This window comes from Hippopotamus amphibius, chromosome 5 (genome assembly GCF_030028045.1).
Source record: "Hippopotamus amphibius kiboko isolate mHipAmp2 chromosome 5, mHipAmp2.hap2, whole genome shotgun sequence".
In the NCBI taxonomy this organism is placed as follows: Eukaryota; Metazoa; Chordata; class Mammalia; order Artiodactyla; family Hippopotamidae; genus Hippopotamus; species Hippopotamus amphibius.
This window is the reverse complement of record NC_080190.1, coordinates 167159656-167448013: the sequence shown is the minus strand read 5'-3', so window position 1 is coordinate 167448013 and position 288358 is coordinate 167159656. Positions and strand designations below refer to the sequence as shown.

General features: G+C 47.0%; 1 protein-coding gene across 2 annotated transcripts; it reads left to right on the top strand.

Moving 5' to 3' along the window:
* Positions 1–82316: 82316 nt before the first annotated feature.
* On the top strand, positions 82317–257146 carry ZFAT (zinc finger and AT-hook domain containing). 2 transcript variants are annotated; one of them, XM_057737087.1, is made up of 16 exons: positions 82317–82431; positions 107542–107718; positions 127812–128063; positions 152845–153033; positions 155218–155368; positions 160502–161889; positions 162711–162943; positions 171802–171889; positions 173858–174007; positions 175650–175823; positions 193518–193606; positions 217065–217203; positions 225113–225231; positions 231826–231952; positions 234622–234752; positions 255557–257146. In XM_057737087.1, the coding sequence occupies exons 1-16, from the start codon at positions 82413–82415 to the stop codon at positions 255794–255796; spliced, it is 3666 nt and encodes a 1221-aa protein (XP_057593070.1). In that variant the 5' UTR covers positions 82317–82412; the 3' UTR covers positions 255797–257146. The 2 variants fall into 2 exon arrangements, with proteins under 2 accessions (XP_057593070.1, XP_057593071.1); XM_057737088.1 differs by lacking the exons at positions 82317–82431; positions 107542–107718; positions 127812–128063 and adding an exon at positions 152620–152740.
* The last annotated feature ends 31212 nt before the right edge of the window (positions 257147–288358 follow it).

Sequence of the window (288358 nt, the reverse complement as noted above, 5' to 3'; positions counted from 1 at the left end):
TTTTTAAAATTAAATGGATATAAATGGGTAATTTCTAAAGATTAAAACAGCTTTGAAATCAGGACACACATAGTGAGAAGCATGACATCCACTTGAGGTTTCATGAACAGAGATATGTCTAATATATGTGTGTGGGTGTATGTTCTCTGTGCTGTTAAGGTTCACAGTTAGGGTTTCTTAGATCCTTATTTGCTGAAATCTTTTGCTTGTATACTGAGGCCAAAGTTGGCCATTTTCCTCCAGGTGTGGGTTTTGAAAATTAAGTTCACTTGCTGAAATGGGAGTTGCATGGTCGTGGTGCATTTGTGTGGTGCTGCCCTCCGGGATTATGGGACGTTTTTCAGTGTTGTAGTTTGGCTTATGGTATATATGAATCATGGAAAGCATCGAAGTCTGTATAAGTTATCGGTTTGGTTTTGGGTGCAGTTCATGGTGTTTATTTGAGTCTATAAAGCAGAGTTTGGAGCCTCTCGCATCCTGTTGGCTGCCTTTCAATTGCCTGAGTGCTGTGGGGTCACAGACCTGCTCAGCTTATCCTGATTTAAGTGGTTTTAACACTCAGAGTCAGCTCTGCGTGTCATTGGTGACTAATTTTACCCTATTTATGACCTTGGACTTTCAGTGGGCAGTATTTTAAGAATCTACAAAAGATTCTTAAAAATCTAAAAATCTGGCTGCCATTCAATTCACTGTTAGTTTTGATTGTGGTCAGAGAATTTTATTTTAAAAAATATAAATTTCTGATTGCCCTATAGTTTAATAAAAAGTGTTTAATCATTTTATCCCAAACGCTGCCCTACCCCCCACCCGCCCTCTCCAGGCTGTAAGCTCTCCTGGGCAAGCTTTTTTTCAGTAAGTACATAACACATCAGTGCTTACGCGTAGATATGGCCCCCCTGCCATGGAAAGCTACACTTTCTTTGTTCAGAGCAGTAATGGAGAGAAAATGCATAATTACACTGAAACGGTAAACTAAATTATCCATTATCACTTTCTGGGGTTTTAATGTAACCTTCTCTCTCCACCCAAAAGGAAGCGTGCATTCAGTCCATAATATCACTGCTGCATTTTTAGTGAATAGTTTTTTCAGCTTTAATCTGTAATGGTGATTAGGGTGACCAGTTAGTCCTTGTTTGCCCAGGACTGTCCTGGTTTTAAAACTGGTAGTCTCTTTCAGTCCCAGACCACTGCAGGGCTGATGGTCACCCTAACGCAGAGTTATGCTGTCAGTGGGCTTTAGGCATGTTATGAGAACTGTGGTAAAAACCTGGATCAGTGGTTAAAAGAATTTAGTGTGCCTCAGCATCACCTGGAAGGCTGGTCAAACACTGATTTCTGGGTCTCATTCCCCCTAATTCCTGATCCAGTAGGTTTGGGGTAGGAGCCTGAGAATTGCTTTTCTAACAGTTTCATAGGTAGTGCTGATGCTGCTGGTTTGGGGTCAAGCCGTGTACAGTGTGATTATACGATGATGTTTTATTCAGATTTGTGGAGAAAGGAACTGTTTCTCTGCCTTACAAGCCTAAGCACTAACTACCCCAAAGGGTGTTTGTGTGTCTGAGCTGTGATCATGCAGCACAAAAAACCAGCTGATCCTGTAGAAGTGACAGAGATGGGGAAAGGGTTAAAAAAACAGTGGAATTAAAACAAGTCATTTATACACACACACATATATATGTAGACATACATGCATGCACACACACATATACCATTCACACATGTACGTATTTTATAGTAAGTTTTTTAGGTAAACTTTCATTTGGCAGTGAATTTGAATCGCTCATAAAGTATCTGATATGGGCAGTTACTTCCAAAGAACACATATTGATTATTATAGCAGAATTGATTTAAGGGTGTAGTAGGGATGCTAGTACCCACTGCACCTGCTTCTCAAGAGTTAGTGCTATGGAAACCCTTAGGGTGTGACCGCACTCGGCAGACGTAACCTGTCATGGTGGCGATCGCCACGTGCTTCACCGCTGAGTACCAGGTTTTCAGCGCTTTCATTCCCATCATCTCATTGATTGTTTTCAGGTGTTTCAGTTCGCCAGGCTTATTTGTCCTCAGAGGTAGTCACCTCATAGGTGGTTCCCAGATAGTGGCTTGTAATCAGTGGCTGAGCTTGCTCAAATCACTTCTCCAATCTGTACCTTCTTCCTCATCTGTAGAGTAGGACTAGCACCTGCTCTACCTCTAACCTTAGAACTAGTTATAAGGCTAGCTTGAGAACCCGAATGAAAACACGTTCAAGCCTCTGTTGCAAATGACAGCTGGTAATAATGAGTCAATCATAAATAAGCCTCAGAGAACAGAAGGCATGTTGTTTTCATCTGTCTATCCTAAAGCATCTCACCAACTTTATAAATTTTTCATAGGGATGGAGTTTATTAATTTAAATATCATTTTCTTTTCCTTATTTCTTTTAATTTATTCATTTTAGTTTTTCTTTATTGGCTGCATTGGATCTTTGTTGCTGTGTGGGCTTTCTATAGTTGCAGAGAGTAAGTCTACTCTTCATTGCAGTGCGCGGACTTCTCTTGTTGCGGAGCACGGGCTCTAGGCGCGTGGGCTTCAGTAGTTGCGGCACGTGGGCTAAATAGTTGTGGCTCGCAGGCTCTAGAGTATAGGCTCAGTAGTTGTGGCACACGGGCTTAGTTTCTCCAAGGCACGTGGGATCTTCCCGGACCAGGGATCGAACCCGTGTCCCTTGCATTGGCAGACGGATTCTTAATCACTGTGCCACCAGGGAAGCCCCGACTTTTCCTTATTTTTTAAATCTTTGCTTTTTTTTTTCTTTTGCCACATCACAGCTTTCAGGATCTTAGTTCCCCGACCAGAGATCGAACCCACATACCCTGCAGTGGAAGCATGGAGTCCTAACCACTGAACCGCCAGGGAAGTCTCTGCTTTCTTTCTTTCTTTCTTTTTTTTTTTTTTAACATGCAGCATATAGAGGATGTTAAGTATATTGAATAGGTTGAAAACAAGAATATAATTTATCTTGGAGTATCTGTGAGGTTTTTTTTTTTTTTCCTTTAATGTGGGCATTTTCTGCTCCATAATCTTTTTCACTGGTCTGTGAATTCTTGCCTTTTGTCAACTTCTTCTCCCAGTCAACACCCTGTTTCCGTTAAGACTTGGCATAACTGCCCTGGTACTGGTCCGTGCAGCTTCCCTGCCTTTGATTTTTCTTAGAGGATGCAAAATCTAGGCCAATTGAGAGTTTTACTTTATTCGATTTTTTTTCAGCATGTTTATCTTAAGTTACAAAATATTTCTTGTTAACTATTTTTTTTAATATAGTCTAGTACAATTCCCTAAACCCAGTAAAACTTCCTTATAATAATACTGTTGTCTTGGTATCTGTGGGCATTTGTTCCAGGACCCACCACAGACACCATACTCCACAGATGCTCAAGTCCCATAGCTGGCCCTCCTCATCCGTGCTCCCATATCTGCAGATTCAGCCAGCTGCAGGTCTTATAGTACTCTGTGTATGTATGTATGTATGTATGTAATGAAAAAAAAATCCACATGTAAGTGGACCCATGCAGTTCAAACTTCTGTTGTTCAAGTGTTAACTGTACTTTTGAGGAATAATGTCTTTGTTATGGGTTGTTGCATTGAAGGAAATGTATTGGGTATCTAACTTGTTTTCAGCGTTGTACTTGTAGGGTCTGTAGTGTGACAGAATCTGTGGCAAAATGTGGCCTGGCATACAGTATACATGGGTACTCAAAACTATCATTGACAGATTCATTTGACAGATATTTCCAGTTTCTTCGCAGGAGCGCTGTGCCAGCCAACAGCTCAGTAACACCCATTTCTGTCTGGACAGCAGATTGTTTGTGTGAATCCAGTGTGTGTTTTGCCCATTCTTAATAAACATTTGTGAAGGGAAAAGTAAAGTCCTAACACTAGTAGTAAGAACGGTAGCTCTCAAATATGTGATGTGTTTGTGACAAATAAGGAAATCATTAAGCACACCAGAAATTGTTAATCTTTAGCCCCTGCTATACCATCATTAGATTTGACCTGCTTTTTTCTCTGTTTTTCATAATGAATAAAACAACAAAAAGCACATTTATGAAATATAGATTACATCTTATAATGTTTGCGTCAAAGATACTTTGTAATTATATAATGTATTTCATAATTGATTTTCTTATATTTCATTATTCAACTTCTGTACACTTAATGTTCAGCTGTCTTCAAGAATACATCATAAGCAAATGTATATCATTGGACAAAATTCTCTAATCACCCTGAAGAAAAGATTCTTTGTATTATGTGTGCAAGTTAAATATAGTAGCTCTGATCAAAGTTTGTCTTTTGATCATCCTTTAAAAAAATTAAACTGAGAACGGGGGAATTGTTTGAAGGAGAGAGTTGTAATCACTGGTTCATTGCAGCTTAATGTGCAGCATCCTAATTAGTCAAGTATCATGTGCCTACCTAGGCGTGAAATAACTATTTTTTTCCTAATTCAAATCTGTAAATTTTCAGTTGTAGAACAGCTTGAATAGCCTTTGTTGGAAATAGCTACTGGTTTTTTTGTTTTGTTTTGTTTTTTTAAGTATTTGTCTTCAGAAACAACGAAAGTCATCTTGTATCCATAGAGACCACGTGCACTTTCCTCATTATTTCCAGGATTGTTTCTGTAATGGGTGGAGTTATTTATGACATTTAACCTCCCAATTTTTTTTTTTTTTTTCAGAAAGCAACTTTAAATATTATCACATGGTAAATATCAGTGACTGAAATCACTTACTCTGTAGTTTCTCAAAGTAATTAATATTAGAAAATTAGTAGCCTCTCAATTATGTATATTGGTGTGTTCACTAGTTATCCTGTAGAGGGTGTGTGTGGATGTATGTTCATTTCTTGGAAATCATGAAACTTAATTGTAGACTCTAATTGGTTTTTATAATTGATTTTTTTTAAGAAACAGTAATTTCACATGCTTTAGATTAAAGCAAATCTTGGTTTTGGTGGAGTGCAGATTTTTTATATTTCACCTAGTCTTCTCCCTTTCAGGAAAGTGGTAGGGGGAACAAAATGGTTTCAGTGTGGTTTTGCTTCACAAACAAAGCCAAGGTCGTGAGTTTGTTTGCTTATTATCTACCTTGCTTTGTTCATTTCCATGGACTGTACATCCCTCACCTAAATCAGCTGGGGAAATGGGAAGACAATATTAAGACTCTTACTCGGTATAGATCCACTACCAGTAAAACCCACTGTGTTAACAGTCTAAATTAGGACACTGTCGTTAATGAAGAGACTCACTTTTAATGATAATATCAGGGCAACAGGCATAAATTGGGACTGTTTCAGGCAGATGTATGGTCAGTCTGATCATCAGTGTTGTCATTCTAACATGTTTTTTATTAATTCTGAGACTCTGGGTTTAGTGAGAGAAAACCTCATTTTTGCACTTATCAAATAGAAAATGTATCTTCGTATAGGATAACTGGGTAATATCTTTAATGTTACATATTTGCCAAGATAACTTTATAATGCATATTGTCCTTTGTAATTAATTTAGGAAAAATTGCTGTTGATAAAGTACTTATCTCTTGCTAATGAATAGCTTTAACTTTATCATTTTTGTCCCAACATGTCACAGATAGCATTCAGGACTATCAGTCAGGCCTATCAATCGTTAGATAAAGATGGTGACTAGCAGCATTTGTGTTTATTCCTTCTGTTAATTTGTTGTCCAGAAAGTCTGTTGTTGTAAACATCCCCGACTGGAAGCTGTAAGACATAGCTAAGCTTTCAGTCAGATGTTTGCTGCTACCGGCTATTCACAGACATCATTTCAGTATGAGTGTTATCTAAGAAGTAGAATTGGGGAGGCTGTAAAATGTGTGGAAAAACACCAGGAATCTTTAGGTTTCTTCATTTACTGCTCTTTGTGAGAATGCATGTTTTATGATAGAGTTTAGTGTGGGATGTGTCCTAAGAACAGGATATCCTGTAGCAGATGCCATCTGAGCTTCCCAGACTTAAGATGCTGCTGCTGGGCCTTAGAGAATTTAGTTAAAAACATTTTTTTTCCACTATAGGTTCTTATTTCTGTTTTTGCCCTGTCAGTGAACTTTCATTCTTTATTACCTTTCCAAGTAGGCTAGAGTTTAACCTCCCAGCAGTTCAGAAGGCTGATTTCCTCCTTTAGAAATTCTGTAGAGGTTCCTGAGAGTGAATTTATAAGCACCACCCCACCCAGCCGCCCAGCAGTATACAGCCTAGAAATTTCAGTTTTCTCTGTAGTGAGGAGATGTGTGTATAAACTTTGTCTCTTGCCTCTCAACCCCCCCTGCCCCCCCCAACTTCCTGTTCTCCACCCTGAATGATGTCACAGCTCCTAGTCAGAACTGTCCTCTAAAAACTTGCAGGACTTCAAACCACTGAGCCTGTTTACAACATTCACCATTGGTCATATTCGTCTTAGTATATTGAATATATTTTCCTGAGTATTTTCAGGTTATCACTTGCCTTTTCTCTCCCTCATTAGAATGTTGATGCCTTGTGAGCAGGTGCACTGTATCTATTTTTTGTGTTTCCCCACAGAGCTGAACAATAGAGGACTTTTCTCACAGGTGATGTTAAGTGCAGACTATTGCTAATGTATAATTTTATAACAGCTTTTTTTTCTGAGTTTTGAAAATTTGTTTTCTTATCTCTGTTTTTAGACACTGGGAAACATTTCTGTTTTATTGAAATCTTTCTCTTCAATAAAGCTGTGGTATTTTATCATGTATTAATATTAAACTGCTAAATATCTTACTGTGTTAGGTTCAGTGCATAATTAAACCAAAAGGTAAAGTTCTTGCTAATTTTTTACATACATACCTTCCTTGAACAGATCATAAGCTTTCTGAGGGCGAGGACATTATATCTTTATAATTATCTGTTTTCCTGCCGTTAGCATCAAGTAGAGCACCTTGTGTGTGTAGGGCTCCACTGACGATTTTGTTTTGTTGGAGCAGTGTTTACTACTCCCTTTTATCTTTTATACCGATGAGCAAATGATAGTTTGGGTCATAATGTAGCTGCCCAGATGCATTCATGCTGCAGCACTGATTCTTAAATGTTCCTTTGATGGAGTGCTAGTTTACGTGGCCGTAGTGGAGGGAGGGAAAGGTAGGTAGTCGCTTCAGACACAGGTAGCTTTGCAACGTGAAGTATCATTTTCAGGCTTGATGATTAGCATGCAGTGAGTATCCCTTCCTACTCCACTCTTAATAAAGCACGTTTATGAAGAGTTGACCCTCTGATTTAGCACATTGGAGGCCTCGGATTCCAGAGAGCAGCAAATGGATAGAGTCGTTTGCTCTAAGTGCCCAAGGAGTGTTCCCTGGAAAGGCAGAAAGAGTCCTCTGGTAATAGAGTTATTTTGTTAGACGAGGTGACATTGTTTCATATGAAAAAATTTTGTTACGTAGCTTTGAAATTCAGTCAGATGATAGAAACTGCCTAGTTTAATAATTTGCCTAGCTGAATTTGAAAGACGTTTTAAAATGATAGCCCAGATCTATGCTAAAAGAAGGGTGGGTGTCCTGCACAAAGCTGTTACACTCTGCCCAGCCCTCCACTCTTCCCTGGATGCTCAGGATTAATGTACAGTGTGTTACGTAACATTTGTTCCATGGTATTCTGCCCTAATGAGGTGAATCAGAGATCGTGTCAGCTTTAATTCTCAATGCCCTTGCTTCAGTGTACTTGAGTACAACCTTTTAGTCATTTGCAGATGACTTCTTTATGTTTTAATTTGGAAGAACCACAAACTTCCCAATGACCTGCAACTTTAGCAATTGACTGTATAGAACAAATGCTTTAAAATGTTAGAGCAGTATTATTTGCCATAAACCTGTAACAGCTTGCTTCCCCATCCTTTAACTTGATATCGAGGAAGAAGTACGTGGTCTTTATTGACAGGTCTTAGAAAGCTCAGAAATTCTTTGCTAAGGAGATTCTTTGATTTGGTTAATATTAAAAGTAAAACATTTTTAGTTCCTGAATACCATTCTGAAAATGACAGATTTTTTCCGTAGCATTTGCCATGTGATCCCTTATGGGTTACTTTTTTAAGTAAACTACAAAATTGTCTTCAAGTCCATTTCCAATTAGATGTGCTCGTGTACAAGTATTCTTGGTTAAAATCACATTGTTGGACAGGTCCTCATTGTGCTCGTTGCCTGAGTCCCTTTTCCGTGGAGCCAGAGGCGTGGAGTGACCCAGAAGTGGAGGGCGAGCTTTGGATCCCAGCATGCTCTGACTGTGGCTCCTTCCGTTCCTCTGGTTAAAATTTTATTCATTGTGCTGTGTGTGTTGAGGGAAAAAAAAATTTCAAGTTTGAGTATCAGCCTGATACTTTTCAAAATTATGCTGTTTCAGACTATCTCTGCCACAGTTTCCCCAGCTTGGTTCATTATGGGTGGACATGTGTTGGGTGTTTTGACATTGACGACCCACCCCCCCCACCGCCGCCGCCCCCTAATCTGTAGCATATGACAAGCTTTCTAACAATTTTACTTACGTTCACTGCTGTCTTTGCTCTGGCTTTCCAGCACATTTGGTGAAACAATTTAATTTTTAATCCACGGGTTTTCAAGTATTAGCATGTATCAGAATTACTTGGAGCGATTATTAACTAAAATACAGATTGCTGGGCCTTGCAAGAGTTTCTCGTTCGGTAGGTCTGGGGTGATGCTTGGGAACGTGCATATTTTTCCTGAATCCCCGAGTGCTGCCGATGCTGCTGTCCTGGGTCCAGGCTTTCAGAACCGCGGAGCTCTCTTAACGTTCTTTTCCCTGTTCGGTATTATGCCCAATTAGCAACTTGAGAAAAATACATATAAAATCCCCAAATTAAAAACATATAGTAATTCAAAACCTGTTTTGAAAAAGGTTTGTTGGAAACCTGAGAGCCATTTTTCTCCCAGAGAAAGCATCATATGAGTTGTCCAGCCCACAAAACCTATTTGAATCCATTTGCAAAGAAGAGCAGAAGGAAAAAATAGCATTGCAGTGGAATACTTGAAACACAAAAACAGTATACTTGTAGAGGAAAAAAAAAAAAGATCTGTGTGTTTAACTTGAGAACTGGTACTTCAGGAAAAGTAGCCTGAAGAGGACAAGAGGCCAGGTAGAGATAGGAGGTTCCCAAAGGTCCTGGAATGCCTCTGAAATTCCAGAGATTTTTAGAGTTTGCTGGCAGTGATTCTTTTTTTTTTTTAATTAATTTATTTATTTTATTGGCTGTGTTGGGTCTTTTTTGCTGTGTGTGGGCTTTCTTTTAGTTGCGTTGAGTGGGGGCTACTCTTCGTTGTGGTGCGCGGGCTCCTCATTGCTGTGGCTTCTCTTGTTGCAGAGCATGGGCTCTAGACAAGTGGGCTTCAGTAGTTGCAGCACATGGGCTCAATAGTTGTGGCTCACAGGCTCTAAAGCGCAGGCTCAGTAGTTGCGGTGCACGGGCTTCGTTGCTCCGCTGCATGTGGGATCTTCCTGGAGCAGGGATCGAACCTGTGTCCCCTGCATTGGCAGGCGGATATTTAACCCCAGCGCCACCTAGGAAGCCCGGCAATGGTTCTTATATTTAATTTTACTTCCAAATGTATTGATCGGGCCGCATAGGCTTTGTAGAAGTACCAGTGGTAATATTTTCTTAATCAGAGGAATGCAGAGAGACGAGGGATTCCTGAGAGGCAACTTAGCAACACTTGGGCCAGTAGAAGGTGGACCAAGATCAGAGTGTGGGAGAGATGTTCCTGAGGTGAACTTACCCAAATTATGACTGTGGGGGAGGAGATGAGGAGAGGCTGGAGGGGGCGGAAGAAAAATGAGGAGGAGGAAGAAAAATGAGGAGGAGGAAGGCTATAGCTAAGCATTGAGCTCCTCAGAGGTGTTTTGTTAACTTTGTCTTTTACTCAAAACAGGAATCTCCTTCCTGGGGAGGAATGGGTGATTGACGCATGGTCCCAGCCATCATCCGGGTTCCTCTAAATGCAAGTTCAGTTGTTTTGAAGAGAGGGATAGGAAGATAAGAGGCTGTAAAATCAGCCACATTTAGACCGGGAACATTTACAAGATGTATGCTTGTATTGCCATAAAGAATGTCACTTCTGCCTTTTCCCTTGGAGTCTAAACTTGGTCTCAAAATACCTTTTAATTTGACTTTTGCCTCATTTGTGTCAATCACTGTACCTCCTATTCTTTTTTCAACAGACTCTACGAAGTTATCTTTTTAAAATATCATAATAATTCATCATATGTACCTTAATTTAAATTTGAGTCTCAGGTAAAGGACCAATGTAAACACAGTAAAGGATTTTGTAGGTCCTGTTTTAAACCAAGTTTTCAGTTCATGTAAACATCCTACACTCAGCTGTAATACGTGGACTGGCTGGGAGGTGGATGTTTACCTCAGCTGACTTGGACTATCAGCCATTAACATTGATACAGGATTTGGCAAAAATAGTACAGAGGCTTGATTTTTTTTAATGTAGTTACTGTAAATTTTAATTACTGTCATATCTTTTCAGTTGTGTTATTATCTCTCTAACATGACATAAGACTCTGGGGTTGGGGCAAAAGAGTGTCTTATTTGGCCGGTGGCATCACATTTGTAGCCCTTGCAGTGTGCTCTGACAAGCAGGAGCTCTGACGTCAGACATTTGGAGCCATCTGGGCTCTGCCCGTCACTTTGCTTTGTGATTTGGAGGAGGGAGAGGCACTGTTTCACACCTTGGTGCTTTTCTCATCTGCAAAATAGGTATGGTATCCACTTCACAGGATTGTTGCTAGGATTGACCTCTGTGATGATTGCAAAGTGGTTCATTAGTCAGTGCCTGTCACATTAGGTCCTGATAAACGCTAACATGCTAGCTGTTGTTAGTGCCAGCTGCAATGCCTCATAATAGTATATACAGCATATTTTAGGTGTTCGGTAAATAATTGCCCTTGTGTCTAAAGTAGATCTAACTCATTTTTATTTTAGCAATAAAGATGATACCGACTTTGTCTGATTTAATGGAAATGGTTTGAATCTTTGAAATCACTGTAATTTAGTGGTAGAGTTTTGAAGCCCAGCTTCTTGAACTTATATCCTGGTGTGTTACTTTGGGGGGGGGGGGGATGGAGTTATTACTCTCTCTGTTTCCTTAGTCTGCTAAATTGGGATTATAACAGTACCTACCTAATAGGATTGTTATGAGATTAAATGGGTTAATATTATCAATGAGTTAATACCAGTAAAGTATTAGAATAATTCCTAGCACATACTAAGCTCCTGATAAATGATAACTATTATTATTATTTTTAAAATGTTTGTCATGCTTTTTTCTTTTCAGAGTATCATTGTGCCATACATTTGTAAATAATTTAAAGATAAGCTAATACCTGATAATTAGTTCTAGATATATATTGTTTGGTTTAAATGATACTTTCATATTTCATGAACTTATGGAAAATGCTGTACTTAAAATTAATTTTCTGTAGCTTTGTTTTCCAACACCACAAAATTAGCTTTACTTTTCATTTTTTGGTAACTCATCCACATTCTGTATAGGTCAAAACAAGCAAACAACAACCACAAAGTCAAAATTACTTAAGAAGTACATATTATTATAGCAGCTTGGCAAGTATCCATAAACTCGCATCTGTGCCTAAATCTAGCATTAGGATTCATGTTTGATACTTCTCTGGAAGATGTCTATGTGTTATGAAAAATTCGCAAGTAAATAAAAATGTGAAGTCAAGGCAGAGAGACTTGTTCTTCAACAGGTGAGTGCTGGCTTTCTAATTGTATTCTGTATATTCAGTAAACTAGTTTCTTTTTAATTTTCTTTTTATTAAGTGGGAGCTGTTCTGTTATATACTTGGATGTAAAACATATATTTCAGTGAGTTCCACATGTTCATTCAAAACAATATGGAAAAATATTTAGCAGATTGTGTGGTTTAGGTTCCCACATGGCCTATAGGTTAAATTCCTAATTTATAACGCTTTTTGATTTGTTGCTTTTTCTTTTGTTTAATAGTTCTGTGTTTGTATGTTTATATTACATACTTTCTGATTATATAATGGAGTCTTTGATCATTTAGGCTATCAGCTTTGCCTCACTTTATCACGTAGAAAAAGTTCCACGTGAAAGTTGGGTTGTAGGTAAGTGAAAAAATTTTTTTGCTTTATCTTGTTTTAGTTAATACAGTAAAACATTGTTATACTGAGCTGTCTCCCACCCTTTAGAAAGTACATGCCTTGATTTCTTTTAAAAACCACGCACTTATTAGAAACGTAAAAGAAGTTGTTTTCTGATGAGCATGCTTGTCAGTTTTAAATGTCACGGAATCTGGGTAAGTGTTAATGTCCCCATTTCCCCCCCTTATTTTCCAATTGTCACTTTTTGTTTAATTGATTGATAGAGAACATAATATAAAGTTGGATTTTTGATAATGTTTGAATATGTTCTGAAATTAAACTATTTTCTATCAAGTTTGAAGATTTGTTCTCTCCTCATAATTATTTGCTATGAATTATTTAACTTCTTCCTGTTTCACTATATCCTTCTCATCTCATCAATTCCCAATAGTAGGATTTTATGCTTCCAAACAAATGTCTTCTATAGACTTCAGTAATCGAAATGTCAGTTAAAATGGGGAATCTGATACATGAGAGTTTATCTTTTGGTTCTATTCATTTCAGTTTTTTTAAAAAAGCAGTTCTACCTTTTGATAAAGGTCAAAATGTTATTCCATGCAAGATATTATACAAAATTATAACAAGCAATTATGTGATCTCTTTTCATTGTTAATGGCTTGATATTGAGGTTTTTTGTTTTAAAACTAGAGATATGATAGTATCAGATTCTGGGTTTAAATGAAGGGGGGGGGTTGTTTTTTTAAGCTTTTAATTCTTCACAAAGCTACCAGTACATTATGAAACCAATAGCAGTTTCACTTCTAGGATTTTTATATGTATATGAATTAGGGTTATTTATTAATATTAGCCTTAACCTCCTTTAATTTTATGGAAAAGAACCAGTCCCGAGGGTGTTTATATAATTTAATACACATTATTCCTGTGAGGCTGAGTAAAACTGTTCCGTGAATCAAAATCTTAGCGGTAGAACCTGTTCAGCTATAACTATCTGTCTTGGGACTACCCAGATGCAATTATAACTGGCTTAAAAGTTCTGACCTTTTCCTTGCTTATTTCACAGTGATTCTTTAAAGACTATTAAGCTGTGTTCAGTATTAGTCCTACTGTCTGAAAATATTTAAAAACAGTTTGGGCTGTTTGTTTTATATAAATTTACTTATTTATTTATTTATTTTATTGGCTGTGTTGGGTCTTTTTTTGCTGCGCGCGGGCTTTCTTTCAGTTGTGGTGAGCGGGGGCTACTCTTCGTTGTGCTGCGTGGGCTTCTCATTGCAGTGGCTTCCCTTGCTGCGGAGCACGGGCTCTAGGCGTGTGGGCTTCAGTAGTTGCAACACATGAGCTCAATAGTTGTGGCTCACGGGCTTAGTTGCTCCACGGCATGTGGGATCTTCCTGGACCAGGGCTCGAACCCGTGACCCCTGTGTTGGTAGCCAGATTCCCAACCACTGCACCACGTAGGAAGCCCTTGTTTTGTTTTTTAAAAGTAGTTTGAGAAAGTTTCTTTGCTACTCATTCTTCATGCAACTTTTATAGGAGTTCAAATTCCCCAGGAAAATAAGGGTTTTTGTAGGGTTTCTTTGAAAAAGTATGAAAGGTCACTGAAGGTATACAGTTGTATTAATTTTGGCATAAATTTTCCTTATTCTGTAGGTTATCTCTGAAAATTTTTGTTTTTGGGTATCCTTTTTATATTTAACAATCATTGTTTAAAATTAGTTATGTAGTCAGCAGCAAAAGAAAGATTCCATATTAACCAGCATACTGGGTTATTTTCAAGTAAAGGTATGAGTATGAATGAGAAACAGAGCTTTGGAACTGGGTACTGGCAAATCCTTCATTTTCAGAGAGCTTTCTAAATGTGTGGTCATTCATTCTTGTGGTATTTAGAGTAAACATGAAGAGTAAAAATATTCTCTTCACGTTCACATGCCACGACCTTCCTTTTTCTTACCCTCTGAATTATTAACGGTGGTGATCCTTCCAAGCTCTTGTTACGTTTTCACAGACATATACCTTGGTGATATGGGTGGGATTTATAATACCCTGAAATCATACCATATTCATATCTTGTACTTTTTTTCATACATTGGAGAGGTTTCCATATCTATGTATCACATATATATTTTTTTTAGTTCCATATGTAAATATACCATCATGTACTTTTTTCCCTATTGGTGGATCCATAGGTTGCTCCAGTATTTCATGGTTGTAGGCAGTCCTGCAAAATACAGAATATTTTGATGCATATTTTGTGTGATTATTTCTATAAGACCATTTGTAAAGGTATAATTGCTGTGTCAAGGAACATGTCTTTAAAATACTTGTAGATACTGCAAAATTATTCTCCAAGGAGTCTGTGCCAGTTTATACTTTTCGCTAGCAGTGTAAGAGTGCCTGTTTCCTCACATCCTTGCTGCAGGGCATTACCATTCATGTTCATTGTTGCTGCTCTGAGGCTTGCAAAGAAGTATCTCTTTATTTTCATTCCTTTGTCTAAGAGTGAGGTTAATATCTTTTCACATTTTTATTGGTTTCCTTTTTCATTTTTATTTTTTTGATTGTATGTTCATATCCATTGCCCATATTTCTTTTGGTTTGTTAATTTGTTCTTGTTTTCTAGGTACTTTATATATTTTGGATTTTTTTCTTTCTGAGATATTATATGTGTTGCAAATACTTCCTCCTAGCCTGTCATGTGTTTTTTAAAATTTTATTTCAAACCATTATGTAATCTTTGGTAACTTCTGGGTTTTGTTGTCTTAGGCTTTGTTCCACCCTCAATATTATAAATTATGCTGAATACATTATCTTTTAATCTTTTAAAACTATATTTCATCAGAGCTAAGAAATACCATTGATTACATGACCCAGTGTTTTATATACTGAGAAGGAGGGGGAATCTTGAGAAATGCACAGAGTATTTTCTCATCATTTCAAATTTTATTCATAGTCACCTAAAGATTTCTAAGACATTTATTCTTTTTGTTTTTTACATGATTTTTACTGCTCATTCCTTATTAAGACATTTATTCTGATCAGTTTTTTTAAATCATAAAACTCATATAAGAAGGAAAGTCTGTTCTGTCAGTTCTTCATCTTTGCATTAGTAATCCTTAGACCTTAGGTGTTTCCTTGAATTTGTCACTCATTTTAATACATCTTTCATTATTTCTGTCTGCGTATCCATAAATGCCATCGTGTGTATGGAGCACCTCTTATGGTACAGGTACTTACTACTTTCATAATGTCCTTGCAGCAGCCCGTTAAGGTAAGTGTTATTAGTGAACTTCACAGTTGAGGAAACCGGGACTCAGAAAAGTTAAGTTGCTTCTAATCACAGAGCAGTTAAAGTGATGGAGATCCCTGACCTCAGAGCATGTGCCCTGGGTACCATAAGTGGTTCATATATGCAGCCTGTGGGTCTGAGCCATTTGTGGAGATTAAAATAAATGCATGGGAGAAAGCTACCCTCAAATATACAGTCAGTCTAGAATGGAACATCTAATTTTTTTAAAGCGTGTGATTAAATATGTGGTTCTAATTCTCATATATTTCCAAACCAGGGTATGCTGTGCTACCAAATAATGTACGTCTTTGCCTTTTTCTTACTGATAAGTGTGCTGATGCTCTCTGGCTCCTGTCAGTTTTCATAATGTTATAGTTCTAGAATCAATAGGGTTTATTATTGGGTCTTCACTTTAAAATAAATGCAATGATACCAAGAATGTCACATAACTGTTCTCTCCATCTGTATGTTAACCCTAAACCAGAATAGATTATAGTTGCACACTAGCCATGAGCAAAGTCATCTACATTAGAATCCCAGTCTTTTTTCCCCCCACTCTTAATAATTGTCCACCTTGAACCTTTAAAGTATTTTTTAAAAACTGCACATATAGTAAGAATGATAGTTTTATTATGACCCTAAGGAAGTTATTTAAACTTTTTTTATTTCCACACAAGCATTTAAAGTTTTTGTTTCAAACTGAACAAACAGAATGAAGAGTTTGGACTGTTTGCTTATATATAAAAAAGGATTGAACAGATCCCATGCAGCTCAGACAGGGCAGGTAGAAGACTCCCAGGGCTGATGTTAGGAAAACTAATCCAAGTGCTTAGAAAACTTGTTGTAGCAATGCCATTACTGGGTAGAGCAGAGTACAGGACTTTTCTAAAGTTTTGTGAATATCTGGGATTTGAATTCATGCTTTGTATTTATTTTTGTATGTAATAGGTTAAGTATGTAAGAAGCAGTGTTGATAAAAGTTGGCAAACCTGTTTTACTTGTTTCTCAATGTTTTCAGATCGTTGCTTATAAAACACTGATATTTACTGTAAATATCTTGTTTTAAATTTAGGTTAACCTTATCAAACTGTGTGTCCTTGTGCTGCACTCATTTAATGACCTTTGGTAAGTTGGCATGTGGTTTGAGGTGGTTTTCAGTAATGGAGTGTTTGAAGAGTTAAAGGGAAAAGCAGGAAGAGAGTAACATTTTCAGGGAAATGTGATCATACAATGGACAGGCCCTTGAGGGAAGACAGGATTATCTCTGTCTTTATTATGTGACCCTTGGCTAACATACTGACTTCATATGCCTTGTACGTAAGTGAGAACATTACAGTTTTATAAGTCCCAGTATCTTTGTGACTTCATCCAGTGATCTGTTTTACTGTGCGTTTGCGTATGTCAGTAGCTCACAGTATTTAGCAGATTGAGTTCTAGGTTAAACCACCTGGATTCATCTGTAAAATGGGGTTGTCTCCGAAATTGTAATGGTAATTTAACTAGATAATTCAGGTAATCACTTAGCACCACTACCTGGCATATAGCTAAGCCCTCTTCAAAACTCAGTTCAGATGTCTTAATATTACCTGGATCTTGGACCTCCCAGGTAAAAGGGAGAGAGGGTTCGTCTCTTTGTGCCATAAATATGTCTTCTCATGTCTTCTAGTTTAGCACTATCACTAGTATCACTAGTGATAAATTACCACTAATTTATCTACATGTGTAGTTCTCCTCTTAGATTATCAGCCCCTTGAGGACAGAAACAAGTTTGTCTTCGTAAATTCATTGTCCGACATGACAAATTTTGTTGAAAGAATAAACTTTCATTCTTGTTTTTAAATAGGGTCCCCTCCCTCTCTCAATGGAAGATAATCTTGGAGCAAAGGTGTCCAGTAGAAATGTCCTCAAAAATCCTGGGCATGTTCTCAAAACACTTTAAGAAAAAAAAAATCTGTTTAATTGCCACTGTACTCCCAAGGATTAAGTCAGTTTTTTACTTTGCTTCTTTACAGTGTTTTCCTTATAAAAAAATTAAAGTACAGAAATGAATGTCAGGTGAAGAAAATTGGATAAAGGCATCATAATGGCAGTATAAAAGAGCTGATCTTGGAATCAAGGCCCTGGGTTCATGTTACAGCACCTGCTACTTTCTGGCCATATGACATGATCAAATTGTTTTCTCTCTCTAACTCTACAAAGTGGGCCTACTTCATGTTACGTGTTGTACCAGTAAGAAAAAGAGACTACAGGGTATGAAGGGTTAGAGTTAGTCCTCTGGTAGTGCTCTGTTTCACAAGTCTTTTCTAAAGTTCTTAGAATGATTAATAGGAGGTAGTATTCATGTAATACCAGCACTGTGTCTGCTTAATAGAAGACACTCAATTATTTAAGTGGTTAGTTTCAGTTGATACTATGCCCTTTAAATTTGAAAAAAGCCAACTTATTTTACCATATACACAGTTATTTACTGTTAAAAGTGTTTAAATTATTTGTACCCTTGGTTACATGTTGAAAAACAGAACTGAAATGTTAAGTGGTGACCAAGTAACCGTCATGCTGATGTTTCAGGGAAGAGTAAACAAAGATCAAACAGCAAACACATACCCAAGAATTAAGTTGCACAGTTAAAGGTTAATATTTTCTCAACACAAAAATGGAGGTCTCTATCAACTTCATCCTACTCTCTTACAGTTAATTTTTGACAACTTGAGACACACACTGAAAACATTAACACCAACTAGGTCTTCATTGAATACATTTTCCTTAGAAAAGGTGGAAGTGTAGAATTAATCTTAGTACTACTGATACAAATAAAATTGCCTGGTTATTAGATACTTTTCAATTTAGTGGTTATGGTATATGAACCTTTGTTGCCTATGAAAGTTTTGTCCAAATCACTTTCCAGTTTCCATGTTTCAAAGGAACCCTCAGAATCCCCCACTTGTAAGTTCTCCTTTCTCTATTCTTCCTGGTTTTCTACCTTCATACCTTTGTACTAAATGAACATTTTCTTCCAACTCTCAGTTTGTGTTTTCTTCGTTTGTTCTGCTTTTCAAAGTGCATCAGTTAGTGATTGGATTTTACAACAGTGTAATAGAAAACTGTGGAACAGTGGCTTGAGATGGTTTATTGTTTTACCCTCTCACATAGTTTGTTTCCAGGAATCTTGGTGGCATGGCAACTGAACTAACATAAATCTTGCTACCTCCACCATCCCATAGCCCCAAATTCAGAGAGATGTCAAAGCATAACCTATACAAGCAGCCGACTGCAAAAGAAAAGAAAGGAAATCCCAACTGCGAAAGCGAAGAGTAGTAAACAGAGGAACTGAAAGCCGCTCTGACCTGCAGGATTATCATCTTGGCTAAGAGCCTCACCAGTGAACTCTTGGACTTCAACAGCGAGACGTGAGCTGGCAATTCAGGGAAGGTGGGACTGAGACCTCTGCAGGAAGCTGAGACCCTAGAAGGTACTGCAGCCTCAGGAAAGGGGGCATAGAGCTGTACACAGCAGCCTGGGGGCTACAAAGCAGCTTCTGAACCTAAGACTAGGCAGAGGGAAAAGAAGATTTCCATGAGAAAGAATTCAAGTGTCCGTTATAGTCTTGCTCTCACAGTATCCAAGCTTAGCTTAAAAATTATTGTGAGCACCTCCTTAATGTGCTAGGCACAATGAGGTGCTGGTGGTAAAGCAATGAATAGAACAGATTTCTGCCTTCTTGGGGGCCTCTTCTAATGTCATTGGGAAGAAATTTACTATTGTATATATCAGACACACTTGATAATTTTTGAAATGACAGGAATAAGCTAGAATACAGCGTAAAAGAGATGGAAAAAAATGAAAGATGCACACAAGGAAAATCTTATGTACATGTATATTTCAGGAGTTTTAAGTTTTTAGGAGAAAATAGAATGGGGGGTGAGGCAGTTGTGAACTGACCTAAGCCAGTGTATTCACGTACAACCGTTGGTAGATGATGGTACCCACTGAACGCCCATCCACCCCAAGCACACACTCCTGCCCCCAGATCACCCCCTAACAGCCAGGTGATAATGAAGACAGTTTCTTACCAACTTCTGTCACCAGCACAGATATTAACTAAGCAAAACAACAACAAAAAAGAAAAAAGAAAGAAAAAAGTTCTTACTGCCTGTTCTGCAGGCTTAAGGAAGTTGTTCTCTGCCCTTTGAGATGCTCTAATCACCACCTTGCCTGAAAGGTCTCTTCAAGAAGCAGAATTCTGTTACTCTTAACAAAACCTGTGTTCATGGCTGGACAGAGGACCTTTCAGGAGATTATATTAGGGCATCTTCCCAAAATGTAAGGGCTACAGACCAAGCTGGATTCTTTGACCTGTTTTTGCAGGGTGGGTGTACAACTCCACTTTTAGCCAATCCATATAATCTTGAAAACCTTTTAACCATCAGGGGCTGATTTTTGAAGTTCATCATTCTAGTTAACAGGCCACTAATTTCACCAATAAAAATTTCTGACATTTAGTATGTAAATTAGCAAAGTATTGTATGTTGGTCAAGGGACAGACAGCAGTACCTAGGAAAGTTTCCTCTGGATTATGGGTTTTCTAATTAGTGTGTGAGCTGATCACCCTGGACTGTACTTTCTTGATCAGAATGCTGGCAGGATCTGCATGACAATTTCACATGAGTAATACGTGCCGCAGATGCTGGAGTATTTAAATGTAAATTACAGGTATCTTAACAGCTATATTGGAAGAGATAAGTGGCTAAGAGGCTTCCAGAAGTGATCAAAGACATTGTATCAGGAATGATGTTTGTCTTGTAACAGAACCCAAGTAAGAACAGTGCTTAAACTGTTAGGGTTTACTTTTCTTTAACATATAGGCTGTCCAGGTGTCTAGTATAGTAGCTGCACAAAGTCAGTGGGGCCCCAGGCCTTTTCTGTTCCTAATGACCCACTATCTTTTGTGCGTGGCTTCTGTCCCCGTGAAGGGATGGCTGCGGCAGTGCTCACATTCCAGATAAGAAAGAAGGGGCAAGGGCAAGATACGCTCCAAATATGATGGCAAAATAAAGACTTTCCAGGAAAAATAAGAATTTGTTACCAGTAAGCATACACTGGAGGAAATGTTGAAGGATATTCTTCAGGCAGAAGCGGAGTGGTCCCAGATGAAATCCAGAAATGAGGGAATAAATGAAAAGCAATGGAAATGGTAAATGTGTAAATATAAATGTAACCAAAAACTGGGGGATTTAAAATATCTGTAGAATTAAAATGCATCATAATAACAAAAGACAAGGAGAGTAAATGGAGTTAGTGCTCTCAGGTTCTAGCAATTGGTAAGTGGTGAAATTAATACTGTTATTAGACTGTAAAGTCAAGGAGGCGTGTTACAATCTCTGAGTTGAACAGTAAAAGAACAATAGAATGTGTATCTAACAATTAATAGAGGGTAAAGTATAAGAAGGCAGGATTAGAAAAGGGAACCTAAAACAGGTCAGATTTTTAAATTGCAAAATAGAAACCCAAACACTTAAAGTGATTCATTACTTGAATTGAAGTTGAAAAACTACCAGCTGAATCAGTATCCCACTGCACACTTCCTACAAGAGACACAACTATAAGATCACATAAAACAACCAAATGGAAGCAGTGTGACTAGTCTTATCAGGCAAAGGTATTTCACACAGGATGCATCTCTAGAGATAAAAAGGACATTTTATAATGGTAAAGGAAATGATCCACACAAATCACACAATCCTAAATGTGTATATTCCTAGGACAAATGTAAAATAAAAAAAGCAAAAATGACACAAGAGGGGAAATAAGTAAATCCCTAACTATAGTTAGAAACTTTTACTCAGCTTATGCAACAGCTGATTGACTATTCAGACCGAAAGAAAAAAAAAATCAGAATACAGATGATCGGAACAATACCATCACTAAACTTCAGCTAATTTATGTATGTTGAACACTTGATCAAAAAATGCATAATTCACTTTCTTCAAGTAAACATGAATCATCTACCAAAGTTGACCCTATGCTGAGTCATAATGCAGACCTCTACAAAGTGTGAAAGATCAAAAGCCTTCATTCTGTATTCCCTAACACTGGAATTAGGCTAGAAACTAGTAACAAAAATAAGGCTAAAGAAACCCCCAACTACTTGGAAATTATGTAATACATTTCAAAACAGTCTCTGGGTCAAAAATGAAACATTTTAAAATATTTTGAAGTGAATAGTAACAAAGATAGCAAAAGTTGTTTCAGCTAAAGCAGTGTATGTAGGGAAGTTTATAGCATTAAGCATGTATATTAGAAAAGTAAGGCTGAAAATTAATTACCTAAACTCATATTTTCAGAAAGCTAGAAAAAGGAGAGCAATGAAAAATAAAAGATTTAAAGTCAGTGAAATAAATAACATACAACAGAGAAAATCAAAGCCAAAAGTTTGATTCATTGAAGTCTAATAACAATAATAACCACTAGTGTTTAACATTATATTTGAGATCCTAGCCAGTGAAATGAGGCCTGAAATAATGGCATAGGTTTTGAAAGGAGCAAATAACACTTTATAGACAACTGCTTTTGTGCATAGAAAATTCAAAGGAATCTATGAACAAAATAATTTATCAACGTCAGTAGATATGCAGTCAGTATACAAAGACCAATTGTATTTCTGTGAGAAACAAATAGAAATAGAAATTGTTAAAATGATACAATTTACCCTAGCATAAAATATCAAATGTCTAAAAATAAATTTTTGAAAGAAAATCATAATATTGAGAGAAATTTGAAAAGATAAAAACAAATTATGAATTGTTACCTAACTTCACACTTATCAAAATCCCAACAGTATGTTGAAAAATCAACCAGTTGACAGAAATGCAAAGGACCGAGACTATCCAAGGTGAAAAACAAAACTGAAAATCTTTCACCAACAGATATTAAGACCTGTTATAAAGCTATAGTTATAATTATGACTGTAAAGTTGGTTGACGTAAGGATAGATAAATAGATGAATGTAACAGAAAGCCTAGGCATAAATCCACAAATATAGATCATCTGATTTATCACCAAGAGACACCATTGCAATGGATGGAAAGATGGTCTTTTCAGTGGTCCAGTGGGTAAGACTCCACACTCCCAATGCAGAGGGCCTGCGTTTGATCCCTAGTCAGGGAACTAGATCCCGCATGCGTGCCGCAACAAAGACCCGGTGCAGCCTAAATAAATAAATATTTTTTTAAAAAAGAAAGAAAAAAAAAGGTCTCTTCAATAAGTAGTGCGGAGTTAGATATCCATACAGGGGAAAATAATTATCTAGGCCCCTTGCTCACACAAGACAGAAGAATCAATTCCATATGGAATATAGTCTAAATGTGAAAGGAGAAATAAAACAAGAATATCTTAATGATTTGGGGCAGGCAACTGTTAAAGCACATAAAAGCATAAAAGTAAAAAGGTTTTAAGCTAATCTGTGGTGATAGGATCAGGTAGAGGTCATCACTACCCTGGCAAATTCTTTTTCAGTAAAAAAGACAACTTGGTATCATAAAAGAAGATATGAATAAGGACATAGCTGAGATTTTTTAATACAAAACTATTGTGAATTTATGTGGATAAATTTGAAATTATAGCGATCTTTTAAGTGTGGATCATTGTGTGTATATAAAATAACACTAAATGTAATCTGTTTTTAAAAATCTGCTCCCAAGTAACCCACCAGATCTGAATGGCTTATGATGTCTGTTCAACAATCTTTAGGACTTCCCTGGTGTCACAGTGGTTAAGAATCTGCCTGCCAGTGCAGGGGACACGGGTTCGAGCCCTGGTCTAGGAAGATTCCCACATGCTGCAGAGCAACTAAGAACATGCACCACAGCTACTGAGCCTGTGCTCTAGAGCCCACGAGCCACAACTGCTGAGTCCGTATGCTGCAACTACTGAAGCCTGTGCGCCTGGAGCCCATGCTTCACAACAAGAGAAGCCACTGCAATGAGAAGCCTGAGCACCGCAAAGAAGAGTAGCCACCGTTCACCACAACTAGAGAAAGCCATGTGCAGCAACGAAGACCCAACGCAGCCATAAATAAGTAAATACATACATACTGTAGTAGAGAATTTTTAAAAAGGAGAAATGATGGGGGAAGCTCAACTGTAATACTGAAGTCAAATGGGATATGTGAGAGGAAAAATACTGTAGTCCAGTCTCTCTTATGAACATGGCCAAACTAGCCTGAATATTAGCATTTCAAATTCACCAGTTAAAATACACTCATTGTGACAAAGTAAAATTTATTGCCAAAATGGGAGAATGGTATACATTGGAAAATCTTTTCATGTGATACGCCACGTTAGTAGATTAGAGAGAAAAGCCATATTATCACCTTAGTGAATGCAGGAGGAAACAACAAAACGCAACACTCGTTTTAAAAATCAACCAAGTGAAACATCTGCTTGGTAGATTATGAATAGACAGAAGCTTCCTTAGTATGATAAATGATTACTTACTAAAAATCCATGGTTAACATGATAAGTTAATGGTATAACTTTAGACATGTTCCTTTAAAGTCAACAATAGGACAAGGATGGCTATTGTGCATCTTGGCCAGTGCAGTAAGATTAAAAGAAGAAATAGGCATATGGATTGGAAAATAAGAATCAGTTACTATTAGTGGGCGAGAAAATTATTTGAAAGTTCAAGGGAAATTATGAAGTATTATAACTAATATGAAAGTTGAGGGTTTGGGGATATAAGACCAATACGCAAGAGTAAGTAGTGCTTCTTTCCACTCAAAACAGTCTATTTAAAAGTGTAATATTTTAAAAGAGGTTCATTCATAATGAAAACTACAAGGCACCTAGTAACACACCTAGTAAAAAACGTGAGAATTTTATAAAAGCAGACCAAAATAAATGGAGCAATATTCCATGTTTGAGGATGGGAAAAGCTAATATATTAAAGTATCAGTTCTTGCCAAAGTAATCTATAAATTCACCAAAGTTCCAAACAAATTCTCAACAAAATTTTTCATGAAATTCGATAAACCTAACAAATTAATACAGAAAGACAAAGAGCCAAGACGACTTTTTAAGAAGGAATCAAACCTGGGGAGGAGCATGTACCTTGTAGGCAAGACAACAGGACTTATATAAAGTTATACTGGGACTTCCCTGGCCGACCAGTGGTTAAGACTCCAAGTTTCTACAGCAGGTGGCGCGGGCTCCATCCCTGGTTGGGGAAACTAAAATCTTGCTGCGCGGCCGAGAAAAAAAAAAAATTTTACAGTGATACAACAGCCCTAGTGGTGCAAGGATGAGATGTATATAGATCTATGGTATAGAATAAAGGTCCAGACACAGATACATGAGAATTTGATATAACAGAATGTGGGGAAATGAAGGAGTTTTTAATACATGGCATTAGGACAATTGCATTTCCATGTGGGAAAAAAGTAAATCATGTATCTTTCTCACATCATATACAAAAAGAAACTTGGTGGATTGAGAACTATCTTAAAATACTTTAGAAAGACATACAGAAAAATATTATGACCCAGTGTAAGGAAGCAGTTGAATGTGACACAAAAGAAGTGACCATAAAAAAGATGCATCTGACTATTAAATTTAGAAACTTAGATATGACAGAAGACACTAAATATGAAAAGGCAAGCCACAGACTTGTAGTGTACTTGCAGTGTATCTACCAGGAAGTGACAAAGGAAGTGTCCAGATTATATAAAGGATAAATTAAAGGGAAAAAATAATATAAAAAGACCAAAAGAATCAACACGAAAATGTTTGAATTCTCTAAGTAGCCAAGGAGATGCAAGTACAGTTGGATACCGTCTCATACCCAATCACGTAATATGAACAATTGGCAAAGATCTTGAAAAAACATCCTTTTTTTCATTACTTTAGTAAAACTGAAATTACACATTGCTTATAACAACAGTTCCGCATTTAAGTCTTTTTACAACACTCAAGTTCTGTGTCATGCTTAGGTTTAGAAATTATTGAACACTGGAAGCTTGTTATAGACGTTTGTAGTAGGGAGATAGAAGATAGAATTGCTTTTTCCAAAATCTGGAAAATCACGTTGATGTGTTCATTGTTTAAAAAAAGAAAAGTTTTAGCTCTTGATAGGAAAAAAGTAATATTTTGTTTTAAATTCAGCTATCTTTGAAGATATTAACAATAAATACAGTTTGTGAACTACCAGTGTCCTCCTACATTGGTCATGCTTTGGCTTTCCACAGTTACGTAAGACATTGCATAACTTTGACAGTCATTCAGACGAAGGTTACAGTTTAGATTAAGAGAAAATGTGTGCATAAATTAACTTGACAAAAAAAGCTCCTTCATATGTAATAGCAGAAAAACACAACAGAGCAACATGTTGCTTGTGATAAAAAACATATACTCAAATTTAAAATCTCTTTGAGACCTTTGCTTTAATCTATTAGTATCTAACAGATTTTGTATTTAGTTCACTAGTTGTAAATTCAGTTTCCTCATTAAGAAAGGCTGAGAATTTATAGTCCTACATCTAAATACGTAATTTTTAAGTCCTAGTGATAAGCATTATAGATTGATTTTCAAGAGTCCCTTATTTCTAACTTCATGTTTTTATTTCTGAAAGAAGTTACCTATGTCATTATTCCCACAATATGTTGTATATTTATACACTAAGACATCCACAGGGAGGTTTCTTACAGCGATGTTTGAAGTAACGGGAAAAAAAAGTAACTTACATGACCCTAGTACTAGAGTCTCCAATCAAATGCAGTCTACAGCCCATAAAGCTAAGAATGGTTTTACAGGTGTGCCGTGAAGGACTTAGCAAGTCCGGCTTAAATCCCTCACATTCCAAAGATACGTCTGCCCCTTGACCAACTTCCAGGGAGATAACCTCTAAGCTCTTGGAATATCCTGCCTCCTGTGAGTGCCTGTGTTTTCCTGGGGCCTGGAGCTACATCAGATAGTTTATGCTAACAGTGGTTTCTGGTGGCGGCCTCACAGTACGCAGTACGCAGGATCAGTTTGATCTCTGGAGGGGCTGGAAACTGAATAACTAAGGTCAGCCACGTGGGTGCTCCATGCCTGTGAGACCTGACCCTCTGAGGAAAGCCCTGGGCATGAAGTCTGAGGTGAGTTTCTCTGGTTGACAAGAGTCTACAGCTGCTGTCCCACATCATTTCTAGAGAATTAAATGCTGTCCATGCACCTTCTCTAGAGAGGACACCTGGAAGCTTGTGCTTGGTCTCCTGGACGCTTCCCTATGTACCTTTTACATTTGCTGAGTTTAAACTGTATCTTTTTTGCTATAAATTGTATCTATCAGCATGACCACTTTTCTGAATTCTGTGAGTCATTGAACTAGAAGGTGATCTTGGAGACCCTGACACAACATATTTAAAGGATTCTTTTTTTTAAAAATAATATGCAGTAGGGACCATATGTGTCCTGCAAGGCTTAAGATATTTTCTAACTGGCCCTTTACAGAAAACGTTTGCCAACTCATGCAGAAATGTAGTGAATAAATAACCTATGTTATTTTCATACATTGAAATCATATCAGCTAAAATGGATGAATAGTGGTATAAATAGAGCTTAAACTGTTTTAAGTGAAAAAAGTAACAGAAGGATAAAACAGTGTGATACTATTTATGTAACTTAAGCTATTGTTATGAGTAAATGTATATATAAAACCTAAAAAAACATTAAGGAGGATGTCTCAAACTTTAGAATAGTCGTGAGCTCTGGGGAAAAAAATGGAATGGAAGGTAAGAGTTATTTGTCAGATTTTCATTCTTAAGAGGAGAGATTCAAGGGGGAAAAATGGGCCTCGTAAAACAAATGAAAGGGTTTTATTTTACTTTTTCTTTTTTTTTTTTTTTGCTTTTTCCCCCAAATCAGTTTAGCTTAGAATTGTAGAATGATTGTGTCAAAGACCTCAGCTGCTTCAAATTCCTCAAGTTCTCAGTTAAGAAACAGGTCTTGGTAGGTGAGTTGCCCAAGGTCATGCTGAATTCCTGTTTGTTTAAAGAGGCCATTCTGTAGGAAGTGTATTAGTGCTGGCAGGGTCAGTTATTTTGAACTGTGGAAACTTGAAAGTTGATTCTCATAAAGGCATAAGGGCTATGGTATACATTCCAGAGATATGTCAAGTTCTCTTTTCAATTTTGCCTATCTATAAGCATGATCTTCTCAGGGGTTAATTTCCTTTATGCTGGGGGTGAGCTGCTAAATCCACCATTGATTTACAATGGAGGCAGTATACCTAATTTGTATTTTCTTGAAAAAAATTGCTCTTTGAAGCAGTCATGGAGATCATGCCTAGTTTAGTGTTGATATCTAGAAGATTTTAAGGGTATTAAAAGTTAAGTACTATTAGGATCTTAAGTAATCATCGAATAAGAAAATGGTTTTTTAAATGCTTTGTAAACTGTAAATTAGGGTAAAGTGGTGCTTATGTGAACCACATTGAATTCAGATTTCTAGTATATAAAATTTAATGATACCCTCCCAGCATTCAGGGAGTCACTGGAGAATTAAATGAGATAATAAACATTAAAAAAAAGAAAGAAGAAACCTTTGATAAATGTTGAAATACTATGTAAATGAGTCTGGTAAGAAGTATTACCATCACCCTGGCTGTGATGACACTCATGTGGGCTAATTATAATTGCGAAGGGGAAAAAAAAATGCTTTCTTGGTTTCCTGAGACCAGGGGTGAGCTGTCAGCTATGAATAAGGAAAAGTGATTAACATTCATCTAGCTTTTTCTTTGTAGTCCATACCAGGTTATGTGAGAGAGGAAAGACGAGTACAACATAGCTCATGCCCTTTTTTTCAATTCAACATTTATTGAGCACCTACTGTCTGTTAGGTGGGGGGGGGGGGAGCCAAGAACTTAATATGTTAATTCAGCTCATATTTTCCTGATGAGGTATTATCCTTGTTTCTCACATGGCAGCTGAGGCCCAGAGAAGTTAAATAACTTAAAATCGAATGGATTCAGGGCAGGCATTTGAACCCCTTGTTTCTGGCTTCAAAACACGTTTCACAAAACAACCTACAGGAAAGCTAGGATCCAAATGTTAAACAGCCTGGTGAAGGGAAACAGTAGAGGAAGGAGTGAAAGAAGACACTAGTGTGGGCAGGGGAGCAGTTAGGGGAGGCTTCTTGAAACTGATAGGACTTCTAGGAGGCCCTGGAGGGTAACTGGAATTAGGAGGATGAAGAAGAATGAACGTGTCAGCAAGGGAAAGTGGTAACTATGGTGACCATTGACTGGGTTCCCTACCTAGTTGAGCCCGACTGTGCATCTTAGGGTGAGAACACTCACTAGGTGTGCTGCCTCTGCAGGCAGTTGGTCCCAGGATGAGGAATAGGCGTGGTTAGGTGGGGGAGTTACTGAGGTAGCAGGGAGGAATGATGGAAGAGTCTTCTCCTCTCCAGAAGTCAAGAACAAGGCCCAGCCCCAAGGTCAGGATAGCGCCTGTGCTGTAACACTCATGATTATGAAAACACACCACATCAGAGAACCAAGTAAACATGTTGTGGATGTCAGCCAACTTGTGTGTTTGCTTAAGTCTGTCATTTTTTAATTTATTTTTTCTTCCAGTTTTATTGAGATATAATTGACATACAGCACTGTGTAAGTTTAATGACTTGACTTACATATGCTGTGAAATAAGCACAATGAGTGTAGCTAACATTCATCATAGCCTATAAATACAAAAAAAAAAATGTTTTTTCCTTCTAATGAGAACTTTTAGGATCTACAGTCTTAGCAACTTTCGAATATACCATACAGCAGTGTTAGCTATACACTGTACATTGCATCCCCAGTGCTTATTTATCTCATAACAGAAAGTTTGTACCTTTTTAAATTCTTTATAAAGTAGCTATTGATGTGGGGTGGACAGGGATTTGGGGGTTTGAAACACTGGGGCAGAATTCAGTAGTCCTGGATACTATACCTTTTCCCTTAACACGAGTCACTGATTAGATGTGTTTATAATCTGCATTGATAAATTATGTGAGTGTATTGAGCCTCAGTCACACGTGTCCTACCTTTTGGGTTGTGGGTATAAAATAACCGATATAAGAATACTTTGGACTTCCCTGGTGGCTCAGTGGTTAAGAATCCACCTGCCAATGCAGGGGACACGGGTTTGAGCCCTGCTGCAGGAAGATCCCACATGCAACTGGACCCATGCGCCACAACTATTGAGCCTGCACTCTGGAGCCTGTGAGTCACAACTGTTGAGCCCGAGTGCTGCAACTACTGAAGCCCACACGCCTAGAGCCCACGCTCTGCAACAAGAGAAGCCACCACAATGAGGAGCCCGTGCACCACAATGAAGGGTAGCCACCACTTGCCGCCGCTAGAGAAAGCCTGTGTGCAACAACAGAGACCCAACACAGCCAATAAATAAATTAATTTAAAAAAAAATACTTTGAAAAATATAAAGTTTGACGTAGGTGATGAGTTTCATGTTCCAGCAGCACTGACATCATTCCTACTGCAAAGGTGATAATAGGGCATCTGTCATGATGTGTGCTCTAATATGGTTTTAAAGCCTTTCCCCCCTAACTTTAAAAGCTTATAAAATGGGTATGTATATATTTTTCATTTCGTTTGGCAATGACTTTTAAAGAGAACTAAGTCATGTTCTGGAAGCCCAACTTTCCAAATAAACGTGGTACCTGGAGCCAAGGGAAACCTCCTTTTAGACGTAAGGTACTGTGAGTGTTGGAACTGCTCAATTTTCATGTTTTTAATGACAAGATTAATAAAAGTATAGACGGTAAATTCCCTGCGCCCTGTGTCTTCTCTGCTGGTTACCAGAGTCAGGAGGGTATGTGGGCTACCAAAGGAGTAGGTTCCCGCACCTACGGTGTATCCTGCACTGTGTTTACCTGTCCAGCAGTGCTTTGTAACATTTTAACCCGAATCTCACCAGTCAGTTTTCTTTATTTGTTTTTGGGGGCTTTTTTCTTTTTTTTTTCTGACTGCGTTGGGTCTTCGTTGCTGCGTGCCGGCTTTCTCTAGTTGTGGCGTGTGGGGGCTCCGGTCTGCTGCAGTGCATGGGCTTCTCAGTGCAGTGGCTTCTCTTGTTGCCGAGCACGGGCTCTACACTCGTGGGCTTTAGTAGTTGTGGTGCGTGGGCCCAGTGGTTGTGGCTCTCGGGCTCTGGGTGTACGGGCTTCAGTAGTTGTGGCACATGGACTTAGTTGCACCTCAGCATGTGGGATTTTCCCGGCCCAGGGCTCAAACCTGTGTTCCCTGCATTGGCAGGTGGATTCTTTTTTTTTTTTTTTTTTTTTTTTTTTTTGGCGCACGGGCTTAGCTATCTTCCCGGAGCAGGGAGTGAACTCATGTCCTCTGCATTGGCAGGTGGGTTCCACCACTGCGCCAGGTAGGAAGCCCAGGCAGGTGGATTCTTATCCACTGCGCTGCCAGGGAAGTCCCTTTTTGTTTTCTGTTGTTTGTTTGTGTTTTCTCCAGCCAGTTTTGTCAGATTTCACATCTTGTAGTTTGTATTAGAACAGCCCACAGGTTTTTTATGATCTAAACTTCTGTTGAGACCCACTCCTGTGGAGAGTCACCGTCCTGTGGGGAATGAGGCAGTTATGAGACAGTCTCTGTCACTCAAACTTCTGAATACTGACTGGCGGAGAAGGATCACAGTCAACTCAGCACAGATGCTTCACTATCTAGACCAGTGGTTTTCAGGTTTTTCTTATAACAAAACATATTCTTTAAAAAGAAATCTTTCACCAAAGCCCAACATAAGGCACAAGGCTGTGCGCCCACCTGCTGGGCTGCCTCCCCAGTCATCCCTCGCTGCATGGCAGGGGCACGACTTGACAGCCGGTAATGAAAGAGCACCTTCCTTACTATCCTCACATTTGGCCACTGGCCTCAACGTACTCTCCAGTCCAGCCATTCTTAACCATGTCTCCTTCTCCAGAGAGTCCTTCTGTTTTGCAATCCTGTGCTTTTGCATATGCTTTCCTTCTACTGGGAATGCTCCCCACCCTCCTGGAATCTTTATTTTGATGGCATTTAATTGTCCTTGATATGATTTTTTGCTAGAAACCTTCCCTGATATCCTTGTCTGGGCATCTAGACCATTCATTTCATCCCTCTATCATAGAAGTTACTACACTTTAACGGTTCGTTTATTTGTCCAACTGTCTCGCATTGCAGGTGTGGTGGGTTTTTTTATTTAATTTTTGGCCACACCCTGTGGGATGTGGGATCTTAGTCCCCTGACCGGGATCGAACCTGCGCCTCCTGCTTTGGAAGGTGGAGTCTTAACCACTGGATTGCCGGGGAAGTTCCCCTGCAGGTGTTTTCTTTTTGCGGACAGGAACACATTCTTATTTGATATCCTGCCTGCTGTGTTAGCACGTGGTTGGTAAGGTAGTGAATAATGTCTGTTGGATGGATGGATGGATGATGGATGGACAGACAGGCAGGAGGATGGACAGAGAGAAGAGGGAATTTACCAACAGGCCAAGTGAATGAAGTGTCCCAACACCTTGAACGAAGCAGGGGAGTAGAAGGAACTGACAAAGAAGAGAATTCTCTTCATAGGGCTGGCTGCTTTGGAATTTGCTTGTAGATTAAGAGAGGACCTGACACCACTTCCCAGAATACAGTCATCACCAGCTTAGCCCTAGGGAACAGTGCAGCGTGAGTCATATGCCTTCTCCCCATATCTGGTGCTGTGTATTTATAGCTAATGCTGGTGGTTTGTCACTTGTTAAACAGCACAAGAAAAATGATTGCATGAAGGCCAAGCAAAAGGCTAATGGAAATGGTTTTAATAATTAATTTTTAAAAGGCTTATGAATGACAATTCAGCTGGGAAGTTATAGAAACATTTAAGCTGAAATTTCCGCTGAGGAATGCTGCTCTTTGGATTGTTCTTCCGGGGTTAAATGGGGGTAATTTGAAAGCTGGCAGGAAGAAGGCCAGTGATACATCATTTTCCTTGCCTTTCCCCCCCCCCCTTTTAAACAGCAAATCATATTCTTGAAAGGAAGAGTGTTTTACATTTGAGTGCTGGAGGACGATGAAAGTCAGTGAACCATGGAATGGCATGCATTGGAAGCTGTGTTACTTAATCTATATTATTTTATTATACAACACAGTTTTCAAAATCACTCAGATAATACTGAAACTTCCCTCTCCTTTTAGCCTAACTGGCACATTACTTCCCCCAGATAATTAACACTGAGCAAAAAAGTTCTATGGAGGTTTTCTACTTAAGTGTTCCCCTTCTGTATGTAATTCCATCAGTGCATCTCAATGAACTCTCAATAAAGGGTTAATACAATTATATTCCTAAATGCAGCAACTCCCCTCCATGAAAGAGAGAATGGAACTTGTACTTGTTGAGCATCTACAATGTGCAAAACACGGTTAGGCACTTTTTCATAAGGTGTCTCAGGAATTCTTCACAGTTACCCTAAAAGGCTATCCGCATCTTACAGATACAGAGATTCTTGGAGAGGTTAGGTAGTTTTGTCACTCACACAGCATGGGGCACAGATAAGAGTTGGGCCAGGTCCATCTGGTTTAAATCTCCATTTTTTTCCCCAATACTTTACTGTGTTCCAATGACCATGCAGACAGAAACCTTGTTATCAAATGTAAATTATTATAGGAAGCAAAAGGAGTGCCCTAAGATGTCCACGTCCTCTCTCTAGCTCTTTCCTTTCCTTTCCTGGGGGAAGGTGAGCAAACCTGCATCCCTGGCTACTCACCCCCACCCAACACTGATTTATTCACTGTCTAGAATGATGTTATAAGAAGATGATAATTTACATTTGAATAATAATTCAAGAGTTTACAAAGACTCTGCAACATCTCATTTCATCCTCATCTTGCAAAAGAGAAAATTAAAATCCAAATAAATTTGTGACGTACTCGAAGTCACATAGCTAATTGATAGCAGAGGACTTTTAACTAAATCCAAAATTCCTGAGTGCAGATACTCTTTCCACTGCATCCTCAAGTGAGAACATATGTGGTCTTTCTCTAAGAATGAAGAGGGTTTCACTCTCCAGAGCTCCATTTGTTTCTTCTCTTATTTTAAGAAAAGCGTATCCTTCCAAGACATGAAATTTATTAGCCTCATAATAAGCATCACTCACAAGCCTCTCCATATCCTGCTCTAATTATCTGGATGTGCAGACACAATTCTCCATCAAAAAATGTCAAAACATTCCACATGTGGGTGTAGTGGAACACATGTAAATGGTTAAACTATCGCTGTTCATTCCAAATGATATGAGGGTGGTCCTCAGAGTGCAGAGAGAGGAGGCTTAGATTAGAATTCCACCCACTGAAAGAGAGCATCCAGCCTACTTTTCTCCCTGTGACTTCTTACATAACTGCTGCAAAAGTCCATCAGCTAAACAAGCCCAAGTCTTTTCCAGAAGATGTCGGAACAGGATGGAGGACTGTAGTGGTTGTACTGTCTCACCTTCACATTTTACTTTCAGAAAATGAGGAGAGATGTTCTTGAAATGATTTACCCAAAGGGAACAGGTAAAATGGCAGAATGGGAGGAACAGTGGATTTGGATCCAGGAGCTGGTATTAGAGCAGTCTGCTTCTTTAAAGTTTACTTTCCATGTCTATAAAATGAGTATTATAATGCCACACAATGGTGTTGAGCATGTTAAGTCAGATTGCGGACAGAGGAACTTGTGTTTGTGCATAAGAAGACTTAGGGATAACAATTTGAAAAAGAGCTGGAAACAGCACTTATACAAATAAGATCAAGAAGTGTGACCTATCCATAGCAAAGAACGCGGGGTGCGGGGGGTGCGGTAGTGTTAATAAAGTCTGGGGGTTGGTTTCAAGATTGCCATTTTTATTGGGAAATATTTGTTAAGTGTTTAGAATATTGAAGTTTGGAGTAAATATTGGAAAATACTTGTTATCCATACTACTTTATTCAAGTCACAGCTTTTGCTATTTTATTATGATGATAAAGAAGGCAAAACAAGATGTGTCTAAAATCGCCTTTTGGACTTCTCTGGCGGTCCAGTGGTTAGGATTCCGTGCTTCCACTGCAGAGGGCACCGGTTCGATCCCTGGTCAGGAAACTAAGATCTTGAATGCCACGCAGCCAAAAATATAAATGAAGTCTCTTTTCATGTGTCTTCGCTACTCTCAACATCGAAGATGCATACTTTGATGTATTATTAGAATAGAAAACAGTTCTTTATCCTATCAAAGAATTTTAACCATTATGGGTTCTGGGAGAAAATAATAATAACAGAAGGATTTCTTCCTTCTGGTGATGGAAAACTCAATAATTTATACCAATCTTCCCACAGAAGACAACCGAAAAAACTGGACCAAAATAAATGTTTAAAAAGAACAAATAAGGTAGTGAAGACTTGCCAGCTGAGGAAAAGGTACCTAGGAAAAGGTACAAACTTAGAATGATAAACCCAGCATCCACAGCTGCTTTTTTTTTTTTTGGCTGTGCCTCACGGCATGCAGGGTCTTAGTTCCCTGACTAGGGATTGAACCTGCACCCCTGCAGTGCAAGTGCAGCTTCCTAACCACTGGACTGCCAGGGAAGTCCCCACAATCACTTTTCTCTTGAGAGAATTTGCCAAATTAGGGAGGAAGCCAAGAGTCACAGCTGCATATTCATGGCATTTGGAGGCTGTGGGTACAAAGTCAATGTTTAGGACTTACCCAGGTTGGAACCTTCCTGGAAATCCCAGTTTTGGTCTGGAACTCAAGAGGTTAATATCCTTGGAACCAGAGGGAACCAGAATTAAGCCAGTCATCAATCTATTTAACCAGGCTTCGTGTCACATGGATCATTGAGAACACAAAAAAATCTTGAAATTTGTAAGTACCCCCAGGTGTCTATGAGAAGCAAACAAAAATCCTCTTATGCTTCAAATTATTTCTACAAATAAATTTGCAATTACAATATACTGCACACAATCAGAAACACAAAACAGACCCCGCAGAAACTTCATCATTCGTATTATCAGACTCCAAAAAACAAGTGAACTATGTTCTACATAGAATTCTAGAATGCATTGGAAGAGTTTAGCAGCAGATTAGACACAGTTAAAGAGAGTTAGTGAATGAGAAAATGGATGAGAAGGAATCATACAGAATGAGGACTGGAAAGACAAACAGATGGGAGGTGGGGGAATAAACAGGAGAGAGTGAGCGTCTTAAAGAATACAGTGAGAAGACCTGCTGTCTGTTTAATTGGGGTCCCAGCAGGATAGAAGAGAATAGGGAGGAGTCAATTTTGTATGGCGCAACACCTGAGAATTTTCCAGAAATGGAGAAAAGCATTAGTCCACAGATTCAAGCAGACCATACAAATGTCAAGCAAGATAAGTAAATGGAAAGCCACAATATAATGAAATTGCAGAAAACTGAAGACAATGAGAAAAATCTTAAAAGCAGACCAAAAAAAAAAGGGGGGGGGGGAACACTTACCTTTAAAAAAGGGAAAAATAAACTCCTCAGCAATAGGAGAAGCCAAAAGACAGTGATGATGGGCTAAAAGAATGCCAAAGTTGGAATTTCCTGGTGGTCCAGTGGTTAGGACTCTGCGCTTTCACTGCCAGGGCCTGGGTTCAATCCCTGGTCGGGGAATTGAAATCCTGCAAGCTGCGAAGCACAGCCAAGATGATAATAATAATAGAATTCAACACTTAACAAAGATATCCATGAAGAAGAAATAGACATTTTCAGATGATAAAATCACAGTTTATCACCAATAAACCTGCACAAAGGAAATTCTGGAAGGGATCATCTTCAAGTTGACCGAAGTTGAGTCATGCAGTAATGACTGATGGGCAAAGAAAGTGAGACGTCTTGTGGAGTTAAACATATTTAGAGAGAACTAAAATACACTGCAATGCTAGCATACAGATTACAAAGCAGGTAAATGAAGTTCAGGTGTGCAAGAGTCCTCACATTGAGAAGAGTAAAGATATCAATTTACGCTAGACGCTGATAAGTCAGCAATGCATGTTTTGCTTTACAGGACCACTAAAAGGATAAAAATGTATTACTTTCAACTAATAGTCCAAAATGGAATGACTGAAAAAGACAAAAATCCAGAGGATGGTGGAACATAGGCAAGACAGACAGGAAACACATTTAATAAGAGTGGATTTGAATCAAAATATATCATTAAGATCAAATGTAAATGGAATAAATGCTCCAATTAAAACATAACGATTGGGGCTTCACTGGTGGCACAGTGGTTAAGAATCCACCTGCCAGTGCAGGGGACACGGATTCGATCTGTGCTCCAGGAAGATCCCACATGCCGAGGAGCAACTAAGCCTGTATACTGCCACTTCTGAGCCTGCACTTTAGAGCCCGTGAGCCACAGCTACTGAGCCCACATGCCACAACTACTGAAGCCACGCACCTAGAGCCGGTGCACCGCAACAAGAGAAGCCACGGCAATGAGAAGCCTGCGCACCACAACGAAGAGTAGCCCCCGCTCGCAGCAACTAGAGAAAGCCCGTGTGCAGCAACGAAGACCCAAGACAGCCAATAAATAAATAAATAAAAAGATAAGAATTGTGAAACTAAATTTTGAAAAGTCCAACATATGAATACCAATAGATTGAAATAATGGAATTAAGTTACACCGTGGTAGGTATTATCACATAAAACAGAATTTAAGGCAAAAAACATTACTAAGAAGGTCGCTTTATAATGATAAGTCCAAATTACCAGCAAAATATAGTCATTCTAGATTCTACTTACAATATGACTTCAAAACATATGAAGCAAAAATTGATACATCTACAAGGAGAAATATATAAATCCACAATCACAGTGAGAAATTTTAACACATCAACTCCCAGGGGCAACCCTTACCTACCAGGGGTTGAGAACCAGTAGAAAAATATTCGCCAGGTCACCCGCCAGTGGCCAATTCTGCATTAATCCTCAGGCAGTCCCCAGAAAAATAAAGCCCCAATTCCTCTCAGCAGTGATCAGCTCAATAAAACACCCTTGAATTGGATTGTCCTCCTTCCTTGTTTTTACTCTTCGGAGACCCCATTCTTCTTCCTTGGAATCATATTGCAAAATAAACTCATGCCTGCAAGTACTTCTCTCAACCTTGCCGCTTGGGGAACCCAGGTTAAGACATTGTACCACAAGCAGCTCTACAGGCAGACCTTCCAGATGGATTCTAGTATTGGGCCAAATGGTAGTGATAAGGACCCCATTAATGTAGGTAAGTGGGTGATCCTCACACCAGGCACACAGCAACACCACAGTTGCCGGGATTCTCACCAGCAGGGACCTGGAATGACAAAGATGGAAGATGAAGCATTGATTTACAGGGTCTCAACTCATTAAAAAAAGAAAAAAGTAAACATGGTCAGTGTTAATTATAAGGAATGGAGAACTGGCTGACCTTGGTTGCTGGTCTCTAGAAGTCTTGTACAAGGAAAAGAGAATGGCAGGCTTGGCTAGCCAACGATCAACCTCAAGGAATGCTGTGACACCGGGAACACTTCCACGGCGGCGTGGAGATGTCCTGCTCCCTCCCACAGCCACAGGAAGACAGCTGAAATTCAGTCTCGGGGTTTAATTGGGAGCACAGCACGGTTACGAAGGAGAACAAACACAGCCTTGACAGTCTCTGATGTCAGCCAGGGCCCAGAAAAGGAAACAGCAGACCTTGAGAAATGGGATAGGGATCTTTGAAAGGACAACCCTGAGAACCTTGAACCCCAGAAGCAGCGCCCTCCCTCTTCCTAGAGGACAGGGGTCTTTCTTGCCTGCAGACCCTGCAAAGACACCACCAGAGGCGGGAGCCTCATAAGAGGATGTTTGTCTTAAGGTCTGCCTCTACCTCCCTTATTTCCTCCAGATCAGCAGAGTCAGGTCAAGCACAACCCAAGCAGGGTAATCCACCTCCTTCTCTAGGAAGGAATACTGTATACACCTGAAGAGTTGCAAGCTTTGGTTAATATGCCCGGATGTGAGCCAGGAGACCTCATGAATCAAGATCTCATGTTGGAGTGGATCTTAACAAACTGCTGAGAAACAGGACCTTTTTGTATTTGTTTCTTCATCTGTCAAGTCTGATTAATAGTACCTGTGCAACCCACTTGGTTATATGGTTGTTAGAGTAAATGAAGAAATTAATATTTATAGTGAACTCTGCCAGGCACTGTATTAGGCACTTCACATAAATTATTTAATTAGGATAAGATTGGGTAAATGTAAACAGTCTTAAAATTTATAATCTTGTTTAGAACTCTTTTTTTTAAATAACATCATGATTTCCTTTTTCTTTTTTTTTAAATTTATTTATTATTCTCTGCGTTCGGTCTTCTTTGCTGCGCTCGGGCTTTCTCTAGTTGCGGCAAGCAGGGGCCACTCTGTTGTGGTGAGAGGGCTTCTTGTTGCTGTGGCTTCTCTTGTTGCGGAGCACGGGCTCTAGGCGCACAGGCTTCAGTAGTTGTGGCTCTCGGGCTCTAGAGCTCAGGCTCAGTAGTTGAGGCGCACAGGCTTAGTTGATCCTCAGCATGTGGGATCTTCCCGGAGCAGGGATGGAACCTGTGTCCCCTGCATTGGCAGGTGGATTCCTAACCATTGCGCCACCAGGGAAGCCCAGAACACTTTTAAATGTGTTATTTTAATAGCGTGCCCTAGGAGAAACTCAGTTCTAAGATTTGTGAAAACTTGATGGGTAATAGTTAAAAGGAAAGAAGAAGAAAGGAAGCTGATGTTTCATGATTACAAACATATCAGAATATGGCTTTAAGTTGTTATTTTGTTTGGGGGAAGGTGGACCACCTGAAGAGTGTTTTAAGGACGGTTCTATTCATTGATCTTGGGAAAAAGCAGGGCAGAAATGATTTTAATGCAGAAGCTCTGGATAAGCAGTTCAGTGTCCAATGGGGAAATGTAAATTGCTTTGTGATCCACGGTGGCGTCGTGGCTAAAGGCATGGCCTCCACAACCAGACTGCCTGGGTTTGAATCCCAGCTCTGGTGCTTAACCCGCTGGGGGATGTACTTTAGTTCTTTCATCTGCAAAATGGTATCTATTGCATAGGATTGTTGGAAGATTAAATGGCTTAACTTACAAAATGAATGGTGGCAATTACTACAGGAGAACTGGGAAGCCTGCTTGCTTTCATGGAATCGTGTATGTAGTACACAGTGTTTAGAATAGAGGAGATGCTTAAGATAAGATATATATAAATTGGATAAATGAAATGCCCAAATATTGGGGGGGAGGGAACATGAAACACGATTGGCTGTGATTTGAAAATGGCTGAGGCTTAGTAGTAGGTACGTGGAGATATGTTATACTATTTTCTGTACTTTGGTGTACCTTTGAAATTTTCCTTACAAAAATGCTTCTTTAAAAAAGTGTCAGTCTAGGAAATCCAGTTGTTTCATATCTACATGCTCTCATTTCAGTTCATCTCTGTACTTAACCATTTAGTGGTCTGGGAGGTTGAGAACTGATATAATGATCAAAAAGTAATGTTCGGGCTTCCCTGGTGGCGCAGTGGTTAAGAATCCGCCTGCCAATGCAGGGGACACGGGTTCGATCCCTGCTCCGGGAAGATCCCACATGCCGAGGAGCAACTAAGCCCATGCACCACAACTACTGAGCCTGCGCTCTAGAGCCCATGAGGCACAGCTATTGAGCCCACATATTGTAACTACTGAGGCCCAGGCACCTAAAGCCCGTGCTCTGCAACAAGAGAAGCCACGGCAATGAGGAGCCCGCGCACTGCAAAGAAGAGTAGCCCCCACTCACCACAAGTAGAGAAAGCCTGCATGTAGCAACGAAGACCCAACACAGCCAATTAATTAATTTTTTTTTAAAGTAATGTTCGTCTCATATTCACATTTTAGACAGCATTTGATGCATAAAGTAACTGAGCTGAGTCATGTTAGAAATAGTTGGCTCAACTTCCTTGCCTCTGGCTGTGGCTGACAGCTGGTTCTCCTCTCAAAGTCCCTCCTTTCATCTTTCTTGGGCCTAGGGCACCCCAAGTCTCCCTTGCAGCCAGGTGAGGCATGTAGCCAATAGCATATAAGCAGAAAGGGTGTGTGCACCTCCCCATGGCCTGAACGCAGGCATGCCTGCAGCCCTTCTTCAACCATACAAATAAGGCGACCCGCTCAGGAATGTCAGAACAGCAAGATGGGACAAACCCACAGCTCTGAATGACCTCAGAGAGCAGTTACCCTGCTAACTGGATTGGCCAGACTATTACTGGAGAGGGAAATAAATTTCCATCTTCTCAAAGCCACTGTACCTTTGTCATAACAACCTAGCCCTCACTAACCAACACACAGGATAAAGAGTTTGAGTCCCAGATAGGAGAAATTTCGTCCTGTTCAAGGTCACACAGTAAGGAAGCACAGAGTCCGAACCTGAACCAGAGTCTTCTGATACTCATTGCGTTGTATGCCTTCCCTTGCTTCATTGATGAATACGTAGTATAGTCTCTGCCAGGGTAACCTCACTCAAGCTAGATGTTTCTATAATCGTTTTTTGGTTCAGGGCCCAAGTTACCATTTCCGTGGCTGAAGAGACCCCATACTGTCCTGAGGTTCAGTTTATACTATGAAATGGGTCTTTCTATGCTATGGTCTGAACGTTTGTGGTCTCCTCCCCAAATTCTTCATGTAGAAATCCTCACCTCCAAGGTAATGCTGACAGGAAGCGGGGCTTTGGGGAGGTGATTCAGTGTGAGAGCAGAGCCCTCGTAAATGTGATTGGTGCCGTTATAAAAGAGGCCAGGGGGGGAATTCCCTGGCGGTCCAGTGGTTAGGACTCCACGCTTTCACTGCTGAGGGCCTGGGTTCAGTCCCTGGTTGAACTAAGATCCCGCAAGCTACACGGACGAAAACAAAACAAAACAAAATTAACAAAAAAGAGGCTAGGGAGCTTGCCTGTTCCTTCCACCACGTGAAGACACAGCGAGAAGTTGGCAGTCTGCCACCAGGAAGAGGGCCTTCACCAGAACCCAAGTATGCCAGCACCTTGATCTTGGACTTGCCAGCCTCCAGAACTGTGAGAGATCAATTTCTGTTGCTTATAAGCAGTCTGTGCTACCCAAAATACCCTGTCTGTGGTATTTTGTTATAGCAGCCCGAACAGACAAAGACATCCCATGGCCTCTGTATTTGCCTTTATTGTGGGCCTTTCATCAGAGTTCCATGTCTAAAACGTATGTTTGTCGTGGTAGACTGCTAGCTTCTGAAGGTCAGGGGCATGTTTTATTGATCCTTGTTTCCTCATGTCTTGTACATAATAGGGGCTTTATAAGGGTTCACTGAGGGCAGACTGAATGACTGAACGAGGGAGGAAATAGATATTTGACAATGAGAACAAAATGTGGCTGAATTTCGAGTCACTCTCCAAGGAAAATCTGGGACGTGACTTCCATGTATGTAAACACACACCACCCAGGCAGGGACAGGGTGAAGGCCTCCAGTGTGTGGACAGGGTTCCTTAACAAATACCGTAAAGTTAAACAGTAGCTAAAATAGCTTAGCTGTGTGTAGCATGATTAGTTCGTGCAGCCTCACCACACGAAGCTGGAGAGCAGCTTCTGTGTTTCTCATCGGGACTGCCAGCCACAGCACCTGTGTGTGGGGACAGAGCTCTCACCCACACAGGTAATGATGCTCACTTGGTAAAAGCACGTGTTTCTAGAAACTCTGCTTTTCTTGATTTAACTTTGTACCCAGGTGCTGGCAGCCAACAGATTTTTTTTTTTTTTTTAAACAAAAAACACGTGCCCTGGTGGTGGTAAGGTAAGAATTGTATCGTCTAAATGGTATAACTCACTTTTAATTTTCATCATAGCACAAGGTCTGAGGCAGACCTGCGTCTGAATCCAATTTCTCCTACTCAAAAGTTGTGTGATTTGGGGGCAAGTTTCATAACCTGTCTGAGCCTCATTTTCCTTGCTTGGAAAAGAGAGATGATACCAGTCTCCCGGGAAGTGATAAATGTTTAACAATTGGCAATCAGGGCAAAAAAACCAACCAAAAAACAAAAAAGCCTGGTTTTAGGGTTTGGTAATTTTCATGGTGTCATTATTCCCACGATGGCCTGTTTCAGGCTACCAATGTGATGTCGCTGAACACAGAGAGGGGGAGAGAGTGACAGTGGAGTACAATACGATAAGGTATTTCCACCACACAGTGGATGTCATCACCTCTAGGGCCTAGATGACAGTCAAACAGTGATGAGAGTAAAAAATTAGGAAGGGATGAATTTTAAGTAATTACTACCTTTGGTTTTAATATATATTTAGGCATAGTATATATAATAAAATATTTATATAATTTGATTTTTAATAATGGCTGAATATAGACACCAGCCCATCAAATTCCTGAAGATTTAACAATTGTCCCTTGTGAGCTGCACACCAGTTTCCAGCACACAACTGCCCATTTTCAGCTCTTGGATTTCACAAACAACATCGCAATGAACAGATTTCCCCATGGCATCTACCCAAGTCACAGGGTGTATGACGGGCATGGGACCCAGTACTCTGCCAGATGGTTCTCTGGAGTGGCCGGAGCAGCTTACCTTCCTTCCCATCAGCAGTGCCTGAGGGCTTCCACATCCCCCTTACAAGGTGCCTCACTGCGGGAGGAGTGAGATGAGGATGGACACTGCAACACCACGCAGCATTCAAAGCAACAGCCAAGGATCTGTCCTGGAACGTGACCCATCTTATAAGCATAGTGCTTTGTGATAAAAAGTAAAAGCAGGGGACTTCCCTGGTGGCACAGTGGTTAAGAATCTGCCTGTCGTGCAAGGGGACAGGGGTTCGAGCCCTGGTCAGGGAATATCCCACATGCCGAGGAGCAGCTAAGCCCGTGCGCCACAACTATTGAGCCTGCACTCTAGAGCCCGTGAGCCACAACTATTGAGCCCATGTGCTGCAACTACTGAAACCTGTGCACCTAGAGCCTGTGTTCTACAACCAGAGAAGCCACTGCGGTGAGAAGCCACAAAGAGTAGCCCCCCATCTGCAACTAGAGAAAGCCCACGTGCAGCAACAAAGACCCAACGCAGCCAATAAATAAATAAATAAATAAATAAACAAAAGCAGAAGGAGATCTATAACATGATACTATTCATTTAAGTGCATACAGAACAACAGGCTTTCTTTTCAAGAACAGACTGACAAAAAATGCGCATCAGATATATTTGAACAGTTGCCCGTGGGGGCCAGGGGTTCACTGTGTCAGCAGTATTTACTGGCTATTACATGGGATCATGTGTCCACAAGCATCCGACATGGTACCTGCCACTCTTCCCTCACCCTGGTCAGCAAAAGCTATGCTGATTTTATGAGCCACGTTTGAGGTTATATTCTTATTGCCTTTAACGAGCTGTGCAAGGTTGCACATTTAAATAATTTTTTTTCAGAGAAAAACACGTGGATCCTGTGTTTCCTATATCTCCACAGTTACATATTTTCTACATAGGAGCTACATACAGCAATCATCAAAGCGTAACAGCCTCATGACCCTTTTGCCCATGTGTGGCCGGAACTTGTTGTAACAATTGCTGAGCAACAAGCAGTTTCGACTCTGTCTTCTGAATGTTATCCCACTTAATCTTCCCAGAACAGATTTGAAGCTTAGAGAAGCCACATTTTGCCCAAGATGAGAGAACTAGCAAGAACAAGGGCCGCAGCTGTCCAGCAGATACAGGAGTGACTGGGTCCCCTGCCAGGGAGAACAAGAGAGGCGCATGTGGACTTGGCAGGTAAGTGTGGGACCACCGGGCTGCACCCTGCATCTCAGTTACTCTCTCCTGCGTTCTCTATTCCAAGGCAGGAAACAAACAGCACAACAGTGATTAACTTACAAGTGTGAATTATTTGATATTTAAATAAAAGTAAAGCTGGTAAGGACCTTGGAGTTTAAAAAAAAACAAAACCCAACAACACAGAACAACAACCTTGCCTTTATTCACGTGATTAGAATAACAAGGCTTAGAAAATTCAACTTTTCTAATTTGCCCAAAGTCATACAGAAAATTGTCCACATAGCCAGTAGAGGAAGCCCGATTTCCTGACTCTTAGACTAGGTGTGGTTTAATAGAATCACATAGGTGGGAAATTCTAGAAATCTACAGGGTGATTGATTAGCTAGCTATAAAGTTTAAACAAGCTGCTGGACATTCCCAAGCCACTGTTTCCTCGATCATAAAAGAGGTGACACCTCATGTGCTCACATGACTCATACAGCTATTGCAAAGATCCCTCATCCACCCATTTACGTATTCCTTCAACAAGAGGCACCTTCTCTGTGCCAGGCACTGTTCCGGGCACGAGAATGCACTAGTGAGTATGTCAAAATCCCTGCACCCGTGGAGCTTACATTCTAGTAAACGTATATTCAAGTAGCTGAATAAGTAAACATGTGAGTCAGTCAATCAATGAGTACTGTAAAAAAATAATAAGTTAGAGTAAGGAGAGTGATGGAGAAGGTGAAGGAAGTCAGATATAAGATATGAGCAGAGACCTAGGTGAAAGGAGGAAGCAAGCCACTCAAAGTCTGGAGGTAGAACATTCTAAGGAGACCAGCCAGAAAAAAGCTCCACAAGAGTAACAAACTTGGCCTGTTCCCAGCCTCTCATGCACCTGAGGGTGACTGTGCAACCTGATTCTGACCAATGAGACTTGAGAACACATTCTCTGAAGAGTATCTACAGAAAAGCTGCCTCCAAATTAAAGACAAGCCCTCCTTCCCACTCCATCTCTTTCTTTTCTTTGTGTCTTTATGGTTATGTGAGGATACAACAGCCAGAGCTGTGAAAAGCCATTTTGCAAACATGAGGCAACAAGCAACTTCACTCTGCCAAAGAGAGCCAAAGATTGGAGCCAGGAGCATGAGATGCTTAGAGCACAGAGAGGTCAGGTAACTTGCCCAACATCACACAGCAAGTATGATGTTGAGCGGGGACTTGAATCCAGGTATTTTACTCCCAAATGGCTGCTTTTATTTTTTCCACTGCATCCTTTTCCTTACCTGCAGCCCTCCTCCCAGCCCTCTTCTCTTCCCATACTCTTCCTAGGCACTCATACCCAGGACCATGCTGTCAAACCATCACTTCTAGGAGAGAATTCAAAATCCACATTTTTAGTCCCAGCTCTCTAATAAGAGCCAATTCCTCACTCTCAAATTTCTGCTAGATGGTCCCATTGGCTGTCTTACTTCAAGTTCCTTGTGCCTACAAATGAGCACATTTCCCCCTCCAGCTTCTTCCAACTACATGTCCTTCCTTTGACTTAGTTCATTTCAGGTAATGAAGGCTCAGTCCTCCCAGTCACCGCGTGGTATTGAGGACAGAACATGGATTCTCTTTCCAGTATTTGTTTCCAGGGAGGATAAGTACAGTTCAGCTCAGCCATCATCATACTGTTTAGGTTCTCTTTGGCTTTTTTATACACAAGAGCCCAATTTCTCATCCCGCACATGGGAGATAATGGATGCTTTGGCCTGAAGCGTGTAGTTCATTTAACAGTTCAAATCCTCTTCCTCTACCCTGCTTCCCCCAGTTACCACATTGTTCTGTGCTTCATTATAAAACGCATCCTTCTTTCCACTATATTGACCCCAAGTATTGCATCAATGCACTTGTGTCACTGAAAGCCAAGTGTTTATTCAGGCTGGCCACAAACAAAGGCTTCTCTGTAAGGCTGTGACTGCAGACAAGCTGACCAGATTACCTTTCACAAGATGGGTTGTTTTTCATTTGTAAGATGGCAGTATCTTTTGTAGACGTGATATGTCAGCGGCACATAATTGCAAAAACCTAACAAATAGTCTGTTGTCGTCTTTATTTGTATTTACTCCTGGTTTTATCCATCTTTTGCCAGTGTATTTACAGAGTTGTACTGTTGTGTAGTTATAACTTTTTTTTTTTCTTTTGAAAAGAATTTTATTAGTTATAACTTTTATTTTGTTTATTTGACCTACTTCAAAGATTTTTCCATTCTGTTAACCTGAACTTCACTGTTTTAATTGTCCTTTATATTCAGCCAGCATTTATTGGTTCACTCAACAAACATTTACTCAATAACTACTTAAGTATTCCTTTGTGGATTTCTCCCAGGTTTTATTATTGTAAATAATGTGATAAATGTCTTTGTGTACATACCTCTCTTGATCTTCTGAATTATTTTCTTAGGATAAATTCCCCAAAGTGGGATCATTAGGATGAACATTTTTATAGCTCTTAAAGCTAACAGCCAATCATGCTTGACTATATCATTGAATCTATTTTTTCATGATCCGAGTCATTCAGGTGATAAAATCCCTACTTTTTTTGTAAATGCGGAACCCCCACCCTCACCCCCGAACTGACTTTTGCCTGTCTTTCTCCCTCATTTCTCAACACTCCTCAACTTCCCATTTCCTTCACTTCCACCCACACAAAATGTAGGTAGATTTTTATGTGCAGGACATTCCTGCTACCGTAGGTACTGTACTGGCGCAGAATGCTGGACAAATGGCCAAACAGTCATTATAAACTTTTATTCCCTTTGCTCAGAGCTGTGGACTGAGTTGTGTCTCCCAAAATTCATAGGCTGAAACCCTAACCCCCAGTGTGATGGTATTTGGAGATGGGGCCTTTGGGAGGTGGTTACTTTTAGATGAGGTCATGAGGATGGGGTCCTCATAATGGGGTAGTGTCCTTATAAGGAAAGAACAAAGATCTCTCCCTGTCTCTCCGCCACCCCCCTCTCTTTCACGTGAGGCCACAGCAAGAACACGGCCATCAGTAGAATATGGAGGGGACTCCTAGGGTGCAGAAGAGTCTGTTTCTTGGCTCGGGGGTGATTGCATGGGTGTTCACTTTACAATACTTTATCTCTGTGTGTACACATTATGCTTTGTGTACATAATATATTTTAAACTTTAAAATGCTTTTTTAAAAAAACTACCTCAAACCCCAGATAGTTCTAGATGCAATGAAATATGATAGTATAGTAAAACGGACAAATTTAACTATTCAAACATTCATTATCAGAAATAAGCTTTGATCATTGTTATTCACCTTTCATTAATTCTGGGCTTCATCAAAGCCGAGGCCCAAGTGGCTTACAACCAGCACCAGAGACCAGAGATGCTTCAGGCTAATTTAAATCTCCTTTGGTCTACTCAGAGCTTAATATAATGATGATGCTTTCATTATGATAAAAAGGGAATTAGAAACACGAAAATCCAGGGCCCCAGAAAGAGTGAGGAAAATGTTATCTCAAAATAAGAAGTAAAACAAGTGGCCTAGATTCCATCCCTGCTGACCTGGAGGCCGTGATTTACCTGATTTGGTCCTTCACAGTTACATGTTCCATAAATATATTTCACAAGCTTGGTATATTTAGCTATCTTTTGGAGGTATGTGAGTTATAAATAATAGTCGTTGGAAACCTTGTCAGGACTTTGCTGATCTGGTGCTTTGGAGAAGTGTTGAATTTTTTAGAAAATCTATTAGGAAAAATATTCATATTAACCAATTATTTACATAAATGAAATTTCAGAAAGAATGCTTAGATGAGGTTTCCAAACAGTCTAATGATCTTTAGAAAAGTGAAGAAGGCATACTCCAGGAACAAATTATAATAGCATCAATCCCCCAAAGCAGTAGCCTATGAACATTACCAGATGGTTGGTGATCACTAGTAATGATGAAGAATCAGCATAGTTTCCCTAAGGAAAGTTTTTCTCATTAATCTTATTTCCATTTTTAAGAGAGTTACTAGGTTCATGGATAAAAAGAATGTCACAGGCATACCATGTCTCAATGTTCACAAGGCATGGGGTGGTGGTTCAATTAAGAAGTTAATGTTTAAAAAGCTGTCAGGTTGCTAAAGTTGTCATGGCAACCTCAAAGAACTCAGTGCTTCAGCCTGCCCGTTATAACACTTGATTAATACCTGGATTAAGAGGAAGAAAATGTACTTATCAATTGTACAGGTGACCCAGAACTGGAAGAAGAGTTTATACCTCGCATTGCAGACTGAGACGTAGAAGGATTTAAGCATGTTCTGAAAGAGGACTGAAACTATTGAAAAACACTAGGTTAGAAAAAGTTCAGCAACACAAGGTCAGAATTGAGACGATCTGACTTGACATCAGTGTAGCTGGAAAAGACCAAAGGTTTTATCCAAGTGCAGCCTTACATTTGAGCCAACAGTGTGATGTGGCCACTTGCAAAAGCTCATGTGATTTTAGGATGTATTAATACAAGCAGAGTGTCCACATCAAAGCGGGTGATGGTCTCACAGTGTTCTAGACTCACTAGACAGAGCAGAAATGCTCTTCAATTTGGAGTATCTCATTTTGAGAGGGAAATGATAAACCAAGAAATGACCAGAGGGCAAGTGGGATGATGGGTCATCTGGATATCAAGCCACATGAGAAGACCTGGGAATATTTCACTTTAGAGGGAACATGGGAGCTGTCTTTAAATTTTTGGATGGCTATCAGAAGGAGGAAGTTCAGGCCTTCCCTGGTGGCTCCGTGGTTAAGAATCTGAGAGCAAATGCAGGGGACACAGTTTCAATCCCTGGTCTGGGAAGATCCCAAATGCTGCGGAGCAACTAAGCCCATGCACCACAACTACTGAGCCTGAGCTCTAGAGTCTGAGAGCCACAACTACTGAGCCTGCATGCCACCAGCCTGTGCTCCGCAATAAAGAGAAGACACCACAATGAGAAGACTATGCACCGCAACGAAGAGAAGCCCCTGCTCGCCACAGCTAGAGAAAGCCCGTGCATAGCAATGAAGACCCAATACAGCCAAAAAATAAATAATAAAATACAATTATTAAAAAAAAAAAGAAGAAAAAGAAGGAAGTTCTTCTCATTGGTTGGTTGTTTGCTTTTCCAATGTGCTGTGAAGGGTAGAATTCAGAGAAAATTCTTAGAATGGTAGATTTCAAATTAAGAAAGAATTTCTACAATTTGGGCCAATGCAACATGGAAGGGGCATCCCTGTGAAGTATTGGGCACAAGGGATCCAGAAGAGCACATGCAAAGGGACCGAGGTGAGACTGAGGGATAATAAATACCTCACAAATGGTAACCAGCAAGGGCTTTGCAGCCAGACAGACCTGTCATCAATCCTATCTTTCTATACTTAATAGCTCTGTGACTTTGAGCAAGTTACTTAACCTCTCTGAGCTTTGGTTTTCTTATTTATAAAATGAGAATAATAATGGTAATATACTCATCTCGCAGGACTTTTTTAATTGAAATCTAGTTGATTTACAATGTGTTAATTTCTGCTGTACAGCAGTGATATGTATATGTATGTACATATGTATTTTTTTCTCAATAATTTTTTAAGCTCTTTATTGGAATATAATTGCTTTACACTCTTTTACCAGTTTTTGAGGTACACCAAAGCGAATCAGCTGTATTTATACATATATCCCCATATCCACTCCCTCCCGTGACTCCCTCACCCCCTCCCTGTCCTGGCCCTATAAAGCATCACCCATCATCGAGTTGATCTCCCTTTGTTATACAGCAACTTCCCACTAGCTATCTATTTTACATTTGGTAGTGTATCTATGTCTATGCTACTCTTTCACTTCGTCCCAGCTTCCCCTTCACCCACCACCCCTCAGCCCTGTGTCCTTAAGTCCATTCTCTACATCTGCATCTTTATTCTTGCCCTGTCACTGGGTTCATCAGTACCATTTTTTTAGATTCCATATATATGAGTTAGCATACGGTATTTGTTTTTTTCTTTCTGGCTTACTTTGCTCCACATGACAATCTCTAGGTCTGTCCACCTCATTACATATAGTTCATAGTTCAATTTCATTCCTTTTCATGGCTGAGTAATATTCCATTGTATATATATGCAACATCATCTTTATCCATTCATCTCTTGATGGGCATTTAGGTTGCTTCCATGTCCTGGCTGTTGTAAATAGTTCTGCAGTGAACATTATGGTACATGTTACTTTTTGGTTTATGGTTTTCTTTGGGTAGATGCCCAGTAGTGGGATTACTGGGTCATATGGTAGTTCCATTTTTAGTTTTCTAAGGAACCAAACTGTTTTCCATAGTGGCTGTACCAATTTACATTCCCACCAACAGTGCAAAAGAGTTCCCTTTTCTCCACACCCCCTCCAACATTTATTGTTTCTAGATTTTTTGATGATGGCTATTCTGATCGGTGTGAGGTGATACCTCATTGTGGCTTTGACTTGCATTTCTCTAATGATTAGTGATGTTGAGCATCTTTTCATGTGTTTGTTAGCCATCTGCATGTCTTCTTTGGAGAAATGTCTATTTAAGTCTTCCACCCATTTGTGGATTGGGTTATTTGCTTTTTTGGTATTAAGCTGTATGAGCTGCTTATGTATATTAGAGATTAATCCTTTGTCCATTGCTTCGTTGGCAAATATTTTCTCCCATTCTGAGGGTTGTCTTCTTGTCTTGTTTATGGTTTCTTTTGCTGTGCAAAAGCTTTTAAGTTTCATTAGGTCCCATTTGTTTATTCTTGATTCTGTTTCCATGATTCTAAGAGGTGGGTCAAAAAGGATCTTGCTTTGATGTATGTCATAGAGTGTTCTGCCTATGTTTTCCTCTAGGAGTTTTATAATGTCTGGCCTTACATTTAGGTCTTTAATCTATTTTGAGTTTATTTTTGTGTATGATGTTAGGAAGTGTTCTAATTTCATTCTTTTACATGTTGCTGTCCAATTTTCCCAGCACCACTTATTGAAGAGGCTGTCTTTTTTCCATTGTATATTCTTGCCTCCTTTGTCAAAGATAAGGTGCCCATACGTGTGTGGGTTTACCTCTGAGTTCTCCATTCTGTTCTATTGATCTTCCTTTCTGTTTTTGTGCCAGTACCATACTGTCTTGATCACTGTAGCCATGCACTATAGTTTGAAGTCAGGAAGCCTAATTCCACCAACTCCGTTTTTCCTTCTCAAGATTGCTTTGGCTATTCGGGGTCTTTTGCGTTTCCATGCAAATCGTAAGATTTCTTGTTCTAGTTCTGTGAAAGATGCCATTGGTAATTTGATAGGGATTGCATTGAATCTGTAAATTGCTTTGGGTAGTACAGGTATTTTCACAATATTGATTCTTCCAATCCAGGAACATGGTATGTCCCTCCATCTGTTTGTGTCGTCTTTGATTTCTTTCATTATTGTCTTATAGTTTTCTGCATACAGGTCTTTTGCCACCTTAGGCAGGTTTGTTCCTAGGTATTTTATTCTTTTGGTTGCAATGGTAAATGGGAGAGTTTCCTTAATTTCTCTTTCTGCTTTTTCATTGTTAGTGTATAGGAATGCAAGAGATTTCTGTGCATTAATTTTGTAGCCTGCTACTTTACTAAATTCATCAATTAGTGCTAGCAGTTTTCTGGTAGCATCTTTAGGGTTTTCTGTGTATAATATCATGTCATCTGCAAAGAGTGACAATTTGGTTTCTTCTTTTCCAATTTGGATTCCTTTTATTTCATTTTCTTCTCTGATTGCTGTGGCTAAAATTTCCAAAACTATGTTGAATAATAATGGTGAGAGTGGACACCTTTGTCTTGTTCCTGTTCTTAGAGGGAATGCTTTCAGTGTTTCACCATTTAGAATGATGTTGGCTTATGGTTTCTCATATATGACTTTTATTATGTTGAGGTAAATTCCTTCTATGCCCATTTTCTGGAGAGTTTTTATCATAAATGGATGTTGAATTTTGTCAAAAGCTTTTCTGTGTCTATTGAGATGATCATGTGGTTTTTATCCTTCAATTTGTTAATATGACATATCACATTGATTGATTTTTATGTTGAAGAATCCTTGCATTCCAGGGATAAACCCCACTCGATCATGATGTATGATCTTTTTAATGTGCTGTTGGATTCTGTTGGCTAGTATTTTGTTGAGGATTTTTGCGTCTGTATTCATCAGTGATATTGGCCTGTAATGTTCTTTTTTCGTGACATCTTTGCCTGGCTTTGGTATCAGGGTGATGGTGGCCTCATAGAATGAGTTTGGGAGTGTTCCTCCTCCTGCTATATTTTGGAAGAGTTTGAGAAGGATAGGTGTTAGCTCTTCTCTAAACGTTTGATAGCATTTGCCTGTGAATCCATCTGGCCCTGGGCTTTTGTTTGTTGGGAGATTTTTAATCACAGTCTCAATTTCGATACTTGTGATTGATCTGTTTATATTTTCTATTTCTTCCTGGTTCAGTCTTGGAGGATTGTACTTTCCTAAGAATTTATCCATTTCTTCCAGATTATCCAATTTGTTGGCATATGGTTGCTTGTAGTAGTCTCTCATGATCTTTTGTATTTCTGCAGTGTCAGTTGTTACTTCTCCTTTTTCGTTTCTAATTCTGTTGATTTGCATCTTCTCCCTTTTTTTCCTAATAAGTTTGGCTAATGGTTTATCAATTTTGTTTATCTTCTCAGAAAACCAGCTTTTAGTTTTATTGATGCTTGCTATTGTTTGCTTCCTTTCTTTTTCATTTATTTCTCATCTGATCTTTATGATTTCTTTCCTTCTGCTCACTTTGTGGTTTTTTTGTTCTTCTTTCTCTAATTGTTTTAGGTGTAAGTTTAGGTTGTTTATCTGATATTTTTCTTGTTTTTTAAGGTAGGACTGTATTATTATAAACTTCCCACTTAGAACTGCTTTTGCTGCGTCCCATAGGTTTTGGGTTGTTGTTTTCATTGTCATTTGTTTCTAGGTATTTTATTTTTTTATTTTTTTGGCACATGAGCTTAATTGCTCTGTGGCATATGGGATCTTCCTGGAGCTGGGATCGAACCCGTGACCTCTGCATTGGCAGGTGGATTCTTAACCACTGCGCCACCTAGGAAGCCCTGTTTCTAGGTATTTTTTGATTTCCTCTTTGATTTCTTCAGTGATTTCTTGGTTGTTTAATAGTGTATTGTTTAGTTTCCATGTGTTTGTATTTTTTGTAGTTTTTTTCCTGTAATTGTATCTAGTCTCATGGCGCTTTGGTCAGAGAAAATGCTTGATACGATTTCAACTTTCTTGAATTTACTAAGGCTTGATTTGTGACCCAAGATGTGATCTATCTTGGAAAATGTTCCATGTGCACTTGAGAAGAAAGTGCATTCTGTAGTTTTTGGGTGGAATGTCCTATAAATATCAATTAAGTCGAGATAGTTTTTGTATGGAATGTCCTATAAATATCAATTAAGTCGAGATGTTCTAATGTGTCATTTAAAGCTTGTGTGTCCCTATTTATTTTCTGTTTGGATGATCTGTCCATTGATGTAAGTGGGGTGTTCAAGTCTCCCACTATTATTGTGTTACTGTCAGTTTCCCTTTTTATGGCTTTTAGCATTTGCCTTATGTATTGAGGTGCTCCTATGCTGGGTGCATAGATATTTACAATTGTTATATCTTCTTCTTGGATTGATCCCTTGATCATTATGTAGTGTCCTTCCTTGTCTCTTGTAATAGTCTTTACTTGAAAGTCTAATTTGTCTGATATGAGTATTGCTACTCCAGCTTTCTTTTGACTTCCGTTTGCATGGAATATCTTTTTCCACCCCTTCCTTTCAGTCTATATGTGTCCCTTGGTATGAAGTGGGTTTCTTGTAGGCAGCATATAGAAGGGTCTTGTTTTTGTATCCATTCAGCCAGTCTGTGTCTTTTGTTGGAACATTTAATCCATTTACATTTAAGGTGATTATTGATGTGTGTTCTTGTTACCATTTTCTTAACTGTTTTGGGTTTGTTTTTGTAGATCTTTTCCTTCTCTTGTGTTTCCTGCTTAGAAAAGTTCCTTTAGCACTTGTTGTAAGGCTGGTTTGGTGGTGCTGAATTCTCTTCACTTTTGCTTGTCTGTAAAGCTTTTGATTTCTCCATCGAATCTGAATGAGATTCTTGCTGGGTAGAATATTCTTGGCTGTAGGTTTCTCTCTTTCAGGACTTTCAGTATATCCTGCCACTCCCTCCTGGCCTGCAGAGTTTCTGCAGAAAGATCAGCTGTTATCTGTATGGGTTTTCCCTTATATATTATTTGTTGCTTTTCTCTTGCTGCTTTTAATATTTTTTCTTTCTCTTTAATTTTCATTGGTTTGATTAATATGTGCCTTGATGTATTTCTCCTTGAGTTTATTCTGTATGGGACTCTCTGCGCTTCTTGGACTTGATGAATTATTTCCTTTCCCATGTTGGGGAATTTTTCCACTATAACCTCTTCAAATATTTTCTCAGACCCTTTCTTGTTTTCTTCTTCTTCTGGGGTGCCTATGATTCGAATGTTGGTGCGCTTAATGTTGTCACCAAGGTCTCTGAGGCTGTCTTCCATTCTTTTTATTCTTTTTTCTTTTTCCTGCTCTGTGGCAGTTATTTCTCCCATTCTATCTTCCAACTCACTTATTCGTTCTTCTGCCTCAGTTATTCTGCTGTTTATACCATCTAGAGTATTTTTAATTTCGGTTATTTTGTTGTCCATTAATGTTTGTTTGCTCTTTAGTTCTTCTGAGTCCTTATTAACTGTTTCTTGTATTTTCTGTATTTTGGTATCAAGATTTTGCATCATCTTTACTATCATTACTCTGAATTCTTTTTCAGGCAATTTTCGTATTTCCTCTTCATCTGTTTGGTCTTGTGTATTTTTACCTTGTTCCTTCATCTGTGACATATTATTTTGTCATCTCATTTTCCCCCCACTTTGGATGGGCAGGATTGTGTTCCTGTCCCACTGCATGTTTGGCCTGAGGTTTTAAGCACTGGAGTTTGTAGGCTGTTGAGTATTGCTGGGTCTTGTTGTTGAGGTGAGAACCCCTGGGAGACCTCACTCTGATGAATATTCCCTGGGAACTGGGTTTCCCTGTTAGTCCAATGTTTTGGACTCAGAGCTCCCACCTCAGGAGCTCAGGCCTGACCCTGGGCTTGTGAATCAAGATCCCACAAGCCGTGTGGAGCAGGAAAAATGAAAAAAATTTTTTTAAAAAAGTAGGAGAACAGCAGGACAATAGCAAGATATAAAATACGATAAGACTAGGAAACTAATAGATGTGTTAGAAAAAATTAAAAAAAAAAATAGATGGAGCAACAACTGGAGGGTAAAACAACTGCAGTAGCCGAAGTGAGGAGGTGGGAAGAAACAAAAAGAAAAAGAAAAGGAAAAAACAAAGCCAGAAAAGTCTTGGCTGTGGGGGCAGGGCTTAGACAAGAGGAGGGGGTTAGGCAGTGGGCAGGGCCTACATTTAGAAAAGGCCCTGGGGGTGATGGGGAATGGGGCTTAGGCCCAATGAGGCAGAAGGGCCCAGGAATGCCTCTTATCCTGGGGACAAAGGACCAGGTCCAGGTCCCCAGCAGGCTCCCTGGGCCCGAGCTGGTGGGAGAAATGCTAGTCACCTCCCCTAGTCCTCCAATCTCAGAGGGTCGCTCCCCCTTGGGTTCTCTTCTTCCTCACCCTCTCCCTCCTATTCCCCTAGGACCCTCACAGCTGGAGGGGGCACTGGAAGGCAGGAGACTGGGCTCTGACGCCCAGCAGGCTTCCAAGGGCCAACTGGGCTAGGGTAACACCTGTGGCACTTCCGCAGATCTCCCAGTCTCATAGGGTCCCCCTCTGCCTCTCTTCCTCTGCCCCGCGCCCCACTCTCCTAGGTCTCAAGCAGCTGGAGGGGGCCCTGGAGTGTGAAAGCCCAGGTCTGTGAGCCTAGCAGGCTTCCCAGAGCTAGTGGGCAGGGGAAATAACTTCCCTGCCTCCCTTGATCCTCCAATCCCAGAAGGCCCCCTCCCCTGCCCGCCTCTCCTCTTCTCTCCTGCTTTCTTTCTACACCCCTAGGACCAGTGAGACCTAGAGGGGCCCCTGGAGGACTGAAGACCAGGCCTGGGGGCACAACAGGCCTCCCCGTGCCAAGTGGGTAGGGAGATTTCCTGCAGTGTCTCCCCTGATCCTCCGGTCCTGCAAGGTACCCCCCACCACTGTCTGCCTCTCTTCCTCTTCCCCTCTCTTCCCTCCCTCCCATACCTGTACGACCCACTCAGCCGGAGAGGGCCACAGAGACCAAGGGACCAGACTCGGGAGCCCAGCAGGCCCGCCAGGCCCAAGTGGGCAGGGGAATGGTCCTCCACTCCTCTCCTGGTCCTCTGATCCTGGAACGTCCCACCACCGGTCTGCCTCTCTTCCTCTTTCCCTGCCACGCTCCAATGTCCCCGGGACCAACGTGTCTGGTAGGGGACCCTGGAGAGTTGGAGACCAGGCCTGGGAGCCCAGTAGGGTTCCCAGGCCAGTGGGCAGTGGAAATGCCTTCTGCTCCTCCCCCGATCCTCTGATCCCAGAGGGTCCCTCCCTGCTTTTGCCTCTCTTCTCCTCCCCCCACTGCTTCCCTCCTGTTCCCCTAGGACCAATGGCGCAGAGGCGCCTTGGAAGGTGGACAACCCGCCCAGAAGAAATACCCAGTGGCGCCTCCCCTATTCTTCTGACCTGGAGAGATCCCTTCCCACCCCCACTGTCTGCCTCTCTCCCTCCCCCTCAATCCCCTGCCATCCTCCTCCTCCCATGCCCCCAGGACCCGTGCGCCCGAAGGGGGCCCAGAGAGTGAAGGACCAGGCCTGGGAGCCCAAATGGCCTCCCTGACCAAAAGGGCAGGTGAAACGCCCTCCAGCCTCCCCGTCCCCCAATCTCAAAGCCCCCACCCCCACCAGTCCGCCTCTCCACCTCCTCACCCCTCCTTTCCTCCCACACCCCCAGGACCCAGGCAGCCCGGAGGGGGCCTTGGAGGGTGGAGGACGCCACTGGGGAGCCCAGCAGGCTCCCAGGCCTGGGAGCTCAGCAGGCCTCCTGGCCTCCTGGGCGGGAGAAACCCAGTTGCATTTTCCTGATCTCCCCAGCCCCCAATGGTCCCTCCAGGCAGGAACCTCCCCCCTCAGCCAGGCACCCCCCAGGGGTGCCGGTCCCTTCTGATTTCCCCTTTCCCGCCCCCCTGACTTCCCCCTGGCCCTACCCAGTTGCTCCGGGGTTCCTCAGGTCTCCTTGGGCCTCAGGTCTCCCGCTGGCCTCCAGCGCCGATCTATTTGTGGGGAGACGCGATCTCCCTGTCTTCCCATGCTGCCATCTTGACTCCGCCCCATATGTATTTTTAAAATATTCTTTTCTGTTATGTTTTATCACAGAATATTGAATATAGGTCCCTGAGCTATACAGTAGGACTTTGCTATTTATCCATTCTCTCTATAATTCACAGAACTTTTTTGATGATTAAATAAAACAATGCTCTTATTGATAACCCTTGAGGAAATTCCTTCAGTGGAATCTTAGATCCTCAAACCTGCAAGGTAGAAAGGTTTTTATCCCCAGAAAAAATCTCCTTTGCCTAGAAATCACGTTTGCCTATCGTGAATTTTTGTATAAAAATGGGAGCACGTGGCATGTTGACTATCCGAATTAGGCCAAAGAAAGTTGTGATTTCATGTTATCATCAGCCCCCACTTTTGCCATTTCTGTCCTGGAGACAGTAAAGGGTTCAAAGCCATCTTTCACACTTACCTGTCCCCTCTCCTTGCTGGAATATTTGCTCAGCTGTAGACTCAGAGCAGAATCTTTCTACATCCATCTCCATAGCCAGGCAAGCTTGGCAGATTGCACAAGCCCCTGCAGCACAGTGCAAGAGCAGTGCAGGTGACACCTGGATACGACTTGGTATTGCATGTCATGAGGAATTAAAATGCGGAGATGTGCTAGGCAGAATCCCAAGGTGTCTCAAGACTCTTGACCCCTGGTGTACATCCTTGCACAATCCCCTTCCTTTGAGTGTGGACAGGACCATAAGTAGGATGGGTTTCATTCTGATTATTAGGCAAAAGGAGGAAGAGGTTTTGTAGATACAGTGAAGGTCCCAAATCAGCTGACTTTGAGTTACTCCAAAGGAAGTTTATCCTGAGTGAGTCTGAGCAAATCAGGTGAACCCTTTAAAGGGACTGGGCCCTTCATAAGGAAGAAGTTTAAAGTACAAAAGATTCTCCTGCTGGCTTTGAAGAAGTAAGCTGCCAGGAATTCCCTGGCGGTCCAGTGATTGGGACTTCACCTTCCACTGGGGGAATGGGGGCATGAGGGTTCTAGGTGGTGAGGGTTCAATCCCTGGTTGGGGAGCTGGGGTCCTGCGTGCCTCGCGGCCAAAAAAAAACCAAAAGACAGAAGCAATATTGTAATAAATTCAATAAAGACTTCAAAAATGGTCCACATCCAAAAAAAAAAATCTTTAAAAAAAAAAGAAGCTGCTATGTGAGTCGGCCTAGAGAGGAGCAGTGTAAGCCTAGATATTACCAAGTGCAAGCTCACTCTGCTTGCCACACAACAGACCAATAAATCAGAGATGAGCTGTTGAGGCAAGGAATACGACTTTATTCAGAAAGCCGGCAGACCAAAAAGATGGCAGGCTAGTGTCTCAAAGTAACCATCTTATCAGGGTTTGGATGCCAGTTTCTTTTATAGCACAGAGAGGGGGAGGAGGTGAGGAAGTAAAGTAAAAAGGCATAAGTTTCGCAAATGTGCCCTGGAGTGGCCAGCCTCTGGGAGGGGATGTGTTCATTTCTTCTTTCTTGCAGCTATCCACAGGTGGACAGGGTCAGGACATTTCCCTGATAAAGGCACTTAGGTTTAACATTCAGGCAGAGGGGCAGGGTTCCCTGAGGCAGGCCATTGTGTACAGACAGCATCCTTTTAGTGAACAAAAGCAACAGGAAGCAAAGGTTAAAGTAAAAGAAACTGATCCAACAGGTAGTCAAATTTGGCTCTTCCGCCTTAGAGAGGGAGCCATGTGGAAAGGAACTGTGGGCCTCTAGGAGCCCCAGCCAACAGCCAGCAAGAAAACAGGGGTCTCAGCCACACACTCACAAAGAAGTGACTTCTGCCAACAACCAATGAGCTTAGTTTAAGACCCTGAACCTCAAGTGGGACCCCAGCCCAGACGACACCTTGATTTTAGCCTGGTGAGACCCTGACCAGAGAACCCAGTTAACCCAGGCCCAGACTTCTGACCCACAGAAAGTGTGAGATAATAGATGTGTACGGCTTTAAGTCTCTAAATGTGTGGAAATATGTGTGGCAATAACTATACACGCAATAGAAAGTATGTGCAGGAGCGAGAAAGCCACTTGGCACGCCCCTGTCTTTTTCTCTTCAAAGCCTGCATTTTCTATTGCATCGCAAAGAAAACCAACATCCTTCTTCCCTCAGAATGGAAAGGCAGTCTGAATTTGGCTGGCCCTGGTGGGGCTGTATGTCCCCAGGTGCCTGGCGAGTAGAAAGAAGTGGATAAGTGGGTTCTCTTATCTTCACCATCCTGTGGAGGCCACGGAGGAGGCTCTGAGGTCTAGCCCCACATACCTGCCTACTAGTCTAGATCTGGAAGCTTCTAGAGAGGTCCAGCCTGGATATGGCTGTAGGAGACATCTGCATACAGATGGTAATTGAATCCGCAGTAAATGTTTCCATCGCCAGGAAGAGTGTGAATGGTGAGAACAGAAGATACGGGAAAGAATCCTGGAAAACACCTACATTGACGAAAACAGCCAGAAGGGACTTCCCTGGTGGTACAGTGGTTAAGACTCCCCCTGCCAATGCAGGGGACACGGGTTTGAGCCCTGGTCCGGGAAGATCCCACATGCTGCGGAACAACTAAGCCTGTGAACCACAACTACTTAGCCCATGTGCTGCAACTATTGAAGCCTGCGAGCCTAGAGCCCATGCTCCACAGCAAGAGAAGCCTGTGCACCACAATGAAGTGTAACCCCGCTCACTACAACTGGAGAAAGCCCACCCGCAGCAACGAAGATCCAACTGAGCCAATAAATAAATAAATTTAAAAAAATTAAAAAAAAAAAAAAAAAGAAAGAAACAACCAGAAAAGAGCAGACTGGCAACGCCAACTGAAGTAGAGCCGTCCAGGGGCAGGAAGGAAATGGGGAGGGGGTGATGTCACTAGAGTCAGGGAACAGAGGGTAGAATAGGGAGGGCCAGTATCACTAAACACAGCGGAGAGGCTGGTACAATGCAGGTCTGAGAAGGGCTTATTTAACTTAAGGTCAACAAGGTTGTCGGAGATCTTGGCCAGAACAGTTTCAGAGGAGCATTGAGGCGGGAACCAGAGTGAGGTGATTTGAGGGGTAAATACAATACAGTGTAAGGACAGAGGATCATTCTTTCAAGAACTTTGTGCAGGATGGGAAGAGACAGGATGAGGAGGACAGAGGGGGGTTGCGTTTTGGGGGAGCGAGAATTGGTTTGAATTCTGAGGGGAAGAAGTCAATATAGACGGAGAAGGCTTCCACCAAGAAGGATTTTTTTCCCCTAAGCCCAGGTCTTTAACAATATCTGCAAGCCTTTTGAAATGATGGGGGAGGATTTGGGATTGGTAAAGGGATTATGTGGGCTTTAAATTGTTTCTAGAGCCACATTTCTTTTCTTTTTCTTTTTAAAATATATTTATTTATTTATTGGCTGAGTTGGGTCTTCGATGCTGCACATGGACTTTCTCTAGTTGCGGCGAGCGGGGACTACTCTTCATTGTGGTGCGCAGACTTCTCATTGCAGTGGCTTTTCTTGCTGTGGAGCACAGGCTCTAGGCACACAGGCTTCAGTAGTTGCGGTACATGGGCTCAGTAGTTGTGGTGCACGGGCTTCGTTGCTCCGGTGGCATGTGGGATCTTCCTGGAGCAGGCATTGAACCCATGTCCCCTGCATTGGCAGGTGGATTCTTAACCACTGCGCCACCTAGGAAGTCCTAGAGCCACATTTCTGTTCTTGAAAAGACTTGATTTGTAAGACAGTATAGTTGTTTTTAATTCCTCCAAAAAAAAAAAAACCCCAAAACAGGGGAGCAACCTGAATGAAACCAAGGTACTTACCCACTCATCCAACTACATTATCTGAAATTTGCTTCTTTGTATCCGAGAGAAGGTCTTGAACTAACATGGAAATCAAAAGAAAAAAAAATAGAAACATAATATATTTTTCCCTTACGTATTTGAGAACTTTCTCAAGCACCTACTGTGTGTGTAAGACCCTGGCTGCATTGGTTACTGTAGGAGGGGAGGGGTGGAGAGAAGTTGCAGGTAGAGTTTAATAATTTTCAAGCCTATTCTTAGAAACATCTTCAAAGCCGTGCTAACAGGTTGGCTCTGGTAGATGAGGTGCCATCACCCCTTGCCTCTGATGTTATTTGGTACTCAGTCTTCTAGACATTTTTCCACTAATTGGCTTCCCAGAGCTGCTTGCTTGGCTGTGCCAAGGGTGATTAACAGGCTCTGCTGATGTGGCTCCCAGCCCGCCCGAGAGGCAGCACGTGAGCTGCAGCCCTTGGAAAGCTGGGGGCCAGAGAGGGTCCTTCCAAAGGCCAGAGCATCCCGTGGTTCTGAATGCCTGAGGCTAAATTCCATGCAAGGGGCCCTTGTGCTTTATTTTTTCTCTGGGTTGACCTATCCTGGGAAAGACATGGGACAAAGTACCGTTGTTTCGCTTGTGGACACAAGAAACAAAAAAACATGGTTAAGAAGGGAAAGGGGCATTCTAAACTTGGGCTTCTCAAACTATCTGTAATAAAGTTTTGTTTTGTTTAATTTCTTAGTGTAGACTCACTTCCTGTCATTGGACTTGTAACACATTGTTCGTAGACGTGCCCTGGTTCAAAACCAGGCTTTGGTCAACTTCTTCTTTTCTTTTTTTTTTTTTTTTTCCTAATATTGTACTTAAAAAAATTGTATTTATTTATTAGCTATGTTGGGTCTTCATTGCTGCGCGCGGGCTTTCTCTAGTTGTGGCGAGTGGGGGCCACTCTTTGTTGCAGTGCACAGACTTCTCATTGTGGTGGCTTCTCTTGTTGCAGAGCTCAGGCTCTAGGCACTTGGGCTTCAGTAGCTGTGGCACGTGGGCTCAGTAGTTTTGGCACATGGGTTTAGTTGCTCCGAGGTGTGTGGGATCTTCCTGGACCAGGGCTCAAACCCGTGTCCCCTGCACTGGCAGGTGGATTCTTAACCACTGTGCCACCAGGGAAGTCCCAATTTCTTCTTTTAACAGTGGTGCTAATTTGAATGACTTACTCATGCCTGGGGGGTTAGGGGTGGTCAACGTGTTTACCTTCAGAGCTCCACGAGCTCAGGTCAGAGGCTTCACTCCAGAGACTGTCTCACCTCTCTTCCAGTGGGTTTCCCCAGACACAGGCCCCCTCCCCCACCCCAGACAAGGATTTGAGTGCTAGAAGATTATTGGGAAATGACCCCAGAAAGTATTGCTAAGAGCTTAGGAAAGTGAAAGGCAGGAAAGGAGTCACTAAGAGGGGGCATAATATGCAAGTCATCATGGACAACTGGCCTTGGTCCTGCTGGGGAAGTTCTGAGAAATCGGCGAACTCTCACCTCGAAGTCAGCAGGGCACAAGATTTGGTGTTGCTGCAAAGCTGCTGTGCACAGGTTGAGAGCTGCTGGGGAAGGTGGTAATCCCTCCTCACTTCCTGCCTGCAGGCTCCAGTGGGCAGAGAGAGCCTCCAGGCAAGCCGGGCAGGGTGCTCAGGCCGGAACAACTGGACGAGGGCAGAGAGTCAGCAGCCTCTACTACACGTGCAGCCTCCATCTGCAGTCCCAGTGCCCGTGCATTTTGCTCCGTGCCCTTTGCATTGTTTATAATTATCTATTTCCTTGTTTCTTTCTTAGAGTCTAGGACCTAGGCTGTGAGCTCCCGTAAGGCAGAGGCTGTTCCCTTGATCTCTGAACCTCACTGTAGAGTGGCTTCTTTAGTATTCAGAAGATAAAGAATGCGTGACTCTGACCCTCACGACACCCCAGGGTGGGACTGCTCTTATCCTCATTTTATAGATGAAGAAACCGAGGCTCTGAGCGTTCTGTGACCTGCACTAGGTTTTGTAGGTAACCAGTGGCAGACTCAGAGCTCCCAATTCCAAATCCTGGTTCTTCTTGTGTGGTTACAGCTACCTAGAATTTTCATCTCCACTCCTTACTCCCAGGCTACCCTAACATGCACACCCCTACACACCCCTTTGACTCCCAATCTGTACCTGCTTGATACCTTTTTTTGGAGGGGGAGGGGGGCAGCACCCTGCATGGCTTTCTTGACAGAAGAGAGGCCATTTTTGGCCTAAGCCATTTTGTGATCTAGGCCTGGCCACAATGCGTGCCCTGGAACAGGTCTCAGTAATTAATGATCTTAAGGGAAGGAAAGAATGCAGGAACAAAGGACTGTTGCCAGGCAAGAGAAGTAACAGTAGCAAAGATAATGTATTGGTTGTGAAGACTTCCAGTTTGTTTCAAGGATAAAGATTAGCCTGAAGCCCTCAACCACCAGATCAACTGGAATCTAAGAGATGATGATCTTGACCTTTTCTGACCCTCAAGACTTCAGTCAACTAACGCTCTGACTCTCTCGACAGCCCAAACCCCTTCATGAACACGCATGTACCCTTAGCTTAAAACGTTCCCAGTTTAGCTTGGAGAGACACTGCTTTGGCAGAGTTCCCCGGTATTGTCCTTATTTGCTGCAAGTAATAAATCCTTCCTTCTCCCACTCTTTGGCTTGGTTGTGTCTTTTGGCTTGTCACCCATCAAGAGGTGAAGCCAGTTTTCGAGTAACAAGAATTTCTTTTTTTTTTAAATTTATTTATTTGGTTGTGCCAGGTCATAGTTGCAGCATGCAGGCTCCTTAGTTGTGACATGCGAACTCTTAGTGGTAGCATGCATGTGGGATCTCGTTCCCTGATCAGGGATGGAACCAGGGCTCCCTGCATTAGGAGCGTGGAGTCTTAACCAGTGGGCCACCAGGGGAGTCCCAACAAGAATATTCCTGATAGATATTTACAAGTTGCAAACCCTGCTAGAGTCTGTGGAGTTGTCCATCCTGAGGCCATTCAGGATGCCCTGATGGACTTCACAATATTAAAGGAAGGGAAGGAGAGTGGCTTCAGCTATATCCTCCCCAAGCCCACCATGAGATGTCACCCGGAGTCACACCCACCCCGTATCTCCTGAAGGGGTTGCTGATTTCCGTGACTCTTAGCAGGCTCAGCTGTGCCTGTCCCCTTGGCTGCTTTCCTGGAAGGACTTCTGAAGCTCGCTTCTGAGTGCAGGCCCTGTGCCTGGTCCTACCACTCTCTCCATCCCTCTGCTCTCCTGCCACACCCGGCTTCTGGGAATTCCTCAACCAATGTCTCACTGTCCCCATCCTGGGGCCTTTGCACATGCTATTCCCTCTGCCTGGAATACAGTCCCCTTGCTTCTGGCTAATTACCTGCCCCTCCCCTCCTCCTCATTCATCAGCTCTGGTGTTTTCCGAGGGAAGACTTCTTGCTCTGCATTCCTGCCTCCCCCACCCGCAACACTTGAGTGAGCCCTCTTACCCACCCACCTGGAACTATGCTACTTTCCTCTTGGCAATTATTCCAGCTTAAAAGTGAACACTATTTATTGGCATTGTCTGTGGGCTGGATAACTTCCCCTTTTAGAGTCTAAATTCCCTGAGAAGAAGGGACAGTGTCAGGTTTTGCTCAGCACATCTCTAGCACAGAGCTGTGTGCTCAAATATTTGGATTGCATGAATGGATTAATGATCAAATTAAAAGCTACTCCTCACCAGCTCCTCCCAAGATAACCATTATTAATCTCATTTTATGGATAAGGAGACAGAAACTTCCAAGGTTTGGGCTTGCCCAAGGCCAGACGGCTTTTGGGGATGACAGCTCAGCATTTGGATTTAGAGCTGCCTGATTTCAACAGCTTGGGGACCTTGGGGAAGAAGGCTGGGTGCAGTCATTTAGGGAAATTTGAGCCCTACCTGTTTGTTTTCCTTGCTGATCCTCGTGAAATGATTTAGTTCTCTGCTCGTTGATAGAAAACTGAGATGCAAGCAACACTAGACTGGAGGAATGGAGATCACGAGAAGGTGATGCTCGGCCTTGGTCTGTCATGGGAGTGAAGGAAGTGGGGCACCAGGTGTTTGCCCTCACAGTTCTACAAAGAGGCCTGAACAGCAACACAATGCAGAGAAATTGCCTTGCACAAAAACATGGTGGGTTTTGTTTTTGTTTGTTGTTTGTTTTGTTTTTGTTTATTTGTTTTGTCTTTATCTTGAGGGAACTGCATTCTTTGCATGAATAATTGATGGGATACAAAGTAAGCAGGCTGGGGCTTCCCTGGTGGTCCAGTGGTTAAGACTCCACGCTTCCAATGCAGGGGGTGTGGGTTCGATCGGGGAACTAAGATCCCACATGCCACGTGGTGTGGCCAAAAATAAATAAATAATAATAAAATAAATAAATATAAAGTAAGCAGGCTGCAAACTCACTGATCTTGTAGGCAATTACTAGCTTAGGAATTGAGAGACAGGGGCTCTGGTCGCAGCAGTGTCAGACCCCTCCTGTGTCTGTCACCCATCACCCTCCGCACGTGTATCAGCTGCCCGACCCCAGACCCATTCTGACTGGAAACTGAAATGAATTAATCAGCCTCAGCCCCTCATTATCCTGCTCAGGTTCACCCCCACCTCCACCGGTGCCCCAGCTGGGCAGTCCCGACTTGCATATGCAAAACAACCTAAAGGATAAGTGCTAAAAACTGCATGTCAGAAAGGGGTTGTTTCCTTAATGACTCATTACTTTGTAGACACAATCTTTGACACCTCCTGCCCCCCAGCATTTTGTATCTGTTTAACTTTGTTTATCCCTGAGGACGGAACACACAGAGCCCTGGCTTAAGTCTGAAGAATTGTCCCTATTTGGCTTAAGAAGCCACTGCTTTGACTGGGTTACTGTGAGTGTCACTGCTTTCAGTGCCTGTTCCACTGATCTTCACAGAATAATAATTGTGAAAAGATCAGTAGAACTGTTTTTAAATTAAAAAAAAAGAGTTCTAACAGCAAGACCTTTTTTTTCAGGTGATATCTTACAGGCAGCCTCAGTATAGAGGTCGATGTGGGCAGAACTGCTCATGTTGGAGGGTTTCAGGGGACCTGGATGCCAGCCCAGGCCAACCCAGCTCTAGGGAGCAGTGGAAAAGCTATCACTCGCAAACGATCACTTGATGCTACATGCAGCAACGTGTGTAGAACAAAGAGGTCAACTCTGTTGGAACCGAGCTCTCAGATGGCAGGCAGGGGCCCCATGTCCTGCCCCGAAATGTCTGTTTTTGGTCCCCAAAACTTCTGCTGCATGAACGTGTCTGCTTTTGCACATGGATAACAGTCATGAGTGTCAGCGTGTAACTCATGAGGAAGGACCTGTCCGTGCTGGAAAGAACACACAAGCGAGGCCACCTGCAGGAAGTGGCCGGGGGGGAGATCATTTTAAATTCTCAACCTGTGTCCGTTCTTCTCTCCCTACCTACCGTGTTCCCATTTTCATAACTGGGGTTCCGTGGCCATGGTCTTCACTCTCACCCCCATGACCCTGTTAATGAACTTCAGTTCTAACATCTGGGGTCAGCAGAGCTGTGGTCCCTGCTTCCCAGTCGGCTTCTCAGCTGCCTGAGACCCCGGTTTCCGACTAAAACTGGAGGCTGGGCCTTATCTGTCTCTGCGCACCTCCTTGGAGCTGAGGCCCTACCTCCTGAGATGGTTATAAAGTACATAAATCAGGGATGGACTTACAGTTCACATTCGATATCATTCGACATTGTTGTTGTTATTTTTACTTTTTAAAAATTCTGACTCATGTTCTATTTTGCACAACCCTGGAAACAGTGAAAAACATGTTTCACCCTCTTGGGATCATGAGGGCAGCTTTCCTTTCACAGTAATGGCATGACACGTTAAAGTCGTGTGCATTTCCTCTATTACAGGCTTCGTGAGGGATTTATTGATCTTATTTTATAGAAAACGAACAAACAAAACCCCACGCCCTCAGGTTGTTCTGCTCCCAGGGAGTGTTTCATCTACAGATTAGTACAAGAGGAAACCCCTTCATAAATAAAAAGGTAATAAAATATGAAAACACACACAAATACTTACAGAAAAGCCAATTAGAACTGCTGTTTTAATGGTCACACTACATAGTCAAGCATTGTCAAAGATCACGTTTTCTTTTGAATTTTAGTAAGTAAAGTGTTTTTTGAAGTATGTGTTTATTTGATCGGACTTAGGATCAGCTACACCCACTGTCCAACTTCAGCGCTGTTCCAACGTTGCTTTTCCCTGTACTTATGCTCTTGGGAAGAAGCATCCACGGCTCTTGGGAGGTTTTGTGTGCTTGTTCCTTCCATGTAAAGGGTCTCAGCACCCTTTAAGGCTCTTTAAAAAGCTTGGGGGCCTTTTCCTGGGAAAAATGCCCATACTGACAAAATTTTGTATATAACTTCAGGATGTTCTTACCTCCCCCAAAGCCATGGACCCGGATAAAAACTCCTGCTCTAAAATCTTTCCAGCACAGACATTGGAAGACTGATGATGAAGTTGATATACGAGGAAGCACAAATTGGACAGCCGACCCTGATAAATCATAGAGGAGGAACAGGTGACAAGCACACACTGTACCCACGTGACTTCACTCCTACCAGCTCGCTCCAGCACGGAACAAACGGCAGGTGTGGCTCACCCGCCCCGTGGCCAGCCGCTGACACAGTGAGAAGGTCGGAGCAGACGGGAGTGGAGACTGTGCTGATCTGATAAGAGGATTAAGTTTCAGCTTCCCTGCCTAATGCCCTCGGACTGAGCAGCTGCCACAGCTTGGCTCTTCCTTGGATGGAAAACGTCTCTCTGTCCAGGCAGTCGCTGCGTGTCGGCCCCCAGAGCCACCAGGCTTTCCTGAACACACGAGGATGTTCTTTATACCTTTGCCCCAGCTGTGCCCTCTGTGGGCGAGGCCCCTCCCCTCCCGTCAAGTACCCACTTGCTCTTTAAGACCGGCCCAGGTTTCACCTCTGAGCTGTTGCCCTAGTTCTGGGGTGGGTTTAGCTGCTCCCTCAGCTCTCCTGGCCCCACGCCCACCCCCCTCTTCCTGTGCTTGCTGCACGGTAATTGTGGGACTCTTGCTGCATTTATTTTTTCATATGGTTATCTTCTCCATCAAGAGGACGAGCTTCCTGAGGACAAAGACCAGCTTCCTACACAGCGTCTGGCACATAACTGTTACTTTATAAACTTTGCTGGTGGGACTTCTCTGGCGGTCCGGTGGTTAGGACTCTGCACTTCCACTGCCAGGCCCGGGTTCAATGCCTGGTCGGGGAGCTAAGATCCTGCAAACCTGGCAGTGTGGCCAAAAAAAAAAAAAGTTTCTGGGATGCTACGACTGAGTGATATATATACGGTCAACCCATGAAAAGAAAGTGACCAAGATGATGCAGGACACATGTAGGAGACAGAGACCCTAGAGAGGCACCAAGTTCACGAACGCTCCTTTCCTAAAAGTAAAGACTAGTCACAAAGGTATATGAGAGCAGCCTGAAGCGGAGGGAGCAGTGTGATATGTGAGCAGCTCAAAGTGGACACAGACGATGCAGCTGGCAGGCCAGGGGCTCCCAGCCTGCAGCCTGAACCCCAAGAGCAGCTTGCGGCAGAGTCCCTGAAGTGAGCAGGAAGGTTCCGTGGGGCTCCATCTGCCTTCACCACACTCTATAACAAGAGCGAGCACTTTGTTTTGTTTTGTTTCTTTGGCTGCACGGTGGCTTGTGGGATCTTAGTTCCCTGATCAGGGATCAAACCCTGGCGCCCTGCAGTGAAAGCACCAAATCCTACCCACTGGACCTCCAGGGAATTCCCAAGAGTGAGCACTTTGAAAGTTTGTTTTCATGCAGGGGTCAAATTTTCCTCGTGCATCTCGCAGACCTAGTGTCTATCAGGCCTACATGCTTTTGTTTTCTTTTAGTGACATCTCTGGGCCTTAACCCTGAATTGAGAGGGTCTGGGAGGAGTGGTGTGGCAGAAGGTCGAAACGGGTCCAGTAATGAGGCAGTCCTGCACAGACGGGAAGGGGTGTTCTATCAGCAGGAAACAGTCACAGCAGAAATGGGTGACGCCACGATGAACTATTAGTGACGGGACACAAATGGATTTTGAGGGTCTAATAGAGGGAACTCTGGAGGGACAGCCAAGAAACATAGCACCACCTCGCCTCTGAGCAATCACCTTCAGCCTGACACCGCCCTTTGGGGGCTCTAATCCCAAGGCATTGGGCTAGTCCAGTGTTTCGTATATTTATCCACAGACCACTTTCTCAGAGTACATCTTATACAGTAAGTACAACAGGTCCAGCAGATAAAGGAGACGCAGCAGTGAGGGGGCCAGGGCCCCCCCCCCACACCCTCTCCTCCCCAAACCCGATACCCCTGGAGGCAGGAAGGTCCGAGAGGAAACCAGTTTGAAACCCATTGCACTAAATTACTGGTCTTAGCCTGGGCATCCCAAACTCCAATGACCCCAAAGTCCAAATGGACAACATAAAAGAGTGATACTGGTGGGCTTCCTAGGTGGCGCAGTGGTTGAGAATCCGCCTGCCAATGCAGGGAACACGGGTTCGACCCCTGGGCCAGGAAGATCCCACATGCCGCGGAACAGCTAAGCCCGTGCGCCACAACTATTGAGCCTGTGCTCTAGAGCCTGTGAGCCACAACTATTGAGCCCATGTGCTGCAACTACTGAAGCCCATGCGCCTAGAGCCTGTGCTCCGCAACAAGAGAAGCCACGGCAATGAGGAGCCCACGCACCACAACGAAGAGTAGCCCCCAGTCACCGCAACTAAAAGAAAGCCCGCGTACAGCAAAAAAAAAAAAAAAAAAAAAGGTGATACTGGCTTGTTTTGGCCGTGACAAAGTTGGGGTGTCCTAATGGAGCCCCAAAGGAGAAGCCGTGCTTCCTTCATGGGGTTGATTGCTGCTAGACTCTGGCAGACCTAGGAAAGCAGCCGGCTCTGTGTTCACAGACCAGATTTTCCCAGGGAAGCCAGAAATCCAGATTTTCCCATGAACTCACCTAATTAAAAAAAATTAATAGAGTATTTTTTTAGAGCAGTTTTAGGTTACAGAAAAAAAAATGCAGGGAAAGTACAGGGAGTTCCCATATCCCCACTCCAGCTTCTCTTCTTAACATCTTGCTTGAGTGTGGTACATTGGTTACAGCTGATGAACCTATATTGATACATCATTGCTAACTAGTCCATGATTTATATTCATTCTGTGGGTTTTGATAAATGTGTAATGACATCTGTCTACCAACACAGTATCACACAGAGTCAGTTTCACTGCCCCTGAAACTCCTCCTGCTCCACCTGTTCATCCTTCTTCACTCACCACCCCCACCCTCAGCAATCCCTGGCCACCACTGATTTTTTTTCTCTGTCTCTATCCTTTTACAGAAAATTCATACCCTTGGAACTGTACAGTATGCAGCCTTTTCAGGCTGGCCTCTATCACTTTTGCAATATGCGTTTACGTTTCCTCCGTGTAACTCCCAATTTTTAACTACTGAAAATAAGTTGAAATAGTCACAAAATACTGAAAGGTAGACCTTCATCCTATACCTCTCTTAGTTGGATGAGGAGGCCTCTTTCTCTCATCTTTAAAAACCAGTATCGACCAGTGAACATTTTTGGTGTTAACAATGACCAGGACCCCTACTTGCAGTAGAGTGGGTGAGGTGGGAGATGCTAAACATACTGTAACGGGTGATTGAGCTCTGGATGGACTGCTGTTATGCCACCCAGAGTGCCGAGAGCGTGCCTTTTTAGATACATAGGATTCATGGCAGATAGCATTGTTATGGACTAAATTGTGTACACCCCTCAAATAAATATGTTAAAGTTCTAAAACAAAACAAAAAAACACCCCAAAACCAGTATCGGAGGCAGGGGCTGGGGGAGAGAGAGAGAGAGTCATCTCAGAAGCAGAGGCAAAGTGAGGGAGAAATGGCTCCTGAAGGAAGCATGGCGTCCAGTTTCCAGTTTGGTTTCTGGTTTCCCGTTTTCGACTTCTGGTTTCCACTTTAAGCTTGCTCAGCTTTGGGAGCAGCCCCTCCACCTTTTGTGCGCCTGCCTCACCCAGCATCCCACCTTGTTCTCACTCCGCCCTCTTTCTCCTCCACTCCCACGCACCGCACTTGCTTCAGAGAGAGAAAGCACAGTGAAAATGCCCAAGGAGGCCCTATGTCCCTCGGGCTGTGCCTGCGGCCAGGGTTTGCCCAGAATCGGCCAGCATAACCACCCCCTAGTAAGATTCAGCAGCCCTGGCTGCCAGCAGCCAAAGGCAGTGATAACTGGATAATATTTCTTTCTTTCTTTTTAAAATTTATTTATTTATTTAATTGGCCGTGTTGGGTCTTCGTTGCTGCATGCGGGCTTTCTCTAGTTGTGGTGAGCGGGGGCTACTCTTCTTTGTGGTGTGTGGGCTCCTCATTGCCGTGGCTTCTCTTGTTGCAGAGCACGGGCCCTAGGCGTGCGGGCTTCAGTAGTTCCGGTACATGGGCTCAATAGTTGTGGCTCACGGGCTCTAGAGTGCAGGCTTCATACTTGTGCACAGTCTTAGTTGCTCCGCGGCATGTGGAATCTTCCTGGCCCAGGGATCGAACCCGTGTCCCCTGCATTGGCAGGTGAATTCTTAACCACTGTGCGTCTTAAGAAGTCTAGATAATATTTCTTAACATGAAGTTTGTGATTTATTTTTATGCTCATGCAACACTCACATAGGAAGAATTATGTTTGCATTTAAAACCTGCGGAGCTGCTCAAGAACATGGAGTTGGGATCAGACAGTCCTGGCCTCAGATGACATTTCTGCTGCCGCTAACTAGAGGCATGATCCTAGCTACGTCCACACCCTCCCTGGGCCCCAGTTTTCTCATCTGCAAAAATGAGCACAATAATGCCTTCTCTGAGGGTTATTCAGGAGATGGAATGCTACATGTGGCTTAGAAATATTCCCTGAGCATCAGTTCCTTGTCTGCTCCTTACTGAGAGCTGGAGACCTGGATTCAGCTCCAGCTTTGTTATCATCCAACTTTGTGATCAGGGATTAGTCGTAAATCAGAGACCACAAGCCAACAGCTGCCCTGCTCCTATTTATTTATTTTTAATTTATTATTTTTTGGGGGGTACACCAATTCAATCATGTTTTTATACACATATCCCCATATTCCCTCCCTCCGTCAACTCCCCCCCACCCTCCCTCGAGTCCCCCCCACCCTCCCTGCCCCAGTCCTCTAAGGCATCTTCCATCCTCGATGCCCTGCTCCTATTTATTTTTAAACTTTTTAATTGAAAACCCTTTTTTAAAAATATAGTTGCCGTACAATATTATGTAAGTTTCAGGTGTATGATAGAGTGACTCACAAATTTTAAAGGTTATCCTCCATTTATAGTTATTGTAAACTCTTGCCTATATTCCCCATGTTGTACAGTATATCCTTGCAGCTTATTTTATACCTATTATCGATAGTTTGTACCTCTTATTCTGCTACCCCTGTATAGCCCCTCCCCGCTTCCCTCTCCCCACTGGTAACCACTAGTTCTCTCTGTCTGTGGGTCTGCTTCTTTTTTATTACATTTACTAGTTTGTTGTATTTTTTAGATTCCACATGTAAGTGATATCATACAGTATTTGTCTTTCTCTGACTTATTTCACTTAGCATAATACCCGAGTCCATCTATATTGCTGCAAATGGCAAAATTTATTTTTTTTTGTGGCTGAGTAGTATTCCATTGTGTGTGTGTATATATATATATATATATACACACACACATACATATCTATCTATCTCACATCTTTTTTTTAACTTTTTATTTTATATTGGAGTATAGTTGACTAACAATGTTGTGTTAGTTTCAGGTATACATATGCATGTATCTATTCTTTTTCAATTTCTTTTCCCATCTAGGTTGTCACATAACATTGAGCAGAGTTACCTGTGCTGTACAGTAGATCCTTGTTGGTTATTCATTTTAAATATCGCAGTGTGTACCTGTCAATCCCTAACTCCCTAACTATCCCTCCCCCCCACCCTTCCCCCCGGTAACCATAAGTTCATTCCCTAAGTCTGTGAGTCTGTTTCTGTTTCGTAAATAAATTCATTTGTATCATTTTTTTAAAGATTCCACATATAAGCGATATCATACAATATTTGTCTTTCTCTGTCTGACAGCTTCACTCAGTATGACAATCTCTAGGCCCATCCATGTTGCTGCAAATGGCATTATTTTATTCTTTTTAATGGCTGAGTAATATTCCACCATATATGTACCACATCTTCTTTATCCATTCATCTGTTGATGGACACTTAGGTTGTTTCCATATCTTGGCAATTGTAAATAATAATGCTATGAACATTAGGGTGCATGTATCTTTTTCTTTTCTTCTTTTTTTACATGTATCTTTTCTAATTAGTGGGAAACCTTTTTTAATTGAAAATCTTTTTTTTAAAGATTTATTTATTATTTACTTATTTTTGGCTACATTGGGTCTTCTTAACTGCATGCAGGCTTTCTCTAGTTGTGGTGAGTGAGGGCTACTCTTGGTTGTGGTCCATGGGCTGCTTATTGCAGTGACTTGTCTTGTTGTGGAGCACGGGATCTAGATGTGTGGGCTTCAGTAGATGCAGCACATGGGCTTAGTTGCTCCGCGGCATGTGGGATCTTCCTGGACCAGGGCTTGAACCCGTGTCCCCTGCATTGACAGGCGGATTCTTAACCACTGCGCAACTAGGGAAGTCCCCAAAATCTTTTTATATTCACTCAGGAAGTACACATATCAGGGAGTTCCCTGGTGGTCTAGTGGTTGGGTTCCGGCGCTTTCACTGCCGTGGCGCAGGTTCAATCCCTGGTCAGGGAACTGAGATCCCACAAGCAGCGCTGTGTGGCAAAAAAAAAAAAAGGAAAGAAAGAAAGAAAGAACACATATCAAGAGCACATCATAACTCTGCATCTTGATGAATTTTCAGAAACTGCACACACTCACACTATGTCCGCAGGGCCCGGAGGGGAAACAGCATCCCCGGAAACTTCTCATTCCCCCTTCCAGTCGCTCACCCTGCAAAGGCACGACTACTACCGTGACCCTCAATAGTAGCTCTGCCTGGGTTTGTACCTCTTATAAATGCAATCACGCGGTACATGCTCTTGGGTCTGCCTTCTTTAGCCCAACACCATGTTTGTGAGATTTTTCCATATTGTTGAATGTGGCAATAGATTGTCCATTTTTATTACTGTACTGTAAGGCTGGCATTCTACAGCCAGCAGGCCAAATTCAACCTTCCATCTGTTTTCATAAGTAAAGGGTTTTTTGTTTTGTTTTGTTTTGTTTTTCAAAGCACCGCCATGCCGGTTCAGGTCTGTACTTGTCTCTGGCCGCACTCTGCATCGACTACAGTGACAAAGCTGAGAAGACCATATGGCCTGAAAAGCTGGAGATACTACCTGGCCCTTTACAGAAAAAGTTTTTGGACTGGTATGTAGTATCCCATTGTGTGAATATACCAAAATTTATTTATTCATTTTACTGTTAATGAGCAGTTGTGTAGTTTCCGAGTTGGGGTTATTAAGAGTAATGCGCTAAGAACATCTCATGTATGTCTTTTGGTGAAACATGCATGTCCATTTCTGTTGCGTTTATTCCTGGGAGTGAATTTGTTAGATCACAGGGCAGATCTTATCACTTATCACTTGTCACTTATCAAAAACCATCCACGAATTTTCCAAAGCGGTTGCGCCATTACCTCTCCCATGAGCAGTGTCCCCAAGTTCCAGTTGCTCCATGTCCTCACCGCACTGGTATTTTCTGCCTTTGTCATTTTAGCCATTTTCCTTGCTCCTGTTTTGAAGCTTCTCCTCTCTCTATAAGTTATTTCTCAGTTTGTGGTTGGGCATCTCCAGAGTTAGAACACTCACTGCGTCTAGGGGCAATTGCTTCATCTTTGGACACTTTGTTTTCTTAAGAAGCTCTTCTTCATCGAGTGGCTTTTTGGATGCTTAAAGATCAACATGTGTATCCCCCCGACTGCTGTCTCCTCCCAGGGAAAGAACACTAAACATTTCCAGCTTCTTCCAAGCCTTTCCAGCTTGGAAAACATGGTTTGCCCTCGCCCCAGTTCTGGTTGCCTGGTGAACAACAGGCTTCACATCTCTGGGCCTCAGTTTACCCATATGTAAAATAAGGAGGTTCTATTTAAAGATCTGCAAAGTCATTTGAATTCCAACATTCTGTGTTAAAGCTTAACTTGGGAACCCTTGCAGAGATGCCCACATACATTTCTAAACAGGGGACACCCTCTACCCAATGTTCCTGTTGATGTTTATCTGCTGACAGTAGAAAATGGAGCCATTCACTCATTCCACTTCTCTTCCTTCCGACAAATAGTTTCTGAGAGCCAAGGATGTTGCAGGTGTGGCAGAAGGAGCTCGGGACGGAAAGACTGATCTAGGTTTCTCCTGTTATACACACAGCTCCAGCAGGAAGCAGGAGAGGAAAGTGGATTGTGTGCCTGGGGGACCCTGCATCGTCCAGGGGAGGTTGTAACTGTGCCAAATGCATCTTAAGAAGGCAAGAGTCGTGGGAAATGTCAGCACTGATGAATGTCACTGAGGCTGGAGGGTGACGGGGAGGGAGGGGTTGATACTTGCCTGAGCCTGGTCACTGGAGGAGGGTAGCCTGAGGCATTGGGGGAATGCAGGTTTCACCCTCAACCCTCGAAGGATTTATTTTGTTTGCAGCAAATGACTCCCAGGCCAGACTGCTCTCTGTTTTCTCCCTGACGTGTCAGGGGTGTGTAAGGACCAAAGAACAGGTCAGCTAGTCTGGATGCCAGGCCCCTCTGATATTTGAATTTTGCAGAGACTAGCCTAATTTAACCGACCCAAACACTGTCAAAATGTGAAGGCACGACAGAGAAATTATTAGTAATTAGGTTTGCAAGATATTAAATTCCAGAGTCTAATAGGAACACTGCTTTGAATTTTTAAAAAGAACCTAGCTGTTGTGTGTTAATTCATTTAAGTCTCACAATTTAAGCCCATGCGGTAGTGGTGATCACCCTTGTTTCATGAATGGGGAAATCGAGACACTGAAAGCTTTAGAACCTGCCCAGGGCACCAGTGTGCAAGGATGAAGCCAGGATTACAATCTGAGGCTGTCTCGTTTTACAGGCATTGCTCATAATTACTATTCTTTCACAAGCACAATAACAGGGCTTCATGTTTGCAAGGAAACCTTCACGTGCAGGTCAGAATTGGAGGCCTGGCAGCTTGGCTAACTGGTGCTGGAATGGTGAGCTGATGAAATCCTGGGGTGGGGGGTGGGGGAAAGGGGGGAGGAGGAGCTACCTAATCTAACTCTCCCCCAGTTTTACTGATGGGCCCAGGTCTGGGTGCCTCAGAGTCACAGAGCTCACTAGTGTCAATTATACTGTCAATAATAGTGACATAAAAAAAAGTCACTCCATGAGGGCAAGGAGGTTCACCAGAGGAGAGCCGGATGCTGTCACCGGGAGAAGACAGGCCAGAACGACCATTCACCATGGAGTGAGTGTAACTTGCCCAAGGTCACACAGCCAACAAATGGCAGAATCAAACTTGAACTCAAATCCATCTTATATTGAAGCTCAAGGTAAAAAAGAGATCCCCTTTGTATACCAAATCTTGAATGACAGAATCTTCTCTCTTTTCTATTCAGCCAGGCATGTGGTCAGCTGGTTGTCCTGGGAATTTACCTTCTCTTACCAAAAAGCTGAGTGTATTTCCCTTCCTGTTGATTCTGAGTTCAGCCACGTAAATTGCATTGGTTAATGGGATGGTAGAAGAGACTTGAAAAAACAATGACATTTCCATGTGCCCTTTCTGGCTTCTGCCATCACCGTGAGAAGGACATACCTAGGCTAACTTGCTGTCCCAGGAGGAAGATGGAAGCCACATGAAGCAGAGCTGCCCCGGCCAAGGTGTCCCAGCCAAGCTCAGCAGAATCCCCATCCAACCTGCACATGCAGGTTCGCCCAGTGTTCATCCCTTGATCCATCCTCCTTCCCTCTCCCTTCCTTTCATAACTGTTTATTGGGTCTCCACGATAGGCCTGGCACTCTGCTAGGCTCTGGCTGGCAGCCCTCCTGATCTATCCTCCTTGTTGCTGGGATTCAAGGCCACCCCTCTCCACCCCGCTCCCTTTTTTTTTTGTTTTTGTTTTCAACACTGTCCAGTTAGTACTGCTTGTGGTTGGTTTACAGAATATTTATTATACTTATAAATCTATTAACTTTTTTTTGGTAAACTAAACACAACTGATAAAGCCTTATGAATCAAATTTCCTTAAACATTTACACACTGAGTCAAATCATCCTGTTTCACTACAACTGTGAGTCTAATACAATTGTTCCTGAACGCGTCAAACACTTTAAACAAAAGTTTTTACTGTACTCATACTTAAGCTTATTTGTAAAAAATTAGAACTACCGATTTGACCAATTTGCTAGCTATATAAAACGTATTTTTGTACTTTTCTAGGATTGTAATATCAGACCCAAAAGAGAAGGATTATCTCCTTCCCAGGAGTACGGAAATCACAGCCTCTGAGTCAATGATTGATGGATTCTTGGTGGGAACACTATTTCAAGGTGACTCAGATGGCAGCAGGCATTTGCTGGTTGGGATGCCCTCAGATCAGGTTCAACTGCTAAGTCAACAGGACTTAAACGCAAGTTCTTGCAGTCTTCACCTCCAGGTCCATTGAATTTTGGGTACATGATGTTTTGCCTCAGTTTACAATTAACTTCATTATGCCTCATTAGCAGTCACTATAATTAGCAGGGCCATAGAACAGTTTAATCTATTAGCCATTCTCCCAGGACACCTGGCTAAGCCATTAGCTTGCAACACCAATTACGAACTCTCTCTCTACCTGGTTATTTAGGAGATCACTGGTCTTGACCAGCCCTTCCTGGTTTTGGTACAGTTCCTACTCTTTCTGGAAATCTTTGACTTACGTACACTTATCTGTTTTTCTCAACTTACATAGATATAATATTTCATAAACAGATATACCGAACTTCAAGTATGAAACAGAATCCCGTATGTGCCAAGATTATCCACTTACTAAAACACTCCGTTTTTATCCTTTCTTTGAGTTATAACTAGCTTTGTCATTACACATATTAACTTTCCCTTTCTGATCATTAAGGACTCATGGCTTTTCACAGACTCAGTTTGTAGACGTAGTTATTCTTTGTTATATCCAAGTTGTCACAAGCTGACCAGAGGGACCCCCTTCGCTTTTCAGCTGATTCCTTTGTCCTTTCAGCAACAGCCCAGCCCATTTGGCAGCAGTCTGGTTTTCTGGCAAATAGCAAGATGTCTCAGGCCATCCTGACTTTCCCCTGCTCCCAGACGTGGACTCAGGTTCTTTGAAGGAGCCCTGGGTACCGCTAACGAAAAACGCTATTGAGATCAATGTGTGCGCTGGTGATGAGACAGCACACTATGGCCACCGAAAAGAAGGAAGCAGAAAAGATGTTGCTTCCTAAGGTCATAATTATGTTCTCAAATTGCTCAAATCGTTCTAATAGTACAATCTGTTTTATACAATTTTAAATGGATTTTTCTCTACAACGTGCCTATTCAGACTTCTAACACTTCACTCAGACTGTGATTATTCCAACCTTTGATTTTATCACTGCTATGTGCCTCAAGGCCCACTGTTTTGAGGTCACGCGTATGTATCCTTTATCAAAACCTGCTTTCAAGAAATCACCTCATAGGGCTTCCCTGGTGGTGCAGTGGTTAAGAATCCACCTGCCAGGGCAGGGGACAGGGGTTCAAGCCCTGGTCTGGGAAGATCCCACATGCCTCGGAGCAACTAAGAAGGTGAGCCGCAACTACTGAAGCCTGTGTGCCTAGAGCCCGTGCTCTGCAACAAGAGAAGCCACCAAAATGAGAAGTCTGCGCACCGCAATAAAGGGTAGCCCCCGCTCTCCGCAACAACAGAAAGCCCCATGTGCAGCAACAAAGACCTAGTGCAGTCAATAAATAAAATTAAAAAAAATAAAAAATAAAGCAGCTTATAAAATTATGTATATAAATTGTTTTCCTGCAAATGTATATTTGTCATATAGCTATTAGACATAATTATAAAATTATTGACACAAATATATTCAATCATGTTAATTTATTATTATATAACTAAATGCCATTTCATGGTGATACATTTCTGGCACAGATTCACTCCCATTATAGCCTTGAGAGGCTGACGGCCACCAGAGGGCCAGCTGGGAAGTTCATCTCCTCTAGGAACTGTCGTTGAAGCAGGATGCCATTAATTATAAAATTTTGAGCAATTTATATTTAATTCCACTAATGAGCCTTCATTAACTGAAGACATTTTGGGATAGTACGCAAATGGAAAGAATGAAGATGTTTGCTGACTGACAGTGTGCAAATCACTCAGCAAAGCTGGGGGCCGACACATCTCTCCACTTGCAAATCTGGTCCCATAGAAAGGGACGCTCTCTTCCTCACTTCCTTATGCCTATGGCCAGGCCAGTTTTCAGTAATGAGAGGTGCTCAGCGATTCTTCTTTGAATAGATAAGGGAGAAAATGCCATGAGAATAAGGAAGAAAATCATAGCTGTCCAAATCATTAACCCAGGGCTGTTATTTATAACCCACAATGTCTTTTTTTTTTAAAAAAAAACCTTGACTTTATGAATATTCTGAGGCAATTGGGTTTTGGGACAAATTTTAAATTGCTTCATTTCCAAAATCCACGTGGTCACAACATCCAGGAGCAATCATCTGCTAATCAATAACTAACATTTAAATGCTGTTGCCAGAAAGGCAACCCAGCACAAAACCAATACTGTCAGCAGCTCAGAATAACTCTTATTTCCTGACAGAAATCAATTCACAGCAAAATAGTGGTTATTGCAAATATTTATCCTTCTAAAAGGGAAAGCTCATCAATGCAGCTTTTTGAGTATTTCATCTGCAGGTGAAAGACTGTGATGGGCTCCACCTAGCCATCTATCTTGAGATGTAGGATGTGGTGGGTGGGTAGTGATAACCCTATGATTGATTGCCTTGGAATTGGCCCTTTTGGGCGTGTAGTGGGTAGTGGGCACACTGATGTGGGGAGAATACTGGGCATGGAGAGTCCAGTTTCACACCTGGGATTTCACTGGCTTGCTGTGTGATCTCAGAAAGCCACCTAACATCTCTGAACATCCCTTTCCTCTTCAAGAAAAGAATGATAACCGTATCTGTTCAATTTAGCCCCCCAGTTGTGAGGATGAAATGAAGGGATGGGGGAGGGGATACCTCTGAACACATATTTAATGGACTGGATAAATTTGGGGTCTTATAATGACTGTTTATTTACCAAGTACAGGATTAAGAAGCAAGACAGAAGGTTCCTGAGAAATCACAGTATCATTCTAAAGCCCAATGTTCATGCGAGTTTTACAAACCGGAAAGCAAGTGACAATGGCAACAAATGTGTTCGTTGAGTGACACTTCTGTGCAGTAGGCACTGGGAAACAAGGATAAAAAAATCTGCGCGGCTTCTGTGCTCAAGAAGCTCATGGTCTAGCTCATGGGATGGGGGCTGTGCAAAGAGATAAATGCAACGGGGCGTGGGGCTGGTTGTAAGGGAAGTGTGAGCGGGAGTGTGGGAACACACAGACATGAACTGAAGGAAAACTTCTCAAGTTTAGCAGGAACAGAGGGGAGGTTATTCCAGGAAAAGACTTACAACAGGAACACATTAGCATTTCCGGAGAACCATAGAAAGAAAAAAGTATTTCCCAAATTTCTCACTTCGAGTTCACGTTCACATTTTTCTTTTTGCCTTGTCTCTGTACCACATGCCCCCTTTTAAGTTGACTAATTTTTAAAAATGTAAGTAAGTTGGATTAAGAAGAAAACTTTATAGGATTCCTGCTATAAATGAAAAATATTATGAACACAAGCGAACCTTAAAACATAAGCAACAGGAACTCATTTATTTATTCCATAAATCACTGTCAGGCTGTTCCAGTTTCCAGGGCTAAAGGGGTGACCAAGACGAGATCGAGATAAATTAATGCCAGGCAGTAACAGATACTACGGAGAAAACGGAAAAGTGACTCCGGAGGGTTACTTGGCATGGGGTGGCCCGGGAGGGCCCACTAGGAGATGTCACTTGACCAGAGAGCTAAAGGAAGTGGTAGACCAAAAAGCAAAACGAGGTCGCTACATCTCAAGCAGACGCGGCTGCCTGCAGAAAGCAGGCTGCGAGCCGGATTCCGGGAGACGAGCCGGCGGCAGGGGGGCGCGCCCACCCCCAACAGAAACTCTCTGCAAGACAGGAGGACGGACGGAAGGCAGGCGCTCCGTCGAGGTGGTCCAGTTGCTTTACTCTGCCCTAAGACTACATCAGGTCGGTGCTCCTGGCGGAAAGCATCCCGCTTCGCAGCCTCAGAAAGGGAGGCGGGCTGTGACCGCCCCACTCACAAGTCAGTAAAGGAACGCCGAGCACCGTTACATCGTCGGGAACCGGGACACGAGCGCTGCCCTCTCCTTCCACGTCCGGTCCGGCGGGGTCCGAGGGTGCGCCCGAGGCCGGGCCGACAGGTAGATGCTGGCTGCGGGCCGCGCAACCCGCCGGCCGGGCCTCGCATCAGCCCCGTCCCCCGGAGAGGCGCAAAACGCGGAGCGACGGAACGCGCGGAGCCGGACGCAAGGCGCGGCCGCCGCCCCCGAGCATGCGCAGTAGCCCGGCTCTGGCCACCGGGGGAGGGCCGTCCGAGCCTGACGTCCGCGACGCCGGCGTCAGCGCCCCGGGAAGAGGAGGGCGAAGACTCCATCCGCCATGTTGGATGCCGCAGATTCGCCATAACCGCGCCGGCTCTTTTCTTAAAAAAATAAAAATAAAAAGCGAAGCGTCAGCGGAGCGCCCCGCCTTCTTGGTCGGCGCGGCAGGGGGCCCGGAAGAGCACGAGGCTTTTTTTTCCTCCGTCGTGGGGGCGTTGCCATGGAGACGCCGGCGGCAGGTGAGCCGGGCTGGGGGTTGGGGTGGGGATGGGGTGGGGGTGGGGCGCGGCGCGGCGCGCGGGAAGCCGTTTCGAGCTTGGAGTCGGGAAGGAGCGCGCAGGCCGCTGGGCGGCGGAGGGATCCGCGGCCCAGGGCGGAGAGCGGACGTAGCGGCGTCCTTCGACAGCACGTTCGGTCGCTGGCAGTATCCCGCCGCCTTGGGTTTTTATTAAAGAAAAAAAAAGTAACGAGGGTGCTAGCGGAAGAACAACCAAGGGAAAGCAGCGCGCGCGCGTGCGCGGGCCCGTTTCCAGGGCAACGGGCGGGGCCGGGGCGCGCGCCAGCGACCGAGCGCAGGCGTCCCCTCGGGCGGGAGGTTCGAATCCCGACGGCGCCGACTGTGGCCGCGTGGGCCTTGGCTGGGCCTCCGCCTTGCCTGGCCTCAGTTTCCTCCTCTGTGAAATGGGTAGCTCCTTTAGACCCCCCCCCCCCCACCCACACACACACGTGTTGGCCAGGGTGCTTGGAAGAGACAGGGTTCCATGGAACTGCTGAAGGAAAGTCTGTCCTGTGGAGGGAGACACAGACGCCCGGGGTTAGCGTTGTTACTGCCGGTAACCCTTTAACTCCGCGTGATAAATTGTAGTTTATTCTCACCGCCCCGCCTAGCTATGCCGGCCCTTGTGCCTCACCCTTTAAAGTTAAGCGGAAACGCCACCTCTTCCAGGCAGCCGTCCGTGGCCTCCGGGGCGAAGCAGCTTAGTGGACGCGGGAGCACGATCCGTCTTCCACTGAAGGTCTGGTCCAGGCCCCTACCGTTGAGCTTGGGGCTCCTGCTTGTGTAAGGAACATTAAGCATGCACACTGGGGCGCTGACCTCATGCTTTTTGCTGCTCCGTGCTCCCGACAGCTCTCATTTGGGTGTCATTTACTGAAGGGGAACAAGAGTTCAGAGAGGTCAACTTCATACAGTTTAGGAATGGCAGAGCCGAGGCTTTAAGCATCAACTTCCTCCGATTTGGGATGAAATCCAAACTTTCCGGTGCCTGCCCGTCTTGTACTTCCACCCCCTGGATTAGCGCCGGGCCCCTGGTGGGTGCTCAGGGTGCCTTTATTGAATGGAAGAATAAATGAACTAACTGACCGCCCCCTGCCCCTTCCAACCGGGTTCCCTTGCAGAGCCCAGTGACTTCCGAAATATAAGCTGAGTGTCACAGGACTTACCCGAAGCTGCCCCTCCAGCTTCATCTTCTGAGCCTGCCAGTTGGTACTGAAGCAGCTATGCTGAGTGTCCCCCATGCTGAGGGCTGCAGAAGACACTTGGACCTTATGTTTGCTGGGTGTTTGGTGCCCAAACCCCAGGGGCACTTTTCTTAGTTCTTTCAGTTCAAGCCAACAGCTTTGCATGACACTGCTCTCTACATGCCAGGCAGGGACGGGTAAAGAGCCCTTTGACCCTTGGTCCTGCCATCATCCCATTATTATGTCAGATTCGTGTGTGTGTGTGTGTGTGTGTGTGTGTGTGTGTGTGTGTGTGTGTGTGTGTGTGTAGTGATGGAGCAGACGCACAGCCAGAGTCAGGAGCCCTGAATGATGCTTGGCACGTGTGCTGGGCACGTGTTCTGACCATGATGCTACCGCAGGATAGGTCAACAAGTTGAGAGATGAGTTGTTGGGGCAAGAAATAGTTACTTTATTTGGAAAGCCAGCAGACTGAGAAGATGGTGAACTAGTGTCCCAGAGAACCATCTTACCTGAGTTAGAATTCAGCCTTCTTTTGTAGCAGAAGTGGAGGGGGTTTGGTTGGTGGCTGCAAATTTCTTGGTGCTTGAATCCCTTGTTCTTGCAGCTGTGTACCCCTAGGTCTGGGCACAATGTTCCTATAAGCCTTCAAGACAAATGTTATTTTCTGTTTGGCAACTTTTTATCTCTGTATGAATGGAAAAGTGTACCTTTAAAGGTCAAATCCTTGGGAATGGGGTCTCCTGTATATTTCAGGCTGCAGGCAATATTCTTAACTTGCAGCAAAGGCAAGAGAATACAGAGGTTAAAGGACAAGAAACAAGTCCGGTGGGGATCAGATTTGTTCTTCCCTGTTATACTGTCTTCTCTGTTTGGTGCCTTCCCTCTCTCAAGTCGCTGGGCTACTGCTGATACACAGCATGTACTGCCCACCCCTCCTCTTCTGGAGTTTACCTAACAGATTTTTTTTAAAAAGATGTGGGCATTTTGTGTAGTTGCCTTCAATTTTCAGCTGTAATAAGTGACCCCAAAATTATGTTTTAAAATATATTGCTGTCAACTTGTGGTCAGCTAATTTCTGAAGAGTCTCCTATTTTGCTTGGTTGTTGGGTCAATGTAGGAGAGCCAGTACAATAAATGATAAGATGGAGTCGTGCTTGGTCTCTAAGGTCCAGCTTTAGGTGGCAAGCCAGCCGTGACGGTCATTGCCTCGAACTGGCTCCCATCTCAGCCTGTTTCCCATTTACCTTGTGAAATGGGTCCTAGGTCTTTTCTCCCCTTATCTTACAATTTACATAACAACTTTTCCAAGACAGCTGTGCTTCAGTAGAATTAACTTTCTGCCTAGGGCAAGGGCAGTCAAGAATTAGATATATTAAAAAGACTCTCCTTAATTGCATTTGCTTTTATAGATAGTTTCATGCATGCTGCTTCTGAAAACCTCCCCAGCAAGAGGGGCTGATTTAATTAAGTAGAAGGGATTTAGCCTAGAGTTAAGTTTTCTCTTTGTTCTCAGCTGTTTATCCTGTTAAACTTTCACTGTCTTTGCAGTTTCTCAAGGGCAGGTGTCAACTTTAAGGGCTGGAACAATCTGGAGGGTGGAATGAACATGTGCTCTGGGGCCAGAGATCTGCTACTCACCAGATTCCTGACCTGAGGGCATCACATAACTCATGGAACCCACCCCTTCATCTGCAGGAGACAGATCCTGCCCACTACCCGGGTCATGGTGCTCTACAGATGCTTGTGGCACTGTTCTTTATGCCTTTCACCCAGACCCAATTTCTCCACCATGCAGCCTAGTGCATTGTCACCTACTTGCTTCTTGAAAACATTTGTAGTTGGAAAAGTGTGATAGACTTTTTTTAAAAAAAATTTCTCTCTCTCTCTCTCTCTGCACTGTGTGGCTTCCAGGATCTTAGTTCCCTGACCAGGGATTGAACCTGGGCCCCGGGAGTGAAAGCACTGAGTCCTAACCACTGGACCGCCAGGGGATTCCCATTGATTGATTTTTTTTTTTTGAAAGAAAGAAGAGTAATCTGGGAGTGAAGCAAATTGTCATCTTAAACACCTATTATAGTTTGAAGTTACATCCTTTTTCTTTTTAAGGAACATAAAATATATAATTATATGTTTATAAACAGATTATGCTTGGCATGTTAATAGAAAAAGGATTCTAACTTGGGTTACAGATTTTTCTTCTTTTAAATCATGTAACAGATGGAGCTGTGAATTGTTGAACTCTGGAATCTGGCACCTTTGTGCCCTAACTGGGTCTGGGCTGAAGCAGGATGGGAAGGGTGGGGACTGGGCTTCAGAGGCAGCTGCTGGCCTTGTTGGGGTATAGGGGGATGAGGGGACCAGATCGGCCATGGCACTGGAGCCAAGGAGCAGGGGGCTTTGGGAGCAGCATTCTGGAACGGGGGTCTTGGATATCCTGGTAACCTGGCGGGCCTTGTCAGCCTCAAGGCTCCTTGTAGGGCCCTAGCTGGCTTCCTTCTTTCTGTTAGACATTTTCTTTCCATCTCTGCCAGCAGGCCTGTTCTTCAGGGGCAACCACCACTTCTGTGTCCCCTAGGGTCCTTCCTTCCTTCCTCCTCCCCTCCCTCCTTCCTTCCCTCCCTCTTCTTTCTTTCCAAGCAGATTCCCTAGTTCACCGAAATGTTTGTGCCAGACTTCGTGCCGGGAAGTGAGAATGCAAAGTCAGATATGACTCGCTGTTCCCTCTTGAGGATGTCATGCAGTCCAAGCAGTGGAAAACCAATCCTTTAGGACATGGTGCCAGAGGCCGTGATAGAAGTAAGACCTGAGAGCTGAAGGCTTGGAGGGGGGTGCACCGAGCCCAGCCACTTAGTTACTTTGGTCCTTTTGCTGAAAATTACATGCGGGTCCACTTCTGAGCTCTCTGGTCTTACACCACTAATCTATTTATTTACCCTTCATCAGCACCACACTGTCTGAATTACTGTAGCTTTCTAGTGATTTTTGAAGTTATAAAGAATAAATAGGAGGACATTTTTTGGAGGGGCAAAAATGCAGGCAGGAGCAAGACCCGTCATTAGGTGCTCTCCTGGTGCATCCCAGGGTTGATGACACTCACCCCAAGGAAGGGGCTGTGGGAATGGAGGTAAGGGCAGATACAGAGAAATGGATCAAAGGAAGAACCCATGGGACTGGTGATTGATTGGATTTTAACTTAGAGACCAGCCAGCGTTCGTCGGTGTTTGCTTTCAGGGAAAGAGCAGTGATGAACCGAACAGGCACAGGGATATGAAACTTTCCAGGCTCTGTACACACAGCCCTGGTCTGTCATTTTCACTTCCCTCCTGCAGTGGTAGAGGGAAGGCCTTTTGAGTTCTGCTCCTTGTTTTTATTTCTGAGTTGGGCTAGGGGGCTGGTGCAGGGCTTGCGGGCTTACTGGAAGCACCTCAGAGACACCCTTCCTGGGGACTGAGGCCCCTCCCTTCACTTTGAAGAGGCCCCTGGAGCAGGAGGGCCATGTGGCAACCTTACCCATTGCTGGGCAGGTGTCAGAGGACCAGAGAAGTTGTGGGTTTTCCCGGATTTTGGGTTGACTGGTGGCTATCCCATCCTGAGCCACTCTTTCTTCCTCAGCCCTTAGTCTTTTTTTTTCTTTTAATTAATTAAATTTGTTTATTTTTGGCCGTGTTGGGTCTTCATTGCTGCTCATGGGCTTTCTGTAGTTGTGGTGAGCGGGGGCTACTCTTCGTTGCGGTGTGCAGGCTTCTCATTGCAGTGGCTTCGCTTGTTGGGGAGCAGGGGCTCTAGGCATGCGGGTTTCAGTGGTTGTGGCACACGGGCTCAGTAGCTGTGGCTCTCGGGCTCTAGACGCGTGCAGCTCAGTAGTTGTGGCGAATGGGTTTAGTTGCTCTGCGGCATGTGGGACCTTCCCAGACCAGGGATCGAACCCTTGTCCGCTGCATTGGCATGCAGATTGTTAACCACTGTGACACCAAGGAAGTCCCCAGCCCTTGGTCTTGTTTGTTTCTTTAGGAAGCATGAGTTGAGTGCCTTGGTTAACGTTATCCTCAGGGTGTTGTGTTTGTTTATTTTTAATATTTATTTATTTATTTACTTATGCTTCTCTGGGTGTTAGTTGTGGCATGTGGGATCTTCATTGTGGCATGCAGACTTAGTTGCGGCATGCATGCGGGATCTAGTTCCCCGACCAGGGACTGAACTCTGGACTCCCTGCACTGGGAGCACGGAATCCTAACCACTGGACCACCAGAGAAGTCCCTCCTCAGGGTTTCTTAGGTGAATATTCTGAAAATGTTCTAGTCCTCATGGCAAAGGAAATGCATCATTTCTGTTTAGAAGTAAATATGTTTATTAACTTTAAATATTGATCTCTTTAAGCTTTTAGCTGTATTTTTTAAAAAAATTATTTATTTGGTTGTGCTGGGTCTTAGTTATGGCTCACCGGCTCCTTAGTTGCAGCACGTGGGCTCCTTAGCCGCGGCATGTGGGTTCCTTAGTTGCAGCAGGCGGGCTCCTTCGTTGCCGTATGCATGCTTCTTAGTTGTGGCATGCGAACTCTTAGTTGCAGCATGCATGTGGAATCTGGTTTCCTGACCAGGGATCAAACTTGGGCCCCCTGCATTGGGAGTGTGGAATCTTATCCACTGAGCCACCAGGGAAGTCCCAAATTTTACCTGTATTTTGAATTAAATTTTGATGTTTTTGGAGTTTACAGTCTTTTCGGGGAGACAGAGCTTAAACAAATAAATAAACACACCGTTAAGTACATGATTACAAATTGGAGGAATTGCCTCAGAGTGGAGGGTTGCGGGATAGTGGGCAGGAGAAATTTATGCAGACCTAATTTATGTTGAAGGGGACCTAGGAAAAGTCTCTCTGAGAAACCGAGATTACAGCTGAAACTTGGAGAGTGTGGGTCTCGATTTTTACAAAAGTTTGATAATCAGAAAGCAGCCCTCTCCACTTTGCAGAATCTTTTTTTTATAATTTAAAAAATTTTTTAATTTTATATTGGAATATAGTTGATTTAAAATGTGTTAGTTTCAGGTGTACAGCAAAGCTATTCAGTTATACATGTACATATATCTGTTCTTTTTCAAATTCTTTTCCCATTTAGGTGATTACAGAGTATTGAGCAGGGTTCCCTGTGCTGTACAGCGGGTCCGTTGTTGGTTCTCTGTTTTAAATATAGCAGTGTGTGCATGTCAATCCCAAACTCCCAATTTATCCCTCCCCCCGACCTTTCCCCTTTAGTAACCATGAGGTTGTTTTCTATGAGTCTGTTTTGTAAATAAGTTCATTTTGTATCATTTTTTTAGATTTCGTGTACAAGTGATATCACATGATGTTTGTCTTTCTCTGTCTGCCTTGCTTCACTTGGTGTGATCACCTCCAGAATTTCCAGCAGCTCAGAACTAGCTCCCTGAGGCCAGAGCGCTGCTTTGCCCTTTCTCGCCCCCTAGAGGACATGCATGGGAAAGGACCTGTTGAAATAGATTAGGAGACACCAGAGGAGACACCCGTGTCTGCAGAGGTGGTGGCTGCCAGTGGGAACTGGCCTGGCTTCGGTGAGGGTGCTGTCCCAGCAGTGGGACCTGTCAGGCATGGCTGAAGGACAAGGGGTGCTGGACCTGCAGGGAGGAGACCGAGGGCTCACTGGGTAGCTTGGTCAGATGCAGTGCGAGGGGCTGGCCTTGCCAGGGTCACCCTGAGGCTGCACTAGCTGGAGCAAATCAGGGAGAAGGACGGGCTGCCTGACCTTCTAAAGCTCCCGGCCCTATGAACAGAGTGGTAGCTGCCCAGCCCGGTGGGGGGCAGGTAGGGCACTGGCTGGGAGGCTTGCCTTGGTCCCTTTCCAAGGCAAGAGCCTGTGAATTTGGGCCACAAATGAAACCATGGTCACTTTAAATTGTTTTCATGAACAAAAGAGAATTATTTATGTTTCTGGAGTTTGTGTCTTACTCATTTCTGAATGTGTTTAGCATGCATTTTATGTGGTATATATTAGGCATTCATTGAATGTTGAATTGTGAGACTAAGTTAAAAATTACTTTTTTCCCTAATAAAAAGCTGAGTAGTTCAGGTATGTGGAGAATACACCTAATGGTTACTCCACATATTAGTTACCAGGAAGAATGGATCAGATCTGTCTGGTTAGGCTGGAGCTGGGTGGCTGGTGGGGTTTGTAAAACTCTTCTTTTCCCTGTGACTCTTGCTTAAATTTAAAGCTCTATGCTGGAATTTGAACAGAGCTTAGACACATCTGAACATTAGAGGGCAATTCTTTCTTCTCGAATTAATTTTCAAGTCCAAAATACTTTGCAGCTGAGACCGACTGCAGCCTTTATGATAAGTGAAGCAGGTATTTAAAACTTGAAGTTGAATTTGCTTGTTTCCCGCATCTTCCTCAGTTCCTGCCCAGCTGTTATTTTATCTCCTTTGCTATGACCTCAGGAGCCCAGAGCAGACAGCCAGTGTCTAAATCCTGTGATAGTAATAAATGAAAATGTCCCCATCTTCTGCCTCTTTGTAAATAGTGTGGACAGGAACTCTGGCTGGCAAGGTCTAAGCTTCCTAATTCCTTGTCTCCATTTTCCTAACTCTGTGGGTCCCAAAGATTTTGGGGTGCTGGGGGGCCTCTCCCATCCCACTGGCTGTCAGGGAGCGGGACCCGCAAACCACATTTCTCTGATCTGCAGTGAAAAAGTTGCCAGGTGTCCTGGAAATAAGGTGAATACTGGATTTGTGTTCTAGTCCAGACTGTGATGTGCTGTAAGTGGAAAATACACACCAGATTTTGAATACTTAGTACAACAGCAACAATAAAAGAATGTGAAATTTCTCATCAATCTTTTAAAAATGAGTTACAAGTGAAATGATAATATCTTGGATATACTGGGGTAACAAAACGTATTCTTAACATTAATTTTACTTGTTTCTTTTCACTTCAATGTAGCTGCTTGAAAATTTGGAATCACACCAGTGGTCCTGTTTGTGTGGGTCAGCGCTGGCCTGGATGGAGCATGGGGCCTCTTGAGCTGTGGCAGCCAGAGTGGCTGCCCCCCCAGGGCTTCTGCAGAGCCACACGTGTGTGTCTCTCCACACGAGGCAGTGTCCCCCAGGCAGGGACCTGCCTGCCACCTGCATGAATGTGCCCATTACGTACGGGCACGGTGTGTGTGTGCTGAGCGTGTCCACCTGCCTTATGGGTTGTGTTCACAAGCCCGTTTCACCTGTTCTTCCCAGTTCTGCGCTGCACCTGTGTCGTGTGGAGCTGTCCACCAAGCCCCTTTCCCAGTATTCCCTCCACAGGGTGACCCTTGCCCCCCCACTGTCCTCATGAGGTTTCCAGCCAAGGACCTGTGGGTTCGGGAGGGGAGAGGTCCCTCCAGTCACACGGAAGTGGCCGCTGTGGGGTTTGACCCCAGCGCCTCTGTCCCGAGGCCGGTGCTGAAGCCGGTCTGAGGCCACCCCTTACCTTCTGAAGTTAAGACTCACGGTGCCTCTGCCACACAGAGGAACCAAAGTAAACGAAAACAACAAAAACCCCAAACGGGGAACTCAGGCCTGGTGGTGGCAGCGGCGGCTGTGGGCCTTGCGGTCACCCTCACATATGCTGTAAAACGGGAGAGGATTTTGCACGTCTTGTTTTTCCCGTGGGAAAAACCGCAGAGACGGAGTCGCTTTGGAGGCGTGGCGTGAGCGCTCTGGGGTCACCTTGGTGATTTGCACAAGGGGAGCTGTGCTGTCAGAAGTGTGCACAGGGGCTTCCACATCCTCAGAGCTTCCCCCGCATCTGCGGGGGTGGGGGTGGTGCAGCCACTTAGAGAACTGGGTGACGGGGGGCGTGGTTCCTGTTTACATACAGTTATTTGTGGTGCTTTCCCAGGAAAAGGGCCCTGGGGCTGCTCCTCAGCTGTGATTATGTGAAATGTGAGCAGACTGTTGCCTGGGGCTCTCACTTTGAGAGTGCTTAAAAATAACTTAAAAAAATTATGCCGTTTCAACATGGAAGAAATGTGTGTGCATAAAATTATAATGCAGCTGTGGGCCCAGCCTTAATTATAGCTGATACTGAGCATTTCTCATTTTATGTTGTTAATCCAATTCCAATAGAGGAGCACCCATGGGCTTTCTCCCTTGCATTTAATAGAAATGTTAACTTTGTGAGCTGTAGAAGTTGGCGTGCTCATCAGCATTTCTTGAGCTGCGTGGTAATAACACCCCAAATTAGGGTGTGCATTTATTGGAACTTCAGCCCACCGAACCTCAGAGCTGGGAGGGCACCTTGGAGATGGTTTGTGGGTGGGGGGTGGCAGGCAGGAGGCAGGTGCTTAATGGGCTCCTCCAGGCCGTGAGGGAGGCTGGGGCTGTCCACACACCCTGGCTTCTGTCCAGGTGGCTCTGTCTGTCACTCTGCAGGTTAGCTTCTGGGTGAGTCTTGGAGACCATGTTCCACTTTAAACCATTCGAAGACCACTTCGCGTTGGGGCCTAGAGAGGTTCAGAGACTTACACAGACTCCATCACACAGCATGTGGGGACCTGGGACTGGTTAGGGGCTGGGGGACCTAGGTCCTGCCCCAGGCGGGTGCCCTTCCTATGGCTTCATATGGGACGGTGCCTCAGAGGTGGCGGTCTCTGAGCTGGGAGTGCCCTGCAGTCCTCCTGCGGCCCCAGCAGACGGCCCAGCAGATGTGGAAACAGAAGCTCGGGAGGCTCAGTACATGTGCCAGGGCCGCACGGCTGCTGGGGCCAAGGTGGGTTCATGGCCCGGTCTGGGCTTCCCACCTCACTTTGTCATTTTAAATAGGAGAGTCACTTGTGAATCAGAATGCATTTTCCCCTCTATCTTTTCGTTTAAAATTTGCTATTTAAATTTTTAAAAATTAATATATAACACACACATAGAAAAGTGTGTATTGAAGAGACGAGCAGCTCTGTGAATGTTCAAAGACCGAGTTCACTGTGTGACCAGGCAGAACTGGGGCAGAAGCCCCCGGCCGCAGCCCCCCAAGGAAAAGCTGACCTGAGCTCAAATAGTGCAGAGGAGTTGGCCCCTGTGGTACTTCATGTGAATGAAGTACGCCCCGGCCTCATTAGCACGGAAGCGTGGCTGTAAATGGGAAAGCACCACAAGATTTGAAAATAAATGTGGGTTGCGAATGGGCCAGGCAGTAACTGATCGTGACCAGGGTGGAGAACCCGGCTTGGCACTGGGTCTGATTCACCTGTTGGGTTGGCCATACGTGCTGCCCGGACAGACTCCCCGCACCCCCCCACCCCCCACCCCCCAAGCCTGGGAAGCAGCATCAAGCGGTGACTCGTCATTGAGAACGGGCGTCAGGCCTGGGCTGTGCTTCTGCTGTGTGCGCACATGCTCTGTGACCTTGCGGTCCCCTCTGTGGGCTCCGTTTGCTAATTTACAAATGGGGATAGCAGCCCCTCTCTCATTGGATTAATGTGAAGATTAAGTGGGTGGCGGGCAAAGCCCAGCATCTGGCAGAATTAGGGCTCAGGGCATGTTAGCCCTATTTTCCTTAGGGTCTGTCTGCTGTCTCGGGAACGGCTTCATCCTGGGAATGGAGGGTGTACTGCTCGGACTGGCCAGCAGAGGGGGCCGCTGGCACGTGTATGGTGCCCACTCTTGCCTCAAGGCCCTGGGTTTACTGTGTGTTGGTAAGCACCCCCCTCCTTATTTTTTTTTTGCGAAGAAAAGCTGATGCCCTGTGTGTGGTGGTTCTGTGTTCCCTAGTTCTAAACCTGTTGCCGAGCCGTGCAGGGGCATGCTTATTAAGCATGTGTTCCTGGTGGGTTGGTGGCCCTGCATCTCACACTCATTTTCTGGCCTACTGCTCCCTGAAGTGAGTTGCTGCTGTAAATTATAATAAACACACGGAGAGTGAAGTTCCCTTATTGGTGTAGCTACTCTTAGTTGTAATTAGTTGTTTGAAATGTCTCTCTAGCCACGATGCTGGCTATAGAGTGAGGCCCAAGGCTTGTGTTCCTCACAGGGTCCCGCTGTCAATAACACCACCTCCTGGAACAATGCTGGCCCTGAGTTGGGTGGGCAGATACAGAGGTCGGCTTGGAAGGCCTTGGTCAAGTTTTGACTGTGTGTGTTGTGTGCCTGGGGCTCCTTGGCATCTCACTAACTTCTCTGAGCCCTAGCTTTCTCCTCCATAAGCGGGGACCATGATAATGATGCTGATGTGGTTGTGGTGGTGGTGGTGGTGGTGGTGGTGATGGTGGTAGTGGTGGTGGTGATTTTGGTGATGATGGTGATGGTGGTGGTGGTGATGGAGGTGATGGTGGTGGTGGTAGTGATTGTGATGATGGTGGTAGTGGTGGTGGTGATTTTGGTGATAATGGTGTTGGTGGTGGAGGTGGTAGTGGTGGTGGTGATTTTGGTGATGATGATGACGGTGTTGGTGGTGGAGGTGATGGTGGTGGTGATTTTGGTGATGATGGTGTTGGTGGTGGAGGTGGTGGTGGTGGTGGTGGTGGTGGTGGTGGTGATTTTGGTGATGATGATGACGGTGTTGGTGGTGGAGGTGATGGTGGTGGTGATTTTGGTGATGATGGTGGTGGTGGTGGAGGTGGTGGTGGTAGTGGTGGTGGTGATTTTGGTGATGATGATGACAGTGTTGGTGGTGGAGGTGATGGTGGTGGTGATTTTGGTGATGATGGTGATGGTGACGGTGGTGGTGGTGATTTTGGTGATGATGGTGATGGTGACGGTGGTGGTGGTGATGGAGGTGATGGAGGTGATGGTGGTGTTGGTGGTGGAGGTGGTGGTGGTGGTGATTTTGGTGATGATGATGACGGTGTTGGTGGTGGAGGTGATGGTGGTGGTGATTTTGGTGATGATGGTGATGGTGACGGTGGTGGTGGTGATGGAGGTGAAGGTGGTGGTGGTGGTGATGGTGATGGAGGTGATGGTGGTGGTGATGGTGGTAGTGGTACCATCTACTTGGTTACTCTACAGGACAGCGGGGAGGATCAGGTGTGGTCACTGACATGCAGGTCTTTGTGAACAAAGCAGGCAGTCTCATGTTATTCTGCAGCTGGGGTGGGCAGGGAGGCAGGGAGTGCTGCTTCGGGCCAGGCCCCCCCCCTCCCATGGCTGACACGTGGGAACTCCGCAAGAACACCCAGCTCTGGGAGCTCCTGTGCCTTTCCCTGCCTGGCCTCCCCTAATCCCAGGCCTCTCGTGCACTTGGGCCCTCTGTGCTCCTGGGCACGGGCTCACCTGGCCCACACATTTAGGCGCTGGACTCGGGCACTTCGAGCCTTGGCTGTCCTCACCTACCAGGTATCTTCTTGTAGCACATATAACTCTTGTGTCAAGAATGCCTTTTCCTCATCGATTCTGAATCTAAATCTATTGCCTTTTCTTTTTTCTTTCTTTTTTTGTCACCTGAACACTGTGCACTTTTAGTGTCACCCTAATGTATCCTTACGAGAGAACAACAGGGACAGGCATAAGATATAATGCCTCCCCCCCACCCGCCCCACCCAGTCAAATGTCTAATCAGCCTCAGAGAGAAATACCAGAACACCATCAGCTGGGAGACATGTTTCGTCTGTGACCAGAGTTTGCGTCTCTGCTGAGCATCCGCAGGTGTGGCCCCGCTCTCCTTCCTCAGCTGGTGTTTGGCTCAGCGCCCATCAGGCTGTCTGGGGCCCAGGCTGTCTGGGGATCAGTGTCTTCCTCCCCCAAGAGGGAGACCTTATTTTGTCACTTACTGTGCTGTGTCTTTATTTCTAATCTCAGGGTACATTTTTTAAATTTACTTTTTTCTTGGATTACACATGTAAGCGCCGTTGTGGAAGATCTGAAAAACCCAGAGGCTGTGAAGTGGGAAATGACTGGGTGCTTTGCTGGGTGTTGGGGAGCCAGAGGGGTGGGGAAAGGGTCGGGGGTGCTCTCTCTCTGTCTCTCTTGCCCTGTTTCTTCAGATCAGTCTCTCTGGCTTCCTCCTGCCACTTAATGGTGGTCCTAGTCATCCGGGGGGAAAACCTTTTCTCAGAAGTTGCAAATTGGCAGCTCTCAGGATAGATGTAAGCTGCAGACTTGATTTGTTTGCCTGCACAGTTTTTTTTTTTTTTTTTTCTTTTTTTCTTTTCCAGGAAAACCTCATTTAGTTGCTAGCATTTAAAAATCCAGAGATTTCAAATTCAGATTCAGCTTTTCAGCTGCCATCAGCAGGACCGGGCACTTGCCGACGGGGCAGGCTTCCTGTGTGCCTGGCCCTGTCCCCACCGCTCCCGATGGGCCTCCTGCTCTGGAGGCCGGTGCCCTCGCCTTTCCTGGGCAGGCTCCCGTGGTGGGTGTTCTGAGGACCAGGGCTCGCTGCCTCCCTACCTTGAATTTGTCCCGCCCCCTGCACGCTCGAGGCTCCTGGGGTTGAGGCTCTCCTCTGTTCTGCTTGCCTGCTCTCCTCACCTCCCGAATCCATCCAGCTTCCCTCCCCTGAGCAGCCTTTCCCAGGGGCCTCAGCCATGGGTTTCTGCGTCCTCCCCACGCTCTCCAGGGGCATATGGTTAGTGTGTTCTTTTATAGACTGCCCCTGCCCCCCCCCCCCCCCCCCCACCGCCGCATGCACGCCTACAACCTGTGTTTCTACCTGATTTTTAAGTTCCTTGTGAGTTGGCCAAGTAGGTTTGAAACCATATAGATCTGAACTTGATCCTTTTAGGCGAGTTATAGCTTCTTCATCTGTAACATGGGATAATAATATCTTCGTGGCCAACTCATTAGGGCCACTGTGTACAGCTGTGCAGGTCGCACACTGCACAAGGGTACCCCATCTAAGGGGATCATTTCACATCATAGATTTGTGTATTCATTATGACAGATCTCTGCAAATGGTAGTATCTTGTTCTGACAAAATCAGTATATTTTGACCACTTTCTGACAGGGGGAGCTAGTGTCTTAAGGAAAGGGTGCCTTGCTCCTTTTCTCACACAGGTGCCTCATGGGCTAGCAGCCACCCTGCTCGTCAGGATTACATGTGATGAGGAGCGTGAACGTGCCTGGTACCCAGGTTTGTCTCTTTCTTTCTTGAAAGCAGGGTTTGAAGTACAGTCATGGAGGTGAGCTCAGAGGCAGGGCCCCCAGGTGTGTGTGTTGGGGGTGCCGCAGGGGGGAAATGGGGCCTTACAAGGAAAGAGCAGGGGTTAGGTGTCCAGCCTCCCCCGCACTTGGCCTCTGCTGCATCTCCTTCGGAATCTGGAAGTGTCCCTGAGTTTCACTGACTCAAAGACTCTGATGTTAGCATCCCTAAAGGCAGGCACAGTCTTACAATTGGTATGATAAGAAACCAGCATGTCTTAGTTTATTTGATAGCATTTTAATCTCTTTTAGTGGTATGTAAAGTATCAGTGCCTCTTAAAATAGACGTTGCCTTAGATTTGAGGAAATACAATAATGAAAGCAATGTCTCAGGATTGTTGTGGAGATTAAATACGCCTAGTGTGAGCCTAGGTGGTGCCAGCTCCTGGTGAGGGTTTAATTGATTTAAGCTTCCTTCTCTTCTCCTTCTTCCTCTTTGAATTCCTTCATATTGGCCTGATGGTGATGGTGAATGGTGATGTTATACGGCATATCCACAGCTTGTTAGAAGTTCTGCAAAATAAACTAAATGGAAGGAAAAGTGTTTTGTCCAAGCCCAGGCCTCTTTTCCTGAAGATAAAGGAAAAAAAAGTATTTTTGATTTTAGTAAGCTGTAGCATATGAGAGTTTATTCATTACCTTGGATGTGACAGAAATCTGGCTGTATGTTGCTCAAATGTTTCCACTCCTATTGGGAAGCTGCCAGCTCTTTTGAATTTAATAACTTAAGGGCAATGAAGAACAAGAAAACAAAAATATAACTGAAAGAACTTGCCGTCCTACTCTTCTCATATGGTAGGCAATTTAATAGGGTCTTAGTTTTGGCTCATGAACTCTCTTTAAAGTTAATCAATCCAAGTAAAAGATAGTTGAAAAGCAGAGAAAGATGATTTATACTAATCAAGGAGAGGAAGGGAGTTTTTTTTTTTACACTATAACTTTTAAATAGAGAAGTTTAATGGTCTAGTACAGTATGTCTCCTACATACGAACGAGTTCTATTCTGCGAGATCCTTCGTACGTCCAGTTTGTTTGTAAGTCCAACAAAATTAGCCTAGGTACCAACTAACACAGTCAGCTATATACTGCTGCTTACGCCTGCTTCCAGACTTCCTGGGCTTGAAATAAAGACACTGTACTGCTGTACTCTATACAGGACTGTACAGCAGAGTACACAGAAGCGCAACCACTTGTAGAGCACACACGCACCACAGTGTACGCCAGACACGTGAGCTAACTTACGTGCTTGGATGTGTGAACGGACATTCACATCTTTGAAAGCTTGCAACTTGACGGTTCATATGTAGGGGACTTACTGTAAAGGAGCATTTGGTCTTCTTGTGGTTGTCGATAAATGTTTAAGGGTATTTGTAATAGTCAGTTCATCTAACATTTTCTGAGTGCCTGCTGTGTCCCTAGCAGCAGCATCGCTTAGAGGAGGATGGGTGACGTGGGGCTGGGCGGGGCTCTGGCTGCAGGTGACGAGGGCAGGTGGTATGGAAAGTGCTGGGGTGCAGAGCCCTGCCTTCTCATGGAGGTGAGCACAGGGACCTGGACTGAACCCTGGCTACCCCCTGTGAGCTGCCTCACTCCACCTCTGTGGGATGTTCAGACCTCGTAGGGTGATTGGGATTGGACTGGGTCATGGATACGCCGAGAAGTATACCTGCTTCTTCTCAAATTTAGTGCCTTTTCCAGAGAATCCAAGCTGGCAGCCATTGGTATGTTCTGTTGGCTAGAGTATTTTTCTGTTTTAACTTTGTATTTTGAGATAATAGTAGATTCACAGGAAGTTTCGAAGATGGTGCAGAGAGGTCTTATATACCCTTTACCAGGCTTACTCCAATGGTTACATTCTTAGGAGGGGAGTAAAAATGTATATATATAAAAAACATAAAATTTGCCATTTAAACCATTTTTAGGTGTATTGTTTAGTGGCATAAGGACATTCACATTGTTGTGCAACCATCGTCACTGTGCATCTCCAGAATTCTTTCATCATCCCAGTGGTTACATCTTGTGAAACTGTTGTGCAATATCAAATCTCAGAAATTAATGTTGGCACAATGGGCGTGTATGGTTCTAATCCGTGTTTACCACGTGTGTAGATTTGTGTAACCACCTCTGCAGTGAAGATGCAGGGCTGTTTGTTGACATGTTATCAGTTTGAGTGAAGTGTAGAAACCTTGTGTCCCCCCCCTTTTTTTTTTTTTTTTTGGGTTGTTCTCTGCAGCTTATAGGATCTTAGTTCCCCGACCAGGGATTGAACCTGGGCCCTTGGCAGTGAAGGCCCTGAGTCCTGACCACTGGACCCCCAGGGAACTCCCAACCTTGGGTCCCTTTACCTCCTGCCATTAGTAATTGTCATAAAAGTTTCTTCTGCAGACATTGAGAACCACATCAGACAGAGTTATACTTTTGTTTGTTAAATGGTCAAACGTAATTTAGGAAATTAACAGGAAAAGGGAAATCTGACGTATTTGCCAATATTTTTACACTTTCCTTTGTTCATTTTCCTGTTCTTGATGTCTCAGGATTCGTTGTTTTAGCATTTTCCTTCTATTTAGAGAATTTTCTTTGGCTGTTCTTTGAGGTTGGGTCTGCTGGCGACGACTTCTCTTACTTTTCCTTCGCCTGGGCACACCTTGGTTTTCCCTTCACTCCTGAAGGATGTTTTGCTGGCTGCAGAATTACAGGTGGACAGTTCTTTCCTTTCTGCATTTGAAAAATGTGCCACTTCCTCCTGGTCTCCACGTGTCTCAGGAGAAGTCTGATGTCACTTGAATAGTTTTTCCACACAGGAAATTGTTTTTCTTGCTAATTTCAGGTTTTCTCTGTTTTTAGTTTTCAGAAGCTTGATCATAATGTGTCTTGGCATAGATGTCTTGGGGTTTACCCTGTTTGGAGTTTGCTCACCTTCTTGACTGTGTAGGCTATGTCTTTTGTCAAATTTGTGAAATCTTCACACATTATTTCTTTGAATACTTCTCCACCCCACTGTCTTTTCCTCTCCTGGGACTCTACTGACACGAATGTTAGCTTTTTGTTACAGTCCCATAGGTCCCTGAGGCTCTGCTTGTTCTTTTTCAGTCTGTTTTCTCTGTTATTCAGATTGTGTATTTTTTGTTGTTCTGTTTTCAAGGTCACTGATTATTCTGGCAGGGGAGGGGATAGGCTGCAGTCTTGTCTCTGGGGTTTGGCTCTTGCACGATGGATATTATCTAAAAGGTTTCCGTCTTGTGAGGCTGCCCCTTTCCCGGATCTCTTGGCCAGTGAGAGCAGGCTCTTGCTGGAGCTGTTTTTGCCTGTGCCTGTTGGTGTTTCTGCACCTGGGTTGTAGGAGGCGAAAGAAAAGCCCCTGGCACTTACTGTCTTGTTTCTCAGGTTGCAAGGCTGTTAGCTCTGCCGCCTTCTCTCCAACTTTCACAGTCTCATGTGTATTTTACCTGTGACGTCCAGGTTTTTAGTCGTACTTAGTGGGAAGAATAGGGAAAAGTACATCTACTCCATCTTTCTGGAATTTTTGCCACAATATATATTTGTAAAGACTTTATTTTTTTTAGGGAAGTTTTAGGTTTTCATCGAAATCGAGAGGAAGGTACAGATTTCCCATATCCCCCCGCCCACACATATGCACAACCCTCCCGCGTTATCAGCATCCTCACCGGGTGGTGCGTTTGTTACAGCGGGGGAACCTGCACTGACGCATCACCGTCACCCAAAGCCCACAGCTGACATTAGGGTTCACTCTTGCTGTTGGACATTCTGTGGGTTTGGACAAATATGTGTTGACGTGTCCATCATTATGGTATCATCCAGAATATTTTTACTATCCTAAAAATCCTGTGTGCTCTGCCCGTTCATCCCCCCCATGCCATGTGGCCACCCTTTTACTGTCTTTTTACTTTTTACTGGAGATCTTTTTACTGTCTCCATAATTTTGCCTTTCCCAGGATGTCATATGGTTGGAATCATATGGTATGAAGCCTTCAGCCTTTCCAGATAGGCTTCTTCCGTTTAGTAATACACATTTAAGGCTCCTCCATGTCTTCTCATCGTTTGACAGTTCATTTTGTTTTGTTTTCTTTTTCTTTTTTTTTAACTGAAGTATAGTTGCTGTACAGTACCAGTTAACAGGTGTACAGTATAGTGGTTCACAACTCTGCAAGGTTGTACTCCGTGTGTATTGGCTGTATATATTCCCCGTGTTGTGCGGTATGTCCTTGCAGCTTATTTTATACCTAGTAGTTTGTACCGCTTACTCTGCTGGCCCTGTAATGCCCCGCTCCCCGTCCCAAGGGCACATTTCTTTTTAGCTCTGGGTCATATTCCGTTGTCTGGATGTACCACAGTCTATTTACCTGTTCACCTGCCGAAGGGAATCTTGGTTGCTTCCAAGTTTCGGCAATTATGGTAAAGCTGCTGTAAACATTTGTTTGCAGGTTTTTGTTTTCAACTCCTTTGGGGAGATACCAAGGAGCACGATTGCAGGATTATATGGTGAAGTATGTTTCGTTTTATAAGAAACTATCAAACTGTCTTCCAAACTGGCCGGGCCGTCGTGCACCCCCGCGAGCAGCGCAGGAGAGGTGTGTAACCACATCCGTGTGCGTCGGGAGGCTGTAGGCCGCGCAGGCTGCTGCATCCCTTCACGCCCGTTATCTAACCCCTGATGGCTTCTGCTCTTTCTGCCGGTGGCCGTCCCCCCTGTCCCTGGGGCTGCCTTCCCGCCACTTCCTCTTCTTACCTCCAGTCTGCCCTGTAGTGTTTTTGTCAGCTTTCCTTTGGCTGAAGCACGTTTCACGGTGTGCCTGGGAGTCCGTGTCTCTCAGTAGGTCCCCACAGCTCTCCTCCCTCATCCCGGTCTCCGATGGTCTGGCCTGGCCTCGGGTAGACGGGTGGCTTTTCACGTGGGCAAACCTCGCTCCTTTGGTGCTTTGAAGGAGGAAGTTGGGACGTTGGAACCAGGTCACCTGTGCCATCCGCCTTCGCCGGAACCCTCTGACGCCGGTTTGTTTCCAGTGAATCTGAGCTGCTGTGTCTGTGTGAGGCCAGGCTGCGTCCTTAAACCCAGACGGCACCACAGGGCGGGACATCTGTCCTGGGCTCCCCGCTCCAGCCCTTTACACTGTGAGTGCGAGTCCGTGCCAGGCCCACAGGTGTACAGCCAGTGAGAGGCTGGGATCCCTGGCCCTGCCACCCCGGCCCGCCTGTCCCCATGAGGCCTCTCAGACATTGAGGCCACTGCTGACGTTACTTCTATTAGAAAATGTATTTTGAGTTTATGCGCGGGGTCCCTGAGACCCTCAAGTCAGCAACACCAGATGCCCCCTCTCCTTCCTTCTGTGCGAGCCCGGTGCTGGGGGGTGGAGGGACGGAGGAGGGCCTGGGGGGCGGGCCGTGGAGGCACGTGCGTGGGTGTCCCCATCTCGTTCTCTCCCTGGATGCACAGCTGTGCTCAGCAGTGCCTCCTCAGGGCCGTGGTCAGGTGGTCGTCTCTGCTCCACGTGCCTCTGTGTCTGTTACACCACGGGCGTGGATTCATCCTGTGATTTCTGTAATAATCAATAATAATGACTTGAAAAGGTGGTGTGAGGGCCGGGAGAGCTGGAATGCCTGGATCCCGTTCTGCTCTGGTCACCCCACCCTCGAGCCTGCACAGGAGATGCACTTACGAAGGACAAGAGCAAAAAGGAAAGGATGTCCCTGATTGTGTGCTGGGCCGGATGTCCTGTGAGCCGGCCAGTGCACGTGACTTCAGCTCCAGGCTGGCCTGGCCTTCTTGGCCTGTTTATTGGCGGGCGTGAGCGGTGGGGAGGGGTCCCTCAGGAGCAGGCCCCTCCAGCGGACGCACGTCCTGCTGTCGCCAGAGGAGGGGTGGGAGGCCCACCACCCCACACCTGCGACCTGTCAGTGCCCAGTGGCCCTCCCCAGGGTCAGAGGGGCCCAAGCACCCTCCCAGGACCCACAAGCCGTCCAGTTCACGTCTTCCTCTGGGAGCAGTGGTCAGAGGTCCTCATTTGTCCCCGGTCCCCAGCAGGGGTGAGCCGGTGGGGTGTCAGAGGTCACAGACAGGACCTGGCTGTCCCTGGCTGGGAGGGTTTACAAGTCAGAGTTCAGAAACAAGGACTTGTTCATGCCGTTATTTTAAGATTTTCCTTTTTAGTAGTACAGAGTAGCTGGTTAAAAACTGGCAAAAATTCATGGAAACTGAGCTCAAACCCCAAACTTCTGTGATTTTCCTTGTGCTGAACACGTCATTTTCCCTGAGTCCTTTTGCTAAGGACGAGTGCACAGTAATTGGACCTAAAAATGCATCCAAATTACAGCATCTTCATCAGAATCAGCTGACAACATAATTATGACTGTATTTCCGAATATAAGATCCATTTTTTCATGTTAATCTACTATAAAAAAATGAAAAGAGCTGCTTTGTTGTTATTTTGGTAGGTTAACAATTCTTAACATTTGCAGGATGTAGCCTGATCTGACACTTTCTTTGCATGTTTTGGCATCTTGTTGATACACTGCCGTACAAATGTCTCTACAGAGCGCACGGTTTTCCTCCTGGTCAGAGGCCTGTCGGGGTGGTGTTCACAGAGGATGTTCCAGAGGGGACCCTGCTGGGGCCTCTACGCAGGCTGCTCCCAGCAGGAGACTGCACTGTGGCCAGCAAAACCGAGCCCACCCACCAGCACGGCTTGGGGGGTTTGTGGTCCTGTCGGCTGTGGTGTAGCGTGTTGCCTACCACTGCTGAGCCTGGCGGGGCCGAGTGGCACATCGGGGACCATGGGCCCGCCTCAGGTAAAGCTGGGTTCGGCCTTGAGGTCCGCCTCTCTGAACCCCAGTCCTGCGCGTGTTGGGTGGGGATGGGAGCCCTGGCTGGCCGGGAGGTGGGGGAGTGCGTAGGTTGTGTTACTGGGGGAGCAGGGGGAAGGTGTGGAGCCCACTCGGGTGCCTGCTGGAGCCCGAGGGCCCTTCCTAGGGCCGCTTTCACGATCCGTTCAGTGCCTCCTCCCGGAAGCTTCGGATGCTTTAGCCGAGGAGCCCCGCCTGCCCCTGCCCCCGCGTCTGCTGTGCAGCACACATCTCGGCTCCCACATCCCCCGAACACTGTCCCTGGCCCGGCCGGGCTGCAGCCTCACACGGGGGCCGCCCTGCCTGAGCCACTCAGCACTCATCCCTCGGGGCTGCATCCTGACTGCTCTGCTTACCTGTTACCTTGCTTCTCAGGAGGTCTAGCAACCTTCCTGAGGTGTAAAACTCATAGAGGCTCATTGTGGAAAATCCACAAGCGACTATAAAAAAAACCGTCCAGCAGGCAGGATCGTGGTGTATTTCCTCTCAGCCTGGCTGTCTGTTCTTCCGTCCGTCCACCCATAAAGCACGTCTCTCCATTGGGAACAGGGTCGTGTACATACCGAATCGTGGTATGTCCCACTCTGTAGAACTGCACATTTATTCTGAGCGTTTTCTGGATCATTCAGGATTCTCTGAACCTATGATTTTTCAGTGGCTTGTGGAATTTCTCTGGGGGACGTGCCCTGATGTGCCCACTGCAGAGCATGGAGGTGGTTTCTGGAACTTGCTGTCATAAATGACCTCCCTGTTGAGTATCTTTGCGCCTGACCCTTGTTTGCACCTTGGATGATTATGAAGGCCGGCTCTCAAGAAGTGGAACCGCTGCTCAGATGTCACGGGTGAGCGTCTTCGAGGCTGTTGGCCCCTTCGCTGGTGGCAGGGCAGCTCTTCTGAGCCTGCGCCCTGCAGATGGGGCGCTGAGCTGGGCTCCCTGGACCCGCTGGCCTCCGTGATCTCGGCACAGATGCTGGCCTCATCCCCGACTCCGTCTCCCTTGCACCCGGAGCCCCCTGTCTTGTGACAGTCATCCTCGGTCATGTGTGCTTGTCTCCGCCTGTACCTCGGGGACCCCAGGCCCAGTGCTGGACACATGGTGGGCCTTTGGGAGACGTGCTGATCGATGGCAGATGGCCAAGGCCAGGCGGTGCCCCGGGCGGCCCAGGTCTCCAGGCCATGTGGGACGCTGGGCAGTAGGTGAGTTACAGCTGATGCCAACGCTCCTCACATGTAGATGCAAAAGTAGTTCTATTTATTTGGTCTCCAGACAATACTTGGTATACCTGGGAACTAAGGGACCCCACACAATAACCCGGAAGTGCTGCTCTGTTACATGTCATGGAATTCCCTTTCTCCTGAAAGCATGACAGGAATCAAGAATACGTCCAGGTCCATTGGGAAATCGTTTCAGTAAGGACCCTAAGATGCAGTGGGGCTTGTCTGTCTCTGCGGTGGGCTGGTGACCTCCTCTGTGCAGGACCTCGTGCCTGATTCATCTCTGCGTCTCTGGTGCCTGCAGTGGGGTCTGCCCTGTGACTGCTGTTCTGTGGACGCTGAAATGACCAGGAAAGAACTGGAATGTGACTTGGGGATTATGTTCCTCTCTGTAGTGACTTTTATTTCAGACTCCGTTGGCTGCAGGGATAAGCGTTTTAGCTTTAACTTGGAGGCACTCAGCTCATGGTCTGCAGCCAAACAGAGTTCATGTCACAAGCAGGTGGCCGAGGGTCTGGGCTTTGCCTTGGGCAGATTGCTTCTCCTCCCAGCCTCAGTGTCCTCAGCAGTGGAGTGGGGGTGACAGACCCCTTTTTGCCTAAATGTAGGGTCATCGTAGGATCAGCGGGGCACACGTTGAAGACAACATGGCCTCTTACAAAGAGAAAAGGTATTGCTGTAATCTCTTCTTGTTTTGGAAGCATTTTGGATTCCTTAGGAATAAAGCATTTCTTGGAAAAAAAATATCCGTTGATGGTATTCATGAGAGATTTTCATTGACAAAGCAATGTTCTGCTTTGTTAAATTTCTATTTCGTGTATTATTTGGTGGGAAAGAATTCTCATAGGTCATTACTTCGCCTGCGTGTTCGTGGAGAAACCCTTTCTTTGAAGGCAGCCAGGGACTCGTTTCTGTGACTGCAGCGCCTTGCGGGCTCCGTCCTCACTGTGGCAACTCCGTGTAGGCCCACTGCCTGCCTTCCTCTTCTCTTTACTGGTCTTGCTGTAAAGAGAAGCAAAACGGGGTTGGGAAGAGTGGAGCCGTGGAGATCAAGAGGGATTTTTGTGTGTTTTTGTCTTAAGATGGGAGCAGTAGTGGTGTGTAGAGACCAGCAGAGAGGGAAGAGACGAGGACCTGGAGAGAGACGTGAAGTTACTGGAGCAGCGTCCTTGAGAGGGTGGGAGAGGCTGGAGTCCAGAGCACTCCGGCCGTGGCGTTGCGCTTTGTCCAGTGCCTTCCAGGGTGAGGGCCGTGGGAGCCGTCTTCCCAGGTGTAGGCGCTAGGGGTGCAGAGTCTTTAGAAAGCGTCAGAGCGTTAACAACGTTTCAGTGCTGGCCTGCTTCCTGTGATCTCCACGAGCTGCCCGTTCTAAACAGTGTTAAACATTCTGCCTGCCCCGGGGCGCACCAGCCCCGTTGATTCCCCCACCCCTTCTGTGCCGCAGCTGGGCTGGCCCACCCTCCTCCCAGCGGGAGCGGCGGGTGGATGCATGAAGACGCAGGCGGGTGGCGGGTAGTGGAGGACGCTCTGGAGCTGTCTTCTGGCTGCTTCAGCGAAATAGGAGGCAGGTCAGCAGCGCAGTGAGGATGGGGGTGACAGAGAGGAAGGGGTGTGACGGATTTGTTCTCCATCGACAGAGTTGGTGGTCCAGAGGCCTTGTAGGACTGCGAGGCCGGTTAAGAGTCCCCGTGAGGCTCGCGACGGAGACTGTTGGGGAGCCAGGAAGCTGGGGGTAGATTTTCAGTGGTTACAGCTGCCAGAGAGAGCACAGGGTAGGTGGAGGCTTGGATTGAATCCGGGTGTGGTTACTGAGCGCTCCTGTGCTCCCCCTGCAGAGGAGGCCTGCTACCTGCATGTCCTAATCAGTTCTGCGACCGAGAGATTATTACTGCTTCTCCAGGGGTCACCCTGCTTCACAGCATTTAGGGACTGGAGTTGGAAATTTAACCTTCAAACCATCGTACCAATTCTTCCTTTCAGTGTAAATGTGAAAAAAAAAAATCTAGCTTTTGTTACTGGATTCTAAATTTAATGTTCCTGTATGTGCCTGTAATTATCTTATCCGACTCAAAAATGAGTTTTTTCCCCATATGTCTTCCTGCCTAGTATAATGGGATGAACATAACGGACTATTAGTAAATATTTGTGAACAGCAATAATGCTTTAAATAGGAATTAAGTGGCTTAAGAATGCAACAGCTTCCTGTCCTTCTTGTTCTTGGTTCCTGGGCCCCCAGTGAAAGGTGCTTGGCTCTTGAGAAATGTGATTTTGATCATTTTTCCCTTGCACCTCATTTGAGTGAGTCTCACTAGGATACTTCATTGTTGTCAGTGAGGTTCATTCATTTGAAGATTGGATTAATTTTCAGGTTTCATGTTCGTTTTTAACTTTTTTCACGTCAATCCTGAATCTAGGCTCTTGAGTAGGTTAGGGTTGCAGGGAGGTCCGTATCAGACACGGTCCAGAAGGACTGAAGTTTTGAAATATTGAAGAAAGACTTTTCTGGCCGCTGGGGCCACCTGAAGTGAGAAGTGAGCTGCCTGGCCGTGTAGTGTTCACCAGCCAGAAGGACACAGCGTGTCGGAGGCTAGTGATCGCTCAGAAGAGCAACCTTCAGTATTTTTCTTTGGCAATTGGATATAATCATTGTTTTTGTGAAGATGAAGTAACATATTTTGCTTTTTTTTTCCCTTACAGAAAACCCAGCCATCTTCATGTGTAAGTGTTGTAACCTTTTCTCGCCAAGTCAGTCGGAACTCCTCTCGCATGTTTCTGAGAAGCACGCAGAAGAGGGCGTGAGTGTGGATGAGATCATCATTCCCCTGAGGCCTCTGAGCACCCCCGAGCCCACCAACCCAGGCAAAACCGGAGATGGTAAGGGGGCCGGGTGAGGGCGCCACGCCCGTGCTGTGCCTGTGGCTGGCGATGATGCTGGTTTGCTCTCAGATACTTTGATTCTGACTTTCTATGCAGTGGGCATAGGGCCTCAGACAAATCCAGATTTCTAAGCAGAAGTCACAGGGATTTCCATCTGTAGATCTGTTCAAATAAGATTGTGTCTTTGAATTCCCTGTACCCAGTCTCTGTAGGTGCTTCTCCAGTGCCTGCTTGGTAGATGGAGGGATGAGTGAATGAATGAATGAAAGGAGTTGACACCATCCGACAGGGTAAAAAGCCTGCGCTTGTTGTCAGACAAGCGTGGGTTTAACCCAGCTCCAGCACCTGCCACTGCGTTACCTGAAGCAAGTGATAGGACTTCTCTGAGCCTCACTTTTCTCATCTGATAAATGGAGACAGATCTGCCTGTCCCACGGGGGCTGTGAGGATTAAGTCAGAGACATGGGACGGCACCGAGGATGGTGCCTGGCACAGAGAAGACAGAAGGGAAGCTGCTGTGATAACATACGTCATGAATGAGTGAGTGTATGTAATCTTAGAAACAGCATGGCTGGACTGCTCACATGTGCCCGGAACAAGGATTCCTGTCGCAGAGCTTTGACTCGCAGAAGCCTTCAGGTTCACAGTCAGTGTCGGACGTGAGACACATCTTGTCCTTCGTGTCCAGACGCCTCCCACTGAGTGGCATCCGAGGCAGCCGGTGGATGGATGAGAGAAACCGTCCAGGCACTGTAATTAGGTCCCTGCAGACAAAGAAAATATATAGTATAGGAGGAACAGCTGCAAACCAGAGTCAGGAAAAGCCCCCACAAAACTATTTTCACAAAACTATTTTTATACGATGAGAGACGACGGCCAGTCTCCTGTGCAGAAGCTCAGTCTGTGGCAGTAAACGTCCTGTCGCAGGATTCATTAGTCACACTAATAATCCAATTGCCCTTTCCTGGGAATATTCAGATGGGCATTTGGAAGCAGGCTGGCTTATTGATCATCTGTCTGACGCTGTTAACGGGGAGAGACTCCAGACACAAGATGTTTTGGTTAACGAGTCCCTCTGGCTGTTGCCAGGGTGCCCAGAGAAACATGCCTGACAGAGGATTGAGTTGTTGAGAAGTTAGGAGAAGTTCTGCTGGTTAATGTTAGCGGCATAAGGTGGAAACTAAGAATCCAGCCTCTGAAGCTAGTAGGGTGAGTGAGGAGGGACAGGTAGTGTCTGTGTGGGGTCATCGCTGGTGTTGGTGGTGTGTCCAAGGTGTTGCTCATCCCCGTCCGGCCCTGGGAGCAGGCCTGTCCTCTCCCCGCTGGAGAGAGCGGGGCTGAGGTGGGAGGTTACACGTGACCACGGCACCACTGATTCTCTTTGCTTTGGGGAAGTGCATTGGGGAGGAAGCTCTACGTCAGGCACTAAGAATCCACCACATGCCCCAATTAAAAAATGGGCAGAAGACCTGAATAGGCCTTTTTCCAAAGAAGTCATACACGTGGCCAACAGGTATGTAAAAAGATGCTCAGCATCACTGATCACCAGGGGAATGCAAGTCAGTACCACCATGAGATACCACCTCGCACCTGTGAGAATGGCTGTCATGAAAATGATAAGACATAAGTGTTGGTGAGGGTGTGGAGAAAAGCAAACCCTCATGCACTGTTAGTGGGAATGTAGATTGGCGCAGGCATTGTGAAAAACAGTAGAGAGGTTCCTAAAAAACTAGAAATGGAACCAGCACGTGACCCAGCAGTCCCACTTCTGGGCATGTGTTCGGAGGAAATGAAACCAGCATCTCAAAGAGACACCCGCACCCCATGGCCACTGCAGCATTAAATCCGCCTTATCTGTGGTTTTACTTTCCAGGCTTTCTCTTACCCTCAGTCAACCATAGTCTAAACATCTTAAGTGGAAAATTCCAGAAATAAACAGTTCATAAGTTTTAAATTGCGTGCTGAGTAGCGTGGTGAACCCTCATTTATCCTGCCCGAGATCCCCTCCCATCGAGATGACATCATCTGCTCCTGACATACACCCAGGGTCACCTGTGGCAGGTGATCCTCCCTCTGACACATCGTCAGGAGGTCACAGCAGCCTAAGGCTACATCACAGTGCCTGCGTCTTTCACCTCACTTCCGCTCACCACGTAGGTATTTTGTCTTCTCGCATCAAACAAGAAGAAGGCTGAGTACAGTGCAGTAAGATATTTTGAGAGAGAGAGAGAAACTACTTTTATTATAATATATTGTTATAATTATTCTATTTTATTATTATTGTTGTTAACCTGTCACTGTGCCTATCATAGCCATGTATGTATAGGTAAAAACATAGTACTTATAGCATTCAGTGCTGTCTGTGGTTTCAGGCAGCCACTGGGGGCCTTGGAAAGTGTCCTTATCCATGATGAGGAAGGACCACTCTATTCACAATAGGCAAGATATGGAAACAACCTAAGTGTTCAGCAACAGATGAATGGATGCAGAAAATGTCACACACACACACACACACACACACACACACACACACAGGAATATTATGCAGCTATAAAAAAGAAGGAAATCCTGCCATTTGCAACATGGATGAACCTGGGGGGCATCATGCTGAATGAAATAAGCCAGACACAGAAAGACAGATGCTGTATGGTCTCACTTATATGTGGAATCTAAAATTGCAAAATTCATAGAACCAGATGGTAGAACAGTGGTTGCCAGGGGGTGGGGGAAGTGGGGAGATGTTGGTCAAAGTGTACACATTTTCATATTAGATCTAGAGATTATAGCTAATAATAATTAGCACCATGAGTGTAGCTGCTAATACTGTGTTGTATACTTGAAGTTTGCTAAGAGAGCAGATCCTGTGTGTGTTCTCACCACACACACAGTAGTTATTATGTGTGGTGGTAGATGTATGTGTTCATTAGCTTGATTGTGGTAAACATTTCACAGTGTATACGTATGTTAAGCCATCTTGTTGTACACGTTAAAAACACACTCGGGGCTTCCCCGGTGGCCCAGTGGCTGGGACTCTGCACTCCCAGTGCAGGGAGCCCAGGGTCTATCCCTGATCAGGGAACTAGAACCCGCATGCCGCAACTGAGAGTTCACGTGCCGCAACTAAAGAGCTCCCACATGCCACAACAAAGACCCAGCGAGCCAAATAAATTAAATAAATAAGTAAATAAATATTTTTTAAAAATCACGTTGTACAACCTAAATATATACAGTTTTTATTTGTCAGTGATACCTCAGTAAAGCTGGGGAGAAAAGAGAATCTGCCTAGTGCCAGGGGCTCAGAGCTCAGCCACCCTTCCCTGTGCCATCTGGTCTGGGAGTGAGTGAGGCTTGTCCGTCCTCATCCCACCAGGAGCCTCGCCTTCCCCACAACCACCTCCCTGTTGAGCGGTCAGGGGGCCTTGGCTTTCCAAAGAGTAGCTTAACGGACAGATGCAACCACAGCTTTAGTCAAGAACTTTGAATGTTTGTGTCCCCACCTCTGGGGCTGAGCATCTGTAAACTCAGAAAACTGGATAATCTCTTTGGTAAAATTCCTCTGACAGACAGATGTCATATGGATTAACAGGCAAAAAACTCTGAGAAAGGCTGTTACAAAGCTCTTCATTCTATTTTTATTCAGCTTTGCTTATTAAGGTTTTCTTCCTTCTCAAATGAAGCATGGAATAAGAGATAAAATAATTTGAAATTTTCATTTTATTTATAAATAATAAATGAATAAGTTATAGTAAAGCAGAATTTCACATGGAATTATGTGCGTCAGTGTTGTAAGGTACACACGTTCTGACTTCTACACTTTCCCTCCTCACCTGCGTTAGTGGAAGACATCTGCACGGCTCAGGAGGCTGTCCTCAACTCCTCCCTCTTCCTAGGAACTTGGGCCCTGGCCCAGGCGGGGTGGGAGGCCCTCCTCTGGGCTGCTATAACCCCGCAAACATGTGTCAGTCTGTCCTTCCCGTCTGTGCTTTCCTCTCTGTCCCTTTCCCCTGCTTACCAGGGTGAGCCGAGGAGGGGACTCGGGCTGTCCCAGGTCCTGCACGGCCCCCGACACAGGGTGCATCCCCTTCCTTGTGTGTTGATGGAAACAATCACCTCTATTGTCGTTTGTTTTCTCACCACCAGCCTTGCTGCTCCTCTGTCTTCCAGAGGATATGCTCCATTCCACCGTCACCCCTCAGTCAGGAAGCTTTGGTGGCTCCCCTTCGTCCAAACCAGAGCTTCCCGAACTTATCAGACCTGGAAACCCTTCTGACCAGCACAAGCCCTCTTACTTTCTCTGCGGTGTCTCTGGCAGCGTGAATTCACCGTTAGGGCTGTTCCTTCTCCTCCTCTGGTACTGTGGGCGCCGTGAGACCTGAGCAGGTTCTCCAGACCCCAGACCTTTCTCCTCCTTGAGGTTGCCCTTGAACCCTTCCCAAAATCTCCCCTGCACTTCTGCAGGCACATATTGGTGCTTGTCCTGTGCCAGGCTGTGCACTGTGTGAGTAAACCCGTCAAAGAAATCGCTTTACTCCTTTATACTTTTTAAAAATTACAAAAGTAATAATTTGCTGTAAAAATGTTAAAATGATAGAAAATGGGGAAGGTACATCTTCCTAACTATCCCTCCAAGATCCTAGAAATACTGAAGCTAAATCCGGCCTCTAAACCCTGACAGTTCACTGAATTAAATTTTGGAGACAGCGTTTGGGGTGAAGCAGAAAAGCATAGCTTTATTGCTTTGCCAGGCAAAGGGGGCCCCAGCAGGCTAATGCCCTCCAAACTGTGTGTCCCCACCTGGAGGGGTAGTGAGGCGTGTTAGAGTAATGGTTGCAAGAGGGCGTGCTCAGCTCGTGGACACGCTCCTGATTGGTTGGTGGGCAGGTAAGTGGGCGTCAGCGTCGTCATCCTCTGGTTCCACCCGGTCTGGGGTCTGTGTACGCGTGGGCAGCATGCAGCTAACTTCTCCCACCTGGTGGGGGTTTCCTGCAGAACAGCTCAAAGATACTGTTCTGTGCAGCCCTTGAGGGGGAACCAGGATCCGGCCCCCAGGCTGCACTAGTGTTTCTTGGATGCTCCCCCCTTGTCTCTGCATCCCCTCCCTCCCCTAATTAGCAACTGTTTGAACCTGCTCCTTGGAACTCAGGGAAGGTCATGGAATGGAGCCTATTTCCCATAATCAAGAAATGGGAGAATCATCAACAGAAAGACACTGGAACTCACCAAAAAAGACACCTCACATCCAGAGACAAAGGAGAAGCCGCAATGAGATGGTAGGAGGGGCGCAATCGCGTTAAAATCAAATCCCATAAATGCTGGGTGGGTGACTCACAAACTGGAGAACAGTTATAGTGCAGAAGTCCACCCGCTAAAGTGAGGGTTCTGAGCCCCACATCAGGCTTCCCAACCTGGGAGTCCAGCAACGGGAGGAGGAATCCCCAGAGAATCAGACTCTGAAAGCCAGTGGGATTTGATTGCAGGACCTCCACAGGACTTGTGGAAACAGAGACTCCACTCTTGGAGGGCACACACAAAAATGTGCTCACCAAGACCTAGGGGGAAGGAGCAGAGACCCCAGAGGAGACTGAACCAGACCTACCTGCTGGTGTTGGAGGGTTGCCTGCAGAGGTGGGGGGCAGCTGTGGCTCACCGAGGAGGCAGGGGCACTGGCAGCAGGGGTTTTGGGAAGTGCTTATTGGTGTGAGCCCCTCCCAGAGTCCGCCATTAGCCCCACCAAAGAGCCTGTGGACTCCAGCACTAGGTGGCCTCAGGCCAAACAACCAACAAGGTGTGAACACAGCCCCACCCATTAGCAGACAAGCAGATTAAAGTTTTACTGTGCTCCGCCCACCCAGCCCTACCCACCATCAGTCCCTCCCATCAGGAAGCACACAGGAGGCTCCTAGATAACTTCCTCCACAAGAGGGCAGACAGCAGTATCAAGCAGTATCAGCAGTATTTCGTCTTGTGGAACTGAAAACCACAGCCACAGAAAGATAGAGAAAATGAAAAAGCAGAGGACTTTGTACCAGATGAAGGGACAGGATAAAGCCCCAGAAAAACAACTAAATGAAGAGGAGAGAGGCACCCTTCCAGAAAAAGAATTCAGAATAATGATAGTGAAGATGATCCAGGATTTTGAAAAAAGACTGGATGCAATGATTGAAAAGTTTACCAAAGACCTAGAAGAATTAAAGAGCAAACAAACAGAGATATGCAACACAATAATGGAAATGAACAATACACTAGAAGGAACCAATAGCAGATTAACTGAGGCAGAAGGGCGAATAAATGACGTGGAAGACAGAATGGTGATCATCACTGATGCAGAAAGGAATAAAGAAAAGAGAATGAAAAGAACTGAAGACAGCCTAAGAGACCTCTGGGACAATGTTAAACGCACCAACATTCGCATTATAGGGGTCCCAGAAGGAGACGAGAGAGAGAAAGGACCTGAGAAAATATTGGAAGAGATTATAGTTGAAAACTTCCCTAACATGGGAAAGGAAACAGTTACCCAAGTCCAGGAAGCGCAGAGAGTCCCAGGCAGGATAAACCCAAGGAGAAACACGCCAAGACATATAGTAGTGAAGTTGACAAAAATTAAAGACAGAGAAATGTTATTAAAAGCAACAAGGGAAAAATGACAAATAACATACAAGGGAACTCCCGTACGGTTAACAACAGATTTCTCAGCAGAAACTCTGCAAGCCAGAAGGGAGTGGCAGGATATATTTCAAGTGATGAAAGGGAAGAACCTACAACAAAGAATACTCTACCCAGCAAGGATCTCATTCAGATTCGATGGAGAAATCAAAAGCTTTACTGACAAGCAACAGCTTAGAGAATTCAGCACCACCAAACCAGCCCTACACCAAATGCTAAAGGAACTTCTCTAAGTGGCAAACATAAGAGAAGAAAAGGACCTACAAAAACAACAACAAAACAATTAAGAAAATGATAATAGGAACATACATATCGATAATTACCTTGAATGTAAATGGACTAAATGCACCAACCAGAAGACACAGACTGGCTGAATGGATACAAAAACAAGACCCATATATATGCCGTCTACAAGAGACCCACTTCAGACCTAGGGACACATACAGACGGAAAGTGAGGGAATGGAAAAAGATATTCCATGCAAATGAAAATCAAAAGAAAGCTGGAGTAGCAATAGTCATATCAGATAAAATAACTTTAAAATAAAAAATGTTACAAGAGACAAGAAAGGACATTACATAAAGATCAAGGGATCCATCCAAAAAGAGGAGATAATTATAAATATATATGCACCCAATATAGGAACACCTCAGTACATAAGGCAAATGCTAACAACTATGAAAGAGGAAATGCAAGGCAGAAATAGAGACCCAGATGTAGAGAACAAACACATGGACACCAAGTGGGGAAAGCGGGGAGGGTTGGGGGGGACGAACTGGGAGATTGGGATACCAAATTGTACACTCTAAATATATGCTGTTTATTGTCTGTTAACTGTATCTCAATAAAAGTTCTTAAAAAAAAAAAATAGAAATGGAGGACTTCCCTGGTGGTTCAGTGGTGAAGACTGCATGCTTCCACTGCAGGGGACTCAGGTTCAATCCCCGCCAGGGAAGTTCCACATGGTGTGGCCAAAAAAAAAAGAAAAGGAAAAAGGATGGAAGACACAGGAAGACTTTTGTGCCCAGGAGCCGTGTGGGGTCCTGCTCAGTTTCTGTACCACTGCTAACAGTTGTGTTCCTAGACATTTCTGTATGCCTATGTAAACATATAAACTCTCTGCAGTTGCCTTGTTATTTAATAACAGAAATGAGATCATGATATATGTCCTGTACCTGTTTTTTTAATGTCAGCAATATAGGAATAGCCTGCCACTTCACTACCAGCGTCTCCTGATTCTTTCTACTGTCTGTATTTCATCAGATGGGTAATTCTTAATTTACTTAACTTTTTCTTTCCTGATGACATATATCTTCTCCCCAACTTTATGTCATTATAAATGAGGTCACAGGTAAAGTTTACGTAAAATTCACCATTTTAACCACTTTAAAGTGTAAAATTCAGTGGTTATTAGTATATTTACACTGTAATGCAACCATCATAGATACCTAGGAAACCCTGTTACCCATTAAGAAGTCACTCCCAATTTTCCCTTCTATACCCTGGCAACCAGTAACCTACTTTCTGTCTCTATGGGTTTGCCTGTTCTATAAATTTTATATGAATGGAATCATATAATACGTAGTGTTTTGTGCCTGGCTTCTTTCATTTAGCATCATGTTTGGAGGTTGTAGGCTCTGCAGTACTTCATTCCTTTTTTTGCCCACCCATTGGTCTGTTGCTGAACTTTTGGGTTGTTTCTGCTTTTTGGCTATCATGAATAACGCTTCTGTGAACATTGGTGTAGAAGTTTTTGTGTGGATATAGGTTGTGATTTCTTGAATATGTACCTCGGAGTTAAATTGTTGGGTTGTAGGGTGATTGTGTTTCACTTTTTGAGGAGGGGTCTGCAAAACTGTTTTCCGAGCAGATGAAGTGTTTTAGATTCCCATTAACAGTGTGTGAGGGATGCAGTTTCTCCACATCTTCTCCAGCACTGCTAGTTCTCATCTTTCTGACTGTGGCCATCCTAGTGGGTGTGAGCTGGTATCTCACTGTGGTTTTGATTTGTATTTCCTCCATGATTAATGATATTGAGCATTTAGGTCTTCGGGGGTATATCTTTCATATCTATATTCTGTTTCATTCATTTCCACTCTAATTTTTATTATTTCTGTCCTCTGCTTGCTTTGCATTTAGTTTGCTTCTGGCTTTTCTCGTTTCTTAGGTTGGAAGAATAGGCTTCTGATTTGAGGTCTTTCTTCTTTATTTAACATAGGCATGTACAGCTTTAAACTGGTCTCTAAGCACTGCTTTCATTGCATCTCATAAGTCTTGGTGTGTTGTGTTTTTCTGTTTTTCCATCTCAATGAATTTTCTAATTTCCCTTATGATTTCTTCTTTGACCCATTAGTTATTTAGGAGTGCCATTTAATTTCCATGTATTTCTGAATTTCCCAAATTTCTTTCTGCTATTTATTTTTCATTTTAGTCCTTATAAACTTATTGAGACTTGATTTATGGCCTGTCATTGTGGTCTAACCCGGAGGATGTTCCGTGTGCACGTGAGAAGGATTTGTATTCTGCTGTTGATGGGTGACATGTTCTGTGGATCAATATATGTGTTGGTTTACAGTGTTGCTCTTGTCTTCTATTTCCTTGATGATGCCCAGATTTCATAACTGAGGAACCTGTGGTTCAGAGACTAGAGGAGCTGAGACAACATGCTTGAGGTCATCTGATTCGCAAGGTGGAGAGTGAGATTTGGGGCCAGCACGCCTGCGTGTGTGTTGGGCTGCACCTGCAGGCCTGCCAGGCCTGTGCTTGCCCAGCTCCGAGGCCGAAGAAAGAGCCCGGAGTCAGCAACAGAGACATCACTGGTTTAATGGGTGGGGATGCTTACCTGTCTCAGGCAAGGTCCGGAAGTGACACCCCACCATGTGCGGGGCACAGTGGGCAGGACATGGGACGGTCTTCGCCCCTGCGGGGAAGGGGAGATTACCAGTTATAGGGGAACTGATGTCAGGTGGGCTCATTAGTTACCAGGGGAACCAGTAGAGGGGCACACCCCCCACTGCCCCTTTGATAAGCTGTCATTATCACGGGGCTGGGGCAAGTAGGTAGGAAGGTCAGTTATGTGAGTAGGATGTAGGTGAAGCAGCCCTGATTGGGCAGCGGGTGGACAGAGAGCAAGAGAACAGCCATCTTGAGTGGCCTGACCATACACTCCACCCCTGGATGGATACCCTGCACGGCCCTTACACTCTTGGGCCGCCCGTCTTCCTCCATGTCCCTGGGGTCAGGTATGCAGGGGGCACTGCAAGCAGATACCACAGACACAGTACAGACGGCAGCAGCCGGAGTAGCAGGGGTAGGAGTGTCTAGTCACTGTGTGCTCAGAACAGTCATTTGCCACGCGGGGGGCAAATTTTGGAGCCTAGTGCTTACCAGGTCGATGGAGAGGGAGTCGATAGCAGCACTGCCCTGTCCAGTTATGAGGAAGGTAAGGCCGCGCCTGGTTTTCACAAGCCCAGAGCCACCCCCATGGGGAGGGGAAGGCCCGGGTTTAAAGGGAACGTTCGTCATTCCTGGCCTAGCCAGGAGTCAGTGGTCTCAGTATAGGTCTGCTGCCCCGTGTTATGTTGGGGGCCATTAGGGGTAGAGCCATTCGGTCTTTCCAAACACAAAAACAGTGAATCCCCCTAGTTGGACTTGTGTGTCCAGACGGGAGCCTATTCTGCTCCACACAGCATAGCCCGGGGTGGGGGTGGGGTGGGGGGTGCTCACGGGCAGCCAGTTGTAGGGTAACGTCTGCCAGCAGGGGGGTCCTCCTGATGTATTGGGATATGGGACCGGAAGATGGTGCGTCTTTCTCCCCCGTGGTCAGCAGTCCTCACATCGTCGCATTAGCCAGGTCAGTTTTTCGTGGGAGCCCGGAGGAGGGCGACGGTGGCATGTGGCTGCAGGCCCAGCAATTAGACTCGTTTTGCACTGAGGCCGGCATTGCTGCTCAGTACTCGGATGTATTTCCCTCGCTCAGGCTGGGACGAAACGTAAGACGCCTGGCAGGCCCAACTCAGGGGAATTGTGACCATTGAGCAAATACAAGCAGTGACCGCATCTGAGATGACAGCACAGCCGCCTGTGGTTTCTGTCCTGGTCTGCAGTACAGTTCAGAAAACTCTTCAGTAACACGAGAACGTGTCTAACATCACATATACCGTGGCCACCTAGTTTTACCTTGGATGTCTGAACTGGTCCACTGACTTTCACATGCATTCCCTTCCTCAGTGGCCAAAGCAGATATACAGTGCGTGTCTGAAAGGCCACAAAACAGACTGCATTGGTCAGGGAAATTGAAGTTAAACCAGAATGACGTCCCTTTACCTCAATAAGTGCAGATTTTTCCGTCATTTCCCGTTTTGGTTGCAAATCTTCTAGTAGAAAGCACGGATGATCAAAACATTTGTCCCGAGATGCTGGGGTGCAGGCTCCTACTCCAGGTTCAGATCATGTCCCTCGGTGCTAGGCCTCCTTTACATTCACCTAGTCATTCATGTTGGGGGAAAACTAGGCAGATGTCGTGAACAGGCTCAGAGGTGTGTTAATGGGGGAGACACTTCATAGGCCACACATTTTATCACTTACACCCCGTTGTCACACAAGCATTGTACGTGTGCTTTTAACAGCAGACTTAAAGCAACCAGTGTCACACTTCATGAGTGATTATACTCTGTGACAGTTTCACTAGATAATTTTCTTTCAATCCAGAACATCAGGGCAAAAGTACGGCTAGCAGAATAACTTTCATAAACGCAGGCCTCAGTTCACAGAACTAGAATTTAACATCCACTGAAACGTAATACTGTTCTCTCTACAGTTACCCTCATCTCCACCAAATACAGCAAATCAAAACTGATTTGTTTGCAAAATAAGTCTGGTCAGTTGACCACACAGGCTCCTGCAAACTGGCCTGGGGGGCGGGGGAACTCCTCAGGAGTCTCAGGCTGAACTCCCCAACGGCCTCGCAGGGCCAGGAAAACCATGCCCGAGGCCTGCCGTCAGGCTCTGCCTCGGTCATTTCTCAGCCCCCAAAATATTGAGATCCTGCACGTGCCAGAGACAGTCTTTCCCGCTCACTCGATAAGGCTGCTCACAGCCCAGGAGTTCCCAGTGTCTGAAGGCACCAGGCAGAGAGAAAAGAAAAATGCCTCAATTCTACCCACAGGTGTAATTTACCCCATTACTGTAAGTCAGCCAACCTGAGGGGAAGGGCTTCCCTCTATCTGGACAACACAGATCAAAACCAGTAACACACCAGACAAAACCAACAAAAATTATAACCATATTCGCCAGGTCACTCAGTAACCAATCTTTTTGTTAACTTTTAATGAAGCCATTAGGTTTTCCATTAGGGTTAATTTCTTACCCAGTTCAGCAGTATAATCTGAAATTTATCAGAGACCTGTTATTGTTGAAATGTCCTTCCTGTGAATCTTTTTTTTTTTTTTTTAATTTATTATTTTATTGTCTGTGTTGGGTCTTTTTTTGCTGTGTGCGGGCTTTCTTTTTAGTTGCAGTGAGTGGGGGCTACCCATCCTTGTGGTGCGTGGGCTCCTCGTTGCCATGGCTTCTCTTGTTGCGGAGCTCGGGCTCTAGGTGCGTGGGCTTCAGTAGTTGCAGCACATGGGCTCAATAGTTGTGGCGCACGGGCTTGGTTGCTCTGCGGCATGTGGGATCTTCCTGGAGCAGGGATCGAACCCATGTCCCCTGCATTGGCAGGCAGGTTCTCAACCACTGCGCCACCTAGGAAGCCCCCTTCCTGTGAATCTTTTTGACGATGAAGCACTTTTGCAAAAGCATCAGAGTAAAACAATAACTATCTATAAAAGAGAAAAGACTTAAGAAGTCAAGCTTAAACACCTGATTACAATGTAATTGATAAAGAAACTTGGTTACAATAACTAGAATTATGACTGATTATAACTTTAACCCTTGAAAACCTTAATGTCTGGCAAAAACAGAGAAGCAAGTAATTGTGCATTTCCTGATTGGAAAACTCAATGCTTTAGTCTTCCTCTCCTAAGCAGGCAAAGGTAGATAAACTTAGACCCTGACAGCAATTAATGTTCTAATATTTTATCCTATTTGAAATGGCCCATGAATTTGCTTCTTTTAACTTAGTTTCAAGTTACCAAAATTTGGAGAGACTATTTTAGAAGACATTCCCAAAACATAATTATTTCTATAGAGTTTACCTAAAACTCTTTTTTGTCCTTTACTTTTAGATATCACAAAAGATTAAAGTTCCCGAGAGCCCAAGTAGATGATTTACTTCTCAAAGGCACAAGAGAAATACCAATTCCTTCTAGAAAGTTAGCTTAACCAATGACAAAGACTCACTTTGATACAGCAGCAGAGCCGTGAGAGGCCATTGTTCTCCAGATCTCTGGGCAGCCCCCATGCAGCAGGGACAGCCACCCTGGGATTTCCCCGTAACTTTCGGGATCACCCCTCCAACTTTCGGGTCCCGTATGCTAGTGGACAGCCTCCGCAGCTTTGCATTCCCTGTCCTGTGTCTCCCAGCATCTCGGCGCTCACGGGGGTTTCCTCGGTCTCCAGGCTGCTCCTCCAGTTGTTGGGCTGCACCCCGCAGGCCTACTTGTGCTCACCCAGCTTCAAGGCCAAAGAAAGTGCCCAGAGTTAGCAAGAGAGACATCAGTGGTTTCATGGGTGGGGGAGCTTACACGTGAAGCAAGGTCCTGGGGTGACACCCCACTGTGTGCGGGGCATGGAGGGCCGGACATGGCGGTCTTCGCTGCCCGGGGGAAGGGGATTACCAGTTATAGAGGAATTGATGTCAGGTGGGCTCACTAGTTACCAGGGGAACCGGTAGAGGGGCACGCCCCTCACTGCCCCTTTGATGAGCTGTCGTTATCTGGGGCCTGGGGCAAGTAAATAAGTCATGTGAGTAGGGTGTAGGTGAAGCAGCCCTGGTCGGGCAGGGGATGGAGAGAGAGCAAGAGAACAGCCATCTCGAGTGGCCTGACCACACAATGTTCTCTCGGCATAATCAAATTCTTACCATTGAACTTCTTTTAAAAGTTATTTTCTTTTATTAACTAATTTACTTTTCACTTAAATTCTTCTTGAATACATTGTAATTTAATTTAAAAAAGTATTTCTTAAGACTAATTAGACTGTTAATATGAGAAAATTTCTTCAAAAGTCTTTCATTAAGAATCCCGAGTCCTTTCTCTCCTCTTTTTCCAAGCCCATCAAATTTGAGAGTTTCAGAATCTTAGTTTCTCTCTAATGATTTCCATTCAGGTTTAACCTTCACAATTCATTTTAAGTTGAGAGATTCTTGAAATGGTTTAATTAAACCTTTAACTGAGTAGTAATTGATTTATTATTTTGGTCTCCCTTTATAACACGAAGGTTCCTAAATCCTCTGCTTTATTTTATAGCCTTTTAATCTCTTTTGCTCGTGTTGGAAGTGGTCTGCAGAAGAGCCTTTAATTTCCTCCCTTCTTGCTGATCAAATCTCTGGCTCTGGTCCAAGAAAAAAATTCCCTAATGGACCAAGTTCATTCTCCCTCTTGTGTGTATGTGTGAGTGTGTAAAAGAGAATGTGTGCATGTGAGTGTGTGATTGTATCTGTGAGTGTGTGTGATTGATGGGTGTGTGTGATGGGTGAGTGTGTGTGTGATGGGTGAGTGTGATGGGTGTGTGTGATGGGTGAGTGTGTGTGATGGGGTGAGTGTGTGTGATGGGTGAGTGTGTGTGTGATGGGTGAGTGTGTGTGTGATGGGTGAGTGTATGTGTGATGGGTGAGTGTATGTGATGGGGGTGTGTGTGTGATGGGTGAGTGTGTGTGTGTGATGGGTGAGTGTGTGATGAGTGTGTGTGTGTGAGATGGGTGAGTGTGTGATGAGTGTGTGTGTGTCTGCACACTTGTTCATCCCAGTGGAGGCAGGGACATTGGACTTACCTGAGGAGGAATTTACGTGGGTCTCCTGAGAGCCGGGTTTCGGTTCTTCCATCATTTCTTCTTTCAGACATTTAATAGGGTCTCTTCTCTTCTCCTTTTTATCTCTTCCTTCCCTCCCCTTCCCCTTCCCTCCTTCTTACTTTACTCCATAACTGCACCTGCTATATGCCTGGGTGCTGTGCTAGGTGCTGGGTGAGTTTGCACACGTATGTGCCTCATATGGCAACTGGGAGACAAGCGGGGGGTTGAGGGGAGCCGGGCCAGCTTCCTAACCCGCCACACAGAGGAGCTGCTGAGACTTGAACTGGGCCTGAAGCGTCAGGTTTGTAAAGGGTGCTGCATCCCTGTAGACCTAAATGCCCCTAAAAGCCCCACAGTTCCTTGTTTGTGACATCATCCACTGTCTCTCTGTTGCTGCCTGGGCTCCTGGGAACTAAATGTCGGGGAGGCTGACTGTCAAGGCCTGGCCGTGTTGGTGCTTCAGGATTTTCCTAAATTCTCGAGTTGGTGTGACTGGAGGTTGAGCTGCAAAGTGGGAGTTGGAAGGCTGGCTTTATCCTTGGTCTCAAGCAAAGTGGAATTCATATGCCTCTAATTCTGTGTTGGCTTTCTTGGTGTGCCAACATGTTCTTTAACGTGAAGAAATCGAGGAAAAAGTGCCTTAATAAACAAGAAGGGGTGTACGTCGAGAAATCACAGGATCTAACAGTGGATGGGCTAGGAAGGTAACACTGTCTTCAGAGAGGCAGTCCAGGTCAGGATCCCGGGACATACGTGCCTGTAGCCATGATAGTGAACAGCTGCCGTGTATGGATCACCTCCCAAGGCTGTGCTCAGCATCTAGTGGTCTGCTTTTCTTGATAGTGACTCTATAAAGTAGAGGCCGTTTTGCGTTTATTTTTCAAGTTAGAAACTGAGACCAGTGGGGATTTGAACTCAGGTCGGCCTAAATCCCGGCCGCTGTGCCCTGCAGTGCACATCTAGGCTCCACTGTGTGTCCAGCACCGACCGAGGGCCGCATGACTCAGCAGAAAGATCTGGGCGGGGAAAAGGGAACCTGGATACTGGCTCTGCCAGCTCAGTGGCAAGTTCTGGAAAATGTGCCAAGTCCCTTGAACATCTGGGTCCTTCATTTCTTTTCCTAGTGAGGACTTAGAGTTGCTACCTCCATCTCTGAAGGTTTTTATGAGGATAAAATGAGATAATAGCTGGGAAAGTGCCTCACAAACTTGAGTGATGTACAAATAAAGGGCTTATGTTATTAGATTTTTGATAACGTTGAGATGTTTTTTTCATAATGCTCACATCGTCTTTTATTAAATTTAAAATCTTTGGCGATTCTTTCTTTCCCTTGCTAGGCCGGTCCTTGGATCTGCACGGATAACTTTTGGCTGTGAGGAAGTTGTTCCCAGTTATGGGTTAGGGACGGGGTTGAGATGCACTGTGGCTCACCCCTTTCTTCCTACTGGAAACTCGGGACCTAGGAAATGCCTTGTTTTCTAAATGCTTCTTTTCCTATTATTAAACAACTGATCAATGTGTATTTCTTTATTAAGTATCCACTATGTCTCCAGCTCTGCCCGAGATCCTGTGGGACCTCAGGGTGTATGATAGAAGGTGCGGGGAGAGAAACACAGGAAACGGTGTGGGTGAGTTTGCACACGTGTGTGTCTCACACAGCAACTGTGAGACAAGCTGGGGGTGGCCGAGATGCCTAATTGGCCTCACGGAGGAGGTACTGAGATTTGAACTGGGCCTGAAGCGTTAGGGTATGCACTGGGGTTGGGGTTCTGATAGGCGTGCAGGAGGTGAAACAGTATAGGTAAGTAAAAAAGAGACAGGTGTTACTTCTGCGTGTTTAGGGAGGCCTATAACATTGTCCTGAGCGGTTGGGGGGATGGGGGGTGGAGAGAAGGAGGGAGGGGGAGAGGGAGGGAGGGAGAGAGGAGAGGTGGTGTGAGCATGTGTGTGTGTGTGCACATGTGAGGTGTTGAACCCTGAGATAAAGGGCCTGGAAAGCCAGGTCTGAGAGTTGTGGGGCAAAGTCCTCAAGAACGATGGAAAGTTCTAGAGCAAGGGAGTGGTGGTGAGACAAGGGGTGGAGCCTAAGAGAGACCAGAGCAGAAGCTGGACGCTGAGATGGTGTGTGGTCTAGGTGAGCAGAGAAGGGGCTTGGGCAGATGTTCGGGACAAAATCCATAGAGTTCGGTGACACCTGAGTAAAGGAGCTGAGGGAGGAGGGAGGGGAACAGAAATGTCCTCCATTCAGACGCCATTAAAGTGCGTCGATTTAGACGTGACAGGGTTTTCCTCTTCTGGCTCCAGGATTCTCCACTCTTCAGTACCATGCGGGTGGTTGACAGCAGTAACTCGTTTTCGGTGCTTAAATTATTCCAAGTTCATTTATGAATATTGTATTTCTAGCTAACTAATTGCTCTTGAGGGTCTGAATTATGGATGTAGCAAGATATAAGATTAGTTTTGTCACCATCGTGTTAGAGGTTTTCCAGAGCTTTCAGGGCTGATTTTATGTTTCTTCCTTGACAGCAGATTGCATCCTGCTTGTTGGGTTGATTCATCAAGATTTATGGGGTGCCGGCTGGGCAGGACACCGGGTCAGGTGCTGGCGGATAAAAAGGCATCAGGACGGGACTCTGCCTTCAGGAGGTCCTGCCTGTGGGGAGACACACACACGGCTCTGGGGTCTGGCTGGCTGGGCTGCGCCCCTGCTCTGTGGGGAGCGGGGTCACATCAGTGGGTGCCATGGCTGGCGCCTGCGCTGGGCGTCCCCGTGGAGAGGGCACTGGGTACCCTGCCGTGACGAGCGCCGAACCTCAGCCTGAGGTCAAGGGCACTCTTCCTTCAAGGCTTCTACGTCTGCTCAAGACTGCTGACACCAGTCGCAAATTTGGGGGTTCCCAGGGCCACCCACACTTCTGCAGCTAGGTACAAATTTGGGGGACCCAAAGGACTCCCTCAGGTTCGATCATTTTCTAGAACGACTCACAGAACTCAGGAAAGCAGTGTACTTGTGATGATGGTTCTAAACAAGGATGCAGGTCAGAACAAGCCAAAGGGGGAGATGCCTGGGCGAGGCTGGGGACCGGGAGGGTTCCAGACATGGGGCTCTGTCCGCTTCCTCTCCCCATGGTGTTCTGGACGCCGCTGCCTTCTTCCGGCTACGTGACATGACAGGACTTGAGTATTTCCCACCAGCGGCACTCACCTGAGCCTTTCATGTCCAGAGTTTTTGTGGGGCTTGGTGACACACTGCCCGTGTGGCTGGTCCCCCGTCTCCAGCTCCTCCTGGAGGTCAGACTAATCCCTCTCTTCTCCAGTTCGTCCAGAGGCCCCTGAAACTAATCATAGTGGTAGTCCTTGGCTAAAGCCCCCGGGCACATGGACCGCAGGGTCTTCCAAGGGCCTAGAGGTCACCCCCAGTGGCTGAGGGCAGAGGTCAGACCTCTCTATGGGTAAAGCCTCTCCTTCACTGCACAGCTGCGTCCTCAGGACACGTCAGAGGAGGACCTGTGTCTGCACAGCAGCCTGCGGGGCCTGCGTCGGGGCTGGGCTGGTCCATGGTCTCCCACAGACTGTTATGCAACACGTTGCTACAGCTCAGCGGACGTGACATGAGGTGGGCGTTTTATAGCCTTTCTGCGAATTCTGCTTCTCTATTAAGTGCTGCTTCAGTAAGTTGCTGCTGTAGAAAATAATAAGGGGGAGCTTTAATGACGTGGAGGTAAACGGTTTGTCCTTACTCTGCACATTCCTCTCCTCGCCTCCCCCTCCTGCCTCCCGTCCGCATCAGCTGGGCCTCTGTCCACACAGCTGTCATTCTCCTTGGTACAATCTCAGTGCGGGCAAAGGGATCCAAGGGTCTAGCCCTTTCTCACTTGTTCTGGTCTCTTGGTTTGCTTTCTTGTTGTTTAGCATCAATAGTTTTTTCTCCTCGTCCCTGAGCACCCCCACCCTTGCCTCCAGCGTGCCTGGTGAGCTAGAGGGAAGGCAGTGATTGTGCGTTGTGCTGGCGGGGCTGCCCTGGCCACAGGGGGCCCTGGTTTGGAGCTGTAGGTCAAGGTGGAGCCAGCCTCGGCACTGCAGCTCCATGGAGACTCTGCTCCTGCGGGAGCTGCCCTCTCTCAGCTCCCCCCCCCCCCCCCATTCTGGTGCCTGATCCCTCTGAGCTCTAGGGGACTCCACGTCAGAGCAGGCTGCTCCGTCCAGAACCCTCATTGTCACGCAGCTCTTTCCCTGCAGACTTTGCTTCAGAACCTTCCTGTCCTCCTCTCCCGCCCCTGTGGCTTTCCTGTCTGATTTGGGAGCACAAGTGACCCACTTAAAGAGTCCTCACAGGGGTAGCAGCGGGCAGCGTGGCTGATGCTTTCCTGGACAGAACCATAGCCTTGGGGAGAGTGGGAGGGACCTTGAACACATCTTAATTCCGCAGATGACATTCCCCCAAGATGGTGCTGGAACACAGGACCCTTCCTCTGCCCTGATGTTCAGCTGCAGAAAGGCATGGGCATGTGCCTTAGCCAGCAGGTGGCGCTCCAGAGATGGCCCGGCGGCCAGGCTGTGCCAGCCCCCTGCGTGGCCTCCTCAGGGTGCCCCTCAGGTCACGTCGCCTAAGACACACCACTCCACTGTCCCACGACGGCACGACGCCCCCGGCCCTGCTCATCCATCTTAAGTCCCACCTTCACTTGGAGACGAACGCCTTATAAATGAATGCGATTTAAGAGGAAATACAAAGTGAAAAATGATTTGAAACTTGCTCTAAAGCAGCTCTGATCATGACGTTTAAATCATTTGATCTCCAGGAAAGTTGAAAAACATTGTCGTTAGTCTTTAATTTGTGGCTTTAGATTGTAATTATTTTTTCTCTGTTTCATCAGAACAATTTGGATCTAATAATTAGGAGGCCTTGAAATAGTGTGAATGGTTGTGTAACTCACTAAGCGCGTGAACGCTTTGCAAAGAAGTCCTTAGCAAGTTTCTGAGAACTGGATCTCGGTGGAAATGGTGGTTCCATAAGGAGCCTGGTTTGTGAACCGGGGAGTGATGGTTACAATTTAAAATCCTCCCTGGGACTTCCCTGGTGGTCCAGTGGTTAGGACTCCGCGCTTCCACTGCAGGGGACACGGGTTCGATCCCTGGTCAGGGAACTAAGATCTCACATTGCCGCTCGGCCAAAACAAAAACAAAAACAGAAACAAAAAATTCCTCCCCGCCTTACAGAAGCACATGCAAAAGTTCTCATAAAGTTATGATTCTTAAATCACATTATTACAGAATGGATTCTGTAATAGCATAGAGGTGCAGAGATATTAGCCCTAAAGATTGTTTGCAGCTGTTCATTTCTGGAACTGCGTCAGACTTTCCTTTTTCAATAAAACGTGGAACCAAACACATTTGCACACTTGGAAATCAAGGGCATGCCCTGCACTGTCGCCTCCTTTGAGTACATGCTGCCCTCTTGTTTCCTTCATAGAGTTTTCAGTCATGAAGAGGAAGAGAGGCAGGCCAAAGGGGTCCACGAAGAAGCCCAGCCCCGAAGAGGAGCTGGCGGAAAACAACGTTATCCCCAGCGCGGACAGTCCGCGGGCCCCGGAGGAAGGGGGCAGCCTGGCTCCCAGCAGCCTAGAGTGTAGCAAGTGCTGCCGGAAGTTCTCCAACCCGCGCCAGCTGAGGAAGCACATCTGCATCATCGTGCTGAACCTGGGCGAGGAGGAGGGGGAGGCAGGTGAGTGCTGCCCAGGGCCGACCATGTCGCATCTGATGCAGAGCTGTGACTGCTCACATCCGTTTTTACTAGTTCACTTATTACTTGGAAATCGCACATGTTTGTACACGTGCCACCTCTCTGGAAAGTGCTCATTTTTTCAGTGATTACTGACTGTTACTGTAAGTCATCTTGGAATCGAGTGTGTCATCTGGTAGCTAATGCTCATGGAGCGCAGTTCGTGGGGGTACTTGAGTAGATGCTTGGCGGGGTTGCAGAGAGGGTGAAACAGTCTCTGTGCTCTCGCGCCTGTGTTTGGGGTAAGATGATGGGGTTTTAAAACGCGCAGGGTTAAGGGATAATAAATGATGCGTTGAGAAAGCATTCTGATGGGAAGTCAAGACTGAGCCTGGTGTCACAGTTTTGGTGGCATTTGGAGTAAAGGAGGGAGGGTGTCTTAGCTGCTGAGCGGGACTGTGTGAGCAGGAGTGCAGACGTTAGGATGCTCGAGGCCCCTGTGAGTGGCCTTGATGGCCTAGATTGTGGCAGGCATTCTTGAAGAACATAAAGAGTACCAGATGCTTCTTCCAGGTAAGTGACTGGTGAGGCTTCAGATCTGAAGCAACTTCTAAAAGAGGCCGAAGGGAGTGTGAGTGTGAGCAGGGAGTGTCTCCTAGACGACTTTCTAGGAGGAATGAAACAGCAAGATTGCACTGGAGAGTTGAGGGCTTCTGCTGTGGGTTCTGTTGTCCTCTGATTCTTGCACCATTTCTGAAGTTTTCAAACTACGTCTGAAAACTTAGGAAATTCTTACTGTGTTTTGTACCATGCTAAGCATGTTACATGGGAGGCAGTTCTGATTAAGGATGTGGGCTTTGGACTGTGGCTGCCTGGGTTTGAACCCCAGCTTTAGTACTTACTAACTTCATTCTGCTTTATTTTCCTCATCTGTAAAATGGGAATAAAAACAGCACTAGCTAATGTGGTTACTTTGAGGATTCAATGAGACAGGACTTTGTACAGCGCTTAGAACAGTACCTGCCATTTCAAAAGCACCCCATAAGACGGACATGTATGCACTGCTATATTTAAAATGGGTAACCAACAAGGACCTATTGTGTAGCACAGGGAACTCTGCTCAATGTTGTGTGGCAGCCCGGATGGGAGGGGAGTCTGGGGGAGAGTGGATACGTGTGTACGTATTGCTGAGTCGCTTTGCTGTGCATCTGAAACTATCACATTGTTAATCGGCTTTACTCCAACATGAAATAAAAAGTTAAAAGAAGACACCCCGTAAATCTTAGCTATTACTCTTCCTCACAGCCGTATGGACACAGTGCTATTACTGTCCTTCCTGTTCTGTAGATAAGAGCATTCAGACACTAAGAAATTAAGCATTTTGTCCAGGATCCTTTTAAAAGGGATCCTGACCTTTGAACGCAGACTGTCTGACTCTGAACCCCAATTTTTGAGTCCTAGAAACACCTCCCAGCAGTGAAGCAAGACCCCTGGTGTGTAAAATCCTAGCTCAGATTGGGTGAATTTTTGAGGTAATACATCCCCTAATATTTATCAAGCATCTAGGCTGGTGGCCAAGGCTCACGGCCAACACCTGTGCACGTTGTGGAAAACACACAATGTTGTTCTTTCCTTTAAAGAACTGCCCTCAAGGTGACCACGTTAGCTCTTACTAGGCTGTAGGGGCTGATGCAAATAACAGACAAGGATTCAAACGAGATAAGGCAGCGGGCTGGCAGCCATCCCAAGATAGAGCGTGAGCCCTCGCCGTGTGAGAGGCAGAGGCGGCGAGCACGGTGGTTTTAGAGGAAGCAGCATCCTGCTTCAGAGCCTAACGTCCTTTTGGCAAATACACAGAATTGTAGCACTAAGGTGGTGACGGAGGAAGGGCTAGGGGGTCACGGCCCTGCACCTGAGGCGCTAATTTCCAGTGGATTTGTTCCCACTGGACCTGGTCATGCAGTTGCTTCCCCGTCCTGTCACCCCCCCCCCCCACCCAGAGTGTGTCTCACGTACACACACGTGCACCACCCCCGCCCCGCCCCCATGCTCTTTCTCTTGCACAGATGTTTAGGGGTTGTCACGTTTTAACCAGAGGGTCCAGCTCTAGCCATCGAGGCCGCTCTGCTTGTACTAGCCCGGGCCCTTCTGAGAATCCAGGTCTGTCTGCTCTTTCAGGGCTGTCTTGTTGAGAATCTGCTTTGGTTTTGTGCCTTCACGTGACTGATTTGTCCTGTCAGCCCCCTGAGACTCCTGGGCTTTCTGCACAGTCGTGGTTAGAAGTCAGGGATCTCCCTCTTTGGCAACACTGAACATTCTGGCTTCTTCTTCCTCCGGGCCTCAGGCTAGGTCTGGTTTGGAGGCAGCCTGAGAAGTTCAGTCGCACCGTGGACGTCCCCAGGCTGTGCTGCCCTTGGGGGTTTTCTTCCCGAAACACACTTCCTCAGTGTCTCTCCTTCACAGGGAAGTGCAGACTCTCATGGCCCTCACCGAAAGGATCTTTCACGAAGCTCTGTGGCATCCTTTTTCCACGCCATATAGTATTCCGTTGTTCGTGCCAACCACGGTACATTTGGTGAGATTTAGGTTATTTCCATTTTTTTTGCTGTTACGAATATTACTCTAGTAAATATTCCCTGACATATACATATGCATTTGTGTATGTGTATATATGTGTATGTGTGGATTATTATTTGTTATTTTGTAGGATAAATTCCTGAAAGTGGAGCTACTGGGCCAGAAAGTGTATTACATATTGCCAAATTGCCCCCTAGAAAGCTCAGAGCAACTTAGATTCTGAAGGTATCCAAGAGTACCAATTGGATATTATCATTATTTGTTTTCTTTTTTAATACCTGTAATGATATAAAAAATACTAAGAAGAAAGTAAAAATAATCCAAAATTTCACTGCCTAGGTATAATGTCTGTTATACTGCACTGTATAAAAAAGTGAAGAAAGATCTTTTTTACTTCTGTGTACATTCACATAAATTTTTCAGAAATGAGGTCATACATAATGTTCTGTGATCTTTTTTCACTCACTAATGGGGCAGATGAATTTTTCATGTCAACATTTCTCTTTAACAAGCTATTTTTTTGTAGCACTTTCTATGTTGCAGATGCTGTTCTCTGTATTTTACAGCTGTTATCAACATAGTAGGCACTGTTATCAGTCCCATTTTATAGACCAGGAAACTGAGGCACAGAGAGGTTCAGGATCTTGCTAACATCACACAGCCCGTAAGGGGTGGAGCTGGACTCTGAACGCACACAGTCTGGCTGCAGGGTCTGTGCTTTTGATTGCGATGCTCTGCTTTCTGAACAAAAACAGTCAGTAAACATAGATTTTTGTCATTTTTAAAGGCCACACAGCATTTCTTTGTGTGCATGGACCATAAGTTTTCCTTCACTGGTCTCCAGTTGATTGACATTGACTATTGTTTTACAATTTTCTCCCTGATTAAAAACAAACAAAAAACTACTTGGGTGTACAATCTTGAGCATGCATTTTAATTTTATTATTATTATATTTGCACTTGTGTCTTTAGTATCTTAGGTAAATACCTAATAATGTAATTCCCAGGTTAATAGGGCATCTTTTAGGTCACATATTATATACATCCATGTATATGTAATATTCAGGAGAGAGAAATCTATAGAGACAGAAAACAGCTGGTGGTTACCAGGGGCTGGAGGAGAGGGGAGAATGGGCGGAAAGTGACTAATGGGTACAGTGTTTTACTTTGAATGATGGAAAGGTTTTACAACTAGATAAAGGTGGTGGTTGTACATTATGAATGTTCTAAATGCCACTGGGTTATTCACTTTAAAATGGTTAATTTTATGTTATGTGAATTTTATCTGAATAAATCAGTGAAAACTTTAGTTGATAAAATAACAATAAAACTAATTTGAACAAAATAAACCCCCTTTTACATTTTGACACATACGCATGTTGTCAACCTAGCCCGTGGAATGTGTTTATCAGTTATTTTTCTGACGTTGGCTGTGTCCTCACTTCCGCCTTTACCCTCTTTACCTTGGGTTGCATCAGTCTTTATCCTGTTAATCTCTTATGCGAACAACTTTATTTTAATTTGCATCTGTTTGGTCACTAGTGGACAACCTCGTTGCAGTTATTAGGGGTTTTTGTTTTGTTTGTAATCTGGGGCATTCCTCGCTCATGCCCTTCACTTATTACACTTTTGGATGGCCATATATTCTTTTTTTAAAAAATTAACTAATTAATTTATTTATTGGCTGTGTTGGGTCTTAGTTGCTGCACACAGGCTTTCTTTTGTTGCGGCAAGCAGGGGCTACTCTTCATTGTGGTGTGCGGGCTTCTCATTGCAGTGGCTTCTCTTGTTGTGGAGCATGGGCTCTAGGCACTCAGGCTTCAGTGGTTGCTGCACAAGGGCTCAATAGTTGTGGTGCACAGGCTTAGTTGCTCTGCGGCAGGTGGGATCTCCCTGGACCAGGGATTGAACCTGTGTCCCCTGCATTGGCAGGCGGATTCTTAACCATTGCGCCACCTAGGAGGTCCCTGGATGGCCATATATTCTTTTTTTTTTTTTAATGGAAGTTAACAGCCCAAATTTATTGATTGAATGGCCATTTCCTATAAACCAAATTGTAACATACATTCTTTTTTTTTTTTTAAGAACTTTTATTGAGATATAGTTAACAGACAATAAACAGCATATATTTAGAGTGTACAATTTGGTATCCCAATCTCCCAATTCATTCCCCCCCAACCCTCCCCACTTTCCCCACTTGGTGTCCATATGTTTGTTCTCTACATCTGTGTCTCTATTTCTGCCTTGCATTTCCTCTTTCATAGTTGTTAGCATTTGCCTTATGTATTGAGGTGCTCCTATATTGGGTGCATATGTATTTATAATTGTTATTTCTTCTTCTTGGATTGATCCCTCGATCTTTATGTAGTGTCCTTTCTTGTCTCTTGTAACATTTTTTATTTTAAAGTCTATTTTATCTGATATGAGTATTGCTACTCCAGCTTTCTTTTGATTTTCATTTGCATGGAATATCTTTTTCCATCCCCTCGCTTTCCGTCTGTATGTGTGCCTAGGTCTGAAGTGGGTCTCTTGTAGACAGCATATATATGGGTCTTGTTTTTGTATCCATTCAGCCAGCCTGTGTCTTTTGATTGGGGCATTTAGTCCATTTACATTCAAGGTAATTATCGATATGTATGTTCCTATTACCATTTTCTTAATTGTTTTGTTTGTGTTTTTGTAGGTCCTTTTCTTCTCCTATGTTTCCTGCTTAGAGATGTTCCTTTAGCATTTGTTTTAGGGCTGGTTTGGTGGTGCTGAATTCTCTTAGCTGTTGCTTGTCTTTAAAGCTTTTGATTTCTCCGTCGAATCTGAATGAGATCCTTGCTGGGTAGAGTACTCTTGGTTGTAGGTTCTTCCCTTTCATCACTAAATATATCCTGCCACTCCCTTCTGGCTTGCAGAGTTTCTGCTGAGAAATCTGTTGTTAACCTTATGGGAGTTCTCTTGTATGTTATTTGTCATTTTTCCCTTGTTGCTTTTAATAACTTTTCTCTGTCTTTCATTTTTGTCAATTTGACTACTATATGTCTTGGTGTGTTTCTCCAGGTTTATCTTGCCTGGGACTCTCTGCACTTCCTGGACTTGGGTAACTGTTTCCTTTCCCATGTTAGGGAAGTTTTCAACTATAATCTCTTCCAATATTTTCTCGGGTCCTTTCTCTCTCTCTTCTCCTTCCGGGACCCCTATAATGAGAATGTTGGTGCGTTTAACATTGTCCCAGAGGTCTCTTAGGCTGTCTTCAGTTCTTTTCATTCTCTTTTCTTTATTCTTTTCCACATCAGTGATTTTCACCATTCTGTCTTCCAGGTCACTTATTCGCCTTTCTGCCTCAGTTAATCTGCTATTGGTTCCTTCTAGTGTATTGTTCATTTCCGTTATTGTGTTGCATATCTCTGCTTGTTTGCTCTTTAATTCTTCTAGGTCTTTGGTAAACTTTTCAATCTTTGCATCCAGTCTTTTTTCAAAGTCCTGGATCATCTTCACCATCATTATTCTGAATTCTTTTTCTGTAAGGTTGCCTAACTCCTCTTCATTTAGTTGTTTTTCTGGGGTTTTATCCTGTCCCTTCATCTGGTACAAAGTCCTCTGCTTTTTCATTTTCTCTATCTTTCTGTGGCTGTGGTTTTCAGTTCCACAAGATGAAATACTGCTGATACTGCTTGATACTGCTGTCTGCCCTCTTGTGGAGGAAGCTATCTAGGACTCTCATGCATGCTTCCTGATGGGAGGGACTGCGGATGGCCATATATTCTGAAAATATTTTCCAGTTTTATAATTTGTCTTTTAATTTCATTTGTAACATTGCTTTTTTTTCTTTTGCAGTTACTGGAGTTTTAAATATCAGCATTGTCTCTTCTGTCAAATATTGCTTTTAAATTTCTTGCCCTATTTATCATAGCTTAGAACACTTACCTATACCCTAAAATAATAAAAAATAACCTTCAGTATATTCCTCTGTTATTTGTATGGTTTCATTTTTTATCTATATCTTTGATCCATCTGGAAATTGTATTTTGGTGAAAGTTGTAAAGTAAGACAGTTATATATATTTGATAAATAAATATGGCCAAAGGAATGATCTTCACAAGTGCAGTTTGGTAGATAAAGTATTTCAAATCATAGGGTCCACAGAGAAAATAATAAGGGTCTGGTTCCAAGTCTAAGAAACCCTTTAAGAAGTAAAGCTTCATATTTTGAAACAATTACTGGAATAACAGGAAGTTCCAAAAATAGTATAGAGATGTCTCATGTACCCTTTACCCTGCTTCCCCCAATGGTGACATCTTACGTAGCTAGAGCACAATGTCAAGTTCAGGACCTTGACAGTGAGATGCTGTGTGTGTAGTTCATCATTCATCACACGTGTAGGTTTGTGTAGCCACCAAGGCTGTTCCTCACTACAGATGTCTCTCTTGTGTTCCCGCTGTGTAGTCACCCACTGAACCACACAATATGTGACCTTCTAAGATTGGCTTAGAAATCTCCCTTTTCAAACCAATTTCATAGTTTTATCATTGAGGAAGTTGAGGTCCAGAAGTGGTGATTATGCAGTCACACAGCTCACTGGGGGTCGTGCTGGGTACCATCCCGTGTCTCCCCACTCCTACCCTGTGGCCGGCCCACCTCTACCATGTTTGTGTCTTAAACCCAGTCTCCTTTCTACTTCGTGGATGTTGATTTTGTTCATTTCAGTGTACCTCTCTCAGCTTTTTCTCTAACCTCATAGGAAATGAAAGTTCTACGCTGTGCGGTTCCCGATGTTTATTTCCTATTCTGTAATTAGTTAGGCAGTCTCTTCAGCAGCGGCAGGCAGGCACAGTCCTTTCTAATAAGATTATCAGCTTCCTCCAGTGCTATGCTGTATAGAAAGTGGCCTCGTGGTCCATTGATCTGAATGACCTAAGTGGACTGTAATTTAACAAATACCAAAAGGAAAAGTAGCAGCTCTGGGTGTTTTTCCCTTCCTGGCCACTGTTGAAGCCTCTAAAATATGCAGAAATGACCTTATGCCCAGCTGCCTTGTGGCCGACGTCCCTGTGATGATTGCTCCACGTTCCTGAGTTTGCCAAGCACAATATTACAATTTGGAAAATTCTTGCATAATTGTTTTAATACATGCTCTGTAGAGAGCAGTTTAGTGACATTTCAAACAATCGGCCTTGACTCTTTTGCTTGTTAAAACAATTAGAAGAAAACAAAATAAGCTTTTTCCCTACACTGAACCATGGCAAGTTAAAATAACATTTCTGATATGTATTCAACATTTATTTATTTTATTCTGCATTTGAATAGTAAAAGAAACCAGGAAAAGAGATTTTTGTTTCCAATGCCATTATGTGAAACAGCTGGTGTTTTTGAAAAACATTTTGCAGCCTACAGAAATCAATATGTCAAGTTTATAAAAGTGACTTCTGAACCTTTCTAAGCTTGTTATTTCTGGGGTCATTTTATGCAAGGAGAGTTGCAAAACTTTGCTCTTATTCTTGTGAAATCCTCCCTAAAGAAGACAAGGCATTTATTTTAAGATTTTACCTAAGATTCACCTATAATCTTCATGAGGATTTTCTACAGCAATATTTCAAGTGTCTTCTACTGTATTTGTGTTAACAAAACAGCTGACTTGATAAGTAGCTGCTGTGATTGAAAACTGTTTTGAGTGAGTCGGGTTTGAAAATTTGCAGGTGGAAAGGTAGAGCAGTGTCAGCCTCTGAGTAGCACACTTCTCTCTGTGGAAAGAGGTGGAGTCTGTTTCCTTTCCCTGCCTGGTGAACCCTTGTTTTCTCTCTGTGCTAATCAGGGAATGCAGAGTGCAGCTGTCTCCAAGCATACGTGGGTCTCGGTGTGCTTGGAAATGTGGAACTTTGGGACAGTCACCTTTCTGTGACGCCCCTCTTGCCCCACTTTCCTCCAGTCTCTCCAGTTCCTCCTGCCCCATCTGCTTTGTGAGCTCGGGCCCTTCTGTTTAGCCCTTAACTGTCGCGGGTTCTATCGGTGTGGGCCAGGTTACGCCCTTAGAACCAGCCTCCCTCGTCGCGGTGGCCTCCCAGAACCGAGCTTTCCTTCTCGTTCTGCTGCAGTGTCTCAAGATGTCAGAAAGATGTTTCTGCTCACCCAGGGACCCAGGCAGAGAGAGCAGCCACCGTCCTGCACGTAGCTGGTTCCTGGGCAGGAGGGGAGGAGAGCCCGAGGGTTTCACGTCAGCCCAGAAATGACCTGTTATTCTTGCCCACCCAGTTCATTGGCCAGAACGGATGTCCCCCAATGTCGAGGGCCAGGGAGGGCCACCCTGCTGTGCCCAGGGTCGGGGAGGACTGAAAATGTTTGGTGGCTGTCACTAGTGGCCACCGCATGGCTCCTACCATTTCCATAGATTTGCCCATAGCTGTGGTTTGGGGACCTGGGTCTCAGTGTGGGGTCCCACAGGCTCCTTATAAATGTTCCTCTGATCTTCCCTCCTGGTGACTGGCCACCCCATCAGGGTGTCTCATCCAGAGACCTCTCCCTCACCTGTCACATCTGGCCACTCGCCACGGTCCGTTGACTTTTTCTGCTAAAGTCAGTTGATTCCTCTCTGCGTCTCTGCTGCTGTTTTCGTGGGTCAGGCTTCATCATCGCCTATGTGGACTCTGGGGTGACAGGTCTGGTCTGCCCTCCCTCTCCCATCCATGCTCGGTGTGCATCAGTGATTTGCAAATATATCCCCAATAAATATTTACCTATAATATTACTTATTCACTAATAAGCTCCATTTTTAAAATTTAATAAGCATCTGTGGAGTTCTTCCTATGGGCCTGTTCTGAGAGTCTGAGCAGAGCCTCCTGAGAAGCTGCAGCAGAACGACAAGGAAAGCTCGTTTTGTGAGCTTGATTTTTTCTTCACAAAAACCCTATGAAATGGTTACTGTTTTTTTTTTTTTTTAATTGGGGTAAAGTTGTTTTACAGATGGTTACTGTTTTTATCCTCATTTCACAAACTAGGAAACTGAGGCAAGCATGCCGTGCAGTGTGACACGGAAGGAAGCGGTGCACCTGGGATGGGAATCTCCGGCATTTGGCTCAAATACATACACTGCCGTGAGCCTGCGTTATAGGTGCTATGAAACATACATAAGATATACATTTCACAAGGGAGAGGTAAGAAGGGTAAAGAGATATTCTACTACGTCCTTCCCAGACCTAAGTGGGCTGTCCCAGGCATCCCTGGGTATGTGCCTTCTGCTTTGGAAAGCGCGGCTCACCCTGCCATTAGAGCCGTCCTTCTGAAATGCAGACCGGTCACATCCTCTCCCTGGAGACAGCCCGCCCTGACACCCACCGCTGCTCAGAGACAGTCCAGCCTCCTCAGGAACCTGCTGGGTCATTTGTATGACCTGGCAGCCGCCTCCCCCCCCACCCCCCGATTTCTCACCCCCTCCCACGGTGCCCACCTACAGCTCTGTAATGGACGTCCAGAGGCCACAGCGCCCTGAGCTCTCTCGGTTTCTTGTGCATTGTTTATTCTGCTTGGCATGCCCTGCTTCCGTTTGCCCTCCGAAAAAATACACTCGTCTACAGCCAGGGCTCAGTAAATGTCTTGTGAGTGAAAGCATGAATCCTCATAGAGCGGACACTAGGACTGTGCAGTGTCTGATGGTGGGAAACTCAGCATGGTTTCATCACTTCCATTTACGTTTCTGTGTGGGGTGGGTCACATGATGCGGGAGAGGTCCCGGCTTCATGTTTCTGACTGTCTGTCCGGCCATCATATTGGCTTCCACTCAGCTTTTGACTCTAGTTGTTTTCCTTCCTTCCTCCTTCTACCCTGCTCTTCACATTTCAGGTTTCCGCTGTCATTTTTTTCACTGGTATTTGAGGGTTGCCTGTGAAAGTTACCTCTCCTTTGCTGGTGCTATGCAGTCATCTAAGCTAGAATCTGGAGTCATCCTTGAGTTGTCCCCCCGCTCACCCCAAGCTGCCGGCCCCATCAGCCTGCTGACCTCTTCCCCGCGATTCTGGAGCCCGTGGTCTCCTCTCTGCCGTCCTCCCGGCCCTGAGTCTGGCCTTCGCATCTCTCATGTGGACGTTGCATAGTGGACTGGTGGCTCCACTTCTAGACCTGCTCCCCATAAGCCCACCCTTCACACAGTGATGTCACATGCTAAGGTGACATGTCACATTCCTGCTGAGCATCCTCCCAGGGCCTCCTGTCCCCTGCATGGAGGGGTCTCACCTCTGCCTGCCTTCTGCCCCACTTGTCCCATGGCCTCTTTTGTGCAGGCAGCTTTTTCTTCTTGGAAAGCCTCCCTCAACCCTCTAAGGCTGCTCACTAGCTCTTTGTCATTCTTGAGGACGGCATGGTGCCCCAGTGCAGGCAGCCCTGGTAAACGTCCGCTGAAGGAAAATGCCTGCACATGACCTTTCTCTCTCCAATAGCTTCTGATACTTGGAATAAAATTCAGATAAATGAGAATGGGTTCCATCATCAGAGTTGTTTATGGAAGGAGGAGAGTGAGAGCTACAGCCTTAAGCCCATGGGAGTCCCGACAGGCCCCAGAGATGGGCCCTGGGTGAGCAAACTGTGGGTGTGGCCCAGGCTGCTGAGTTTGGCAGATGCTTATTTACATGCTTCCAGAATGCCAGAGGTGAGCTGGTCCAGAGCTTCCCGTAGGTCTGCAGAATCCCGGGCCTGGGTCAGCGGGACCGTGACGCTTGTTGGCCCCAGCTGGGCCCCACAATGGTGATGATGCCTCCTTTTACCATGTGCCCACCTGTGCCAGTGGCTGCCCGGGCGCTGAGCATCTGTTCTCATCCTCCTGCTGGGTGCCAAGGTAGGCTGCCAGCTCATCACTTAGATGAAGAAGCAGGCTCTGCTAGACAGAGGAAGCTGCCCGCGGCCAGCTGATGATTCCGTGAATCCTGGTCCCTTCGACGTCTGAGCTCCAGCTTTTGTCACGTGGATCCAGCCATCTTAGGATGTGGGTCCTCTGATTCTCCACCCGAATTAAACCTCCAGTCCCTTTGGTGACTAAGTGTCCCAGTGTGAGACATGTGATGTAAGTCAGGCATGGAGCTGGCTCCATGCACCCGTGCTCTCCGTGACAGACTTGCTGTGACTCTCAGGTAACCAGAGGGCACTTAGTGCCCTTTTTCACAGTGCGGGGCAGGGGCCAGGGGAGAAGAAGAGCGAACTAAATCCCACCCAAGCAGGACTGTATGTCAGGGCTTTGGAAGGAGGACTTTCTTGTCCGGCATCTTGGAGGCCGGCCAGAGGCTGTGCCGCAGCCCCCTTGCGTTGTGCTGTGTGCAGTTCAAGGGGCTGCCTGTATCCTGCCTGGAGGGACATGATGTCATGGATGGGGCCTGTGACAGGGGCCCTTTGCTCCAGGTGATGGCTCTTCAGACAAGTGGCAGCTGTGTATTATGCCCCTCGTTTTGAGAAGGAGTCTCTCACCGTAACAGCCCGGTTGCTGAGAAGTGCTGCAGTGAACGGCCCGTGGCCGGGGCGCGAGGCCCAGCAGCCTTTAAAGCCGGACTTCCTGCTGTGCCTGGTGCTTCCCAGCTGCCGAGGAGCTGGCTGAAGCTGGGGGCTGAGAGCCCTGCAGCGGCTGATTCTCTTCTCTTTTTTCTCCTCCTTCCTGAGCTTGTTGCTGGGCACTAGGCCAGGCTTTGGGGATCGAAGCGAGTAAGATGAGTCTCTTCTCTTGAGCAGCTGAGCCCAGGGAGGAGGACCAAGGGGTGAATAGATACAGGATGATGGAGGGGCCGGCCCAGGGCAGGGGTGGGCAGGGCAGGACGCCGCGCCTACAGGTGCATCCTGGAGGGCTCCCTGGAGAGAGGGTCCATGAACTCCATGTCTCAGGGTGATGAGGGGGGCAGGGAGGGGGACGGCTAGGCATTCCCCTCATGATGGTTCCTGCAAAAGCCTGCAGGTGAGGGGCTGGGAGCGCGTCTGAGGAATGCTGCCTCGTTCACTGCGGCGAGTGTGTAGCGAGGACAGGCTCGCGAGGAGGCTGATGGCCGCGTACTCTGCATGTGCTCATGCTCATAGCTGTCTGCCTGTGGGACGCGGTGCTTGGAGCAGGTGCTCGCCTGGCCTTCCCTCAGAGCGAGAGAGACAGGAAGGCGCGAGGAAGCCTGAGGGGAAGAGGGAAGGCAAGGGTGATGCATATTCAGCAGGTTCGATGGAAGGATCTCGGGCTAATAAGTTCCTTAAACTGCTGCATTAGCAGCGTGGCGTGAATCAGTGGCAGAGTCCCAGAATATAATCCCTTCTCAGTCTGCTGTTCTGACAACTGTTCTGGGCTTTTTATTAATGTGGCTGATAACACTTGACTCTCTGGGGTGTTCTGAGATTTAATTAGTTCTTGGGCAATTTGGAATAGGTACTTTAGAATATTAGCGCTGTTAATTATAGATGAGTGCCCATGAACTGATTTCTACAAATGTACGATTGCCTGTACAGTTAACTCTTCATCTGCTCGTTCCCAAGGCAGCTCGCCTTGCTTGGATGTTATTCCAGGGAGGGCACCCTGTGAAGTCCCTTGGGGAGTTACAGGGCGATGCAGACGCAGAGCCCACCTCTAGGAGTGTGGAGTTGGAAAGCGGAGCAATATCCCTCACAAAGGAGCTCCTCTAGGACAGGAGGGGATGGTGAGCCCAGAGCAGGGAGATTCTGAGACAAAAGGAGCTTAGCTGAGAGCTTTTGTAGCAGACGAGCTTCATTTTTCTTAGTAAAGTCAGAGAAGCTCGTCAGAGTTAGAGTGTGAGTGTGTGTGTGTGTGTGTGCGCGCGCGCACATGTGCGCACGCACGCGTGGTTAGGAGCTGAGAAAAGTGGGAATATTTTTGAAACCCTGCCGTAGATCTTTCATTAATTCATCAGAAGCATTGATTGAGCACCTACTGTTTGTCTACCAGGTGTGTAGCAGTTGCTGACTGCGTGATGTCAGATGAACAGACGTTTGTGTAGTAAAGTTGTTCAGTGTGTGGTGGGCCGGGCGAACAGATGACGCTGACACTTCGGGGAAGTGTGCTGAGCACCTGCAGAGGCTACGTGGGGGCTTACGGGAGCTCAGAGAAGGTGCTGGGAGCAGCCTGGGAGAGCAGGGCAGGTCAGCAAGGGCTTGGGCAGAGCTTTGCCGGCCACATGGGCCTGGTGTTCTGAAGCATGGGTGGGGGTGGAGGGGAGAGATGGAAGAAGGGCGGGGAGGCACATGGAATGCAGCCTGGCAGAGGGAATAGCATCTCATAAGGCCCAGACGAGCCCGCTGGCCGCACGTGGTCCAGGGAGACGGGGGAGACAGTGTAGGAGGCTGGTACAGAGTCCGGTAGAGGGTCTGCGGTATCTGGTTTCAGCAGTGGCAGTGGGGGTGGAAGAAGGGGGTATATTCTAGAACTGCTGAGGAAGTGTGATTCCCAGGCCCCGGGCAGAGGTTGGTGTGGGCAGGAAGCCGGATGAGTGGCAGGGAGGGGGCCTAGCTTTTGGCTTGGGTGTTAGGGTGGAGGGCGGCCCCTGCTGATCTTGAGAACCCAAGGGAGAAGCAGGTCTGGGGGGAGAGAGGATGAGTTCGTTCTGGTCACAATTGAGTTTGGTGGACTCTAGGTGTCCATGGGGGTGTTATCACCTGGGTGTGGGGCCAGCAGGTGGGCCCTTGGCGGGTGAGGGCACAAGTGGTCATCGGGGTTGGGGTGGAACAGAAGCAAACAGCAGGGCGACTTCCTGAGGACCCCCTGCTGAGCGTCCAGAGGGAGGGGAAAGCAGGAAGGCTGCCTTAAAGGGGGACAGGGATGGGTCAGCGATGGTCAGTGATGCAGGGAGAGTAAATGAGACTAGGCTGGGATACGAGTCTGTTGGTCTTCGGAACGTGCCTTGTGCTGACCCGAGCAGAAGCCGTGTCAGTGGAGGATGCTTGAAGTGGGAGGGGTGAAGATGAGATTTAGGGGCTGAAAAGAGAGGTCATCGAGAGATGACTGAAAGCGTTGCCCCGTGGAGCCGGCAGGAAGCAGATGGCAACTTGAGAGTTTAATAAAGGGATTATCTGTAAAGTGTGGTCAGGTGTTGGTCCTGGGGGAGGGTGGGGACAGTGGGGAGTTGTCGTCACCCTAGGTATAGAGACAGGAGAGAGCTGCAGGGAGAACTGCAGCTTTTGCAGGGAGCGGGCCTGGAGACTACCACCCCTCCCTCCCCTCGCTCCCTCCCAGTGGGAAGCCAGAGGGTAGTGGAGTCCCCGTGTGACCCGTACAGGCCAGCCTCCAGGAGCTAGGTGCAGACAGGTGAGGGCGGGCCTGGAGGGGCCCGTGGAGCACTGGGGACACTGGATCTTTGCTCATTACCCTTAAGATGGGGCACATGCTTGTCTGCTTCTTAAGCAGCGCTGCCTCCAGCTGAAATCAGGATCTCCCCCAGCGTGAGGGCCCCGGGTGCCGTCGTGGTGGTGGGGGTCTCAGCACTGAGGGGGGTGTGCACCCACCCAGGAACTCCTGCCTCCACGTCGCCGTGTCATCTTTACATGCCATGTTTTCAAAAGGAAATGAGATGTAAAGAATTCTGTCAGTGTTCTGGGGTTGAAGAGCAGCGATGCACAGATGTCAGGGAATTAAATGATATGGTTCCCAGAACGTCAGTGACTCTGCAGAATATGCCAGGTTTGGGGGTGGGGGGTGGTGAGGCAGCCCTTCCTGCATCTCTCCTGTGAGCACACACCAGGCGGGACCGCCGGGAAGCGTGATCCCAGCCCAGCCCTCAGCTGCACGTGTGCGTCTTTAGGCATGAAGGCAGCGGCCCCAAACGTGACCTGAAGGTGACCGAGTGATTCCCCGCGTGGGAGGACTCTGCGACCTTCCTTCACCGAACCTCACAGCAGCTCATTTTGCAGATTCGGACCCTAGGTTTAGAGAGTTGTGAATTGGTCCAGCTGGAAGGCAGAGGCTGCAGTGTAGCTCACACGGCCGGACTCTACGGTGGCCGCTCAGAGCAGGGACTGTGGTGAAAGCGGTGTTCGACACAGTCCCTCCTACGTCCTCATCTGCTTGTTTTAAGGCTGTTTCCAGGGCTCTTGGAGGCATTTGCAGCTGAGGATGGAGGGCTGGGAGGGCGATGTGGGGGGGAGCGAGGGGGAGGCTGGGCTGGACCCCACCCACTTTAACCAGAGAAGTCATGACCTTTTATTGATTGTTTATATTGAAATTGCTTAAAGAATTCACTCCAAATGTCCTACTGCCAAAAAAAAAAAAAAAGTTTGAAAAGCACCTCCCAATGCTGGACTCAGACTGTGGCGTGGCACGGTGTGGCATTTGGTGGGCGAGGGCACTTCAGCCAAGCGCCTTGTGTTCCAGAAAAGCATGTTCGTTAGAGCCTTGGAGGAAAAAGTGAGATGTAAAGAAAACGGATTAAAAAGGTGCAGTGTGCACATGATAGTAGAGTTACAGGTGCTAGTTAGTGCTCACAGAAGTGCTTTGCAAACTGTAATGTGCCTCTCAAAATGAGGTTGTGCTCTTATAGCGGTACAGGTTACCCCCGTCTCATGATTATTGACTAAAGGAAGAGGACCAGACAGGCGTAGACCATGGTCAGATAACTTCAGTCTCAAACCCAGTGTTGCTAATGGGATTAACGCTGACCTTCCTTCCTGTGCCCTGGCTGGCCTACTGGGGCGGGTTGATGGTATCCCATCTCTTCTGCCTTTTAAGCATCGCAGACAGATTTCAGCTCTTGATCTCACTTAAAACCTTTCTTTTGGATAGAGTCTTTTCTAGAGCTCAGTGAAGGTGCTACTGGTGTTTCGTACAATTTGAAGATAAAATACTCCCTTAAAATTCATTGCATAATGAACACATGCAAACGTAGCAGCATATTTGGAAAGCAGTTTGTCTCGAAAACACTACCTAGAAGACTTGGCGTGTGAGCCGGGTGCTCCCTCACCCCCGGCTCCCCTCACTGTCTTCACTTTCCACGCTGGGTGTATTTATTGAAAGAGGCCAATTTGCTGCCCATTCCTCACCAGGCACTCTGCGTCGCCCAGCGGGTCAGCTGGGCATTCTCTGAAACAAGAGTGAGTAAATTATCCCAGATTACCTATCGGCATCAGCCCAGGAGTCTGGGTGTCAGCTGGGGTTCTCTGATTGTGTCTGAAGAGCCACCTTCAGCTGGCCTTGTTCATTGCCAGAGGGTTTAGTCTGTCTCACTGCAGGGAAGATACACATTTACTAGTCTGAACAGAACAGAAACTCTGGTTTTCTTCACTTTTCAAGAATTGCTGCTTTGTAGCAGGAGCGTGGCTGCAGAGTGGAAGAACTGGACCGCCATTGCCAAGCAAGACGGGATTTTATTTTATTTTTATTTTATTTTTTTAAAATTTATTTATTATTTCTTTTGGGGGGGTACACCAAGCATGACGGGATTTTAAGTGCCGGGCCCTGGAAGTGGGGCTGGGGCAGCCGTCTGCTGTACCGGGGCCGCCAGCTGTGCAGTCCCTGCACTGTGTGCCTTCCCGCAGGCAGGTGGGCGCCCAGGCGGGCCTTTCATCTGCAAAGTGATTGGGAGCAAGTGGCCTCCTGCTGTTGCTGGGGACTCGGCTGAGGGAGCACCGGGCAGGTGCCAGCCAGCCTCTCCTCAGCCAGCCTTCAGCACACATGGATCAGGGCCTGGTCAGAGGGAGGTGGGGGGAAGAGAGGGGTTTCTTAGAAGCAAGACCAGGCATTGTGGTGCACGAAGAGCTTTTAAGCTGAGCACCACTCCCCACGGAGAAAGGGTGATGGTCGAGGACCTCACGACCCACCAGCCAGGCCCACCTGTCCTCTCGGCCCCCATAGGATAGTACTGGGCTTTGCCACTTGACTACCACCTGTCACCATGGGGCCCACTGTTCATTGGTTCCTCTCCGGTCCTTGGTTTAAACTTCTCCTCCTGGCCCATTGGAGGCAGGAGAGGGCAGCGGGGAGCCCGCGCTTTGCCATCGGAGGGACTCAGGCATGTCGCTGGGCCTTTGTAATAGGCTTAGGACTAAACTTCTCTAGGGCCCGAGCACGAACGGAGAAGATGGCGTGAGGGGCTTTCTAACGGGGGGGGGGGGGGGGGCTCTGTCCGCATTTGCTCATCTCTTTCAGGGCAGAGACAGACCCAGCTCCTCTCTGAGTCCCCAGAGCCCGGTGTCCGAGGGGCCTTCCCTTGTGATCTGTCTAATGAAGGGCTGACTCTCCTGTGTCGTGAAGGTGAGGCCTCACCCGTCTCTCTCCACTTCATGGAGCCCTGCAGCGTAGCGGCCTGGTGTGGGTGTCCAGATGGGCTCAGTCCTGCCAGGCTGCCTTGCGCTTACACTGTCTCGGGGAACAAGAAATACACAAGCCCTGTCACAGTCACTTTCCTCAGCAATAGGAGCTGGTCGTGTGAGAGGTGTTTTTTAGAGCACTGAACCACATCACATAAAAATTCAGATTTGTTTTATTCCTTTAAAAGGGGCAGATTTTTATAAGATGCTTTTTTTTTATTTTATGAGATTCTGATCAAAGATTGTTTTTCTTTTGCAGAATGCAATAGGGCCCTCTAAGGAGTAGTTCTCTTAAAAAAAAAAATCAGACTTGTTCCTCTTCCAAATGCCTGTGCTCTTTCACTAGGCACGGGTAAAATGAGAAATTTTAAAATTACCTTCTGATATATTATGTAATTTACTTATTTGTTTTAGCCGTATTGTCTGTCTTTCCCCACCAGCATGTAAATTCCAGAAGGCAGGGTCTCTCTCTGTTTTGTATCTTGCAGTATCACAAATGCCTAGAACTGGGCCTGCTGCTCCATAAGCATCTGTTGAGTGAACTGTACCTGGTAAAGAATAAATACATTCTGGGACTTCCCTGGCAGCGCAGTGGTTATGAATCTGCCTGCCAACATGGGGACATAGATTTGATCCCTGGTCCGGGAGAATCCCACATGCCGTGGAGCAACTAAGCCCGTGCACCACAACTACTGAGCTCATGTGCTGCAACTACTGAAGCCCATATGCCTAGAGCCCGTGCTCCACAACAAGAGAAGCCACCACAAAGAGTAGCCCCTGCTCACCGCAACTAGAGAAAGCCCACACAGCAACGAACACCCAACACAGCCAATAAATAAATTGAAAAAAAAAAAAAAAAAAAAGAACAAATACATTCTGTAGTGCTGGGATAATTTCCAAGTAAATATTTCTTTCTTTTGTGTAGAAATGATGGTTTGTTTGAAGATGGACCCTGAGAAAATTGGAAAATAGGAAAGCAAGAAAAAAAAGCTTACAAAGAGAACATTTTATTAAGTACAAGGGAATCAATGTTGAACTTGGTATTAGAGATAGAAATTCTGTTTTCAGAAGAGCAATACTTGATGTGAATACTTAACCAGATTGAGGAGAGGTTTGTAACTGGTGAACAGGCAGAGAAACTGAAGAGGCAGACCTGGAGTCAGACCCGAAGTGGACTCGGCCTTTCTGAGTCACAACCAGGAAGAGTCCTACAAGTAAAAGTGAGCGTGTCCACAGAGCCTGGTGGGTTAATTTGTCTCAGGTTCCAGCAGCATCAGGTCTGGAGTGAGAGGTGTTTCCACCTTGAACCTGGAGAGTTGGACCTGTCCTGGAATAGTTTGGATGGGGAATGTGGACGGAGAGCCAGGACTTGTCAGTGGAGGTTCTTATGAGGTCTTGGGACTTTCTCTTCTCCCGACTCCCAAGGGACCAGTGATGCTGGCAGTGGGACCCTTGCTGATTAAATCAAGTTACCTGTAGAGACTGGAAACCAGAGATGCAACTCCCTACCTCATTCTTCAGCAAATGCTACACACATCACATGCCAAAACACCAGGGTAGAAGATCAGCGTGGAGGGAGAGACTTGGGAAGTGGACAGCCTGCGTAGGAAGCAGGGAGAGACTCAGACGTGCCTCATGCTGTGCTTCTCCTCCCAGCCGCCCACACACGGTGAAGAGTGGCTGGAAGCAGGGCACTCTGTGGAAGCTCCAGACGCGAGACCATGGTGCAGGCGAGCCCAGGGAGGGATGCAGGACTCCTGGGCTGCGTGCAGGAGGCGGTTCGGTGGCAACTTGGAAAAGTACACAGATGGGTCAAGTGAGGATGCAGGGAAATCCCCAAACAAGCAGGTCAAGTGGAAGTGAGGACTTCTTTGATGTCCAAAGGGAGTGAGCACAGTTACCCACAGGTTTTATTCCGATGTCCCTCTCTTTCTCCCTCCACCCTCCCTGCTTTCTGCACACAAGTGTGGAGCACCTACTATGTGCTCAATCTGTTGCTGGGAATAAAAATAGATAGTTGTGCTGGTGTGGTGGGCTGGGTGCAGGGATGGGGCAGAGAACCGTCTTCTCTACGGGAGACTCTTGCCTTTGTGGTCCAGGGTCTCCGTGGTCTGTCCCTGCCTGCCCTTCTTCCACCTCTCCGCTCACCTTTCTTATACTCGGCGTTTTACCCAGAATTATCTGCTGCTTCCTGCACGCACACACTTCTTGTTCTGTGGGGGCTGTGTTCTTTCCACAGTGCTCCAGTCCTCAAGGAATCGAGTTAAGATCACCTCCAAGAATCATTTCCAAGGCTGCTGGTACAGTGCCTGCCACGTGGTGCCTGGATCAGTGGGAGAACTTACTGTGGAAACTCCTGGAAGCTCCCGAGCGTGGAATGTAGCCGACTGGGCTGTGGTCCCTGTCACATGAGGCCACAGAGACTTGATGGAGGGCGTGGGGGCTTGGAGGTGCGCATTCGGGTCAGTTCTGATGGGGAGAGCCTTAGCTGATGCTCCCCGCAAGCTGCCCCAGCTGCGGGTGGTTACTGGGGTGGTGATCCCAGGAAGCAGGAGTGAGGGGGGTGGGGAGGGGGAGACGAGAAGGGGGAGAGACAAGGGTTTGTTACTGGGTTCCTGCTGTGGTCAGCGGGGGCTCGACTGTGCCAGGATCTCGAAGCTTCCAGAACGTCTCCCAGAAACGGTCACCCAGGTCAGCAGCCCAGAACGGGTATGCACGGGCTCCCACCCTCGTTGACTGAGGTCTCCCCAGCTTTACCTCTGGCCTGCCGGGGCCCTGCTTGAATGCTGTAAGACACGTGTGCAAGCTTGAGGTCGGATGCTGGGTGCAGGGTGAGCCTGGTTGTCCACCGTAGCTGCTGCCAAGGTCGGGTGTGGGCCTCGGGGACACGGTGAGAGCCCCGCGGCATTTGCTGCGGGGAGGATCCGAGCCCACACAGGCCCAGAAGGCCGCCGGTGGCCGTCCAGGAGGCGGAAGGTGCATCTCCTTCCATCGCCCGCTGTCTCACTCAGCATTTTCTTGTCCTGTCTCGTGTTACCTGCTCCTCCACCTCCTTTCTCCTCCCCTCCTCCTCCTGTAGTGGCTCTCTCTCCCCGTGGGGAGGGCCTCGGAATTCAGAGATGCAGAGCTGTTCTGATCTCACCCCCCACGTGGTTCATTCTCTCCCACGGCGTCGTGATTGCTGTGTTACGCTCCTTGGAAACCCTCCTGAGAAACGCATCTCTAAAGCCACCCCTCGCTCGTTGGATGGCTCTAACGGCTGGGAATTTCTTCCTCTGGAGAAGTCTGTTGCTGACCTCTACCCATGGGTCCTAGCTTCGCCCTTTTGAGCACCACAGGGCAGGTCTTCTTTGTGTTCTAGGTTAGGTCTTCTGTCTGCTATTGGCCTGTGTCAGGCTCAATAAAATAACAAGAAGACACCCAATTTCCTGGAGGTCACAGCACAGATGAGGCCTCCAAAGAGATAATTGCAAAGCAGTGCGGGAAGTTCGACTGTTGATATGTTGATATCTTGGGTGTGTGTGTGTGTGTGTGTGTAAATCTGAACTGCTTTTGTCATCTGGACAAGCAGGGGCCTGTGGATTGGGTGTTGGATGTTATGTGAACCTGTGTGCAATTCCAGGGGCTGTAGTTCAGTATTGCTGGAGCCCAAAGGGGTGAGCAGATAAGACCATGTGGGTGTGTGCTTGGGAATCTTGGCCTTGAGGGTGTGGGGGCCGTGGGAGAGATGACTGATGGCGAATCTTGGAGGACTTTATTTAGCACTTTCTGCTCATGGAGATGGGAGGGAAGCCATTAAAGAGTTTTTCTTTCTTTTTTTTTTGTTGGCTGTGTTGGGTCTTCATTGCAGTGTGCGGGCTTCTCATTGTGGTGGCTTCTGAAAACAGAATTTCTATCTCTAATACCAAGTTCAACCTTGATTCCCTCGTACTTAATAAAACGTTCTCTTTGTAAGCTTTTTTTTCTTGTTTTCCTATTTTCAAATTTTCTGAGGGTCCATCTTCAAACAAACCATCGTTTCTACACAAAAGAAAGAAATATTTACTTGGAAATTATCCCAGCACCAGAGAATGTATTTGTTCTTTTTTTTTTAATTTATTCATTTATTTATTGGCTGTGTTGGGTGTTTGTTGCTGTGTGGGCTTTCTCTAGTTGCGGTGAGCAGGGGCTACTCTTTATGGTGGCTTCTCTTGTTGTGGAGCACAGGCTCTAGGCATGTGGGCTTCAGTAGTTGCAGGACTTGAGCTCAGTAGTTGTGGCATGTAGGCCCTAGAGAACACAGGCTTCAATAATTGCATTGTGTGGGCTCAGCAGTGGCTTGCGGGCTCTAGAGTGCAAGCTCAGTAGTTGTGGCACACAGGCTTAGTTGCTCTGCGGCATGTGGGATCTTCCCAGACCAGGGATCAAATCTATGTCCCCTGCATTGGCAGGCATATTCTTAACCACTGTGCCACCAGGGAAGTCCCCATTGAAGAGTTTTAAGCAGGGGAGTGACAGGGTCAGGTTTGGATCTTAAAAACAATTCACTCTCAGGTCAAGATGGGAAATGGTTTGGAGAGTGTGTTAGTTGAGATAATTTTAGTAGAAGCACCAATTAGAAACGAATTGGAAAGGGGGAAGGCCCGTTCTCCCATGTCACAGATGCGTGGGGATCGGTGGTTCCACGGTCGGCTCAGGGCAAGGCTGTGCCATTGCCGTCCCAGGGTCCATCCTCCGTTCCTGACCCTCAAGCCACCGACCTGGGCTTTCCCGTGATCTCTTGTAGGTTCTGGGTGGTTGCCTCAGTTCCAGGCAGTGGACATAGCGATGCCCAGCTGAAGGAGAGGTTTTCTTAGGGAAGAAAACTGTTCGCAGAAGTCCTGGGCAGCCTTTGGCCCAAACGCCGTTGGCCATGCTGGGGTCCTGGAGCTCCTGCTGCTGGGGTGGCTGGAGTGGCCTCTTTGTTGCCCTGGGGACCGGACAGGGTGGCTGATGCAAGGACACAAGTAGCAGCTGTGGGAATAGCTGGGCTGAGAGACCAGAGTCCCATCCACTCTCCTTTTCTCCACGTGGGCCAACTGCCTTGTCTTTACTGGGTTTCAGTCCTCCAGACTTTCCTCCACTCCCATCCACCATCCTCGTGCACCCAGTTCTGCAGTGTATTCTTAACATATGATGTGTAAAGCCGAGTCCAGACGTAGCCATTGCAGTGCAGAGTGAGGGGAGTGTATCTGATGGCTTCAGCTACTTCGTGGTCACGCCAGCTGACATCGTGTGTATGCCTTTGGCTTGTTCAGTTGATTCATGCTTTAAACCCAAGTTCAGTTTATGGCAAGCTCTGATTCTTGTTGCTTTTGTTTTGGTGTTTTGTTTTTTTTTAATTTAAATGTTATCTATTCCTGCTTTGTTACCCATGTATTGAATTGTAATCTGTGGTGAATTCTTTTATAAAGTGAAGCATCACTTTTAAAAGCAAAAAAATCCTATAGTATATTGTTTCTACCTCTTTGTAGCATCCAGTATATTCCGCTATAATTATTTATGCACGTATATCTCTCAAAACTGCCATCAGGCATGATGCAGACCAGAAATCATAGAACATCATGTAAGCACTGGCAGTGACTTTGGGAATAACTTGTTTTGCTCCATTCTTTAGCTTTTTAGGAGACATCATATTCTTCAAGGGGTGGATGGATGGATGTAACCATCTTGACTTTTCCCTTTGCCTTGCAGAGGACAGTCTGATTCGTGATCTCATTTACTAATGTTTCTTTTCAGTCTGCCGTTATCGTGTTTGGTGCTGACACTAACTATATGACTAAGGACCTTTTTCCATCAATTAAAAGAGGTTCATGACTGTTTCTACCAGGTCTAAGAAAGTTCAAGCACCTGGATGATTGGGACAAGCAGGGAAAGACTTGCATTCATAGAACACAGAGGATTAAGTGTTTGCTTTGCTCCACCTGCCCCCTTAGCCAAGTGTTGGGAGAGCTTTCCGGCAGCCCACGTGCCGCCCTCGGAGCGCGCCCTTCTCCATTTCCTGTCTTCCCTCGGGTGTCCGTTGGTGGGTTTCTGTGCGGTCTGGCTGTGGGCGACTGAAATCACAGGAAGCACAGGCTTCCCGAGTTGCCCCCGGCTGCCTCCCTCTGACTTCTCCCATTTCTCCGGCTTCTGCTTTATCACTTCTTGGGTCCAACATCAGCTCCCTGACAGCCCGCATTCCAGCACTTTCCAAGCCTGCACCATCCTCCTGCCCGTGTGTCTGTCCCGTGACCATCCACCCACTCCAATCTCTAACGCAGGGCTGTGCGGAGCGGGGCCTGTCTCCCTGTCAGAATGTTCTGAAGAAGTGGTTCTTGCACAGGCGATTTCTGGTTTGTGGCTGTGATTCTCGAAAAGAGACAATCCTGTTCTTTCCTTCCCCGTGTTTCCTTCTTATGTAGAATCGGGAACAGCACGCACTCCTGTGTGCTTCACTTCGATATGAAGTGTTTCTTACCCCTCGGGCTGCAGGGCTTCTGAGGGCAGGGCCCGGGTGTGTGCCCTGTCAGTTCTCATGTCCACCAAGCCTGGCACGTGGAAGGTGCCCAGTAACTGTAAGCTGAGTAAGTGAATGGCTTCTTCTTAGGCTGTAAATCTAGAGGAGACCACGTCTTCTCCGCAGTGTTGTTGGGTGATTGACTCTGAGGTCTGGTTCGCTTTGTGAAAATAAGGTGAGCAGCTGTGCCTGCCCTATCAGCTGTACCTGCAGTGCCCGCGTGGTGGCCTGGGGCAGAGGGTGGCGTTTACGGAGTCAAATGAATGACTGAAGAAGCCAAGGTGATGCCCGAGTGATAGGGTGGCCTGCATGGCGCCGTGGACCAGGCTCTGTGTCACAGGTGTGTATCCCCTTTACTGTCATCCCATAAAAGGTTGTGTGTGCTCCCTGACTCCATCACTGATGTAAGAGGACACTTTATGCACCTTGGTGTTTGCTCCTTAGGTAATGAATCTGACCTTGAACTGGAGAAGAAGTATAAGGAAGATGATCGAGAAAAGGCCCCAAAGAGGCTGCGGACGCAGAGAGCAGAGAAAGTCCAGAAGGTCTGCTCAGGAAAGGAGGTTGCACAGGTCTCCGGAGCTAAGAAGCCCATCATAAGTGTGGTTTTAACAGCACATGAAGTGATTCCAGGTGACCGTGACAAGCGGGAGGGGACAGAACGGGCACCTCTGGGCAGGGCTGTGCCTCGGGCAGCCTGAAAGCTGGGGCAGTGATCCTCCGTGGCTCTCCACTGAATCACCTATTAACCTGTCACTGCAGGGCTGTGGAGGATGACTGTGTCCAGAGGAAAGGGAGCGAGGGCTGCTCCTGCCACCGCCACCACGACCTCTGCAGCCACGACCTGTCCTTGTTGTTTTAGCAGCCAAGGACAGTGTTTTCTCTTTGTCCCCTCACTGGCCCCTCTCCTGGATGTCCTCCCCACATTTTACTGCCCCGTCCTAGTATAAGACCACTCACACCTGATGGATGTTGGCTGCTTCTCCAAAACCCTCCTCCTAACTTTTTCTTTTTTTTGCATTTTTTCAGTGGGTTCGTCATATATTTTATAATACTAGAAATTCTTATCTCCTTTTCCTTTCACATAAATTAGGCATTAGATTTATTGTAGTATCCTTTTTAAAAAAGGCCTCTTCCACGAAAGGATGCTTTAAACAAAAAGCAGTTTATGATAGTAGATTCCAAAGTATAATAATGGATTTTTTCTTATCCATTTGGGGTGATGGCTGTCAAATAAAATTTAGAAAGTCAAGTTTAGCATTTTGAGGACAGCTAGAGCCTTTTAAAACATCTGTTTTCAATGCTAATAGTAATTCATTATTTAAAATGAAAATGCTGAATGAATGCCTCTTTTTTTTTTTTTAATTTATTTTAATTTATTGGCTGTGTTGAGTCTTCATTGCTGCACACAGGCTTTCTCTAGTTGCTGCGAGCGGGGACTACTCTTCATTGTGTTGTGCAGGCTCCTCATTGTAGTGGCTTCTCTTGTTGCGGAGCACAGGCTCTAGGCACGTGGGCTTCAATAGTTGCGGCACACGGGCTCAATAGTTGCGGCTCATGGGCTCTAGAGCACAGGCTCAGTAGTTGTGGCACACGGGCTTAGTTGCTCTGTGGCATCTGCCAACGCAGGGGACACGGGTTTGATCCCTGCTCCATGAAGATCCCACGTGCTTCGGAGCAACTAAGCCCGTGTGCCACACAACTACTGAGTCTGCGATTTAGAGTCCGTGAGCCACAATTATTGAGCCCATGTGCTGCAACTACTGAAGCCCATGTGCCTAGAGCCTGTGCTCCGCAACAAGAGAAGCCACGGCAGTGAGCCACCCGCGCACCACAATGAAGAGCAGCCCCCACTCACCGCAATTAAAGAAAGCCCGCACACAGCAAAAAAGACCCAACACAGCCAATAAAATAAATAGATAAATAATAAATAAATTTATAAAAAAAAAAAAAGATTATGTGACCAGAAGTTGTTTCTGGAAAGTCCTTTGCCCCCACCCTGTCTCAGAGCAGTGTTATTCTGGGAAACGGAAATCCCAGGAGAGAGGTTCCTGGGTTTCGATGTCTCTAGAGAAAGCTTCTATAATGATTTCTTAAAAATTGATGGTAGTATTTTGAGACTTCTGTAAGTGGGGGTGAAAAGTGTAATTAATGTCCTTTGCTATTCCAGAAACAAGGGGGTAGATTGGTAGATAGAAGCCTTTTCTTTAGTGCATTTGATACATAATGTGTGTGTGCATGTACCCTCGTGCACACGTGCTGCTATAAACGGCCTTTGATCGTTTCACACCCTAGACTTGCACGAGTAAAAGTGACCTTTGAGTTTTCCACTCTAAACCATTCATTTCACAGGGTGGATGGAGAGGCCCAGAGGTGGGAGGGTGATGTCATATCTGGGACCGGATCCCAGGCAGCTTAGATTCCTGTTCACAGTAGATTCCACATTCTGTCTTGATGCTGTTTTACATTTACTTAAAAGTTTAACATGTGGATCTATGTGAAATCTTGCAGGGAGGCATATATATATATGTGTGTGTGTGTGTCTATCTATGTTTTTGTTTTTTAATAAAGAGAGCAAGTGAAAATGTACCTCAGAAGAAGGTTTTGATAGATTATTAGAAAACTTGTCCCTCCCCCCCGCCCCCACACACAAACACAGAAGTTAAATGTGTGAACTGGAGGAAAACTAGTCCCTTGCATGGGTGCTACACAGTAAAGAAACACAGTTCCCAGGCTCCACTCTCTGTGCTAGGAGGAGGGAGTCCAGGGCCCTCACGACCCCTCTTTAATGCGCGGTGCATTGTTTCTCCATCTCAGGTGCTACCAAGATTGTTCCGGTGGAGGCCGGGCCCCCGGAAACAGGAGCCGCAGACCCTGAGGCCACGGCGGCCGACCTGGCGCCCCGGAGGGGGTACCAGGAGTATGCCATCCAGCAGACACCCTACGAGCAGCCCATGAAGTCGAGCAGGTAAAGTGTCTGTTCTGTGTGAATCCAGCCACTGCCGCAGAGTGCGAGGGACCAGCATGTGAGCTTATCAGGACTCTGTTTGCAGACTCACCTGTGAAGGTTTTTGGTTTCGTGACTGAACCTGAGAAGCAGCCCCTCCAGGGGGGTCTCGTGTGCTGGCTGGGCTCAGGTAGCCTCTGTGGAATGTGCGGCAGGGCAGCAGGCCTGGCAAATTCAGCACCTCGGCTTCAGGAAGATGGAGCGTTTTGCTTAAGGCAAACGTGTTTCATCTGAATAAAAAGAGGTGTGAACAAGGCCTTACTTACTAGTAAATTAGCTGATTTTTATAGCTCCATAATTTATAATGAAAAAGAACATCTTTATCTCCCCCCCTACTTTCAAAAGTAACACAAGCATCCTGTAGAAAGTTCCAGCATCTGTGTGATGTGCAGTTACAGTAACCCACAGCGCCTCTCCTGGTCGCAGTCACTACTATAGACAGCGTGGTTCACAGGCCACCATAATGTTTTCATGATATACTAAAATATAGTGCTTTATTTTTTTTTTCCTAGCACGAAATTCCAAAGGCACTGTTATCAACTTATTTTTTTAAACTTATCACACCTTGACTTTATCCTTTTCAGTACACATTTTTAAAATGCATCTGCTGTCATGTGGCTGCACTACAGTTTGTATACAGCCAGTTTTTGCTTGATGGACAGTGCTGTACTCAAGGTTCTGGTCCATCCCTCTTTCAATACTTCTTCAAGACCTCCTGTGGGAGAAACTGCTAGCATTGAAATTGCCATCTTAAAAGATATGAGTGCTTAAAACTTTAATCGACATTGAAAACTGTCCTCCAAATACATTGGGCGAGTTGACGTCCCACAGGGAGCTAGCCTGCGTGTTCCCCACACCCACCCCATGGTCACCGGCTCAGCTGTGCTATGTACCTGCTCGTGTAGATCAGCAAACTCTCATCACCTGAGTTCTGCACCCATTTTCCCAGCTGAGAGGAAAGACAAAATGCCAGTGCCAGTGGGTTCCCTCTTTTTCTGCAAGAGGGGAAACGAGGTGTTCTTGATGTGTGTGTAAGTTCTAGCACCAGACAGACCTGGGTTGGCTGTAGGCTCTTCTACTGGACTTGGCTCAACAGATTAAACTCCTGTTAAGTGCCAGGCACTGGGGATGTGAGAGAGATTAGGACAGACACGGCCACTGCCTGGATGAAGCTTCCACTCTACTGTGACTGGACACAAGCGCTTTTGCCTCTGAGCCTCTCTTATACCAGCCACAAGACTGTGCAGTAGAATCTGACCTAGTTGGGTGGTGGGAATTAATGATCACATATGTGGAAAGTGCTCTTGTTAAATTATAACATCATGTCATCTGGGGTGCTTCATTAATTTGTAGCCTCAGTCCTCTCTTCTTGCAAATGTGAGCAACTGAATTAATTGATAAAGATGTAAAAATATGCACTCCTTTGGCAAAATTGAAATGGAATTAATTTTGAAGATCATTCTTGTCTCAACACAGGTTGATTTATAGGCCTTAGTTATCTTCATAATATTTCAAGGTCTGCTGGGAGGGTTTCAACTCAATGCTAATCTAGTTACAGGTAAATATTCTCAATATTTAATCAATAGATAGAGGCTGAAAAAAAATAGAGGCTGTACTTCTGTTGTGAAGCAGTCTATTAATATTTTATAGTCTAAATTATAAAATAGTTATAAAAGAGGCTTTTTGTATGATGGAAGTTCAGAAAACTATAAGGAAAAAGATCATTTATAATCTCACTACTCTAAGATAAGCACTGTTAATATTTTTAATGTTATTTCCTGCCAGTCTTTTTTCAACCCATTTATTTTATAAAATTGAGTTTATATTTTATATGCAATTTTGTATCCTGCTTTTAATACTTAATCACATTATTTTTACTTTCCTTTGTTACTCAGATGGTTCACAAACTGTTTTGTAGTGACATGCTGTACATCATGAGGATGTCCTGTGCGCACTACTCAGCTCTCCACACTGCAGCCACTGAGCTCTTTGTAAATGCACATTTGATTGTACCCTCTAAGGCTTTCACATTGCTGCTAGGAGAACTTGGCCTATAGGGTCTTCCATGGTCTGCCACCTCACCAGCCTGCCTGGTCCCCCTCCTGTGCTTCCTGTGGTTCTCTGGCTCCAGCGTCTGCTACAGCCATCAGGGTCCTTTTTATTTCCTTAATCTCTCCTGCAGGTGCCTCTTCCTCCTCCCGGATGCCTCCCCTTCCTCTGACTTGGTTAACTCCTGTTCATCCTTCATCTGTCTCTACTTCTGTTGTGAAGCATTCTATTAATATTTTATAGTATAAATTATAAAATAGTTATACAAGTTATAAATAGTTACAAAAATGTCCAGTCTTCAGGGCGGCCTGCCCTGTCCGCCAGACGGGTCAGTCCACCTTGACTGGGGCTCCCAGAGCATCCTGCCTGTTCGCATGGCAGCAGGGAGCTGGTGGTCCTTATCTACCCATTTATATGGTTACCAGGCTGGCCCACTCTTTCCTCTAGAAGGTGTGCTCCAAGAGAGCAGGAGCTGTGTTTGTTTCTGTCCCTATTGTGTCCCCAGTGCCTGGAATACTTTTTTGAAAGAATGAATGAATGAATGAGTGAGCAGAAAAAAAAATGTGCAAACTAGTTCTCTGTGTTGGAACCTTCAGGCAGCTTCTGCTCTTAACTAGTGTGAAAACTCATGCAATGAGCACCTTCACTCAAATTTTGTATTCTTTCTTTCGCTAGATTCCCAGCAGTGGAAAAACTGGATCAAGGGGTCTGATCTTTCAAAGCTCTGCCTGAATGCTCTCTAAAATGCAGTGGGAGAGAGTGCCTCTTTCAATGAATAGGGGGCATTTGGAGTGAAATAATGTGATAGGAATTACCCAACACTGCAGCTCTGTGCAGCAGCCCACAGGCACAGGCTTGCACTGAGAGCCCGGTGCAGGTGGCTTGGCCACTTCTTCGGATTCATCACCCTTGTGGGAGGCAGCACTGAGAGCGTGACCGGGTATCCGTGTAATAACATGAAACAATCAGCCAGAGGTGCTCCTAAGACCTTGTAGACCTTGCACTAGAGAAGGAAGTACCGTGACTTGTTTGTGTAATTAATGCTGTGAACCCAGAGTTTCTTCCTCCAGTAAAATTATCACCTTCTGGATATCTTTGTTATTTAAGAAAGATCCAAATTAGTTTCCTTAAATTAGCCTTGGGTTTAGCATGCAGGCATAGTACCGCCTTTCAAATTTGAATATTTTAATGACAGCATGAGACTTGTACCCTCTGGTGTTTATGGACTGCAATCTGTTTAAATATTTTTCATTTAAAACATAAGGTAAGCTGTGTTGGTCAAACATAGCTGTATGGCTAGTTCCATAAATATAGACTTCACAGTTACAATGGGTACAGCTTAATGGTGTCTGATTAATGGCACTAAATGATGGTTTGTGTTTCTGAGGACCTAGCTGGATAACCTGGGCAGAGACCGGAGGGAGCAGGTATGCTGAGATGAAGCCTCACCTGGCTCCTGGGCTCACCTGCCAACTCCTGTCCCTGGTGCAAGTTGCAGCACCTTGGTGACTGTCATTTATTGATTTCAGAAACAAGGTGCACCTGTTCCAACAGCCATGGGAGCCCCACACAGAGGTCTTCTCTGCCTGTACGGTCCCACCGGGGAGGGGGTTGGTGTTCACAGTGTTTCCAGGCAGTAGGAGGATTGGAAGAATGTGCGGGCTCTAGCAGTGGACAGTCTGCTTGGGTTCAAATCCCGGCTTCACCACTTACTAACTGTATGATCTTGGGTAAATACTCAGTTTTCTCATCTGTAAAACAGGCATAATGATAGGGTTGAGATTCAATACTTAGCAGAGAGTTTTGCTCATGGTAAGTACTCAGTAATCGTTAGCTGTGATTACTGTTACCATCTCATTTAGCATACACATTGCCATATTGAGAGAAAGGAGCCATGAAACAGAATAGGCTTTCATTCTCCATCATATACACAAAATCTAACACAGTGCCCGGAACACACAGGCGAGTCTTAATAAAGTGGTGTATGAGTTCAGTAAATGATAACTGAACAACCTTATTTTCCCTGTCTGAGTTCTGAACCAGCAACGATGGAGGAGGAGGAAGACGGAGCTTCACACATCAGGTCCATGACTGGTGGAGCCATGGGAGAAGGGAGCCAGGGGCAGGTCACACTGAGCTCCCACTGACTGTCCTGCAGGACTGGCTCCGGGGCCTGCTCCCTCCCTTTCCTCCCCACCGAGGTCCTTGGTCGCTGCCACCAGACTCTCCTGGCTGAGCACCTGCTACATCACTTGCTGCCCACAGGCAGATACCTTCTCACCAGAAAGGGAGGAGTCTGCACGGCTGTGGAGGCTCCGTCCTGTTCCAAAGTCCCCAGTCAGATTCACCAGTTCCCTTTTCCTGGGGAGAAGTGGGGACGTGGAGGAAGGCCAGGGGTCTTTCACTAATGAGTGGCCCTCACATGGAAACTTGCAGCAGAGAGAGTGTTACCCCAACAGTTGATTGAATAGGCAAGTCTGGGTGATCAAAACTAATGAATAAGGCCAAGCAGGTTGTATAGTGTCTAGTCTCACGGAGCAGACTGAATTCATTCCATTAAGGCGGGTCCTGTTAGAATCCCCTGGATTTCATCCAGGTTGGCTTGGGGGCACTGCTTGGCCACTGTGTGCCTAGCAATGACACACCCCTCTTCCTTCTCCTGCCTCCCTCTTCCTTGTTCTGCATCCCTCAACTCAGGCATCTCCTCTTCCCAGCTGCCTTCATCCAGGTTGGAGGGCTCCTTCTCTTCTACCTGCACGTGCTCCTGTCACCACTTCCACACTGTCCTGCAGCCGTGTGGAGACCTGTCTCCTCTCCCCCTGGGCCGTTAGTTCCCAAGGAAAAGGGACCCACTCTCCCATCTGTGTGCGTGCCTGGTCTGCACGAGGTCTTCTGGTCTGTTGGTGGGTGAATGCATGCATCCATCCATCCTCAGCCCCCTTTAGCCCACTTTTAAGCCTTCGGTGCTCGGCACCTGGAAGGAAGTAGGGGTCGTCAGGAAGGTGCAGGGTCTCCCCCGGTAACGGTGCTGCCCTCTGTTCTTAGGCTCGGGCCCACCCAGCTCAAGATCTTCACCTGTGAGTACTGCAACAAGGTCTTCAAGTTCAAGCACTCGCTGCAGGCCCACCTGCGGATCCACACCAACGAGAAGCCGTACAAGTGCTCGCAGTGCAGCTACGCCAGCGCCATCAAGGCCAACCTCAACGTGCACCTGCGCAAGCACACGGGCGAGAAGTTCGCCTGCGACTGCTGCTCCTTCACGTGCCTGAGCAAGGGCCACCTCAAGGTGCACGTGGAGCGGGTGCACAAGAAGATCAAGCAGCACTGCCGCTTCTGCAAGAAGAAGTACTCCGACGTCAAGAACCTCATCAAGCACATCCGCGACGCGCACGACCCGCAGGACAAGAAGGTCCAGGAGGCCCTGGACGCGCTCTGCCTGATGACGAGGGAAGGCAAGCGGCAGCTGCTCTACGACTGCCACATCTGCGAGCGCAAGTTCAAGAACGAGCTGGACCGCGACCGCCACATGCTGGTCCACGGCGACAAGTGGCCCTTCGCCTGCGAGCTCTGCGGCCACGGGGCCACCAAGTACCAGGCGCTGGAGCTGCACGTCCGGAAGCACCCGTTCGTGTACGTCTGCGCTCTCTGCCTCAAGAAGTTCGTCAGCTCCATCCGCCTGCGCGCCCACATCAGGGAGGCACACCGGGCTGCCCAGGAGACCGTGGTCTTCACCAGCTCCATCAACCAGAGCTTCTGCCTCCTGGAGCCCGGCGGGGACATCCAGCAGGAGGCCCTGGGTGGACAGCTGCAGCTGGCGGAGGAGGAGTTTGTGTTCCAGGGGGTGAACGCGCCCAAGGAGGCCGCCGGCCCTGGGGACGCGCGGCCCGAGGAGGGCTCCGAGGCCCCCGCGGAGGTGCCCGCCCCGCCGGTGCGCTCCGCCGCGGCCCAGGCCGGCAGCGCCACCCCGGCACCCTGCCACGAGCTCCCGGTGAAGAGCGACGGCGCCTCTGCCGAGGCTCTGGCTGCTCCGGAGAAGAACGTGGACGCCCAGCAGGGAGGCGCCGCCCCGACTCAGGACCAGGACTTCGCGCCACTGCTGACCAAGGCCAAAGGCGCCCAAGCAAACCCGGAGGCCCAGGGCACCCAGAGCCCCCCGGCCGAGGGGCAGAAAGTGGCTGCCCTCCCATCCGACGGTCCAGATCCCAGCAGGGGTCTCCGGTCAAACCCAGCCGAGGCCTCAGGCCCACCTCCAGGAGCGGGTGGGAGGGCTGCGGCCCTGTGCCAGCCTGACTCTTGCCCGCCCGCCCCCGAGCACCGGGCTGGCATCACTGCGTTCATGAAGATCCTGAACAGCTTACAGAAGAGGCGCATGAACACAGGCCTGTGCGAGAGGATCCGGAAGGTGTACGGGGACCTGGAGTGCGAATACTGTGGTAAGGAGGGTACCGCGGCACGCGGCTGGGTCCGGGATGGGGGGGGGGGGCTCTCTTCCCAGCAGCCCCTTGCGTCCCCGCCTGTCTGTGGGTCACCTTGTGTTTGAGTTGAGCTCGTGTCTCTTTGCAAAGAACACCTTCTAAGTGAGCGGGCCGTCATTGGTAGATAGTAGTGTGCACCGTGGTGCAGGTTAGCACGGGAAGCCTGTGAAGGCAGCCAGGATGGTGCGACAGCTAACCGCGCTGGCTCGGTCAGGCGAGCAGGTGGAGGTTTATCCCACGGCCTCTGCCAGAACTTTAGCCAAGAAGCCCCTTTCTTCTGGCACGTGACAAGCTTAAAGTCCAGCTTTAAGTCGTGGCCATGTCCTAGATGAGCAGGGAGAAATCACAAAAGTGGCTGCTGCTCTTTGTAGGGACAGTAGGAGTGCAACCCTCCCAGCTCGCAGTGAAAGCGAGGCCTCTGGGTCTCCTGAAGAGCTGGTAGGACAGGTCATAGGTGGCCCAGGTGTCAGCAGAGTTTAGAGCCTCTTTGATCTCACGCATGTGCATAAAGGTACTTGGCACCATGCTTGGTCCTCGATAAACAGTCGTTTCCTCCTCTCCCGGCTCTGACGTCGTGCAGAAGTAGCACCCTTAATATTTGCCATCTGCCACCTTTGAAAAGTCATTTCCAGCCAGAGATGTGGTGCAAAATGTGAAGGGTGACCCGGACAAGCATGAAAGGGAGAGAAATATAGTAGTTAAAAAATAATACTAATTAAAAAAAATCAAATTCAGGATAAAAGAAACTTCCTTGTTCTCATGTGAAAATATTTTTTTAGGCAAACTTTTTTGGTACCAAGTGCATTTTGACATGCATGTCCGCACCCACACCCGGGAACATCTGTATTATTGCTCCCAGTGTCATTATTCTTCCATCACCAAAAACTGCCTTAAACGCCATGTAATTCAGAAACACAGTAACATCTTGCTGAAGTGTCCCACTGACGGCTGTGACTACTCGACTCCAGATAAATATAAGCTGCAGGCACATCTTAAAGTTCACACTGAGCTGGTAAGTAGCACGCCTGAGCGGCAGCCCCGTCTCCCCTGGGTGCTCCCTGCTTCCTCGCAGTGATGCCTACGGAGGTGTCCCTGCTCCCTGTGAGCCCAGGGTGTGGGCATCCACCCTGGAAAACGGAGAGGTCCTTCTCACAGAACAGGCTCCTCACTTTACAAAGGCCTGCATCCCAGGGTTCCTGTCACAGGGAGAGTCTCACATACGTTGGAAAAAAGATTACATTGGACAAATTTGCTTTCTGTGCAGATTTTTCAGCATTTGGGGAACGTCTACAGAAGAAAGATCTGCAGAATAGAAATAAAGCAAGGGTTTCTTAAATGATGTTTTAAAGAACCGTCAATGACAGGGACAGTGATGCTGATCAGCTGCCACTGAAAGCTCTGGAGAAGTGAGTTCGACCTTCCTGTCGAGCACTAGGCACGGAGTTCGGGTCATAGTGAGAGCACAGTAAACATTAATGACCACTGTTGTCGTATTATTGTGTTATTGGTTGGAAACTCTGCGGAAGAATGTCTGTAAAGCACTTTAGGAAAAGGTGATGCATTAATTCAAGGTGCTGCTTAATATTCATGGTGGTAAAATGTGTTTAATTCTTTGGTGGGTGAGCATGTAACACAATGAGTGGATGTTTATTTTAGCAGATGCTACTCTGACTTGAGAGGCTGACACCCGAGAGTGATTCAAGAGTCTCCAGGTTCTAAAGGAGGCGCACCTGGCCCCAGGTGTGGTTCTGCTTTAACTGCATTCCCTTCTAGGCCATAGACTGTGCCAAATGAGGCTTCAGAAACTTGATGCGCTGCCTCTGTGTTCTGGCCTGAAGATAACTAACTCTCCTGCAGTTTGTTACCATGGGTGAAGTCAGGGTGTTTTGGGTTTGGTGGGTAGGTAGGAGCACGCGCTTTGGGGTTGGATACCTGGATTCAGGTATTGTCTCCAGTGTTGGCACAGGATGTGTGACTCTGGACAAGTCACTTGTCCTTTCTGAGACTCAGTAGCCTTCTGTGTAAAATATATATTAAAAAGTATGTCTGCTTCATACACACAAATACACACCCACGTACATATACACATATATGCACAGACATATCCACATATCCAGACATGCATTATACACACCCATATGTGCACACACATGTATATACCTGTACTGCACACGGCCCTAGACACATAATACACATGTACACACGTGTATCTCCCTGTGTGTGTACATGGGTCTCCTGCGTTATTGGGAGGTTAAAATGGAGTGCTCTAGATAAAGAACTTGGCTCAGTGCTTGTGTAGTTGACTGTAGCAGCTGTTGTGTGTCACCTGGGACCTCTTAATTCCTGTTCTCCCTCCTCTCTCTCTCTCTCTGTGTGTGTGTGTGACACATGAAGGTGTGATATTCCTATTTAGTTACAGGATTGTGGTTAAGTTGGTATTGTTTCCATGTTCTCTTGAGCAGGGAAAACTAAAGTGGCAGAAATCATTACTGAGACTTCACCAGAAACACTTATGAAATCCAGAGGATTTCCCAGCCGAGCAGGCAGCACACGCCCAGGGGAAGCCTTTCATATTTACCTTGGGGTATTGGATGACTAAGCGTTTTCCCTGAGGCAGGTGGGCTGTATTGCTGATGTAGGAGGGTAGCATTATTTATGAAAATAGGTTCCACAATTTTGAGTTTAGACTACATTTGTCCTGAGAGCCTGTCAGTTATTCCTGTGATGAAGTTGCAGGCACCAAGGAGATGTTGACATGGTGGAAGGACCTCCCATTATCTGTCATGGCTTACTTCCCTCCCTGCGACCTAGGCAGTGGCCCAGCTACCTTCTGTCTCTATGCATTTGCCCATTCTGGACATTTCATGTAAAAGGAATCATAAAATATATACACAAGTGGTGTGACTACAGCACCCCCCTTTCTCAGGGTGGCGGGGAGGCTCCAAGGAGAGAGCATGAATGAGCTTTGTGATGTGAAGGTGCCTGAGAGGCCTTAGAAGGTCGGGGGTGGGGCGGGGAGTGGTCTCGCTGGCTGGGAGCCCAGTGCTGTTCTGGCCTGGGGCCAGTCCCCCCATCAGTGTGGGCTTTGAGTTCCTTGCCTGTGACCCAGAGAGATGGGGCCGGGGTGCTGCAAGTCTGATTGGGCTCTCATATTCCATCCAACACTTAGCTCTCTGCAACACAGATTCCCATGCACTGGAAGAACTGAGGAATTTTAAAATGCAATCCATCCCCCTCTCTCCCTCCCAAAACGAGCCTGTAGTCATGTGCATTCTGGTTGTATTAGGACTCTGGGGTAGTTTGGCTGAGAGCCTGTAGTCATGTCCATTCTGCTTGTATTAGGACTCCAGGGTAGTTTGGCTGAGTGCCTGTTTCTGTGCCTCTCAACAACTGTTTCTTAGCTAAAGGTGCACCTAATGACTGGAAGGTATGTGTATGTTTAATGTAGCTTCTTCCCACCTCCTCCTCCCTCCTGTTAGTAACCAGATGGTGTGACTTAGAGCCAAGGGTGTATTGGCATCAAGGGAATGTGGGGACCTGGTCAAAGGCGTTAGTCAGTGATTTTCTGGAGCAAACCACTTGTGCAAACTTTGTGAAAGGGAGACTTAAGAAAATATGGTTTTCGTAGAATAAAAGGGGGACTTTGGGTTCTAGCATGTTAGAGTTGAGAGCTTATATCCACCTCTGTGATCTTGAGCAAACAGCTTAGCTTTCCTGAGCCTCAGTTTTCTCATCTGTAAAATGAAGATGTGGTACTGTCTCCGACCTCTCAGGATTGTGAGGGTTACACTAGAAAATAGGTATAGAACACCCAGGTTAGTGTTTTTTCAGCCCCCAGGTCATCATCCATTATAGGGTTGTGAAATTAGTTTAGTGGATTACAACTAGTTTATCTTAAAAATGAAATGAAATAGAATGAAATAGACACTCTCAGCACTGTTTACCCATAACAAGGTAACAGGTATTGTTTTCTGAGACCTTTGGTCCCGTGTTTCAGTGTGTTTATGTGCCAGTGTGTGTGCACGTGTGTTCTGGGTGACAGTGTCAAATGGGTGACCTCCTGTGTAGGTCCCATTAAATAAGTTTGTAGGTCATTGACCCTGATGATGTAATTTATAACCTCCTGAATCAGAATTACTTGAGGGTAATTGTTATGAATGAGATTCCTGACTCAGACCTCCACCACAGTTTGTGGGGGGACCCGGGAACGTTATTTAAGTAAGTTCGTCCTGATACAGATCTTTGAAATAGCAGGAAGTCAAGCTGATGGTCAGGATATGTCAGTCTGTCCCCTTTGTTTCCGGCTTGTGTTTCCTTCTCAGAAGACCTCACAGGCACCGTACGCTCAGGGCGCTGTGGCAGTTACAAGCCCCTGCTTGGGAGGAGCGGGCGCATTTTGGTCTTGTGTTCTGACTCCGCCACTTGTAAGTGGTGTGGCTTCACCAGCTGACCTCTCCGACCCCTCATCTGTAAAGTGGGGTGACGGTCCCCACCTCCAGGGTTGCTGTGGGAAGTTGGTGAGATGATGTCTGTGAGGGACCCAGCACAGGTCCAGGCATGAGGGGGTGCCGGTCGACACTACTGTTCCTTGTTGGTAGTTGCAGCAGGAGGAGGAGTAATAACGGTGGTGGTGGTGGTGGTGCTTCTATCCAGGGTGTGGTGGCCTTTCAGCAAACGTTTAAACTTACTGCCTGTCTTTGGGAAGTGTGTAGTCTGTATTTGGCTATAAAGGTAAGCGTCTTTATAAAATCTTAACATGTACTTGCTGGAAGTAAACTAAAATAATATATTGCTAATACCACACAGAGAAGTAGAGGCAGCTACTTGCAATATCTTTCTGGAAATAACTGGATCTATCTGTTTTTTTTTTTGTTTTTTTTAAGTAGAGCAAAATGTTATTGAACTAACGTGAATGGATATGAGGTTTTTCCTTCCCAAGAGTGACGAGAGTATGGTCTTTTCTTCCGTGATCACAGACTGTCTGTTTCTGTGCTGCCATGTTTGGGCATCTGTCCATAGTGCTGGGGACCTTGGGCTCCCGGAGCTTCCTAGGTATACAACAGCTGCTGTTAGCAAGCCCGAGGGCAGGAAGTGAGGGGCACAGCCTGGCAGAGCAGAGCTGCTTTCAGTGGGCAGGAAGAGCCTGGGGTTGAAATCCCAAATGGAGCACGTTTCTGGCTCTTTTCTAACTTGTTAAATTAGCCACAGTTTAAGTGTCACTTTTCCAGCCTTTGTCACACTTTCTCCATGTCCCATGATGCGTAGTGGCCACTGCGTGCTGGCAGTTCTCACCAGCTCATGAGCCCCCTGCGGGCAGGACCGGTATCTCCCACCTCTGTCCCCACTGCAGTGCTCAGCATAACACAGGGGCCCCGGAAGGTTTGAGGAGTGAATGAGTGAGTCCACAGAGGTCAGCAGATGTTGGAATCATGGCCTTTTTATGCCTCAGAAATTGTTCAGAGTGGAATCTCCCACCTTATTTTTTTTAACCTGATGTCAGATACTTTATAGGTTTACTTATATGATAGTTAATACACTTGGTGGCAGGGTTGGGGACAGATTTCGTATCTTCCACCCACTGCTAGTTTCAGGCTTGAGAATCACTCTGTGGCTTTGGGGGCCGAGGCACCTGCCACAGAGGCGTAGGCCAAGGCGGGGTTCGCCCAGAGCTGTGAGCCGGGCTCGAGGCTTCAGTCCCGGAGCTGCTCCTGCACGCCCACCCCCGACCCCATGGCTGCTGCCTCCTGCTGCGCCTCCTTTCTTTCAAAGAGTCCTGTGTGGCTTTGAAGGCTGTTCCCATCAGAGCAAACAAACTCTGAGGGCTGGGCTCTTTTACCGTCATTACCGCGTGGAGCTCTCACTCTCCTCCTCTACCGAGAACTCTTCACCACTGTGCTTTTCAAGTTTGCTGTGTCAGTTTGGGTTTTCATCTCCGGTCGGGAACTGAGGTTTTTGAAAAAGAAATAAACGAGTCCTTAGAGTGCACACTTCTCCCATCACCCTTTCCCACTGCCTGCGTCCTTCTGACAATCTTCAAAGGCATCAAGAAATGAGGGGCCCTGATAAGCTCTAAGATAAATTGCTTTCAGACTATCAGAGATTAAAAGAAAAAAAAATCAAATAGCAAGGGCTCAGGAGAGATCACTGTAAACTCCTTCAAAGCCCTTCTGAATGCCTCCATCAGCTCTGATGATGAGGACACTGGAGCAACTGGGGGTGGTGACAGGCCTCCTCCAGGATGTGTGCTGCGCCTGGGGCGTCTTTCAAAAGGCCGTGTGAGCACGAGTTCCCGTGTGCAGGCGCTGGGAGTGATGGGGTGACCTGGAAGGTCAAGGGCATAGAAGGACAGTGACGGGAGTACACTGTCAAGCCTGCATCCTGTGATGTAGCCTGTGCAGAAGTCGGTGGCATTGGCCACTGCGAAACTGAGCAGAAAATACAGAGGTTTCCCCATGTATCCCCTGTCCGCACACGTGCACAACCTCCCCAGCTCTTGACATCCCACACCTTAGTGCTACCTCTGTTGCAGTTGATGAAGCTACATTGACACATGAGTAGCACCCAGAATCCATAGTTTACATGAGGGTCCACTCTTGGTGCTGCACAGTTTTGGAATTTGGACCAATGTTTAGTGATGTGTATCCCTCATTACAGTATCATACAGAGTAGTTTCACTCCCCTAAAAGTCCGCCTAGCTCCACCTGTTCACCCCTCTCTCCCCACTCCTCCCTGGCTACCATGGGTCCCTCTACTGTCTCCACCATCCTGCCATTCTCAGAATGTATTATAGTTGGAATCATGTAATATGTAGCCTTTTCAGATTGGCTTTTTTCTCTTAGTAAGGTGCATTTAAGTTTCTTCTGCATCTTTTCGTGGCTTGATAGCTCATTTCTTCTTCGTGCGGGATAACGGTCTGTTGTTTGGATATACCACAATTTGTCCGTTCATATACCGAAGGACGTCTTGCTTGCTTCTCAGTTTTGGCAGTTATGAATAAAGCTGTGTAGGTTTTCGTGTGGACGTAAGTTTTCAGTTCATTAGGGTAAATACCAAGGAGTGCAATTGTTAGATCATATGGTAAAGAGTATTTTAGTTTTGGGAGAAACTGCCAAACTGTCTTCCGAAATGGCTGCACCATTTTGCGTCCCCACCAGCAACAAATGAGAGTTTCCATTGCTCCACGTCCTCACCAGCGCTCGGTGTTGTCAGTGTTCTAGATGTGGACCACTCTATAGGTATGTAATGGGATCTTGTTGTTTTGAGTTGTATTTCTCTGATGACATATGATGTGGAACATCTTTTCATATGCTTACTTGCCATTTGTATATCCTCTTTGGTGGAGTGTCTGTTCACGTCTTAGGCCTATTTTATCAGATGTATCTTTTGAAAATATTTTCTTTCATTCTGTCGCTTGTTTTTTCATTCTCTTGACAGTGTCTTTCACAGAGCAGAAATTTTTAATTTTAATGGAGTCCAGTTTATCAATTCTTTTTTTTTCATGGATAATGCCTTTGGTGTTATATCCAAGAAATCATTACCATACTTCAGGTCATCCAGGTTTTCTCCTATGTGTGCTAGGAGTTCCATAGTTTTGCATTTTGCATTTAGACCTGTGATCCATTATGAGTTAATATTTGTGAAAGGGTGTAAGGTTTTTATCTAGGTTTAATATTATTATTATTATTTTTTGCATGTGGCTCTCAAGTTTCAGCATCATTTGTTGAGATAACTATTTTTGATCCATTGTGTAGCATTTGCTTGTGTGTCAGAGATCAATTGACTATTTAAGAGAGTCTATTTCTGAACTCTGTTCTGTTCCATTTGATCTGTCTATTATTTCACCAATATCACATTCTCCTCATCACTGTAACTTTATAGTAAGTCTAGAAGTTGAGTAATGTCAGTCCTCCAACTTTGTTCTTCTCCTCCAGTATTTTGTATTGGCTTCTGGGTCTTTTGCCTCTCCATATAAACTTTATAATTGGTTTGTCAGTACCCACAAAATAACTTCCTGAGGTTTTGATTGAGATTGCATTGAATCTGTAGATCAAATTGGCAAGAACTGATGCCTTGAGCTATCCTTGAACATGGAATAGCTCTCCATTTATTTAGTTCTTTGATTCTTTTCATCAGTTTTGAAGTTTTCCTCGTATAGATCTTGTACATATTTTGTTAGATTTATACCTAAACATTTCATTTTTTGCATGCTAATGTAAATAGTATTGTGTTTTTAATTTCAAATTCCAGTTGTTCGTTGCTGGCATATAGGAAAACAATTGACTTTTGTATATTAACCTTATACCCTGTAACTTTCCATAATCGCCTGTTAGTTCCAGGAGTGTTTTTGTCTGTTCTTTTAGAATTTCTATACAGGTGACCATGTCATCTGCAAACAAAGACAGTTTTAATTTCTTCTTTCTCAATCTCTATATCTTCTATTTCCTTCTCTTGTCTTGTTGCATTAGCTAAGATTCAGGTGTGATGTTGAAAAGGAGCGCTGTGAGCGGACATCCTTGCCTTGTTTCTGATCTTAGTGGGAAAGGTTCTGGTTTCTCACCATTAAGTATAATGTTAGTTATAGATTGTTTGTAGATATTCTTTATCAGGTTGAGGAACTTCCCCTCTATTCCTGGTTTACTGAGATTGTTTGTCATGAATAGGTATTGAATTTTGCCAAATCATTTTTCTACCTCTATTGATATTATCATGTGATTTTTATTTCTTAGCCTGTTGTTGTGATGGATTATATTAATTGATTTTAGAATGTTGAATCAACCTTGTACCTGGGATAAATCCCACTTGGTTGTGGAGTGTAGTTCTTTTTAAACATTTTGTGTTTTATGTGCTAATACGTTGTTGAGGCTGTTTGCATCTATGTTCTTGAGAGATACTGGCTTGTAATTTTCTTTTCTTGGGCTGAGTTTGGGTATTTTCTTTCTCCCATGAAGACATGGCATTCTCCCTCTTGCAGGTCTCTGTCCAAATTTCCGCTCTTTATAAGGACACTAGTCATATTGGATTAGGGCCTGTGACCTCATCTTCATTAATTACATCTGTAATGACCGTATTTCCAAATAAAGTTGCATTCTGAGGTACTGGGGGTTAGGACTTCAACACATGAATTTGTGGGGGGCAGAATTTAATCCATAACACCCACCCTCTGAAAAACTGTCATGTGAAATGGTATGAAAGCAAGCTCTGAGAGGAAAGGCAGATGAGCAATGGCGTGATCACTCACAAAAGCTTCTCCCTAGTTGAGAACGTGGCACCGCGGGTAGGCGGGTTGATAAGTCAGCCACCGCGCAGAGTGAACTTCCTGTCTGCAGCCTGGGGGACGTGGCCTTGGACTGGTCAGAGCCTGGGTGGGCGTCCACACCCTCGGGTTCCGACGCTGGCTCTTCCTCGTAGACCTGGGGCTCATCGCCCTTCGTATTGGTTTCTTAATCTATAACAGCCTAGTAATGCCTATCCTTCAGGAGTGGTCATGAGTCTCAACAAGATAACTTACATGAGACCCCCACGCACACACGCCTTGAGCACTGGAGGGCAGAATGTGCAGCGGGTCATGGGGTAGCCCTGGTCTGCATGGTAGACCTCAGGGCTGATCCCTGCCCTCTGCTGGCCCGGCCACCTCCACAGGACCATCGTCTCTAAGGGACGTCCCTCCCTCCTGAAATGGAGGCGAGGCCATCGCCCCGCTGCCCTCGAGTTCTCCGGGCTGTGTGGGGCCAGCTGCAGGCTGCATGCCAGGCGCTGGGAAAGGTGTGCTGTGCGTCTAGCTTTGATGGTGGCGGCGGCGGTGGTGGTATTTTTCCACAGAACCTGAGTTTGAATGAGACAGTCCATTGATTGTGCTCTCTTTCTGTTAAGGACAAAAGGAGTTATTCTTGTCCTGTGTGTGAAAAGTCTTTTTCAGAAGATCGATTGATAAAGTCACATATCAAGACCAACCATCCCGGTAAGGTTATGCATCTTAGAGTGGGAGATTGATTTTAAAATGCTTATGTTTATTTTAAGACACAGCGTTACGTATCAGCTGTGTTAGATGAAAATAAAAGAGGGATGCAGATAGAGTAAATTCAAGGGAAAGAATGCTCTCTATTTAAAAGCTCAGGAGTTTATGTAATTATGTGCTTCATTTTGTCGCTTTATCTGGTCTTCAGATATGTCTGCCCCAGTCTTATGATCCCGCCTTTTATTTTTTTAAATTTTTATTGGCACATAATTGATTTACAATGTTGTGTTAGTTTCAGGTGTACAGCAAAGTGACTCAGGTATACATTTACATATAACCACTCTTTTTTTTTTTTTAATTCTTTTCTCACATAGGCCATTACAGAGTATTGGGTAGACTTCCCTGTGCTCCCCTCCCCTTTAAATATTAACCCGTAACTGCCTTTAGGCGGGTCACTTACCCAGTGCATACCCGACATAGATTCTATTCCCTTGGCCCCTTTCATAAGCTCCTGAACCAAATGATGGTTTACGAGGGGTGTAGGCTCCCTCCCAGGCCAAGGAGTCCAGCGAGTTGGAGTGACAGTCACCTTTGGTGTCCTCAGCTCCCCAGCTGCCTGGGCACCACGCTTGTCACTTTCGTTCTCATCGCCTGTGACCCAGCTCCTTGGTTCTGCCCAGTTAATTCCTGTGTATTCTCCACGTCCTCCTTCAGAGCCACGTTGGGGAGGCCTCGGTGGCCCCCTACGATGCCACCTGTCATAGTGCGCTCACCTGTGTACTCTCGGCATTGGTCCTCTCCTGCTTCCCAGGAGCCTCAAGGCAGGGCCGCCATTGTTAGCACTTTGTCCCCAGACTCCCGGTGCCACGTTGTGTGGGGCCCTGAGTGCAGACGTGTGTGGTGTGTGTGTAAATCGGGAACAGAGCAGCTAAGTCCATGTCCCCTTTCTCTTTCTCTTTACTTTGTGTCTGCTCCTCATGTTGGGGAAGTGACCCACTGATTAAAAATCACAATGGAGAAAAATAAAGAAGTAGCGGAAGTGCGCTAGTGCTCATGTTTTTCTGGGATTGGGGAGCCCTGAGGCCTTCGTCCGTGTGGGGACACATGGGTTATGTGATTCTCTGACTGCCCAGTTCTGTCCTTCCCGTGTAACCCGTATCCTGGGTAACCTGTGTCCAGTGTGGGCCAGGGATCCTCCCCTGACCCCTTTAATTTTTGCTTATTATTTTAAACTTTTTATTATGGAAAACTTCAGATGTACACAAAACACGCAGAATAGTGTAAGGAGCACCCAAACACCCAGAGCTCAGCCTCCACAATTACTTGTACTTGCTCAGACTCGTGTCATGAAGTGACCCCCCCTGCAACACACAGTTTTTTTTCTCAAATATTCTAGAGTAAATCCCGACATGATGTAATTTCCCCATAAAAAAACTTTAGACTGCCTCTGCAACTAATGAGGACTTTTTAGGAACGTGACGAACACATCTCCATTAAAATAGTTTCTTATTATCAGTGAGTATTAGTCCATTTACAGTTTCCGCAGTTGACACAGACTTTCTTACAGCTGCTTTGTCTGAATCAAGTTGTTAGTCACCTCGGTTTCTTGTGTTCTATAGGACACCCCCACCCCTGCTTCTTTCCCCATGATGTTGATTTGTTGGGGAAACTGGGTCTCTTTTCCTGAGCGGTTTCACGTTCTGCATTTGTCCGACTGTTGCCTTGTGATGCTGTTTCTCCATCCCTCATGTTTTGTGTCAGCTGAAACTTAGATCTGAGACGTGCTTAGATTCTGGTTTAACTTTTTCGGCAGAAGTCCTGTGGCACGAAGCCATGAGGCACACCTTAACTTGCCGCCTCAGAGGGGCCGGGACTGACCGGAGGGTCAGCTTCTGTCACGAGGCTCGTTTACATCTAACTTGAGCTGAAGTTCTTTGGCTGCTTCTGGTTATCACCCTGCTTTTCTTCTAGAGGTTTCCATGAGCACCATCTCCGAGGTTCTCGGGAGGAGGGTCCAGCTGAAAGGGCTCATTGGAAAGAGAGCCATGAAGTGCCCGTATTGTGATTTCTATTTCATGAAGAACGGCTCAGACCTTCAGCGTCACATCTGGGCTCATGAAGGTGAGTGGAGCCCCTCTGTGGTTTTGTGCTTCCTTCAGGAGTTCTTTAGGCGGGAGCTGCGTCTCTGCCTCCCCTCTGGTTAGAATTTCTTTCGTGTCCTGAGAAGTGTGTCCATCAGCCAGATGTAAAGCATTGCTCAGCTGCAGCTGCGGTGAGCAGAGGTGTGCAGGCTTCACGGCTCTGGTGGGAGCTGTAGTTACATCACTACGGCGCCTGTGAAAGCGAGTGTCAGGAGAGCGGGAACTGCACTGGCCTGGTCACAGGGGTAACTCTGGTGGCTGGCCCCGTGCGCTGGTGGTGGTAGGTGTGCAGGAGGTGCTGGGGTCATGGACGACGGCAGAGTCCTCTGATTCAGGCAGGCGGGGAGAGCTGGGTGGAGATGAGCAGGGGGAGGAGGGCGGTACACTGTGTCTTGGGGTGCTCACCTGGGAAGGGAGGTGTGGCCACGCTCAGGGGCGCCGGGCAGCTGGATGTCAGGGTGCTGTTAGGGACAGCGGGGCTGTGATTCCCCCCCACCCTGGGAGAGGACACGGCTCTCCCGGCAATGAGGCGCGGAGTCCTGGGCTGGGGAGAGCCTGTCTGTGAGTTAGGAACCCGCGGTGCTGTGGCAGGAAGACAGGACGGCTCCACAGGGGGAAAGATTAAGTATTTTCTACAGTATGGGATCAAACCAGCAGTTCAGTAAAGAGAACAGTAGCTGATGGAGTGGGAACCTGGACACGGCAGAAGGAGCAGAGACCAAAGTCAAGGCTAGGAGATGCTTTCTCATTGACCAGCACGCACGCGCCTCTGTCTGTTTGCCGGGCACATCCTGCAGCCTCATTAAAGCCTGGGCCTCCTCAACTCAAGGTCTCAGTGAAGGGGTGGCCATGCTACCTCACTGAAATGTGTCTGTCATACCCCCTGTTCAGGTGCAGACACAGCCCCCTGCCCCATCAGCACGTCACACTGGGTGGTAACAGCTCTTTGCTGGTCCGTTCCCTCTGGGCAGTGAAGGCTGGGCCAGGGCTTCTTACCTTCAGATCAACCCTTGGTGTTCACTACAAAGTAGGTCCTCATAGATGTTTGTGGAACAAAGGAGGAGTAGCCAAATGGTAAGATGTCCCCATAGTCGAGCCATTAACCCAACAGCAGTGACTAGTGTTGTAAAGCTCTGCTTGTTTGTGAACTGAAACGTGCTCTCACGTGATTCTGCGTGCCTGATCCCAGTGACTTCTGCCAAGGCCCTTGGTTAATTTTTTGTCAGTTTAACTCAATTCACTTGAAAGAACGTCTGCTGCTCCAAATGCTCAGAGTCTGCGCCTCAGAGATTCCAGACTGTGGGGAGAGGGGGTGTAAGCTGCTCACTGTAAAGTGCTGTGAACAGTGCAGCAGTAGGAACAGGTGGGATTCGACGGCATCGGTAGGGAGGCAAGGACTATCTCCTGCAGGCCCAGGGGGAAAGGGCATCCTAGTTGGAAGAGCACAGATAGGGGCGTGGCCTGGGGAAGTGTGCGGTGTGTTTAGGAACCAGCAAGTGCACTGCTTTGTTCAGAATGGACAAGGAGATGTGTGTGTAGATGTATATACATGTATGTTCCTTCACACACACACACATGTGTAAATGAATACATGAGTGTATCTATTTTTTCTCCTCCGATAGGTGTGAAGCCTTTCAAATGCTCTCTGTGTGAGTACGCGACTCGCAGCAAGAGCAACCTCAAGGCCCATATGAATCGTCACAGCACTGAGAAGACCCACCTGTGTGACATGTGTGGCAAGAAATTCAAGTCAAAAGGGACACTGAAAAGTCACAAGCTCCTTCACACTGCTGACGGTGAGTGAGGGACTCCACAGGGAGTTTTTTCCCCCAGAAAGTATGGTTTGACGCTGACATTCCAAGTCCAACAGAAACCGTGGCCGTGCCTGGAGCAGGAAGGAGCCGGTGTCTTTGGAATTTCCGTTTGGAAGGAGGCAGAGTGACCGCACCTGCTTCCCCACTGCCTGACGCTCAGGGCTGGAGCTGTGGCCACCGTGTGTGTGTCTGTGTGTGTGTGCGCGCACGCGCGCGTGTGCACTTGTCAGGGGTGGACGTGGAGGGGCACTTCTTTAGGGAGTAAGGCACCTTCAAGAGGCCTTGATCTGAAAGTTTCAGTCCTGTTCAGCCCTCTGTCCCCGCCTGAGTGTGATGATCTTGAGGGGTGGCTGTGACCACACCTGACTTGAGGCTTCAAGTGGCTGCTCTTATCATCCAAGCTACCTCAGGGTTTCTGTATTCAGTCCAAAATGGGACTCAGTCTGAAATACAAACAGCATTCGGGCAGGTTTGACCTTGATAAAGTACATGGAAGTGGATTTCTAGTTTCATTCATTCACTAAGAGCCGTTGACCTAGTTCTTCCTATGTGCCGGCCCTGCCTGGGGTCCAGGGTCAATAAGCAACAGTTCCTGCCTTTAAGGAGTTTCTAGTCCAGTGGGAGGAAGAGGAGCTAGCGGCCTGTGGGGAAGGTGGGTGCTGTGATGGAAGGAGCTCTGGGGAGGAGGGTGTGCGTCTCAGTGACCAGGAAAGTCACCCCAAGAGGGGCCAAATAGAGAAAAAAAGGCAAAATCGCAAAATTGTTTTAGGCAGATAGGTAGCTAAACCATAAAAGACCTATAACATTTAAAATTTTCCTTTAAAACCCAATTGTGTGAGGGTCTTGTCAATATTCCATGTAATGAAATTAATAAATTGTACCAAGAAATTACTTTTTAGCACGATATACAAAAATTGGAGTCCACTATTAAAACTTAAGTGATTTCAACAGGTATTTCAGAGCAGAGAGGATGATCCAGCTGTTAGGTTCTGCCTTTATGTTAAGACCGTTCTGGGGGATCTCGTCCTTTGTACTGTCAGGGAGCTCGAGGGGCTCGGGAGAAGCCCAGTGCTTAGCTGGGATGCGCCAGAACGAAGGATGAGGGCTTGCCTGAGGCTCAGCCAGAGCCCTGCTCTGCAGACTTATGCCATGTGCTGTAAATTTAAAAATCCATAATCAAAACAATTAAAAATACAGTGACAGTGCAGCAGTCGTTCCTGAGTAATGAAAGTGTTAAGTCCTGTGATTTTTCCTGAATTCTTACACCTCCGCCAGCAATAAGCCTCACTGATATTTCTTGACGTGGTAGCACATTATTAGCTGAAATCCCTAGTGATACAGTGCCAGGTATGAGAAGCAGCTGTCCCCAGAGCCCGGGAGGACTGGTGTGTCCACTGGGCTGTGGGGGCAGGTCTGGAGGGCTGGGAAGGGCACTGTGGCCTCATGCCCGGCTCAGAGGTCTGGGCTCGGTACCTAAAGGCTTTGAGAAGATGGGTCACACGTCTGATTGGAGATCGTGGACAGGCGGTCCTGGGTGGTGCAGGGGTGGGGTCTGTGTGAGTAGTGGTATCACAGCAGGCATCCCAGGGACACTGAGCCTGTCCCGCCTGTCACTTCACTTGCTTCCCTGAGCTCTTCAGCAGGAAGGGAAGTTCAGATGGACAAAGATGTGTGTGGAGTCAAAGCAGTAACACAACCTTCCCGAAAGTCTTTAGAAAACATTTTCTTAACAAAGCAGGACATTTGCGTTGTTTCTCCTTTTTTTTTTTTTTTTTCTGACATTTTTGGGAGGATGAGGTAATTGTAAAGTCATGTCTTATTTTCAAACACTCTCCAGTCTGGGAAGAAGAGCATCAGCCATTGGGTGTGACCCTGAGGAGGACCGTGGGCTGGGGCAGCCTTGTGGGCCAGCTTCTTCCCTATTGGGCCCCAGTCTTGTTATGCTGCAGAATAAGGACGGGAGACCCTAGCATTTCTCCAGTCTCTTTAGCCTTGATGCTCTGTGATTCTAGGAGGCAAGAGAAAGGAGTGCTATGGATGTGGAAATGTGTGGTGCAATATTGTTTTCTCTGGTCTAACTTTGGGGTGACCGCTTCTTCCCAGGGCTGCTGGGACTCCTTCGTGTGTCTCTTTTGACACTTGCTGTAGTGTCTTGCCTCCTCACAGGCCAGCCTGGTGAGTGCAGTCCAGGGTTGCAGAGCAGCTGGTCAACTCCCTTGATGACCTGTTCTGTAACTGTAGGCTATTCTTTTCCTTTTCAATTTTAAAAAAGCTTTGAAAAAACTTTAGTTACATCTCTTACCCATTTTTTGGTAGTACACACATTTTATTTTGTTGATTTCTGAAGGCTCTTTGTATCTCAGTGGTTTGTTATATTGTGTAAATATTTCCCTCCAACTTATCATTTGCTTCTACATTTTTGGTGTATCTTTTTATATATATAGATGCTAAATAACTAGTCTATTTAAATTTCTCAGTCTTTTCCTTTATGTTTTTTCCTCCATAATTTCTCTATGTTAAAAGAAACCTTCCCCATTTTAGGGGGAAATTCCTTTGTATTTTCTTTAAGTTTTATTTTGTGGGTTTATAACATTTATGAAATTTAATATTCTTGACATTTATTTTGGTGCAAGGCCTGTCGTAGGAGTCTTACTTTGTTTCTCAACAGTTGTCAGTTGACTCAGCATATTTACTGAGAAATCAGTCCTTTCCTTTTTTTTTGAAGTGCCAGAATTTCTCAAGATGTTGGGTGTATTCTGAGATTTTGGTTTGTTTCGATGTTCTTTGTTATGTTACATTGTTTTGTAAGATACTGTTTTATTAACTATAATATTATGCACATATGTATTATTCCTTTTTTTTGTAGATGTTTTAGCTTTTCTCATATAATTATTATTTCTTTGGATAAACTGGATGGCCTCATGAGTTGTTTGACAGTGTCTGAAACTTGCTTTGACTTCCTCGGGGACGTGTGCTCATACTAGGAGCCTGGCTGCCTTGATGGGGCTCCCAGCCTGTAACCTAGAGTTCGCTCTTTATTTAGAAGCTAGCGTGGCTTTAGAGCCTGCCTGAGATTGTTTGGTTTTCAGTGCAGTTGTTGCATCAGTAATAATTCAGTAGGTTGTTCCACAGAGAAGTTACGTGGAGTAGGCAGAGCTGGGGAGGCTTGAGTCTTGCCCACCACTGCCTGGTAGGGTGACCCCGGTCCAATGACTTTTCTGAGCCTCAGGCTCCTCCTCAGTGAGGTGGGGGTGATTTTACGCCTTGCCTAGTGGGTGTGAGGATGAAACGGCAGGCGATGCACCCCTCCTCACCTGGGCTTCTCCCTGCTCTCCTGGCTGCCCCGCAGTCCCCTTTCCTGGTGCCTCAGCTCTGATCTCTGTATCTCGCAAGGCTGCAGGGCACAATCCGAGGTCTCTTCCTTCTGCACCCTCACCCTGGGTGAGCCTCTCTTCCTCTTGGCTTTATACACCATTTACATGAAGGCTTCCAAACTTCCATTTCCAGCCCCGCCCTCCCCCCAGGCTTTAGCTCTACATCAGCCGCTGCCCCTTCAGCATCTGCACCTGTGTCTGGAAGACCCCTCAGACGTAGCATGTGCATTTCCTGTGGTCCATGGGCCACCAAACTCTGTAAAGACACAGTGCATGTTTTAGGTTTTGAGTGCCACAAGAGCTTCTGCTGCATGTTCTTCTTTGTTTTAGTTAGTTTGCTTTCACAAACCTTGAAACATGTAAAAGCCATCCCAGCTGTTATGAAACAGGAAGCGGGCTGGATTCGGTCCACTGGCCGTAGTTTGCTGACCTCTGCTCTGCCCCGTCTCAGTAAGCGCAGCTCCTTTTTAGGTGCTTGGAGTCACTCTGAGTGTCTTGCTCTCACCCCACAAATGGTCCTTTAGCGATTCCTGTGTGTTGTCCCCTCGACACGATTCAGAATTCTGCCACTTCTGGGCATCCTCACGGCTTGGCCACTGTCCCCTCTTGCTTCTGTTCTTGCAGTGCCCTCCTCGCTGCTCTCCCTGCTTCTGTCCTGTCCCCACAGTTAGTCCTGCTGAAGCATGAGTCAGAGTGACCGCCAGAATCCTAACTATGACCTGTCTGCCCCTCCCAGCCCCCCCTCTGTCTCTGCCCTCAGGCATATTGCTCTCCCCTGATTCTCACCTCTCCAGATGGATCGGTCTCCTCCATGCTCCTCGGACCTGCCAGATACATGCCCATCTTAGGGTACTTGCCCTCCCCCTACCTGGCGTGTTCCTTCCCCCAGCTGCCTGAATGGAAAATTCCTCATGGCCTTCAGGTCCTACTCAAGAGTCCTTCTCTCAAGAGTGCTTTCCTTGGCTGCTGTGAGTGTGTAAAATCTCAGCACCCCAGCACATCATCCAAACTCCCTGGTGTTTATGTTTTTCTTCTTGGCTTATCTTTCTCTAGTGTACTATGTAGTTTCCTTCTTTGTCATTTTGTTTTTGTTTTTTGTCTCTACCACTGGACTCTCCCACTAATAACGTCATACTTTCTCCCATGTTCCTTACCGTTTCTTCTTAGATCTATCTTTTTCTAATGTGCAGTATATGTATTTTCATGATTTGCTGTGTCTTCCACTAGACTGTAAACTCCTTAAGCAGGGATTTTTGACTTCCTCTGTTGGTTTTGTTTTGTATCCCCAGCCCCTAAAACAGTGCCTGACTTGTAGTAGGTGTTCAGTAAATTTTTGTTGATTGAATGAGTGAAGAAAAATGTAAAGTGCCTTACATAAAGTGGAGGGATGTAATAGCACTCAGAAAGTACCAATTCTTTTCCCCATCTCATCTCCTGGATAGTCCTATTAAGTGAAATGCTTGTGAATTAGATATCTTAAAATACGATAGAGGAGCTCACTGTTAAATGAACCTTCTTGGGTAACTTTTAATGAAGTAAAAAGGAATTGAGTAATTACCCTCTCCTTTACCTGCTTGCGAATCTAATTTTTCACTTGTATTCGCTTCTTTAAAGTGATCTATCCCTGTTTATTCATTCCTGTTTCCCAAAGGAGCTCATTACTGTGCCTTAGAAGAGATAGGCCAAAATGGGTGAAAGTTTCTGTTAAAAAGGTTTGCCAGTTGATATGTACAAAGAGAGATATTGATCTATAAAGGGCCGGATTAAACCCTTTGCATGTATGCCAATGGGTGCAAGAATTTAACGCAGAAATTGTGCTGGTAACACATCTCCCTGCTTTTGACTTTAAAGAAGGTCTAGACACACGATGTGTGGTCTAGAGGTTTATACATGATTCTGCCCACCCAGAGCAGATGGGGGAGGTTAAATGGTGCAGTGCCTTTATGTTATGTAATCAAACAAGAATCCTCTAATTATGAAATAAAGAAGCTCTTTGAAGTTCACTGCTAATTCCTTTGGGTCGCTTCCTTCCCCCAATCCAACCTGCCTTCATACACTGGAGATAAGAAGTTTTCTGGTGAAATTTACAAAGAGGAATTATCCAAGCTTCAGGTACTCTTGTGTGTGTAGTAATTGGACAAGTAGAGAGTTGAATATGGAAATTAGGTCCAAGTGGAGGAAACTTTTCCCCTTGTTTCTTCAGTTAATAATAAGAGATCCCATGGCTACACATTGAAATATTCTAGGAGATATAAGTATGGAGTTTTTTAATCTCCTCTTTCCTCTGAAAAACATAATCACTCTAGGATAGAGCAGCCCCACTTATCCATAGGCTTTTTACTTCTATAAACATACACTCCAGAACCTAGAAGTTAAAAGAAAATGGTACCTGCTCAGGTACCAGATGGTTGATCTTACCAAGTTCATTTACTAGGCTTCAGTGAGACTGGTCTCTCTGAAGCATCCTTATCTCGTTAATCCTTCCTCCAACTTACTCCTGGAGAAAAGGTTGAGGGTCAGGGATTGGGAGTGGAGCAACGGCATGAACACAGTAAGTTTCCGTGGCTTATCTTCTCGGGCTGTTGTCTGGGAAGCGGGCAAGAGAGGGGAGGGCTGACTTCAGGACCCAAGAGTCCCATTTTCTGTGTGCACCCTGTCTGGGGCTACCTGAAGGTCTTTTTCTGAGGTTTTTATAAACCATAATATTGGCGCATGTATGTGGAATCTAGAAAAATGGTACAGATGAACCTATTTGCAGGAAAGGAATAGAGATGCAGAGGTAAAGAATGGACATGTGGTTGGGGGGGGGTCGGAGTGGGTGGGGGGGCGGGCGGGGGCCGAAGGAGAGGGTGGGACGAATTGGGAGGTTAGGTTTGACATAAATACGCCACCATGTGTAGAATAGCTAGCTAGTGGAAACCTGCTGTATAGCACAGGGAGCTTAGCTTGGTGCTCTGTGATGACCTAGGTAGGTGGGATGGGGGTGGGGTGGGAGAGAGATCCAAGAGGGAGGGGATGTACGTACACATATAGCTGATTCACTTTGTTATACAGAAGAAACTAACACACGTTGTAAAGCAATTATACTCTAATAAAAAAAATAACTGAGCTCATACTATAAAATGAACTGTAGAGCTTACTGAACAGTTAGCTCAGACTAATATACAGATTAACTGTTGAATAAGGCTCGGTTACCTACAACCTCACCTGGGTAAGGGGATCTCAGCGGCAGATACCTAGCACAGCGCCTCTAATTTCATCCAGTTCTGCTGCTGTGCTCGTTCCTGGTCTTTTACGGAGCCGTGCCTCCTGCTTCTTTCCCCATCCAGTGCTGATCTATTCCTCCTTGTGTCAAAACTGATGTACTAACTACAGAGAATCATCCGTCCCTAAGCTGCAGTTGCTTCAAGTTCAGCTGTTAAAGTACAGAGACTTCTTAAACTGCCTTTTTATTGCTGTAGCTATTTCTGTTCTGAGTTGCCATTGTACAAATTACTGCAGATGCCAGAACTGTGAAGATGTGTGCTTTGCAGAACGCCTGCTGCAAAATGCCTGTTGTGCTTCCTGCAGGGTGCTTTTCTCACTTGAGGCGGCAGATCCCCATGTACCAGGCTATGTGGAGAGGCAGTGCGGCAGAGTGGGTAAAACCCTGGGCTCTCAGGGGCAGTCCCAAGTCAGAACTACTTCCTGCCTGAATGACCTTGAACAGGTGCTCCGCCATCCCTATTTGTAATGTGGGGGTGATGAAGTTTCCTGTGTATAGGGATGTGTTCCTTTTCTATGAGTGCTGTAACAAACTACCACAAATTTAGTGGCTTAAAACAACACAGATTTATTACGTGACAGCTCTGGAGGTCAGAAGTCTAAAATCAAGGTGTCAGCAGGGCTGCCTTTCTCCTGGAGGCCCCGGGGAGAATCTGTTTCTTTAACCTCTCTGGCGTCTACAGGCTGCCTATATCCTTTGGCTTAGGAGCCCCTACGTCACCTCAAAGCCAGCACCATAGCTCTCACCCCCCCCACCCCCACTTCTGTCATCACGTCTCTCGGAGTCCGACCCTCCTGCCTCTCTCTCATAAGGACCCTTGTGATTTCATTGGGCGCACCGGGATAATCCAGGCTCCCCTCCTATCTCAAGATCTTTAACTTGAGCATGTCTGCAAAATCCCTTTTGCCTATAAGGTAACGTTTACAGGTTCTGGGGATTAGGACCTGGGTATTTTGGGGGGTGGGGAGGGCATTATCAGCTTAGCGCAGTGGGGTTGTGGGAGGTTCACTGGGTTCACATGCAGTGCGTTGGTTCACGCTAAGCGCTGGGTACGGGTACCTGCTCCGTTAGTAGACAGGATTCTCGTGTTCTCAGCCACTCTCGACACAGTGTACAGATGGATGTTTGTAGTGATTAATCTACGTCATCTGTGGCATTTAGGAAAGATCAAATTACTCTTCTCTCAAATATTCCTTCATTAGGAGGACACAGTGCGAGAGTTAATATTTAAAGAGTATCAGTGTTGAAAAGGGTAAAGGCAGTTTTCTGAAAAATTTGCTGATGCAAAATACCACCTTTTTCAGTGAGACTGGATAAACAGTCATAAGAAGTCATTTTCACTTTTACGCCTCCAGATATTATTACCAGTAACAGTTTATATTTATGCAGATTTCTTTCTTTAAATATGTTAGCATTCCTTCAAGTTTGAGGTACACATGGAGATTGATTTGGCAGGAATTATTTGATTTAGCAGATATTTCAAATATGTTGCCTTAAAGCAGAATTTTTCCACCACTGTCTTTCTCTGTGTTCTGATGGAATCCAAATGCCAGAAAACAGAGGGTTAGTTTTATTTTCTTCCGACAATGTAAGATTTTTCTGCCATTCCATTGGCCCCTGGTTTTATATAGAACTCTATTTAAAGTGGCTAAGCAGCTGGAACCGTCCTCAGGGAAACTTGTCAAGCAGATGAGGTTGTAGTAAGGAACAAAGGAAGCCAGCAGGTGCTGTCTGTTTCCTTTTTTGTATTTTTTCCAGTTTTATTGAAATATAGTTCATATGTAATGTTGTATTAGCTTAAGATGAACAACATAATGGTTTGATATATGTATATATTGTGAAGTGACTACCCAATACATTTAGTTAACATCCATCATCTAGTAAAAATTTCTTTCTTGTGACGATTATGTATTTTTAAATCTTATTGATTTTATTTGACATACAACATTATTTTCTCTGACTTAATCTCACTCAGTATCATGTGCTCAGGATCCATCCATGTTGTTAGAAATGGAGGGTATCGTCCGCTCTCGTGGCCAAGTGATACTCTAGTGTGTGTATGTATATATATGCCGCATCTTTTTTTAAAATTAATTAATTAATTTATTGGCTGCCTTGGGGCTTTGTTGCTGCTCACAGGCTTTCTCTAGTTGTGGCGAACGGGGGCTACTCTTTTCAGTGCATGGACTTCTCATTGCCGTGACTTTTCTTGTGGAGCATGGGCTCTAGGCACACGGGCTTCAGTAGTTGCAGCACATGGGCTCAATAGTTGTGGCTTGTGGTCTCTAGAGCGCAGGTTCAGTAGTTGTGGTGCATGGGCTTAGCTGCTCCACAGCATGTGGGATCCTCCCGGACCAGCGATCGAAGCTGTGTCCCCTCCATTTGGCAGGTGGATTCTTAACCACTGCACCACCTAGGAAGTCCTGCCGTGTCTTTTTTTAAAATTAATTTATTTGTTGCTGCACACGGGCTTTCTCTAGTTGTGGTGAGTGGGGCTACTCTGTGGTGCACAGGCTTCTCATCGCGGTGGCTTCTCTGGTGGAGCATAGGCTCTAGGCACGTGGGCTTCAGTAGTTGTGGCACATGGGCTCAATAGTTGTGGCTTGTGGGCTCTAGAGCTCAGGCTCAATAGTTGGGGTGCATGGGCTTAGCTGCTCTATGGCATGTGGGATCTTCCCAGACCAGGGATTGAACCGGTGTCCCCTGCATTGGCAGGCAGATTCCTAACCACTGTGCAACCAGGGAAGACCTGTCACATCCTTTTTATCCAGTCATCCATTGATGGGCATTTAAGTTGTTTCCATATCTTGGTTATTGTGACTAATGCTGCAGTAAACACCAGAATGCGTAGATCTCATTGAACTCCTATTTTCATTTCCTTTGGGTATGTACTAGCAGTGGTATTGCTGGATCATATGGTAGATCAGTTTTTAATTTTGTGAGAAACTCCATATTGTTTTCCATTGTGGTTGGACCAGTTTACATTCCCACCAACAGTGTATGTTTTCCCTTTTCACCACGTCCTCACCGAGGTGCTATGCATTTTCTAAGTGCTGGTCACAAGGCTGGGGCTTTGTATATCCTGGAGTGGGCCCCCTGCAGCTGCCAGCAGGTCCGGATGACTGTCTTTATTTTTAGGATCAGGGCCCATCTCCTGTACTCAGGAGAATCTCCAGCTTGAGCATAGCAGCCTCAGCAGGGCAGGTGCTCGACTGCCCCCCGCCGCCTTCCCCAGCCCTGCCCTCCTGCACATTCAGCTTTCCTTCCAGAGCAGAAGGAAATTGAGCAGGAAGGGCGGTCCTAACCCTCCCAGGGTTGGGGGCACCTCTCTTAGTCTAACCCGAGGCAGAATAGCAGGGATTCTGTTCCTTTTCTCCCCCATCCTACCCCCAAATCCTGTCCCCTCTGCCTGCCAGGACAAGCTGAGTACCCTTCTGCCTGAGTTAAGACCTGAGTCAAGGGCCGGCCGAGCTCAGGATTGCCTGCCTCCAGACCCTGGGCTTTCCTTTATGTCTGGTGGTACCTGATTTAGCCAGCATCCCACTGCCAGGCCCAGCCAGTGTCCACAGGTCAGAGATCAGTTCTGTTCCATCAGCCAGTCGGCCATGAAGTACTGGCTGAGGAGCCCAAGTTAGAGAAACAGATTCCTCCCAGAGGAAACTTGAAAATGGATATTGTGCAAAGATGGTACCTCAGCTTTTGAGGGATGAACAGAAGTAGTGGAGGTGAATTTTTACCCCCCGATCTCCCATCTTTGAATGGGAGTTGCACCATCACACATTTTGAGGGAAATAGGAGCTGCTGGTGAAACACTGTGCTCCAGAACGAGCGGCAGTCTCTGCGGTGGAAAGCTCCAGCAGGCCCGGCACTCAGGAGGATGGCTGGCTGAAGGTTACAGGCGTGGAGAATGCTTCTCGTGTCTTTCTTCCTACCACCTGCAGCAGCAGCCAGCAGCGTCCATGCTGCCGTGCAGTCCTCAGACTTTATCTTTGAACTGCCTGACACATCTTTTCTTTTCTGAACTGATCGGGTGCCAGTTCCTGAGCCCCTCCTGGGGAAGGTAGCCTGACTGTTTCATTCTTGTGTTGTTGTTGTTTTCACCTTTTTAAAATTAAAGCAGCATACACATGCAAAAAATGCATAATTGCTGTGTTCCACTCAGTGGGTTATCATGAAGGGATCACACCCGTGGGACCACGTCCTAGGAGGAGACGCGAACGTTGCCAGCCCCTCAGGAGTCCTCCTCGCCCACCCCCCACGCTGTTCCCCTTCTCTCCTCCACAAGGTAGCTACTACCTGGACTTCTGACATCGGAGGGGGATCTGTCCTGTCTTTGAACTTCGTATAAGCTGATTCGTATAAAAGTGCTCTTCTGTGTCTGTCTTCTTCCTTTTCACGTTATATTTGTAAAGTTCATCTAGGTTGTTGTGATTTTGACATTAAACATCTGGGCCTCTGGATCAAATAAGAAGAATTTCGTAAGTAACTGAGATTCTAAGTTCTGTAGTTTGTAACCAGGAAGCCTTTGTTCCTGCAGTTAGCTTTTCTCACTGTGCCCATGTTTCTGCAGTAGGCTTGGAATGCTTTCCTCAAAAGACTTTCACCCGAGAGTGGTATGACTCAGCTTCCTTTTGTTCTCCTTATTGATGAGAATTGGCTCAGAAGGACTTCCGGCTGTTTAGAAAGGTTCAGTCTGACTGTTTAGAAGGCAAGAAATGACCACCCTGAGGTGATTCACAAAATTAGGCCACTGGTTTTTTTTTTTGCGAGGAAGAGTGGCAAAGAGGCCTAAATCAGTGTACGGCTAGTCAGGGCTGGGCGGTGTTTTAAAAGGCAGTGAACGCTTTGAACTTCAAGTTCGGGAACCACTGATATTACTTTATGGTTCCGCATTGAAAAGCACGTCTTCCAGACCGTGGACAATAGGGAATGGGATGCAACATTGCAGCCTTTCAGAGATGGGTGCTGACTTATCAGAAATGCTTTTCTGTTGCACAGAAAATATTAAAACCACAGTCACAAAAATCTAACCTCTTCCAACAAGTGTTCACGCAGTCCTGTCCCCTAACAGATGAATTACTCTTTTAAAGATTCTTTTTCGATCTTTATTCAAGTTCATATGGACTGATTACATAGTTGTGATTAAAGGATAAATATTCTTTTAGCTTTAAAATTATTATTATTTTTTGCTCCTGTAGAGTCTGCGAATGATACATTTAAGAGTTGTGTAAATGTTCCATGAAGGTGGTGATTCAGGAGTTACAAAACCATTCTCTTATTTGGGGCACAATGTATTTTCTTTTTTCCTCCCATTATTACAGCTTATGTTGTAGGGAACCCTTTCTTGCATGTAAACTTTCCCATCTTTAGAATTAATTCCTTAGGACACATTTCCAGGAGCAGGATGCCTGTTTTGTTTTGGTGGTTTTAATCGTGCATTGCACTGTCTGCTGACTTTTCAAAAAATTGTACCAGAAACATGACAGTGTTCTCATGGAGCTCTTTCATTTTTAGCACCACATGTTGTTAGACATGTTCAGTTTCTTAGTTTAATGGAGATCAAATCTTACCATTTTATGATACTTTTTAGTGATTTGATAATCATGAAATCCATCAGGTTAATTAGAGGATTAGATGGATTCGATAAGTGACGTACAGAAGGAACTTGTAATGTTGACGGGTTCATAGTGCTGTCTTTGCCGTCACTGGACTTCTTTTGATTTAATTAAATTGGATTTAATCCTCTCTTGAGTGCATTGTTTGCTTATGTCCTTTTTTACGTGTTTGCTTTGAGGAGTCTTGGCGTTCTACATTCTTGTGCCCACTGATTCATGCAGCAGCTGTATTTGCTGGGACTCTTTTGGTCGCCGTTGACAGAAACTCATTTGAGGTTACTGAAACAGGAAAGGGACATTTATTATATCCTTCAGAGACTTGGGATCCTTGTGTTTTGGGTTGCTTCCTCGCAGGACTGTCCTCACCTCCTCTTCCTGTGGCCGGGCCCTGGCATCCTTCGCCTGAGCCTGACCGTCGCTTCCTCACAGAGGTCTTCCCTGATGGCCCAGCCCACGGCCATACTCCCGCCACCCCCACCCCCCGTCCTGGCTTCCTCGGCCTCCACCATGTCACCCTGTCTGTTTCCTCCGTAGCCCGTTGTGATTCGTAGTGATTTCTTTGCTTCTTGTCCACACAGGCCGTGAGCTCCATGAGGGCCGGGGTCCACTGTCCACCCACTGCTGTGCTCCGGGGTCAGGCCTGGTCCCCACGTGCAGTGGCTCCTCAGGGCCTGCTTGCTGAGTGGGTGTCTTCATCACTCACCTTTGCTCCTTTCTGCCTCCTCGTTCTGATATTCTGTCTCCCTTTGCAAACTGGCTTGTGTTCTTGTTTCATCCACAGAGTGAAAAATGTAATGACCGATAGCTCCCAAGTTACACGCTTCAGATCCTGACAATTCAGAGTCCTGGCTCAGCTTGGGTCACTGGTCCATTGCTGTCCCATCGTCTGTGGCTGGGGGTGGAGGGATGGCGGGCAGGGCTGCTACAAGGCTCTCGTGGTGCCCTGTGTGACGGTGGTGACTGTGGGGAGGGAGAGGGCACGTGGCTGAGCAGACATCGTGCTGGGACGGCCCAGGACGTGCTGCTCGCCTCACAGCCAGCATGCGCTCACTGCTGGGCACAAGGATGTGGAGTGAGAAGCCTACTGTCCCTGTCCCCAAAGTACCTGCGACCCAGCGAGGGCATCAGACAGACCAACCAGAGATGACTCGGTGAGCCGCTTGGGGAATTAGGCACTTTGGATACAGCAGCAGGTAATACAAACAACAACCAGAGCAAAACCCCAAAACTCCTACTGTCATGAAGCTAAATGAGAAATAAGACAAATCAACAAAATGGGGGTATATTACAATTGAGATATGAAACTATCTCAAAGATTGAGAAAATTGAGATATGATAACAGGAATATGAAATGGTTCCGTTTCAATATGAAAATGTTACAAGATGAGGGATGTCAAAAATGAATCAGGAAAGGAGGCTGGGGGTGATACCCCTGAACGGGGTGGTCCTGAGAGGGAAACCAGCCAGCAGAGTGTGGAAGGGCACCCAGGCCCCGGAACAGCAAGCACAAGGGCCTGGAGGTGGCGTGGGGGTGCTGTGTCCCTGGGGAGGAGGGAGGGGCGAGGGTCGTGCCTGAGTGCAGGAGGTGATGGGGAGGGTCCAGCCAGCCCTTGTCAGGTGGTCGCAGCTTGCTGGGGGTGGGAGGAGGAAGGCCTTCTGTGAACTCTCTGATATTTTAAGTTACTTACAAGTTATCGTTTTCCTTTCTCTGTTTGTATTCTTTCTATTTAAGACGTATTCGCTAAGGCTGGCTTAGACCTCTCCTTGGATTGTCCCTGAGAGTGTCAGGGAGGTCAGAGCTATAGGATTTGGGGGATGCTGCCCCAGTGGCTGTGCCAGAGAAGGGTCCGCTGCTGGGTTGCCTGCACACACCCTCAGCCTCCTCTCTCAGGGGACCACTTTTCAGGTGCTTGCCACCCAGTGTCTGAGCCCATCCTGGCCTCAGGCAGGGGTTTCCTTCCCATTTTTCTCATGGGGCCTCTGAGTAGCAGAGGAGGGGCCCCGGGCCCCACAGGGGAGCCTGGAGAGCCTGTCAGAGAATGCCCTTCCCCCTGCACTGGTGTGTCTTGGGGCCGCATCCTGTGCGACCGACCAGTATGTGTGTGGGTCAGATGTGCCCTTTGCTCTTGTAAATTCTTTGCTCCCTTTGGGGAAACCATGCCGTGTCTTTATTAGCTGAGAGGATTGCTATGTAGCTGAGTCGGGGCTTTGGGTCCAGATCCAGGCTCTGCCACCACTTGCTTCACAACCTGGCAAGTTGCTCGGCTGCTTCTTCCTAGTTCCTCACCTGTAAGAGGGGTACCCTGCCTGCCTCCCCACGCTGCGGGGTGCATGTGGGGAGATCAGACACGCCAGGTCCTGGCACGGCTACTGACGGCCAGCAGCTCCATAGGTAGAGCCAGCCAGTCACGTGCTATACCATACGAGTTAAGTTTTTAAAAAAAAATCCGCCGTGTTTTTTCTTCATCATCATTCCTTTCTTTTCCTGGGCTGCTCTGTGACTCACATCCGATACAGCCACTTGCTGTGCATCTACCAGCCCTTTGCGGTCCCTCTAACCTCAGGTAAATACTGCATTTTCTAGCCAACTCTCCCTGTGATTTTCAGGAGTATCTTGATGGAAAACAATCTGATAGTCTCAAATCATTACTTCTTTATGATTAGTCATGCATCTATATTGCCTTGTTTTGATTAGGCAGCAGAAGATTACGTCAAGTGCTCTCCCAGGCCTGCTGGGCAGGGGCGTCAGCGGCAGCTGGAAACGTGACTATTGTTTGTTGCCGGTGCTCTGACGCCTCGTAAGGGACGGCTCTCAGGAGCTGCCTTCTTCCCTCGCCTCTGGCAGAGCCCTGGGAGTAAGTCCACGAAAGGCTGACTCTGGGGCTCAGGCGAGCTGATTCCATTCATTCCAGGCGCTGATCGTTCCTAGCACGTCATCTCCTGCTCTTTGATCCAGGTGTGTTGGTAAGGAGGGAAAATACTTATCAGCATGGAGAATGGGTTCGTCAGCTTTCCTCCCCACACTGTGCCGGTGGGGCACCCAGACGCCAGTCTGCCCAGGCTGCCTGGCACAGTCATGGTGTGCTTGGGCGAGTCTCACACCCGTGGAGAAGTATGGGTGTCCCAGCCTACATGGAAGATGTGTAGCAAGGCGTAGCCCTCCTGTTTGAAAAAGCTGATAATGTGTTTAAGGGAAGGTGTTAATTGCTCTCTAATTATGACTTTTCTGCCTTACTTGTGAAAAAGTTTTCCTCATACTTTGGACTTGCAGAATTAGTAGAATCTAGAGTTTGGGGGTCATTCGCCTGGAATGATAGGTGCAATTGCATTATTAACAGGTTTATATCATTTCCCTTTCGCTACTGCTTTTGAAAGCATTATTCAAGTAAGATGTACGAAGTTTCTTTTCTGTTTCTTGCCCGGCTCAGTTTAGTAAAATGCACAGAACATGTTCAGTGTGTGTCACGCACTTAGGTGCCAGTAGTGCCGAGATGAGAAAGACACAGTCCTGCTGATGGGCGGCCAATGGCAGGTCATGACAGTGCCAGGGGGCTGGGGCACGGGCAGAGTGTGTGGAGAGTGTGTGTAGGAGCTGCAAGGGGCTGGTTCTTACCAGCCCGCTTACAGCAGCGATGTTGTTCAATTCGGGTTTTGAGTTAAAGCGAAGAATGACCAAATGCCAAGAGACAGACGGTGCATCCCAGGCATGGAAAATGTTAGCAGAGCCTCAGGGTTCTTAGACTACAAAGGCAAAACAGGAAGTCAGAGAGAGGAGTCAGGATGGCAGAGTTAGTTCTGGTTCTGGGGGCTTCTGTGCCATGCTCTGGAACTTCAGCTTGGATCTGTGGTTGGAGTCATTGGTGGGCTCTACAGCTGGGGCTGTGGACGAGTTTATGTGTTAGGTCAAGGATGGGAGATGGGGTATCAGGATGGATGGATGGATGATGGATGGAAGGAGGGGGATGCTGGGTGGGTGGTAGGTGGATGAGAAGGTTACCTGAAGGCAGGTAAACCAATTCAAATGGATTTTGCTGTTGTCCAGGAAAGGAATGAGGAAGGCCTAAACCAGTGTGGAGCTTTTAGAAACAGAGAGAAATAGAAAAATACTGGGAGTTGAAATTGGTTGCTGAAAAAATGAGGTGAGTGAAGTTGGGGTCATGGAGATGTTGAGGAAGGCTGCTGGGTCTCTGACTTGGACAATCAGGTAGGTGATAAACCAGGAAGTCTGGAGGGGAAACCATTTGTTGGGTGAGACAGAGAGTCCAAACTAGGACATTTGGGACAGCTAAGCAGTAGCCCAGCAGATGGTTGGATACTCAGATTTCAGGTTCAGGAAAGGGTAGAAAGTGTAAAAGTATGAGTAGAAGATGTAGATTTTGACATCAAAGGTTTGCTTGCAAGGATGCTCGTAGAAAGAGAAGAACAGGAGTGCGGGCTGGAGCACTCTGGGACCTCAGTGTATAAAAGCTGTAGATGGGAGAGGATATGCAGAATGGTTAGTCAGAGGCACGGAGAGACAGTAGTGGCGTGGAATCAGAGGAGCAGAAGGTTTCCCAAGCATGGCCTGTTAGCAGAGCCACGTGCTGTAGAGTCCTGTCAGTAAGGACGGAAATCCGCCATTGGCTTGGTGTCACGGTTACCATGGTTACCGGGTTTTGGAGGGAGCCGGTGCTGTCGGCCAGTTTTGGGTGGGTTCAGGGGCAAATAGGACAGGAGCGTGGAGGCTGCAGAGGGGACGGCTTTCTCACCTGGCTCGTCCGGGAAGGAAGGCAGGAGAGGTCCCCAGAGGGAGCCGGTGTTTCTGTGGTACCGCGTGCCGGGGTCCTTGTTCCCGAGGAGGCTTGGAGCCATTAGAAGCTGCGTGCTGAACGTTGCTGCTGTGAGAAATAGGTCATGTTTATATTCGGCTGCGCGTTTGTATTCCTGCAGGTTGAGGTTTTGTGTTTGCTCATTGGGGGTAAGAAGCGAGCTGGCCCTGTATACCCACTCATTTCACGTGTGGGCTTGTTCATCGCGTTGCTGAATGTTTACACATTGCTGAAACATTAATCCTCTCACCAGAGTTTCACATTTCTCTGTAGTTTTCTCTCTAGCATCCCTTCCAGTTTGCCTTTTACGCTCCTACCAGAGTTGGGAGTTGCAGCACACAGATCTCTTCTCTTGCTGAAGGGCATCCTGCACGTTCTCTGGATGGCGTCTGCACTCCTAGGGAGACGCTGAGCCCCCTGCCGTCCTGCCCCCCAGCCCCCCCTGGGCTAGGCCCAGCGTGCTGCCTTGCGGCTGTGCGCTTCCTTGCCGGCTCCCCCCCAAGCTTCTGGACCCCCCGATGGCACAGGGGGCATCTGAGTGCCTTCATGCACACTCCGCTACACGCAGGGGCTGTGGGCCCGGTGGCGCTCACCTTCCTCTCCCTTCTTTTCAGGGAAGCAGTTCAAGTGCACGGTGTGTGACTACACGGCTGCCCAGAAGCCACAGCTGCTGCGGCACATGGAGCAGCACGCCTCCTTCAAGGTAAGGGGCTCGGCGCTGGAGCAGAGACGCACGTGGGAAGGGCACCACTTTTCAAAATAAAGACGGAAAGTCTCCTTTCATTGCTTGGGGGTCCCCTTCCCTTCCGGGCCTGCTCAGCCGGTGTGTGTGGCATCTGGGGCGTGGCTTGGCTGACTGCACGCCCTCTCCTTGTGCAAGTGTAGCGCTTCTCTGCTTTGGGAACCAAGTCCAGGAACAGCGTGTAAGGGGACACAGACTAGAGAAAGGCCCCCTCTCACCGTAAAAAACGGGAGTGATTTAGAGCAAAGAGTACGTGCTTTAAGGACACATGTGCGCTGTCAGATCCTGGTTTGCCTCAGGTGGACCCCTGATATGGCAGGCGTGATGATGCCTGGCTGTCAGGTGCTTGTAAGAGCTGGAGACGGCGCTCATGAGCCCGCCACGCACCGGCCTGTCTCAGGGGCTCGGGAGACCATGGCTCTCCTTACCTCTCCTTATTCTGTTAATACCTCCAGTTGATACTTCTTTCATATAGATGGTATTATCCCCTGGGCCACTGCTTTTGGTGCAGTTATTGACAACGAGAACTCTGGTCCAGTGAATTTGTTTTATAAAAAGTTCTGCTCAGCACTCGGCAGCGTGATCCTTAAAATGATGCTGCCGCCGGCGTGTGCACGTGGAGATGGGGGCTCTGAGATGGTTGTTGAGATCGTGTCCGCTGCTCGGTCCCAAAGGGTGGTGAAGCGTGGAAGGGACCCTGGGCCAACACACTCAGAGGTGCGTTTATTGAGCATCTACTGTGTGCCCACACTGTGCCAGGAATGTCACCCCCCTCAACTCTGATCTCCACACAGTAGATACCATTGCCTGATTGGACAGCTGAACAACCTGCATCTCAGACACGTTAAATGACCCCCACGATTGTTTCCTCAACGCCCATATCCACGGGCTCCAGTGGCTGTTATGACAGCGGCCAGCCTGTGCCGTCTGTCACCCCTTCTGGAGTGACGAGGACCCTCCCTGATGACAAGGTCATCCGATGCTCTGAACAGCCTCGGGATGAAGTCACAGGACGCCTCATGATCTCCTCTCTTGTCGTTAAGAAACCGGGTGGCCCGTGGGGGGTGAGGGCTCCTGTGCTTTGACTGTCCAGGAGGTGAGGGAGTGAGCAGTGGGGCTTTGCCTCCGAGTCCTAGGCCTGAGTGTCTCTCACCTGATCTTCTTCATCCCTCGTTGTTGGCTGGCGGGGGGCCGCTGGGGAGCCTGAGGCTGCCGCGCCTGTCACTTATGTAGCTGCTTTGAGGCCTGCCCTGAACACGAGCCTCTTAGGCGAGACCCACGTGTCACCCGGCGGGAGGGTGAAATGTCTCGATCAGGATGTCCCGTGTTTGCACACTTCGTACATAATTAAAATTAAGAGCGCTATGTCGCATTCCACAGCTCACAGATGTGTTTCTTTGGGGGACTCTGGATTTTCTTAGACTAGTGCAATGATAGGACTAGAGGATGCAGAATTAGAGCAGTCTCACTTTATAGACGAGAAACATTGACCTAGGGAGGTTGATTTCTGTCCTTGCTGTTCCAGAATCTGAGCTAGACGTCTCATCATCCCTTGGTTTCACTGTGGAGCAGCTTGCCTTCCTAATAACCAGACACAGCCAGACAGTTTCTCTGCCCTGCAATCCTCATTGACTAGTTCCTCAGATTTGTGGAAGCTTTGGGTTATGTGCAGAAGAAATGCATTTGGGGCTGGTTTGATCGATGGTCTCCTGTGTGGTTCACAGCTTTTTCCTGCTGTCACATGGTTACACTTTGGGGCCTTGGGAGCCCGACTAAGCTGGACTCTGGGTGGTGGCCGGTTTCCCACGGGCTCCCTGTGGATGTAGGCATCGCCCTGCTGAGCAGTGCCCCGGCTGGGGATGAGATTCAGCCTGAGGGAGACCTACTAAGTAGCCCTGGGCTTGTACCCTCCTTCAGCTCAGGGTGCTCTTCTCGTACACACGCACGTAAGTCTTGCTTCTCAGCTGACTGGTGCTGACGAGGTAACATAGAATTGATTCCTGCCCACCACCCTCATCCTAACAGTGATGGCCCTTTCCCTTTCCCCTCTGTCCACCCGTGTTAGTTTCCATTACTGCTGTGACAAATTACCCGAGCTTTGAACTTAAAACAATACAAGTTTCTTATCTTATAGTTCTGTGGTTCAGAATTCCAACACGGGTCACACTGAGCTAACGTCCACGTGACGTGTTCTTTCTGAGGCTCTAAGAGTAAATCCACTTCCTTGCTCTTCCGGCTCCTACAGGCCATCTGCACTTCTCGGCTTCTGGCCCCTTCATCTGTCTTCGCATCCAGGTGAGCATCCCTCGTCTCTCTCCTCCTCTTGCTGCTTTTCTGCCTCCCTCTTCCCACTTGTGCAGACCCTTGTGGTTACAGTGCACCCACTTAGATAACTGGGGACAGTGTCCTTATCTTAAAGTCAGAGGATCCGTAACTGCAATTCCACCTGTACTCTTGATTCCTTTTTGCCACATAAGGTTCTAGGGATTAGGACATAGTCATCTTTGGCGGGGGGGAGGGGGGGACATTTTTCTGCCCAATGCATCCCCCCACTCTTTTTTCTTCTCTTTCACATCCATCTGTGTGGTAGAAAGTTTTCATCCATATCAGAAAATATGTAGTACACATCTCCTACGTTCCCTTTTCCTACCCACGGCAAACGTTATAAAGAAATCAAGCCTCACTGTTTTACTGATCCGAGATGAGACTTCGGAATCTTGGGCAGACACTGCTGATCCACTGCAGTTGGCTTGCTAGAGGAAACCAGTTTGCCTTTCCAGATCCAGATATGTAATTTTCAATATATAATTTGTGTCAGGACACACTGTAATAAGAACAGACTCCTTTATTGCCTTTTAAAATTACATAGTGTTATTTATATATTTATTTTACGAATGAAATTAAAATGTGTTCACTAAATAAGATTTGGAAAATGCTTTTTGGTCCTTTTCCTTGGGGAATTTTTGGATATCTTTTTAGACATGATTGAGGTCACACTGTAAATGAGCCTTTTTTTTTTTTTTTTGATGGAGATTAAAATGTCAGTTTTATCAGTGATAAAGCTCTCTTGGAGAATGTGGCTTAGATGAGTGGCCAGATGTTTTGCTAAGTAACCTCACAGTCAAAGGCCGGACTAGGGCACCTACATACTTTAGGCATTATAAATATTGCCTTTTTTCTTTATCGGCATTTCATAGGCGTTTTCCCATTTAATGAAAATACATTTATTAACTACTTTCAATGGCTGCATAAGGATGAGTATCATAGTTTAATTAAACAGTCCCCTCATAATTGTATAGTTTGGTCATTCCCAGTTGTTGCTGTTATAAGTAACCCTACAGTGGACCTCATGCCAAAAGAATTTCCATGTCACCCTAAAATCCAAGGACTGTGAAACATAGGGCAAAGCCCACCAAACCACTGAGGATTCACAAACAATGAAGGTGTTATATGCGCTTCTTGCAGCTGTAAATAAAATGCATTCCCCAGGGTGGAGCTGACACAATCAGCCTTAAAGAAGTGCCAGAGAAGATGCTCGGACGAGAGGAGCCAGTGCTGAGCCGGGAATCTCTGAACAGAAACAGGCTTGTTCCCCCCGCCCAGCTGTTCAGCTCTCTGCTTCTTGCATGTAAACAAGCCGCGCACCATTCTGTAAGCAATGTGATCAGCAGGCAGACTCACTTGTGGAGTTTTCTCCATTAGGCTCGGGTGAACCCGTAACTCTGCTGATAGAAATGTTCTCAGTCATCGGGCTGGTGGATTCTGCACCAGTCTGCTTGCACATCAGTAATAAAAAGTGGCTTTATTTAATTTAGAAACATTTTGAAATAGTTTTAGACTCACAGAAAGTCTCAGAGTTCCTGTGTAACTATCACCCACCCTCCCCCAGTGATAACTTCTTTAACTGTAATGTTGGTGTGTTGTCAAAACTAGGAAATGGACTTTGGTACACTATTATTAACTGAACTATAGACCATATTTGGATTTTACTAGTCTTATCTATTTTTGAAAGTAGTTTTAGGTTCATAGCAAAATTGAGAGGAAAGTACAGAGAGTTCCTATATACCACCTGCCTCCCCCACCCCCCAGACAGCCTCCCCCATTTTCAGCATCCCCACCAGTGTGGTACATTTGTTACAATTGATGAACCTGTATTAGTATATCATAATCACCCAAAGCCCATTGTTAATACTCAGGTTCACTCTTGGTGGTGTACATCTGTAGGTTTGGACAAATGTATAATGCTGTATATCCACAATGATAGTATCATACAGAGTAGTTACACTGCCCCCAAGATCCTCTTGCCCTGCCTATTAATTCCTCTCTTCCCTCTGCCTCTGGCAACTTCTGATCTTTCTACTGTCTCCATAGTTTCTCCTTTCCCAGAATGACATATAGTAGGAATTGTACAGTATGTAGCCCTTTGGGATTGGCTTCTTTCACTTAGTAATTGCATTTAAGGTTCCTCCATGTCTTTTCATGGCTTGATAGCTCATTTCTTTTTACCACTGAATAATATTCCATTGTCTGGATGTACCACAGTTTATGCATTCATCTACCAAAGGACATCTTAGTTGCTTCCAAGGTTTGGCAATTATGCGTAAAGCTGCTATAAACATTCATTTGCAGGTTTTTGTGTGGACATACATTTTCAGCTCCTTTGGCTAAATACCAAGGATGGCAGGATCGTGTGGTGAGAGTGTTTAGTTTTGTAAGAAATCCCCAAACTCTCTTCCAAAGTGGCTGTGCCATTTGTACCACAGTAGCTGTGCCTTTTGGAAATTCATTAAGATTCTTTTTGGCACTTGAAAATCTCTGAGAGTAATGTGATCTCATGGAAAAACACAGGATTTAGGACGAGACAGACTCAGGTTTAGAACCAGAAAGACTGTGCCACTTACAGGCTGTGTTACTTGGCTTCTTTTTACAATTTTATTGTTTGTAAAATGTTGATGGCATTATCTGTCTCCTGGGATTGAAGATATTAAAGGCAGTACCATGTGCATGAGAAGTGGATCTGGTACACAGTAGATCATCAAAAAATGTTGGCTCTTTTTCCCCTTCCCTATCTCTTAAAAATGACTCCAGTTCCTAAAAGAACCAAAGCAAGGATTTTAAATCAGTCTAATCATGCTTTCAGTTTATGTTGCAAATCACTCATTCTAAATATTTTCCAGGTGTTATGTTTTCCCTATATATTTTTTTTAGATGTGGGTGTTATTTTACTTTTGCTGTTGCTTATGGCTTTGGAGTTAGACAGATAAGGGTCAGAATCCTGATGCCACCACTTACTAACTAGGTGACCATTGGGGATTTTGATCCTTCGCCTTTTTGGGCCACTGTCTCCTTATTTGGAAATTGGGAACAATGATACTGTTATTTCAAGGGCTACTTTAGGAAGAAGGGGTTGATTTGAGGGAGAATATTAGAAGGAATGTGCCCTGATAGCTTGGGGCAGACTTGGACCATCAGCTCTGTGCAGGCCAGCTCCAGGGAGGAGGTGCTGGCAGGGCCTCAGCCTCGCTCTCCTGGTAACAAGAGCTGGGAGGCTTTCTCTTTAACGGGAGAAGCTCTGGCCTCTGCCACCCTTCCCATCAGGTTAGTTCTTCTCTCTCAGTAAGCATGGAGGCTGGCCCAGCCTCTTTGACTCCACCCCATTCCCATGTGGTTCTGATGCAAGGGCCTCACAGATCATAACCTGCCAACCACTGCACTGGGTTTTGAACTCTGTGACGGAGAGGTCCTATCTGAGTTTTTATGTAAAGTGTGTTCCTGTAAATAGCACATAGCTGGCTTTTCTTGGTGCCTTTCTGTGTTTGTGTCCATGTGCCTGCACACAACCATTCTGTAATCACTGCTCTTTAATCGGAATACCTAGTCCATTTACATTTAATGTAATTTTTGACATGTCTCACTTGAAAGGTACCATCTTGGTGTTTATTTTCATGTCAGTTCTTTGATCCTCTCTTCTTCTCATCTGGCTTCTTTTAGGTAAATTGGGTATTTTTTAGTATTCCATTTTATCTCCTCTATTGACATTTTCCCCTGAGAGTAGAAATTTCTTTTTCAGGTAAACTTATAATTTTAGAACAGTTGTAGAATTACAGAAAAATTGTTATGGAATATGGAGAGTTTGTGTATTCTGCATACCCAGTTTCCCCTGTTGTTAGCATCTAACATTTATGTAGTACATTTGCTACAACTAATGAACCAATATTAATACATCCATCCTTTATTCAAATTTCCTTAGAGTTTACCTAATGTGCTTCTCCTATTCTAGGATCCCATTAGGATACCACATTACGTTTAGTCATGATGTCTTTTTAGGCTACTTTTGGATGTGACAGTTTCTCAGACTTTCCCTGTTTTTGATAACCTTGGCAGTTTTGAGGAGTACTGATGAGGTATTTTTATAGCATATCCCTCAATTAGGATGTGTTTACCTTTTAACTACACTTTTGTTTCTTGTTGTTGTTTTTCTTTTTAGTCATTGCTGTAGACGTTACACTATGCACCTGCATTTTAACACATTCTAGGTAGCTGTGAATATACTATTTCATGGACAGTGGAAGAAGCGTGAAGCATTATAATTCATGTTACTCCCCTCCTACCCTTGGGTTCTTGTCATCATGTGCATCACTTCTCTTTGTGTTTTAAACTCCTCAGTATAGTGTTATTATTTTTTTGTTTTAGTCAGATGCATATGAAAATATAATCTTAAAAATGTCTTTTATGTTTACTTACATATTTAGCCTTTCTGATGTTCTTTATTTTTCTTCCTGCAGGCCTAGCTTCCATCTGATAAATTTTCCTTTAGTTTGGAGAACTTCTCTTAGTATTTGTTATATGTTGTTTTCCTGGAGTTGAATTATCTCAGCTTTTGTCTTTGGAAATATTTTGTCTTTATTTTTGTAGAATATTTTGAGGACTATAGATTTCCGGGGGGATGTCACGCCAAAGATGCTGGTCCATTATGTTTCATCCTTCATTATTTCTACCCCTTATCATTTCCCGATATATGGAATGGGTCTTTTCTTCCTCTGTCTGGTTTAAGACTTTTCTTTCTTTCTTTGTTTTTTCATCATGTTAATATCTTTCCTAGTGTTTACCTTACTGAGATTTTGGATATATGGGTTGATGTCTTTCATGAGGTTTGGGCCAATTCTCAGCCATTATGTCTTTAAATACTACTTCTACTTCATTTGTTTCCTATTTTCTCCTCTAGGATTGTAATACCTTGTATGTTAAACTGTTTGGTATCTCACAGCGTGCAGATGATCTCTCTCTCTCTTTCTCTCTCTAATTCTTCTTTCTCTTTGTGTTTCAGTTTATATGATTTGTATTGATCTTCAAGTTTACTTCTCCTTTCTCTGTGTCAGCTCTGCTGTTTAGATACTCAAATGAAATGAATTATTCATTGCTGTTTTTTTGATTTATAGCATTTACATTTAGTTCTTTTTTATAGTTTTATTTCTCTGCTACAATTTATCATTTGTTCACACATGTTTTTCATTGGAGCCTTTAACGTGTTTATCATCATTTAAATGTTTCTGTCTAATACTTTCAATATCTAAGCAATGTGTGCATCAGTTTCTGTTGACTTTTTTTCTTGAACTGGGTCACATTGTCTTCTTTGCGTATCTTGTAATATTTACCTGGATGCTAGATATTATGTGTGAAAGAACAGTAGAGACAGTTGTCCACAGGAAAGTAAATGCCTCTTTGTATCAGGCCATTGGGGTGGAGACTGTACAGAGAATAGCAGGCCTGATTGCTGTCCTTTCAAAGGTGTAGTTGCGAGCTTGGCCCTTGGTTGATATGTCATTGTTGGGACAGTCCCATTTCTCTCTGGCTTTCTGCTCCGTGGGGAGCTCTCTCCCCTGTCTGCCCAGTCCAGCCTCAGGAGAGTCTACAGTGCACTTGGGGAAGGCTTCCTGCGCTCAATGAGGGTGGTGGCAGACTTCCTCTCCCTCGTCCTGCTCCAGCCCAGGAGTCCTTGCTGCCTTTTCTGTGCACCCACTGTGTGCCAGGGTGGAGGACGTCGGGATGAAGCCAGGCCTCTGTCTGCTAGGCTCACAGGTCTGGGGAGAGCCATCTGTGCATAAAAAGCAACAGCAAGTGCACTAAATGCTGCAAGAAAGTCATGTACTAAGCTCTGTGGGAACCCAGAAGACTTGCTAACTAATTATTCCAACTCTATCATTTTTAAAAGCTGTGTTTTAATTGAGTTAATATGGTCTTAGCTTATCATGTAAAACCTATAGCTTTTGAACCTGTAGCAACCAGAAAGTTCTGGTTGACTGATGTCCACAAATTAAAGGGAATTAGTGTAATCCCTTGTTGTATTTCTGACAATGAAATGGGTCCCAAGGACGTCATAATGTGTCCATGTGAAGCTGAATCGAGTTATATATACAGAAGATGCCAGGCAGCTGACTCATAGGATGTGTAAGGGGCTTAGAGACTAAATTGAACAGAGGTGGTGTCTGAATGAGGTCAGCCAGGATGTGGTTGTGTAACTAATTCACTCCTAGTTTCCCCTCTAAACTTAATAAACAAGGAAGTGGAAGTACATAAGTGATCTTGAAGAAGCAGAATATTTAGAACCACACACTTGTAAACAGTTCAAGTTAATCCTCGGTCTGAGATCTTCAGTATCCCCCAGAATGCTGAGTCACCTGTGGCAAGCATCGTGGCTTTATTTCTACCATAACTTCTGTTACCCAGATGGTTCCATCTTTCCATCAGAAACTTCCACCACAGTGTTGAATGTTTAAGTATCTCGTGTCAGAATAAAAAAGACAGGTGGACCCATCCCTTTTATAATCGCCGTCTGCTGTGCGTTATAGCAGGTGTTGCATGTATATTACCTTATTTTGCCCTCAGAACCGCTGTGATGTAGTATCGATATTCCCATTTCACAGGTGAATAACACAAGAGGAACACAACTAGTAAGGGAGGAGCTGGGATTCTGAGCCTTGTCTCTTTGTAGACAAAGCTACCCTCCATCCATCACCCTGCACTTTCTTACTCTCCAGCCAAGCCGAGGGACATTTTGGCCCCCTTGTCCTCCCCCCGCCCCCCACTGCTTTGATTATATAAGCCTGCAGTTAGATGTTTAGCTATCAAAACTCAAGCAGAATCTTTAAGCAAAATGCTGACTGAGTGTAAACTTGGCAGCCGCAGCATTTCCCAAGTTCAGTGGAAATTACTGGACCACGGGGCAAAGAGAGTAAGAAGTCAAGTACAGGGTTGCTGTTGGTGGTGTTTATTTTGCTTTTCAGTTGTTGATTTCCATGAAAGTGAAGAATCTGAGGTTACGCGTTTTTGTTTTTTCCTTTAAGCGTGTGTATGCGTGTGAGGAGGAAGAAGGGCCGTGGAGCGGGGTGGGTAGTCAGAGGGGGCCATTGATTAAGTTGTTTTGAATAGGAATGTCTCGGCTAAAAACCTGTTGCACCATCTTCAGCTTCCTTGTGTTTTAGATTTTGTAAGCACTTTGGGGGAAAAGAAGGAAATCGGATTGTTTTTTGTTAAATTAAAGTCCTGTCTGTCTAATAGTGTGCAGTATATTCTCTGGAAATATTGCATTTTGACAGCATAAGCGATTACAAAAAAAATCAATAATTGGCGAACGCTGAAGAGTCTTCTAAGCTCTTGCACGGAAAGCAATTAGTATGGATTGATTTACTGTTATTTATTGTGATGAGATAATTGCTTCAGCATAAGCCATTCTGGAACTTGTGGTACCCCATGGTTTCAAAACATTTATTCTTTTAAATTGTTTAATTTGTCTCTGGCCTTAATTTACAACAGAGGTGACTTCCTGCTTGATGAGTGATATGAAGACCTGGCTTTTTTCTCTCTGGATCCTTGGCCCCAGGCTTGGTTTTGTCCCTGTTGTGGCCAACCCGGGAGTGAGGTCCCAGCCTCGTGCTCTCAGGCTTGTCATCCCGAAGAGACAGGGCCAAAAAAAAAAAAAAAAATCACAAGACTCTTCTCTTCTGCACAAATAGTGCAGGGTGGCTTTGACTGAAGACTTGGGCTGCAGACTGCGGGGTGGCCACTGGGACAAGGAGAAGAGGGTGGTACTATCATTAACACTGACAGCATCGCTTTGAGAGCTTTGGCACGAACCTCTTTAAGGGCCAACCCTGAGGAATATGAGTCTGTGGACATCCGCATGCCCCCCCCCCCCCCCCAACCACACACACACACCTTGAGATGCAGGTCCTTTCCTTTCTGGTGTGTGTCTCTCTGCTTCTGCCTCTGTGTCCCTTTTTTCCTTGTCTGTCCCCTGTGACTGTGTATCCTTAGGCTCTTTGTGTGCATATCAGGTTGGGGGTTACTTTACCTGTCCCCACATGTGGTTCTATGTGTGCGTCGTTCACATCCATCTCTGAGCTCAGGCTGGAGGAGGAGGCGAGTCAGCCAGGATTCCAGATGCAGATGCCCTTTAGGAATTTCCCGTATCTGCATCACCATGTGTCTTATAATTTACAGTCTCTGTCCTTTTCCCTATGAGTATGCATGTTTTTCTTTCTTTTTATTTATTTATTTATTTAGGCTGTATTGGGTCTTCGTTGCTGCACATGGGCTTTCTCTAGTTGCAGAGAGTAGGGGCTACTCTTCGTTGCAGTGTGTGGGCTTCTCATTGTAGTGGCTTCTTTTGTTGTGGAGCACGGGCTCCGGGCACGCAACCTTCAGTAGTTGCAGCACATGGGCTCAGTAGTTGTGGCCTGAGGGCTCTAGAGCTCAGGCTCAGTAGTTGTGGCACATGGGCTTAGTTGCCCCGCAGCATGTGGGATCTTCCCAGACCAGGGCTTGAACCTGTGTCCCCAGCATTGGCAGGGAGATTCTTAACCACTGTGCCACCAAGGAAGTCCCGCATGTTTTTCTATCTGAGTGGCCCACTTCCCAGCCCAGGGGTGCAGACCCAGTCTCTTGGCAGTTGACTAGGCCAGTGTGTGTTTCTCTTGCTACAGGGTGAGGGGCCTGCACATGGCTCTGCTGAAAGGGCTCTCGGAGCAGCTGTGGGGATGCACTCTGTAAATCTGTGAAACACATCAGTCTCCCAGCCAATGTCATCATGCAGAACATTCCCAAAGGGCCACTGGTTTTGCTGGATGACCCTGTGCAGGTAATGGGACTCGGCAGTTCGCAGATCCAATGCTAAGACATTTCTTTGAGTGGAAAAGAAGTTTCTTATGGGCACCTTTACCATTGAGGAGGGAGATGAAGCCAGCAGCCAGTCAGTTGGGGTTTTTGTTTTGAATGGTCTGTTCTGCGAGTCTCTGGTACCCAGTGCTCTGTTGGCTACAGTGGGCAGCTCAGCGGAAGTGTAAGGCATGTGACTCAGGTGGACATGGTCTACCTGGGGCATGGAGGATGGCACAGGTGGAGTTTTCCAGAGTGTGTTCCTTAGAACACTAGTTCCGTGAGATGTTGCAAGTGTTGTGTGGAGGGGCACAGTGTGCAGTGATTCTCAAGCTTATCTCACCACAGAACTCCTTCTTCCCTTTTCTTCCCCCTAGTTTTCCCTCCTACCACTTAGATTTTATGAAATAACTTGGGAAATACTGGTTATCAGAGAATCAAAAAGTACAAAAAAACAGTATGTTGAACCTCACATATATCTGCCCCGCAGCGGCCTCCTGTCCCACACCCTGCAGACCAGCGGGGGCTGCCCAGCCTGGCCCCGCCCTCCCCACCTCCTGCTCCACCCCCTCTGCCCCCAGCGTGTCTGCTGCAGACACAGCACATCCCGGCTGCCTCGCTTGGCCTCACCCCTGCCCTTCCCTCTTCTTGCTGCCCTTCTCCCAGAAAGCCACGCGCGTCTCTCTCTTTATTCTGGTCTTGGTTCAGATGCTTTATTTTTTCCCGTGCTGTCTGACGACCTTGGGCAGATTGTGTAGTTCCTTGTGCGCGATGCCAGAACGTATGCTCCCTAAGGCGCTTTGTTCTGGTTTTCCTTCTAGGCTCAGCGTGGAGGCAACACTTAATAGATATCTGTTGAGTGAACAAATGAGGACATGAATAGATTCTATAGAACTTTAGTGACTCACGTTGACCACCGAAGACATCTAGGTGCAGGTGGGCTTCTGGGCTCCTTTGAAGGCTCGTAGCCACAAGGGCACGGGGCTCAATGGCTCTCCATCGCGGGCCCTGCTTGCTCTTCACTCTGTTCTCAGTTCACTGTGTGGCCTTGAGCTCTGGGCGCTTCCTTCCCTCGTAGTAGCAAGGGGCCGTGAGGTCAAAGTGAGAAGAAGCGTGTGTGACCAAGCGTGGTCCCCAGGTCCTGGGGTCCTCGAAGTTCCCCCAGCGCTGTTGACCCCAGCTGTGAGCCAGGCACTGCGGGAGTGGAGGCTCCGTGTGGCCGTCAGGAGCTGTTCTCTTAGTCAAGAGCAGGTTCCTTATCTGTAAGTGTGTTGTTTTCTCATGTCAGGCGCCGTAAGCCTTGCTTCATTATTGTGTTCTGTCCAAGATGTGTCTCCGCGGAGAGCCCTGTCAAAGGGAATGTGTGTGATCTGTTTCTGGTGTGTTCCTTGAAAATCTGTGGAAACGTGGGCATGGCGGACGTCAGGGAGGCAGTGCTGTTCACTGTGTAACCTGCGGTTTTGGAGGTAGCGGTGGGCGGCAGGCAACCCTGTGGGCCGTGCAGGTGGGGGGCTGTGCAGAGTCAGGTCCCTGTGGGGGGATAGGCAGGCCGGGGGAAGACAAGTGAGTCGTTTGTGTACCAGAACTTTACGTGCTGGAAATACGACTATGAAAACCGTACTGTCTGGTTGATCCTGTTAATTGGAAACACAAAGTCATTTGCAAACCTGAAAACATATCATAATAGGGAAAGCTGCAGAAACCACCCGTCTAGTCCATCCATGGGGGAGATTGTTGCTGAAGTGGGGCGTGTTTGCGGTGGGCCCTGCAGTCAGTGCCCCAGAGGCTGAGGGGAGCGGCGCGTGGGCTTTGGGGCCAGACAGACCTTGGCTCACACCCAGCTTTTGCTGGTAACTGTATGACCTTCAACAAGCTACTTGCCCTCCCAGGGCCTCTGCATTCTCACCTGTGAACTGGAAATTGATGTTTCTTCCCACGGTGGTCATGAGGCCTTGGTAGGGACTCAGGGCTCACGGTCATTGTCAACAGTGCATTCTGGCTCCCCTCCTTCCCCCAGTGCTCCGCATGTAAACGTGGACATCCTCAATTCCCAGATGCAAGTATGCAGGCCAAAAGGAGAACCCCTCCCCTCCCCTCGTCTTCCCTTCCCTTCCCTTTCTTTTTTCTTTTCTTCCTTTCTTTTCTTTCTTTCTTCTTCTTCTTCTTTTTTTTTAATGAGGCAGTTTTCTCTGAATTTCTGTGTCTAAACAGTCAGTGATAATAATCTGATAGCTCCTCCACGCAGGCTGCTCTGTTTACATTACCACTACTCCTGGCACTAAAATGAGGAAACACGCCCGGAGTTGCACAGCTGTGAAGCGCCAGACCCCTCACTGAGCCCAGATCTCTTTGCCCCCAGAAGCCCCTGCCACTCAGTTTGCGCGAAATGTCCTGGACCACAGAGCTCTCCACGTTGGTGGGCCAACGGTGGGGAAGCATCTGTTCTGTTTCTTTCCAGAAATAAAATCCAGATAAGACTTCAGTTAGAAGAAGCTGTCACATTTCATCCTGTTCTTTCCAGGCTCTGATAAGGTGAAATTACCGCCTAAGTCTCAGACAACTAAATCAAGTCTGTGAAGGAAGCGGAGCCCTGAATTATCTGTGCTCGAGAACCTGGGGTCCTGCCCTGCCCCACAGTCCAACTACATGCTCCTCAGGGTGACTTGCTGCTGGCTTGCATTTGAGGGAATTGATGGCCACTCAGACATTTATGAAAAAAATTCCATCTTCCTGTTGGGTTCTCTCAGCGGCAGAAGTGCGGCTGTAAATCTCATAGGTGTCCTTCAGCCCAGGCCCCAGGGAAGCGCGTGAGTAATCCGGGACCATCTCTCCACTGTGTTAACTTGATTTAAGTGTGGTGATGCCAGTGTTATGGTTCATATCTCCTCCAGGCCTGTCACCAGGCCTTTGGGGGGACACCCCGACTGCAGTCTTCTTTTTGGACATTCTGGGTTATGAAGGGTGGGTGTGTTAGAACCTTGTTCTAGTATCAGCGTGATTTTCATCCCACGGATGAAAGAAAATAAAAGTAAGAATCACTTTACATGTCGGGGTGTAAGCGCCGTTGCTGTTGTTATTAATATTAATAAAGGCTGCTGCTCATTGGGTGCTACGTCATTCAAGGCATTTGACCTAAGCTACCTGTAATCCTCAGAAACCTTGTGAAGAGAGTTTTTAATGTCACATACTTACCCATTTAATCAACCATTTCTTTTTTTACTTCTCTTGTTGTGAAATGGAATGTACATCTAGAATATTGCTTATACGCACGAGTGTGTGGTGTGATGAGGGATCATGACGTGAACACTGACGTCCCACTGCCCCAAAGTGGGCCCTTGCCAGTCCCCAGACCCCCGCACGGGGCCTTCCCGAGCCCACCCCCTGCTCTATCCCAGAGGTGACCGTTACCCTGAGAATTACTCTTTGGTTTTCTTTGTAGGTCTACCTCCACGTATGCATCCCTACACAGACTAATTTAACATTGCATTTTTTTTGGTTTGCTTTTGTTTGTTTGTTGTGTTTTGGCCACACCACGCAGCTTGCAGGAGCTTAGTTCCCAGACCAGGGATCGAACCCGGGCTCTCAGCAGTGAAAGTGCAGAGTCCTAACCACTGGACCGCCAGACAACTCCCAACATTGCATGTTTTTGAACTTTATATTTTCTATATATGGGCATATATCTATATATGGATTCATGTATGGAATTTATTCTGTGTCTGTTTGTCTTGCACTTGGCTTCCTTCCTGAACGATATGTTGATGAGACCGCGTGTCGCCCTCCTTCATCCGTCCTTTGTGGCATCGTACTCCCCAGTGGGAAGTAGCACGTGCTGTGCAACCCTCGCGGGAATGTCCATCCGTTCAGGTCATCCATTCAGCTGCAGGTGGACGGCGAGGCTGTTTCTGTTGTGTTGCTGTTCTCAGCTCTGCTGCTGTGCGCTGTCTGTGCGCGTGTCCTGATGGGGTCGTCCATGAGATTCTCTGGGGTGAGCGCACCTGGAGGGACTTGCAGGGCTGTAGGCATCTCTGCAGCTTTACAAGGCGATGCTGAACCACTTTGCACAGTGGCTGCACCAGAGGATGCCAGCAGCAGAGGTGCACGGCCTGGAGCCTGCGCCGCTCCACGTCCCGGGGTGAACATTCAGGGTGGCCGGCCTGCTGGGCCTGCGCTGGCCTCCCTACGTGGCTTTATGTCCATCTTCATGGTGGTTAATGGGCTTGAGCTCCTTTTCATATATGTTTTGGCTATTTGGATTTATTTCTCTTTCCTTTTTTTTTTTTAATTGGAATATAATTACTTTACACTCTTGTACCAGTTTTTGAGGTACACCAAGGTCAATCATCTGTATTTATACACATATCCCCGTATTCCCTCCCTCCCTCGACTCCCGCCCGCCTCCCTGTCCCAGTCCTCTAAGATATCATCCATCATCGAGTTGAACTCCCTTTGTTAGACAGCAACTTCCCACTGGCTATCTATTTTACAGTTGGTAGTATATATATGTCTATGCTACTCTCTCACTTCATCTCAGCTTCCCCTTCACCCCCCGCCCCCCCAAACCTGGAGTTCTCCAGTCCCTTCTCTGCATCTGCGTCCTTATTCTTGTCTTGTCACTGAGTTCATCAGTACCATTTTTAGATTCCGTATATATGAGTTAGCATACAATATTTGTCTTTCTCTTTCTGACTTACTTCACTCTGTATGACAGACTCTAGGTCTATCCGCCTCATTACATATAGCTCCATCTCATTCCTTTTTATAAAAAAAAAAACTGTTTAAATATTTTCCCCTTTTTTCCTGTTGAGTGGTTTTGCTTTCTTATTTGTTTTCAGAAATTCTTCATGTATCTGGGGTGTTGGGTCATTTTTTTGGTTAAATGCTGTGACTGCAGTCTCTCGTGCTGTGGCTCCGCCCCCATAATGTCTTTTAAAGGTGTTAAATTTAATGTCATTTTAAGAAACGTTTTATCTAGAGTTTTAGTTTTAGTTGTTGTTGGCAGGCCTACAGGAATCAGTAACAGAAAGAGGAAGGTGATTTGTCCTTTTTCCTTCAGCCACATGGGTGTAGTAGGGGGCCCACCTGTGCGAGGCTGCCTGCCAGGGCAAGCGCAGTGAGCCTGGCGGGAGCAGACTCTGCTCTCCAGGTGCTGTAGCCCGGGGTGCGGGGATGGGGGTTGGATCTGCAGAGAACAGTGACATTGCAGCAGGCTTCGCGCCCCGCCAGGTTCTCCTAGGTGCTGGGGGCAGATGGGAAGGAAAAGTCACGTCTTCCCAGGAGTTGGGGCAGGTTTCAGAGGTGAAGGTGCAGGGAGTGAAGCTAAGGGAGCTAAGACTTTTGCGGAATGAGTGGGAGCTTGTCTGGTGAACATTTCCTCTCTTCCAGGACAAGCCTAGCCACGTTTAGTAACTTGGGGATGAAGGAAAAGTTGGACTCATCCGGTTGGGCTGAAATCTGTGACGCATTGTTTTAAGTGGGGAGGGTGTGTGTGTTCGTGGTATAATCCCGTGATTCGTGCCTTGGGGACGCAGGGCTGGCGGCTTTGCTTCGAGTGAATGGGTCCATGCTGAGTCTAAGTGGGTCAGCCTGCTCCTTCAGAGGATGAGCTGAGCTGCACTGTCGTAGCATGTCTCACTGAGGCAGCCACATCCCCTTTTCGCCTTGGCTCGTGCAGTGTTAGAATCAATGGGTTCTTTCTCGAGGTTGCTGAGAAGAAGAGACATGGAACCTGACGCGAGGGACTCAAGTTGAAGGGGGCGCCATGTCGGAGGGCAGAGATGGACGCCTCGTACGGCAGTCTGGCGGCCCTTGGGGGACAGGGGCAGCTCACCTGGGCCCCAGAGGTTGTCCTGGAGGTTAGCCAACTAGAGGAGGGCTGGTGGGGATGTTGCGAAGGAAAAAGGATCGGCCTGACCATGTGAGTAGACGCAGAGGAGGGATGTGGAGGTGCCCCTGGGCGGTGCCTGGCCTGGAGCCTGGCCCACCCTGCGGGAGAGAGGTAGCAGGCGAGGCCGTCTGGGGCTCTGTACACGTATCAACACCAAGGTCTCCCTGCACTGCAGAGCCGCCACATTCTAATATCCTGCTTCTACCCAGCAGCATCTACATTGTCTCGTGCCAACCAGTCCACTTAATTTAGGTTGTAACAATTATATAACCTTTTCCAGCATTTTGCATCCAAATTCACCTGAATACCAATTAGACTTCTGGTTTGTCTCTTTCTTTATCTCTGTCTCTGTCCCTCCATCGACCGGGTTGTTAAACTAAGGCTATGAAATCGTGACTCCTGGCCATAGGTTTACCTCACGGGTCATCCGGAACCTTCTCCCTTGCTATTATGCTTTCCCATCCTCTGCAGAGAGTGTCAGGCCCATCGCAAAGGGAGAGGCTCACATTCTGATCTCTGCGCCTGTCGATGTAGTCGCAGGACTGTGATGCTGCATGTGGTTCCACACACTGGACCACAGGGTCCGGTCTGGTTAGAGCCCTCCTGCTTGCCGTGGACAGAAGCCAGCAGGGCGCCCGCCCTCTCCTACTACCAGAAAGCTCAGTGATTGGTGTCCAATGTCACGACCTTGGACATCACCTCCTCACCAGCTGCTCCCCTGTTTTAAACATTCCTCTGAGCCCGTGTCTTGACGCCCACGGGAGATTGCATTAGCCTGTCTCATGTAGTTCCGTGTCTTCTCATCAGGTTTGTTAGAGGCCGATCCCACATGTGAGACAGGGCTTCCTGTCCTCTGCTGCTCTCTTTCTTTCTGTTTGAAGAACCAGAACAGTAAATCCTCAAATTGTGACAAAGTGTATTTTACCTGCTTTCTTGACGTAAGTCTGAGAACTTGGAGCTCCAGCCTCCACAAGTTCAGCTGCACTTTTTCTTTCAACTTGGTGGATGGTCGTCAGCACTCCTTTTGAGGGAGATCCTTTGATGCACCTCTTGAAAAAGGCACGTCGTTTGCATCATTGAAACATGACCCAGAATCCAGCTTCTGCCCCTGCCTTCTCTCCGTGACCTGGCCTTTGTTTTTAGTGTGTTCCTGAAACCAAATCTTTTTCTTTTTTCTTTTTTCTGGCCACACAGCTCGGCTTGTGGGATCTTAGTTCCCCGACCAGGGATTGAACCTGGGCTGTTGGCAGTGAAAGTGCCAAGTCCCACTGGACCACCAGGGAACTCCCCCCTGAAACCAACTGTTTTCAGTCAGGCCACTAGCCCGCCTCCCTGATGGCCGGTCCCAGTGGACACTTGTTAGTCCTTACCGGATTTCTTAGTGCACTTGACTCTGTCACCACTCCCTCCATGAAGGACATTCGTCTCCAGACACCCCTGACTCTTCTCCCTGCTGCCGTTCTTTCTTGTCCTTCCTCACGAGCGCATCTCTTGCCGTCCCCTGGGTTCCCAGGTCCTGCTTCTCTTCTCACTTTACACACTCACTGACGATGGGTGTGCCCTGTGCCAGGGCACCGGCTGCTTGCCTGTGCTTGGGTCTGTGTCTCTAGCCCAGAACTGTCCTCTGAGTTTTAAACTCCGAACACTTTCTATCTTCAGATGCTTTCTGGACTTGCCCTGCTGGGGGTCCAGGGTCCTGAGCTCTCACTCCCTCTCTCCTTACCCGTAGAACTTCCTCCACTGCTGCCAGGACGCCTTCCTCCTGTGTCATCCACGCTGGAAACTTGGGAGTCATCCTTGAGGCTCTCTGCCTCCGTCTTCTCACACGGCATCTCTGTCTTCAGATCAGGCTGATTTTTCCTCCTCCATCTCTCTTAAACTCTTCCATTTTTTGGTTCCACTCTCTCACTTCAGGCCTCTAGATCTCTTGTTTACACTACTGTAGCAACCGGACAGTTGGTTCCCTGCCTCTAGTCTTATTCCTTTCAAATCTACTCTCCGTTAATTTCCAGAGTGAAAATTGTGCAGTTGGCCTGTCACCCTCTGCTTGATACCCACCAGAAACTGCATCTCCTAAAGCCACTTTCCTGATGCAGCACACGTCCTACTGTGACCTGGCTGCTGTGTCTGCCCTCTTCTCGCCTTCCACCCATCCCTGCCTTGTGCCCGCCCTCTGGGAGCAGCCTGCATCCCTCCCACTCACCATGGCGGTCCTCATTTGTGGAAGTTGATGGTTAGATGTGGGCTGCCTTATGTCTGGGAAATCCAAGAAAACCATACCATGCCCCTCCTCGGGAAGAAAGATGTTCAGGAAATGACAAATGGGAAATCAAATCATCTCTTCATTGCTGGCTGGGCTGAGCCCCAAATCCAGTGCAGACCAAGTGATTGGGCTGTGAGACTGTGAAACTTTGGGCAAATTCCTTAATCCTTTTACATTTCGGTTTCTTATCTGTGTGTAAAATGGGGACAACAGTTGTACCCCCCACATGAGGTTGTTGTGAGACTTCTAGGAACTAATGCATGCAAAACATAACTATCTGGTATGTGGTAGCTCTCAGTAAACATGAGCTAAAATAGTTATTATGTTAGATCACATTACTTAACAAATCCAGTGCAACACTGAGTTGTAGGCATGACAACAGGTTCCTGCCTTGTTTTTGATCTGTTTTCTTGTCTCACGTGCAGTACGGGACAATAGCCTGCATGTATTTTCCTCATAACTCTTGGCTAGATTCCGGCCTGAAAGCCCTTGATAAATAACTTCCCTTTGAGACGTCGCATCATTTGCTATCTGCAAAAATCTGACTTAGGAAACAAGTTTTGTGATTTAGTTTGCCTAGATAGCGTTTAATCTTTGCAGTTGATATCTTAAGTCCCCAAACTCATGTGTATTCAAGGAATCACAAATCTCTATCATTCGTTGCTGTGTCCCCAGAGTGAGAGAACAATGACTGACTCATAGCAGGAGGTCAGCAGATATATGCTTCATAAACGAAATCCCAAGATGTGCACTGTTGATAACGCAGTCAGACTCTATGCCTGGCAGTTGAAACAGGGGCGTCACCCACGCTCTTCTCTGCCTGTCTCCTGCCCTGCGTGACAGCCCCAGCAAAACTCCTTGCCGAAACGTGGCAATGCCCCACCAGTTCAAACTTGTTCTGCGTGAAAGGCCCAGATGTGGCTCAGCTACACCATTTAAGGAGAGAGGGTCCCAAGAAGTTAGGTGGTGATTGATTTCATGTGAACGGTGACGATGGCTTCAGGGGAGCAGAATAGACAGGAAGGTTTATTCTCCTAAACTCCCAGAGCCGTTCAGCAGTGCAAGGGGCTGGAGGCCTGACCTCCCTGCCTCTAACAGAGGTTGAGATCACAGAGTGTCGGAGGCTGCGGAAGGCTGTCTCGTCACAGAGGGAAGCTTGGTCAAAGTCAGTCTTTGAAAGTGTCCCTTTCAACTTTAAGAATTGAAGATTTTCATAGAAATCAGTAGGTTAGAAAGTGATTTCTCATTTGGGCTCCCCTGTACATTTTTTGGCCTATCTGCGCACATTTTGGCAGTTCTTTTCATTAGCAGTTCCACCAAGGAGTAGGCGTGGGGAATAAAAGGAGTCGAAGCTCTCACGAGGCAGTTTATCTGCTGTGCTGTAAGACGGATGGAGTTGGCTCTCGAGCCTGAAGTTACGTTTGTCAGACCATTCCTCGTTTTCATCACCCCTTCCTGCCTCCGTGCTCACTGACCACCCAGCACCGGCAGGGGAGTGTTTTTGGGTGTTTTTTTTGTGTGATTTCTGTGCAAATGCTTATGTTTGAAAAATAATTTCATAGAACTTGCTTATACGGAGATGAAAGCACTTAAAAATGTTTTAACTTTTATTTTAATCTTGCAGCTAATCATATATTGGCATTTTAGGTCTCGTATTTTCTGCTCAGTAGACAGGTGAGAAGCCTGGGGAATTTTTTGCCTTTGTTCCAGGTCCTTTTGTTTAATAAGCCCTCATAGGCCAAACCACGGGGTTCTCTTACATGCAGGACAGAAAGTGGCTTGTGCAGTGTAGCACAGAGCATCCTGTGACCACGGTGTGGTCTGGACAGAGGGTAGGGTCCCTGGGAAAGGGTTCAGAGTTCAGAGCAGGTTGGCTCACTGGAGAACCCCCGCCCCCGAGTCTTGCTCTCTGGGAACTGCCCTCCTGGGAGTCCCAGCATTTCCCTTACAGGCCAGGTCAGCTCTTTCTCTATGCTGGAGTGAGAGATGGGGGCGGGGGTGGCGGTTCTGGACATGTGTCTGAGGAAGCCTGGGCAGACTTGGTCGCTGGCTGGGTGGTAAGAGAGAAGGAAAAGTCTAGGATGACACCCAGGTTCCTGTTTTTGTGTGAATAGCTGATTCTGCAGAAAGATTAGGAGTCTGAAGTTGTGTGTTTGTTTCAGGGTGCTTCCAGAGCATCCCTGTAGGGATACCTGGAAGACCGTTGAAAATTCCTGTCTGTGGTTTGGGAGCCATCACAAGTGGATGTACGTGGATATATCAACATGTAAAAATGATCACTGGAACCACAGCAGAAGAGCAAAGCAGACCCAAGGGCAGAACCCTGGAGAAAGTCAGCATTTCACATCAGGCCTGGGAAGGAGATCTAGTAAAATAACCCAAGAAAGTTCAGAGCGAGGAGGAGAACCTGGTGACAATGATGTCACCACATTACGCGTCACGGTGGGAGGTGGCAGCCAGCTGAAGGAGGTGGGGAAGGCGGGGGGTGAGGTCTGTGGAGGCAGCTCGGGCTGTACCCACAGGAGCGGTTTGCCTGGGAGATCTGGGGGCCTGGGGGAGGGAGGGGGCAGTGTGGAGGCGGCGAGCAGGAACTGCGCTTCAAGAGGGTGGGATGGGCGGGGGCCTACGAGCAAGGAGTGGAGTGACTTAAACAGGGACCAAGTAGACGGTTTTTCTTTTCATTCTGTCCGCTCCCTCCATCTTCTCTCTTTCTCTCAATGGGGAGGCTTCAGCACATCTGTAGACCTGAAGAACCATCGAAAGAGGGGCTGATTAGAGTGTCAGAGAGAGGACTTTCCCAGCTTGGTGCACCCCCCTTCAGAGCTGAATGGTTCTGGTTTAGCTCTTCCTGGTGACCGTGGAGGAATATTGATGACCTGGACAGTTGAGGAGGTGAGGTGGACTTGAGGTCTCACCAGACACGGGGGTAATCACTGCCCACAGGCACCGTGAGCGTCATGTAAAATTGCTGATAAAGACAGTAAATGTTTGCTGTGGCATCTCAGATAACCGTTCATGTTCCATCGTTTAATTCTCACAACAGCCTTACCAGGTAGTGCATCATCCCCTTTGTACTCATGAGACGCTCAAAGCTTGGAGAGGTTTCACCCCTTGTCTGAGGTTCCATGGCCAGGCCGTGCTGATGGTCGGTTGCACCTGCCCCGTCTGAATCCCCTGCACCGTTCTGAGCACTGCTGCCCTGTGGGCCGCTCTGTGCTCCTCCATTCCTGCTGGAAGCTGCTTGTGTGACCAGATGGGCCCTGAATACAAAACTGGAATTTCTGTAGCCCCCGTGCTGTACAGCTGTGTAGCTCACAGCGCAGAGGGACACTTTGATATTGTCCTGACCAGGAGTAAGGGCCTGGAAAGGACAGGGATCCGGTTGTATATCCATCGCCTGGCCGATGGACGTGTCTCATGGTGCCCCCAAGAGGCCTGAGCAGGCACCCCTCCCCCCACCACTCTGCGCGTCCCCGCAGCACTGCACGATGGCAGATGAGGCTCTACCAACAGTCCATTGGTGCCCTGAGCCTGAAAGAGCCTCGTCTTGCCCAGGCAGGGAGGTTGGAATTCGATTTCATCAGGCAGATTTCCCTAATGGTGGACAGCGATGTATATATGCACATGCTTGCAGGTAAATACTGTGGAGGAGCACCATTTGGTTAAAGAAGCAAATGCATCAGGGAGTTAATGGTAAGGGGAGATGCTTGAATGGCATTCACTTAAAAAGGAAAGGTGATAGATTCCTGTGTTGCTTTTTGTTATTTTCTTCTTGAGCAAGAACTGCAAATTTCTTCTTGAGGAAGAACTGCAAATTTCTTCTTGAACAAGAGCAACAAAGACAAGAAATGAGAGCAGCCTCATTTAGCAGAGACCCCTCCTACTCTGGAGACACCTGCCCAGTCACTTGGACGGTCCCTGCAGAGGCAGGACTCAGCCCCAGGTGTGCGTCTTTTCCTGGAGCATTTTCCAGGGGGCGGCAGGTCTTCCAGGAAGCGGACCCTCACAGATGGGAGAGTCGTGGAGGGGGACCGGGGGGAGTTGGGTTTCTTTCTTCTCGTGGGTGTGCGATCGTGTGGGGGATGGCCTGGCCCTAACCCTCCTCCTTGTCCCTGCAGCCTTTCCGCTGCGCCCACTGCCATTACTCATGCAACATCTCCGGCTCCCTGAAGCGGCACTACAACCGGAAGCACCCCAACGAGGAGTACAGCAACGTGGGCACTGGGGAGCTGGCGGCCGAGGCACTCATCCAGCAAGGTAGGCGACGGCTGCCCCTGTGCTGCATGGTCCGGCCCCGCGGGGCAGCGCTGCCACCTCCCGCAGCGCAGCCCTGATCCCTGCACCGTCCCCATCATCACTGTCGTCGTCCTCCTCCTCCTCCTCACTGTTTACATCTTGGTACTTATGCCAGGATTGTATGACAGGCACCTTAGTGAACATCTTAAATGAACAAAGCTGATAACCCACGGATTTTACCACCCTTCCCATAATGTTCATTTATCAGTACAGTCGTCCCTCGGTATCTGCGGGGCATCAGTTCCAGGACCCTCACGGATACCGCCATCCAAGGATGCTCAAGCCCCTTGTGTAAAACGGCAGAGAACAGTCAGTGTCGGTGTCTGCGCCCCACGTCGGATGCGGGATGGGGAACGTGAAGGGCTGACTGTATTTATTGCCTCTGTCCTTGGTCCACGCACACATTTTGCACAAATGAGAGTTCATGGCTTCACTTTCTTTACTTAATGCTGATGAACACACATTTTATTTTCCTTTGGTACACTGTCTTCCTACTTTAATTTCCACAGGCTTTTTTGCAATACAGCATCAAGTGGGAGCACCCCGCTTTATTTAACTGTGCTCATGTTGTTGAACACTTTAGGGTTTCCAGATTTTTCTTTTTTTGCAATTATAAGTAATGCTATACTAATCACATTTATAGGTGGGATTCTTTAGATTATCCAAAAATATTTACTGAGTGCTCAGATTACTTATTCATCCTGAAAAGGAAAAACTAAAGGGCATGGATGAAAACTTCTAATATTGAAAAGTTTGGGGGGTTTTTGCTCCTTTTTTCAATAAATAATCACATTCCCACTTGAGAGGGTCTAGCTCACGTGCTGTTGCCACACAGAGAAAAGCTGTTGTATTTATATCTGCACTTCGGTAATTCAGCTGAGAAATGATTGCAGTGTGCTGTGTGTCCGTTGCTGCTCTTTCCTGAATCCTGTGACTCTTTGAAGCTGAAGACCGTTTTAGAAATCTGCTCCTGTAAACAGAGCTGTGGGATTGTAAACTCGGCTGCAGCTGGGGCTGTTCTGAGTTTTCTGATGCAGCGTGAAGTTCTGCTTGCTGTAATCGCCGTGAAAGGCATCTTAATGTAAAACAAACAAATTGACTGTATCCTTCAGCACTTTCGGTGACAGGGCTGATGTACGGAAATAGATGAGCAGCAGAAAAAGCTAGGGATAATTTTAAGCCATCCATCTGGGGTAACGGGAGCGTGTGCCTGGCCTTGGCTTGAATGGCAGTTTCATCAACCTGGATGGCAGGGAGGTGCAGTGCCATCCGGGCAGGTTACCTCCTCTCTACCTGAGGCCTGCACCTCGTGTGGAATTCATAGCAGCCATCTCACGTGAGTGTGGGGAGGATGAAACGAGAACACTCGAGTGTCTGGCACTCAATACATTTTCATTCCTTTCTTTTGTGTTTCTTTTATTTTCCAAAAATGTGCCAGTACTTCTAGAGCCGGTGCATCATTTTTGATGACCCCCCTGTCCAGGAATCACCGAGGAGAGGATGAATTGCCGTAGAGTCACAGTAAATAATTGGAGTAGTGGGCTAGCGATTCGTTTTAACATCCTTCACACTCTTGGGTTGGATTGGCAGGAAATAGACGTTTACTGTGGCTGTTGGGACAGGCATGGGATCTGATTGATGACACTGTTGTAGCTCCGTGCTTCCAAACTTTCATCCTTGCCTTGCAGAAAATGTGCTGAGGTCAAGCTGCTTCGTGCCCTAAGTTTTAACTTAACTTTCTAGGACTCTCACTTGGCCATTCCCTAACTGGGTCTGGGTTTTGTTTCTAATCTTTTCAGGGCTGTTTTTGGCCTTCTTGTGTGTGTGTGTGTGTGTGTGTGTTTATTTCTTTATTTGTCCTGTGTCCTGTTCAAGAGACACATTGCAGAAGGAAACAACTAAATGTCTCTTGGCTTGTAGGAGACATTGTGCCATTGTGTTTTGGCAGCAAAACAGTCTCTGAAATCAGAGAGCTGATTGAGTGTGAGTGTAGCACAGAGATCTCCAGAGCACACAGCCCTCACCGTCCTGATGTCTGGGAGAGGGAAGGAGAGAGGGGGAAAGTGGGACAGGATAAAATGGCTGTGTTTGGAAATGCTGAGTCATTTGGTACCACTTGAATTTTTCACTTTCTTTTGATTAATTGCATGTAATTCTCCCCATCCCACTTGGTTTTATTGTCCTCTTCTACTCACTTCTCAAAAAATATCTTTGTGGGACTTCATAATTTCTTATTTTGAGATAGAGGAATATGTGTTAAAATGATGACATAATAAAAAAACCACAAATAAAATGCAGGGACTCCTCGTTCGTCAGCTGTGTGTACAGTGACGCAGTGACCCAGGCAGAGCCATCGGTTGCTGGGAAGGGCTCTGCTGCCCCCACACTCAGGGGTTTGGGGAGGGTGTCTGTGCACAGCTGTAGGGGAGAAGGGCTGAAAGGCTGAGGTTTCTGTTCTGTGTAGCTTCTCCGTGGTGTTTTCCGTGGGGTTTGGGTCATTTTCAGGGAGCTCTGGAATGGGGGCTGCTGGGGCACCTACCCGTCGTGTTCTGTAAATGTTTAGCAGCTGGCTCTCCCGGGGTGGGGGAGCGGGGATGGGGTGGGGGTGGATACCTGATTTGTAACATTTGCCAGTTTCTGTGCCATAAATATTTCCACCTGGGCCAATTTTAAGCTTCCAGTGTGATGTCACTGAGCTGGTGCTGGCAGCTCCAGCACACCTCTGTTCTGGGGGCACAGGTGCCACTGCCAACAGCGTGCCAGCTGGGCCCCAGCAGGAGGCACCGATTCCCTGGGGCTCTGGTACTTTTCGGCAGTTAGACTTGTCCTGAATGCTATGTAAATGTTTTATTCCCTGCTCGTGTTTTATGCACTTCTGATATTTTGAAAGCAGATCAGACGGTCTCTTGTTTATTCCTCTCAGCCCATCACTTGTTCATTAATGTGGATTCGCGGCGTTTTCCCACAAAAATACACCTTTTCATGTTCTCTCACATCAGTGGGCCCGCCCCTTTCCTCCTTTTAAAACGTCCCTGATGAAGCTAGCCCAGGAGCTGGCTCACTAAATCCAGGCTGTGAGAGGCACCCGATGCTCTGCTGCTAGGCGTCACATGTCTCAGCTCGTTCCCGGAGCTCACGCTGGGGTACGGATGGGGCTCAGCGGGCTGGTCCTTTTCCCGTGACCTCAAGGCCCTCCTTCAAGCCTCTCCTGCTGTTGGCACAACGCAGGGTTGGGAGCACAGACCCTGTAGTCGGGTCTGTGATCACTGTAGCCTGAATCAGTTACTTAACTTCGCTGGTTATCAGGTTGCAAAGATTAGATGTTATTCTCGAAGATCCCAGCCACTGCCTGACGTGTAACAAGTGCCTGGTAAATGGTTCAAGTTCCCTATCGTGTTTACTCCCATAGCCCTCCTTCAGGGTGTAGCTCGAGCTCCTCGTGTGCCCCACACTGTGCGAGGCACTGGGATGCAGTGGCGTCTGTTGTCGTTCCTGCCTGGGTTGGATATGAAGGCTGGACAGCTCCTCCATCTTCTGATCCTCCAACAGACAGTACGTGTTCCTTTGAGCAGGCCCCGTGTTGCTCACAGGAGGGAAATCCGCTGCTTCTCCCGGATTGTAACCCTTATCTCAGGCCCCCCCATTCTAGGGGGTCATTGAGGAGGGGGTAGGTAATTGAGATAAGGAAAGACGTGAGGAAGAGGGCCAGGAGAAGGCTTAACCTGTGGCATCTGCTAAAATCTTTGCATTATTTTGAACAACTGTGTTAGAAGAGTGTAAATATGTGTTCACCCGTACCATAGAGGTATATTCATATCTTAGTGTTTTCACACCAGATTCAAGGAAAATAGTATAGAAGAAAATCTAGAAACTATCAGCTAACCCAAAGTCCTTTATTTAATTTTTGGAAATTTTTATTTTAAAAGTGTTTTTATCAGGGCCCAGATCCCATACATTATTGGCAGAAATCATTCCCATTTTAAAATGAGGAAACTCGGGGAGGGAAAAGGACCAGCCCCGGCCACAGAGTGAGCAGGTGGTCAAGCCAGGCCGGGGTCCTGATCCAGAGTCTGGCTTCTCACCACGGATGGGCTGACATCCCCTGAAGTGAGTCTCAAGTCTGCACTTGTTGAGGAGGAGGAGGAGCAGCGAGGGAGGAGGAGGAAGAGGGGGAGCTGGGGAGGAGAAGGAGGAAGAGGAGGAGCGGGGGAAGAGGAGGAGGAAGAGGGAGAGGCATGGTCCTGTCAGGGTACTGACTGGTTCACATTTGCTGGTCATCACGTGAGGATGTGTTGAAAGGTTACACACACGGGAATGGTTTACTTTTTCTTATGTCTTTGCCTCCATGTCTAGTTGCTACCCTGAGCCAAGGCTGACTCTGGGACCTCTCTCTCTTTCCAGCCCTCCCCTCGTTGTCCAGAGGATCTCAGATCCCAGAATTTTGAGGGGTGTGTGAGGGGACATGGGGGAGACCTTGCTTAAGCTCCGTTTAGCAAGTCCTCACTGGGGTTTGGAACTTCAGCCTGGCTCATAGTCAGATGCACTTTGTTCTCCCCCTGCAGTATTTCCCCAAGTCCAATTCCATATTTCACCTATTAATAAAATCAGATTACTGTGTATCTACTTTCCTTTGATAATTAAGCTGCTTTTGGTCCAGTTATCCTTGAGTGCCTGGATTAGTTTCTTATTGCTGCTGTGATAAATAACCATACACTTGGTGGTGGTAAAGACAACACAGATTTATCATCTCACCGTTCTGAAGGTCAGGAGTTCAAGATGGGTCTCACAGGCTAAAGTCAGGTTTGCTAACAAGTCTGTGTTCCTTCTGGAATCTCTGGGGGAGGATCCGTTTTCTCACCTTTTCCAGCTTCTCGAGGCTGCGCACATTCCTGGCCCGTGCTCCTGCCTCCACCTCCAAAGCCAGCAGTCTTTCTCAGGTCATGTCGCTGGGACTTGCTCAGCCACCCCCTTTTTAGAAGGACCCTGGTGATACACGAGGCCCATCTGGATAGGCCAGAATAATCCCCCCATCTCAGGATCCTTTGCCATGGGAGGTCACATATTCACGTGTGTCAGGGATTAGGTTGTGAATATCTTTGGGGGGCCCTTATTCTGCTGACCTTGCTGCCTTTTATGAGGATATAAGCTTTAGCATTTTCACCTGCGTAGAGGAGAAAACCATGACCTGAGAATTTAAGAAAGTGGTTCCGAGTCACGTGAGCAAGTGCCAGATCAGGTCTCCCGACTGTCCACCAGTGTCCCATGCTGCTCTGGGAGTTATATTATTGAAAATGAAATTGAATTTTCAATAATGTCAGCCACCGCAAAGGAGTGCAAATAGTTTAATGTTCGAAATTCCTCCAGAATATATTGCATTCCAAAAAGAACAAAGGATGCATGATGGAGTTTTAAAATTGCTCCTGAAATTCTATCCTTTGGCCTGGTTCGTCTCTCCTTAGGAGGAAATTGCGAGTTGGGAGTGGGGGGGTTGGGGGAGGGTTGTGGTTTTTATGGTGAGCACTTGATATCAATGCTGCAAGGGAATTCACCACGTCTCCCTGTGACCTTTACTGAGTGTTGCCTAAGCATTTAATGAATTGAAATGGAAATTAATTTTTCTTAGCTTTAATGTCAGTTAACTGGCACAGTTACTCATTCGGTCTAGATTACATATTTCCATTCGTTGTTCTTTAATTAAAGCCACTGTGGCAAAGGTGGAAGTTTTAATTAATGTGGGGGCATTCTCATATTAATTTTAATTTAAACATCATATAAGGATGTTTTTCTCCTTAAATTAGTTTGCGTTAAAGAATAGCCCAGAAGGAATCTAATTTCATTTTAAAGCCTAAATTTAACCTTAGGTAGTTTGCTTGTGTTCATTGCCTCATATGAAGTCTTTATAGAAGCAACGTCAGCTTAACCAAAAGAAAAGGTAGTGGTTTGGAGGATTTTAAAAGATGATTGTAGGAAAATATGCCATTTTAGATGATTAATGAGTGATAACAAAGAAGGTTAAAAACTAAGCTTAATTATCCTCTGGGCGAGAAAGAACAAGCCCAGTTGATTTTGCCTAAAAAAAGAATGCACTGTGTTTGAGTTTCAGAAAACAAGCATCTGTTTGAGCTGCCTTTTGTGTAGAATGTTCTGGAAGTTCAGAATTTGGTGTTTGTCGTAGTCTTTGTGCTGACTCTGTCCCCTGTCTCTGTTGGACCAGCTGTGCTCTCCTGTGCCCCCAGCGCAGGAGGCCAGAGGTCTGAGGGGCTGTGCTCTCGGCCACCTGGGTTGGCCTCCATTCCTGCTCATGACTGTTTAGGGAATCGCCCACCCCCTCAGGTGATAGACAAGAAACCCCGGTTACAGAACAGTGCTGTCTAAGAGTCACTGGCGTGGAATTGGCTCAGAAGAGCTAGCACATCCTAACTGCATCTAGGAAAAGCTTAAATTATGTGATGTGTCCCATGAGATTTGTCTGGTTCTTATATAATTTGTTAAGACAGCCCGTCCTCAGGACGGAATTCCTTGACTCTCTCCTTAGTGCCCTAGTGAACAAGAGGTAAATAGTGATGCTGGGAGAGCACAGGGGAGCACAGCAGGTCCAGCAGAGACGGGACCGAGTCAGCAGACAGACTGACAACAGCGGTGTCCTGAGCAGGGAAGGAGCTTGTGAATGCAAAAGACAGAGAAGGGCGAGGATGGGGGGGAAGGGGAGGGGACAGGGCTGGAGAAGGCGGCAGGGACCAGGCCCCTGGGGTCACAGGTCACAGCAAGCAGCTGGGATGTTATTCTGGGTGTGAGGGAAAGGCGGTGGAAGGGCTTACACCTGTGAGAGATGTGATTTTGAGCTTTTAAGACCAGTCTGTGTGCTGGGTGGAGCGCAGAACCAACAGTGGCTGCGGGGAGAGCAGTTAGGGGCCCGTTGGCCCCATCTCACTGCCCTGACCCGCTTGGTGCAGCCCTGAGGGTGCCAGCACTTCGCCCGACTCTGGCCTGCTCAAGGCCTGGTAGATTTGGAGGCCTGATGCTGGGACTGCAGTTAGCCTCCTGAGGGCTAGAGTTTACTTCTGAAAGCACAACCTGATAAATCACTTTGCTGTAACCTGAAACTAACACGACATTGTAAATCAACTATGCTTCAGATAAACACACAAACAAACAAGTGACTTTTGTCCAGCTCCTAATTTAGTTGCTGCTTCTGATATAATTTTAGAAAAATAGTCTTTGTGTGACTCTGGTTTTTTTTTTGTTTTTTGTTTTTTTATCCTAGAGTTTTATATTCTCTTAATTAAAGCATCCAGATACTACCTAGAACGTGTAAAATTTAATCAGTTAAATAAATAGTGACATTTCAGGATGTGACCAGCTTTTTAATTTGTCCTTTACTGGGATATTCACATAGGAATTTATACCACTGGCTCCACTTCTCATGTGAGGGAGACTGAGAATATGGCTCTTGGTCTTAGTGTTTTGGGACAAAGGAGACTGAGAAAAGCACCCATTGTTCTTCAGTTATTTTTTGCTTTCCAAATTTTTTATTTTCGAATAAAAACATGAAAAAGTTTTAAGCTGCTTATCCACTTGGCCAAGGGACATATGTTACTCATCTTAATTCTCTCTGGCACCTAAAATATTAAGTGTGTATTAGGTTCACTGCAAATTCTCATTCAATAAATGAAAAGAAATGCATTAAGTTTTAAAATCTTTACCATGAAAAACACATACACCATTGCTATTCTGTTTAATATTAAGGTAAGCGTGGATTGAAAGTAAGTGCTGGAGACAAAAACATACGTTCCTTAGATCTGCGGCGTTTGCCTGGAAGGCAGAGCCTGTGTGCTGTGCATGCTCTTTTTCACCTTGTCTGTGCTTTCAGGTGGCTTGAAGTGTCCCGTGTGCAGCTTCGTTTACGGCACCAAATGGGAGTTCAACAGGCACTTGAAGAACAAGCACGGCCTGAAGTTGGTGGAGAACGAAGGAGACCCCAAGTGGGAGGTACTTTTTAAAGCACGGTGTTGATCGTGACTTTCCAAAACACAGGTGACAAGCCAGCCAAGCCCGGTGCCGTTCCTCAAGGCAGTGGGTTTTCTGGTTGGGAAACTTGGAAATCTTTTCAAACCCTGTGTCATATCTGAGGGCTCCCGCTGGGTGAGATCCAGGCCAGGCCACGTGGCTTCTTACTCTGGGCTGCGCTTAGGCTGGTTTGTGAATGTCTGTGTGGGGCTCAGTGATATTTTCACTGCTGCTGTCACGAATCTGGGGTTTCCGGAATTGCATCTGGAAGAAGAATGCACGACCAGGCATATGTTGCCGGTCCTCAGCCGGAGAACAGGGAAGGGCCCCGTTTGCTGGTTCTAGGTCCTCTTCTCCCTCTGCCAGAGGCACGTGCTCCTACCTGTCACCTTTGTTTCCCCCTCAAGTGTTGGAACCAGTCTCCTGGCTGAATTCTATAAAAGCCAGTAGCTGTATTTTAAAAACCAGTAGCTGTTTCTCTTTTCAAGTACCAGGGGTCACTACCAAATTGCAGTTTACTTTAGGCAGGGTTTCTCAAACTCAGTCCTGCCGAAATTGGGATCTGGATAACTCTTCGCTGTAGGGGGCTGTGCTGTGCATTTTAGGATGTTTAGTAGCATCACTGACCTCTACCCACTAGGAGCCGCTGGCATCCCCAGTTTTGAAAACCAGACTATCGCAGACACTGCCAGTGTCCCTCCCCACGAGTCAGAATCACCCCCAGTTGAGAACCACTTCTTAAGAATTTTCTAGGGCATCAGAGTATCCAGTGGGCTTAGTCCAGTTAAGAGTAAGGGCTCTGAAACAAATCTAACAATGTGTGAAAAAAAATAATACATCACGACAATGTAAGGATTATTCCAGAACGCAAGGGAAGGGTTGTCCAGTGGGAGGGAACGTGTTAACGTGTTAGTGTAATACATCATCATAATAGAACTCGGGAGAAGAATGAGTCTCTTTGTTTTTGGCAGGGTGGGGGGGTGGGGGGGCGGTGCTGCACCACGCAGCATGTGGGGCTCTTAGTTCCCTGACCAGGGATTGAACCGGTGCCCCCTGTAGTGGGAGCACGGAGTCTTAACCCCTGGACCGCCAGGAACGTAGGGAGAAAAGTGAAATGATCATCTTCATAGATGCAGGAATTTGACAAAATTCAGCATCCACTGATTAAAAACAATAAAGTAGAATTTGATGAATACATCTTTAAGATGAAAAGCAAAATATATGCATTTTGGTCCAAAAGCTGGCATCTTAGGCTAGGGGGTTTCTCGTTAGAGTTGGGAGCAAGATGAGGGTGCCCCGAGGCTCTGGTCTTTAACATCGCATAGGAGGCCTCAGCTGGTGTGTTGGACAAGGCAGAGTAAATAGAGACGTAAGAATCAGAAGGGGAGAAATAAATATCTGTCTGTAGATACAGGATTATGTTTTTGAAAATCTAAAAGAATGAGTGAAAATCTACTACAGATAATAAGCAGCATATTAAAACATCAATATACAGTAATCAATGGCTTATATAGAGAGAGAGCCTAGAGCAAGAGGAAGAGATATTTAAATGTAAAAGAAGAGATCTTTTACAAATACCAGAAGAAAATACAAGTGAATTCATTTATAAATTGAGAGTGTGAATAGAACTTTCCTAACTATAACTCAAAATCCAGATTCAATTAGGTAAAACACTGAAAAAAATTGACCACATGAAAAAAATTTTAAAACTCTTATGTAAAAGAACTCATAAAATAGAGGGGCAAATGATAAAAAAAGATTTTCAGTCATGTCATAGAAAAAAAGGTGACTATCTTTACATCATAAAAGGCTTCTGGAAATACTGATGAAAAAGATCAGCGTCTCAATGGGCAAGAGATAAGAAAGGTTCCTAGAAAAAGAAGTGCAAATGACTTTGAACATCTGAACCGTGGTCAACCTCACATGTAATAAATGTAATTAAAACTGGACAGAGGTAGAATTTCTTTCCTATTAGACTGGCAAGAATCCACAAGTTGGAAATCATCTCTGCTGGAGAGACGAGAGGAATGTGCATTCTCATACGTTGCTGGTGGGGCTGCAGAGCGGCCTGACCTTTGTGAAGGGGGATTTAGCAATATCTGCCAAATTACACGTGCATTTCTTTTTCCATTAACTAAACAATCCCATCGTTAGAAAACTATCCCAAAGTTATACTGACAAAGATGAGAAAAGGCGTCTGCGCAAGGCTATTTTTTACAGCACTGCTATATATTATATGTAGGTAGATTGTGTGTGTGTGTGTGTGTGTGTGTGTGTGTGTGTGTGTGTGCGCACCAATAGATTGATGCAGAAATAATTCCAGATATGTGTGTATACATGGTTAGTATACATAACATGTATTTCTCAGCTCTTTATGCTTAGAGGGCCTAGAAGCAGTGACGCCCCACTGGCAGTGAGCACACTAGTATCCAGATCTTGGTTTCTAACAGGACTCTCCAAGAAAAGGAAGCAGGGTCCCTTTGAAAAGTGGTTGATCCAGGGCTGAGGCAGAAATGATGTAAGATGATGCTGGAGCATTTTGCAGTACTAGAAAGTAACAACATGCTCCGCAAAATGAGATGGAGGCATGTCAAAAGGACGCATGAGAACAACCCCAGAAGTTCCTGATGGCCAAAGCTGGGACAATTTGAGTAACAAAATAAATAGTGACAGTATTGGACCAAAACTCAAAGAATAAAATAAATATCTATGCATCCATACTTTATAAATAAATGATTGAATAAATGGTGGGGAAGGAGCAGTTCTTCCCCACAGAAGAATTCTGATTAATAAATGTTGAAAGAATGAGAAGACCACAGTAATAATTGCAGCAGGCAAGATCCATTGAGGAATGCTGGAATTAGTAGACAGAAGTTTAAGGAGAAATACAATATTTATGCAGCCTCAAAATATCTCCCCCTAAATAATTATTAATTATAGAGGGAAAAGTAGTAACATTGCAGTGGAGACACCTGGCAGCCACCACCGTAACCACGTGACCGAGGTCAGCATCCTCAGGAGTAAGGCACAGCGACTTCATCTGCCTCCTAATATGATGTGATCAGAAGGGCAGTCACCTCGTGGTGCGCTTCAGAAACCCCTCAACCTACCCCTAATCATCAGCAACCATCAGATGTCCCCAGACGGTGTGATGACGTGGGTGGTCAGACCAGCTCTCCTCAGAGTGTCTGAAGAACTGTCAGAGGTTGGAGGAGACTTAGGAGATGTGGCTGCTCAGTGCACTGTGGGATCCTGGACTGGATCTTGCAACAGAAAAAGGACAGCAGTGAAAGGGCCAGTGGGGTCTGGTCAGAGCCTGGAGTTTCGTTAATACGTCAATACGTGGTTTGATCATTGTACCGTGGTTATGTCACAGGTCAGCGTTAGAGGAAGCAGGATGGAAGGTATGTGGGAACTCTCTGTATTCTTTTTGGAACTCTTTTGTAAATCTAAAATTACTTCAAAATAAAATAGTTTATAAAAAGGGAGGAAATCACAGGTAGAAAAGGCAGGCAGATAAGATTGAGAGAACAGGAGAGAAACTAAACTTGTCTTAGCAGACCCACTGTGTAGATTTGACTCTGAAAACCATGGCAATATTTTATGTAATAATAAAAACAAAACTAAGCTTTAAAAAGCAAACCCTAAAAATTGAGAATGGGATGAAATAAAGTATCTGTTTGTATATCGAAACGATGGCAGAACTACTTAGAGAAGAACTATTTCAAGAGACTTTAAGACAGAAATTTGATTGTCCCTCCCTAGTGGGATATAACCTAAGGGCAAAAGAACTGCAAAAAAGTATTGTTTTCACATACTCCACTGTCGGTAGTGGGGTTGATATTGTTACTCTGAGGCTGTTGTTAGTATTTATAGACTGGAGGGAAGCACATCACGTGTGTTTAAATCCATGAGTTTATAACGATACTGGGGGAAAACTCCTTAGTCACCTTTGTAGGATATCAGGGAATCAACTCTACTTTGATGAATAGAACTCTATTTTGGTAAATAAAGGCTCAGAATCAAACAGTTTTTCTACTTCATCTAAATAAACTATATCTCAGAATAACTGAATGTTTGAGGAGAGACATTTCTTTTTATAGAAGTATTCGAGCTAACAAATGAAGACTTACAGTCTTGCTGTTTTGCAACCCTCCACTGATGTCATGGGTCTGGCGATGACCCTCGGTCTCCTGCCAACACGGCAAAAACAGAGACACTCAGGCATGGAGCGTCTTTTGAGGGAAGTACTCAATGTGACTGTGGAGCCTTCCTGCCAGAAAGGGAACTGATACCTGATTAAGCGTCTGCATCTGACTACCAATTTACAGGAAATACAGCAGACAAGGGAACACATTCAGTGAGTCCATGGTGATGCAGTCAGCAAAATCCAGACTGTTGGAAACTCTGAAGGCAAACGACCACTTTTCCCAACAGAACTATAAGCAGGGGAGAAAGTAGAATGGAGGGAGAGCTTATCAATACAAGTCTTAGGAGACTTTTATCAGTCAGAGCTAATACGTGGATTTCAATAACTTCCTTAAATATGATTTATAGAACAAGTTGTGAAAAAATGAGGTAATTGGGGAAATCAGAACACCACTTAGACATGTGAAGGTATTAAGGAGTTACTGTTAAGTGTTTTGAGTGTGACAGTGGTGTTGTAGTTATGGTTTGAAAGAGTTTTATCTTTTAGAGATGCCTTCTAAATATTTATAGTAAATTGATACGACATCCACATTTGCTTCAAAATCAAAGGGCAGTTGTGTGGAGTGCATGGGGACATAGGCGAAACATAGGGACATAGGCCATGAGTTGGTGATTGTGTGTGCGGGTGGTTCACCTTGTGTAGCGGTCTTGTGTATGTTTGACATTTTCTACTAGAAAATTTAAGGAGTATGTATTTTGGAGCTTGACAGACTTAACTTTGAATCCTGGCTCTTCCTATAAACATTTTGACCTTGAGCCATTATTTATTTAACCTCTGAGGCCTCCACGTTCTTATCTATACAGTGAGGCAGTGATACCCAAGAGGTCAAAAGGATTGAGCAACACCACATGTAAAATGCTGGGGTTACTGTCTGGTACCCAGCAGGCCTGCAGGAAGTGGCACCAACATCCACATGGCATCGTCATCTGTGGGAAACAGTCAGTCCTCTGGTGTTTCACGTTCATACTTGTGAGGATTTGCTCTCTAGTAACACACAGCCATTGGAATGCCAGTTCCCGATGTAGAATGCAATCTCTCCTGACCAGTTGCTGCTTTAGTTAGCGGAGTCATGCCCCCTTCTCTGAAGGCCTCGCTTCTTAAAGACCCCGACGCTTTCAGCAGAGCTGTGACTTGATGAAAATAGTTGACACAAAGCCATGTTCTAGACTCCAGAAGTGAGACAGTAGAGAGAGCAGCCAAGAAGCTGGGCGGGGGGGTGGTCCCAAGTGATGACAAGCTGCCTGTTCTAGCAGTTGGGCTGTCGCCAGGCTCCCAGGAATGCCCTGTAAAGCACCGTCCTTCCCACAGGTGGTTATTGCAAAGAGCACCCCAAAGAGGGGAAGCGAAGCCATTCCATGCCCGTCCTGTTCATCACAGGCTAAGCCATTCCTCGGATCCAATCAGGGTTGGCCGATATGTTGCTTAATGGTACTTAGAAGGAAATATGTTTCTTTCTGTTCCTTTATGCGTTCATCAGATATTTACTGGGTGTCTACTAAAGGTCAGGGTGAACGTGACCCCTTGGCTGTAAAAGAACAATCCCATTCTGTTCTGAACCTGTGTGAGTAGGTGATAAATGCTTACAGAGCATGATCACTTTGGCTCCTATGCATTGTATGTAAAACCTTCTTTATTGGTAACATTCATGCTTCCTGCCTTACAGTTCTAGAAAGAGGTAATTATCAATATCTAGTTTTTGTGAAAATTCCGTCCCACCTCTTCTCTCCTTAGGTATGAGATACCTGTGTCATTTAGCTTGTCCTACTCTCATGAGTCCTCATTTTGCACAGATGTATTTCCTCTGGTCAGCTGTATCTATCATATCATTCCTATAAAAATAAGAGCGACGAGAGTAGCTAAGATTTGCTGAGATCTTGCTCTGTGCCGGGACCCGTGCTGTAAGCTTGTCGGGTGTTATGTGGTTACCCGTCCTCTCCTCCCTTCCACCATCCCCACTGCTGTGTCTTCCCCTCGGCCTCATGGCAGGAGGCCCCAGGCCTTCCTGCACACGGGAGATTAGGGCAGTGGGAGGAGCAGAGGAGACAGGAGAGGAGCACACACGAGAATCTCCACACGTGTCTCGTTGCTAAGTATGAACAGCATACTCTGTTCCCTGTGCAAGAATGGATGGCAGGAAGCTTTCCACCGAAGTGGGTTTTAAAAAGTCCTGGCACTTGCAAAGAGACGTTTTCTCTTCGGGAAGTAGGTTTTTATTGGAGCACTGATTTCTTAGGGGCAAAGCGAATGAGCTGCTGCAAAAGCATTGCTTGTGTGCCTTTGTTTTGTCTTAATCCATCATCCTGGGACTTCTGGGTAACAGGGGATCTTCTAGGAGGTCACATCGATGATACTGTGTTTTTGTTTAGCCAGCAACAGAAACTCCGGAGGAGCCCTCCACCCAGTACCTGCACATCACGGAAGCCGAAGAGGACGTCCAGGGCACGCGGGCTGCGGTGGCCGCGCTCCAGGACCTGAGATACACCTCGGAGAGTGGTGAGCGCTCCCCGCCCCCCTCTGCCGCCTTAGAGCTGGTCTCTGATGGACACGCTGAATGGAGGCATTTGCGAATGAATGCTGTCCATTGGCTGGTCTCCTTCAGCCGCGCTCTGACTGCAGGAGTGGTCCCCTTGTCGGGCTTGGAGGCAGATCTCGCGCCGTGTTCTAGAACAGAGCCACAGCCAAGGTGGTGCCACCCATCAGTGCTGCCCGACGTCCGCATGTATTAGCACCTCTCCGAACAGGGAGAAGCAGGTCTCACTGTCCTCACGGCACAGACGCGGAAGGTCGCCTCCTTGTACGCGGTTGGCTGAGGATCGACCACTTGTTGGGTGTCAGAGCTGGTCTTGGAATCGAGGCCCCCTGACGTCTTGTTGGCACTGCCCACCTCCCAGTTCTCCTGAAAAGCCCCCAGTCAGGATGCTTCTGTCAGATATCACCATTTTCAAATGTTGGATCAATTTTAAAAGACAATCCACTGTGCAGGTCTAGTGATGATCGGGGCATTGTGCTTAGAAATCTTGTTAACACTCTTTTCAAAGTAGGAACAGAACACAAGGGTGTCATGTACCACAGCCCTCTGTGTATTTGGGGAGACAGAGGTAGAGCACGTGGGACTAGAGGAAGCATTAGGTGAAGTCAGATGGTGATAGGAGATGGGACGTTGCCACTTCACCCAGCTCTTACATCCCTAAACCCCAGGTTGTAAGAAGGGTGTTCAGAAAACTCCTTTGGGCCGGTCACTTCGGGAAAGATTCGTGGCCAGTGCTGTGCTCACAGCCCGCTGAGCTGGGGGAATCGGGAGACAGCTGTGCAGCCTGTGAGAGCGGCAGGCTCTGCAGATGGACCATCCAGGTCCCAGCCGGTAGCGCAGTTCCCAGAGCTGAAGCCAAGTCCTGATGTGTGTTTCCTTCCTGCACGTCCAGCGACTTCAGCGGTTGCTGAAGCCCTGCCAGGACAGACTGTCTGTCTTCATCTTCCATGAACACGTGCTCACCCACTCCTGTGCTCGCTCACTCGCTCCTGCAGGCTCTCGGCGTCTCCTCCTGGCTCTTAGGACACAGTGCAGACTGCAGCTCGGCAGCTGAGCCGCCTGCTCTAGGTCCTGGCCTCCCTGCACTGCGTCTCCGGCCACCTAGGAGCTGTGCCCTCTGGGGCCACACTCTGCTGTTCTCAGCACCAGCTGCGTTTCTCACCCACAGGCTACTGCGCTCTCTGGGGCCTGGTCTGGTCCCCTCCCCACACAGCGCTTTTTCTGGCAAAGGCATCTTCATCTTCAGTATTCAGATTGCATGTCGTCTCCCGGGAGCCCACCTGACTTTCCTGCAGAGCTCCCCCGTCGCGCCCCTGCTGTGGAAGCGGCCAGGGCTGTCGAGCTTTCTTACAGTCCGTCTCAGGCGCCTGTGAGCCCTGGAAGGAGAGGGGGAGGCGGCATTAGGTCATGGTCTGTATCTCACTGGGAACCATGGTCGTGGCTGACAGTTTGGGCTTGATAAATGGTCATTGTGGGAGTAAATGAGTGAGGAATTAAAATCTTATTTCAGTACCTTTTTTTTTTTTTTTTTTTTTTTTGGTAAATGTTTTGTTTAGTGTTTGGGTGTTTAGAGTGGTTGGCTGTAAGGCATAGTTGCAACCTCCTCCCCCTTACGGAGAGAAAGAGTGTGTGTGTGTGTGTGTGAGTGTCTGTAGGGGTGTGTGTGTCTATGTAGGGTTGTATGTGTAGGTGTGTGTAGGGGATGCTAGGCTGGTGCGTGGTGAACAGGTGCTGATGTCATCGCCTCAGTCGCATGCTGCATCCTACCCTCTGTGTAGAACACGGTGAATCCCCTTCTCTCATCCCTTACTGATTCACGTTGGAACGTGGCCCACAGATAGCTATCCAGGAGGATGCAGACATTGGTGGAGACGTCATTGTATTATGCTAACCTGGACATCAGGCAGTAATTTCCCTTGTAGTAAATTAATGGTCAGGGTCAGAGCGTCGTGTTCCTGAGAGTCACAGATGGCCAAGCAGATGGTGAGAGCAGGCGGGGCTCACTCAGTAGCTGCCCTGATGACATGGATTCCAGTCTTTTGAGATGATTAAAAGAGATCCCAAGCTTACATTGGTTTAGAATCCTAAAGCCCGCCGGCTTGATAACTGAGACAGCCTGGGGCATCCTGCCCGCGGCCTGTGTCATTCATCGGGCACCCGCTCACTGACCACCGACCATGTCTGTGCTCGAGGGAAACCAGCTCTGCGGTTTGACATCATAGCTGAGAGAGTTCTGTTTTGAGAGGCAGTCAGTCCTGTATCAACAAGTTTGGATTCAGGACATCTGGGCTCGAGCCCTGGTTTTGTGACGTAACTGACCCAATGGCCCAAGGCAAGTCTCTTCCATTTTTTTTGCAGTGATGTGACTAATCTGTAAAATGGGGACAGTACATCACAATGTCATCTCCTCACAGGGTGTTTGGAGTTTTGAGATGTTCTTTTGGAGAGTGTGTTGTAAGCTGAAAGTACTGTACGCGGTATTTCTGTGGTCACAGTGAGTGCTTGCTGAGAACCCGAGCATCCCTGGGGAGGGCACCACCCGAGAATGGCCTCTGTTAAGGGCCGCTTTTGCACTCATTGACCTTCACCGCCTGTGGCCTTGACTGTCTCCTGTGTGCTTCTTCCTGGTAAGGTGACCGACTTGACCCCACGGCTGTCAACATCCTCCAGCAGATCATCGAGCTGGGCACCGAGACCCATGACGCCACCGCCGTTGCCTCGGTGGTCGCCATGGCACCAGGGACGGTGACTGTCGTGAAGCAGGTAGGACCCTCTTCTGTGCCTTAAATGCTGGCTCCTCTCGCTGCTGCACACCCTCTGTCTCCCCTGCCCTCTTAGGTTTTCAGGTGGAAGTTGGGATGAAATCGGTCTAGTCTTATGCATTTTCTTATTCTTATTATGGGATTGTGTCTGCAGTAGCACCGTATGTGGGGCTGTGTGGTAGGGGAAAGGTGTAGTATGTTCCAAAACGTTCTGGAAACTTTATTCATTTCCTTTCAATGAAAGGAATGCCAGAGTGAAACAGGCATGATGTGGACACGTTTGGACACGTCTGTGGTCAAACGCAGCCTTGGTGCCTAAGGCCCGAGTCAGTGGAGCGAGGAGACTGTGGGGACAGCCAGAAGAGGCCAGTAGGGTTTCCCAGAGGACTGGCCTTTTTAAATATTAAACATCACCTGATGGAATCAGCACAGGGTGACTGAACTATACTGATAGGAAGAAGATGGCCAGTATATGAATAAATGTTGCTGTAGTTAATCATCCTATTGTTTGGTTCATTTCCTCTCCTTCTGACCTCAGTGGAGACTTTACCGTCTGTTAGGTTGCGGCGTGTGTGATAATCAGATCATCCTTTGTATCTGTCTCTGCCTTTATCTCTACTGTCTCCTGCTTCATTGTACAAAAGATTTAAGCTGGCTTACACAAATACTTTAAAAAACCCCAAGAACAACTGTAAGCACATCAGAACCAGGGCAGACCCAGGTGTAGAGTTTAGAGTCAAAGTTCAAGTTCATGAAGGAGGTTGAATTGCAGAGCGTAGAGTTTTACATGGTTATCCTTTCTTTTAGTTGTTCACTCAGTTAGTGTTTAGTCAGTGCTTGCAGTGTTCTCATTGCTGGGGTTCCAGGAGAGAACCCATGTCTGCCATCACAGTGGTTACTCTCGTGGGAAAAAGATAAAATAAATGAAACAGAAAGGATGTCAGTGATGAACAAGGGCAGTGGAGCAAAGTAAAAGGAGAAAAGGGGGAGGGGGCATGGGCCGAGGAGTGGGGGTTGGGGCTGTTGTAAAAGGGGTCGTTAGGGCAGGTCTCTGCCGTTTGCTCAGAGACCTGGGAGAGGTGGGTGTTACCAGAACGATCCAAGTTCTGCTGTGCATTTGGTGCTGAATCTGATAATAAAGAACAAGAAGGATGTAAAGCAATTATATTCCAATGAAAATAAAAAAAAAAGAACAAGAAGGAAATGTGAAACAGTTAACAGCAGAAGAGGTAAGTTTTTCTGGGCAAATAACAAATAATTTTTTAATGCGGCCCTTTCATCCCTGAGTAATGTGTCCCTGGTGACCTGCCTTTGGTGACTCGGTGGACTTCCCAATGTTGTCTCCATGCCTGTCCCCCAGGTGTGTCCAGGCCACAGTGCACAGCATGAAATTCAGGCTAAGCAATTCCTGCGGGATTAGTACATGAGGTTCAGCTCTGGATTTCTGGACCCATAGACAAGACTTAGTGCATCTAGATGAATGTTTGGACCTTGTGTTCTGGAAAGCCTCCTCCATTACTATGCTTTCTGTCAACGAGACCCTGGACAGAAGTTGGATAGCACAGTAGGAGTTTGATGTTTCAGGCTGCAGGGGCCTGGTATTCTGCATTGTTTGGGAACAGATTCATACAGCTCTAGGCCAAACAGTCTTTCAGCTCTTCTTTGTATTTATTAGATTGCAATCTTTTGATTGTCATATAAATCTCCTCTGAAACTCCTTTGTGATGTGTGGAGTTCTGCGCTAGACCTGGCACTTCAGGAAGGGTATCTGGAGGACTTTGGATGTTCTGCACATGCCAAATCCTTTAGAGAATTGCAGGGAGGCACCACCGATTGTGACTTGCATCTTCCTTCTAGGAACTGGATTGATTTGCTGCTACTTAGAGACGTGATTTATTGCACATCGCAGGCGATGCGGTGAGAGACGAGGTTGCGGGTGTAGGTTACAGCTTAGATGTGCTCCCAGGCGTTAGGGTGACAGCATGACGAAGGATAAGGCAGGTAAGCCTCCGGTGCAGCCAGTGTAAACAGGTGTAATGTGTTCGCAGTGGCAGAAAACAGGGGCACCCTTCAGTCTCTTGGTTTGGTTTATTTTATTTTATTTTTTAAGCTCTTTATTGGAACATAATTGCTTTACACTGTCGTGCCAGTTTTTGCTGTATTCTTGGTTTATTGAAAACACAAGGCTAAGAGAAGTGTCATTGTTTAACACAGTCTTGAGTAACTGCACTTGGAAATGTCCCTGAGGACGTGTGTCCTAGTCCTTATCCTGTCCACTGGTTGGCATTTGGTTCACCGAGGCTGTTGATAAATGACGGATGGGAGACTGGATGGAAGGACCGAGGGGCGGGAGATGTCAGACGCCCACTCCGATGGCAAAAGTTGCACGGTGTCAGGTTCTGCTAGGGGAAGGAATGCCCTCTGGATTCAGTTGTCTTATTTAAATTTAAATATAGCTGTTTTTATTAGAAGAATACATTGGTTTAAACCTTTTTTCTTTTAATTGAACTGTGGTTTAGGATTTTTCAGTAGAGAAAAATGAGTGTGCTTAGGCCACTCAGATGTGGACGCTGGTGCACCTGGTGGGAAGCAGTAACGTCCCCCCTTCGCCCTCCGGGGAGCCCTTGATGTTGGGGACTTCACCTTTCTCTAGCTCAAGATCTCACACATAGTAGTTGCTCAGTAAATGTTTATCACGTAGGATGGAGTACACTGTGGCCTTTGTGTTTTGATTCTCTAATTATATCCTGTGGAAAAAATAGCAAGAACACATTGTCATCAAGTAGGTACTATATATTATAGAAAAAAATGATTTTAAATTACTATTGGATAGCATATTTTGAGATCTTTTCGAAGATTCCTATTTTATACACATGCGCGCATGCCCGCGCGCGCGCACACACACACACACACACACACACACATATTCCAAAGGGCCAAAAATAAATTCCGGGTTTTATGTGAATTCATTCTGGATGCTTAAAAATTTCGAGATTTCTTTCCCATATAAAAAATTAGTTATATGCTCTGTTTATAATTTTTTTCATGATATATTAATGTAAATTGAAAAGAATCTCACACATCAAAGTTTATCTGTGGTAACTGAAAGTTTTTTATTTATCTTCAGCATTTAGGGGTTTTCAGTTTCTGGGATGAAAATACTAACAAGCCTGGTGGGTAGGCTGAGGCGGTTGGAAAGCTAAGAGCTGAGAAAAAACTGTTTCTTAGCTTGTTTTCTTCTTAATTTTTAATGAGACATGGGAAAGACTTGGCCCATAATTCAGACCATTTAAATTTTCAGTTGGAGACAGAAATGAGTCTTCAATGATTTCCCATCACTTCTCTCTTCCCCAAGTGTCAGCATTAAAAATAGATTCATAGGGATGGAGCTTTTGGAAACGTTCAGAAAGAAGAAACCTTGCCTGTGCCTCCCCAGCCTGGCCCGAGGAGTCACGTGACGGTTCTGACTGCCGCTACTTGGGGGTTTGTAAAGACCAGTTTCATTAAATAAATCTTTTTTTTTCTTTAAAATTTTTTGTGCTTTAGGGTTTTATGACGAGGAAACATATTTGATTAATAAAGCTGCCTAAGTAGGTTGAATGTAAGACCTGCCAGCAGAGGGGAAATATCATCACCAGCATCTCGGAGTCAGCATTAGTTATTTAGAGGAAAAGAAGGACCTATGAAAATAACAAACACCGTCACCATTGCCTCATGGCTTAAATCACTCTTTGCGGTCCTTGTGGGTTAAAATTTATTTTAGAGACTGAACTGAAAGTGACATCTTCCTGGGAATTCCCAGCGTCCATTTAGCAGACATCCACTGCACAGCCTCCCTGGGGGCGTCGGTTTCCTATTGCAGCTGCAGCAAATCACCCCAAACTCAGTGGCTTAAAATGGCACAAATTTCTGATCTTACAGTTCTGGAGGTCAGAAGTCTGAAATGGGCTTCACTGGGCTAAAATCAAAGCGTGGACAGCTGCCTTCCTTCTGGGAAGGATTCCTTTCTTGCTTTTTCCGGCCCTGGGGGCACCCAGCATTCCTTGACTGTGGGTTCCCTTTATCCATCTCCAAAGCCAGGGGAGGCAGACCGGGCTCTTCCCACATCCGTCTCTCTGACCTCTGCCTCTGTCGTCACATGACTCTCTCTGAGTCTGAGCCACCTCCTCCCTCCTGTAAGGACCCCGCGCCTACCTTGGCCCACTTGGATAATCCAGGTTCTTCCGTTTAGTCACAGAACCCAAGCAGTGAGTCTGCACTGAGCAGTCCTGCCAGCTCAGCGTTCAGCAGAACAGCTTGTAGCTGTCCAAGACCATGGCTCACACTGGCCATGGTGTCCGGGGTCTGGGCCCACCAGCCCGCAGCTGCACTCAGGGTATTTGTCTGTGAATATTAAGGAGACGTTGTCCTTTTAAGTCCTTTTAAGAAGGCCAGGATGACTCAGTAGGTTACCCTTAGATAATTCAAGGACTTTGTGAGTGAAAACTCGAGAGCTGTTTATGACCACCGATGGTCCCCTCTGCAGCCGGTGGCAGAGCTGGGGACACTGTAGGGTGTAACCCTCTGCAGGTGAGGGGAGGACCCTGTCTGGGAGAAGATCCCTGAGCTGTAAGTGAAGTGGTTCAGATCATGCACTCATCCGTGTTGCTCTTAAAAAACAAAACAGCCCTTCAGTCCGTGTGCCACGTGTGAACAGGTTTGGACTTTCCCCGGCGTAGAAGGGCCCGCCTGCTGTAGGTTTAGTCCAGAGGAGGCTGTTCAGGGGCTTGCACTTGGTCAAGCGGGCTTCTCTGTGGCTCAGTTACCCTTCCTACCCTGCTGAGCCCCCATGAGAAGACACACTGTGTTAGCGTTGTTCAGAGAAACAGAACCAATGGGAAGTGTGTGTGTGTGTTTGTATGTGTATATACATATGTGTGTATGTGTTTGTATGTGAATATACGTGTGTGTGTGTGTGTGTGTGTGTGTGTGTATAAAATAACGAATTGGCTCACTGATTCTGGAGGTTGATAGATGGCAAGTCCAGAGATCTGCGGTCAGCAAGTTAGTGACCCAAGAGCGGATGGTACAGGTTCTCGTTTGAGTCTGAAGGCTGGAGACGAGAGCTGATGGTGTGATGGTGTAAATTACGGTCTGAAAACCAGCAGGCTTAAGATACAGGAAGAGTTGCTGTTTCCATTAGAATCGAAGGGCAGGGGGAAAAAAACAGTGTTCAGCTCAAAAGCAGTCAGGCAGGAGGAATTCTTTCTTATCAAGGGAGAGTCAGCCCTTTTGTTCTATTCAGGCCTTCGACTGATCGGGTGAAGCCCACCCACATTAGGAAAGGCAGTGTGCTTCACTCAGTCTGTTCATTTAAATGTTAATCTCATCCAGAAACACCCTCACAGAAACACCCTGAGTAATGTTGGACCAAATATCTGGGCACCGCGTGGCCCAGTCAAATCAACCATCACACACATTCAAGTAGCACATTTCAGAGTATGAAGATGTCTTTGTCAGTGGAAGGTTACTGTTAATCCAGGTTATTGTTTACTGAAATACGCGTTCGTCATAGAGACGATTTTGAGCCACAGATTTCAGGGCGATGCGGCAGCTTCTGGGGGGCACGCACACCTTGGGACATCCTTATTTCTAACTGCAGTTGACATTTCCGTTCACGGTTCGGGAATGAGCGCCACCTTGCAGGTCCTTGAAAAGGTCACGGTTGAGGAGAGGCGACCCTCAGGGGTCCTCCACTGAGCAAAGCACCAACCCTCCACCTGCATCATCCCCAGGTCGAGAGCAGCCAGCTTGTTCCTGTCGTTCCTCCTCCGTGGAGTAAGGAGTTCAGTAGTGACCAGGATCAGCGGAACACTGGGCAGCCTGTGTCTCTGTCCCTGGTCCCACTTCTCGGCAGTGCCTCCTGGGATGGTCGCTCTCCTGTTTTCCCCTGATGTGCTTGCGTGCTTCCCAGCTGCCAGCCAGTGCGCTAGGGGCAGGGAGCACCCGGAGGGAGCACTTGAGACCATCCTAGGCCCGCAGGCACCCTGCCCACTTCCCCCACGCAGACCCTCAGCCTGGCAGGCCCAGAATTATGCTGCCATCGCCTTGTTCAACATCTCAGGCTTTCTGCCCACATGCTTTAACTGCTGGTTAAAAACAGCAACAAAAGCCAAAACCCAAAGCAGAGGTTCTAGCTTTGTCAGAAGCAGCCCTCCTCACGCGGCTGCTTCCCCACTCCCTTTGTCACCTTTGGGCAGGTCCCCTGTGGTGGCCGGCGCTGGAGGGTGCGGTCAGGACGCAGCAGACTAGAGGATAGCAACTTGCCAGCCTCCCTGGTGGGCTCAGCATGCAGTGTGCAGCCTGAGAGGCAATTTCAGTAGCAGTTCTCGCTGGAAGACATATGCCGGTTGGCAGCCAGCCCTGGAATCACTGTTTGTTATTTGCAGTTCATTATTTTTGTGAGGAAATGCAATCCACTCCTATGGCCAACCACGTACGTTAGTTCTCTATGTGCAAGGAAACTCGGGTCCAGCCTGTCCTGTTTTTCATTTAAGGCCCTGAGTGATGTGGTCCTCAGAAACTCTTTCACCCTGCCCGGCTCTGCAGGGGCATCTGGTGGGGAGAAGCCGCTCTGCAGGGGGGGCTTCTCAAGTGCAGCCTCTGGCTTGCGGGGAGCCTCGCTCCTGTGATCCCCCCAGAAGGGGAGCCCGGGAGGGGCCTTCTGCCCCTCTGGGGGTGGGTGTTGAGCATCTCATAAGATTTGTGGCAAAATAATAGGGAGAGGGATCTGGAAGGTGATTCGTGTGAGGGTACAGAGTCTATTTTCATTACTGTGTAACCACAGTCACTCCATTCCATGAATTTGATCATTTAACTACAAGCAAGAGACCTGACAGAGGAGTCACGTTTGCTCGGGATGCTCTTGTAATCCTTTGAGATCATAGGAGATATTGGCTGTCTGCATTGCCATAAAGTGGGCCTGAGTTGAGGTCTCCCCCCTTGGTCTCCCCCCTTGTCCTGCCCACAGATAGGATCAGGTGAAGCCTGCCTGTTCTGTTATCCCTTTAAGCTCTAGTAACTGGCGAGTTAATGGAATGTCCTTTTCTTGTTCCCATAGAGGCTCTGTTGTACTGTAAACAGACCTCTCCCTGACTTCACCGAAGGCATGGAAATAACAGGAGAGCCACCCATTCTTTTTCCTCTCTCCACCTCTCTCACTCAACCTCATTTGTCTTCAGCTCACTTGCCTGTGAGTGTGGGAGACTGTACTCACAGATTTGTATTCTTTTCCTCATAACGAAACCCCGGCATCTTCAGTTGTCTCCTTTATTTATTCCACTTTCCCATTGTGGTGGCTTTGCCATTGTTGTGGTTCATCTAAGGATGCTTTCCTAGAAGATTAAGGATGTATATAATGTTAAAAGAAGTGGTAGTAACTGCAGTTTCTGTCCCCTGGAAGTAACTGCTAGTGTTTTCTATCCGTCCTCATCGTGTGATGGCAATGTCACGCCCATTCCACGATCACTGACTCCGCGGGGGTGTAATTACCACCAGGATGGATTCATGCCTTTGGAAGCCACACGTCTTTCATAGGCGATCAGATCTGATGCATATTGCAGGGCTGCGGGCATAGGCTCCCACATGCTTCCTGACCCTCAGATGATCTGATTCTGGATTCTCTGTTAGTAGTAGAGAGAGGTCTGCAATCCAGATAGACATTGTTTATCTTTTAATTCCCAGTCCTTTCACCATCATATAAATACTGAAGTCTCACTGACTCCTTCCTCTGTTTTTCCTTTTCTTATCCTCACCCTTCTTATGAGAACCTGTTTTCAGCTGCATATTTTGATTAGTGAGGTTTGGCTTCTGCCTAAAGAACTTTGTGGCCATTTATTTGATCCTGGGGCTCTGCCATCTTTAATTACATCAAGCTTCTAATTACACACACAGGTAGCTCTTCAAATATTTGCCTACTTCACGCTCCTTACGGAGCGTTTGTCCTGCAGTCGCTGAGTGGTGACCTTCAGCATATGGATCGAAACAGTTCACTCAGGGTTGCTCTCCCCCGTCACTTAATGCCAGCTCTTGTCCTTTCTGAGCCTTCCTTAGTTCTCCCTGAGCCATTTGAATCTTTTCCTTTGTCTTAAGTAAAACTTCCTTCAGGGATTTCTGTTTCTGGTATGATTTCTGATGGTTGATAGTCAAAACTACTTCCTTTCATGGCTCTTTTATGACTTGCTGAGCCCTCTTATTCCATAGCAGTGAGTGAAAATTCCATTTCTTTGTGAAATTTTAAAAGTAAAAGTACGTTCTATGATATGTCTGTGGCCTTATGGGAAATGGTCTGAAAAAATAGAGAGTAAAGGCTTTTTCCCTATCCCATTGTGACACTCTTTTTCATATGCAACATCTTTAGCTCATCTGAAGATGTCTGCTATTGAAATTTGCTCCTGTTTCCCTTTTTCTATGACCTGATTTTCCCCATTATGCCCCAAGAAGCTGCAGCTTGGTTGCTGCAATTTGCAGAATCCCACTTTGAGTTTTAATCCTGCTGTGTGTGTTACTGTTTGCTCGGGTGCCTGTTTCCTAGTCCACGTCCTCGGCCAAGGCAGGTGGGTCTTATTCGCCTCCTCCCCTCCGCACAGCTGCCCTTTGCTGGCTGACGTCACTCAGTCTGCTTGAGGTTTGGGGCCAGGCAGGGCTATGGTGGCCCTGATAGGAGGAGCCAGAGCTGTGCTCAGCCTTCCCAGGGTCTGGCCCAGGGCAGTGCTGCTGCAGCCTGGTTCTGTTCTTTTCTTTTCTTTTCTTTTCTTTTCTTTTCTTTTCTTTTCTTTTCTTTTTTTTCTTTTCTTTTTTTGAAAATTTAATTTAATTTATTTATTTTGGCTGCGTTGGGTGTTTGTTGCAACGCGTGGGCTTTCACTTGTTGTGGCAAGTGGGTGCTACCCTTCGTTGCATTGTGCAGGCTTCTCGTTGCAGTGGCTTCTCGTTGAAGAGCATGGGCTCTAGGCATGCAGGCTTCAGTAGTTGTGGCACTCAGGCTCAGTAGTTGTGGCTCATGGGCTTAGTTGCTCCACGGCATGTGGGATCTTCCCGGATCAGGGCTCGAACCCATGTCCCCTGCACTGGCAGGTGGATTCTTAACCACTGCACTACCAGGGAAGCCCCTGCAGACTGGTTCCTGCTCTTCGCTCCCACCGGGGCAGTAGTCTCCGTCCTAGCCAAAGGACTTCCCCTAAGCAAGGACTCTGGACTCCACACCCCTTCCCCGCCTCCTCTCCATCCAGTTTCCCCAGCTGGTAAATGCACGCTCTCCACTCCAGCTGCTGGGAGTCTGTCTTCCCTCCTCGGCCTCTCTCACCCCCACATCTGATCCATCAGCAAGTTCTCCCCCTGCCTTGGGCACTCCCCTCACAACGTACCTTACATAGTTCCTCTGGCCCCAGGCGGCCACCTCCATCAGGCCCTGACTATGCAGACGTGGTCCCCAGGCCAGCAGCGTCAGCATCAGGGAGCTGGTTAGAGATGCGGAATGTCTGGCTGCCCCTCAGACCTGCTGAATCAGACTCTGCATCGCACATTGTCCCGTCCCCGGGCGGCTCATGTGCGTGGTGGGGCCCGGGGAGCTCTGCTCTGAGCTGTCAGCCTCCCTCCCTGGTCACAGACCTTGCTCTTCACCTGGCTCCTTGCTTTCTCTCCTGACGCTCTAAGATCCAGTTTTCAGACACAGCGATCTTTTCAACATGTACATCATAAATCAGATCCCGGCACCCCTCCCTGAAAGCCCTCTGGTGACTTGAAAGTCTCCAGTAAACTGAGGACAGGACCTCGCCCTGGCCTCCCGGCCCCGCTGCAGCTGGCCTCCCGCTGCATCTCCTCACCCTGTCCTGTGTGCACTGGCTCACTGGGCTGCTCTGTGCCCAACCCCGGGCCTCCGCGCCGGCCGCACCCCGTGCCCAGAGCGCTCCTCCCTGAGCTCAGCAGGGCTGCCTCCTGGTCCAGGGCGCGGCCTCAGTGCTGCACTCTCAGCAGCCCTCGTCGCAGCTCTCAGGTCCCATCAGGCCCGTTCTCCGGAGCCTGTGACTGGGACGAGCCATCGCTGCCCCGACTCCCTGACTGTCGTGAGGTGGCACGGTTGATCCTGAGCTGGGGGCTGGCCAGGTGGGCCTGATCCGGTCCCCTGAGCCCTTGAAGGCAGGAACTCCCTCTCCGGGGGGCAGGCGTCAGTGCGATTAGAAGCTGCAGGGCTTGTGTCTTGAGCCACTGCCTTTGTGGTGGTTTTATAGGTGGTGATAGAAAGTGAAGTCGGGCACGGATCGCGTGGTCAGAGGAGCACCCCTTTGTTACTGCTGCATGCCTGCAGCGCCCGCACTGCCTGCCTTAGTGCACGTGAGGCCCAGAGGCCCGAGGGGGCTGCCTGCTTCCCCAGGACCCCCAAGCCCCCGCCCCGGAGTAGCCAGAGAAGTGGGTGGCGGCACAGCCATCCACGGCGAGAAGACCACTGTGCCTGCGGTGACTGGGAGGTGCGGGGCCCGAGAGGAGCGGCCTCCACAGAAAAGCAGATGCTCAGAGAGGGAGCCCCACTGTGGGCCTGTCATGGACGGTTGCCTGGAGCTGAGACTCTGGGCAGGTCAGACTGTGGCCCTTCCTCCCTAGGCAGGAAACGAGGAAGGGGATGTTTACAGAGGGGCTGGCCCTGGGCAGGGGGCCGAAGCTAGGCAGTGGGGAAAATGAGGGGGAGGCTGGAGCAGGAGTCTGTTCTCAGAGATTGGACCACTGGCCGTAACTTAGCCTGTTCGCACACCTGCCTTTTCTCCCCAGCAGGCTGGAGGCTTGGTGAGAGTGGAGGTGGGTCCCATTCATCTCTGGGGCCTGTAGCACTTGGCTCAGGGCCTGGTGCGTTGTAGAGGCTTCACGGGCGTTCAGAAGCACGAGCTGGGGGGCTGGGGGCGCCCTTGATGAGACTCAGCTGAGCAGCCTTGTGATTTCCAGCTGCTGTGGGTGCCCTGCCCGGGGAGCCTCAGGCCTCTGAGATGGAGGCCCTCCCTGGATGAACGGCGCACGGGGGTCTCCCGAGAAGCCTGTTTCAGGGGTCACCCCAGGCCGGGTCGCGGTGCGTGGAGAAGGACACAGCTGGCAGCGCAGCGAGTGGCTGAAGGGGAGCCAGACTTGCCTGCATTTGACCCTGCGTCTGTCACTTCATAGTGTGTGCCCTGGGACAAAGCACTGGTCCTCTGTGCACTTCTGTTTTCTCATCTGTAAAGTGGGAAGATAATAGAACCTCTCCCATGGGGCGAATGAACGGGTTATCCGTAATTATGCAAATGAAGCAGTTGGCGGGGTGCCTGGCGCTGGTTAAGTCTAATCTCAGCTCCTGTCATGGGAGTGACGTAGCTCCTCAACCCCGGTCTGTGCTTGCTGAATTCAGCCAGAACTGTTTTTGCTTCTGGAAGCTTCTGTTCAGCAAGTAGGTACTGATGCAGCCGTCCGGGCCCTGTACTTGGCAGTAGGAGTCCCAGGGTAGGTGAAACACCACCTGCCTCATAGGAGAGTCTGTCGTGTGGTCCACGTGGGTGGTTGTATTATGTAAACTGCCATGTTTGTGGCTGGAGACAGTTTGACCCTTTACTGCGTGCAGCTGTTGTGACATTCTGGGTCACTCCCCTGGAGAAGGCCCTGGAGGCGGCTGATTTGGAAGAACTGGTGCTGAATGGCATCATGTGACCTCTTGCCCAAAGTAACAGGGAGTTGGGTGAGGGCTCTGAGCCAGAAGGGGCACCAGACTTGAGAGCAGGCAAAGGGAGAAGGGCCAGAGAGAGCTGAGGCGGGCAGGTCTCCTTGCTCGGAGAGAGAAGTACAGGCAGCGGGGAAGCAACGTGTGGATTTGATGAGCAGGAAGCAGTGTCCTCGTGGGGTTTCCGGCGGGGTCTTAGGTTGTCAGCGCACAGGGTGGGTGTCAGCGCCACACTGGCCTCAGAGTAAGGTCATGGCAGTCCCTGGTTCTGTTCTTAGACCTGCTTTGCCACCGATGAACTTACCTGGGTGAGTTTGAGGAGTGACTGAAGTGGTGTATGTTTTGTTAGATAAGTATTCTTTAAACAGAACGTGGATGGGCTCGCTGTAAGTTTAGTCTGTCTTTCTCCCTTGGTCGATGGCGGCGGCTCTGGGAGCGTCCCGGGAGGAACAGGGTGCATCGTGCCAGCTCCGTGTCCTTGTCCACGGGGTCTCGTGGAGGCCGCCCGTCCCCTGTATGAAAGCACAGGGAGAGGAGCTGCTAGAGGAAACAGACTGTTGAATTGGAGGGAGAGGAGCCTGCATCAGCTGAGGAGAGAAGCCCGTGCCTCCCCAGCACAGAGGGGGACCCGGGGTGGGGCAGAGGGAGGGGTCTGCCGCCCCACACCTCCAGCAAGCACCTGGCCGTCAGGTCGGTGGGGGTGTGCTGGTGGCGGGGGTCTTGTGAGCATCAGGAGGGCGGAGGCCTTTTGTCCTGAGTGGTGTGTAGAGGGAAATGGTCCCAAGTGCAGTGGAGGGGCGTTCAGTGAGAACGGTAGCCCTGCCTGAGCCCGAGAGAGGCCCATCTGTGGACCGGCTACCAGCAGGGGTGAGGCTTTCAGGAGAAGCGTGTGCTTGGGATGTGGGATGCAGAGCCCAGGCAACGCGTGGCACGAACTGGAAAGTCAATGTATGTGTGCTGAAAGGTCACCAGAGGACAGCGTTCTGCACAAGAAACCTGTCTAAATATCAGAAGATATTCAGAGGCGGTCGGAAGCTACTGCCTGCCTCCTTCCCTGTCGCTGTGAATATGCTGTTTGAATTCCGTTTGAAAATATCACCTGGGGCAAACGTTAGAATAATTCAAGTCAGGCATGTGTGGAGCGCCTGCTGTAAGCCACGTGTGCTGTGTGGAGCGCCTGCTGTAAGCCACGTGTGCTGTGTGGAGCGCCTGCTGTAAGCCACGTGTGCTGTGTGGACGTTGTCCGCGCCGTGGGGGGTGGGGGGTGCGGAGGTGTGCGAGTCAGGCTCCCGGAGGGCGGGGTGGGGGGTCGGGACAGTGGGGACACTGCCTCTGGAGGGCATGACACCACGAGCGATCGTGCTACACGGCTTCCCACCCACCCTGCTCCAGGCCCCGGGGCCCCCGCCATCTCTTATGCTCACAAGCGCTGAGAGAGACCACGCTGCCCTTCCCATTGTACCACCACTTACAAGAGAAGGAGGGAATCGTTTCCCCTCAGTCACGTGGTCATGGAGGGCACACTCCCCTGTGTTTAGACTCCTGAGAAGCACAAGGTGTCCTAGCCGTGCGCACCCTCTTTTTGCTGCCTGCGTGCCTGCCTCTAAACCCGGCTGCCTGCCGAGTTGGTTTGGCCCACGGGCAAGCCTTCCCATCCTCCCCCTGTGATGGGCTCGGGGCCCGTAAGAGGCACCTCTCTTCCTGTTCCAGGCCCCTTTGTCACAGCAGAGTCAGTTGGATCTGCCTGCCCCCTGCAGGCCAGGACCCCGTGGACAAGGCCATCCGGTGCAGGGGGCATCCCTGTGCTCTGGGGCCTCAGCACGGGGTGGCCGAGGGTTGGCCAGCTGGACCCTGCAGCGTCTCTGACAGCCAGGACACACACACGGGGACAGGCAAGAGGTGTTTTTAGCGAGCCGTCTGTACAGTCCAGGCTTTGGACTGTTTGTGGGGTCTATATTTTCAGAAAAGAAAAAGACTACCTGTGCTCCTTACAACCAAGAGAAAGATAGGGTGGCGGGGAGGCGTTACGATGTCTCCTCGCAGAAGACGCCTTGCCAGACGCCGGCATGCGTCACGGCCTTCCCGTGCATTCCTTCCTTTTTTAAAAGGCTTTAAATCTTCGCTGATGTATGGAGTGGTTTCTTCCGGCCTGTGAATGTCTTTTGATATTTCCACAAGTTTCTCGCCCGTAATGTTTACCCCTTTTTTTGGGTACCATATGTAAGTATATTTTTAGAGGTGGGAATTTATGATGCTTTTTTATAAACCACATTCGTTTATACCTTTTCTTTCCTCTATAAATTCAAGATAGTATTTACCATTTGCCTTTGTTTCCAACATATGCAAGGCCACACCTGACCTAGGGTTGGGACGGTAAATGTGCTTATTAACCTTGTAAAGTGGGTCTGCGGTCCCCTTTTGAGAACACCAGAGGAACCTCTTGTTTGGTTGTAATTTAAGCAGTGAGTGAAACCCTAGTTGCTGGAAAAAATAAGGCTCCTTCCCCAGAGCTTAAACACACACAGGGGAGTATTTCACTTAAAGGAACTGACTGCAGTGTTGTTTTTCATTCTTGTCTGGCTGTGGTATTTGGAGGTTTGTTTGCAGCCCTCTAATTCTTACCATGTCATGGAGGCCGAGCATCTCTGCAGTGGAAGGGACCTCAGTAGATGTTCGCATTTTTCTGAGTCCTGGAAACGCTCGTGTTCAAGACCCGGGTCATCTCCTTCAGGAAACACCCCCACCCCACCCCACCCCCCAGGGGTACCAGAAGTGCCCTGTCTGCTCCCTCCACTAGACTCCAAGGCCTTTCAGGGCAGGGAGCGTGGTGGGCCCCACAGTTCTGTTTCCAGCCTCCAGTAGAGTATCTGACACATTACATTCTCAGTAGAACAGGAGGCGGAGAGGGCACTGAGGTACATGGGCCCTCAGCGTGTGATGGTTGAGAGCCAGGGGTTGTTTGGGCGGCTTATTCAGTGAGCAGCTCACCATCCGGAGGTGTCCAGACAGAGGCCACAGTCTGTCTGTCTCGCAGAGCAGGAGCTAGTGTCACTGCACATCCCTGTTCCGGCAAGGGCAGCGCCTTTCCTGCCCAGCAGCACCCTGCAAGCACCAGCCCTTCGCATCTGCTCCCGATTTTAAGGCTTGTCTCCTGTGCCTTCGTCTGGTGTCTCAGTCACTCTGGGCCGGGTGATCCTCGCCGGCCTGCCTGCGGGGCGTCGTCATCAGGCCATGCTCCGTAGAGCCTGATTGTACGGGAGGACCCCGGCAAGCAGCATTTGATGCTGCAAGGTGCCTTCAGAATCAGACCTCATCTTTCTTAGAAAACTGGCCCCGATCCGGCATCTGCCTCCACCTCCTGCAGGGTTTGCTGTGTTCACTCTGCACTGTAACTTTGTTCCCGCTGGTGCCAGAGGACGTGCTGGCTTGGGACCTCTTCCCGCGTCCTCTCTCGTGGTGCAGGCTGAGCGTCTGCCCTCGTCTCACCGCCCGCCCATGGGCTGCTCTGGAGAGGGCCGTTTTTCTGCAACTTTTTAGAGCACCTGCTCTGTGCCCAGGGCAGCGCTGATGACCATCCTGTGTTTTTGAGGGAAAATGTTTTCTTGGCCAAAACACCTTGTGGGTTTTGGAAGGAGCAATTCTGCATTTTCCTTCTTCCTTTGTCTTTTTCCCTCTCTTATTTTTTGCCTCATTTCCCCCAATTATTAAAGGACTATATTATTGTAAAAATTTAGGTAACAGGAAAAAGAGAAAAAGGGCGCATGGTTGCACAGCACATAGACGCTCACGGAGAATATTGACTGCCCCCCGGTGTGGGCCTGGGGCCAGACTCCATCTGTGCAGGAGGGACTGGCTAGACCCTTCCTCATGCCAGGCCACATCGTAGGTGCTGAAATGCAGTGGCCAGAACAGCTCAGGTCCCTGCCTTCATGAAGCTCACAGTGATGAGCAAATAGATGAACAGGTGATGTGATTTCCAGGGGCGACAGTGCAGTGAAGGAATGGGGGCAGGAGAGGCCGAGTGTGCCCGAGGCTGCTGCTTCTGCTGGGGGCGGGGGGAGCTGGGAAGTCCTGGTGGACGCGGTGACCCTGGAGTAGGAATCCACAGGGAGTGAGAGAGGGGCTCCGAGCAGGGCAGTCATGCTGGGGGGAGGGCCCAGGGGGCCGGGAGGGCGCTGGGCATGGGGGTGGCGACTCCAGGCACGCAGGGGCTGGTGGACACGGACACCTGAGGGGGCTGTGCTCAGCGTGGGGACACACAGTACGGCACGTAGGGTTGTGTGCTGCCCTCTTTTCACTCATTCACACGTAAGCATTTTCTCACTTATCACAGGGTTTGTAGGGCGGGTGGGAGGTGCTGAGCAGCTGAGTCTTACATGTCTGGACCCTCCCTGTGGGTTTGGGAGGTGGTGCAGCAGAGCGGAGGTGCACAGCTGGGGCGCAGGCCGACCTCATTCACATCCTGACTGTCCCTTAGCCGCCAGAGGAGATGGGGTCTCAGTGGGAAGCTGCTCTTCCATGAGAATAGAGCCCAGCAGAGTGCCTGGGTCTGTTAGTGATCTGGTCTAGATTTTGAAACACTTGAGGTGGGCAGTGCTACAGAACTCAGAGCTGATTTAGTGAATCATTTGAGCAGTCCTGTGGGTGAAGGGTTTCCATTAAGCTCTCTATGCTGCTAATAATTTAGCTGGAAGATGTGTTAGATATAGCACTTGGGGAAAATGGAGTACCCATCTCAGGGGATAATGATGCTGTGAAACCAGATTATTTCCACCGTGGAGAACAATTGTAAGCCTGTGCTAATAGATTAAACTGCTAGAGTGATCGTTTTGAGCAGAGAAAATGGTCGAGAGCTATATAGCCAGCCATAAAGTGATTGGGGTGGGTAAAGAGTAATAATTTAACCCTGTTGATCTGTGGCACGTAAGCCCTTTAGTCGCTGCCATGCTGCACCAGCTGACTAGGGTGCCCGGACTAGAGGTCACCAAGACCAATGTCCAGATTTTGCTACTTTCCAGCTGTTTGACCTTAGATGAGTCAGCAGAAGCTAGAGGTTTTATTCAGAGATGCCCAAGCCGCAAGATGCTGTGTGCAGTTGATGGAGACGAGGCAGGGGAGAGTGTCCACTGGGTTCCGTGGGGAAAGGGAAGGAGGTCCATGGTTTGCAGAAACATAAAACATGACAGAGTGTGAATCATATGACAGGTGGGGTTCTTGAAGGTGGGGGAGGGGCTCACCCTGCAGAAAGCCTCTGTGCCCGCCTCTGTAACGCAACGCTCCACCCCTCCTGGTTCCTTTTTCTACAGCTGTACGTAAAGTGCGGCACCTGCAGGGCTGACAGAGCTGCTCACACAAGCTCATGAGAAGGTAAACTCGGCCCAACATCAGGCAGTGGCCGAACCCTGGTTGTCGTTAGTTTTCTCTGGACTCCCTGCCAACTGGGAGGGTCACTCTTTGCAGGACTTCTGTGAAATGCACATTTACTTAGTCTCCATTACTGTTTCTGGTGAATTAAGCCCAAAGGACCATGTTGGGAAAGTTTATTTTACTCTCATAATTAGCAGTGAGTGAATTTCACTGGTGATTCCGCTGGACAAATCCCTGGGGCTGAAAATTGGAAAAAAAAATGGAGAAAATATTATGTTCAATGGACTTAATACATAGAAAAGGTAACATGGGCAAATAATCGTAGCTGTTTAGAGGGAGAGGGAGAGACAGATGATGCTGTCTTCTCTTCCCAGGTTAGGCGAGTCTCGGTTCAGGGGCTGCCGCGGATCAGGTGAGGCAGGGCCCTTCCTGGAAACCTTCACCATCTTCCTTTGTAAAATCAAGTCTCAGTCTCTCAGCCGGTGAGGGAGGCCCTTCACAGTCTGGTTGTGAACTTCATTTCAGGCCTCACCTGCCCCTTCTTCCCAGCACTGCCTCTCCTGTGCCTCATGTACTTTTGACAGACACGCAGCCCCTGGGAACCTCCCGGTGCAGACACACTCGAGGTCTGGGGTCTCCTTTCAGCCAGGAACAAAACCTCAGTGCAGACAAGGGGCCCAGAGGAGACGCAGGATGGGGGTGCAGGAGTCCTCCAGGCTCTGAGGGTGGGCATGAGAAGGCAGAAGGAAAGCCTGGAATTGAAGGGTCGTGGAAGCAGCAAAGGGGGCGTCTCAGTGAGTAAAGCTGAGGTCGGATCAGCAGTGTCAGACGGCAAAGAAACGTCTGGGACAGTGAGGACAGAACTCTGCCCAGCGGGTTTGGTGACTGAGGGGTGGTGGCAGCCCTGGCGGGGCTGTGGACACACACCTGCCCTTTTGCTGCCTTCTCTCCACCTGCCATGCCTTTTGCCATGTCTGCAGATGCCACCAGCTTCCACAAAGTGGCCCCGGGCCCTGGCGTGACAGGGTTAGCACGTTATTTTCCCTTATTTCGAGCATGGTGGCCTCATCTTGCGTTCTGCCCTTCTTCCCGTATCTGTGTACAGTGGCCATGCTTCGCTCATCCTGGGAGCTCCTGGGCTGGCTCCTGGGTGAGTGGCCGCCCTGCTGCCATGGGAACAGGAGCTGCAGTCTCTGCTCATCAAAGGCCTGGACCGGCAGGGATCTCCTTGTTCAGGGCAGTGGTGTCAGCCCTTGTCAGTGCTCAGGCATCGAGGTGTTAGAGTGGTTCCAGAGGACAGTGAAATCTCCTCCTGGTGACGTCGTCCTCATTTTCAGCTCCATCTCTGATGGCGACTGCTGTGTGTGAATCATGGGGTCCTGCCTGGAGTGTGATTCAAAGCTTGCGTATTGGTTGACCTCGCCCTTTTCATCACCACTGTGTTATCTGTTTACCCGAAGTGGGTCGGCTTGTCTTGCACACGTGAGGTCCGGGGACCTCAGGGTAAATTGCCTGTGCCTCCTGACTTCTTCCTTCCTGTGGAATTTACTGACGGTTAAGAAAACAGCATCTGTTGAGCATTCCCTCCCCTTTTCCCACTCTTCTGTCAGGTACTCTCTTTCAAAGTGAAATAAATCAATATTTACGTCTAAGGTCTTGATTCACAGTACCTTTTCCCATTTAAATGAAATTGAAACAAACAGTAGAAGAAGGAAAAAAAAAAGGCCTCCATCTTCTGTAGAAAAACAGCTCAGGCTAAATGTATCAATGCTTTCCACTCAAGGTGTCTCTCTAGCTTCTGGGAAATTCTGTCAGTCCAAGTTAAAGCTTCCTTCTAATCAATAACTTTGTGTGAAGCCCACCCCAGAGGTGCCTCGTCCATGTTCTTCTCTGAATGAAACATGAGCCCGTCTGAGACACTCTTCCTGCTGGCAGTGAGGGGCACAGGCACAGGGCTGAGGGAGACCCCTGGAAGCCGGTGGCCAGTTCTCAGAGATGGTGTGGCGTCGTGGGGTGTTACAGAGGGATGAGCAGGAGGCCGACCTATGCCAGGTTCCAGTGGGAGGGGAGTCAGAAGTGTCGTGCGTGGGAGCTCATGGAGGCTACCTGAGCAAACCCGCTGCTCCCAGTCTCTCCTGGGGGTCCTGGGAGTCGATACCTCTTCTGCCCTCTCCTGCTGGAGCGCCATCCCCATGCTTCCTCTGGAGGCCGCCCCGGCGCTGGGTCAGAACATCACTTGGTTCCTGTGCCTGCCCCACTAGACTGTGGTTTTTTCACCATGTGCTGCCCGAACGCCCATTGCAGGCCCTGCACCCAGTAAAGCATTCTTCCTCAAATACTGGGTGCTTGCTCTGTGCCAGGCATCTGCCCTGTTTGCCTGGCTCTGGAGGAAGAGCTCTGTCCAGGCAGTGCTGCCCTTGCCCTTGGGGACCTCAGTCCACTGGGACCTGAAAAAATGACAAAGGTCTTATTGAATGAATGAGTGAGTAATTGACATGCTGAAATACCTTAAGAAAACATTGTTCAGTACACGAGTGAAGGCATTGAAAGCACAGTGATGTTATGAAGCACCCACTTTGCATACAGAACCTTCTTCAGTTCTCTTAGCCATTCTCTGAAGTGGGCATTTTAGTCTCTATTTTACAGACTAGACAACTGAGGGTCGTAGGGGAAAGTGGCCAAGGTTCACAGCTGACAGTGCGGGAGCTGCTGTTTAAGCCCGCGATGTACAGGACGAAGTTCTTTCCAACTCGCCTTTCCGACCCCCTGGGAGAGGCCAGTCTCCAACATCTGTCCCTGCATCTGAGGGCTCTCATTCCCCAGCTCAGCAAGTCCAGGCCCCTTCACTTTCTGCCTGGGCTGGTTTTCTAATCCTTCAGTCATTTTTGCAGCTCTTAGGGTCTCAACGTTTTCTAAATCTTTCCCACGTCATTTGTATTATGTCTCTTCTCAAAATCAAAGACCGTTATAAAACAGACCAGAACGCACAGTCAGGGAGCTGGGGCATTAGCAACAGCTGGAATTTGGCCTTGTCTGGAACCTGCCTGCTTGCAGCGCAGAGAAAGGCCTGCCCGTAGGAGGTAGCAGCCCCCTCCCCTGACGGAGGCTCTGACGGGCCCTCCTGCCCGGCCCCAGGGCAGAGGGTGCCCGGCGGCAGGCCCCTCCCCGCGTGGCTCCGAGGCCCTCGTGTTGCTGGACGACACCTGGGGAAAACCGGGCTCGCGAGGGCCTGTTCTCCTGCCCGCTGTGATGTTGATCTTCATACAGAGAGCTGAGCTCCCAGAGTGTGCGGACAGACAGATGACCCGACATAAACGCGTCCCTTTCTCACCACCAAATGGACCAGCTGTGAATTTCCGGGAGGCCCGCACCCAACCCTCCACGCGGTTGCAGGAAATAACTCCTAGGGTGCCTCGGCAACCCCCACCCCTCTGGGAGGCCGCTTGGCATCAAGAGAAGAGCTTGGACATGGTGTTTGAACTTGGGTTCCACCATTAACCCCAGCCGGGGCCCCTGGCCGTGCTGCTTTGCACCGGTGAGCGTCACTCCCTTCATCTGCACACCGGGGGTGAGCAAGCGCAGAGCGTTGCTGAGATGAGTTTGTGCAGGAAGGACCAGCTCCTCGAAGGTACCAGGTGCTCCGTAGGCAGTCGCTGTGATTCTCTTGTCACGGCTGGACCTGGACGTGGGGCCCACGTGACCTCTCTCTTGCCCTCCCGCAGGTCACCGACGAGGAGCCCAGCTCCAACCACACGGTCATGATCCAGGAGACCCTGCAGCAGGCCTCCGTGGAGCTGGCCGAGCAGCATCACCTGGTGGTGTCCTCCGACGACGTGGAGGGCATCGAGACGGTCACCGTCTACACGCAGGGCGGGGAGGCCTCGGAGTTCATCGTCTACGTGCAGGAGGCCATGCAGCCCGTGGAGGAGCAGGCGGTGGGGCAGCCGGCCCCCGAGCTCTAGAGGACACCCGGCGTGGGACAGAACCCCGGGCTCTGCGGGGCGCCCGGGACACGCGGGGCGGGGAGGCCCCGGAGCAGCCCTCTCCACGGTGGGCGCTCTGCCCTGCCCTCCCTGCCCCGGCGGCCACGTGGGGCTCTCCTGGCCCATCTGTGGGTGGGCGAGGGATCGGCACCAGCAGCACGGGAGGCCCGCCCCCAGCACAGGCACACACCCTTCCCCCACGTCGTCTCTTTCCCAAACACGGCCCGTACCGCGTAGCCCCTTTGCTTCACGATTCAAACAGAGACCCCCAGTTCTCATCAGCATCTTCCCTGAATCACAGCCCAACCATGGACTCCCATCTAGGTGCCGAATCTTTATCTGGGACTGCTCTGCAGCCTGGTGACCGGGAGACAGCCATCACAGAGAAAGTGACCTTATGGTTTTCGAGTCACCTATGAGAGAAAAGAGGGGAGGGGCTTATCGACACAGTTCAACCCTCAAGCATCAGGGACGCTTCTTATCATGTGAAGTACCTGTGATTTGATGACCCTCCCACTCCCATCCCAGGTGGGGGTCTCCACGTACTATCTGGGAATTCTTTTGCTTTTTAAATAAATGCACTTTTTCCTGTTCACCTCCCGTTCTCAGGAGCCGAGGTGGATAGAATAAAAGCATCCTCCGCTTGAGGACTTCTGCTCCTCCGTTAGCTCGGTGGGTTTACCTTTTCCCTTCCCAAATCAAAATCTTGGATTTGGGCCCCACCCAGGACCACCTCCCTCTGAGTCCCAGGCCCTGAAAGTGGGACGGTGATGCCCGTCGTCCCTCTAAAGCGTTAGCCTTGCTTTGGGGCCGCTGTTTGAGGTTAATGGTCTCGCCTTCCATTGTCCTGGCATTGGGTTTGCTGCAGCCGAGGTGTGGCAGCAGCCCCTCCCTGCCTTGGGAGGAGCAGTAAACCGACAGTCAGGGGCCTTCGTGACACTCTCTCTTCTGACTGATCTTTTAGTCCAGGTGCTTGTGATAAATCCCATACCTTTTGGCGCCTCTGCTGTGTGACAGCTTTGTGGGGGCACTGAGGCGAGTCCTGCTGCCACCTGTCCAGCCCTGGGGTCTCCTGACATCGTCACCCACCATCCAGCTCACTGAGGTCAAGATTTTTTTCTATCAAATGAAATTTTATTTAATTTATAGTGATTCTAATCAATTGTTTGAATAAACCATCCTTTTTAAGGTGTAAAATACCAAGCTATTGCCCCATGGTTTTAGATTTTCACATTTCTAGACTAGGCAGTGAAATCATCTACATTACATAGGATGGCTCACAAAAGTGTCCATCTGCAACAAAGCTTCTGATACTATTTGGGTGCTAAAAACAGCCAGAACTTTTGATTTGGTAACAAATGAAGAAAGAGCTTGATGATTATTTTTATCTTACAATGGTTTGCTGTTTTTTGTTCCCAGGGAAGACATTATTGACCCATTTTCAGTAAAGAGGGAACTTTGAGTTATTTCTCTAGTAAGGGTGGTGGATTTTTACCAATTTTGGTAAAGGTAAATGGTACAACAAAATGATGGACTTTTTTTCCCCTTAATGTTTAGAAGCTTGTGTGTCATGTTTGTTTGCTTCCTGACATGTAATTGACCTATAACACTACATTAGTTCCAGGTATACACCATAATGATTGCATATTTTTATACATTACAAAATGCTCATGGCACTAAGTCTAGTTACTGTGTTATCATACAAAGTTATTACGTAGTTATTGGCTGCATTCCTCATCCTGCACATTCATCCCTGTGACTCATTTACTTTGTAACTGGAAGTTTGTGCCTCTTAGTCTCCCTCCCCTAGTTCACTTATCCCTCCACCCCTCTCCCCTCTGGCAACCACCTGTTTGTTTTCTGTATCTGTGAGTCAGTGTCTGTTTTGTTATGTCTGTTCATTTGTTTTGATTTTTAGATTCCACATATAAGTGAAATCGTGTGCTATTTGTCTTCCTCTGTCTGACTTTGCACTTAGCGTAATACCCTTTATGTTCATCCACGTTGTCACAAATGGCAAGATCCATTCTTTTTTATGGCCAGGGAATGTTCTATTGTGGCTATAGATATACCGCATATTCCTTACCCATTCATCTACTGATGGGCACTTAGGTTGCTTTCATATCTTGGCTATTGTAAACAATGCTGCAATGAACATAGGAGTACATATATCTTTTGGAATTAGTGTTTTTGTTTTGGTTCTGAAAAATACCCAGATGTAGAGCTGTTGGATTGTATGGTGGTTCTATTTTTAATTTTTTGAGGAATGGCATACTGTTTTCCATAGTGGCTGCAGCAATTTACAGGCCCACCAACAGTGAACAAGGGTTTGCTTTTCTCTACATCCTCCCCAGCACTTGCTACTTGTTGTCTTTTTGACAATAGCCACTCTGACAGGTGTGAGGTGATATCTCATTGTGGTTTTCATTTGCATTTCCCTGATGACTAGTGATACTGAGCATCTTTTCCTGTGTGTGTTGTCCACCTGAATGTCTCTTTTGGAAACAATTTCTATTCAGGTCCTCAGCCCATGTTTTAATTGGGTTTTTTTTTTTTTGGATGTTGAGTTATGTGAGGTCTTTGTATATTTTGGATATTAACCCCTCATCTGGTATATTGTTTGCAGATATTTTCTCCCATTCAGTAGGCAGTCTCTTCATTTTTGTTGATTTCCTTTGCTGTGCAAAAGCTTTTTAGTTTGGTGTATTCTCATATGTTTATTTTTGCATTTGTTTCCCTTGTCTGAGAAGCCATATCAAAAAAAAAAAAAAAAATTACTATGACTGACGTCAAAGACCATACTGCTTATGTTTTCTTCTAGGGGTTTTATGGTTTCAGGTCTTAAATTTAAATCTTTAATCCACTTTGAGTTTATTTTTGTATATGGTGTGAGAAAATGTTCTAATTTTATTCTTTTACATGTAGCTGTCCGGTTTTCTCAACTGAGGTTTCTTTTATTTATTGAAGAGATTTCTTTTACCCATTGTATATTCTTGCCTCCTTTGTCATAGATTAATTGACCATCCATGTAAGTTGGGTTTATTTCTGGGTTCTTTACTCTGTTCCATTGATCTACGGGTCTTTTTTTGTGCCAGTACCTTCCTGTTTTGATTACTGTAGCTTTGTAGTGTAGTTTGAATCCACGGACTGTGATACCTCCAGCTTTGTTTTTCTTTCTCAAGATTGTTTTGGCTATTTGGGGTCCTTTGTGTTTCTGTACAAATTTTAGGATTATTTATTCTAGTTCTGTGAAAATGCCATTGGTATTTTGGTGAGGATTTTTATTGAATCTGTAGATTGCCTTGGGTCATATGATCATTTTAACAATGTTAATTCTTCCAATCCATGAACATGGTATATCTTTCTATGTTTGTGGTGTCTTCATATTCTTTCATCAGAGTCTTAGAGTTTTCCAAATACAGATCTTTTACCTCCTTGGCTAGATTATTCATAGGTATTTTATTCTTTTTAATATAATTGTAAGTGGGATTGTTTTCTTAATTTTTCTTTCTGATAGTTCATTGTTAGTGGATAGAAATGCAACAGATTTCTGTATATTAATTTTGTATGCTGCAACTTTACTGAATTCATTTATTAGTTCTAACAGATTTTTGGTGGCATTTTTAAGGTTTTCTATATATAGTATCATGTCATCTGCAAACAGCAACAGTTTTATGTCTTTCTTTCCAATTTGGATTCCTTTTATTTATTTTTCTTGTCTGGTTGCTGTTGCTAAGACTTCTAATACTATGTTGAATAAAAGTGGCAAGAGTGGGCATTTTTTTCTTGTTCCCGATCTTAGAGGAAATGCTTCCAGCCTTTCACAGTTGAGTATGATGTTAACTGTGGGAATTTCATATGTGGCCTTTATTATGCAGAGGTATGCTCCCTCTATACCAATTTTGTTGAGTCTTTATCATGAATATACACTGAATTCTGCCAAAAGCCTTTTCTGCATCTACTGAGATGATCATATGATTTTTATTTTTTAATTTGTTAATGTGGTGTATCATATTGATTGATTTTCAGATATTGAACTATCCTTGCATCCCTGGAATAAATCCCACTTGATCATGGTGTATGACCCTTTTAATGTATTGTTGAATTTGATTTGCTAATATTTAGTTGAGGATTTTTGTATGTACGTTCATCAGTGATATTGTCCTATAATTTTCTTTTTTATGTGGTGTCTTTGTCTGGTTTTGGTATCAATGATGCAGCCTTCATAGAATGAGTTCAGAAATGTTCAATTTTTCTGTTCAATTTTTTGGAATAGGTTGAGAAAGATAGGTGTTAACTCTTCTCTAAATGTTTGGTAGAATTCACCTGTGAAGCCGTCTGGTCCTGAACTTCAGTTTTTTGGGAGTTTTTATTACAGATTCAATTTCATTACTGGTAATTTGTTCATATTTTTTATTTCTTCCTGATTCAGTCTCAGGAGATTGTAAGTTTCTAGGAATTTATCCATTCCTTCTAGGTTGTACATTTTTGGGGCATATAATTGTTCACAGTAATTTCTTGTGATCCTTTGTATTTCTGCAGTGTCAGTTGTAACTTCTCACTGAGGTCAATATTTGTTTCCTCTAAGAACCCTTCAAATGAAATCTCATGCAGGTGTATAGCAGATGTACGAACAGGTGAAGTGATAGCTGCTCTGGATGCAGAGAGTGGAGTCCATAGCCCCAGGCACTTGGCCCTCATTGTCACCACCCTCTCACCCCAGCCAGGTATGATGGCACCTCTTGGGGGAAGCTTAAAAGCTGCTGCTCTAATACAAGGAGAAAGATGACTGCTTTCCCTAAGCCAGGAGGGCAAGCAGTGCGTCTGGAGCTCAGAGGAAGCATGGACGCTTCCCACTCGGGGTGAGTTAGGGAAAGCTTCACAATGGAGGTGGCCTGCGATCGGGGCTTTGTAAGCTAGATAGGGTTTGCAGTTGCAGGGAGTGGAACTGAAGGAGAGGGAGGGGATCCAAAGAAGCATAACAGTGGTGCTGACCCCTGGGGGTGGGGCAGCATGGAGGATGAGCAGTGAGGCCGAAGCATTTCCATTTGGCTGCTGGGTCCTCTAAGGGGAGAGATGGAAGGATCAACCAGAAGCCAGAACCTAGAGGAACAGGTTGGATATTGCAGATGATGGATATTGATTTTCTTTAGTAAACTTAATTCAATAAAATTAAATGGGGACACAGTGGCCATTTCAGAGACCCAGGGTGCAGAGGTCAGAGTGGTACCCAGAGAGGATAATCCCGCACACGTATCTGTATAAGCTCTGTTGAGATGGTTGAGCATCCGGGTCAGAGAGAAAGAATCTGGGCTCAGATCCAGTTCTGTCACATTTCTGAGTGACCATGGCATGTTTCTATGCCTCTCTGAGTTTTCGTTTATTCATCTCTGAAAGGGGTCTGATGATAATTGCTAACTCCTAAGATTACTGAGAAGATTAACTGAACAAAGCCCGAGAAGCCATTAGCAGAGCACCTGGCCCACACTCTGTAATTATTGTTATTTGTGCTCTTAGTCACAGGGCCCACAAATAAAATATCCCTCAAACGATGCACTCAAAATGGTCACGATCTAGTGGGAGAGATGCAGCACGAATGCACAAGAGGAAAAGTCTAACCATATGTGCTTGGTGTAAACTATGGCGTGAGGCTGGAGAAGGAGCCTGCCCTGCCCAGCTCCTCTGACACGAGTCCTTGGACCAGAACTGGTGGGACCCCGTGACACGGAGGAGCAGGGGCCCAGCTGCTCAGCAGAAGCTCTCGGCTGTCTGCACGAACGACCACAGAGCTCAGAGTCCAGGTGACTTCAGGGCTGGGTCAGTCCTGCGTGCGGGTCCCCTCGAGAGCTGGTTATCTGAGATTCCCGTCCAACATGTGCTTTCTTTGCCTCCTCAGCAACCCTGAAATCATTAAAAGATCTTGTTCTTGTAATTTATAAACCTCCCCCGCCCCCCCGCCGAAGGATGGTAACTGTGCTGGGCTGCTGTTTAGGGGACGTGCACCGGGCATCTGCTGGGTCATGTGCAGTCCTGGGCATGTTCCCCACGGACAGAAGGGACAAGTGAGGGGGGGCCTGTGCTTCGGAGCTGAGGTGGACCCCGGTCTGAATCCTGCTCATGCATTTATGATTCGTTATGATGTTGCTTAACCTTTAAATATCAGCTTCGTCAGAGCTCCCAGCACACTGTGTTGCCCATAGCAGGAACACAATAAATATTTACTTTGCTTCCTGTTGTTCATGGTGGGTTCCTGGTAAAGTCGTGGGCAAGTGACAGAGGGCAGCGTGAGCAGGAATGGGCCATTTGCTCGCCTGTGAGCAGAGTGAGGCTCCCGTGTCCGGCCGTTGTTTAGGATGGCCTTTCCCGCCTCCCAGGCTGTCGTCGGTTCACACAGGGGGCGAAGGCCTGGCTCTGAATAAGGAGCCCAGCCCAGGCAAGACAGACCTGGGCCTGACTCCACCTCTTGGCATTTGTGTAACTTTGGGAAGTTAGGTTATGTCACCTCACCATTGCACTAATGTGGATGATAAAACAATCGCTGCATGGGATTAATGATGTCCTGTGCTGGGGACTCTGCATCCATCGTTAGGACAGTACTGGGAGGTGTGGGTGTTCTCGCCCCAGCGTGCAGGTGAAGATAAACTAGCCCCAGAGGTAGTGAGATTCACCAGGATAATGTCTATGAGATGCTTGGCACAGTGTTGGACAGAGAGGGACAGCTTTGGCCCCTTAAGACAGTGCCCAGTAAGGAGGCTGTGACCTTCCAATGTGGCCGTGGCCATGCAGCCCCAAGTCTGAGAGCTACATTAGTTGCTCTGAGTTTCGTGTGTTTTGAGGAGGCGGTGACTTATTTTATAACTGTATCTGTAGGGCCAATTTAGCAAATTAATTTTTCTTGTAATAAGTATTTAAAATTCATTAGCTGTTGTCACTGATGATTTTCCCCCTGTTCTTTGGTTCCATCTTTCAAGGCTGGAGAGAAAAGAATGTTTGATTCCAAATCCATCACCCTGCCCCACCCCTTTTAAAATTTCGAAATGAACTGTCTGTCTTGCCCTTGGATGAAATCCAGGTCCACATTCATCTCCTCCCAGTGGTAATAGTTTTAAGTCGTAGCAGGAAGTCTTTGGGAATCAATTAAGTGGACTAATACTTTGCAAGAGGGAAAAAAACATGTTCTGAAGGGAGGACTTAATTTACCATGCATCACAAAATTTTCTAAGTAAATTATTTTCAAGTCAGCTTGGCTCTGCTCTTAGCCATGACAGGGACACGTTTGGGTTTGATTTAAAAAATTCTAATCTATCACTGTCACCATTCCTGCTGCAATTTAAGGCTTCGGTGGTTCGTGGTAGACAACAGTTGTTTCACTTCCTGCAGGCTAAGAAGGCAGTGACGGTTTGGTATATTAACGATCACAAAACAGACAAAAGGGAAAGGCAGGTCAGTGTAGACAGAAGGCGTGTTGGGCCAGAGTCGCCAGTGGTCTTTGCTGCCTCCCCCTGGCGCTCAGCCTTGGTCCTTCCGTTCCACACCTCTTTACAGAAGCAGACCTGGGGTTGATGGAGAGATGCAAACTGGGGAGTCACCTGTAGCCTTGAGTGATCGAGAAATGCCCCGGACAGTAGCCCTGCCCTTGGGGAGCTCGTGATGGACCAGGAGAAACTGATAAGGGAACCACTAGTGGCAGAGCTACCAGTGGTGGGTACTTAGGTCACATACATCCCGCCCAGGTACCTACATGGAAAATAGCCTTGAAAGATAGCTTTCAAGGCTGGAGGGAGGGGTGCTCGCCTGGTTTCCGTGCCTCATAGGTCACAACGTGACCATGATAATCAGTAGGGTCAGCCCAGGTTGGGGGTCTCTGTGATGTGTGGATACACTGTGAACAGCTGAGCCTTTGCTATGTCTGAGGTCAGACACCTGGGTTGCAGCCAGGGGCTCACCACTTACTAGCTGGTACATCACACATTCTCTCTGAGCCTCATTTTGTCCATCTCTTAAATGGAGATTGCAGTAGCACCTTCCTCATCTGATCATTGTGAGGCTTAGAGAAGACGATGCCGGTGTGTTTCCTGGCACAGCACAAGCATCTGACCTGGGTTAACTATTACCATCCTCAGTTATTGTTGTTGTTTCTTCTATCATAACCATGTTGAATGGGTGAATGGCAGAGTGACTGAAGGATGGATTACCACCAGAGGAGTCCCAGAGGCTAGGAGAGGCTACAGTTGACTCCCCAGTTTGCAATAATCAAAAAGGACAGAGCAGAGACTATGCACCAGGCACAGGGTGCCAGAGCTGAAGGGGCTTGAGGGAGACAGCAGCCCCACTTTACAGGTGGGTAAGTTGAGGCCCAGAGAGGGAAAGGGACTCCTCCCATTGCACAGAGCAACTGGGTCTGTGAAACACTGCTGTGCTCCATTGATGGCACATGCATTCTAAGGATGCTGAGATGCCCATCCCGATGCTGGGGAGGCTGTCCCTGCGGCTCTGCCCCCTCAGAGCAGCCTTCATCCTTTGCTGCTGTTGACCTCACCACCCAGACTTTCTATCAGAAGGGGGCAGGAGAGTCACCTGGGAATTGGTCATTGCCAGTTCACCCCACTGCAAGGACAAGACCCTCCCCCGGGTGCGGGGGGAGCCATCAGTGACACCGTGCTGTCGGCTCCATCCTCTCTCCACTGGGATTCAGACATCAGTGCCCCCAGCGTTGAGGACCCAACGGCCCTTGGAAGGAAGGAGCCCTTAGCCTTAGACGCTGCACAGCCAGCCTCTTCCTGGTCCCGCTAGACCTTGAAACTCATCCTGAAGGGCCCAGTTTTTTGGTGGCGAGCAAAGCTTTTCTTGGACTGTTTGCAAACCTAAAGCCATCTGTTCTTTGTGCCTGTTCTTCCCTGGTAAGACTCTAAATCAGGGAGGTTAATACTGACCTCTTAGGGGAGGGGGTGGATTAAATGAGAAGTGCACCTGAACGTGGCAGCAGAGGATGCGAGCCTGCCCCGGGCAGCCGCCAGCATTGTGATCTGGGCACAAGAGCCCTTCCTGGGGAGTGGTGTCAGGTGGTGCAATAGGAGCCCTCCAGCCTTTGTGCTTCCACAGAAATAACTGTCAGCCGTCCAGGGACACAATGCCTTTGTGGGGACCTTGGGAACCAGGTAGGAGGTTGTGAAGCCCCAGTGGAGCCCAGGACCAAGGAGAGCTGCCTTTAGAAGGCAGGCCCACCCTCAGAGGCCGCCTGCTGACTGTGGTGTAGTCCAGGCTACAGATCTGAAAGCAGCCTTGCCCCACTGTGGACTCCAGCCCCACCTGTCCATGGTCCTCCACCAGCCCCATCTGCCAAGGGACCTGGGAGCAGGCCCACTGACTGTGGCCCAGACTGGGGACCCAGAGCAACCCCGTGACCCAGCTGCAGCCCTGCTCAACCGCAGTCCCCGAGGCAGCGTCATCAGCCCAGGGACCAGGCAGGAAACACGTCTGCCCGTGGTGTCCAGGACCAGGCAGCAGGCCAGGCAGCAGCCAACCCAGCTCCAGCCCTACCCGATCCCAGAGGCGGCAGCACGCGTCTGGGGACCGGGCAGGAGAAGCTCTGTGCCTGCTGAAACCGGTCTGCAAAGGCTGGAAGTGGTGTCTGTGCCTTCAGTGCACGACACCAACGCAGGGCTACCGGGATCACAAGGAACCAGACACGCGTGACACCACCAAAGGAACTCGCGGTGAAGCTCCAGTCACTGACCTTAAACTAAAGGAGAGCCACAAGCCACCTGAATTCAGAATAATCTTAAAGGGGCTACGTGAGCAAGGAGAAAACACAGACAATGAAATGAAACGAGGAAGACAACACATGAACAAAATGAGAGGACGGAAAAAGAGCCATTTCTCAAATTGGGGGCTGATTGCACGGAGGCTGAGGTGGCTGCAGTCCTCGGGGTAGGTCCTTTTCATGATGGGTCCACACTCCCAACTACTCTTCACCTTAGGAAACACGATGGTTTCCACATCTCTAACCTTTAACATGTCTGCTGGAACTCTTTCCATATGGTCAAAATTGTACAGATTGGGTGCGATGTAACTGAGGGGAGTTTCTACAATGGAACGTCCTGCAGACTAAGTGCCCTGAATGTGTAAAGGACGATCACATCCAGCCTTTGTGCCAGCCCTTGCTGGGTACCAGAAGGCCGGACAGAAAGACGGGAAGGACCCGATGTGCACTCTCCCCTCTCCCTACTCAGTTCAGTTCAGTGCAGTTCAGAATAGCAGCATCTGTTCTGCCCTCATGAAGCCTGGATTCCAGAGAAGCGAAAGAGCCTGTGCAAGCCACAGACCTCCCACCAGATCCCAGGTGTCGGCAAGGAAGAGACCAGCCTTTCTCAGCACCCTTCTGGCATCCCCATGTGCCTCTGCTCTCTTCTGCACGATCAGAACATGACGTGAGCAGGTAAAGCCCTTTCCTCACGTCCCTTGGCTTTGGGCAAGTCGTTTGAGCTGTTGGTGCCTTGGTTTCCCTCCTCTACGGTGAAGGGCGACAGTGACAGCAGCATTTGCTCAATGCCGACCGTGTCAGCCCTCTGCTAGGCACTTTGCATACATCACATCCTAATCCCCACAGGTAACCTGGGCTGCCCATTTCACCGGTGGAATCGTGGGTCCCAGAAGTCCCGTGGCTCTGAGAGTAGCACATGCCTTCGCTGGAGATGAGAGCCGTGGTGACCAGCAGGATTTGAACACCGGCGTGCCCAGCTACAGAGCCCTTCATTTCCAGCTCTCCTCCACCCTCGCGTGGTCTGCGTGCATCTTGGTTGCGCCGAAGCCTGTGGCATCGCTTTGTAATCCGCAAGTACAGGGCAGTGTGGGAGTGAACCCTGGTTCAGAGCAGGTTTTTAACTAGAACAGAGATGGAGCTGTGAGATCACACACCAGCAGGGGGAGCTAGGAGCCTCCTGGACGACCAAGCCACGGCCCTGGGCTTGGTGCTGGTGGAGAGTGGGTTCCAAAGATCAGGACTGCCCTGGAGAGCAGAAGGGGGTGACTCTTCTCTGCTTCTCTGACAGCTCCAGCTCACCGGGGAGTCTGGGGCAGTGGGAAGAAACAGGCTTGGGACTCAGAGGAACCCGTGTCCGTGCCTGGGCTCTACTAGCTGGGCGCCCTGGGACACATCCCTTTCCATTTTTGAACCTCACTATCTTCATCTGAAAAATGGGGATGATGACACTTGTGTTTGTGGCTACCGTGGGGCTGGAGATCAGGTCTGGTACCTGCCTAGCACCTCACTGGCCTCGGAGCAGGTGCTCCATCATTCCCACCTGTGTGTCAGCTCAGCTCAGCCTGACGGGACGGATGGAGTGTTGAGTTGGGAGCCGGGAGCCTTGGGCCCTCTCCCCATCTCTGAGTGACCTGGGAGTTCCTTCTGCTGCCTGGGCTTCAACTCCCTACCATACGGCGCTGGGTTGGGGCTGGAGGACCTCTGAGGGCCCACCCCAGGGTAGGAAGGATCACTCGGTGCAGAGGAGCTGGCATCGGGTGGCAGGGTGGAGTGAGGCTCTGTTGTTGGCTCACGGCTCCATGGCCTCTGCAGCCGCCCGCCCGGCCCCTCAGCCTCCCCGAGCTGCGGTAAGCTCCTCTGTGAGTGGGGATGTCTCACCCGTCTGTAGAGTCGGCGCGAGGATTACCCACGCTAATGTTCTAAAAGCCATCATCTGATTTCCTCGGCACGCAGCCTGCACTCCATAGTCTTCTGCCCAGGGCTGGCAAACATTTCTTGTAAAGAGACAGATATTTTAGGCCTTGTGGGCCATCCAGTCTCTGTTCAGCTATTCATCTCTGCCATTGTCACCTGAAAGCAGCCATAGATAGTACAGAAACGAATAAGTGTGTCTGGGTTCCAGTAAAACTTTATTTACAAAAATAGGTGGCGGGCCAGATTGGGCCCCTGGACCATTGTTTTCTGACCCCTGTCCTAGGTGCCTGGGTCTACAGGCCGGGTTTTTAGGAACTGCAGAAGGCATTTGTGTTAATTTTGATTTCCAGCACCCAAGTACTTTTAAACTCACACCCGAGTTTAACTTTCATAAACATCATGCCATTTTAAAGAGGAATAAACTGGAGTCACTGGTTGAAGATTACAGCCCTTTATGGACTGGATGGAGGGGAGATGGAAGGGGATGGGTTTATCACAATCTGAGTCTGCCACTAATTCCCCGTGTGACCCCCAAGGATACCCCTTCTCCCTGGGCCTCGATTTCCTGCTCTGGTTGGGGACGGGGGCCAGGGAGCGTCTGAGTCACCCTGTTGGCTTCTTTCTGTTCTGACAGGGAAACAACTGCAGTCCAATCCGCTTTCGTGGCTCCTAATTCTTTTAATGCTGCTCCGTGGAAAACGAGACGGTCTTGTAAGGGGGAAGATCCTTTAATTAAATTGCTGGGAAATTAGAAGGGTTGAGTGATTGAGAACAGAGGGTGAGGCTGAGGCCAGGGCGCTCTCTGGGGATTAATTAAGACGCCACCCTGCTGCCTGCCGTTCAAGATCGTGGACGCTGGAGGCCTGACCCCCGGGAACATTTAGCAGAACCTTCGGTGGGGGGACTCTTGCTCTGCCCAGCGGCCGCTCCCCCTCTGGGTCCCCGTCCTCTCCTCCCACTCCCAGCTGCCCTCCCGCTACTGCCGTACCAACACCTGACGGACGGGCCCAGGATGGGACGATTTTTAGTAAGCTGGATCATCTTTCTTGAGCTTACAAAAGCAGTTCACGCTTTCTGCCTCAGCCCGGGGTTCCGGCTCAGTTTGGTCTGGCTGCTCCTCCCGGAGAGGCTGGGAAAAGTGTCCTCCCCAAACACAGGCTGTCTGCTGCTAATCCTGAGCTCCGTCAGCTGGGTCTGACCCCCAGCCCCACCCTCATCAGAGTGGGATGTGAATTTTGACCCATTCGGGGTCCCATTAAACCAGGAGTGTGTTCTTCGTGACCCTGCATCTTCCCCACTCTCCAAGGCCTTTCTCGTCCTGGAAGCCTCTCCTGCCTCTGGTCCCCTGAGGGCACCTGGACCGTGTCTGTGCCAGTACCTCATCAGGTCAGCATGGAGCCCCTTGGTGTTTTTCTCTCCTGGACGCTCAGTGATTGCCTCCTGCCGGTGAGACGCGCTGTCTGCTTCCCCTAGATGCGGATGAAATAGTCTACTTAGCGTTTTCCCCATGGAGTCTCACATAGTCAATCCAACTCCGTTTTCTTTTTAGGATGTATTCACTGAGAACTCATCCTGCCCTGAGACCTGGGCGTGCAGAGGTGAATGTGACTCCATCCAAGCCCCACCCCATCTCCCCATCTGGTAACGCAGGTCACTGGGCAATGGCAATGGCAAGTGATGGAGGTGTTTCCAAGGGCTGTGGGGACATCTAGGAGGGAGCCCCGACCTGCCTTGCCGGCCAGGCTTCCCCGGGGTACTGGGCATCCTGCAGCCAAATCCTTGAGGTTGTCCGGGCTTTAGCCAGATGGAGGGCCTGGTAGGTGCCAAGGCCAGTGAGCATGGCCTGGGGGACACGGGAGGGAGGAATCAACACGTGCCTGTGGGTGAAAGAAAGAAGTCAGACAAGGGCGGGCAGGTAGAGGAGGAAGAAGAGGAAGATGGAGGGGGAGTGGGGAGCACGTGAACATCTGCAGGGACCTGGGGCTTCGTGTCTCCCCCATGGATCAAGAAGCAGCTGGCGTGGCCCTAGTCTCTGCCCCTTCCCTGCCCTCAACCCCCAAACCCCCACCCCCACAGCCACTCCCCCTCCTCAGCCAAGACTCAAGAGGACCTGTGAGGGGAGCCGCAGAGGAGGGTCTGAGGACTAGTCCCCGTTGGTTACCAGCCACTTGTTACCATCCAGGCCAGAATGTAAACCGACTTGGTCATCAAGCAGGCTGTTCATGCCCGTTACAGAACTTCTGTGTTGTTTGTTTCCTGTTAAGACTCTCTCAGCGAAGGCAGCAGGGGAGCTGTGCATCGGTTTGTGATGACTGTATCGTAGCACAAGCTCCTGGCGGATTGCAGGTGTGGGCATTGCCAAAGAGCGAGTCGCGTGTTTGCACTCAATCTGACTTTCAGCCTGGCTGTGCCTCTGTTGTCCTGGGGGTGGGGGCGGGTGGCAGGCTCGTCTCACCCCCGCATCTTCGCTCACATCGTTTCCTCTGCCAGAACCCTCTTACTGCTCTCCTCTCTCCTGCCCCTTCTTCTGTTCCCAGTTATCCCAGTGTAGATTCCTGTGAGTTCCCAAAGAAGCACCCCTCCTCCTATGAAGGACCCATCACAAGGGATTATAGTGGCCTTTTAAAAATATTTGTTCATGTTTAATTTCACAAGCAATCTATGAAAACGCTCTCATATGTAAGCAATTTAGACTTTACAGATAAAGCTAGAATTCCTCTTCCAGAACAGTCCTTGTCTCCCCCCAAGAGGCAGCTACTAGGTGTGCTTTGCTGTGTGTTATTTATTGATTCATTTAATTAATATTTATGGAGGACCTACTATGTGCCTGGCATTCTTCTGTGTCCTGGAGACATGACGTTGTATGAAACTCGAGCTTATATTCTAGTGGAGGGAGTGAGCTTGCAGGTGAGATGAGCATTCATCAGTGGATAATAAGTGCTCTTTATAAAAATGGAGCGGGGCAGGTGAGGGAAGCTGCTGGGGAGGAAGCGTTATTTTAGACCAAGACTCCTTCCCGGAGAGACATTGCAGCAGCAGCCTGCGAGAAGTGAGAGTGGAGCGGGGCGGACGCCTGGGGAGGGTGTGCCCGGAAGCAGAAGGCAGGTGTGGGCCCTGAGGACGTGCCTGGGCCAGGGGCAGCGGGAGGCAGTGTGGCCGCGTGTACTGCGTGGGGAGGGCCTGGGAGCCTTGGGGTTGGGGAGGAGTGGGTGAGAACACAGTGGGCCTTGCAGACCGCGGAAGAGACTTTGTGTCTTGTTCTCCGTGAGCTTTGGGAGTGAGGAAGGGCACGAACGGACATGTTTTAAGAGGATTGCTGGGCAGTTGTGTACAAAATAGACCCCTTTTCAATGCATTTTATGTCAATATGTTATATATCTACATACATCATATATAAAAATGTATGTTATATATATACACATATGTATTTGTATCTTTCTCCTTTTGTAAACATAAACATTGCCATGCTGTATGTGTTGCTCAGCAAATTGCTTTTTGACACCCATATGTATGGAGAACTGGAGAACTTCCTACATCACACACTTTGATCCACCTCATTCCTAAACAGTGGCGCAGTCTTCCGTGGTCTGGCCCCTTAGAGTTTAGTTAGCGTTCCCCTGTTGGTGGATACTAGGTTATTCCCTTTTCTTTTGCTCGTATAAGCAGTAGGTCTCTCTCCAGCAGTGGGTCTTCCCTCCAGTGGAGGGACTTAGGAAAGGGCATTGAATCGACTGCTTTGCATCCGTTCTGCAGTAGAACCGTGGACCAGTGATGGTTTTCTTGTGTGAATGAATCAAGGCAGGTGCTTGCAACTCAGGCAACTCAGTTATTTTCCACCAGCAGGACCACTGAAATCCAATCCAACCCAAAATTAGATTATTGTTTGGTGTGGAGAACTTGAACAGCACAGTGGTTGGAAGGGGCCTTTGGATGGTTTCCAGACCAAGCCCACATTTCCCACACAAGGAAACAGAGGACGGGGAGGTGTGTCTTGCCCAGGGTAACCAATGAGTTAGGGCAGAACCAGATCTGGAAAGCAAGTCTCTGCATCCCCCTGGTCACGGCTCCGTCGGCAACTCCATCCTGTCAGTACATGAGGTGGGGCCCTATGTGATCCCTGGGATGTGTTCCCTTTGATCCGTTCAGATGTCTTTTTTTTTTTTTTTAATTAATTAATTAATTTATTTTTTTAATTATTTTTTTGGGGGTACACCAAGTTCAATCATCTGTTTCGTTCAGATGTCTTTTTGCTCAACCTTTGGTAGTTTTCTCACATGCATGGGTTGATCAGAATACTCAAGGGGGTTGTGTTCATTTTTTATTGCTGCCGTAACAAATTACCACCGGCTTAGCAGCTTACACAACGCAAATTTATTATCGTCCTGCTCTGAAAGTTAGAAGTTCAGCACAGGTCTCTGTGGGCTGAGATCAGGGCGTGTGCAGGCTGTGTTCCCTCTGGAGGCTGTATTCTGGCTCTGTTCTAGAATCCTCTGGATTCTGCCAGAGGTAGAGAATCCATCTTCTGCTCACTCAGATTCTGCAGAATTCACTTCCTTCTGAGATCCCTGTTTCCCTGTGGGCTGTGACCCGTTGGCCGTTTCTGTCCTCTGGAGCCTGCCCACGGTCCTTCTCATGGCCTCTTCCTCCTTCCTCAGAGCTAGTGGCGGTGGCCCTCTCACACGTCACATCTCTCTTCCTCATCTCATCTCTCTGCCCCAGCTGGGGTTGGATAATGCAGGCTGATCCCCTGTTTTAAGGTCAGCTGATTAGCAACCTTAATTCCCCTTTGCCGTTTACAGTGATATGTTCACAGGGTCCAGGCATTAGGACGTGGACATCTCTGGAGGCCGTTCTTCTGCTGACCACAGGGCCCTCTGCAGATCTCCGGGCATCCCTGTGCTCTGGCCTGTGAACTCGCTCCGTATCCTCAGCTCCCCCTTCTCAACTCAGGGAGTCTGTTGGGTCCTGCCAAGGTTGTCCCCTACCTCTGTGGCCTGGAAACACTCTGAAGGTGGTAAAGGAGCAGTTGTCCGCTCACTTTGGCTGATGTGGGAGCAGCAGAGGGGGACACAAGTGTTTGATGTGAGACAGTTCTGACCTCCCTCCCTAGTGGGAGACTGTGACAGCCTCTTGGTGCCACTCTGCTAAATGGTGATGACATTGAAGCCGAATCTGGCCTCTGTCCCCTGGCACCAAATTAAATCTTAGAGACAGAGTTTTGGGTGAAGTAGAAAAGCATAGCTTTATTGCTTTGCCAGGCAAAGGGGGCCCCAGCAGGCTAATGCCCTCCAAACTGTGTGTCCCCACCTGGAGGGGTAGTGAGGCGTGTTAGAGTAATGGTTCCAAGAGGGCGTGGTCAGCTCGTGGACACGCTCCTGATTGGTTGGTGGGGAGGTAAGTGGGCGTCAGCGTCATCCACCTTCTGGTTCCAACCGGTCTGGGGTCTACGTGCTTGCGGGCAGCATACCGTTAACTTCTCCCACCTGGTGAGGGTTTCAGTATCTGCAAAACAGCTCAAAGATATTGTTGTGTGCATCCCTTGAAGGGGAACAGGCCCCAAGGCTGCCCTGTGGTTTCTTTTGGCTGCTCCTCCCTTGTCTCTGCATCCCCTCCCTTCCCTGCTCAGCAACTGTTTGAACCTGCCCGTTGGAACTCAGGGAAGGTCATGGAGGCTGAATGAAGCCTATTTCCTGTGGGGGACACAGAAAGCCTTTTGTGCCCAGGAGCCCCACAGGGTCCTGCTTGGTATCAGTGTCTACAGTGTCTACGTAAGACTGGGTGAACACCTTGGTGAGGTGCCTGGGGTATTGGAGGCAGGTGGATGAGGGGTGGAGTGGAAAGGACGCAGCCAGGGATCAGTGAGAGGAAGCCTTTAGCATCCCGTCCTTGACCTCAGCCTCCACCCCGAGCCATTTCACCCTGTCCTGCCTCTGCCCTGTGGCCTGCTGACCAGGTGGTGAGTTCCTCAGCCCCTCACCTCCCTCAAGTCTCATCTCTGGCCTCACGAGCTCCCAGTGACCCTGACCTCTGTGCGGCTCCCCAGCTCAGACTCCAGCCCATGACATCCAGCAGCACCCAGCACAGTGGCCACACCACACACACATATACACACACCACACACACACCCTCCCCACACACACACTCCCCCCCACACACACCAAACACACATACACACCCCCCACACACACCACACACACCCATCTCCCCCCGCCCCCACCACGTGAGAAGGGAGGACCCCGCTCGTGCCGGTGGACCGCCTCCCCACGTCCGATGGCTTGTTAACTGACTCTGGCCGCAGGCCTGTTTATCATCTTTCCTCAGCGCTTAGGCACCAAATGAAGATAGATTCCAGGAAGCTTTGAAATGTTCTCGACACAGAAGCCTCAGAGTCACAGGCTTTGAAGATGAGGACAAGTTTTCATTCTCCTGCCCCCACCCTGGCTTTTGAATTATTTTAAAAGTGTTTCTCTACAAAGGCTCTGCACCCTGTGATTTTAGAAGCAGTGCAAGCCCGTGGTGAGAGCTGCACTCCCTCAGCTCTGACCGCCCACCTGCGAGCCGTCTGCGGTTCCCTGGCCCCGCCCCGCTGGGTCCTGATAGCAGCCCGAGGATGGGCAAGGGGGTGTTATGATCCCCATTTTAGAGAAGGGAAAGGGGAGGCTGAGAATTGGCCCTGAGTCAGAGGAGTTGTGGGGCCAAGGATGAATCCAGGCTTCCTGGTCCCAGAGCCCATGTTTGTAAACCGCATGCAATAATGCCTCCTATGAATGGCAGGGAGTTTGGAAAATATAGAAAAGAACAAAGAAGAATATACAAATTCTAGAGAATTAAACTGTTTACATTTTTGTGGGTTTGTTTGCAATATATGTATGTAAGCATAAGCATATATTTTGTTTTATGAAATGAATTTACAGAATCTGTATGGTTTTGTATGCAGCTCTTTTCCCATAAAGTTGCTCCTTTTCAAAGACAAAACCAAGGGGGGTGGAGAGAGGAATCAGGGAAGGCACAGCAGAGGGTGTGTCTTTGAATCGGTGAAACAGTTGCGCTGAGAGGCTCACAGCTAGTGGCGGGAGAGCCTTTCTATACCCAGGACCAGGGGAAAGGAAACCAGAGTTTTCTTAAGGGAAAAAGGAAGTGGCTTGGAGTCAGATGGCCCAGGTGTGAGCTGTGGCTCCCTGCCTGCTGCTCCCGGGGCAGAGACCCCACAGGGCTGTCCCTGGCCCACGCTAGTCTGAGATGTCAAGGCACCCCATCTGTGAACTGGGGACCCTAGCACAGGTCGGTTGTGAGGATTGGCTGAGGGTACGTAGGAAAGGGCCTGGCCTTGCGCCCGCACACGGTAGGCCCTCAGCACAGGGAAGGTTCATTTCCTCCTCTTCTACACGTAGCCCGTGGGGAAGAGTAGAAGCAGCATCTCACCCGTGTCTGGTGCCTCGGGGCCCGGTGGGAGTGAGCTGTGGGCAGCAGGTAACACCCTTCTCCAGGTGGAGAGGAGGGTGTGGATTCCACCAGGAGGAGGGCCTCTGTTCGTCACGTGTCCAGTCCATCGGCAGAGCCATCGCTCGCACCTGTAGGAGCATCCGGAGGCCGGTCCAGGCACCGTTCACAGCTACCAGCCAGGTCCCAGCACCAGAGGGCTGGATGTTCTGCTCCCCGACCGCTTCCCTTCTCTTGCCTGGGTCCTTTAGGTCATTCTCGACCCAGCTGCCAGAGGGGCCTGTGAAGACGCCATCAGGTCAGGAGGACTGTCTGCACAAGGCCGTCCACCGCTGCCCCCTCCATCAGTGGGGCGAAGTCCCCGGGTGCCTCCTCGGGCCACGACCTATCTGACCTCATCTCCCGCTGCCTCCTCCCTCTGGCCTCCTAGCCTCCTGCTGCCCCTCCTGTGACCATGCAGATCCATGTGCCTGACATTCAGCAAACCAAATGCTGAGACGCCGAGGTTTGCAGCGGAGAAAAGGTTTATACGTGAGGCGGCCAAGCAAGGAGATGGGAGAACGAAACTCAAATCCGCTTCTCCGAAGGTGCGGGGCTGGGGTATTTATGGGATAAAGAAGCAGGGTGGTCTGAGGCATGGGGAGCTTGGGGAAAGCATATTGGAGATGAGAAGAAGGTGGGGTGATCATCGTTCCGCGCAGGTGCAGCTCAGCTCCGTGCTTCATGGGACGCACGTTCAGAAAGCGGTAGTGTGAGCGTGTTCTGAGGGTGGAGTGCTTAGCCTTCTGATGTCAAAAGGTCACTGAGTGGACATGAACATAACATGTGCCCAGTTGGAGGGTTGGTGGTCCCAACCAGTCTTAGCCTTTTAACCCGCTGGAGCTTGCACTGAACATAGTTGATCCCAAGCTTCTGAAAATCAACTTGGGCAAACTTTTGAAGACTCCTGCATGAGAGATAGCATCTACCGGGGCGGTGAAGGGGCCTTGTGATTTATTTATCTCCGTCCCCCCCCCCCCCAGCCCATGCTAACATCTGTATCTGCAGTCTGCATCTCCATCTCTGTCTGTATCCGCCCCCCCAGCCCATGCTAACATCTGTATCCGCAGTCTGCATCTCCATCTCTGTCTGTATCCACACTCATATGTTGTAATTCCCACCCCCCACCCCCCACACAGAAGCTCCAGGGGCCGTGGTTTGCTCACTGCTCTACCCTCAGTGTCTGGCACAGTGCCTGGCATATTGTAAGCTGTCCATAAATAGTTATTGAATAAAAAATGAGTGCTCGGGAGGTAAATGGGGAAAGAAAAACGGTACTAAGAAATAATTGTGTGAAGGGTGGGGGTCTGCTGTGTGATGTTCACGGTCTCCCCTGGTCCCCAGGGCATCTGCAGTGACACAGCCCTGCCCCACCCCTGCCTGGCAGCCTTGGTTTGATTTTTCATGGGCTGCATTGACGTGTAAGCCCCACTTCAGAGGGCTGTAGGGTGAGACAAGAGGCTTCCCTCCGGGCCGCGGCTGCACCAGCTGGAGGGTGGGGCTGAGTCAGATCTCCCCTCCCCGCCACGGGAACTGCGTAGCCACCACCTTGAGAACATGTCAGGCCACTTTGAGGACTGGAGTGGGGCAGGGACAGGAGGTGTCCTGAAATCCTTTTCAGACGAGGAATGGGAACGGCTATCCAGGGATTTGCCAGGACAAACTGCACCAGGAGTTGGGTTGGATGCAGGAGGAGGTAAGTAATACAGCATTCATCGCCCCTTTGAAACCTGCCCAGGGGCTCGAGGAAGTATCTGGTGCATCCCTAAAAGCTAGTCCCAGTGCTGGCTGTCCAGGCTCACCCTGGATAGGCTGCTGTGGCGGGGCAGGGGCCAACGGGAACGAAGGCCTGTGACCCGGCGGACCTGGCCAGCTGGCTGCATCCTCTGAGGGGTAGGGGCGAGGCTGGGGACAATGGGAGGGAGGATAAATTGCCACATTGTGGCCCATTGGATTTTGGGTGGGTGGAAGGAAAAGCCTGACGCAGGATGTCAGCATTTGTCACGGGCGTGTCAGGCGCTGCATGACACAGCAGGCAGGCGCTTCTGGTTCCAGGCAGAGAGAGGGACGGGCGGTCCCCCAAAGGGGTCGGTGGCAGGCAGCAGGTGCTGGCGGCTGGGGGAGGGTGCTGAGGATGGCTGAGACTCTCGTCATTTAGCTGCAGCATGAATTATTAATGGTTGGCTATAAAACACACACACACACACACACACACACACGCAGAGCTGAGCATCAGTTTGCCACCGTTCAGCTCCTGGACTCTTCTGTGCTGTGATGATGAAAGTGCCATTTGATCAGGAGGCAGGACTGGCACTGAGATGCCTGCCATCGCACCTTAATATTTGCTGAAGACGGCAGGAACCCAGTCTATGTGGGTTCTCAGCCTCCCTCAGTGCTCTCATGTAAGTCGCCGGCTCTCTCCCCACCTTTTTTGATTTTCCTCTTTTTTCCAGCCATTCTCTCCACCTGAAGGAAGGGCTTTGCCCCCTCCCTGTGCGGGGTGCTGGCCCCCTGCGGCTCCCGTGTCCTTGGCTGCCTGGGGCTGACTTTTTCTAAAGCCTGGGATGCAGCACCTGGACCCACTGCTTCGGGGCCAGGAGTTGGATTTCCAGCTTTCATCTCTCTTGAAGCACTGTCAGGGAATGAGAAAACAGAGAGAGTCTTTTCCAGCACAGTCACCAGAAAAGTGTAGAGGGGGGTGCAGACTGTTTTGGAAGCAAAGTCCCAGAAAGTTCCCAAGCATTTAGGTCTGTTCCTGTGGAGGAAAGATTGGAAGCTGAAAGGTTCCCACGCAAAGGCTCAGTCTCTAAACACCCCCCTCCCCCCTTATCTTCGATGCTCTGATACCCTCCAGAGAGGTGGACCATCACAACCCCTTCATTCATCCGTCCACCAGGTGGACTGCAGGCATCGTCTCTGCACCGGGCTCTGAGCCGGGCAACGACCCCGGCCAGTCCGTCACCGTATGCTCTGTCACTTGCTGCCTTGTCTACAAGACACAGAGAGTGTCCCAAACTTCCAGGGCCTGGCACGTGGTGGAAGCTCCAAGTTACCCACCATTACTAGTTCTGGGTCCCATTTCCTCATCTGAAAGTAGGAAAAAAAAAATCTGCCCTGAAAGATGACTGAAATTTAATTGAGATGGTATATTTGAAATCACGATCTTCAAGAAAGATATCTCTACTTCCATGTTCATTGTAGCATTATTCACCATAGCCAAGATTTAGAAACATCCCAGATGTCCATTGACAGACAAATAGATAAAAAAATGTGAAATGTATATTATATAGAAGTCGCCCTCAAAAAAAGAAGGAAATACTACCATTTCCAACAACATGGTTAGACCTGGAAAACATTATGCTAAGTGAAATATACCAGTCACAGATAGTGCATATGCTATAGACTGTGTTTCTGCTAAATTCATATCTTGAAATCCTAGTCCCCTGATCCTTGAAGGTGCGGCCTTTGGGAGGTAATTAGGTCTTGAGAGCATAGCCCTTATGAGTGGGATTAGTGTCCTTATAAAAGAGACCCCAGAGAACTTCCTTCATTCTTCTACCATGTGAGAATACAGCAAGAAGACCGCCATCTTGGATCTTGGATCTTGGACCAGTTCATCTTGGACTTCCAGCCTCCAGAACTGTGAGAAATGCATTTCTATCGTTTATAAGCCACCCAGTCTCTGGTAGTTTGTTACCACAGCTCAAACAGACTGAGACAGGATGAACCGAGGACTGTGGGCAGCCTCTGGAAGCAGGAAACAGGTTCTCCCATGGAATCTTCGGAAGGAACGCAGCTCTGCTTCCACCTTGCCTTTAGCCCAGTGAGACCCATTTTGAACCCCAGACCTTCAGAACTGTAAGATAGTATCAGTAGATTAGTGCTGTTTTAAGCCATTCTGTTTGTTATAATTGGTTACAGCGGTGATAGGAAACTCATCACACATGTGAACTGCCGCCACCAGCTCCCTTGCACTCTGGTCCAGCCCGTGGGGAGCAAAAACGAGAGGTCGGGAGGAGGAAGGAGAGAGAGGTCGGGTTGTAAACTCGCCTGGCTCCTCCCCTGCAGGGTCCCCCGACCGAAGGTCCCAGCTCCTATGGGACGCACAGCTCTCTGCTCCGGTGCTGGGCATGGCCCTTCCTCTCCCTGTTGGGCTTCAGGTCCATAGAGGGGCCACGGTTACCAGCTCCATGTCTCACACTCTCCCCTGTGGTTTCTCCACACCCACCCCAATCCTCTTTGTTGACAATCCCATTATTAAATCCCCCTCGGGTACCACTCTCTGGTGGCCCTGTGAGGGGTCCTTGCCCACTCCTTAAGGAAGTCTTAACAGGCTGTGTTTTCCCGGGGCCTCCAGCTGAACCCCTTTCCTTGTCCCCTTGTCCGCAGTGCTCACCCAGTGTTCCCTCCCGTTTCTTCCTGCCCCCAGGGTTCATCTTTGGATAAATCAGAGTGTCTCCTTTGAACTGGAAACAACTCTGACTAGAGAGGGCAACCTCCACCAATACCTGAACTGAATCAGGTACCCAGGAGATAAGGGTAGGGTCTGCCTCCCTGGAGGGAGGTCCTTCAAGTGTTGTGGTGGGTCCTCTGTGGGAAGAGGGAGTGAGAGCAGCCTTCCATGGTCTGTTCCCAGTCCATCCTCCTCTCTGAACAACAGCAGTCCTGTGGAGGATGCTAAAACAGGGACAATTCACCCCAGCCAATTCATGTGGGACCAGTCAGTCTAAACCCATTTTGCCAAATAATCAGTTACCCTGATAACAAACTCGCAAGGATACAAACCAAAATACCACCTTTTTATAAGGATTTATTATGAGAAAACTGATGGGAAAAATCCTTTTCAAGAGTTATAGAAGGGTGATAAAAAAAATAATAGGATATCCAAATAGAAGGCAAAAGACCCTACATGAGGATGGATTTTAGGTGAAATGGGCATTTGGTGTGTGGAACAATGTAAACTTTTCTATGGCGCTTTCCCTGGGCTCGTAGGAACGTAAATTCGGTCCACAGAGCAGAGTGTGTCTGGGTACTGCTGCTCAGGCTTTAGTAGACTCAGCCTGAAGGCAGCACAGACGAGGGAGTCCGAGGACAGTATTGGTGGGCTGCGGGGATGGGCTGCGTGGCCTCCACGTGGATGGCCTTAGATGTGTTTACAGCACCTGTAGCCTGGGAAGCCCGGTTGCCCAGGCTCTCTCCTGCTGTAGGAATTGACCACGTTCTCCAAAAATGCAGCTTGTATCCATCTACTTTCTGTCACCTCCCCTACCTCTGAGCAGCCTCCCTTCCCTCTCACCTGGATGCCCACACAGCCCCAACCGCCCTCCCTTCTTCCATGCCTGACCTCTCCGATCCAGTCTCCAGTGGTGCTCTAGACCACCCTGCAAACCCAGCTGGAATCATCTCACTTCCCTGCTTAAGACCATTTGCTGCCTTCCTGTGGTGTTTTCAGTCAAGTGTGAACCTCATCCACTGGCCCATGGGATCCGGCCCTGGCACCTTCCTCCCATCTCAGCTCTTACCTCTTTCCCACATGCTCACCAAGCTCCAGCCACTTTAGCCTCCTTTCTGTTTCTAGAACATTCCAAGTCCTCCCATGCCTCTGTAATTCCCTCTGCCTGGAATGTCCTCCCTCCTCTTCCTCTTTGCAAGACTGCCTCATTCTCATCCTTCAGGGCTCAGCTCAGATGCTGCCCTTGGAGAGGCCTGCCCTGCCCACCCCATCTGAATAGCCACACCGCCCCCCCCCCCCCCGCCACCGGTCACATCATTCACATCAATTAGTTTATTTTCCTCACAGTGCGGGTCACACCTGATGTCATCCCAGTCATCGATCACCTGTGTCCTCTGCTGGCATGTGAGCTCTGGGAGGGCCGGGACTTGGTCTAGTCCACCTCTGCATCCATCCACCGCCCTGGCCCTGGAAACAGTAGCATGACAGAACTTCAGTTGCCGTTTGATGAGTGAATGAGTGACTGAGTGAATCCTTCAACACCAAACAAGGTAGGCAAGGCTGACAGCACACCATTTCCTGAGCTGAGGTTAGACCAGGGATGCGGCACCTTGCAGATGTCCTTGGCAGTGTCCACATGCCTGTCCAGAGCCAGACCTGGGGATATTCCTAAAGCTTCTCCCACAGAAGTCCTCAGCATGTTAGCACTCTTAGTTGAAAAACAAAGGTATTTATGTGCAAAGCCACTTATCTCTGTAGCTCCTTGAGATAAATCTTCTAATTTACAGATGAGCTGAAACCCCGCAAGAGCCAAAATCAATGTGCATTGCTGTAAATCCAAGCCGGGCCTCGGCATTGATGCACACCAGCTGACTGATGGCCTTTGCTTTTGCACTGGGCCTGGCTGGTGCATGGATGGGCAGATCCTGGTGCAGGGTTCCTGGAAGACCCCTGGGGGGCCCCGACCCTGTCTCCCCAGCTCGGGTTCTTCCACCTCCCAGATGCCACTGTGGCTCCGGGGCCATTTGGCAAAACCCCTCCCAGTTGCTCAGCGGCATTCCCTCCTTCTCAGCCAACTCAAGGGCTCCCTGCTCCTGGCAGGCTCGTTGGCTTGCCCACTTGGAATTTGTCTTTCCTTTGTGTTGCCCTGGGGGTGTGTCTGGGCAACGGCACTGTGCCAACCAACTTCAAAGGATAACAAGGCACGAGGCATGCCCTCGCCACTTCTGAAAGATGGGAGCCTGTGACTGGGGCTGCCTCTCTCTCCTTTCCTGTCCACTGGCACAGGGCCCTGTTTGTGTCTCATTGGTTCAGTGAACACCTACTGAGTGCCACCTGCTGTGCTTTGGGTCCAGGGACAGATAAGGCACAGTCCCAGTCCTGGGGGTGCTCACAGTCTAACCAGGAAGGCAAATGAGAAATTAGACATCACAGTGTTCCGGGAGTATGGGAATGCAGGGTAGGTGTCTATATCAGATGGGGAGGTCGAGGGCCCCCAAGGAAGCTGTGGTTGTGCTGAGATCTGAAGGTAAGTAGGAGTGGCCAAGCGAGCAAGTCGGGGGAAAGACCACCCCAGGTGCCACTTGGTCCCTTTGGTTGGCAGGTCTGGAGAGTCACACAGGCACCTTAAGAAGAGGGGGATGAGGGAGGATGCATGAGGCCTGGGCAGGTGAGGAGTGCAGGGGGCCTCTCTGAGCCTCTTTCTCTCCCCGGCCATGTGGCCTTGTCCTTGCAGTGTATCTGCTTCTTCTTCTGCCCCCAAGCCCTTGCCTGGCCTGATCTCCTCTCCCCAGCACCTCTTGCTTGGAGTTCAAGGCTTTTGTCTGCTTTTTGTCTTCTGCTCCCCTATGACCTCAGTATACACAGTGTTCAGTCTGGCCTCTGCAGTCAGGAGCTTTCAGCCTCATCTCCCATTGCTGGACGTTGTAAGAGATGAATAGCTTGTCCTTGGTCACAGAGAAAATCCATGGCCACAAATCCCAGCTCAGAATCCTGGGCCCCTAACTTCAACCCCAGCAGAGGAAGTAACCCAGAGCCTAAGCACAGAGGACATTCCTTTGGGTCCCGAAGCCTCTTTTCTTTCCTGTAGTCCTCCACTAAAGTATAGTTGGTTTCAGGGGACATGGGATGATTTGTTTGCCCAAATCATCAAATACCTTAAGAAGGAATCAGTGGTTAGGGAGCTGAGAGACCAGGGGGCCCTTTAGCCTTTATCTCAGGTCGGGTTCCCTGGAAGCAGAGCCTGAGGCAAGGGTTCAGATGCATATGATTTAATGAGAGTGTGACCTTCAGTCAAAACCTGTGAGGGAGTGAAGAAGGTGGGTATGTGATGGGTTAGTTTAAAGTTTCAATTTGGCTAGGCTATAGTTCTCAGTTAGTGATGTAACTCAACACTAATCTAGGTGTGAATATGTTTTGTAGATGTGGTCAGTATCGATAATCAGTTGACTTGAAGTAAAGGAGATGACCCTCAATAATGTGGTTGGGCCTCACCCAATCCGTTGATGGTCTTAAGAGCAAACACTGAGGTTTCCTTGAATAAGATGAAATTCCACCTCTGGATTACAGCATCAGCTCGTGTGTCCTACTGGTGTGTTCTCTGGAGAACCCCTGACACAGGTAGGGAGGGGGAAGGAGGAGAGCAAGGATGTGGTCCCAGAGAAGGTGGGAAATCTAGCCTGGGCTGGGTCCACAGAGGGGCTCTGGAGCATAAATTGTGCCACAGAATAGTCCCCTCTTGAGACAAGAGGGCTGGGCTTTTTTATTTCCATCATAGTCACTGGCCACCTGGGGCAGGTGTATAAACTCGCAGGCTCTTGTGGGGTAGAATTGCCCACAGTCCTTGAAGCAGCTGGGGGCTGGGTGCACCTGTGGTGAAAGGGATCCAGGTGGGCCCTAACAGCCTCTGCTCCCAGCTTCCTGATGCTCCGGAAAGTGGAGTCATCACTGTCATTCCACAGATGAGAGGGTGCCCTAACCACCGCCCCCACCCCTCCCAAGGTCAGATCCGCTGCTGGGATACATCCATCCACATCAGCACCTGGCTGGGTAAACAGTGTCTCTTTGCTCACAGCAGTTGTCCTTGACTTTGAGGGCACTTGTAGGGGTGAAACATGGCTGGATTTAATTTACTGCTGTTCCTGGGTCCAGGTGCTGTCAACGAGGGGACAGATACAGCCCAGCCCCTGAACATTCTGGGTTATACTTGGTACCCTTTATTCCAGACTTTCTATTCCAAATGCTAGGGCCCACCAGCGCCCTCCACGGGCCTCTCCAGGGCACACAGAGCCGTCCTCATTTTCTCAGCCTTGGTAACCAAGTACTTACAGCCCCAGCTGTGTGCCAGCCCTTTCCTATAGTTCGGGAAGCGTGGATGATTGGAAGGAGGGTTGACACTTGAGGGTGTGGTGCTTGTTTCGTTTCTGGCTCTTTCTCTAACCTGCATAGGTGGATGAACACCTCTGAGTTTTAGTTTTCTGCACTAGGGATGGTGTTGTCCACCTTGCAGGTGTTGAGGGGATGGGATGGTATCGCTGTGATGTGTAGATTGGGTTGATGGCCCCCATTCTTCACCCCTGGCCCTGCTTCCCCACCCAGACGAGCACCCGCCCTCAGGCTCAGCACCTCCATCCCCTTGACTCGACTGGTGATTGCTGTCATTCACAGGCCAGTGGCAGGTGGGGTCTGGGAGTCCTCAGGGCACCTCAGCCCGACTTCAGGTGTGCAGAAGTTGCAGAAGTGAGCCTGATACTCACAAGTACACCAGCTATAAGCTCTTAGCTCCATCCCAAGGTGCATGCTTTTTTGTAATCTGAGTTTTGCCCCGCTTCCTGTTTGTTTGCCAGCTCTGTTTGCCTTGCAGCCCAGGACTGGACCTCAGCAATCTCAGAAGAGCCCTGACCCCCTCAAAGCCCCTGTTTCTGAGGTCAGACCCTGAGCCCTGTGAACTGGGGTGCCCTCAAATGGCACTGTGTCCTTAGCTCCTAGCCTGGTGCCCTGGATCAGTAAATGTTTATTGAATGAATGGATGAATGGATAAAACCAGTTAGAATGCCATGGTGTCTAGAATTGCCACACTGTGGGTGTTGCTTGCCATGTTCAATCTTCCTGGGATATCACCTTCTGTGTGACACAAACCCACATTTTCCAGATTCTTTTGGACACTGAAAATGGGGTATCTGGCTATCTTTAGTTTTAAACCCGCTCCAGCTCCTGGAGCCAATGTATCCATTCTAGCCTCCTGCCTTTGCCAAGTGCCCAACACTGAAGTTCCAGGACTATCTAACAGAGCTATGATGCTGGTACCCAAGATGACTGGGTAACAACTGCACTGGCCATGATTTTATTGCTTATAGGGAATCAGGGCTACACCATCTTCCACTATGCCCATGAGAAACCCAACACCACACCCAATACCATTCAGGGTTTTATACCTACAAATTTGAGTGCAGCAGTATTATTTCAGGCCTGTTGTCCTGGCATAATTATTACTAGAAGCCCCTTCCACTCTCACGAGTGCCCTGTTTTGGATGCTACATTATGTGGTCATGTATTTATATCCCAATACACTAGGACAGGGGTCCCCAACCCCCGGGCTGTGGACCAGTACTGGTAGTGGCCTGTTAGGAACCAGGCAGCAGAGCAGGAGGTCAGCGGCAGGTGGGTGAGCGAAGCTTCATCTGCCACTCCCCATCACTACGCATTCCTCCCCATCACTCCCCATCACTCCCCATCGCTCCCTATTGCTCCCCATCGCTCTCCATCACCCCCCATCGCTCTCCATCACTCCCCATTACTCTCCATTGCTGCCCATAGCTCCCCATCATTCCCCGTCGCTCCCCATTGCTCCCTGTTGCTCCCCATCGCTCTCCATCACTTCCCGTCGCTCCCCATCACTCCCCATCACTCTCATTACTGCCTGAACCATCACCCCCTTCCCCACACCTGTGGAAAAATTGTCTTCCACGAAACCAGTCCCTGGTGCCAAAAAGTTTGGGGACTGCTGCACCTAGGACATTTTCCTTCTGAGAATATGTTTTCTCGTTCTCAGAGGCTCCAAACTGCAATGTTTCTTCATTGCTTCTTCCAACCTTCCCTTAAGGTCTGTGAACTTCTCAGACTTTCCTAAAGGTGTTAGAATTGCGGCAACTTGTTATGGGAGGGAGATGATTTCCTAGCCTGGTTCTGAGCAAAAGCATTCCATCCTCCCAGGTCCCCGCATCTCCGGGCTCTAAGGACTAGCCCACAGACACTTCCTGCAGCACCGTCTCGACAGCAGTCAATAAGCCATTGATTAGAGCCGTGTTACAGCTGTACAAATCAGTCCCTGAGATCCCAACATTTGTTGTTCAATTTAATTCAGCAACATCGATTGAGCAAACACTAGATGACTTCCAACTCTGAGATTTTTTTGCTCATTTGAATTTAAGCTACCATGCTAGAAAGAGCTGTGATTCTATCAACTCATCAGGTGTCTATTGCTGAAAGTTTGCTTCTAGTAATTGTGGGGTCATTTGTATTGGACCAAAACTCCTTATAACAACAATTGTAAACTCTGGACAAAATATTTTAAAAAAGCACTATGTGAAGGCACTGGGGAGTGACAAAAGCAGGTAGAAATGAGAGACTTTGACAGCTAAAGAAGGAATCATCCCTGACTGAATTTCCCATTTTATACCTTTGCACCTGAGAGCAAGTTCTGGTTATAGCAAAAAATTCATATAGTTGCCTGAAGTTTTACTCTTTGAGGGATCAAGAGGACTGAGTTTGGGATAATCACTGCATCTCTAAAGTGAGAGGAGAAATCTATAAAGGAGAGAAAAACAGAGGGGGCAGCATAAATTCTATGTATAAATTCTGCCTGAATTTCTGTCTTCAATTGTGCATTCTTGGGGCAAATCCAAGTAGTCCAGCTAAAATGAAAAGAACTAGGTAGAAATTTCTCTGCTGGCTACTGGAGGGGAGACAAGGTTTGAAGTTTGAGTTCATCCAAGTTAACTGCCTGCCTGCTAAAATGAAAATCAATAATCTAAAAGGAACATAACAGAACCCAGAGTCTCTACAGTATATCTTTAACAATGTCTAGGATACAATTCCAAATTACTAGACATATAAAGAAACAGAAACATGTGATCCATAGCCAGGCTATCTTTTGCTACACTATTGCATGTCGTAACTGAGCACAAAGCTTGGTAGCATACAGCAGTTAACATTTATTTTTGTTTACGTATCTATAGATTAGCTGACTGGTTCTACTGACTTCAGCTGGGCTTGGCTGGGCTTGCTCATACATCCGTAGGTAATTGAAATCTGGCAAGGTAATTTTGGCTGGACTCTTTCTTATATTCTGGTCCTCAGCTTGGGCAACAGGGTTGATGTGGCTTTGTTCCATTTGTCTCATCCTCCAGCAAGATAACGGAGCATATTCTGATGGTGAAGGGTTGAGAAAGAGAGAGTAGACATGCACAGCACTTCTTGAAGCCTAGGTTCAGAACTAGCACACTGACGTTCCACTGCACTCCACTGACCAAAGGCATCCATGAGACTGATGGGAGGAGCTGTAAAGTCATATTGTAAGGGCTTGGATACAGGAAGAGTTGAAGAATTGGGACTTTTTTTTGCAAGCCATCCATTACAGCCATGAAACTGTGATTCTCCTTTGCTTGGTGGGAGGTGTTCCCAGGAAACAGCAGTAAGGGAGTAAGGAAAGGGAGCCCATAAAGGGAGGAAAGCCTGTCAAGACATGTTGAGCAGATTATTTTCAAGGGAAACTGGTGTGTAATTCTTCTGGAGACCTTGGGGAGACAGTGAGAAACATGCCTCAGAGTTTGCCCGTCCAAGGGGTGAGGAAACTGGAATATTTTTCCTGTTGAATCCCTTTCATCATAAGAGCGGCTTCCAGGGGCATCAATTCCCCAGTATAATCTTTCTGACTCTTGATATTTTGCTTGGTGGACTATTCTTGGGAAAGGGCTTCTTGGAAGTTGGGGTTTCTGCCCAGGTCAGGCCAAAGCTGAGCCAAAACAAGTGTGGAAGGAGAAGTGAATTGAATCCACCAAGAGGAGGACAGGGCAGGGATTCACCAAAGCGCTGGGGAGGGCCCTAGGTACACTTCCATGCAGAGGGGTGTTTAAGCCAAGTTTACCTATGTCTCTAGGTCAGGAAAGCCCTGAGTGACATCTGGGTTTATAATACTAAGACTGAGTTCTCAGTGGGGGATGTGGGGAGGCCTATAAATATTTTCAGAAGTGCATTTTGTAAATACACATGACTGTCTCACATCCCCTATGAATTAGAGTTAATTCACTACCCCCCCCTTTTATTTTGGCCCATACCATATGGCATGTGGGGTCTTAGTTCCCCAAGCAGGGATCGAACCCATGCCCCTGCAGTGGAAGCATGGTGTCTTAACCACTGGACCGCCAGGGAATTCACTCTTTTCCAGAGGTCTGCTGGTAAATGTTTAACAGTTGGCTCTACAGGAAGAATATATGCATATATACACACACATAAGCTTATTATAAAGTTTACTTAAATAAAAGATGCGTGGCACACAGTTTATAAATAATAATAAAATATGCAATATGCTTTATTATAAATTCCATATAGTCATTAGATTCTTACAGAATGCTGTGGTAGATTTTTGCCAACTTTTTATTGGTTTTGTCTGTAGAAAATCTATCAATGTAATTGATGAATGAGTAGTTTCAACATGAATGTTATTTGATAGTTTTGCTTATGTTAATGAGTAAGATGAATGGGAAACAATGGAATTGTGTGTCAAGATTTCACTCATGTTTCAACGGCGTGGGCAGCTTCTTTGCTGAGTCAGATAGCAGTTTTGGAATCCTAGACTGTTTCCTCAGATTTCTGTGCTACTGGTAACAAAGCACTTACAGACACGAGATACAATTGTCATGTTCTCCGTCACTTT

Excerpts from the sequence above, each read along its gene's own strand:
- ZFAT (XM_057737087.1), top strand. Across the intron at positions 231,953-234,621 it reads GAGATACACCTCGGAGAGTG|GTGACCGACTTGACCCCACG; the intron begins GTGAGCGCTCCC and ends CTTCCTGGTAAG. Across the intron at positions 234,753-255,556 it reads CGGTGACTGTCGTGAAGCAG|GTCACCGACGAGGAGCCCAG; the intron begins GTAGGACCCTCT and ends GCCCTCCCGCAG.